The sequence below is a fragment of the Chiloscyllium plagiosum genome, unplaced genomic scaffold, assembly GCF_037043375.1.
Source record: "Chiloscyllium plagiosum isolate Xiang-an unplaced genomic scaffold, Cpla_swu_hap1 HiC_scaffold_7, whole genome shotgun sequence".
Classification (NCBI taxonomy): Eukaryota; Metazoa; Chordata; class Chondrichthyes; order Orectolobiformes; family Hemiscylliidae; genus Chiloscyllium; species Chiloscyllium plagiosum.
The window spans coordinates 21,925,744-22,214,101 of record NW_028270145.1 but is presented as its reverse complement, the minus strand read 5'-3'; the positions used below and the strand labels follow the sequence as shown (position 1 = coordinate 22,214,101).

Sequence of the window (288,358 nt, the reverse complement as noted above, 5' to 3'; positions counted from 1 at the left end):
CATCCCTCCCACTCACTCTGAGCTCACCTGTCTCCCCCGTCCCTCCCCCTCGCCCTGAGCTCACTTGTCTCCCAGCGTCCCTCCCACTCGCCCTGAGCTCACATGTCTCCCCCTTCCCTCCCAGTCGCCCTGAGCTCACCTGTCTCCCCCCGGCCCTCCCCTCGCCCTGAGCTCACCTGTCTCCCCCCGGTCCCTCCCCTCGCCCTGACCTCACCTGTCTCCCCCTGGCCGTCCCCTCGCCCTGAGCTCACCTGTCTCCCCCGGCCCTCCCCTCGCCCTGAGCTCACCAGTCTCCCCCTGCCCCTCCCCTCACCCTGAGCTCACCTGTCTCCCCATGGCCCTGCCCTCGCCCTGAGCTCACCTGTCTCCCCCGTCCCTCTCACTCACCCTGAGCTTACATGCCTCCCCCTGGCACTCCCCTCGCCCTGAGCTCACCTGTCTCTCCCTGGCCTTCCTCTCGCCCTGAGCTCATCTGTCTCCCCGTCCCTCCTACATGCCCTGACCTCACCTGTCTCCCCCCCGTCCCTCCCACTCACTCTGAGCTCACCTGTCTCCCCCATCCCTCCCACTCGCCCTGAGCTCACCTGTCTCTCCCTTCCCTCCCACTCACCCTGGGCTCACCTGTCTCCTCCTGTCCCTCCCTTCACCCTGAGCTCACCTGTCTCCCCCCGGCCCTCCCCTCGCCCTGAGCTCACCTGTCTCCCCCCGCGTCCCTCCCCTAGCCCTGACCTCACCTGTCTCCCCCTGGCCCTCCCCTCGCCCTGACCTCACCTGTCTCTCCCTAGCCCTCCTCTCGCCCTGAGCTCACCTGTCTCCCCCGGCCCTCACACTCACTCTGAGCTCACCTGTCTCCCCGTCCCTCCCACTTGCCCTGACCTCACCTGTCTCCCCCGTCCCTCCCACTCACTCTGAGCTCACCTGTCTCCCCGTCCCTCCCCCTCGCCATAAGCTCACCTGTCTCCCCCTGCCCCTCCCCTCGCCCTGAGCTCACCTGTCTCCCCATGGCCCTGCCCTCGCCCTGAGCTCACCTGTCTCCCCCATCCCTCCCACTCACCCTGAGCTCACATGCCTCCCCCTGGCCCTCCCCTCGCCCTGAGCTCACCTGTCTCCCCCGTCCCTCCCCTCGCCCTGAGCTCACCTGTCTCCCCCGTCCCTCCCATTCGCCCTGACCTCACCTGTCCTCCCCGTCCCTCCCACTCACTCTGAGCTCACCTGTCTCCCCCATCCCTCCCACTCGCCCTGAGCTCACCTGTCTCTCCCTTCCCTCCCACTCACCCTGGGCTCACCTGTCTCCTCCTGTCCCTCCCACTCGCCCTGAGCTCACCTGTCTCCCCCATCCTTCCCACTCGCCCTGACCTCACCTGTCTCCCCCCATCCCTCCCACTCACTCTGAGCTCACCTGTCTCCCCTGTCCCTCCCCCTCGCCCTGAGCTCACCTGTCTACCCCGTCCCTCCCACTCGCCCTGAGCTCACCTGTCTTCCCCTGTCCCTCCCTTCGCCCTGAGCTCACCTGTCTTCCCCTGTCCCTCCCTTCGCCCTGAGCTCACCTGTCTCCCCCCGGCCCTCCCCTCGCCCTGAGCTCACCTGTCTCCCCCCGCGTCCCTCCCCTAGCCCTGACCTCACCTGTCTCCCCTTGGCCGTCCCCTCGCCCTGAGCTCACCTGTCTCTCCCTGGCCTTCCTCTCGCCCTGAGCTCACCTGTCTCCCCCGGCCCTCACACTCACTCTGAGCTCACCTGTCTCCCCGTCCCTCCCACTCGCCCTGACCTCACCTGTCTCCCCCGTCCCTCCCACTCACTCTGAGCTCACCTGTCTCCCCGTCCCTCCCCCTCGCCCTGAGCTCACTTGTCTGCCCCCGTCCATCCCCCTCGCCCTGAGCTCACCTGTCTCCCCCGTCCCTCCCACTCGCCCTGAGCTCACCTGTCTCCCCCTTCCTTCCCACTCGCCCTGCGCTCACCTGTCTCCCCCTGTCCCTCCCTTCGCCCTGAGCTCACCTGTCTCCCCCGTCCCTCACACTCGCCCTGACCTCACCTGTCTCCCCCCATCCCTCCCACTCACTCTGAGCTCACCTGTCTCCCCCGTCCTTCCCCCTCGCCCTGAGCTCACTTGTCTCCCCCCTCCCTCCCCCTCGCCCTGAACTCACCTGTCTCCCCCTGGCCGTCCCCTCGCCCAGAGCTCACCTGTCTCCCCCTGTCCCTCCCACTTGCCCTGAGCTTACCTGTCTCCCCGTCCCTCCCACTCGCCCTGACCTCACCTGTCTCCTCCTGTCCCTCCCACTTGCCCTGAGCTTACCTGTCTCCCACATCCCTCCCACTCGCCCTGACCTCACCTGTCTCCCCCTGTCCCTCCCACTCACCCTGAGCTCATCTGTCTCCCCCGTCCCTCCCACTCACCCTGAGCTCACCTGTCTCCCCTTGTCCTTCCCCTCGCCCTGAGCTCACCTGTCTCCCCCTGTCCCTCCCCTCACCCTGAGCTCACCTGACTCCCCCATCCCTCCCACTCGCCCTGAGCTCATCTGTCTCCCCCGTCCCTCCCACTCGCCCTGACCTCACCTGTCTCCCCCCATCCCTCCCACTCACTCTGAGCTCACCTGTCTCACCCGTCCCTCCCCCTCGCCCTGAGCTCACTTGTCTCCCCCCGTCCCTCCCACTCGTCCTGAGCTCACCTGTCTCACCGTCCCTCCCCCTTGCCCTGAGATCACCTGTCTCCCCCGTCCTTCCCACTCGCCCTGAGCTCACCTGTCTCCCCCTGTCCCTCCCACTCGCCCTGACCTCACCTGTCTCCCCCCATCCCTCCCACTCACTCTGAGCTCACCTGTCTCCCCCGTCCCTCCCCCTCGCCCTGAGCTCCCTTGTCTTCCCCCGTCCCTCCCCCTCGCCCTGAGCTCACGTGTCTCCCCCGTCCCTCCCACTTGCCCTGAGCTCACCTGTCTTCCCCTGTCCCTCCCTTCGTCCTGAGCTCACCTGTCTCCCCCCGGCCCTCCCCTCGCCCTGAGCTCACCTGTCTCCCCCCCGTCCCTCCCCTAGCCCTGACCTCACCTGTCTCCCCCGTCCCTCCATTCGCCCTGAGCTCACCTGTCTCCCCCGTCCCTCCCACTCGCCCTGACCTCACCTGTCTCCCCCCATCCCTCCCACTCGCTCTGAGCTCACCTGTCTCCCCCGTCCCTCCCCCTCGCCCTGAGCTCACCTGTCTACCCCGTCCCTCCCTTCGCCCTGAGCTCACCTGTCTCCCCCGTCCCTCCCACTCACCCTGAGCTCACATGCCTCCCCCTGGCCCTCCCCTCGCCCTGAGCTCACCTGTCTCCCCGTCCCTCCTACTTGCCCTGACCTCACCTGTCTCCCCCGTCCCTCCCCTCGCCCTGAGCTCAACTGTCTCCCCCTGTCCCTCCCCTCACCCTGAGCTCACCTGTCTCCCCCGTCCCTCCCACTCCCTCTGAGCTCATCTGTCTCCCCGTCCCTCCCCCTCGCTCTAAGCTCACCTGTCTCCCCCTGCCCCTCCCCTCACCCTGAGCTCACCTGTCTCCCCATGGCCCTGCCCTCGCCCTGAGCTCACCTGTCTCCCCCGTCCCTCCCACTCCCTCTGAGCTCACCTGTCTCCCCGTCCCTCCCCCTCGCTCTAAGCTCACCTGTCTCCCCCTGCCCCTCCCCTCACCCTGAGCTCACATGCCTGCCCCTGGCTCTCCCCTCGCCCTGAGCTCACCTGTCTCCCCCGTCCCTCCCCTCGCCCTGAGCTCACCTGTCTCCCCGTCCCTCCTACTTGCCCTGACCTCACCTGTCTCCCCCGTCCCTCCCCTCGCCCTGAGCTCACCTGTCTCCCCCTGTCCCTCCCACTTGCCCTGACCTCACCTGTCTCCCCAGTCCCTCCCACTCACTCTGAGCTCACCTGTCTCCCCCGTCCCTCCCACTCGCCCTGACCTCACCTGTCTCCCCCCCGTTCCTTCCACTCACTCTGAGCTCACCTGTCTCCCCCATCCCTCCCACTCGCCCTGAGCTCACCTGTCTCCTCCTGTCCCTCCCTTCACCCTGAGCTCACCTGTCTCCCCCCGGCCCTCCCCTCGCCCTGAGCTCACCTGTCTCCCCCCGCGTCCCTCCCCTAGACCTGACCTCACCTGTCTCCCCCTGGCCGTCCCCTCGCCCTAAGCTCACCTGTCTCTCCCTAGCCCTCCTCTCGCCCTGAGCTCACCTGTCTCCCCCGGCCCTCACACTCACTCTGAGCTCGCCTGTCTCCCCGTCCCTCCCACTCGCCCTGACCTCACCTGTCTCCCCCGTCCCTCCCACTCCCTCTGAGCTCACCTGTCTCCCCGTCCCTCCCCCTCGCTCTAAGCTCACCTGTCTCCCCCTGCCCCTCCCCTCACCCTAAGCTCACCTGTCTCCCCATGGCCCTGCCCTCGCCCTGAGCTCACCTGTCTCCCCCGTCCCTCCCACTCACCCTGAGCTCACATGCCTGCCCCTGGCTCTCCCCTCGCCCTGAGCTCACCTGTCTCCCCCGTCCCTCCCCTCGCCCTGAGCTCACCTGTCTCCCCGTCCCTCCTACTTGCCCTGACCTCACCTGTCTCCCCCGTCCCTCCCCTCGCCCTGAGCTCACCTGTCTCCCCCTGTCCCTCCCACTTGCCCTGACCTCACCTGTCTCCCCAGTCCCTCCCACTCACTCTGAGCTCACCTGTCTTCCCCGTCCCTCCCACTCGCCCTGACCTCACCTGTCTCCCCCCCGTTCCTTCCACTCACTCTGAGCTCACCTGTCTCCCCCATCCCTCCCACTCGCCCTGAGCTCACCTGTCTCTCCCTTCCCTCCCACTCACCCTGGGCTCACCTGTCTCCTCCTGTCCCTCCCTTCACCCTGAGCTCACCTGTCTCCCCCTGGCCCTCCCCTCGCCCTGAGCTCACCTGTCTCCCCCCGCGTCCCTCCCCTTGCCCTGACCTCACCTGTCTCCCCCTGGCCGTCCCCTCGCCCTGACCTCACCTGTCTCTCCCTAGCCCTCCTCTCGCCCTGAGCTCACCTGTCTCCCCCGGCCCTCACACTCACTCTGAGCTCACCTGTCTCCCCGTCCCTCCCACTCGCCCTGACCTCACCTGTCTCCCCCGTCCCTCCCACTCACTCTGAGCTCACCTGTCTCCCCGTCCCTCCCCCTCGCCCTAAGCTCACCTGTCTCCCCCTGCCCCTCCCCTCGCCCTGAGCTCACCTGTCTCCCCATGGCCCTGCCCTCGCCCTGAGCTCACCAGTCTCCCCCGTCCCTCCCACTCACCCTGAGCTCACATGCCTCCCCCTGGCCCTCCCCTCGCCCTGACCTCACCTGTCTCCCCCGTCCCTCCCCTCGCCCTGAGCTCACCTGTCTCCCCCGTCCCTCCCACTCGCCCTGACCTCACCTGTCTCCCCCCGTCCCTCCCACTCACTCTGAGCTCACCTGTCTCCCCCATCCCTCCCACTCGCCCTGAGCTCACCTGTCTCTCCCTTCCCTCCCACTCACCCTGGGCTCACCTGTCTCCTCCTGTCCCTCCCACTCGCCCTGAGCTCACCTGTCTCCCCCATCCTTCCCACTCGCCCTGACCTCACCTGTCTCCTCCTGTCCCTCCCACTCACTCTGAGCTCACCTGTCTCCCCTGTCCCTCCCCCTCGCCCTGAGCTCACTTGTCTCCCCCCGTCCCTCCCCCTCGCCCTGAGCTCACCTGTCTACCCCGTCCCTCCCACTCGCCCTGAGCTCACCTGTCTTCCCCTGTCCCTCCCTTCGCCCTGAGCTCACCTGTCTTCCCCTGTCCCTCCCTTCGCCCTGAGCTCACCTGTCTCCCCTTGGCCGTCCCCTTGCCCTGAGCTCACCTGTCTCTCCCTGGTCTTCCTCTCGCCCTGAGCTCACCTGTCTCCCCCGGCCCTCACACTCACTCTGAGCTCACCTGTCTCCCCGTCCCTCCCACTCGCCCTGACCTGTCTCCCCGTCCCTCCCACTCACTCTGAGCTCACCTGTCTCCCCGTCCCTCCCCCTCGCCCTGAGCTCACCTGTCTCCCCCGGCCCTCACACTCACTCTGAGCTCACCTGTCTCCCCGTCCCTCCCACTCGCCCTGACCTCACCTGTCTCCCCGTCCCTCCCACTCACTCTGAGCTCACCTGTCTCCCCGTCCCTCCCCCTCGCCCTGAGCTCACTTGTCTGCCCCCGTCCATCCCCCTCGCCCTGAGCTCACCTGTCTCCCCCGTCCCTCCCACTCGCCCTGAGCTCACCTGTCTCCCCCTTCCTTCCCACTCGCCCTGCGCTCACCTGTCTCCCCCTGTCCCTCCCTTCGCCCTGAGCTCACCTGTCTCCCCCATCCCTCACACTCGCCCTGACCTCACCTGTCTCCCCCCATCCCTCCCACTCACTCTGAGCTCACCTGTCTCCCCCGTCCCTCCCCCTCGCCCTGAGCTCACTTGTATCCCCCCTCCCTCCCCCTCGACCTGAACTCACCTGTCTCCCCCTGGCCGTCCCCTCGCCCTGAGCTCACCTGTCTCCCCCTGTCCCTCCCACTTGCCCTGAGCTTACCTGTCTCCCCCGTCCCTCCCACTCGCCCTGACCTCACCTGTCTCCTCCTATCCCTCCCACTTGCCCTGAGCTTACCTGTCTCCCACATCCCTCCCACTCGCCCTGACCTCACCTGTCTCCCCCTGTCCCTCCCACTCACCCTGAGCTCATCTGTCTCCCCCTGGACCTCCCCACGCCCTGAGCTCTCCTGTCTCCCCCTGGCCCTCGCCTCACACTGAGCTCACCTGTCTCCCCCTGGCCCTCCCACTCACCCTGAGCTCACCTGTCTCCCCCGGCCATTCCACTTGCCCTGAGCTCACCTCTCCCCTTGTCCTTCCCCTCGCCCTGAGCTCACCTGTCTCCCCCTGTCCCTCCCCTCACCCTGAGCTCACCTGACGCCCCCGTCCCTCCCACTCGCCCTGAGCTCATCTGTCTCCCCCGTCCCTCCCACTCGCCCTGACCTCACCTGTCTCCCCCCATCCCTCCCACTCACTCTGAGCTCACCTGTCTCCCCCGTCCCTCCCCCTCGCCCTGACCTCACCTGTCTCCCCCCATCCCTCCCACTCACTCTGAGCTCACCTGTCTCCCCCGTCCCTCCCCCTCGCCCTGAGCTCACTTGTCTCCCCCCGTCCCTCCCACACGTCCTGAGCTCACCTGTCTCCCCGTCCCTCCCCCTTGCCCTGAGATCACCTGTCTCCCCCGTCCTTCCCACTCGCCCTGAGCTCACCTGTCTCCCCCGTCCCTCCCTTCGCCCTGAGCTCACCTGTCTCCCCCGTCGCTCCCACTCGCCCTGACCTCACCTGTCTCCCCCCATCCCTCCCACTCACTCTGAGCTCACCTGTCTCCCCCGTCCCTCCCCCTCGCCCTGAGCTCACGTGTCTCCCCCGTCCCTCCCACTCGCCCTGAGCTCACCTGTCTTCCCCTGTCCCTCCCTTCGCCCTGAGCTCACCTGTCTCCCCCCGGCCCTCCCCTCGCCCTGAGCTCACCTGTCTCCCCCCCGTCCCTCCCCTAGCCCTGACCTCACCTGTCTCCCCCGTCCCTCCCTTCGCCCTGAGCTCACCTGTCTCCCCCGTCCCTCCCACTCGCCCTGACCTCACCTGTCTCCCCCCATCCCTCCCACTCGCTCTGAGCTCACCTGTCTCCCCCGTCCCTCCCTTCGCCCTGAGCTCACCTGTCTCCCCCGTCCCTCCCACTCGCCCTGACCTCACCTGTCTCCCCCCATCCCTCCCACTCGCCCTGAGGTCACTTGACTCCCCCCGTCCCTCCCCCTCGCCCTGAGCTCACCTGTCTACCCCGTCCCTCCCACTCGCCCTGAGCTCACCTGTCTTCCCCTGTCCCTCCCTTCGCCCTGAGCTCACTTGTCTCCCCCCGGCCCTCCCCTCGCCCTGAGCTCACCTGTCTCCCCCCGCGTCCCTCCCCGAGCCCTGACCTCACCTGTCTCCCCTTGGCCGTCCCCTCACCCTGAGCTCACCTGTCTCTCCCTGGCCTTCCTCTCGCCCTGAGCTCACCTGTCTCCCCCGGCCCTCACATTCACTCTGAGCTCACCTGTCTCCCCGTCCCTCCCACTCGCCCTGAGCTCACCTGTCTCCCCATGGCCCTGCCCTCGCCCTGAGCTCACCTGTCTCCCCCGTCCCTCCCACTCACCCTGAGCTCACATGCCTCCCCCTGGTCCTCCCCTCGCCCTGAGCTCACCTGTCTCCCCCGTCCCTCCCCTCGCCCTGAGCTCACCTGTCTCCCCCTGTCCCTCCCACTTGCCCTGACCTCACCTGTCTCCCCAGTCCCTCCCACTCACTCTGAGCTCACCTGTCTCCCCCATCCCTCCCACTCGCCCTGAGCTCACCTGTCTCTCCCTTCCCTCCCACTCACCCTGGGCTCACCTGTCTCCTCCTGTCCCTCCCTTCGCCCTGAGCTCACCTGTCTCCCCCCGGCCCTCCCCTCGCCCTGAGCTCACCTGTCTCCCCCCGCGTCCCTCCCCTAGCCATGACGTCACCTGTCTCCCCCTGGCCGTCCCCTCGCCCTGAGCTCACCTGTCTCTCCCCGGCCCTCCTCTCGCCCTGAGCTCACCTGTCTCCCCCGGCCCTCACACTCACTCTGAGCTCACCTGTCTCCCCGTCCCTCCCACTCGCCCTGACCTCACCTGTCTCCCCCGTCCCTCCCACTCACTCTGAGCTCACCTGTCTCCCCCTGTCCCTCCCACTCACCCTGAGCTCATCTGTCTCCCCCTGGACCTCCCCACGCCCTGAGCTCTCCTGTCTCCCCCCGTCCCTCCCCCTCGCCCTGAGCTCACCTGTCTCCCCCTGCCACTCCCCTCGCCCTGAGCTCATCTGTCTCCCCCTGGACCTCCCCACGCCCTGAGCTCACCTGTCTCCCCGTCCCTCCCACTCGCCCTGACCTCACCTGTCTCCCCCGTCCCTCCCACTCACTCTGAGCTCACCTGTCTCCCCCTGTCCCTCCCACTCACCCTGAGCTCATCTGTCTCCCCCTGGACCTCCCCACGCCCTGAGCTCTCCTGTCTCCCCCCGTCCCTCCCCCTCGCCCTGAGCTCACCTGTCTCCCCCTGCCACTCCCCTCGCCCTGAGCTCACCTGTCTCCCCATGGCCCTGCCTCGCCCTGAGCTCACCTGTCTCCCCCGTCCCTCCCACTCACCCTGAGCTCACATGCCTCCCCCTGGACCTCCCCTCGCCCTGAGCTCACCTGTCTCCCCCGTCCCTCCCCTCGCCCTGAGCTCATCTGTCTCCCCGTCCCTCCTACATGCCCTGACCTCACCTGTCTCCCCCCCGTCCCTCCCACTCACTCTGAGCTCACCTGTCTCCCCCATCCCTCCCACTCGCCCTGAGCTCACCTGTCTCTCCCTTCCCTCCCACTCACCCTGGGCTCACCTGTCTCCTCCTGTCCCTCCCACTCGCCCTGAGCTCACCTGTCTCCCCCCGACCCACTCCTCACACTGAGCTCACCTGTCTCCCCCATCCTTCCCACTCGCCCTGACCTCACCTGTCTCCCCCTGTCCCTCCCACTTGCCCTGAGCTTACCTGTCACCCCCATCCCTCCCACTCGCCCTGACCTCACCTGTCTCCCCCTGTCCCTCCCACTCACCCTGAGCTCATCTGTCTCCCCCTGGACCTCCCCACGCCCTGAGCTCTCCTGTCTCCCCCTGGCCCTCGCCTCACACTGAGCTCAACTGTCTCCCCCTGGCCCTCCCACTCACCCTGAGCTCACCTGTCTCCCCCGGCCATCCCACTTGCCCTGAGCTCACCTGTCTCCCCTTGTCCTTCCACTCGCCCTGAGCTCACCTGTCTCCCCCGTCCCTCCCTTCGCCCTGAGCTCACCTGTCTCCCCCGTCGCTCCCACTCGCCCTGACCTCACCTGTCTCCCCCATCCCTCCCACTCACTCTGAGCTCACCTGTCTCCCCCGTCCCTCCCCCTCGCCCTGAGCTCACGTGTCTCCCCCGTCCCTCCCACTCGCCCTGAGCTCACCTGTCTTCCCCTGTCCCTCCCTTCGCCCTGAGCTCACCTGTCTCCCCCCGGCCCTCCCCTCGCCCTGAGCTCACCTGTCTCCCCCCCGTCCCTCCCCTAGCCCTGACCTCACCTGTCTCCCCCGTCCCTCCCTTCGCCCTGAGCTCACCTGTCTCCCCCGTCCCTCCCACTCGCCCTGAGCTCACCTGTCTCCCCCCATCCCTCCCACTCGCTCTGAGCTCACCTGTCTCCCCCGTCCCTCCCCCTCGCCCTGAGCTCACCTGTCTACCCCGTCCCTCCCTTCGCCCTGAGCTCACCTGTCTCCCCCGTCCCTCCCACTCGCCCTGACCTCACCTGTCTCCCCCCATCCCTCCCACTCGCCCTGAGGTCACTTGACTCCCCCCGTCCCTCCCCCTCGCCCTGAGCTCACCTGTCTACCCCGTCCCTCCCACTCGCCCTGAGCTCACCTGTCTTCCCCTGTCCCTCCCTTCGCCCTGAGCTCACTTGTCTCCCCCCGGCCCTCCCCTCGCCCTGAGCTCACCTGTCTCCCCCCGCGTCCCTCCCCGAGCCCTGACCTCACCTGTCTCCCCTTGGCCGTCCCCTCACCCTGAGCTCACCTGTCTCTCCCTGGCCTTCCTCTCGCCCTGAGCTCACCTGTCTCCCCCGGCCCTCACATTCACTCTGAGCTCACCTGTCTCCCCGTCCCTCCCACTCGCCCTGAGCTCACCTGTCTCCCCATGGCCCTGCCCTCGCCCTGAGCTCACCTGTCTCCCCCGTCCCTCCCACTCACCCTGAGCTCACATGCCTCCCCCTGGTCCTCCCCTCGCCCTGAGCTCACCTGTCTCCCCCGTCCCTCCCCTCGCCCTGAGCTCACCTGTCTCCCCCTGTCCCTCCCACTTGCCCTGACCTCACCTGTCTCCCCAGTCCCTCCCACTCACTCTGAGCTCACCTGTCTCCCCCATCCCTCCCACTCGCCCTGAGCTCACCTGTCTCTCCCTTCCCTCCCACTCACCCTGGGCTCACCTGTCTCCTCCTGTCCCTCCCTTCGCCCTGAGCTCACCTGTCTCCCCCCGGCCCTCCCCTCGCCCTGAGCTCACCTGTCTCCCCCCGCGTCCCTCCCCTAGCCATGACCTCACCTGTCTCCCCCTGGCCGTCCCCTCGCCCTGAGCTCACCTGTCTCTCCCCGGCCCTCCTCTCGCCCTGAGCTCACCTGTCTCCCCCGGCCCTCACACTCACTCTGAGCTCACCTGTCTCCCCGTCCCTCCCACTCGCCCTGACCTCACCTGTCTCCCCCGTCCCTCCCACTCACTCTGAGCTCACCTGTCCCCCCTGTCCCTCCCACTCACCCTGAGCTCATCTGTCTCCCCCTGTCCCTCCCACTCACCCTGAGCTCATCTGTCTCCCCCTGGACCTCCCCACGCCCTGAGCTCTCCTGTCTCCCCCCGTCCCTCCCCCTCGCCCTGAGCTCACCTGTCTCCCCCTGCCACTCCCCTCGCCCTGAGCTCACCTGTCTCCCCATGGCCCTGCCCTCGCCCTGAGCTCACCTGTCTCCCCCGTCCCTCCCACTCACCCTGAGCTCACATGCCTCCCCCTGGACCTCCCCTCGCCCTGAGCTCACCTGTCTCCCCCGTCCCTCCCCTCGCCCTGAGCTCATCTGTCTCCCCGTCCCTCCTACATGCCCTGACCTCACCTGTCTCCCCCCCGTCCCTCCCACTCACTCTGAGCTCACCTGTCTCCCCCATCCCTCCCACTCGCCCTGAGCTCACCTGTCTCTCCCTTCCCTCCCACTCACCCTGGGCTCACCTGTCTCCTCCTGTCCCTCCCACTCGCCCTGAGCTCACCTGTCTCCCCCCGACCCACTCCTCACACTGAGCTCACCTGTCTCCCCCATCCTTCCCACTCGCCCTGACCTCACCTGTCTCCCCCTGTCCCTCCCACTTGCCCTGAGCTTACCTGTCACCCCCATCCCTCCCACTCGCCCTGACCTCACCTGTCTCCCCCTGTCCCTCCCACTCACCCTGAGCTCATCTGTCTCCCCCTGGACCTCCCCACGCCCTGAGCTCTCCTGTCTCCCCCTGGCCCTCGCCTCACACTGAGCTCAACTGTCTCCCCCTGGCCCTCCCACTCACCCTGAGCTCACCTGTCTCCCCCGGCCATCCCACTTGCCCTGAGCTCACCTGTCTCCCATTGTCCTTCCCCTCGCCCTGAGCTCACCTGTCTCCCCCATCCCTCCCACTCGCCCTGAGCACACCTGTCTCCCCCCGTCCCTCCCACTCACTCTGAGCTCACCTGTCTCCCCCATCCCTCCCACTCACTCTGAGCTCACCTGTCTCCCCCGTCCCTCCCCCTCGTCCTGAGCTCACTTGTCTCCCCCCCGTCCGTCCCACTCGCCCTGAGCTCACCTGTCTCCCCGTCCCTCCCCCTTGCCCTGAGATCACCTGTCACCCCCGTCCTTCCCACTCGCCCTGAGCTCACCTGTCTCCCCCTGTCCCTCCCTTCGCCCTGAGCTCACCTGTCTCCCCCGTCCCTCCCACTCGCCCTGACCTCACCTGTCACCCCCCATCCCTCCCACTCTCTCTGAGCTCACCTGTCTCCCCCGTCCCTCCCCCTCGCCCTGAGCTCACTTGTCTCCCCCCGTCCCTCCCCCTCGCCCTGAGCTCACCTGTCTCCCCCGTCCCTCCCACTCGCCCTGAGCTCACCTGTCTTCCCCTGTCCCTCCCTTCGCCCTGAGCTCACCTGTCTCCCCCCGGCCCTCCCCGCGCCCTGAGCTCACCTGTCTCCCCCCCCGTCCCTCCCCTAGCCCTGACCTCACCTGTCTCCCCCTGGCCGTCCCCTCGCCCTGAGCTCACCTGTCTCTCCCTGGCCCTTCTCTCGCCCTGAGCTCACCTGTCTTCCCCGGTCCTCCCACTCGCCCTGACCTCACCTGTCTCCCCCGTCCCTCCCACTCACTCTGAGCTCACCTGTCTCCCCCGTCCCTCCCCCTCGCCCTGAGCTCACCTGTCACCCCCGTCCCTCCCACTCGCCCTGAGCTCACCTGTCTCCCCCGTCCTTCCCACTCGCCCTGCGCTCACCTGTCTCCCCCTGTACCTCCCTTCGCCCTGAGCTCACCTGTCTCCCCCGTCCCTCACACTCGCCCTGACCTCACCTGTCTCCCCCCATCCCTCCCACTCACTCTGAGCTCACCTGTCTCCACCGTCCCTCCCCCTCGCCCTGAGCTCACTTGTCTCCCCCCATCCCTCCCCCTCGCCCTGAGCTCACCTGTCTCCCCCGTCCCTCCCACTCGCCCTGAGCTCACCTGTCTCCCCCCGGCCCTCCCCTCGCCCTGAGCTCACCTGTCTCCCCCCCCGTCCCTCCCCCAGCCCTGACCTCACCTGTCTCCCCCTGGCCGTCCCCTCGCCCTGAGCTCACCTGTCTCTCCCCGTCCCTCCCACTCGCCCTGACCTCACCTGTCTCCCCCGTCCCTCCCACTCACTCTGAGCTCACCTGTCTCCCCCGTCCATCCCCCTCGCCCTGAGCTCACCTGTCTCCCCCGTCCTTCCCACTCGCTCTGAGCTCACCTGTCTCCCCCTGTCCCTCTCTTCGCCCTGAGCTCACCTGTCTCCCCCGTCCATCCCCCTCGCCCTGAGCTCACCTGTCTCCCCCGTCCTTCCCACTCGCTCTGAGCTCACCTGTCTCCCCCTCTCCCTCCCTTCGCCCTGAGCTCACTTGTCTCCCCCGTCCCTCCCACTCGCCCTGACCTCACCTGTCTCCCCCCATCCCTCCCACTCACTCTGAGCTCACTTGTCTCCCCCTGTCCCTCCCACTCGCCCTGAGCTCACCTGTCTCCCCCGTCCTTCCCACTCGCCCTGAGCTCACCTGTCTCCCCCTGTCCCTCCCTTCGCCCTGAGCTCACCTGTCTCCCCGTCCCTCCCACTCGCCCTGACCTCACCTGTCTCCCCCGTCCCTCCCACTCACTCTGAGCTCACCTGTCTCCCCCGTCCATCCCCCTCGCCCTGAGCTCACCTGTCTCCCCCGTCCTTCCCACTCGCTCTGAGCTCACCTGTCTCCCCCTGTCCCTCTCTTCGCCCTGAGCTCACCTGTCTCCCCCGTCCATCCCCCTCGCCCTGAGCTCACCTGTCTCCCCCGTCCTTCCCACTCGCTCTGAGCTCACCTGTCTCCCCCTCTCCCTCCCTTCGCCCTGAGCTCACTTGTCTCCCCCGTCCCTCCCACTCGCCCTGACCTCACCTGTCTCCCCCCATCCCTCCCACTCACTCTGAGCTCACTTGTCTCCCCCTGTCCCTCCCACTCGCCCTGAGCTCACCTGTCTCCCCCGTCCCTCCCACTCGCCCTGAGCTCACCTGTCTCCCCCTGTCCCTCCCTTCGCCCTGAGCTCACCTGTCTCCTCCCGGCCCTCCCCTCGCCCTGAGCTCACCTGTCTCCCCCCCCGTCCCTCCCCTAGCCCTGACCTCACCTGTCTCCCCCTGGCCGTCCCCTCGCCCTGAGCTCACCTGTCTCTCCCTGGCGCTCCTCTCGCCCTGAGCTCACCTGTTTCCCCCGGCCCTCCCACTCGCCCTGACATCACCTGTCTCCCCCTGTCCCTCCCTTCGCCCTGAGCTCACCTGTCTCCCGCGTCCCTCCCACTCGCCCTGACCTCACCTGTCTCCCCCCATCCCTCCCACTCACTCTGAGCTCACCTGTTTCCCCCGTCCCTCCCCCTCGCCCTGAGCTCACTTGTCTCCCCCCGTCCCTCCCCCTCGCCCTGAGCTCACCTGTCTCCCCCGTCCCTCCCACTCGCCCTGAGCTCACCTGTCTTCCCCTGTCCCTCCCTTCGCCCTGACCTCACCTGTCTCCCCCTTGCCGTCCCCTCGCCCTGAGCTCACCTGTCTCTCCCCGTCCCTCCCACTCGCCCTGACCTCACCTGTCTCCCCCTGTCCCTCCCTTCGCCCTGAGCTCACCTGTCTCCCCCGTCCCTCCCACTCGCCCTGACCTCACCTGTCTCCCCCCATCCCTCCCACTCACTCTGAGCTCACCTGTCTCCCCCGTCCCTCCCCCTCGCCCTGAGCTCACTTGTCTCCCAGCGTCCCTCCCACTCGCCCTGAGCTCACATGTCTCCCCCTTCCCTCCCAGTCGCCCTGAGCTCACCTGTCTCCCCCCGGCCCTCCCCTCGCCCTGAGCTCACCTGTCTCCCCCCGGTCCCTCCCCTCGCCCTGACCTCACCTGTCTCCCCCTGGCCGTCCCCTCGCCCTGAGCTCACCTGTCTCCCCCGGCCCTCCCCTCGCCCTGAGCTCACCTGTCTCCCCCTGCCCCTCCCCTCACCCTGAGCTCACCTGTCTCCCCATGGCCCTGCCCTCGCCCTGAGCTCACCTGTCTCCCCCGTCCCTCTCACTCACCCTGAGCTTACATGCCTCCCCCTGGCACTCCCCTCGCCCTGAGCTCACCTGTCTCTCCCTGGCCTTCCTCTCGCCCTGAGCTCACCAGTCTCCCCGTCCCTCCCACTCACCCTGACCTCACCTGTCTCCCCCGTCCCTCCCACTCACTCTGAGCTCACCTTTTTCCCCCCAAGCATCCCCCTCGCCCTGAGCTCACCTGTCTACGCCTGTCCCTCCCTTCGCCCTGAGCTCACCTGTCTCCCCCCGGCCCTCCCCTCGCCCTGAGCTCACCTGTCTCCCCCCCCGTCCCTCCCCTAGCCCTGACATCACCTGTCTCCCCCTGGCCGTCCCCTCGCCCTGAGCTCACCTGTCTCTCCGTGGCCCTCCTCTCGCCCTGAGCTCACCTGTCCCCCCGGCCCTCCCACTCACTCTGAGCTCACCTGTCTCCCCGTCCCTCCCACTCGCCCTGACCTCACCTGTCTCCCCCGTCCCTCCCACTCACTCTGACCTCACTTGTCTCCCCGGCCCTCCCCCTCGCCCTGAGCTCACCTGTCTCCCCCGTCCATCCCACTCGCCCTGAGCTCACCTGTCTCCCCCTGTCCCTCCCTTCGCCCTGAGCTCACCTGTCTCCCCGTCCCTCCCACTCGCCCTGACCTCACCTGTCTCCCCCCATCCCTCCCACTCACTCTGAGCTCACCTGTCTCCCCCGTCCCTCCCCCTCGCCCTGAGCTCACTTGTCTCCCCCCGTCCCTCCCCCTCGCCCTGAGCTCACCTGTCTCCCCCGTCCCTCCCACTCGCCCTGAGCTCACCTGTCTTCCCCTGTCCCTCCCTTCGCCCTGAGCTCACCTGACTGCCCCCGGCCCTCCCCTCGCCCTGAGCTCACCTGTCTACCCCTGGCCGTCCCCTCGCCCTGAGCTCACCTGTCTCTCCCTGGCCCTCCTCTCGCCCTGAGCTCACCTGTCTTCCCCGGCCCTCCCACTCGCCCTGACCTCACCTGTCTCCCCCAGTCCCTCCAACTCACTCTGAGCTCACCTGTCTCCCCCGTCCATCCCTCTCGCCCTGAGCTCACCTGTCTCCCCCGTCCTTCCCACTCGCCCTGAGCTCACCTGTCTCCCCCGTCCTTCCCACTCGTCCTGCGCTCACCTGTCTCCCCCTGTCCCTCCCTTCGCCCTGAGCTCACCTGTCGCCCCCGTCCCTCCCACTCGCCCTGACCTCACCTGTCTCCCCCCATGCCTCCCACTCACTCTGAGCTCACCTGTCTCCCCGTCCCTCCCCCTCGCCCTGAGCTCACTTGTCTCCCCCCGTCCCTCCCCCTCGCCCTGAGCGCACCTGTCTCCCCCGTCCCTCCCACTCGCCCTGAGCTCACCTGTCTTCCCCTGTCCCTCCCTTCGCCCTGAGCTCACCTGTCTCCCCGCGGCCCTCCCCTCGCCCTGAGCTCACCTGTCTCCCCGTCCCTCCCACTCGCCCTGACCTCACCTGTCTCCCCCGTCCCTCCCACTCACTCTGAGCTCACCTGTCTCCCCCGTCCATCCCCCTCGCCCTGAGCTCACCTGTCTCCCCCGGCCCTCCCCTCGCCCTGAGCTCACCTGTCTCCCCCTGCCCCTCCCCTCACCCTGAGCTCACCTGTCTCCCCATGGCCCTGCCCTCGCCCTGAGCTCACCTGTCTCCCCCGTCCCTCCCCTCGCCCTGAGCTCACCTGTCTCCCCCTGTCCCTCCCACTTGCCCTGACCTCACCTGTCTCCCCAGTCCCTCCCACTCACTCTGAGCTCACCTGTCTCCCGAGTCCCTCCCACTCGCCCTGACCTCACCTGTCTCCCACCCGTCCCTCCCACTCACTCTGAGCTCACCTGTCTCCCCGTCCCTCCCACTCGCCCTGAGCTCACCTGTCTCTCCCTTCCCTCCCACTCACCCTGGGCTCACCTGTCTCCTCCTGTCCCTCCCACTCGCCCTGAGCTCATCTGTCTCCCCCGGCCCTCCCCTCACACTGAGCTCACTTGTCTCCCCCCGTCCCTCCCCCTCGCCCTGAGCTCACCTGTCTACCCCGTCCCTCCCACTCGCCCTCAGCTCACCTGTCTTCCCCTGTCCCTCCCTTCGCCCTGAGCTCACCTGTCTCCCCCCGGCCCTCCCCTCACACTGAGCTCACCAGTCTCCCCCATCCTTCCCACTCGCCCTGACCTCACCTGTCTCCCCCTGTCCCACCCACTCGCCCTGAGCTTACGTGTCTCCCCCATCCCTCCCACTCGCCCTGACCTCACCTGTCTCCCCCTCTCCCTCCCACTCACCCTGAGCTCATCTGTCTCCCCCTGGACCTCCACACGCCCTGAGCTCTCCTGTCTCCCCCTGGCCCTCGCCTCACACTGAGCTCACCTGTCTCCCCCTGGCCCTCCCACTCACCCTGAGCTCACCTGTCTCCCCCGGCCATCCCATTTGCCCTGAGCTCACCTGTCTCCCCTTGTCCTTCCCCTCGCCCTGAGCTCACCTGTTTCCCCCTGTCCCTCCCCTCACCCTGAGCTCACCTGTCTCCCCCGTCCCTCCCACTCGCCCTGAGCTCACCTGTCTACCCCGTCACTCCCACTCGACCTGACCTCACCTGTCTCCCCCCATCCCTCCCACTCACTCTGAGCTCACCTGTCTCCTCCCGGCCCTCCCCTCGCCCTGAGCTCACCTGTCTCCCCCCCCGTCCCTCCCCTAGCCCTGACCTCACCTGTCTCCCCCGGCCGTCCCCTTGCCCTGAGCTCACCTGTCTCTCCCTGGCGCTCCTCTCGCCCTGAGCTCACCTGTTTCCCCCGGCCCTCCCACTCGCCCTGACCTCACCTGTCTCCCCCGTCCCTCCCACTCACTCTGAGCTCACCTGTCTCCCCCGTCCATCCCCCTCGCCCTGAGCTCACCTGTCTACCCCGTCCTTCCCACTCGCCCTGAGCTCACCTGTCTCCCCCTGTCCCTCCCTTCGCCCTGAGCTCACCTGTCTCCCGCGTCCCTCACACTCGCCCTGACCTCACCTGTCTCCGCCCATCCCTCCCACTCACTCTGAGCTCACCTGTTTCCCCCGTCCCTCCCCCTCGCTTGAGCTCACTTGTCTCCCCCCTGTCCCTCCCCCTCGCCCTGAGCTCACCAGTCTCCCCCCTCCCTCCCACTCGCCCTGAGCTCACCTGTCTTCCCCTGTCCCTCCCTTCGCCCTGAGCTCACCTGTCTCCCCCCGGCCCACCCCCTCGCCCTGAGCTCACCTGTCTCCCCCTTCCCTCCCACTCGCCCTGAGCTCACCTGTCTTCCCCTGTCCCTTCCCTCGCCCTGAGCTCACCTGTCTCCCCCATCCCTCCCACTCGCCCTGAGCTCACCTGTCTCTCCCTTCCCTCCCACTCAACCTGGGCTCACCTGTCTCCTCCTGTCCCTCCCACTCGCCCTGAGCTCACCTGTCTCCCCCCGGCCCTCCCCTCACACTGAGCTCACCTGTCTCCCCCATCCTTCCCACTCGCCCTGACCTCACCTGTCTCCCCCTGTCCCTCCCACTTGCCCTGAGCTAACCTGTCTCCCCCATCCCTCCCACTCGCCCTGACCTCACCAGTCACCCCCTGTCCCTCCATCTCACCCTGAGCTCATCTGTCTCCCCCTGGACCTCCCCACGCCCTGAGCTCTCCCGTATCCCCCTGGCCCTCGCCTCACACTGAGCTCACCTGTCTCCCCCTGGCCCTCCCACTCACCCTGAGCACACCTGTCTCCCCTTGTCCCTCACCTCGCCCTGAGCTCACCTGTCTCCCCTGTCCCTCCCCTCACCCTGAGCTCACCTGTCTCCCCTGTCCCTCCCCTCACCCTGAGCTCACCTGTCTCCCCTGTCCCTCCCCTCACCCTGAGCTCACCTGTCTCCCCTGTCCCTCCCACTCATCCTGAGCTCACCTGTCACCCCCTGGCCCTCCCACTCACCCTGAGCTCACCTGTCTCCCCCGGCCCTCCCACTTGCCCTGAGCTCACCTGTCTCCCCTTGTCCCTCCCCTCGCCCTGAGCTCACCTGTCTCCCCCTGTCCCTCCTCTCACCCTGAGCTCACCTGACTCCCCCGTCCCTCCCACTCGCCCTGAGCTCACCTGTCTCCCCCTGTCCGTCCCCTCACCCTGAGCTCACCTGTCACCCCCTGGCCCTCCCACTCACCCTGAGCTCACCTGTCTCCCCCGGCCCTCCCACTTGCCCTGAGCTCACCTGTCTCCCCCGTTCCTCCCACTGGCCCTGAGCTCACCTGTCTCCCCTGTCCCTCCCCTCACCCTGAGCTCACCTGTCTCCCTTTGTCCCTCCCCTCGCCCTGAGCTCACCTGTCTCCCCCGTTCCTCCCACTCACCCTGAGCTCACCTGTCTCCCCCGACCCTCCCACTTGCCCTGAGCTCACCTGTCTCCCCTTGTCCCCTCCCCTCGCCCTGACCTCACCTGTCTCCCCTGTCCCTCCGGTCACCCTGAGCTCACCTGTCTCCCTGTCCCTCCCACTCGCCCTGACCTCACCTGTCTCCCCTTGTCCCTCCCCTCGCCCTGACCTCACCTGTCTCCCCTGTTCCTCCCACTCGCCCTGAGCTCACCTGTCTCCCCTGTCCCTCCCCTCACCCTGAGCTCACCTGTCTCCCCTTGTCCCTCCCCTCGACCTGAGCTCACCTGTCTCCCCCGTTCCTCCCACTCACCCTGAGCTCACCTGTCTCCCCCGGCCGTCCCACTTGCCCTGAGCTCACCTGTCTCCCCTTGTCCCCTCCCCTCGCCCTGACCTCACCTGTCTCCCCTGTCCCTCCCCTCACCCTGAGCTCACCCGTCTCCCTGTTCCTCCCACTCGCCCTGAGCTCACCTGTCTCCCCCGTCCCTCCCCTCACCTGAGCTCACCTGTCTCCCCTGTCCCTCTCCTCACCCTGACCTCACCTTTATCCCCCTGTCCCTCCCCTCACCCTGAGCTCACCTGTCTCCCTGTCCCTCCCACTCGCCCTGAGCTCACCTGTCTCCCCCGTTCCTCCCACTCGCCCTGAGCTCACCTGTCTCCCCTGTCCCTCCCCTCATCCTGAGCTCACCTGTCTCCCCCTGTCCCTCCCACTCGTCCTGAGCTCACCTGTCACCCCCTGGCCCTCCCACTCACCCTGAGCTCACCTGTCTCCCCCGGCCCTCCCACTTGCCCTGAGCTCACCTGTCTCCCCTTGTCCCTCCCCTCGCCCTGAGCTCACCTGTCTCCCCCTGTCCCTCCTCTCACCCTGAGCTCACCTGACTCCCCCGTCCCTCCCACTCGCCCTGAGCTCACCTGTCTCCCCTTGTCCCTCCCCTCACCCTGAGCTCACCTGTCTCCCCCGTTCCTCCCACTCGCCCTGAGCTCACCTGTCTCCCCTGTCCCTCCCTTCACCCTGAGCTCACCTGTCTCCCCTTGTCCCTCCCCTCGACCTGAGCTCACCTGTCTCCCCCGTTCCTCCCACTCACCCTGAGCTCACCTGTCTCCCCCGGCCCTCCCACTCGCCCTGAGCTCACCTGTCTCCCCTCGTCCCCTCCCCTCGCCCTGACCTCACCTGTCTCCCCTGTACCTCCCCTCACCCTGAGCTCACCTGTCTCCCTGTCCCTCCCACTCGCCCTGAGCTCACCTGTCTCCCCCGTCCCTCCCCTCACCTGAGCTCACCTGTCTCCCCTGTCCCTCTCCTCACCCTGACCTCACCTTTATCCCCCTGTCCCTCCCCTCACCCTGAGCTCACCTGTCTCCCTGTCCCTCCCACTCGCCCTGACCTCACCTGTCTCCCCTTGTCCCTCCCCTCGCCCTGAGCTCACCTGTCTCCCCCGTTCCTCCCACTCGCCCTGAGCTAACCTGTCTCCCCCGTTCCTCCCACTCACCCTGAGCTCACCTGTCTCCCCCGGCCCTCCCACTTGCCCTGAGCTCACCTGTCTCCCCTTGTCCCTCCCCTCGCCCTGAGCTCACCTGTCTCCCCCGTTCCTCCCACTCGCCCTGAGCTCACCTGTCCCCCCTGTCCCTCCCCTCACCCTGAGCTCACCTGTCTCCCTTTGTCCCTCCCCTCGCCCTGAGCTCACCTGTCTCCCCCGTTCCTCCCACTCACCCTGAGCTCACCTGTCTCCCCCGACCCTCCCACTTGCCCTGAGCTCACCTGTCTCCCCTTGTCCCCTCCCCTCGCCCTGACCTCACCTGTCTCCCCTGTCTCTCCGGTCACCCTGAGCTCACCTGTCTCCCTGTCCCTCCCACTTGCCCTGAGCTCACCTGTCTCCCCTTGTCCCTCCCCTCGCCCTGAGCTCACCTGTCTCCCCCGTTCCTCCCACTCGCTCTGAGCTCACCTGTCTCCCCTGTCCCTCCCCTCACCCTGAGCTCACCTGTCTCCCCTTGTCCCTCCCCTCGACCTGAGCTCACCTGTCTCCCCCGTTCCTCCCACTCACCCTGAGCTCACCTGTCTCCCCCGGCCCTCCCACTTGCCCTGAGCTCACCTGTCTCCCCTTGTCCCCTCCCCTCGCCCTGACCTCACCTGTCTCCCCCGACCCTCCCACTTGCCCTGAGCTCACCTGTCTCCCCTTGTCCCCTCCCCTTGCCCTGACCTCACCTGTCTCCCCTGTCTCTCCGGTCACCCTGAGCTCACCTGTCTCCCTGTCCCTCCCACTTGCCCTGAGCTCACCTGTCTCCCCTTGTCCCTCCCCTCGCCCTGAGCTCACCTGTCTCCCCCGTTCCTCCCACTCGCTCTGAGCTCACCTGTCTCCCCTGTCCCTCCCCTCACCCTGAGCTCACCTGTCTCCCCTTGTCCCTCCCCTCGACCTGAGCTCACCTGTCTCCCCCGTTCCTCCCACTCACCCTGAGCTCACCTGTCTCCCCCGGCCCTCCCACTTGCCCTGAGCTCACCTGTCTCCCCTTGTCCCCTCCCCTCGCCCTGACCTCACCTGTCTCCCCTGTCCCTCCCCTCACCCTGAGCTCACCTGTCTCCCTTTGTCCCTCCCCTCGCCCTGAGCTCACCTGTCTCCCCCGTTCCTCCCACTCACCCTGAGCTCACCTGTCTCCCCCGACCCTCCCACTTGCCCTGAGCTCACCTGTCTCCCCTGTCCCTACCCTCACCCTGACCTCACCTTTATCCCCCTGTCCCTCCCCTCACCCTGAGCTCACCTGTCTCCCTGTCCCTCCCACTCGCCCTGACCTCACCTGTCTCCCCTTGTCCCTCCCCTCGCCCTGAGCTCACCTGTCTCCCCCGTTCCTCCCACTCGCCCTGAGCTAACCTGTCTCCCCCGTTCCTCCCACTCACCCTGAGCTCACCTGTCTCCCCTTGTCCCTCCCCTCGCCCTGAGCTCACCTGTCTCCCCCATTCCTCCCACTCACCCTGAGCTCACCTGTCTCCCCCGGCCCTCCCACTTGCCCTGAGCTCACCTGTCTCCCCTTGTCCCCTCCCCTCGCCCTGACCTCCCCTGTCTCCCCTGTCCCTCCCCTCACCCTGAGCTCACCTGTCTCCCTGTCCCTCCCACTCGCCCTGACCTCATCTGTCTCCCCCGTCCCTCCCCTCACCCTGAGCTTACCTGTCTCCCCTGTCCCTCCCCTCACCCTGAGCTCACCTGTCTCCCCCCGTCCCTCCCCTCGCCATGACCTCACCTGTCTCCCCCGTCCCTCCCCTCACCCTGAGCTCACCTGACTCCCCCGTCCCTCCCCTCATCCTGAGCTCACCTGTCTCCCCTGTCCCTCCCCTCACCCTGAGCTCACCTGACTCCCCCGTCCCTCCCACTCGCCCTGAGCTCACCTGTCTCCCCCGTCCCTCCCCTCACCCTGAGCTCACCTGACTCCCCCGTCCCTCCCCTCACCCTGAGCTCACCTGTCTCCCCTGTCCCTCCCCTCACCCTGAGCTCACCTGACTCCCCCGTCCCTCCCACTCGCCCTGAGCTCACCTGTCCCTCCCCTCGCCCTGAGCTCACCTGTCTCCCCTGTCCCTCCCCTCACCCTGAGCTCATCTGTATCCCCGTCCCTCCCCTCACCCTGAGCTCACCTGACTCCCCCGTCCCTCCCCTCACCCTGAGCTCACCTGTCTCCCCTGTCCCTCCCCTCACCCTGACCTCACCTGTCTCCCACCCGTCCCTCCCACTCACTCTGAGCTCACCTGTCTCCCCGTCCCTCCCACTCGCCCTGAGCTCACCTGTCTCTCCCTTCCCTCCCACTCACCCTGGGCTCACCTGTCTCCTCCTGTCCCTCCCACTAGCCCTGAGCTCATCTGTCTCCCCCGGCCCTCCCCTCACACTGAGCTCACTTGTCTCCCCCCGTCCCTCCCCCTCGCCCTGAGCTCACCTGTCTACCCCGTCCCTCCCACTCGCCCTGAGCTCACCTGTCTTCCCCTGTCCCTCCCTTCGCCCTGAGCTCACCTGTCTCCCCCCGGCCCTCCCCTCACACTGAGCTCACCAGTCTCCCCCATCCTTCCCACTCGCCCTGACCTCACCTGTCTCCCCCTCTCCCTCCCACTCACCCTGAGCTCATCTGTCTCCCCCTGGACCTCCACACGCCCTGAGCTCTCCTGTCTCCCCCTGGCCCTCGCCTCACACTGAGCTCACCTGTCTCCCCCTGGCCCTCCCACTCACCCTGAGCTCACCTGTCTCCCCCGGCCATCCCACTTGCCCTGAGCTCACCTGTCTCCCCTTGTCCTTCCCCTCGCCCTGAGCTCACCTGTTTCCCCCTGTCCCTCCCCTCACCCTGAGCTCACCTGTCTCCCCCGTCCCTCCCACTCGCCCTGAGCTCACCTGTCTACCCCGTCACTCCCACTCGCCCTGAGCTCACTTGTCTCCCCCCGTCCCTCCCACTCGCCCTGAGCTCACCTGTCTCCCCCGTCCCTCCCACTCGCCCTGAGCTCACCTGTCTCCCCCTGTCCCTCCCTTCGCCCTGAGCTCACCTGTCTCCTCCCGGCCCTCCCCTCGCACTGAGCTCACCTGTCTCCCCCCCCGTCCCTCCTCTAGCCCTGACCTCACCTGTCTCCCCCTGGCCGTCCCCTTGCCCTGAGCTCACCTGTCTCTCCCTGGCGCTCCTCTCGCCCTGAGCTCACCTGTTTCCCCCGGCCCTCCCACTCACTCTGAGCTCACCTGTCTCCCCCGTCCATCCCCCTCGCCCTGAGCTCACCTGTCTCCCCCGTCCTTCCCACTCGCCCTGAGCTCACCTGTCTCCCCCTGTCCCTCCCTTCGCCCTGAGCTCACCTGTCTCCCGCGTCCCTCACACTCGCCCTGACCTCACCTGTCTCCGCCCATCCCTCCCACTCACTCTGAGCTCACCTGTTTCCCCCATCCCTCCCCCTCGCCCTGAGCTCACTTGTCTCCCCCCGTCCCTCCCCCTCGCCCTGAGCTCACCTGTCTCCCCCTTCCCTCCCACTCGCCCTGAGCTCACCTGTCTTCCCCTGTCCCTCCCTTCGCCCTGAGCTCACCTGTCTCCCCCCGGCCCTCCCCCTCGCCCTGAGCTCACCTGTCTCCCCCTTCCCTCCCACTCGCCCTGAGCTCACCTGTCTTCCCCTGTCCCTCCCTTCGCCCTGAGCTCACCTGTCTCCCCCATCCCTCCCACTCGCCCTGAGCTCACCTGTCTCTCCCTTCCCTCCCACTCACCCTGGGCTCACCTGTCTCCTCCTGTCCCTCCCACTCGCCCTGAGCTCACCTGTCTCCCCCCGGCCCTCCCCTCACACTGAGCTCACCTGTCTCCCCCATCCTTCCCACTCGCCCTGACCTCACCTGTCTCCCCCTGTCCCTCCCACTTGCCCTGAGCTTACCTGTCTCCCCCATCCCTCCCACTCGCCCTGACCTCACCTGTCACCCCCTGTCCCTCCATCTCACCCTGAGCTCATCTGTCTCCCCCTGGACCTCCCCACGCCCTGAGCTCTCCCGTCTCCCCCTGGCCCTCGCCTCACACTGAGCTCACCTGTCTCCCCCTGGCGCTCCCACTCACCCTGAGCTCACCTGTCTCCCCTTGTCCCTCACCTCGCCCTGAGCTCACCTGTCTCCCCTGTCCCTCCCCTCACCCTGAGCTCACCTGTCTCCCCTGTCCCTCCCACTCACCCTGAGCTCACCTGTCTCCCCTTGTCCCTCACCTCGCCCTGAGCTCACCTGTCTCCCCTGTCCCTCCCCTCACCCTGAGCTCACCTGTCTCCCCTGTCCCTCCCCTCACCCGGAGCTCACCTGTCTCCCATGTCCCTCCCCTCACCCTGAGCTCACCTGTCTCCCCCTGTCCCTCCCACTCGTCCTGAGCTCACCTGTCTTCCCCTGTCCCTCCCTTCGCCCTGAGCTCACCTGTCTCCCCCATCCCTCCCACTCGCCCTGAGCTCACCTGTCTCCCCCTGGCCCTCCCACTCACCCTGAGCTCACCTGTCTCCCCTTGTCCCTCACCTCGCCCTGAGCTCACCTGTCTCCCCTGTCCCTCCCCTCACCCTGAGCTCACCTGTCTCCCCTGTCCCTCCCACTCACCCTGAGCTCACCTGTCTCCCCTTGTCCCTCACCTCACCCTGAGCTCACCTGTCTCCCCTGTCCCTCCCCTCACCCGGAGCTCACCTGTCTCCCAAGTCCCTCCCCTCACCCTGAGCTCACCTGTCTCCCCCTGTCCCTCCCACTCGTCCTGAGCTCACCTGTCTTCCCCTGTCCCTCCCTTCGCCCTGAGCTCACCTGTCTCCCCCATCCCTCCCACTCGCCCTGAGCTCACCTGTCTCCCCCTGGCCCTCCCACTCACCCTGAGCTCACCTGTCTCCCCTTGTCCCTCACCTCGCCCTGAGCTCACCTGTCTCCCCTGTCCCTCCCCTCACCCTGAGCTCACCTGTCTCCCCTGTCCCTCCCCTCACCCTGAGCTCACCTGTCTCCCCTGTCCCTCCCCTCACCCTGAGCTCACCTGTCTCCCCCTGTCCCTCCCACTCGTCCTGAGCTCACCTGTCACCCCCTGGCCCTCCCACTCACCCTGAGCTCACCTGTCACCCCCGGCCCTCCCACTTGCCCTGAGCTCACCTGTCTCCCCTTGTCCCTCCCCTCGCCCTGAGCTCACCTGTCTCCCCCTGTCCCTCCTCTCACCCTGAGCTCACCTGACTCCCCCGTCCCTCCCACTCGCCCTGAGCTCACCTGTCTCCCCCTGTCCGTCCCCTCACCCTGAGCTCACCTGTCTCCCCCTGTCCCTCCCACTCGCCCTGAGCTCACCTGTCACCCCCTGGCCCTCCCACTCACCCTGAGCTCACCTGTCTACCCCGGCCCTCCCACTCGCCCTGAGCTCACCTGTCTCCCCCGTTCCTCCCACTGGCCCTGAGCTCACCTGTCTCCCCTGTCCCTCCCCTCACCCTGAGCTCACCTGTCTCCCTTTGTCCCTCCCCTCGCCCTGAGCTCACCTGTCTCCCCCGTTCCTCCCACTCACCCTGAGCTCACCTGTCTCCCCCGAGCCTCCCACTTGCCCTGAGCTCACCTGTCTCCCCTTGTCCCCTCCCCTCGCCCTGACCTCACCTGTCTCCCCTGTCCCTCCGGTCACCCTGAGCTCACCTGTCTCCCTGTCCCTCCCACTTGCCCTGAGCTCACCTGTCTCCCCGTCCCTCCCACTCGCCCTGAGCTCACCTGTCTCTCCCTTCCCTCCCACTCACCCTGGGCTCACCTGTCTCCTCCTGTCCCTCCCACTCGCCCTGAGCTCATCTGTCTCCCCCGGCCCTCCCCTCACACTGAGCTCACTTGTATCCCCCCGTCCCTCCCCCTCGCCCTGAGCTCACCTGTCTCCCCCTTCCCTCCCACTCGCCCTGAGCTCATGTCTTCCCCTATCCCTCCCTTCGCCCTGAGCTCACCTGTCTCCCCCCGGCCCTCCCCCTCGCCCTGAGCTCACCTGTCTCCCCCTTCCCTCCCACTCGCCCTGAGCTCACCTGTCTTCCCCTGTCCCTCCCTTCGCCCTGAGCTCACCTGTCTCCCCCATCCCTCCCACTCGCCCTGAGCTCACCTGTCTCTCCCTTCCCTCCCACTCACCCTGGGCTCACCTGTCTCCTCCTGTCCCTCCCACTCGCCCTGACCTCATCTGTCTCCCCCGTCCCTCCCCTCACCCTGAGCTTACCTGTCTCCCCTGTCCCTCCCCTCACCCTGAGCTCACCTGTCTCCCCCCGTCCCTCCCCTCGCCATGACCTCACCTGTCTCCCCCGTCCCTCCCCTCACCCTGAGCTCACCTGACTCCCCCGTCCCTCCCCTCATCCTGAGCTCACCTGTCTCCCCTGTCCCTCCCCTCACCCTGAGCTCACCTGACTCCCCCGTCCCTCCCACTCGCCCTGAGCTCACCTGTCTCCCCCGTCCCTCCCCTCACCCTGAGCTCACCTGACTCCCCCGTCCCTCCCCTCACCCTGAGCTCACCTGTCTCCCCTGTCCCTCCCCTCACCCTGAGCTCACCTGACTCCCCCGTCCCTCCCACTCGCCCTGAGCTCACCTGTCCCTCCCCTCGCCCTGAGCTCACCTGTCTCCCCTGTCCCTCCCCTCACCCTGAGCTCATCTGTATCCCCGTCCCTCCCCTCACCCTGAGCTCACCTGACTCCCCCGTCCCTCCCCTCACCCTGAGCTCACCTGTCTCCCCTGTCCCTCCCCTCACCCTGACCTCACCTGTCTCCCACCCGTCCCTCCCACTCACTCTGAGCTCACCTGTCTCCCCGTCCCTCCCACTCGCCCTGAGCTCACCTGTCTCTCCCTTCCCTCCCACTCACCCTGGGCTCACCTGTCTCCTCCTGTCCCTCCCACTAGCCCTGAGCTCATCTGTCTCCCCCGGCCCTCCCCTCACACTGAGCTCACTTGTCTCCCCCCGTCCCTCCCCCTCGCCCTGAGCTCACCTGTCTACCCCGTCCCTCCCACTCGCCCTGAGCTCACCTGTCTTCCCCTGTCCCTCCCTTCGCCCTGAGCTCATCTGTCTCCCCCGGCCCTCCCCTCACACTGAGCTCACTTGTATCCCCCCGTCCCTCCCCCTCGCCCTGAGCTCACCTGTCTCCCCCTTCCCTCCCACTCGCCCTGAGCTCATGTCTTCCCCTATCCCTCCCTTCGCCCTGAGCTCACCTGTCTCCCCCCGGCCCTCCCCCTCGCCCTGAGCTCACCTGTCTCCCCCTTCCCTCCCACTCGCCCTGAGCTCACCTGTCTTCCCCTGTCCCTCCCTTCGCCCTGAGCTCACCTGTCTCCCCCATCCCTCCCACTCGCCCTGAGCTCACCTGTCTCTCCCTTCCCTCCCACTCACCCTGGGCTCACCTGTCTCCTCCTGTCCCTCCCACTCGCCCTGACCTCATCTGTCTCCCCCGTCCCTCCCCTCACCCTGAGCTTACCTGTCTCCCCTGTCCCTCCCCTCACCCTGAGCTCACCTGTCTCCCCCCGTCCCTCCCCTCGCCATGACCTCACCTGTCTCCCCCGTCCCTCCCCTCACCCTGAGCTCACCTGACTCCCCCGTCCCTCCCCTCATCCTGAGCTCACCTGTCTCCCCTGTCCCTCCCCTCACCCTGAGCTCACCTGACTCCCCCGTCCCTCCCACTCGCCCTGAGCTCACCTGTCTCCCCCGTCCCTCCCCTCACCCTGAGCTCACCTGACTCCCCCGTCCCTCCCCTCACCCTGAGCTCACCTGTCTCCCCTGTCCCTCCCCTCACCCTGAGCTCACCTGACTCCCCCGTCCCTCCCACTCGCCCTGAGCTCACCTGTCCCTCCCCTCGCCCTGAGCTCACCTGTCTCCCCTGTCCCTCCCCTCACCCTGAGCTCATCTGTATCCCCGTCCCTCCCCTCACCCTGAGCTCACCTGACTCCCCCGTCCCTCCCCTCACCCTGAGCTCACCTGTCTCCCCTGTCCCTCCCCTCACCCTGACCTCACCTGTCTCCCACCCGTCCCTCCCACTCACTCTGAGCTCACCTGTCTCCCCGTCCCTCCCACTCGCCCTGAGCTCACCTGTCTCTCCCTTCCCTCCCACTCACCCTGGGCTCACCTGTCTCCTCCTGTCCCTCCCACTAGCCCTGAGCTCATCTGTCTCCCCCGGCCCTCCCCTCACACTGAGCTCACTTGTCTCCCCCCGTCCCTCCCCCTCGCCCTGAGCTCACCTGTCTACCCCGTCCCTCCCACTCGCCCTGAGCTCACCTGTCTTCCCCTGTCCCTCCCTTCGCCCTGAGCTCACCTGTCTCCCCCCGGCCCTCCCCTCACACTGAGCTCACCAGTCTCCCCCATCCTTCCCACTCGCCCTGACCTCACCTGTCTCCCCCTCTCCCTCCCACTCACCCTGAGCTCATCTGTCTCCCCCTGGACCTCCACACGCCCTGAGCTCTCCTGTCTCCCCCTGGCCCTCGCCTCACACTGAGCTCACCTGTCTCCCCCTGGCCCTCCCACTCACCCTGAGCTCACCTGTCTCCCCCGGCCATCCCACTTGCCCTGAGCTCACCTGTCTCCCCTTGTCCTTCCCCTCGCCCTGAGCTCACCTGTTTCCCCCTGTCCCTCCCCTCACCCTGAGCTCACCTGTCTCCCCCGTCCCTCCCACTCGCCCTGAGCTCACCTGTCTACCCCGTCACTCCCACTCGCCCTGAGCTCACTTGTCTCCCCCCGTCCCTCCCACTCGCCCTGAGCTCACCTGTCTCCCCCGTCCCTCCCACTCGCCCTGAGCTCACCTGTCTCCCCCTGTCCCTCCCTTCGCCCTGAGCTCACCTGTCTCCTCCCGGCCCTCCCCTCGCACTGAGCTCACCTGTCTCCCCCCCCGTCCCTCCTCTAGCCCTGACCTCACCTGTCTCCCCCTGGCCGTCCCCTTGCCCTGAGCTCACCTGTCTCTCCCTGGCGCTCCTCTCGCCCTGAGCTCACCTGTTTCCCCCGGCCCTCCCACTCACTCTGAGCTCACCTGTCTCCCCCGTCCATCCCCCTCGCCCTGAGCTCACCTGTCTCCCCCGTCCTTCCCACTCGCCCTGAGCTCACCTGTCTCCCCCTGTCCCTCCCTTCGCCCTGAGCTCACCTGTCTCCCGCGTCCCTCACACTCGCCCTGACCTCACCTGTCTCCGCCCATCCCTCCCACTCACTCTGAGCTCACCTGTTTCCCCCATCCCTCCCCCTCACCCTGAGCTCACTTGTCTCCCCCCGTCCCTCCCCCTCGCCCTGAGCTCACCTGTCTCCCCCTTCCCTCCCACTCGCCCTGAGCTCACCTGTCTTCCCCTGTCCCTCCCTTCGCCCTGAGCTCACCTGTCTCCCCCCGGCCCTCCCCCTCGCCCTGAGCTCACCTGTCTCCCCCTTCCCTCCCACTCGCCCTGAGCTCACCTGTCTTCCCCTGTCCCTCCCTTCGCCCTGAGCTCACCTGTCTCCCCCATCCCTCCCACTCGCCCTGAGCTCACCTGTCTCTCCCTTCCCTCCCACTCACCCTGGGCTCACCTGTCTCCTCCTGTCCCTCCCACTCGCCCTGAGCTCACCTGTCTCCCCCCGGCCCTCCCCTCACACTGAGCTCACCTGTCTCCCCCATCCTTCCCACTCGCCCTGACCTCACCTGTCTCCCCCTGTCCCTCCCACTTGCCCTGAGCTTACCTGTCTCCCCCATCCCTCCCACTCGCCCTGACCTCACCTGTCACCCCCTGTCCCTCCATCTCACCCTGAGCTCATCTGTCTCCCCCTGGACCTCCCCACGCCCTGAGCTCTCCCGTCTCCCCCTGGCCCTCGCCTCACACTGAGCTCACCTGTCTCCCCCTGGCGCTCCCACTCACCCTGAGCTCACCTGTCTCCCCTTGTCCCTCACCTCGCCCTGAGCTCACCTGTCTCCCCTGTCCCTCCCCTCACCCTGAGCTCACCTGTCTCCCCTGTCCCTCCCACTCACCCTGAGCTCACCTGTCTCCCCTTGTCCCTCACCTCGCCCTGAGCTCACCTGTCTCCCCTGTCCCTCCCCTCACCCTGAGCTCACCTGTCTCCCCTGTCCCTCCCCTCACCCGGAGCTCACCTGTCTCCCATGTCCCTCCCCTCACCCTGAGCTCACCTGTCTCCCCCTGTCCCTCCCACTCGTCCTGAGCTCACCTGTCTTCCCCTGTCCCTCCCTTCGCCCTGAGCTCACCTGTCTCCCCCATCCCTCCCACTCGCCCTGAGCTCACCTGTCTCCCCCTGGCCCTCCCACTCACCCTGAGCTCACCTGTCTCCCCTTGTCCCTCACCTCGCCCTGAGCTCACCTGTCTCCCCTGTCCCTCCCCTCACCCTGAGCTCACCTGTCTCCCCTGTCCCTCCCACTCACCCTGAGCTCACCTGTCTCCCCTTGTCCCTCACCTCACCCTGAGCTCACCTGTCTCCCCTGTCCCTCCCCTCACCCGGAGCTCACCTGTCTCCCAAGTCCCTCCCCTCACCCTGAGCTCACCTGTCTCCCCCTGTCCCTCCCACTCGTCCTGAGCTCACCTGTCTTCCCCTGTCCCTCCCTTCGCCCTGAGCTCACCTGTCTCCCCCATCCCTCCCACTCGCCCTGAGCTCACCTGTCTCCCCCTGGCCCTCCCACTCACCCTGAGCTCACCTGTCTCCCCTTGTCCCTCACCTCGCCCTGAGCTCACCTGTCTCCCCTGTCCCTCCCCTCACCCTGAGCTCACCTGTCTCCCCTGTCCCTCCCCTCACCCTGAGCTCACCTGTCTCCCCTGTCCCTCCCCTCACCCTGAGCTCACCTGTCTCCCCCTGTCCCTCCCACTCGTCCTGAGCTCACCTGTCACCCCCTGGCCCTCCCACTCACCCTGAGCTCACCTGTCACCCCCGGCCCTCCCACTTGCCCTGAGCTCACCTGTCTCCCCTTGTCCCTCCCCTCGCCCTGAGCTCACCTGTCTCCCCCTGTCCCTCCTCTCACCCTGAGCTCACCTGACTCCCCCGTCCCTCCCACTCGCCCTGAGCTCACCTGTCTCCCCCTGTCCGTCCCCTCACCCTGAGCTCACCTGTCTCCCCCTGTCCCTCCCACTCGCCCTGAGCTCACCTGTCACCCCCTGGCCCTCCCACTCACCCTGAGCTCACCTGTCTACCCCGGCCCTCCCACTCGCCCTGAGCTCACCTGTCTCCCCCGTTCCTCCCACTGGCCCTGAGCTCACCTGTCTCCCCTGTCCCTCCCCTCACCCTGAGCTCACCTGTCTCCCTTTGTCCCTCCCCTCGCCCTGAGCTCACCTGTCTCCCCCGTTCCTCCCACTCACCCTGAGCTCACCTGTCTCCCCCGAGCCTCCCACTTGCCCTGAGCTCACCTGTCTCCCCTTGTCCCCTCCCCTCGCCCTGACCTCACCTGTCTCCCCTGTCCCTCCGGTCACCCTGAGCTCACCTGTCTCCCTGTCCCTCCCACTTGCCCTGAGCTCACCTGTCTCCCCGTCCCTCCCACTCGCCCTGAGCTCACCTGTCTCTCCCTTCCCTCCCACTCACCCTGGGCTCACCTGTCTCCTCCTGTCCCTCCCACTCGCCCTGAGCTCATCTGTCTCCCCCGGCCCTCCCCTCACACTGAGCTCACTTGTATCCCCCCGTCCCTCCCCCTCGCCCTGAGCTCACCTGTCTCCCCCTTCCCTCCCACTCGCCCTGAGCTCATGTCTTCCCCTATCCCTCCCTTCGCCCTGAGCTCACCTGTCTCCCCCCGGCCCTCCCCCTCGCCCTGAGCTCACCTGTCTCCCCCTTCCCTCCCACTCGCCCTGAGCTCACCTGTCTTCCCCTGTCCCTCCCTTCGCCCTGAGCTCACCTGTCTCCCCCATCCCTCCCACTCGCCCTGAGCTCACCTGTCTCTCCCTTCCCTCCCACTCACCCTGGGCTCACCTGTCTCCTCCTGTCCCTCCCACTCGCCCTGAGCTCACCTGTCTCCCCCCGGCCCTCCCTTCGCCCTGAGCACACCTGTCTCCTCCCGGCCCTCCCCTCGCACTGAGCTCACCTGTCTCCCCCCCCGTCCCTCCACTAGCCCTGACCTCACCTGTCTCCCCCTGGCCGTCCCCTTGCCCTGAGCTCACCTGTCTCTCCCTGGCGCTCCTCTCGCCCTGAGCTCACCTGTTTCCCCCGGCCCTCCCACTCACTCTGAGCTCACCTGTCTCCCCCGTCCATCCCCCTCGCCCTGAGCTCACCTGTCTCCCCCGTCCTTCCCACTCGCCCTGAGCTCACCTGTCTCCCCCTGTCCCTCCCTTCGCCCTGAGCTCACCTGTCTCCCGCGTCCCTCACACTCGCCCTGACCTCACCTGTCTCCGCCCATCCCTCCCACTCACTCTGAGCTCACCTGTTTCCCCCGTCCCTCCCCATCGCCCTGAGCTCACTTGTCTCCCCCCGTCCCTCCCCCTCGCCCTGAGCTCACCTGTCTCCCCCTTCCCTCCCACTCGCCCTGAGCTCACCTGTCTTCCCCTGTCCCTCCCTTCGCCCTGAGCTCACCTGTCTCCCCCCGGCCCTCCCCCTCGCCCTGAGCTCACCTGTCTCCCCCTTCCCTCCCACTCGCCCTGAGCTCACCTGTCTTCCCCTGTCCCTCCCTTCGCCCTGAGCTCACCTGTCTCCCCCATCCCTCCCACTCGCCCTGAGCTCACCTGTCTCTCCCTTCCCTCCCACTCACCCTGGGCTCACCTGTCTCCTCCTGTCCCTCCCACTCGCCCTGAGCTCACCTGTCTCCCCCCGGCCCTCCCCTCACACTGAGCTCACCTGTCTCCCCCATCCTTCCCACTCGCCCTGACCTCACCTGTCTCCCCCTGTCCCTCCCACTTGCCCTGAGCTTACCTGTCTCCCCCATCCCTCCCACTCGCCCTGACCTCACCTGTCACCCCCTGTCCCTCCATCTCACCCTGAGCTCATCTGTCTCCCCCTGGACCTCCCCACGCCCTGAGCTCTCCCGTCTCCCCCTGGCCCTCGCCTCACACTGAGCTCACCTGTCTCCCCTGTCCCTCCCACTCACCCTGAGCTCACCTGTCTCCCCTTGTCCCTCACCTCGCCCTGAGCTCACCTGTCTCCCCTGTCCCTCCCCTCACCCTGAGCTCACCTGTCTCCCCTGTCCCTCCCCTCACCCGGAGCTCACCTGTCTCCCATGTCCCTCCCCTCACCCTGAGCTCACCTGTCTCCCCCTGTCCCTCCCACTCGTCCTGAGCTCACCTGTCTTCCCCTGTCCCTCCCATCGCCTGAGCTCACCTGTCTCCCCCATCCCTCCCACTCGCCCTGAGCTCACCTGTCTCCCCCTGGCCCTCCCACTCACCCTGAGCTCACCTGTCTCCCCTTGTCCCTCACCTCGCCCTGAGCTCACCTGTCTCCCCTGTCCCTCCCCTCACCCTGAGCTCACCTGTCTCCCCTGTCCCTCCCACTCACCCTGAGCTCACCTGTCTCCCCTTGTCCCTCACCTCGCCCTGAGCTCACCTGTCTCCCCTGTCCCTCCCCTCACCCTGAGCTCACCTGTCTCCCCTGTCCCTCCCCTCACCCGGAGCTCACCTGTCTCCCATGTCCCTCCCCTCACCCTGAGCTCACCTGTCTCCCCCTGTCCCTCCCACTCGTCCTGAGCTCACCTGTCTTCCCCTGTCCCTCCCTTCGCCCTGAGCTCACCTGTCTCCCCCATCCCTCCCACTCGCCCTGAGCTCACCTGTCTCCCCCTGGCCCTCCCACTCACCCTGAGCTCACCTGTCTCCCCTTGTCCCTCACCTCGCCCTGAGCTCACCTGTCTCCCCTGTCCCTCCCCTCACCCTGAGCTCACCTGTCTCCCCTGTCCCTCCCCTCACCCTGAGCTCACCTGTCTCCCCTGTCCCTCCCCTCACCCTGAGCTCACCTGTCTCCCCCTGTCCCTCCCACTCGTCCTGAGCTCACCTGTCACCCCCTGGCCCTCCCACTCACCCTGAGCTCACCTGTCACCCCCGGCCCTCCCACTTGCCCTGAGCTCACCTGTCTCCCCTTGTCCCTCCCCTCGCCCTGAGCTCACCTGTCTCCCCCTGTCCCTCCTCTCACCCTGAGCTCACCTGACTCCCCCGTCCCTCCCACTCGCCCTGAGCTCACCTGTCTCCCCCTGTCCGTCCCCTCACCCTGAGCTCACCTGTCTCCCCCTGTCCCTCCCACTCGCCCTGAGCTCACCTGTCACCCCCTGGCCCTCCCACTCACCCTGAGCTCACCTGTCTACCCCGGCCCTCCCACTTGCCCTGAGCTCACCTGTCTCCCCCGTTCCTCCCACTGGCCCTGAGCTCACCTGTCTCCCCTGTCCCTCCCCTCACCCTGAGCTCACCTGTCTCCCTTTGTCCCTCCCCTCGCCCTGAGCTCACCTGTCTCCCCCGAGCCTCCCACTTGCCCTGAGCTCACCTGTCTCCCCTTGTCCCCTCCCCTCGCCCTGACCTCACCTGTCTCCCCTGTCCCTCCGGTCACCCTGAGCTCACCTGTCTCCCTGTCCCTCCCACTTGCCCTGAGCTCACCTGTCTCCCCGTCCCTCCCACTCGCCCTGAGCTCACCTGTCTCTCCCTTCCCTCCCACTCACCCTGGGCTCACCTGTCTCCTCCTGTCCCTCCCACTCGCCCTGAGCTCATCTGTCTCCCCCGGCCCTCCCCTCACACTGAGCTCACTTGTCTCCCCCCGTCCCTCCCCCTCGCCCTGAGCTCACCTGTCTCCCCCTTCCCTCCCACTCGCCCTGAGCTCATGTCTTCCCCTATCCCTCCCTTCGCCCTGAGCTCACCTGTCTCCCCCCGGCCCTCCCCCTCGCCCTGAGCTCACCTGTCTCCCCCTTCCCTCCCACTCGCCCTGAGCTCACCTGTCTTCCCATGTCCCTCCCTTCGCCCTGAGCTCACCTGTCTCCCCCATCCCTCCCACTCGCCCTGAGCTCACCTGTCTCTCCCTTCCCTCCCACTCACCCTGGGCTCACCTGTCTCCTCCTGTCCCTCCCACTCGCCCTGAGCTCACCTGTCTCCCCCCGGCCCTCCCCTCACACTGAGCTCACCTGTCTCCCCCATCCTTCCCACTCGCCCTGACCTCACCTGTCTCCCCCTGTCCCTCCCACTTGCCCTGAGCTTACCTGTCTCCCCCATCCCTCCCACTCGCCCTGACCTCACCTGTCACCCCCTGTCCCTCCATCTCACCCTGAGCTCATCTGTCTCCCCCTGGACCTCCCCACGCCCTGAGCTCTCCCGTCTCCCCCTGGCCCTCGCCTCACACTGAGCTCACCTGTCTCCCCCTGGCCCTCCCACTCACCCTGAGCTCACCTGTCTCCCCTTGTCCCTCACCTCGCCCTGAGCTCACCTGTCTCCCCTGTCCCTCCCCTCACCCTGAGCTCACCTGTCTCCCCTGTCCCTCCCCTCACCCTGAGCTCACCTGTCTCCCCTGTCCCTCCCCTCACCCTGAGCTCACCTGTCTCCCCCTGTCCCTCCCACTCGTCCTGAGCTCACCTGTCACCCCCTGGCCCTCCCACTCACCCTGAGCTCACCTGTCTCCCCCGGCCCTCCCACTTGCCCTGAGCTCACCTGTCTCCCCTTGTACCTCCCCTCGCCCTGAGCTCACCTGTCTCCCCCTGTCCCTCCCCTCACCCTGAGCTCACCTGTCTCCCTGTCCCTCCCACTCGCCCTGAGCTCACCTGTCTCCCCCTGTCCCTCCCCTCACCTTGTGCTCACCTGTCTCCCCCTGTCCCTCCCACTCGCCTTGAGCTCACCTGTCACCCCCTGGCCCTCCCACTCACCCTGAGCTCACCTGTCTCCCCCGTTCCTCCCACTTGCCCTGAGCTCACCTGTCTCCCCCGTTCCTCCCACTGGCCCTGAGCTCACCTGTCTCCCCTGTCCCTCCCCTCACCCTGAGCTCACCTGTCTCCCTTTGTCCCTCCCCTCGCCCTGAGCTCACCTGTCTCCCCCGTTCCTCCCACTCACCCTGAGCTCACCTGTCTCCTCCGACCCTCCCACTTGCCCTGAGCTCACCTGTCTCCCCTTGTCCCCTCCCCTCGCCCTGACCTCACCTGACTCCCCTGTCCCTCCGGTCACCCTGAGCTCACCTGTCTCCCTGTCCCTCCCACTTGCCCTGAGCTCACCTGTCTCCCCTTGTCCCTCCCCTCGCCCTGAGCTCACCTGTCTCCCCCGTTCCTCCCACTCGCCCTGAGCTCACCTGTCTCCCCTGTCCCTCCCCTCACCCTGAGCTCACCTGTCTCCCCTTGTCCCTCCCCTCGACCTGAGCTCACCTGTCTCCCCCGTTCCTCCCACTCACCCTGAGCTCACTGTCTCCCCCGGCCCTCCCACTTGCCCTGAGCTCACCTGTCTCCCCTTGTCCCCTCCCCTCGCCCTGACCTCACCTGTCTCCCCTGTACCTCCCCTCACCCTGAGCTCACCTGTCTCCCTGTCCCTCCCACTCGCCCTGAGCTCACCTGTCTCCCCCGTCCCTCCCCTCACCTGAGCTCACCTGTCTCCCCTGTCCCTCTCCTCACCCTGACCTCACCTTTATCCCCCTGTCCCTCCCCTCACCCTGAGCTCACCTGTCTCCCTGTCCCTCCCACTCGCCCTGAGCTCACCTGTCTCCCCCGTTCCTCCCACTCGCCCTGAGCTCAGCTGTCTCCCCTGTCCCTCCCCTCACCCTGAGCTCACCTGTCTCCCTTTGTCCCTCCCCTCGCCCTGAGCTCACCTGTCTCCCCCGTTCCTCCCACTCACCCTGAGCTCACCTGTCTCCTCCGACCCTCCCACTTGCCCTGAGCTCACCTGTCTCCCCTTGTCCCCTCCCCTCGCCCTGACCTCACCTGACTCCCCTGTCCCTCCGGTCACCCTGAGCTCACCTGTCTCCCTGTCCCTCCCACTTGCCCTGAGCTCACCTGTCTCCCCTTGTCCCTCCCCTCGCCCTGAGCTCACCTGTCTCCCCCGTTCCTCCCACTCGCCCTGAGCTCACCTGTCTCCCCTGTCCCTCCCCTCACCCTGAGCTCACCTGTCTCCCCTGTCCCTCCCCTCGACCTGAGCTCACCTGTCTCCCCCGTTCCTCCCACTCACCCTGAGCTCACCTGTCTCCCTGTCCCACCCCCTCGCCCTGAGCTCACTTGTCTCCCCCCGTCCCTCCCCCTCGCCCTGAGCTCACCTGTCTCCCCCTTCCCTCCCACTCGCCCTGAGCTCACCTGTCTTCCCCTGTCCCTCCCTTCGCCCTGAGCTCACCTGTCTCCCCCCGGCCCTCCCCCTCGCCCTGAGCTCACCTGTCTCCCCCTTCCCTCCCACTCGCCCTGAGCTCACCTGTCTTCCCCTGTCCCTCCCTTCGCCCTGAGCTCACCTGTCTCCCCCATCCCTCCCACTCGCCCTGAGCTCACCTGTCTCTCCCTTCCCTCCCACTCACCCTGGGCTCACCTGTCTCCTCCTGTCCCTCCCACTCGCCCTGAGCTCACCTGTCTCCCCCCGGCCCTCCCCTCACACTGAGCTCACCTGTCTCCCCCATCCTTCCCACTCGCCCTGACCTCACCTGTCTCCCCCTGTCCCTCCCACTTGCCCTGAGCTTACCTGTCTCCCCCATCCCTCCCACTCGCCCTGACCTCACCTGTCACCCCCTGTCCCTCCATCTCACCCTGAGCTCATCTGTCTCCCCCTGGACCTCCCCACGCCCTGAGCTCTCCCGTCTCCCCCTGGCCCTTGCCTCACACTGAGCTCACCTGTCTCCCCCTGGCGCTCCCACTCACCCTGAGCTCACCTGTCTCCCCTTGTCCCTCACCTCGCCCTGAGCTCACCTGTCTCCCCTGTCCCTCCCCTCACCCTGAGCTCACCTGTCTCCCCTGTCCCTCCCACTCACCCTGAGCTCACCTGTCTCCCCTTGTCCCTCACCTCGCCCTGAGCTCACCTGTCTCCCCTGTCCCTCCCCTCACCCTGAGCTCACCTGTCTCCCCTGTCCCTCCCCTCACCCGGAGCTCACCTGTCTCCCATGTCCCTCCCCTCACCCTGAGCTCACCTGTCTCCCCCTGTCCCTCCCACTCGTCCTGAGCTCACCTGTCTTCCCCTGTCCCTCCCTTCGCCCTGAGCTCACCTGTCTCCCCCATCCCTCCCACTCGCCCTGAGCTCACCTGTCTCCCCCTGGCCCTCCCACTCACCCTGAGCTCACCTGTCTCCCCTTGTCCCTCACCTCGCCCTGAGCTCACCTGTCTCCCCTGTCCCTCCCCTCACCCTGAGCTCACCTGTCTCCCCTGTCCCTCCCACTCACCCTGAGCTCACCTGTCTCCCCTTGTCCCTCACCTCGCCCTGAGCTCACCTGTCTCCCCTGTCCCTCCCCTCACCCTGAGCTCACCTGTCTCCCCTGTCCCTCCCCTCACCCGGAGCTCACCTGTCTCCCATGTCCCTCCCCTCACCCTGAGCTCACCTGTCTCCCCCTGTCCCTCCCACTCGTCCTGAGCTCACCTGTCTTCCCCTGTCCCTCCCTTCGCCCTGAGCTCACCTGTCTCCCCCATCCCTCCCACTCGCCCTGAGCTCACCTGTCTCCCCCTGGCCCTCCCACTCACCCTGAGCTCACCTGTCTCCCCTTGTCCCTCACCTCGCCCTGAGCTCACCTGTCTCCCCTGTCCCTCCCCTCACCCTGAGCTCACCTGTCTCCCCTGTCCCTCCCCTCACCCTGAGCTCACCTGTCTCCCCTGTCCCTCCCCTCACCCTGAGCTCACCTGTCTCCCCCTGTCCCTCCCACTCGTCCTGAGCTCACCTGTCACCCCCTGGCCCTCCCACTCACCCTGAGCTCACCTGTCACCCCCGGCCCTCCCACTTGCCCTGAGCTCACCTGTCTCCCCTTGTCCCTCCCCTCGCCCTGAGCTCACCTATCTCCCCCTGTCCCTCCTCTCACCCTGAGCTCACCTGACTCCCCCGTCCCTCCCACTCGCCCTGAGCTCACCTGTCTCCCCCTGTCCATCCCCTCACCCTGAGCTCACCTGTCTCCCCCTGTCCCTCCCACTCGCCCTGAGCTCACCTGTCACCCCCTGGCCCTCCCACTCACCCTGAGCTCACCTGTCTACCCCGGCCCTCCCACTTGCCCTGAGCTCACCTGTCTCCCCCGTTCCTCCCACTGGCCCTGAGCTCACCTGTCTCCCCTGTCCCTCCCCTCACCCTGAGCTCACCTGTCTCCCTTTGTCCCTCCCCTCGCCCTGAGCTCACCTGTCTCCCCCGTTCCTCCCACTCACCCTGAGCTCACCTGTCTCCCCCGAGCCTCCCACTTGCCCTGAGCTCACCTGTCTCCCCTTGTCCCCTCCCCTCGCCCTGACCTCACCTGTCTCCCCTGTCCCTCCGGTCACCCTGAGCTCACCTGTCTCCCTGTCCCTCCCACTTGCTCTGAGCTCACCTGTCTCCCCGTCCCTCCCACTCGCCCTGAGCTCACCTGTCTCTCCCTTCCCTCCCACTCACCCTGGGCTCACCTGTCTCCTCCTGTCCCTCCCACTCGCCCTGAGCTCATCTGTCTCCCCCGGCCCTCCCCTCACACTGAGCTCACTTGTCTCCCCCCGTCCCTCCCCCTCGCCCTGAGCTCACCTGTCTCCCCCTTCCCTCCCACTCGCCCTGAGCTCATGTCTTCCCCTATCCCTCCCTTCGCCCTGAGCTCACCTGTCTCCCCCCGGCCCTCCCCCTCGCCCTGAGCTCACCTGTCTCCCCCTTCCCTCCCACTCGCCCTGAGCTCACCTGTCTTCCCCTGTCCCTCCCTTCGCCCTGAGCTCACCTGTCTCCCCCATCCCTCCCACTCGCCCTGAGCTCACCTGTCTCTCCCTTCCCTCCCACTCACCCTGGGCTCACCTGTCTCCTCCTGTCCCTCCCACTCGCCCTGAGCTCACCTGTCTCCCCCCGGCCCTCCCCTCACACTGAGCTCACCTGTCTCCCCCATCCTTCCCACTCGCCCTGACCTCACCTGTCTCCCCCTGTCCCTCCCACTTGCCCTGAGCTTACCTGTCTCCCCCATCCCTCCCACTCGCCCTGACCTCACCTGTCACCCCCTGTCCCTCCATCTCACCCTGAGCTCATCTGTCTCCCCCTGGACCTCCCCACGCCCTGAGCTCTCCCGTCTCCCCCTGGCCCTCGCCTCACACTGAGCTCACCTGTCTCCCCCTGGCCTTCCCACTCACCCTGAGCTCACCTGTCTCCCCTTGTCCCTCACCTCGCCCTGAGCTCACCTGTCTCCCCTGTCCCTCCCCTCACCCTGAGCTCACCTGTCTCCCCTGTCCCTCCCCTCACCCTGAGCTCACCTGTCTCCCCTGTCCCTCCCCTCACCCTGAGCTCACCTGTCTCCCCCTGTCCCTCCCACTCGTCCTGAGCTCACCTGTCACCCCCTGGCCCTCCCACTCACCCTGAGCTCACCTGTCTCCCCCGGCCCTCCCACTTGCCCTGAGCTCACCTGTCTCCCCTTGTCCCTCCCCTCGCCCTGAGCTCACCTGTCTCCCCCTGTCCCTCCCCTCACCCTGAGCTCACCTGTCTCCCTGTCCCTCCCACTCGCCCTGAGCTCACCTGTCTCCCCCTGTCCCTCCCCTCACCTTGAGCTCACCTGTCTCCCCCTGTCCCTCCCACTCGCCCTGAGCTCACCTGTCACCCCCTGGCCCTCCCACTCACCCTGAGCTCACCTGTCTCCCCCGTTCCTCCCACTTGCCCTGAGCTCACCTGTCTCCCCCGTTCCTCCCACTGGCCCTGAGCTCACCTGTCTCCCCTGTCCCTCCCCTCACCCTGAGCTCACCTGTCTCCCTTTGTCCCTCCCCTCGCCCTGAGCTCACCTGTCTCCCCCGTTCCTCCCACTCACCCTGAGCTCACCTGTCTCCTCCGACCCTCCCACTTGCCCTGAGCTCACCTGTCTCCCCTTGTCCCCTCCCCTCGCCCTGACCTCACCTGACTCCCCTGTCCCTCCGGTCACCCTGAGCTCACCTGTCTCCCTGTCCCTCCCACTTGCCCTGAGCTCACCTGTCTCCCCTTGTCCCTCCCCTCGCCCTGAGCTCACCTGTCTCCCCCGTTCCTCCCACTCGCCCTGAGCTCACCTGTCTCCCCTGTCCCTCCCCTCACCCTGAGCTCACCTGTCTCCCCTTGTCCCTCCCCTCGACCTGAGCTCACCTGTCTCCCCCGTTCCTCCCACTCACCCTGAGCTCACTGTCTCCCCCGGCCCTCCCACTTGCCCTGAGCTCACCTGTCTCCCCTTGTCCCCTCCCCTCGCCCTGACCTCACCTGTCTCCCCTGTACCTCCCCTCACCCTGAGCTCACCTGTCTCCCTGTCCCTCCCACTCGCCCTGAGCTCACCTGTCTCCCCCGTCCCTCCCCTCACCTGAGCTCACCTGTCTCCCCTGTCCCTCTCCTCACCCTGACCTCACCTTTATCCCCCTGTCCCTCCCCTCACCCTGAGCTCACCTGTCTCCCTGTCCCTCCCACTCGCCCTGAGCTCACCTGTCTCCCCTGTCCCTCCCCTCACCCTGAGCTCACCTGTCTCCCTTTGTCCCTCCCCTCGCCCTGAGCTCACCTGTCTCCCCCGTTCCTCCCACTCACCCTGAGCTCACCTGTCTCCTCCGACCCTCCCACTTGCCCTGAGCTCACCTGTCTCCCCTTGTCCCCTCCCCTCGCCCTGACCTCACCTGACTCCCCTGTCCCTCCGGTCACCCTGAGCTCACCTGTCTCCCTGTCCCTCCCACTTGCCCTGAGCTCACCTGTATCCCCTTGTCCCTCCCCTCGCCCTGAGCTCACCTGTCTCCCCCGTTCCTCCCACTCGCCCTGAGCTCACCTGTCTCCCCTGTCCCTCCCCTCACCCTGAGCTCACCTGTCTCCCCTGTCCCTCCCCTCGACCTGAGCTCACCTGTCTCCCCCGTTCCTCCCACTCACCCTGAGCTCACCTGTCTCCCTGTCCCTCCCACTCGCCCTGACCTCACCTGTCTCCCCTTGTCCCTCCCCTCGCCCTGACCTCACCTGTCTCCCCTGTACCTCCCCTCACCCTGAGCTCACCTGTCTCCCTGTCCCTCCCACTCACCCTGAGCTCACCTGTCTCCCCCGTCCCTCCCCTCGCCCTGAGCTCACCTGTCTCCCCCATTCCTCCCACTCACCCTGAGCTCACCTGTCTCCCCCGGCCCTCCCACTTGCCCTGAGCTCACCTGTCTCCCCTTGTCCCCTCCCCTCGCCCTGACCTCACCTGTCTCCCCTGTCCCTCCCCTCACCCTGAGCTCACCTGTCTCCCTGTCCCTCCCACTCGCCCTGACCTCATCTGTCTCCCCCGTCCCTCCCCTCACCCTGAGCTCACCTGTCTCCCCTGTCCCTCCCCTCACCCTGAGCTCACCTGTCTCCCCCGTCCCTCCCCTCACCCTGAGCTCACCTGTCTCCCCTGTCCCTCCCCTCACCCTGAGCTCACCTGTATCCCCGTCCCTCCACTCACCCTGACCTCACCTGTCTCCCCCGTCCCTCCCCTCACACTGAGCTCACCTGACTCCCCCGTCCCTCCCACTCGCCCTGAGCTCACCTGTCTCCCCTGTCCCTCCCCTCACCCTGAGCTCACCTGTCTCCCCTGTCCCTCCCCTCACCCTGAGCTCACCTGTCTCCCCCGTCCCTCCCCTCACCCTGACCTCACCTGTCTCCCCCTGTCCCTCCCCTCACCCTGAGCTCACCTGTCTCCCCCGTCCCTCCCCTCACCCTGACCTCACCTGTCTCCCCCTGTCCCTCCCCTCACCCTGAGCTCACCTGTCTCCCCCCGTCCCTCCCCTCACCCTGAGCTCACCTGTCTCCCCCTGTCCCTCCCCTCGCCCTGAGCTCACCTGTCTCCCCTGTCCCTCCCCTCACCCTGAGCTCACCTGTCTCCCCCGTCCCTCCCACTCGCCCTGAGCTCACCTGTCTCTCCCTTCCCTCCCACTCACCCTGGGCTCACCTGTCTCCTCCTGTCCCTCCCACTCGCCCTGAGCTCATCTGTCTCCCCCGGCCCTCCCCTCACACTGAGCTCACTTGTCTCCCCCCGTCCCTCCCCCTCGCCCTGAGCTCACCTGTCTCCCCCTTCCCTCCCACTCGCCCTGAGCTCATGTCTTCCCCTATCCCTCCCTTCGCCCTGAGCTCACCTGTCTCCCCCCGGCCCTCCCCCTCGCCCTGAGCTCACCTGTCTCCCCCTTCCCTCCCACTCGCCCTGAGCTCACCTGTCTTCCCCTGTCCCTCCCTTCGCCCTGAGCTCACCTGTCTCCCCCATCCCTCCCACTCGCCCTGAGCTCACCTGTCTCTCCCTTCCCTCCCACTCACCCTGGGCTCACCTGTCTCCTCCTGTCCCTCCCACTCGCCCTGAGCTCACCTGTCTCCCCCCGGCCCTCCCCTCACACTGAGCTCACCTGTCTCCCCCATCCTTCCCACTCGCCCTGACCTCACCTGTCTCCCCCTGTCCCTCCCACTTGCCCTGAGCTTACCTGTCTCCCCCATCCCTCCCACTCGCCCTGACCTCACCTGTCACCCCCTGTCCCTCCATCTCACCCTGAGCTCATCTGTCTCCCCCTGGACCTCCCCACGCCCTGAGCTCTCCCGTCTCCCCCTGGCCCTCGCCTCACACTGAGCTCACCTGTCTCCCCCTGGCCCTCCCACTCACCCTGAGCTCACCTGTCTCCCCTTGTCCTTCACCTCGCCCTGAGCTCACCTGTCTCCCCTGTCCCTCCCCTCACCCTGAGCTCACCTGTCTCCCCTGTCCCTCCCCTCACCCTGAGCTCACCTGTCTCCCCTGTCCCTCCCCTCACCCTGAGCTCACCTGTCTCCCCCTGTCCCTCCCACTCGTCCTGAGCTCACCTGTCACCCCCTGGCCCTCCCACTCACCCTGAGCTCACCTGTCTCCCCCGGCCCTCCCACTTGCCCTGAGCTCACCTGTCTCCCCTTGTCCCTCCCCTCGCCCTGAGCTCACCTGTCTCCCCCTGTCCCTCCCCTCACCCTGAGCTCACCTGTCTCCCTGTCCCTCCCACTCGCCCTGAGCTCACCTGTCTCCCCCTGTCCCTCCCCTCACCTTGAGCTCACCTGTCTCCCCCTGTCCCTCCCACTCGCCCTGAGCTCACCTGTCACCCCCTGGCCCTCCCACTCACCCTGAGCTCACCTGTCTCCCCCATTCCTCCCACTTGCCCTGAGCTCACCTGTCTCCCCCGTTCCTACCACTGGCCCTGAGCTCACCTGTCTCCCCTGTCCCTCCCCTCACCCTGAGCTCACCTGTCTCCCTTTGTCCCTCCCCTCGCCCTGAGCTCACCTGTCTCCCCCGTTCCTCCCACTCACCCTCAGCTCACCTGTCTCCTCCGACCCTCCCACTTGCCCTGAGCTCACCTGTCTCCCCTTGTCCCCTCCCCTCGCCCTGACCTCACCTGACTCCCCTGTCCCTCCGGTCACCCTGAGCTCACCTGTCTCCCTGTCCCTCCCACTTGCCCTGAGCTCACCTGTCTCCCCTTGTCCCTCCCCTCGCCCTGAGCTCACCTGTCTCCCCCGTTCCTCCCACTCGCCCTGAGCTCACCTGTCTCCCCTGTCCCTCCCCTCACCCTGAGCTCACCTGTCTCCCCTTGTCCCTCCCCTCGACCTGAGCTCACCTGTCTCCCCCGTTCCTCCCACTCACCCTGAGCTCACTGTCTCCCCCGGCCCTCCCACTTGCCCTGAGCTCACCTGTCTCCCCTTGTCCCCTCCCCTCGCCCTGACCTCACCTGTCTCCCCTGTACCTCCCCTCACCCTGAGCTCACCTGTCTCCCTGTCCCTCCCACTCGCCCTGAGCTCACCTGTCTCCCCCGTCCCTCCCCTCACCTGAGCTCACCTGTCTCCCCTGTCCCTCTCCTCACCCTGACCTCACCTTTATCCCCCTGTCCCTCCCCTCACCCTGAGCTCACCTGTCTCCCTGTCCCTCCCACTCGCCCTGAGCTCACCTGTCTCCCCCGTTCCTCCCACTCGCCCTGAGCTCAGCTGTCTCCCCTGTCCCTCCCCTCACCCTGAGCTCACCTGTCTCCCTTTGTCCCTCCCCTCGCCCTGAGCTCACCTGTCTCCCCCGTTCCTCCCACTCACCCTGAGCTCACCTGTCTCCTCCGACCCTCCCACTTGCCCTGAGCTCACCTGTCTCCCCTTGTCCCCTCCCCTCGCCCTGACCTCACCTGTCTCCCTGTCCCTCCCACTTGCCCTGAGCTCACCTGTCTCCCCTTGTCCCTCCCCTCGCCCTGAGCTCACCTGTCTCCCCCGTTCCTCCCACTCGCCCTGAGCTCACCTGTCTCCCCTGTCCCTCCCCTCACCCTGAGCTCACCTGTCTCCCCTGTCCCTCCCCTCGACCTGAGCTCACCTGTCTCCCCCGTTCCTCCCACTCACCCTGAGCTCACCTGTCTCCCTGTCCCTCCTACTCGCCCTGACCTCACCTGTCTCCCCTTGTCCCTCCCCTCGCCCTGACCTCACCTGTCTCCCCTGTACCTCCCCTCACCCTGAGCTCACCTGTCTCCCTGTCCCTCCCACTCACCCTGAGCTCACCTGTCTCCCCCGTCCCTCCCCTCGCCCTGAGCTCACCTGTCTCCCCCATTCCTCCCACTCACCCTGAGCTCACCTGTCTCCCCCGGCCCTCCCACTTGCCCTGAGCTCACCTGTCTCCCCTTGTCCCCTCCCCTCGCCCTGACCTCACCTGTCTCCCCTGTCCCTCCCCTCACCCTGAGCTCACCTGTCTCCCTGTCCCTCCCACTCGCCCTGACCTCATCTGTCTCCCCCGTCCCTCCCCTCACCCTGAGCTCACCTGTCTCCCCTGTCCCTCCCCTCACCCTGAGCTCACCTGTCTCCCCCGTCCCTCCCCTCACCCTGAGCTCACCTGTCTCCCCTGTCCCTCCCCTCACCCTGAGCTCACCTGTATCCCCGTCCCTCCACTCGCCCTGACCTCACCTGTCTCCCCCGTCCCTCCCCTCACCCTGAGCTCACCTGACTCCCCCGTCCCTCCCACTCGCCCTGAGCTCACCTGTCTCCCCTGTCCCTCCCCTCACCCTGAGCTCACCTGTCTCCCCTGTCCCTCCCCTCACCCTGAGCTCACCTGTCTCCCCTGTCCCTCCCCTCACCCTGAGCTCACCTGTCTCCCCTGTCCCTCCCCTCACCCTGAGCTCACCTGTCTCCCCCGTCCCTCCCCTCACCCTGAGCTCACCTGTCTCCCCCTGTCCCTCCCCTCACCCTGAGTTCACCTGTCTCCCCCGTCCCTCTCGGTTTTGCCCAATCGCCTGTCTCCGCTGTCACGTGGCTGGCGGCACCTGTGTGTCGCTCTGAGAAAGGAGCAGCTGGTTGGAGGAGGCCGCGCGTGCGCAGTTCAGTCGGAGGTCCGGCCCCGAGTGGAGCGGTCGCGGTGGCGGTCAGGGTCAGGCTCTCGGAGCGAGGAGAAGCAGGGAGGGTCAGGGAGTGAGAAGCGGACAGAGGGTCGAGGGGGGGAGATCGCCAAGGCGAACCGGAACCCGCCGCGCTGGGCGCCCGTCAGGCCCATGGAGCGAGCCGCTGCACTTGCGGTGCCCGGTGTCGGGAGCTGAGTGAAGAGGCCGAGCCCGAACAGCCCCCGCTCCCGGAGGGATGGCGACCGCCGAGCGGCTGTACGAGCTGTGGATGCTGTACTGTACCAAGGTGAGGGGAAAGTCTGTCCCTGAGTGTGTGTGTGTACCTGGGGGCAGTCTGTATATACCCCGGGGGTGAGGGGGGGGCACTCTGTAAATACCCCCTTGGGAGTGGGGGGGGCACTCTGTAAATACCCCCCTGGGGGTGAAGGGGGACACTCTGTATATACCCCCCTGGGGGTGAAGGGGGACACTCTGTAAATACCCCCCGGGGGTGAAGGGGGACACTCTGTATATACCCCCCTGGGGGTGAAGGGGGACACTCTGTAAATACCCCCCGGGGGTGAAGGGGGACACTCTGTATATACCCCCCTGGGGGTGAAGGGGGACACTGTAAATACCCCCCTGGGGGTGAAGGGGGACACTCTGTAAATACCCCCCTGGGGGTGAAGGGGGACACTCTGTATATACCCCCTGGGGGTGAAGAGGGGCACTCTGTAAATACCCCCCTGGGGGTGAAGGGGGACACTGTATATACCCCCCGGCGGTGAAGGGGGACACTCTGTATATACCCACTGGGGGTGAAAGGGGGGCACTCTGTATATACCCCCCTGCGGGTGAAGGGGACACACTCTGTATATACCCCTCCGGGGGGTGACGGGGGGGGCACTCTGTATATACCCCCCTGGGGGTGAAGGGGGACGCACTCTGTATATACCCCCCTGGGGGTGAAGGGGGATGCACTCTGTATATACCCCCCTGGGGGTGAAGGGGTACACTCTGTATATACCCCCCTGGGGGTGAAGGGGGATCTCTGTATATAGCCCCCTGGGGGGTGAAGGGGGACACTCTTTATATACCCACGGGGGGGTGAAGGGGGCACTCTGTATATACCCCCCTGGGGGTGAAGGGGGCACTCTGTATATACCCCCTGGTGGTGAAGGGGGGGCACTCTGTATATACCCCCTGGGGGTGAAGGGTGATCTCTGTATATACCCCCCCTGGGGGTGAAGGGGGATCTCTGTATATACCCCCCTGGGGGGTGAAGGGGGACACTCTTTATATACCCATGGGGGGGTGAAGGGGGCACTGTATATACCCCCCTGGGGATGACGGGGGCACTCTGTATATACCCCCTGGTGGTGAAGGGGGGGCACTCTGTATATACCCCCTGGGGTGAAGGGGGGCACACTATATATACCTGCCTGGGGTGAATGGGGACACTCTGTATATAACCTCCTGGGGGTGAAGGGGGCACTTTGTATATACCCCCCTGAGGGTGAAGGGGGGCACTCTGTATATACACCCCGGGGATGAAGGGGGACACTCTGTATATACCCCCTGGGGGTGAAGGGGACACTCTGTATATATCCCCCTGGGGATGAAGGGGGGCACTCTGTATATAACCCCTGGGGGTGAAGGCGGACACTCTGTATATACCCCCGGGGGTGAAGGGGGACACTCTGTATATACCCTCTGGGGGGTGAAGGGGGACACTGTATGTACCCCCCTGGGGGGTGAAGGGGGACACTCTGTATATAACCCCCTGGGGGTGGAGAGGGACACTGTATATAACATCCTGGGGGTGGAGAAGGACACTCTGTATATACCCCCCGGGGGTTAATGGGGGCACTCATTATATACAACCAGGGGGGTGGAGGGGGCAGTCTGTATATACCCCCCTGGGGATGGGGGCACACTGTATATAACCCCTGGGGGTGAAGGGTGGCACACTGTATATACTGACCTCGGGGTGGAGGGGCATTCTGTATATGCCCCTAGGTGAGAAGGGAGGGCACTTGGGTATATACCCCCTGAGGAGTAGAGGGAACTTGGTATGTACCCCTTGGGAAGGAGGGTGGGCACTCTGTGTCTAGCCCCTAGGGGGGGGGAAGGGAAGACACTCTGTGTCAAGCCCCTGGGGATGATGGGGCATTCTATGTATACCCCTGGGGGAGGACAGGGCGTTTTGTATATACCTTGGGGAAGGGCTGTTGGGGCATTGCGTACCCAGCGGAGGGGGTTGCTGCATACCTTTGAGTGCAGTCACTACTCCCCTAGGGGTGGGGTCACTGTACAAAGATGGGGAGCAGTGGGGTACTGCAACCTCTTGGGTGTTGGGAGAATGCTGGACCCTTGTGGGGCTGCAGTTATTGTGCTGAGGCCATGGGGACTGTATAACCATAGGGTGAAGTGTCTGTATTGGAGCACATGGGATTATCACACCCGGGTCATGGTTTCTGTGTAGCTGTGGGATCAGGGTTTTGTGTACCCAGATGATAACCCAACCCAGAATGGGAAATGTTGCAGTGTTGGAACCAGACCTTGCTACTGAAAGTGGTCAAAGTATAAGAGCTTGCATCCTGTCAACTGAAGTTCCCTGTAACTAGGTTTTTTGTGCTTGTCTATATCGCTATCTGTGCTATATGCACTATTTTGACTATCCTATATGAAGTATTATTTGTATGCACAGTATGTGTATGCCAAGTGTTCAATGATTACATTAATTATAATTTTTTTGTGCTGAAAGGCATGCATTATGTGTATATTTTACGAATTCACAGAGGTGACCATTTAGTCCCCATTCTATAATTCAACACATTTTTCCTTCCTTATGCTCTCCACCCTCTTTAAAAATTTGAACACCTGTATCATATCTCTGCTTAACATTTTCAGCTTTAGTCACTGTATGCATAATGTAAATGAAGTTCCTCTTCCCAGGTACAAGTTTGATACGTACCCTCTGCAGTCTCTCTTCGGCCTTGTGTGAGGTGCAGTGCCCAGAATTGACCCGAATGTTCTGGTAGAGACTTCAGCGATATTTCCTAATAGAGTATCTCTTACTAGTTAACTGGCAGAGGAAGTTGGAGTCATTGACATAATTGATGTGTGCCTAGAACTTCATGCCTGTGCCAATACCGACACATGCACATGCATGGTGCTACTATTGTACAAAGAGCTATTGCCACCCTCGCTCCACACATAGCTCTGCTCAGTGTGCTGGGTGCCCAGTTCTCCTGTTTCACTTAACCCAAACATCCTGTTTCACCCAGCATCAGTTCACACCCTGCTTGTTACCTCCGTTGTTGTCCTGCTCCTGATCCCTCACTCATCATCATCGGTAGTCCTCGCAGTAGAGAATGACTCTTTTCCACACTCAGGGTGAGTCTGTAGGTCGATGTACAGACCAATGGGGCTGCCACAGGCTCTGTTACACTTGGAGCAGAAGGTGGTCGTGGGGAAGGGTGATTGGGTTTTTGGTGTGGCGGTGTGCTCCTTTTGCTGTTTCCGCTTGGCTTCCACTTGTTCCCAACGGCAAATCTCGAGGTGATCGACGCCTTCCTGGATGCCCTTCCTCCACTTTGGATGGTCTTGGGCCAGTGATTTCCAGGTGCTGGTGGGAATACCACACTTCGACAGTATCACTGAATCACTTCCTCAGTCCACCTGAGGCTCACCTGCTGTTTCGAAGCTGGGATTAGAACACCTGCTTAGGTGTCGGTCATGCGGACGACGTGCACAGCCCATCATACCTATCAAGGGTGGTCAGTGCCTTGATGCTGGGGATATTGATCGAGGGCGCTGTTGGTGCTTCTTTCTTCCCAGTGGGTTTGCAGGATATTGCACAGGCAGCATTGACGGGACTGCTCCAGTTCCTTGAGGTGTCTGCTGTAGGCAGTCCACGTCTCAGAGCCATACAGGAGGGTGGGGACCACCACAGCTATCGAAGCCACAATCTTGGTGTTAGATCTGAAATTCTTGTTCTAAAGCACCTTTTCCACAGGTAGTCAAAGGCTGCGCTAGCACACTGGAGGACTTTGACAATTGGGACATTATGGAGGGTCCTCTGCTTTTGGTTGCACCATGAAGTTTGTAACCATCCTTTTCCTGCTCCATGACAACATGGAAGTCATGGTAATGACAAGTGGCTCCACCACTGATCCATTCCCCATTCGGACCAGTGTCAAGCAGGGCTATGTCATCACTCCAGCACTGTTCTTGATCTACCTTGCTACAATGCTTCACCTCACCACTGACAAACTCCCCGCTGGAGAGGAGCTAAACTACATAACCGGTAAGAAGTTATTCAACCGCCACCATCTTCCAGCCAAAACCAAAGTTCCCCTAACCAGTGTCATCTAGCTGCAGTGCTCTGATGATGCTTGTATATGCAAACTCAGGATGAAATCCAGATCTTTGGAGACATATGAGAGCATCTGTCTTACCCTGAACATCTGCAAGACGGAGGTCCTCCACCAACCTCGCCAGGCATTATGGAATGAACCCCTGATCATCAAGGTCCACAGGGAAGCCTCAAAGAAAATTGACCACTTCCAATACCTCAGAGTGTCTTGTCAGCCAAAGCAGCTATTGTTGATTTCTCAGACCTTCATCCCACTCACCACCTTGTTCCCTTCACTCTCAGGTGGTGAACAATGATGCAATATGGCGATGAACTGGACAGAGGCAATTAGGGGTTAGAAGTGGGCAGTGAAGAAATTATGAGCCCAGGATTTGCATTATTTAAAACATTGGAAAAAAAATCACTAATTCTGTTGTTGCTATCCTTAGATGCAGGTACATTGTAGTGCCGTTGCTGGCAGCAATGTCTCAGGCCCTGTAACCGGATGGCTGTGAGTGCTCCCCTTGTAGTTATGATGGCAACAAGTGGAACCATTTCCTGAAGGTTTAGCAAAATTCATTCTCAACATGTCCTGCCAACATTGAATGCAGACATCCTGAGGCCTCTCTGATCCTGCACAGCCTTTAAAATTATGCCACTTCATTTATGTTGCTTAAAATGTCTTGCAGCAAGAAAGCTTTGATTATTCTGGCTCCTGCTATTTCTGCTTTCTGTATTCTGTGCCATTCTTGTGTGAAAGTAATGAAACAGATCTGTCAGTAAAGTTGCAGCAATTATAGCAAATACATTTTGATCTATCATTTTGTCTTTTTGTGAGTGCAGGAGTGTGATCTAAATAGCATAATGTTGCATAATTGCAAGGGAATTTATTTTCCTTCCACTCTGCACTAATAATTTTTTGCCTGTTACCTTGTTAAACTTCATGAAGTTTGCAGTCAAATAGCGGAGAGTAGTTTACTGTTAATTGTATTGAAACTACACATGTGTACCCCCAATGCTAATTTAACCATTAATAGTGAAGGACATTGTGCCTCGGCCCAAACCAGGGGTTGCGTCCTTAGCTAAACTTCCTTTTTTTTTCCGCTTGTGCTCATGGTGTAGTAACTGGCAGCACAGGCTGAATTGCCTCATTCTGGGTATGTAACCATTCTGTGCTTTTATGAACACTTGTTGGAATGGATGTGTGTATACATGGAGTAAGGTAAGATTGGGTTTAGCTGTTTTTCTTCCCATAATTGAACCATCTATCAAATGATTTAAAAAATAATTTAAATCTATTTTTCTAATCAACCTGTTCAGAGATTTTATTATGTACCTCTGGATCATGTGACACCCATGAACTCATGCCTCTCAGTCCAGGGGTAGGCATACTACCTCTGGGTCACAAGAGGGCCCAAAGTAGTGGCAAGTATGTTTTCTTATTAGACTGCAGCATAGTCTTGGGTGGATATATTTTGATTCCAGTTACTATTCCATTTCTGATTTTGTTGTAATTACTTGAGCCGCAACTTTGTTTGAAGGAGTTACATTGAGATTTTACTGTTATATTGACTTGCTAACATGCTTTATCTGTCAGCAAAGGTCAGACATCCATTTGGATTTGCTTTGCCCCTGAATTCATTGGGAATAGTGTTGATCGGAGAACATGCAGCCCCTTTTCAAGATGAAAGGAAGATACCAGAGCAAAGTTTCACTGACATCAGTGGTTTGAGAACAGAAGAACCAAAGATTTGGATTTGTAAACTGCTTTCAGTGGCCTCAGGATGCCCTGTTGTGATGTCCAAATCCCAGCTGTCAATCAGTGCACAGTAAGATCCTGCAAGCAACTACTAGATAATGGCCAGGTGCTTTACAGATGCTGATTTGCCCTGAACACCTGTGTGTCTTCAAGATAGAAATATTATTCTAAGAGCACAGAAGATTGATGGTAATATGGAAGATAGAATTAATTGAGTAGAGGTAAAGAACAAAATGTGTTCCCTGCCAAGTATGTCAGTGGACAGTGATGTGTTGTTAACTCCACAGCGGTGACAGTGAAATGAATTGCCAGCTTGTTGCATTTTTATATCATTTACCATTAAAGCCGACTTTGCAAATGTAGTTAATTGAAAGGGCTGTTTTTCAAATGAGTTAATGTTTTGTCTTTAAGCATATTTTTGAAGTTGTTTTGAGGTGTTGTTAATGTAGATACAATGGCTTTTAAAAATAAATTTGTTAAAGTTTGACGTTGCTGTCATTTATTATCCATCCTGAGCGGGTCTCAGGAGGGTAGTGGTGAGCTGACTCCTTGAACCCCTGTAGTCCGTGTGGAGAAGGTGTCCTAAGTACTGCTAGGTTGTGGAATTTGGTCCAGTGACCCTGAAGGAATGGCCATGTATGCCCAAATCAGAATGGTGAGGGACAGAAGTGGTAGTTTTCCAATGCTGCTTCTGCTCTGATGGACAGTGGAGGTTGTGGTTTTGGAGGTGTTACTCACGTGAACCTTTCAAAGGCTGAAACCCTGGTCTTACCCCAAAACTAAAAGTCATGAAGGTATATATAAAAGTATTTAAATGTGCTCATAGTTACTTTGCTTTGAGAAAAGCTGGATCGATAGCTTGTGACTTATTGTTTGAACATCATGCGATGATTAGAACTTAGAAAACAGGACTAATAGATTGGTTTTGTTATATTGAAATTTAAAAAAAAGTGGTTCGGTGTTTTCTGAAAATCATTTAGGAAGATTTTCAAATTTTTAAAGTTGCAATTCTGCTCTGAACTGTATTATAAATATCTTTACTTAAACCTAAAAGACCAGGTGCTTTTTATAGGGAACTTACTTTGCTGATTTGAATCTTTATGGTTCTCACATGCTGTTATTGGTGTCAGTTACTTTGTGAATTCAATAGTTCCTCTGCTATCCATATGGGTATAAATGGCTGGACGAAGGTCATTGTACTGATCTGAATACTTTTAAGAGGAAACAGAGGAACCGTGTTGTAAGATGGAGTCAAAAGATGTGTGTGATTGATGGAAAAAACAACTGCATGATTTAAGGAGCATGGCACAGTTGGAATAAAACTTGAAAAAAATGGAACTCATGTATTTCTTTAACATTGTAAAAGAGGGAATAGATTGTAAGAGTGAAAATGATAAGCTGCTTGTTTTTTGGAAACTGAGCTGCCTTAATGATGCTAGTCTTCACGGTGTAAACCATCGTTGCTAAATATAAACATTCTTTTAATAATTTAGTGGTTAATAGCAAAGTTATACTTTGTTTTCAGGAAGGGGTTGCTTGGAAATTTAACCTGAACCATGTCAGCAAACCTTAACAAGTAATAAGGGTATGGCAGTATCTGTAAAGTCTAGTTGTGACTGTTGTGGAATAAACATGATGATCTATTGAATTTGAATGCTTGTACGCTTTCTTGTGATTAAATCAAGCAGAAGGAAAATCTGAATATGCCAGAACAGTGTTGTCTTATAACAGTATATGTTAGAGCAAAATTTACATCTGTAAAGAGTACTTTTTGGCCTTGGCATTTGATTTTTATATGTTGCAACCAATTACTTCCTCCATCCTTATTATTATTTTCCCTTGTTGTCACAGACCATTTTCTGAATGCCAATGTAAAGCTTTTGGGCAACAGGGAAAGTGGCAGTATTTTGCGATTCCACCCACCAATGGCTGATAGAGGAATAGATGTAACTTTATATGCTATAAATAGACTATATACAGCATTATCAGGATATTGAGCAGTTTTGAATACATTCATATAGTTGGTTATATCCTCACTTGTCATACACATTATGTTGGCAAAAAGGGGCACGGCAAAAAGAGAATTATTATAGATGGAGGCCGTGTGGTCTATTGTTCCTGCGCTGGCTCTGTTATCTAGTGCCAATTTCTTGCCTTCTCCCCATGTATCTGCACACCATGACTACCCAAACAAAAAATCTGGTGTGCTTTTGAATGCCTCAGTTGAACCTGCCTCCATCATGTTTCTGGGCAGTGCTTTCCATGTCTAACAATTGTTTTTCTCACATCACCCTTCCTTCACATCACTTTAAATGGCACAAAATTGAATTAAATGTGTTGGGAATGTGCTAGATCCCATGATTAAAAGTAATGTAGTTAAAAGTATGGTTCAAATCAGTAAAACCTCTGGAGATTCCAGAGATGTCAGTTTGCTCAACATTTCGCTAGGTTGTGGTTTGACATCTGCTAATCTGCTGTCTTCTATTTTCTTGTGATCGCTGTTAAGGCCGGATTTCTCCAGTGTGCAATGACTTTGTGTAAACTGAATTGATCAACCCCTGGTGTTTGGCCTGGGGTGAGCAGGAAACTAATGTGGGTGTTATAATTGATATGAGCAATTCTGTATCAGGGAGGGAACATAATTGCTGCTTCTGATTGTGTTTGATGGTCTTGGCTGACAGTACGTGTACAAATTCTGATTAAGTTTCATTGTGGCTTCAAGAGCAGAAAAGGCTGAACAAGACATAAGACATGTCACTTGTGGGGTAGGGAAAGTGCCAGGAGAATCCTAGTTTTTGCGGCAGAGGGGGAAAACACTGATAAGGCGTAGAGACAGCATAACAATGTCGGTTTTAAGGTGGGGTGTTTTAAACTTATTGGAAATTGGTTTCACGATCAGTTCAGATAGTTTCTACAAGCACGTCCTGTTTCAACAGCACAAAAGAAAACCAAGGATGATGAAGGCATCATTACTAGAATATTCCTGGGGAGGTGGTGCACATACTTTAACAAGTTCATGGATTCTCGTTTGTAATGAAATATGGAATATTTTGATAAAAGCAAATTACTGCGGATGCTGGAATCTGAAACCAAAAGAGAAAATGCTGGAAAATCTCAGCAGGTCTGGCAGCATCTGTAAGGAGAGAAAAGAGCTGACATTTCGAGTCTAACTGACCCTTTGTCAAAGCTTTGATTTTCCAGCTGCTGATATTTTCCAGCATTTTCTCTTTTGGTTTCAGATGGAATATGTTGAGACTGCACCAATTATGAGAAAGGAATTTGGGGAAATGATTCACATTCTATGTGAGTACAGCTCCATAATATTTATGCAGTTTCAAGACTTGGAAAGGTAGTGTTATACAATATAAATGAATTGGAGATGCCGGTGTTGGACTGGGGTGTACAAAACTAAAAATCACACAACACCAGGTCGATAGCACATTCTGATGAACTACCTGATGAAGGAGCAGCGCTCCGAAAGTTAGTGTTTCCAAATAAACCTGTTGGACTATAACCTGGTGTTGTGTGATTTTAAATATGATGAAATCTATTTGGCTCATAATGCTGGTTATTTTAAAGAACCATTCAGTTTGTCCCACTCCCTCTCACTTACCCAATACTGTCCCACTCCCTGTCACTTACCCAATACTGTCCCACTCACTCTCACTTACCCTCTACTGTCCCACTCCCTCTCACTTACTCCTTTTCAGTTGTGCATCCAGTTTCTTTTTGAAGGCCCGTCACCACTCTTTTTTTCGATAGCACATTCCAGATTACCCTAACTTAGCTGCCGATTTTTCACTTGGTATATTCCGTTAAGTGTTTGGCAGCTTCATGAATATGGAATTCTAACAAATGGAATGATATTGTTTCTGTGAAGGAAAGAATTTTATAGTACAGTTTGGTTCTCAGAGTTAAAGGAGTTAAGATCCTTCTGTACTCTTGCGGGATTGAACCTCTCTTGTAAGAAGAGAGGATCTGGTTGTGGTGGTATTGTTTGCAGCTAAAGATGCTGATGAGCTGTTGGAAATCATGTAGAGTTTCTTGAATGGGTGGATACATTGGAGCTATAATAGATATGGCTGAAAAAGATGCACGCTAAAATCAGTTGAGTCACTTTTAAAGATTGGGGAGCAGCAGGATGATTGAAGAATAAGTGCTTACTTTTAAAACCAAAGAGCTTGCTACAGCTTAGGGCTTTAGTGAGACCACAATTGAGGTAAAATGTGCAGTTTTAACCTCCATGTCTAACTTGCATCGGAGGCAATATAGTGAAGGTACATGAGATTGGTTCCTGGGATGAGAAGGTTGTTTTTTGACAAGTTAATTAGACTGAGTAAATCTGTAGAGTTGAGAAGGATGAGTGGTGATATTTTGAAATGTAAAAGATTTTGAAGGGGCTTAACAGGGTACATAATAAGAAATTGTTTGTTTTCTATAGCTGAGGAACCTCGAACCTGGATGCACAGATAAAGGGCAAATTGCTCAGAAGATGAAGGGAAATTTATTGATTCAGCATTGCAGATTTTTGGAATTCTGTACCCCAGGGTTTTGTCGAGTCTCCATTGTTGCATGTATTCAAAGCTGAGGTAGATGTATTTTTGGTCTTTCAGGGAATCGAAGGACATCGGGAGTAGGCAGGCAAATGGAAAAGAGGCAGAAGATCAGCCATGATTCTATTGAACTCAAAGAGCCATATAATCTACTATTTATGTCCTTATGAAAGGACTATTTTAGCTTGTGTGAGAAATGATCCCTTGCTGAAACATTTGTATTCAGGAAAGAGAGAGTTGACCGTTCATGTAATAATGCGCTTGAAATGTTAACTGGTATGCCTAATTAATGTTAGTATGTCATTACTGCAATGTGTACATGTGCAAGATGATCTCACGCATCAATGTTTGTTTTTAAAATTCTTAATCTTCAGTGGATAAGTAGGAAAGATAATCCTATTGGAAGGCTGTTCATTAAAGAACAAGAGAACTAGGCCTCTTAGTCAAGATGACTGATTTTTTAAGTAACTGAGGTGCTTTTCTTTCACTTCACTATAATTTTGTGGATGCAATGTTAAGTAAGTGGTTGCTGTGGTGATAAATTGATTTAGATTTTCTATACCAGGGTACTAGGATAAGGCTGCTACTATTGCTACCTTCATCTAGTGCCTAGAATGCTAATAATTAAAGGTTCCTACCTGCCTACAGTCTCCTCTACATGATTATAATTTAGTGTTATTAGTTCACAGATGTGTCATGATGCAACTTGGGTATCTAGAGGAAGTTCTCTCCAGTGTTTATTTGTCTTCAGCAAATATCATCTGTCTAAGAAGGCCTGGTTTAGATTAGATTAGATTAGATTAGATTACTTTACAGTGTGGAAACAGGCCCTTCGGGCCAACAAGTCCACACTGCCCCGCCGAAGCGCAAACCACCCATACCCCTACATTTACCCCTTACCTAACACTACGGACGATTTAGCATGGCCAATTCACCTGACCTGCACATCTTTGGACTGTGGGAGGAAACCGGAGCACCCGGAGGAAACCCACGCAGACACGGGGAGAATGTGCAATCTCCACACAGTCAGTTGCCTGAGGCGGGAATTGAACCCAGGTCTCTGGCGCTGTGAGGCAGCAGTGCTAACCACTGAGCCACCGTGCCGCCCATGGTTGTTCTCTCATTGCTGGTTGGGACATCTTGCTGCATGCAAGTTAGCTGCCATGTCTCCTACACAATAACAAAAGCATTTAACTAACCATAATAAACCGAGAAATCACTGGAGAAACTCATCAGGTCTGGCAACATCTATGCAGAGTAAGCACAGTTAACAGTTCAGATCCATTGAGCCTTCTTCAGAATTAACCACAAAGTACTTATCAGGATTTTGAAGTAGTGTACATAAGCTGTTTGAAGTTTAAATGGTTGAACTAGTTGATAGTTGAACCAGTACACTCAACAGACTGACAACTTTTACTTCTATTTCCCAATGAGCTTTACTGATATTACAATGTCATACCAACAAATGTTTGATTTCAGAGCCTCATTTCCAAGCATGGTGAAGTAATGTTGAATACATTATATATTTGTGTCCCAATTAGAGATTTGAGGTATCTTTGTAGTGTATTCATTCCTGATGTTAAAACCTTTTATCAATTTTTTGCTGCCAGCATCAGTTATTTTGGAATTAGCACGCTAAAGGAACAGCTGAATTTATCAGCAGAAGTCCTGTACAATTTGATTCAGTTAACCAGCCTGAAGATCGGTCATTCAGATATATGCTGTAAAAATCTGCAGCAGGAGACATGTCAATAGAGAATTTATTTCTACTCTTGGTTAATGTCAGGTGATATAAAATTCAAAGTACAGAGCTGCTCTGCTCCGTTTCTTATAGTACTGAGGGAGTGCTAAGTTGTCCTGCAGACGAGATTTTAAAGATTGGGTCCAGTTTGTCATGCTGTCTGGCCAATAGTGATTCCCAATCCAATCTCACTAAAATGGATTCTTTGGGCATTATTTCATTGTTGTCTGTGCGAGTGTGCTGTGCACAAATTGATTGTTGCAGTATCTTACATTAGAACACTTCAAAAGTACTTGTGTGGCTCCAAAACACTTCCACCAAATCAAGTTCAGGAAAACTCAGGCTTAACTCAGTTCAGTTTTTGTGGTGACAATGTCAGTGTTTGTCATTTCTGTTGATTTGTACATTTTCTGTTTCCATGGCATTCTTTAGTAATTATCATTTTAAGGAACATCTGAACAGCAAGTTGCTTCAGTGTATGCACTGGCCTTTTTAGTTCTGACCTTTATTTACTGCTGTTTGTCTTTTCCACCTTGTTTTTTTTATATAGTCTTCTACACTTTCAATATTGGTAACAACTGGTATCTGTAAATGACAGTTATTTTCTACAATATGTAGGAAAAGTTGAAATATCTGACCTTTTCTCTCCCAGCTTTTGGTATGGGGGGGGGTGTGTGGTGGTTCTGTCTGAAATACTAGTTGTCACTGTTTATGTTGGCTTAACATGGACATGGCAAGCTACGTGTGTTACTCAGGCATGTTTTAATATGCTTTCTGCTCAATATGTCTCTCCCATGTAAATATCAAGGATTGATTCCAGATATGGAAGAATTGGAAAGTTTAACTTTCATTTGAACATTTACCTCCACTACTTCTGTTACTGCCTAATAGCACAACTGTTATACCACATAAGGAGACTTGTTTGTGTCATAGAGTCATACAGCACAGAAAAAGACCCTTTGATCCAATCCGTCCATGCTGACCATAATCCCAAAATAAACTCATCCCACCTGCCTGCACTTGGCCCATATCCCTCTAAAACCTTTCTTATGCATGCATTTATCCAAATGTCTTTTAAATGTTATAATTGTACCCACACCCACCACTTCCTGTGGACACTCATTCCACACATGAACCACAATGTTAGTTTTTTTCAAAGAGCTATGCACTTAGTCCCACTTCCCCAGTCTTCCTCAGAGTACTGAAGATGTCATTTTTTTGAACAATAACTTATATTTTCACACCAATTTTATTGCAATAAAATTAGGATGCTGTATAAATATAAGAAAAATTCCAAAGTGTAATAAAACAACTTGTAGCACTGAGCCCACATAAGGCAATGTCAGGTTACATTATCTCAAACTTGGTCAAAGAGAAAGGCTTTAAAGAGTGTCTTAAAGGCTGAGAGATTTAAGGAAAGAATTCCAGACTTGGGACCCATGCATTTAAAGTGTGGCCTCTAGTATTAGAATGATTAAGATCAGTTATGTACAAGGTCCCAGACTTAGAGGGTTGAGAAAAATTTCGGAATGTAGACAAAGATTAAGCCATGGAGGGCCTCTACAAATTGGTTGAGAATTTTCACATCAAGGCATTGCTTGACCTGGAGCTAATATAAGTCAGTAACCACAGGGATGATAGGGGAATGAGTTGTAGTATGACTTAGACAGCAGACTTTGGGAAACATCAGATCTATGGAGGGTAGAATGAGGGAGACCAGCTAGGAGTTCATTGAGATAGTCAAGTCTAGAGATAACAAATGCATGAATAAGGGTTACTGTAGCAGATAAGCTAAATCAAGATGAAGTCAGGAGATATTACAATGACTTAGTAATGGCATGAAAATGAAATCAGAAGCTTATCTCAGGGGTGAATATGATGCTAGGATTGCAAACAGACTTAATTGTTTTTATTCTTTGTTGGGATATGAGTGTCTTGTTGCCCACCCCTAATTCTGCTTGAACTGAGTGGACTGCTGGTCCGCTGTGGACCTAAAGTCACTTGTCGGCAGACCTGGTAAAGATGAAGAGTGTGGTGCTAGAAAAGCACAGCTGATCAGGCAGCGTCTGAGAAGCAGGAGAATCGACAATTCGGGCATAAGCTGTTCATCAGGATTCCTGATGAAGGGCTTATGCCCAAAACGTTGATTTTCCTGCTCCTCGGATGCTGCCTGACCGTGCTTTTCCATCTCCACACTCTTCGACTCTGATCTCCAGCATCTGCAGTCCTCACTTTCTCCTAGACTTGGTAAGGATGACAATTTCCTTTCTTGAAGAACAGTAGTGTATCAGTTGGGCTTTTTTACAACAATCACTGGTAGTTATCATGTTTTCTATTTTATATCCCGATTATGAGAGTGCAGTTTATCCTGGTAATCTTTGATTTTTGCTGGGGAAGGAGATTGTGTCAGTAGTTAGGGATTAGAGTTTGAAGCCTGAGCTGGAAACAAATAATGCCTTCAGCTGGAGGAAATTTCTGATCATCTGCTTGTTGGATAAGCAATCTTCTGATTTAGCAACAGTGGAGGAGTTAAAAGAAGTGTCATGGGTGAAGGTGTGTGTATTCACTGTACACATGCAAACTAATGCTGTGCCTTTTGGATGATGTTGCTGAGGGTCAGAGTCTGCTGATGAGAAGTAGGGAGTTAATAATTGATCTCTGGTGGACGTCCGAAATAATGTGAGCTGAAAAGGAAGCTAATGAAAACTACTTTCTAGTTACGATTAAGTTAAAAATCACACAACACCAGGTTATAGTCTAACAGGTTCATTTGAAAGCACCAGCTTTCAGAGCACTGCTTCTTCATCAGGTAGCTGTGGAGCAGGATTATAAGACACAGAATTTATCTGTGTCATGCAACTGAAATGATATATTGAACAAACCTACATTACTGTTCAGTCTTTCATCTTTTAGAATGGGTTGCAGGTTTCGGTTCATTAATATGTAAATCCCAGGACTTCCTTTAAGTCAAATTTTCCAGATAACTTAAGGCTTTATTAAGACAAAAAAGTGACATCTCCGCTCAGACAATGCATTAAAGTTGTGAGTTTAGAATCTGTCTGTTTCCCAGTCTTGAGTCAGACTGATTCTATTTCCAAAGTAGGAATTTATAAAATATTACATGGATTGACTGCCTGCAAATTGTGCACTCTTTGAGCAAAATGGAATGTATCTGCAAATATAATTATGCAAATGCAAATTCACCCAATAGACTTGTGTGTGTGTGTGTGTGTGTGCGCGCGCGCATGAGATTGTGAGTGTTTGCTGGTAAAGTGTGTGTGTGTGTGTGTGAGAGATGGAGTATGAAGGGTGTGTGTGTGGATGTGAAGGGTGTATGTGTGTGTATATTGAGATATATTGACAACATTTTCTTCCACTTGTATATTGATGACACTTTCTTCCTCTGGACCCATGGACCAATGGCGAGGAGTCATTGAAATAATTACACATTAATATCAACAAATTTCACCCACCATCAGACTTAACACGGACTACTCTTTTTAATATCTGTCTCATTCTTGGACATACGCATCTCCATCAAGGACAGGCATCTCAGTACCTCACTCTACCACAAGCCCATGGATAACCTCATGATGCTGCACTTCCCTAGTTTCCACCCTCAACTTATTAAACAGCCATCCCCTACAGATAAACCCTATGGACATACAGGATCTGTTCAGATGAAGAGGAATGTGATGGACACCTGAAGGTGCTTAAGGATGCCCTCTTAAGATCAGGGTACGATGCTCAACTCATCGATTGCCATTGCCACAGCGAGAAACTGTAATGACCTCCTCAGGAGACAGACACGGAATGCAACCGATAGGGTGCCCTTCGTTGTCCAGTATCTCCCTGGAGCGGTGAAACTGTGCCATATTCTTCGCAGCCTGCAACAAGTTATTGATGAGGATGAGCACCTCGCCAAGATCTTCCCTACGCCTCCATTTCTCACCTTTAAAAAAACCCGCCAAATCTTAAACAGACCATTGTTCGCAGCAAACAGCCCAGCCTTCAGGACAACATCGACCACAACACTGTACAACCCTGTCATGGCAATCGCTGCAAGACATGTCAGAGTATTGACATGGATACCACCACTACACATGGGGACACCACCCACCAAAAATGCAACAGGTACTTATGTGACTTGGCCAACGTTGTCTGTCTCATACGCTGCAGGCAAGGATGCCCCGAGGCATGGTACATTGGTGAGACCAAGCAGATAATACGACAACGGATGAATGGACACCACGCAACAATCTCCAGACAGAGGTGTTCCGTCTCAGTCAGGGAACACATCAGCGGTCAAGGACATTTTGCCTCGGATCTTTGGGTGACTGTCCTCCAAGGCAGACTTTGGAATATGCAACAATGCAGAGTGGTCGAGCAGAGGCTGATGGCCAAGTTCACTGGGACCAAGGGTTCATGTCACACTACAGGTGACCCCACTACACTATCCTCTCTCTCTCTCTTGCACACTCCCTTTCTGTCTCATGCTCTTTCTTGTTCTCTTGCTCCCTCTCCCTCTCTCGTTCAATATCTCATTTCAGTTGCATGACACTGTAATTTTTTGCTATAAATTGTGTCTTATGATCCTGCTCCACAGCTACCTGATGAAGGTAGTGCTTCCAAATAAACCTGTTGGTCTATAACCTGGTGTTGTGCGATTTAAAAAAAAATTTGTACACCCCAGTCCAGCACTGGCTCCTCCACATCATGGTTATGATAAGGCAAATAAAAATGGAACAGTCCCATCCAGGGCGTTGACAGTCAGAAAGTGTTGGAGGAGGATGGTGTGATTAACTGTGTCAGAGGCTGTAGTGAACAATAAAGGGAAAGGTTCACCTTTGTCACAGTGACACTGATGTAAATTGTGACTTTGATAAGAGCTGTTTGATAAGTTTGAAAATAATTTGCTAAGGGTTGTAATTAACCGGGAGAGACACCTGCTTGGAGAGATTTGGGAGATGACAACATGTTCAAGGAATTTGGAGATGAAAGTGAGGTTGGCAATGGAGTTTGTTTTGAGCAGTGGGTGATGGCAGACTTAATGGAGAGGGAAACAACACCTGAAAGAGATCCTCTTACAGTGCCACCTAATGTGAGCTGGGAGGAGAGATTGGGTGCGAATAGGTTCGTGGAGTCATACAGCATGCTGCAGGCCCTTCTGCCCAACTGGTCCATGCCGACTAGTTTTCCTGAGCTGAACTAGTCCCATTTGCCTACGTTTGGCCCATATCCATCTAAAACTTTCCTATCCATGTACCTGTCCAAATGGTTTTTAAATGTCGTAATTATACCCGTCTCTACCACTTCCTCTGGCAGCTTATTCTAGATATGCCCCAACCTCTGTGTGGGAAAATGTTGCTCCTCGGGTCCCTTTTAAATCTTTCCTCTCTCACCTTAAACCTATGCCCTCTAGTTTTAGACTACCCCACCCTAAGGAAAAAACCGTGGTTATTCACCCTATTTATACTGCCCCTATGATTTATAAACCTCTAAAAGGTCATCACTTAGCCTCCTATTCTCCAGGGACAAAAGTTCCAGCCTCTCCCTATAACTCAAACCTTCGAGTCTCAGTAACATCCTTGTAAATCATTTCTGCACCCTTTCCAGTATAATAACATCCTTCATCGAAAAGTATGGTGCTGGAAAAGCACAGCAAGTCAGGCAGCATCTGAGGAGTAGGAGAGTCGACATTTCTGACATAAGCCCTTCATTTAGCAGGGTGACCGGCACGCTGTGGAGGTGGGTCTCGTGGACGTGATGGTTTTGGAGAGGGAATGAGATCAAATAGAGAAAGGTATGCATTAGAGGATTAGATGGAGGAAGGTGAACATCATGGAGGATTTGGCTAGGTAGTCTGGTGACGGGAAAGACAACAGAGGTAGATTGTCCCAATCTTCATGTCACAGAGGTCTGTGAGCTTCTGAAGAGGGTAGAGAGGAGAGGGGTTTAGGAATGCTATTTGCATTAGAGAAAAGAAGCTGGGCTTAATATGGAGTTCAACACCCCTAAATTGTGAACCATTTCTTCCCTTTCTTTTAGCCTGTTATCATGTCTTCCCCTCCCCCCATCCCAGTTACTGTCCTTTTAAAGTCTGGCAGGAGACACAGCATTTTCTGCCATTCTCACATTCCGATCATTTAATCTGAAACATCAACATCTTTTCTCCAACAGTACCCTACACCACTAGCCCCTCACACTCTCACCAATTATAACATTAATGCTGCCCCCTCTGCACTTCAGTTCAACTCTGATGAAGAATCATCTAGACTTGAAACATTAATTGCTCTCTCTCTCTTTGGATGCTGTCTGATCCACTGTGGTCTCCAGCATTTGTTGTCTTTGATACAGATTCCTGAATTTGCAGTAATTTGTTCCTACTTGGTGTTAGTTTTTCAAGTTCCTTTTTGAAAGTGACTATTGAATCTGCTTTCATTATCCATTCAAGGAATGCATTGCTCTTATCACAACTTCAATTGTAGTTAGAACTTTTATCTCCCCTCCCCACCACCACCAAACCTTGTTTTTCTTTGCTATCTACTTGAAATCTTTACACTATTGTTACTACTCATAATTTTGAACAACTGTGTTGAATCTCCATGACCCTCTGCTCACTTCTTGAATTTCTTAACATAACCAAAATCTCATTAGTTAATACTCTCCACTTCTTCTGATGAAGGAATGGGGATGGTACATTATTTTAAAAGAATAGGATTTTCTTTACATTGTTCTTGGGACTGAGGATGGCTTGTTTCACTCTGGTCCAGCGGGTTCTGAAATGGCTGCGAAGTCAAACATATGACCTGCAAACTTTGCCACACGCAAGGCAGGTGGTGTTTGGAGAGTCGGCAGTTGGGATGTTTGCATGTTTGCACATTTCTCCCATTCCCTCTGAAGTTCAGTGCCTTCATGAATTAACTTTCTGCAGTTTGGTCAGTCACAAGGCAGGGACTCTCCAGGGTCAACAGGAAAGTTTGATTTCTTCTGGGATTCTTTTAGGACATTCTTAATGCACTTGCCCTGTCCTCCTGGGAGAATAATTGTTAAGAATAATTGATTATGGAATTTATTGTTAGTTATACAAATGACATGTTCTTTACAGTGAGGCCAGTTTTGAATGATTAGTGCCTCATTGCTGGCCATGTTGGCTAGGGAGAGAATGCTATTGTTGAACTATCTTTTTCTTGCCATTGGATTTGGAGGATTTTGTGAAAGCACAATTTGGTGGTACTTCTCCAGTGCTTTGAGGAGTCTGCAATAGGTTATCCAACTGTGAAACAGGGGATCACAGGGATCACTTATGCTGGTAAACCATGATCTCAGTCTTGTGTTGAAATTCTGGTCCTTGATATTTTTATAAAATATATTTTATTCATGGAGGTTGTATTAGTGAATTCTGAAATATTTCATATTGGACGCGATGGAAGTGCAATAAAATTCAGCCATTCTCAATAGAGCACATTTCACTCTGAGGTGCCTCAATGGACCTCCAGTACCATGATGTTTACTATACACGTTCTTTTCAGATTCTGCACAGTTACCAGTCCCTCTGTCTACAATGGCTGGAGGATCTTGGATAGTTAGCTTTCCCCATTACAGAAAGACCCTATACAGACAACAAGCAAAACTAATGTAATTTACAAAATACCGTGCAAGGACTGTAACAAACACTACATTGGTCAAACAGGCAGAAAACTAGCCACCAGGATACATGAATACCAACTAGCCACAAAAACACATGACCCTCTCTCACTGGTATCCTTACATATGGATGAGGAAGGACCCCACTTCGACTGGGACAACACATCCATCCTAGGACAAGCCAAACAAAGATACGCACAAGAATTCCTAAAAGCAAGGCATTCCAACCGGAACTCTATTAACAAACACATTGAGTTAGACCCCTTCTACCACCCCTCTGACAAAAAGAACAGGAAGTGACTTCGTTCTAGGAAATGACATCACCACAGGAAATGACATCACCAACCCAAAGAAATCCAAATATATAAATAGAAAGCAGGACTTATCAGCAGTGCTTCGCCTGAGGCCCACTGAAGATGTTACTTAGTAGGGTGACGAAACGCATGGAAATTAACCTTCCAGCTCAGTGAACAAACCTACATCCAGAACCTCAATCTGAGCTACAAAACTTGCTAAGACTGACACATTCCAAGTTAAGCAAATTTCAGGCAGACTAGAGTGTGTCTTTCATGAATTGATAATGCTCTAGCAGCAGTTAGTTTTTGTCTTAGCTCCTGTTCCATTGAGCACAGAGACCTCGACAAAATCCTTAGTCAACTGAAGGCTGAGCTGGTACATTGGAGTTGATGAAGAATTTTATCATCTATACCTGCCTGCCTTTGTCTTTTACAATAATGCTGAATGATAGGCAACTTTCACTTCTATACCTCTTTCTTTGGCCTCTCCCCTTGCCTCACCATTTCACTGCAGAATGGTTTCAAAGCCTGCAAAAAGATTGCAGCCCCTAGGAGGGGAGTAGGTATTGTTTGAAATTGACATTTAAATCTACTAAAATAACCTGTTAAATATTTGCAAGCTCCTCTCATGATTTTCCAAATTTATAAGATTTTTTGTCAATTATTTACAGGTCGACAACATGTAAACATAGTAAAATAACAGAGCTAATGAGGGTTAGAGACAAGCATGAGGCAAAATCACTGATGCCCTCGGTTTTGTGATTGAAGCAAAGCTTGAATCTAAGATTAGGTTTGTAATCTGCATTTAGTTGCAGTCCACTTTGGCCTCATGTAAAATTTCTGGGATGCAACCCATGCTGATTCTGTCTAATTCTGAGTTGCAGCGATGATAACTAATAGGCCAAAACTCTCTTGTGCTGCGCCGACTGGCCAACGACTTAACTGTAATCCTATTATGATAGGATTGTTACAGGCTGAATTTGGGAACTTAATTACAGTGAATGACCGAGTTGCTTACTCCATACAATTCATTAGATTGGTATAAATAGGCTTGCATGGACTTAGAATCAGGCCGTTTTCTTTTTAATTTCTGTCGTTGCTTGCTATTTAGTCTTGTTAACTGTTTTAAAGGTCTCTAGTCTTTAGCTGTAAGCTTTCTGGTTGTGGAAACAAAGGTCAATATTGTTGATAACTTGTGGGGTTCCACAAAATCCTGCATTTTTGGTTTTGGTGTTTTGTTACCATGGATTAGCTTGAATCTAGTCATGGTGGTGGTTGAGAGGAGTAACAGGTTGGAATCTACAGACGGCCAAGATCATACAGAGAAGGTTATGTTGAAGCTGAAAAGTTTTAAAGGGAATTTTGCTGATGAATTTGCAACTTTTGAGCCCTGGACACTAAATGGAGTTTTCCATAGTTGTTTAGTGCAAAAACTGTATATACTTCCCTGAACTCTGGATAGCATGCAACTTCAAAAACTCCTTTGTTTTAAAGTATAGAACAGAGAATCAAAGGTATCAGAAAGGGAAATGTCTTTGCTCAACTGCAGATTATGATGTGATTTGCATTATCTGAGAGGGTGGTGGAGGCAAGTTCAATCACGGCTCTCAAGGAAATTGGTAAGTAACTGGAAAGAGAGAACTTGCAAGGGTATGGGAAAAGGCAGGTAAGGGAGTATCTGAAGTGCTGTTGCAGGGAAGCTAGCATGGACTCAACAGGCTGAATGGCTTTGCTGTAATCCTTTGCTGTAATCATATTGTTTCTTTGTGTTCAGCACATCTCTATATTTATCCCATATAAATTAGCATTCTACATCATGAATGGTGATGAAATTTGGTACGATTGTATCATGTTTGAGATGCTTTCTGAATGGAATAGTATGCAATTATATATTATTGCTCAGGGTATTCCAAGCTGCTTCATAGCTGATCATTTAGTTTAGAAGTAAAGCCACTGTTTACTTAGCCAACAAGTCGCATGGTCCCACCTGGAGCAAATTAATTCCTTGGTTGAGTGCAGACAGGATAGAGACAGAGACTGCATTCATGTAGCACTTCTCACAACATTGGAACATGCAAGTAAAACCATCTGTTGTCTGCTGTACTGACTTGCACTGCATTTACAACGCTAGGTTACTAATACAGCAGTTCAACAGTGTTGACAGTGCCAGTGAGGTTTCTCTGTCCCTGTGGTACTTTTGTGTACCACCAAATAACATGGCTTCTGTTACTGTCTCAGCATTGTCTCCAGAGGAAACAGAATGTGGGTCTGCCATTGGACACAATTATACATTTTGAATGCCAAGTGAAATCTGATAAGTGAAATCCATTGCAAGTCGTACAAAAAGATTTGGAAAATTTAAATTGATATAACACTTTGCAACCCTTGGGCATCCCAAAGCTCTTTAAAGTCAACGAGGTACGTTCAAGGCAAATTCATGGAAGTAAACTTTTTGTCTCACTAGTGGTGGTCCATATTGTTTGTAATATCAGTTCTAACAGGAATGGAGTAAAATTCATTCAAATATTGTGCTGATGTTTGAGGCTGAATTTGTGATAATTCCCGAAGTATTCTGGATTGCTGATTGTCTCAGTTGATAGCTTGAAATAAGTTTGAGCCAAGTTGCTCTACTTTATTCAAGGCATTCTTGTGGTCATAAAGTTGTAATATTTGGGGTTTCAATTTATTTCTCAGCTGCTTGGGCTTCTATTTTTATTTGACATTGCCTGATCCCCTTATTTATGACCACATATAGTGATATTGTTATTCATGGTCAGAATGGAAATGCATGGGTCGGTTTCCCCATCATGCCAGGAGTAAGGCCTGCTATATGAGACTGGGATTGATTTTGCACACACAATTTGAATTAAATACCTATCCTGCATTATCTGCATTTTACTGGAAAACCAACCTTGCTTTTCCTGGGAGGAGTTGCTGTAGTCTTCTTCATGAGTTCTGTTTGCTGTAGTTCAGAAATTCCTCAGTAAACTCTAAGTTAATACTGTTTACAACTGTATGCATTCTTTAAATAGATCTTAGTTGATATTTTTTGAATAAACAGAATTATTTGTAGGATGTTGTTTCTTGTAAGGCCTATCTTGATACCAGCTCAGTGTAGTCAATAGGCACTTTGGTCAACTACAATCTACCCCTGCTGTCCAATATTCTGTATGTAATGTGATCTCTGCTGTTGTGGAATGTGAATTAGATCAGAAACAATTCTGACATAATTAACTTCACATGAATAAGTGACTGATAAGTGTTTAGTGAAACAAATCTACCCCTGAAAAGTGGACCCAGCTACTCTTTCCTCTTTGGGTTTTTGCTACTGCCTCAGCATTGTCTCTGTCTCTAGAGGAAACAGAATATGGGCCTGCTATTGGAGGTTCTTCAGGTTTGAACTATTTACTGAATTCCTTCTATGCAAAGAATCTCTGGCATCCACAGCCATTTCTAGCCTTTTCACGAGCTTAGTTATCTCTGGAGTGTCAGTGCATTTTAAGATTGCTTACCTAGTTTTGTATATTAATTATGGTTGGTTATAAAGAGAAACTGTTGAGTCTGTATAGCACAGTTATTAGACAAAATAAACAGTGTTTCGTGCTCAAGCTTTTAGTTTGCAGCAAGTTCTCAGAAGCCTTTTAAGTCAGATGATGTCACATTAACTGATCCAATCTACTAAATTTGAATTTCTATCGTGGATAAATATGAATTTCCTCCTGATAAATCTTTTGAGATTAGGCTCTTGGCTCGTTGATGGCTGGGAATTAACGAGTGTTACTTCAGATTTTAGTCCCAGAATTTTGACAAAACATTTGATGTAACTGGAACATGTTGGGAAACTAACATTTTGGCAGATACTGTCTCCTATTGTAGATTGATGGCATCTCAGATCAAAACCTATGTCATGTTTTATCATGTAGCAAGTTTGAGAACCAGCTTAATATAAAACAAAGAATTGCAAATGCTGGAGATCGGAAACAAAAACAAAGTGCTGGAGAAAATCAGCAGGTCTGACCGCATCTGTGGAGAGAAAAACAGTTCATGTTCTGAGTCCAGTGACCATTTCATTTGTTTGAGAAACAACTACGTGGAACCTAAATTGCATCAAGCACAACATTAGTGGATTTAAGAAATTTAGCAGCACTGTAAATCTGTTTGAGAACCTTAAGACAGGAGCCATAATTGTACAGAAGACATTTGCAAAAGTCAGGGATGAGCTGCTGAGTCTTTATGAAGCTGTGGTTAGACCACATTGGGAATATTATTACACCGTAAGACATAGAGGCAGAAATTAGTCCATTTGGCCCATTGAGTCTGCTCCACCATTCGATCATTAGGTTTTTCAACTCTACTTTCCCACTTTTTCCCCGTAACCTTTGATCCCTATGGCAATCGGGAAAAACCTATCTTACCCTGTTTTAAATACACTCAATGACCTGGCCTCCACAGCCCTCTGTGGCAATGAATTCCACAGATTCACCACTCTCTGGCTAAAGCCTTTTTTCAGGGGGATCGAAGATGGCGGCAATCTGAGAAGATCACACTGCAGAGCCTCGCATTGCAGCAGGAGCGGAACGGTCCTTTAACCCGCCCAACCCAGGTCATCGGGATTTCTTGGGGCGTTGGAAAGATTTGAGGAGTCCCAAGAAACATTTAAAAATTGACTTACCTGTATTTTCAGCTGTCCAGAAATGTCTAAAAAGGGAGAAGGAGCATGGGTCTGCAGCTCAGCCTGCAGCAGCCTCGGAGCCGGTTACTCTCCAGGACCTGGTGAACCAGTTCGGGAAGACCCGTGAGATGTTGGGGAAACAGATTGAAGAGAAGCTGCCTCCAGTCTCATGCTGCAGAAGCATGAGCAGCAGCTGGGAGACCTGGAGAAAAGGACGGATGAGGTGGAGCACAGGGTCGCAGTGGTGGAAGCTGATGCCAGTTCATTCAAGGATGAGATCCAAGCCCTGAAGACGCAGGTTCGTAATTTGCATGACCAAGTGGATCTTGAAAACAGGGGCAGAAAAAAAAACATTCGGATCATCGGTCTGCCTGAGGGTAAGGAAGGTGAGCGGCCTGCGGAATTTGTTGAAGATTGGCTTCCGAAATTCCTTGACTTGGAGACTGGCATGGGAGGATTGAAGATAGAGAGGGCTCACCGGGTCGCAGTGCGGAGGTCGGGTCTGGGTCAACACCCTCGTCCTTTCCTGGTGCGGTTCCATCATTACCGGGATAAGGAGAGAGTCATGGAGGCATCAGACTCCAGGGGAAGGATCCGCAGGCCCTAATTTACGAGGGGTCTAAGATCATGTTTTTTCAGGACTTTTCAGCGGCAGTGATCCAGAAACAAAAATCGTTTGATGGTGTCAAGATAAGACTGAAGGAGCTTGGGATTCAGTACTCCCTGAGATATCCGACAGTGCTTCGGATCACCTTAGATGGATCCATGCATCTCTTTGACACATCGGAGAAGGCAAGAGACTTTGTGGACAAACTAACCTAATTTAAACAATTGTGTGTATAAATATTGTTGCTTGGGTATGTGTTTATCATTCTGTAAAAGAAATGGAGGAAATCTGGTTGGAGCTTTGTTTTTCCTTTTTTTTTCCTCTATTGATAATAATTTGGTTCAAACTATGTCTGGTGGTGGTTAAGATGTACATTTTAAATTTTTAAGTTAGGACATATCAAAGGTTGGGTGGGGTATTTCTTTCCCCTTTTTTTATAAAACAATGTTTTTTTTATTCATATTGATATTCTGTGGGGTGTTTATTCTTTTTAGCTTGTGCTTGCGATGCGGCTCTAGCTGGGAGAAGTGAAGGTGGTTGAGATGGTTAGATGCCTACTTATGAGCAGTTCGGGATGGGTAGTTGCCCCCTCCGGGCAGGGGATGAATTCCCGTACTCAGTGCTGTTGGCGCTTTATATGTTGGTTTGTTTTCTGGTTTTTATTTTTTATTTTTAATAATTTTGTATGTTTGTTAAATGTAGTGGTTTTAGTTTATATAGTTTTTATATTTGGTGGACCATGCGACACTAAGGCACAGCAATTTGTGGTTCGGTTTCCTCCTCTCTGGAATTTAAATGTAATTGCAGAAGATTATGGCTAATAATTTGATTAAATGGAGTACCTGGAATATCAAGGGAAGTCACTCACCAATTAAGAGGAAGAAGGTACTCTTGAATCTTAGAAAGGAGAACGTGGATATTGCTTTGTTACAGGAGACACATTTGGATGACAAGGAGCATCTGAAATTGCAGCAGAATGGCTTTGACCGAGTTTATTTTTCATCATTTAATACCAGAAGTAGGGGAGTGGCTATATTGGTTAGGAAAAATCTCCCATTTAAATTGTTGGAATGTGTTAAAGACACATACGGGAGGTTTGTAATTCTTAAAACCTTGATAAATGGGGAAGAATATGGTACTTTGAATGTTTATTGTCCCCCAGCTCATCCTCTTAAATTCTTGGTAGATGTTTTTTCTTAACTGATAAGTTTCAAGTCCTGGCACATCATTATAGGGGGAGATTTTAACTGTCTCATGGACCCCACAGTAGACAGGTTGCCTAAAGGTCCCTCTGCACAAACTAAATAGTTATTGGGTTTGTGTGGGGAATTAGGATGGGTGGACGCCTGGAGGTGTCTCCACCCTACAGGTAGGGATTTCACGTTTTTCTCCAATCCGCACAGATGTCGCACGAGGATTGATTTTTTTTCTGACCCGTAACGCTGGATCTGGTGGCATCTTGTACGATTGGTAATATTGCCATCTCTGATCATGCTCCAATGTACCTCATGGTTATGATTAAGGATGTTACAGTGGATTCAAGGTACTGGCGAATGTACCCCTTTATTCTCATGGACAGTAAGTTTGTGGAGTATTTCTCTCGGGAATTTCGGGCATTTCTAGACACCAGCATAGGCTCGGTTGATAGTTCATCTGTTCTTTGGGAAACTGCCAAAGCTTATGCTAGGGGGTTAGTTATTTCATATTCCACCAGTGGGAAGCAGCAGAAGGGTGAGCAGCAACGTCTCCTTGAAGCCCGGTCGAAGGCAGCCGAGAAGGCCTATTTTGACAGACCCTCGTTGGTCAAACTACGGAGGATTACAGCACTGCGGTCTGCACTAAATTCCGTGCTCATGCAGATGGCAAAGAAGGAGCTGACTTTTGCAAAGCAAAGGTTATATGAGCATGGTGACAAGCCAGACAAATACTTAGCATACCTTGCCAGAAAGAGGAGTGCCCCACAAACCATTACAGCGAATAGGGAAGGGTCTGGGAACCTAACATGTGATTCTAAAAAGATTAATGTGGCATTCCAGAGATTCTACTCTAAATTATATCAGTCTGAGAATTGTGAGAAGGGGCAGGCCAAAATGGAATCCTTTTTTAGAGATCTGAAGCTCCCGGGTGTGACTCCCGAACAACAGTCCTTTCTCAATGCCCCACTATCAGAGCAAGAAGTGCAGGAAGCTGTGAGGCAGCTTCAGAGTGGAAAGGTGCCAGTCCTGATGGACTTCCCAGTGAACTCTATGAGGAATTTATAAGTATACTGTCAGGCCCGATGCTGAATATGTTTAATGATTCATACAATCATGATTATCTCCTACCCTCTCTGAGAGAAGCCAATATTTCACTTATCCTTAAAAAAGGGAAGGACCTGGAAGACTGTGCTTCATACAGGCCCATCTCACTCTTAAATGTGGACTTTAAGATCCTCTCTAAGGCTCTCACGTTAAGGCTGGAGACTGTGTTACCCTCTATTATTAAAGAGGATCAGACGGGCTTCATAAAGGTTCGCAGATCCTCCAATAATGTTAGGAGGCTGCTTAACGTAATTCAAGCAGCCAACAGCAGTCAGTCAATACAGGGATTGGTGATTTCTTTAGGTGCAGAGAAGGCATTTGACCGAGTTGAGTGGCCGTACCTTTTCTATACTCTAGACCGGTTTGGTCTGGGCAAAGTTTTCATAATTTGGGTAAAGGTTCTCTACAGTGTACCTCTCGCTGCGGTCATTACCAATGGGGTATGATCAAGCAATTTTAATATTTCTAGGGGCAGCCGGCAGGGCTGTCCCCTTTCACTGTTACTTTTTACATCGGTGATTGAACCATTCGCAGAGGCCATTCGTGGGGATTCCAATATATCAGCTCCAAAAGTGGGGTCAAAATTACATAAGATTTCGTTGTATGGAGAGGATGTTCTAATTTTCTTGACAAATCCAGCAGTTTCAGTACCTTGCCTGATACAATGCATTCATGCGTTTGGTGCTTTTTCAGGGTATAAGATTAATTTTGCTAAATCAGAGGCTATGCCTATGGGTGGTCTTACGAAAGGGTTGGTTCTTGAGAGTGACAATAGATTCCCATTTAGGTGGTCACAGGGGGGTTTTGTGTACTTGGGCATATTCATTACTCCAGTTCTGGATTGGCTGTTCAAAACCAATTTTACTCAATTATTTGGAAAAATTAAACAAGATCTTCAAAGATGGGAGGCACTTCCAGTCTCATGGTTGGGTCGGATAACGCTTATTAAGATGAATATTCTCCCTCGTTTGCTATACCCTATACAGATGCTCCCCCTGATTTTCAATAAACAAACACTCAGGAGACTGAACAGTTGGTTCAGCTCCTTTATCTGGCACCGTAAACAGCCCCTCATCAAATTAGCCAAACTGCAGTTGTCTCACAGATTGGGGGGAGTAGACCTTCCGGACATTAAAAATTACCAGTTAAGCTCACTTTTGACATACGTAAGTGATTGGGTTTGTGGGGACCCTCTTTCAATATGGCTAGATATTGAAGCTTCCCAGGCAAGGTGCCCCCTTACCAGTTTGATGTTTTTAGACAAGGTGAGGACAGCTAGGGAATATTGCTATAACCCAATAGTCATCAATACTGTTTAAAGCATGGAGGGCAGTTCGGCAGAGGGAAGGTAATATTGGCAAAATATCTTTGTTTACACCTTTAGTGGGTATGCCAGGTTTTCAACCGGGTATTTAAATGTTGGACAGCTAGGGGTGTATCTTGCATGGGTGATGATTTATTTGAGGGAGACGTAATGATGTCCTTCGATCAGTTAGTATGGAAGTACGAGTTACCTAATCGAGACCTCTTTCATTTTTTCAAGTTAGGGATTTTATTAAAAAAAAGACCACACTTTTGACTGATCCCTACAAATCTGACATAGAAAGAGGGGTACTAAGGGCTAAGAGTTCATTCTCTGTCAGTACTTTATATCACGACTTGGGGGGTGCCACCTCAGATGAGTCTGATCGACTCTGCAAGATGTGGGAAAGAGAGCTGGGTGTTGAAGTTTCTTCAGAGGCATGGGAGGATATTTGGGAGAATGCAAGGAAGATATCAATTTGCAATAGGACCCATGCTTTACAGTTGAAGATTCTCCACAGGGACAACTTAGACCCAGACCGCTTGTCAAAATTTAAACCAGGGGTATCTTCAGCATGCCCCAAGTGCAAGGTCTGCACGAGCACTCTTACCCATTGTCTTTGGCTTCAAACATATTGGAGCACTGTGGTGGATGCAATGGAGAGGATTTTGGGTGTGGGGATGGAGAAGGACCCTATTTCTCTCCTTTTGGGCCTACCCATTGTATTTCCTGCAGACGCGCATAAGAAAAAACTTTTCAATGTTCTTGCGTTCTGTGCAAGGAAGAATATCTTGCTAGGTTGGATATCCGAAAACCCCCCCAGGCCTGTCGCGTTGGCGGAAGATTGTTATGGAGCATATTCCCCTGGATTTTCTCACAAATATAATACACCACAAAACTGAGAATTTTTACAAGACATGGCAACCCTTTTTGAAATACCTGGACACAGATTTATCTGCCACTCTAACAAGGGCTTTTATATAGCCGTTTGTGTTTCATGAGTCCAATATCCAGGGAGGAGGAACTGTGAACGTATGAGTGTTTTGTTTGGCTGGGCTGAGTTATTACTCTTTATTTGTTTGTTGTTAGTTATTTATTTATTTAGTTAAATAACTAGGTTTTTAAAAATTTTCTATTTCTCTGTATATGTTTATACACTTGTACAGGAGGGTGGGTTGGTGAATTTTTTTATTGTTTGGGTTTAGTTTTGTACTATTTTTGTACTGTTTTGAATTGCATTGTTTTGTATTTGTTGTAATATTTAAAAATCTATTTTTTCTTAATATATTATTGACAAAGGCATTTTTCCTTATTTCCGTTTAAAGGGTCTTCATCTCTTTAGCAGTGCCCTCAGGTCGTCATCTCTCCCGCCAATGGAAACAACTTCCCAATGTCCACTTTGTTCAGGCAGTTCAGTATTCTGGAAGTTTCAGTCAGAAACCTTCCCCCCCCATCACCTTATCCTTCTAAATTCCATCAAGTATAGTCCCAAAATCCTCAAACATCCCTCATATATGTTAAGCCTTTCATTCTTGAGATCATTCTTGTGGACCTCCTCTGGACCCACTCCAGGGCCAGTACATTCTTCCTGAGGTAAGGGCCCAAACTTGCTCACAATTTGCTAAATGTGGTCTGACCAGAATCTTATAGAGCCTCAGGAGTACATCCCTTCTTTTGTATTCTACACCTCTTGAGATGAATGACAACATTGTATTTATCTTCATAATTACTGATACAACCTGCAGGTTTACCTTAAGAGGAACCTGTACTCGGACTCCCAAGTCCCTTTGCACTTCAGCTTTCTGAATTTTCTCCCCATTTAGAAAATAGTCCATGCTTCTATTCTGCCTAACAAAGTGCATGACCTCACATTTTCCAACATTGTATTTCATTTGCCACTACTTTGCCCACTCTCCTAACCCATCTAAATCTTCCTGCAGCCTCCCTGCTGCCTCAATACCACCTGTCCCTCCACCTATCTTTGCATCATCTGTAAAGTTAGCCAGAATGCCCTCAGTTCCTTCATCCAGATCATTAATGTATAAAGTGAAAAGTTGTGGGCCCAACATGGAGTCTTGTGAAACACCACTAGTCACTGGCTTCTATCCTGAGAAGGACCCTTTTATCCCCACTCTCTGCCTTCTGCCAGAAGCCAATCTTCTATCTGTATTGGCACCTTGCCTCTGACAGCATGGGCCCTTATCTTACTCTGCAGCCTCCTGTGTGGCACTTTATCAAAAGCCTTCTGAAAGTCCAAATAGATAATATCCATTGGTCTAACTTGTTCGTTACCTCAAAGAATTCTAACAGATTTGTCAAGCATAACCTCCTCTTGATGAAACCATGCTGACTTTACCCTATTTTACTATGCACTTCCAACTCCGAATGGACTTACCAACGGCTGAGGTCAGGCTAATCGGCCTATACTTTCCCATATATTGCCTTACTCCCTTCTTAAACAAGGGGGTTACATTAGTGATTTTCCAGTCCTATGAGACCCTCCCTGACTCCAGTGATACCTGAAAAATCACTACTGAAGCCTCCACTGTCTCTTTAGCCATCTCCTTTAGAACTATTCAGGTGTAGCCCATCTGGTCCAGGTGATTTATCTACTTTCAGACCTTTTAGTTTTTCTTGCATCTTCTCCTTGGTGATGGCCACTGTACTCATCTCTGCCCCAGACTCTCTTGAATTTTTGGAATATGTGAAGACTGACACAAAGTACTTATTCAGTTCTTCAGCCATAACTACTTTGTTTCCCATAACTTCTTCTCCAGCATCATTTTCCAGCAGCCTAATGTCCACTTTTGCTTCTCTTTTGCTCTTCATATATGTTAAAAAAAACTCTTCCAATCTTTCCTAATATTACTGGTTGGCTTACCCTCATATTTAATCTTTTCCCTCTTTATTTCTTTCTTCTATCTTCTCTGTTAGTCTTTGTCAGCTTCTCAATTCTCTGGCTTCCCACTGCCCTTTGCCACATTATATGCTTTCTCTTTTGCTTTTATGCTGTCCCTGAATTCCTTGGTCAGCCATGGTTGCCTAGTCCTCCCTTTAGTATGCTGCTTCTTCCATGAGATGAATGTTTGCTGTGAAATTCCTGCCATTGCTGTCCTACCGTCTTTCCTGCTTGGCTTCTTTCCCAGTCAATTCTACCCAGCTCATGCCTCTGTAGTTGCCTTTATTCAGCTGTAATACCATTGCATCTGATTCTGCCTTCTCCCTCCCCAGTTGCAGAATGAGCAGTTCTGAGCCTTGTATCAGGGCAAGTTTGTGCTGGCCTTGGAGTTGTGGGGTGGTGGGGGGGGGACAGGAAGTTGACAAGAATGATATGAAGGTGAAGGATGTCATGTGAGGAGCAGCTGAGAATTCTGGTTGTGTACTCAAAGGAGTTCAGGAGGATGAAAGGTGGGGTGGGGTAGGGAGTAATTGCAACTTATGGAATACTGAGAGGCATGGATCGAGTGGATGTGGAGAAAAAGTTTTCATTTGCAGAGAGATGAGGAATTTCATAAACCACGGGTTGGTGAATCTGTGGAGCTCATTTCCACAGAAGGCTGTGAAGGCCAAGTCATTGAGTATATTTAAGACAGAGAAAGCTAGGTTCTTGATTAGTAGGCGATCATGGATTTATGGGGAGAAGGCAGGAGAATGGGTTTGAGAAACATATCAGTCATGATTGAATGGTAGAGCAGACTTAGTGGGCTGAACGGCCTAATTCTGCTCCTAAATCTTATAGTCTTAGTGTCATTGGGGTTCAGGAAAGGGATCAAGGCATTGTTTTTCAAAACACAATGCTGTGTACTCAAGGTTTTGAAGTTCTTTATAGCAAGCAAGCCTGCACATTGACCATGAGGAATGGGAGATATTCATTTGTCCAGTGATCTAAGCATCATGACCAACCAAGTGCTTTGAAGTCAAAGGTTAATACTGATGTCTAGCCATTGTTGCAGAGAAGAAAGGGTTTCAGTTATTTCTGCACAGCAAGGTCCCTCAAACCGCAAAATAAACTGATGAGGCAATCTATCGCAGTGATGTTGGTTGAAGGGTAAACTCCGACCAGGACACCAGGGAAAAGCTCCCTTCATCTTCAAATTAATGTATTGGGATTTTTTACATGGACCTGACCAGGTGTATAAGACTTTGATTTAACATTTCTTCCGAAAGGTGACCACATCTGACCATGTTATACTACACTGAAGTGTCCATCTAGTTTTGTGTTCCATTCTCTGGAACAGAACTTGAACCCACAGCCTTGTTAATCTCAGGTGAGAGAGTGTTGTTTTCAGATACTGTACGCTAATATTTGGAGACCTGATTCTGGATGACACCAACCCCTGATACTATGTGAAATTTAACTTGGGAGACAAGCTGCTATTGGATGCTGCTGGCAAAGGAAAATTATAACACAGTGTTTGTCTCTAGATTTAAATGTGAGGAGGTGAACACATTAAAATAGTAACAATTTTGATTGAGTGAATAAGCTGCCTTGCATGACCTTTCTTCTTGGATATGAATTCTTTGGAATGAAAGTACACTTGTGGTTTTGTTTGAAGGCAAAGTTCTCTAAATGTTCAAGTCAAAAGTTCCCTGCCTTTTGCTTCATGACTAGATGTGAGAATTGTATTATTGTCAAACATAAATTGTTTTCTTCCTTTGACTCGTATGTTTACTCAATTTGAGCAAGCTTGAAATGTACTAGAATTTCATACAGTAGTTCCTCCAACGTTGCTTAAATTTCTTTGAATGAATAATCAATGAGCTTTTTAAAGTGATGCCTGAAGCAGTATGACCAAAAACTATTCCACACCAAGTTACATAAAACTAACAGGAGTTGGCTCTGTATCTTTTTTAAAAAGTCAAGTATCTGGCAACATTACTTTCCCCTCTTAGGTTTCATGGAACATGCTCCTGTGCCACATTGCTTGATTAATTTCTGTAACATCATTCAGCATCACCGTGCTTCAGCTCATCTGCTGGTGAAACCCTCACCTAAACCTTTGCTATCTCTGGACTTGATTAATCTAACACACTATCAGCCAGCTTTTTTTTTCTACCTTTCATAAACTCCAAGACTCTGCTGTCCTTGTTTTAAACCATTTACCCATCACCAATGTGCTGTTGATCAGCATCATCTCCAATTATTTCGTATCCTTGTTTTCAAACTCCTTTATAGCCTGGCATCTTGCTCTCTTTGTAATTTCTTCCAGCTTCACAAACCTCTGAAATATCTGGTAGCCCTTTAAGTCTGGTCCATTGACGTCGATACCTGCAACTAACAAGACTCAAAAGCTGTGAAATTCTTAAGCTAAACATCTCTCACTTTCTACGTGTTGAACTGAAATCTGATGCAAGTTTTGGAATTATTTATATTTTCATCTTTTAATAGGATGTGGGTAACTCTGGCAAGGTCAGCATTGTTGTCCTTGGACTGATAGTTAGGTCATTTCAGAGAGTGGTTATAGTAGAACTGGAGTCACAGATCAGATAAGGATGGCAGAGTTCCTTCCTTTAAAGGTCGTTAATGAACCAGATGGGTATTATGACAAGTAATGGTGGTCAGCATTCCTTAGAATGGTTAAATACTCAATATTTATTAATTGAATATAAATTCCACTAGTTTAGTAGTGGGACTTGAATACCTGTCCCAAGAGTATAAAGCTAGACCTCTGGATTACTAGTCCAGCGATGTTACCATTAACTCACTATCTTCCCCAACTAACACCTCTTCAGAATGGACAGTATTAAAATCAGTCTTCTACCACTTTGCTCTGTGATTTGTTTTTTTTTAAACAGTTGGGACCGTGTGGCTGAGCACCAAATTGTCCAGAGAAAAAATACAATCCTTTATCCAAAACTCCGAAATCCGAAATATTTTTCATGGAGTGTGGAGTGTCATTTTGGCATGCGAACAGGTGTCCCAATTCCACACCCACTCGAACCATCTCACTCAGATGTGACATGGCGGCGTGGCCCAGCAATGGCAAACGTCAGTTGTGTCTCAGTGTTCGTACTGTTCACACATGTGTCTGCTGTTAGGTAATTGAAAAAAAAATCACTGTGAAAATGTCATTTATTCCAAAATCTGAAAAATGTTAAGAAACAACTGGCCCCAAGGATTTCTGATAAAGGGTTGTGTAGCTGTACTTTATTTTCATATAATGACCTGCTTAATGTACCTTATTTTGATTGGATGTCACAATGGAATGGGAATATTTTCTCCATGTTTGTCAGTTTAATTTCAAACCAGAATAGGTGAATTTCCTTTTCTTACTGGCCAGAAAGATCTAATTTTGTATGAGCTATTGTAATTTGTAGTGGACTTGGGCCCACTGTCTCAAGTTTGAGGCTGAATGTGAATAGAAATTGGAAATTTAGTTCAGCGTAACTAATGTAAACAGGAAAACGTGATGCTATATGGAGTGCATCTGTAACAATCACATGGAAGCAGAGTTAACATCTTTTACTCTAGTGTTTATTTTGAAATCATGTGTCAAGTTTGGAACTTATCTAGTCACTGCATTGACCTGCTTCACATTGATGAAGATTACTTCACGGTTCCCTCTAATTCCAACCAATACTTTTGGATTTTGAATGGCCCACTTAGTGATTTAGGAGGAAACATCAGCCCTTATAATGCATCAGGTTATTTCAGATGACTTCTTTCTTCAGTGCCTCTTCAATGTCCTGGTGACACTTAGTAACCAGTTGTTTACTAAGAAATGTTTTTCAAACTAAGGTATCTTCAAAGTTGGATTGTTTAGGATTATTTTTAATTTGTTTGCTGATAAATGTTTATGCTCGTTTTTAGAATGACTTATTATGGTATTGTCAGCAAACTATACCCAATTTTGGGACATTAATGTCTCACAAACAGTAATGAGACAGACAACTTAGTCAATTTGTTATTGTGTATGTCGAAAAATGTTGGCCAGGACACTGGGAGACAATGTGTTGTGATAATGTTGCTGGGTTAGTAATCTTAAGATCCAGGGAAATTTTGTGGAGGACATGGGCTCACATTTCTCCACAGCAGCTGGTGGAATTTAAATTCAATTATTAAATAAATCTGGAATTGAAAGCCAGTCTCAATCATGGTGATCATAACAGCTAACATTGATTGTCAAAAATAAACCCAATGTGGTTCACTGACATCCTTTTAGGAAGGGAAATCTACCATCATTACCTGGTCTGACATACTTGTGACTCCAGATCAACGCAATATGATGGACTGTTAACAGCCCTCTGAAATGACTTGGCAAACCATTTGTTTTGAGGGCAACTGGAGATGGGTAACAAATGATATGCTTGTCAGTGACACTTACATCCCATAAAAATATGAAGAAATAAACTATTGGGAAGATTTGGATAGTATTCCATAATCTTTAACATGCACCTGGTAGATAGACAAGTTGGTGATGATTAAATTTGTACAATAAATGACACACAATATTCTTTCAGAACTGCACAGAAGAGTCGGTCTTAATTATGCGCTTAAATCTTGGATTAGAATGTAGTTGAAGGTAACAATGATCCATTCACAAAATCAATTACTTTATTACACAGTACTGTTCATAAATATGTTTTTTAATTTCCAGTACATTAGCAGTTTTAATTTGTTAACCTTAGCTTTTATCATTTTATTAGCCTATTCAGTCTTAGAGAGTGCTTCAACCCACTTCAGACCCTCCTCTTGTCTGATGAAAACGCTCCTGTAGAGGTCTGTTCCCTAACTCTCCTCAAATGGTGTATGTATTGCTGATGCTGAACCAGGATAGAAAGGAACTGTAGTCTCCAATGCCTGGTGTATGTGACTGATCAGTTCTTCATACTGTTCTTATTTCCTTTCTAAGTATTGCCTAACATTGGAGTTCCTTTTTGTTCATTCCTATGATATGTGTCACTGGCAAGACCATTGATTTTATGCATTCCTAACTGCCCTTGATAAGGTGGTGTTGAGTCACCACCTTGAACTGCTATAACCTGTGTTGTGTAGGTGCACCTACATCGCTATTTCAAAAGGAGTTCCAGGATTTTGATCCAATGACAGTGAAGGAATGACAGTATTGTTCCAGGTAAGGGTGTTGTGTGGCTTGGAGGGAGACTTGCAGGTGCTCATGTTCCCGTGATCTTCAGTCATCCTTTAAGTGGTAGAGTGTGTGGGTTGTTTAAAGAGTCTTGCCAAATTGCTGCATTGCATCTTGTAGTTGGTGCACACTGTGTTGTTGATGGAGGGTGTCAGTGTTGAAGGTGATGAATGCAGTTGCCCCAGATAGTGCTGAACATCTTGAGTGTTATTTGAGCCTCACTCGTAAAGGCAAATGGAGAATATTTCATCTTGTAGATGGTTTACTATCCATCTCGCCTTATTGATAGTGAAAGGGCTGTGCGGAATCAGGATAACATTGCATTAGCTTTCTTAATTACTTGTTTTACCTGATTACTAACTCCTTGTGACTCTTGCAGTAGAATGCTTAAACATTCCCCCACCTTGGAATTCTGTAGTCCTCCATTTAAATAATACCATTCATTTTATTTTCCCTGCCAAAATGAACAAGTTCACATTTTGCCACATTATAATCTTAATTGCCACATTTTTACTCACTCTCATAACATATCTATACCCATGTGCAAACTACCTTATATTCTCTTCACAACATATTTTTTATCTGTGAGAACATTTCGCCTGGTTAGAAGTGAGTTTTCTAAATCATAAAGTCCTCCAGTATTTCTAGTTCCTTGCAACACCTGTGGTGGTATGTAAGGTCTGTTATTTCCTTATTTTGATAATGCTGTAAGGTGAGGATTTAATGATTTTGTTATCACCCCATCTTCTAAACAGGATTAAGGAAAATTTGAGTATAAATCACGACAGGCCATTGTTACTGCCTCTGTGATCTCTTAAAATATATATTGCAGCAGGTCTTGGAAGACATTGCTCTCCAGCTGTGTGTCCTGAAGAATGGCACTGGAAGTGAGGTCTAAAAGAGGGGCAGCAAAAAATTCAAAAAGTTAGAATGGGATTGAGTTCAGTCAATGCTGTTTGTAATTGTCCATAATTTGTGTAGATTAGAGAGTACAATAGAGTAGCTTATATTTGTCATTTTACCATATACAACTGATACAGTAAAAACGAGACTGTGTTCATTCAGGACCGAGGGTGCTACATTGACAGCACAAACTACAGAACCGTACAAGGCATAAAGTGCGTAAGAAGTGCAAAACACACAACTTACGTTGTAACAGAGGAATGAACGATAGACATTTTTCTAGCAGCAATACGAAAGAATTTCATATCGAAAAGTAGCCTGATCGCTTGGGGGAAGAAATATTGCATAGTCCAGCCGTAAGAAACCGTATGTTCCGGTATCTTCTACCAGATGGCAGGAGGGATGAGAGTTTGAGTGAGGGGTGTGTGGGGTCTTCCACAATGCTCTTAGCCTTTCGGATGCAGGGTGTGGAGTAAGTGTCTGTACTGGAGGGAAGAGAGACCCCGATGTGCAGGGGTTGCATATGCATTAATGGTGAAACTACAAATTACAAGCTCCTGCAATGTTTAACAAAAAGTAAATGTGTTAGCATCTTTCATATGGTCTGCTAGTCAAAACTTCCTTGAAATGTTTGGACTTGCAGTCACTGTTTCCATGTTCTGAACAATGGCTTCCACACTGTAATATTATTTTGGTTGCCAATAGCAATTGCTGTCAATGATTTAGAAATGAAACACCATTTCCTCATTTTTGAATTTCAGCTTTCGTTAGGTAAGGGCTTTTAGTTTCTGTGAATTTTGAGTTGAATTATAAGACTTCCATGATCTAATACAATGTTGATACAAGCATGTATGAATGAATTGTTCAAATCCATCCATGGTCTTACACCATCCAATTTCTGCACCATGAGATCATTGCATTGTTCCAATTCTATCAATTTCTGTTTCCAGTTTCCTTCACCACATTCCTCGTGACTAGACCTTCAGATATCTAGTTCCTGCACTCTGGAATTTCTTCTCATCCCTCTGCTTTTCTACCTTACTCTTCAATGTGATGATCCTTTAAAACCTATCTCTTGAACTAGTCTTGACATCATGACATAGTCATAGAGTTATTGAGATGTATAGCACGGAAACAGACCCTTCCATCCAACTCGTCCACATCAACCAGAAATCCTAACCTAATCTAGTACTATTTCCCAACACTTAGCTCAATTCCCTCTAAACCCTTCCTATTCATATACCCATCCAGATGCCTTTTAAATGTTGTAATTGTACTAGCCTCCACCACATCCTCTGTAAGCTCATTCCATACATGCAGTACCCTCTGTATGAAAATGTTGTCCCTTAGGTCCCTTTTAAATCTTTTCCCTCTCGCCCTAAACCTATACTGTCTAGTTATGGACTCCCCCCACCCCAAGGAAAATACTTTATCTATTTATCCTATCCATGCTCCTCATGATTTTATAAACCTCAGCCTCTGACATTCCAGGGAAAATAGCCCAAGCCTATTCACCCTCTCCATGTAGCTTAAATTCTCCAACCCTGGCAACATCCTTGTAAATAATTTCTGAACCCTTTCAAATTTCACAACATCTGTCCGATAGGAGGGAGACCAGAATTGTGCACAATATTCCAAAACTGGTCTAACCAATATCCTGGACATATTGCAGTGTTCAGTTTTAATTTTTTTTCAGGAAACTCTCCAAAATGCTGTGGAACATTTTAATGTATTAAATATGCTGTATAAGTGGAAGGTGTTGATGCATAGCTCTGGAAGAAGCTCTATTTCAAAAAAAAAAGTTTGCACCACCTTTTCTTCTAAATATGTGAATGGTACAAGGTGATGCTGGTGATGACAGCCTCTTAGTCCCTTGCTCAGTGGCCAGTTGTTATTTGTCATGTGTGTGTCAGCTAGGTACTGGTCCTCTGAATGTTAATATCAGTGCTGAGTTCAAAAGCAAAATAATATGATGTTGGGAATCTGAAATAAACACAGAAAATGCTGGAAGTATTCAGTTCTTGAGGCAGCATTTGTTGGTAGAGACACAGTTATGATTTTCAGTCGATGATCTTTCATTAGAACTAGAAAAAGTTAAGGAATGTGACAGTTTTTAAGCAAGTGCAACTTGATTGAGTTTTTTGAAGAAGTAACAAAGGAGATTGATGAGGGCAGAGCAGTAGATGTGATCTATATGGACTTCAGTAAGGCGATCAACAAGGTTCCCCATGGGAGAGTGATTAGCAAGGTTAGATCTCATGAAATACAGGGAGAACTAGCCATTTGGATACAGAACTGGCTTAAAGGTAAAAGACACAGGATGGTGGTGGAGGGTTGTTTTTCAGACTGGAGGCCTGTGACCAGTGGAGTGCCACAAGGATCGGTGCTGGGCCCTCTATTTTTTGTCATTTCATAAATGATTTGGATGCGAGCATAAGAGGTACAATTAGTAAGTTTGTAAATGACACCAAAATTGGAGGTGTAGTGGATAGTGAAGAGTGTTACCTCAGATTACAACAGGATCTGGACCAGATGGGCCAATGAGCTGAGAACTGGCAGATGGAATTTAATTCAGATAAATGCGAGGTGCTGCATTTTGGGAAAGCAAATCTTAGCAGGACTTATACACTTAATGGTAAGGTCCTAGGGAGTGTGGCTGAACAAACAGACCTTGGAATGCAGGTTCATAGCTCCTTGAAAGTGGAGTCACAGGTAGATAGGATAGTGAAGAAGGCATTTGGTATGCTTTCCTTTATTGGTCAGAGTATTGAGTACAGGAGTCGGGAGGTCATGTTGCGGCTGTACAGGACATTGGTTAGGCCACAGTTGGAATATTGCAGGCAATTCTGGTCTTCCTATCGGAAAGGTGTTGTGAAACTTGAAAGGGTTCAGAAAGGATGTACAAGGATGTTGCCAGGGTTGGAGGATTTGAGCTACAGGGAGAGGCTGAACAGGCTGGGGCTGTTTTCCCTGGAGCATCGGAGGCTGAGGGGTGACTTTATAGAGGTTTACAAAATTATGAGGGGCACGGATAGGTTACATAGACAAAGTCTTTTTCCTGGGGTCGGGAAGTCCAGAACTAAAGGGCATAGGTTTAGGGTGAGAGGGGAAAGATATAACAGAGACCTAAGGTGCAACTTTTTCACGCAGAGGGTGGTACGTGTATGGAATGAGCAGCCAGAGGATGTGGTGGAGGCTGGTACAATTGCAACATTTAAGAGGCATTTGGATGGGTATATGAATAGGAAGGGTTTGGAGGGATCTGGGCTGGATGCTGGCAGGTGGGACTAGATTGGGTTGGGATATCTGGTCGGCATGTACGGGTTGGACCGAAGGGTCTGTTTTCATGCTGTACATCTCTATGACTCTTAAGTGCAAAGGCAGGGTAAAGAGGGGTGAATAAAGGAATGATTTGTGATAGGTGGAAAGCAGGGGCAGTTAAATGAGTAAAGTGGTGATGCAAAGAGGAGATAATCACAATCAAAGTACTCCAAAACCGTGAAATTCACCATGCAGATTCATCCAGAGTCACTTTGCCTGTGGCATCACTGTGAGGATTCTACTCTGGATCACGTGTAGCATTTTCAGTTTCAGATTCACTTTTCCATGTTAGGTTCTTTTCCAGAGGTTTCACACACAAGATGCAATTTGCACGCACCAACTTCTGCAAACAGTTAAAGTTTATTGAAGCCTGTACAAGCCAGGTGACTGCCCTGGTATTCTTCACAGCTGTGTGGAGTCGAGTCTGAAGAGAGACTCTGAACAAAGAAAACACATCCCCTTTATTCAGGTCAGTTGGCAATGCTTGCAGATACTCTGGCCACTCCCCAAAAGTCACATGCCACTCAAGGCAATGCCCAGCCTCTCAGTCACGTGTTATCCTAGTAAAGTGGGAGGATGAGATCGTCCTATGAGATAATGCAAATGCTAATGCCCTAATCGTGGAGAATCGTTATGCAGACGATTTCCCGACTCGGTGATTCCCCAAGACAATGTAGGTGTGATGTGTCGTAGCTTCAGGGTGGTCCTGCAAGTGATTGGCTGGGGATGGCAATGAAAGTATGGAAGAGGTTGAATGAGAGTTTTTATTTGATAATCGTGGGGGCGTAGTAGCAAACGACATTCTAATTGGAGTGGGAGTTATTCGCATTCCTGCCTGACTGTCGTCCCCACCCACTTCCTGAATTTTCACTCAGTGTAGTTTTAACCCTTTAATATTACATTAATGTCCGGAGAGATATTCCAATTTAATCTTTTAACATTACATCCACATCAAACCTCCTCTCTGTCCATTGAATCTGTCTGCATTTTTTTAATAATCTAATTGCATTTGGTGCATTGATAATATTCCATGATTTGATAATAAAACCACACAAAACATCAATTAGGTCAGCAAGCATATGCCCCATCTTTTGTGGAGGATTTTTCAATATCTACCAATATCAATCTGTTCAATGTGAGCATGTCTCTTGAATGGCTTTTTGAGACCCACATCCAAATTTTGAATGAAAGATGTTGTATTCACTGGTATAACTCTAGTGTGAATGTGATTTATTTGCAGTTTCCTTTCAATTGCATCAGTTGTATGGGATCTGAATATGTCCCACACTGGCTACGTTGGTCACCAGGATGGCTAGTCCACATATTATTGATCATGAAGTTTACTTCATCCTCATCCATCTAACTGAGTCATAGATGTGAATCTGCTGGGAACTTGATATGTAGTATAGTTTTGCATTGAAAAATTACCATTGGCTTTAATTTTGTTCCACCTGTCATGAAGGATATTGCCACCTTGAATCTTGTCTTCTTATGTTCCATCATTTCAATCAAACTGTTTATGAAACTTTCCATTCCACACTTTGATTGCCTCGCATATTGAAATTCATGGGCAATGCATCCATGCTGCTGATGTGACATCAAAACTACCCATGTTTTGCTGTTTGCTGATAATGAATTGCTGGCAACTGGTGATCTTTGCATTGAGGGTGTTTTAATAGTCTATGAGCAATTTCACTCTTCTGTAGTAACAATAGATTATTTGTTCTGTAAAGTGGCTGCACAAATTAGCAAGTGTTACGGATTTTAGCTTGTAAACAGCTTTATACTTCTTTGCTTTTGCTGGAGGATCCATTCTTTTTGTTGTTTGCCATGACACACACTGTCTGTTCTGTGTGGGTATGTCTTGGCATTTTGTAGCTGCAAAAGGGTTGAAGAGCGGTCTGGTGCATGTGTGATTTCTGATGCCACAAAAGAATGGGTCAACTCATACGCCTCAATCTACACAATCTTTGTTAGAATATCTGGAGTGATTTGTGTAGCAGAGTGATCAATCCGTGGTGAGTTAACTGACTCAGAGCCAGTTGGCTAGGAACTCAGCTGCACAGAATAAGGCTTTAAAAAAACAGCTGCTTGATTTTAAAACATATTACATAATGCATTACGATGATTAAGTATAACCACTTTATATCCACGTTTCATGTGATGTAGGGGACAGAAGTATAAGTCATTGAATGAAAAGGCAGACTTTGAAACTTGTTTGCTTACAGAGAGCATTTTACTTTGTTTGCAGTCTGTTGGTATCAAATATCAGGAATGTTAATAAGTTTGACTTATAGAACATAGAACAATACAGCGCAGTACAGGCCCTTTGGCCCTCGATGTTGCGCCGATCCAAGCCCACCTAACCTATACTAACCCACTATCCTCCATATACCTATCCAATGCCCGCTTAAATGCCCATAAAGAGGGAGAGTCCACCACTGCTGCTGGCAGGGCATTCCATGAACTTACGACTCGCTGAGTGAAGAACCTACCCCGAACATCAGTCCTATATCTACCCCCCCTTAATTTAAAGCTATGCCCCCTTGTAATACCCGACTCCATACGCGGGAAAAGGTTCACACTGTCAACCCTATCTAACCCCCTAATCATCTTGTACACCTCAATCAAGTCACCCCTAAACCTTCTTTTCTCTAATGAAAACAGCCCCAAGTGTCTCAGTCTATCCTCATACGATCTTCCTTCCATACCAGGCAACATCCTGGTAAACCTCCTCTGCACCCGTTCCAGTGCCTCCACATCCTTCCTATAGTATGGCGACCAAAACTGCACACAATATTCCAGATGCGGCCGCACCAGAGTTTTATACAACTGCATCATGACCTCAGGACTCTGGAACTCAATTCCTCTACCAATAAAAGCCAGTACGCCATATGCCTTCCTCACCGCACTATTTACCTGGGTGGCAACTTTCAGAGATCTGTGTACATGGACACCAAGATCCCTCTGCTCATCCACACTACCAAGTATCCGACCATTAGCCCAGTACCCCATCTTTTTGTTATTCTTCCCAAAGTGAATCACCTCACATTTAGCTACATTGAATTCCATTTGCCACCTTTCTGCCCAGCTCTGCAGCTTCTCTATATCCTGCTGTAACCTGCCACATCCTTCCTCACTGTCAACAACTCCTCCGACTTTCATATCATCCGCAAACTTGCTCACCCAACCTTCTAACCCCTCTTCCAGGTCATTTATAAAAATGACAAACAGCAATGGTCCCAAAACAGATCCTTGCGGAACACCGCTAGTGACGGCACTCCATGAAGAAACTTTACCATCAACTACTACCCTCTGTCTTCTTCCATCCAGCCAATTCCTAATCCAAACCTCCAACTCACCCTCAATGCCATATCTCCGTATTTTCTGCAGTAGCCTACCATGGGGAACCTTATCAAACGCCTTACTAAAATCCATATATACCACATCTACCGCTTTCCCCTCATCAACCTCCTTCGTCACCTTTTCAAAGAATTCAATAAGGTTTGTGAGGCACGACCTGCCCTTCACAAAACCATGCTGACTATCCTTGATCACATTATTCCTATCCAGATGTGCATAAATCCTCTCCCTTACAATTCTCTCTAAGACTTTGCCCACAACAGAAGTGAGACTCACCGGCCTATAGTTACTAGGGTTATCCCTACTCCCCTTTTTGAACAAGGGAACCACATTTGCTATCCTCCAATCTTCTGGCACTACTCCTGTAGACAAAGAGGACATAAAAATCAAGGCCAATGGCTCTGCAATCTCCTCCCTTGCTTCCCAGAGAATCCTAGGATAAATGCCATCAGGCCCAGGGGACTTATCTATTTTCACCTTTTCCAGGATTTCCAACACCTCTTCTCTACATACCTCAAAGCCATCCATTCTACTTATTTGTGACTCAGTATTCACATCGACGACAATGCCCTGTTCCTGAGGAAATACTGAAGAAAAGTATTCATTCAGTGTCTCCCCAATCTCTTCCGCCTCCACACGCAACTTCCCACTACTATCCTTGACTGGACCTATTCCTACCCTAGTCATTCTTTTATTCCTAACATACCTATAGAAAGCCTTAGGGTTTTCCCTAATCCTACCGACTAAGAACCTTTCATGTCCCCTCCTTGCTGCTCTTAACTCTCTCTTCAGGTCCTTCCTGGCTACCCTATAACTCTCAATCGCCCCAATTGAACCTTCACGTCTCATCTTGAGATAGGCCGCCCTCTTCCATTTAACAAGGGATTCCAATTCCTTATTAAACCACGGCTCCCTCGCACGACCCTTTCCTCCCTGCCTGACAGGTACATAATTATCAAGGACACTCAATAGTTGCTCCTTGAACAAGCTCCACATATCATTTACACTCTTGCCTTGGAGTCTACTTTTCCAGGCCACACATCCTAAGTCATGCCTCACCGCATCATAATTTCCCTGACCCCAGCTATAACTCTTGCCCTGTAGTACACACTTATCCCTCTCCATCACGAGAGTAAAAATCACCGAATTATGGTCACTATCCCCAAAGTGCTCACCTACCTCTAATTCTAACACCTGGCCTGGTTCGTTACCCAGAACCAAATCCAGTATGGCCTCACCTCTTGTTGGCCTGTCTACATATTGTGTCAGGAAACTCGCCTGCACACATTGAACAAACACTGACCCATCTAACGAACGTGAGCTATAGCTTTCCCAATCAATATCAGGAAAGTTAAAGTCCCCCATAACCACCACCCTATTACTGTCACTCATCTCCTGAATCACCTTCCCTATCCTTTCTTCTACGTTTCTAGGACTATTGGGAGGCCTGTAAAAGACTCCTAACAGGGTGACCTCACCTTTCCTATTCCGAACCTCAGCCCAAACTACCTCAGATGGCAAGTCCTCATCCATCGTCCTTTCCACCACTGTAATACTATCTTTGACAAGCAATGCCACACCTCCCCCTCTTTTACCCCCACCTCTGACCCTACTAAAACATTTAAATCCTGGAACCTGCAACAGCCAATCCTGTCCCTGTTCTAGCCATGTCTCCGTAATAGCCACAACATCGAAGTCCCAGGTACCAACCCACGCTGCAAGTTCACCTACCTTATTTCGTATACTTCTTGCATTGAAGTATACACACTTCAAGCCACTTTCCTGTTTACAGACACCCTCCTTGGAAATTGATGCCATGTTCCTAACCTCCCTACACTCCTGGCCCTGCACCCTGAAGCTACAATCTGGGTTCCCATGCCCCTGCAGAGTTAGTTTAAACCCCCCCCAAGAGCACTAGCAAACCTCCCCCCAAGGATACTGGTGCCCCTCAGGTTCAGGTGTAGACCATCCTGTTTATAGAGGTCCCACCGTCCCCAGAAAGAACCCCAGTTATCCAAAAACCGGAATCCCTCCCTCCTGCACCATCCCTGTAGCCACGCATTTAAGTGTTCTCTTTCCCAATTCCTCGAATCTCTATCACGTGGCACGGGTAACAAACCAGAGACAACAACTCTGTTCGTTCTGACTCTGAGCTTCCAACCTAGCTCCCTGAAAGCCTGTCTAACATCCTCGGCACTCCTCCTACCTATGTCGTTGGTGCCAATATGGACCACGACTTCGGGCTGCTCCCCCTCCCCCTCCAGGACCCGGAAAACACGATCAGAGACATCACGTACCCTTGCACCTGGGAGGCAACATACCAATCGTGAGTCTCTCTCGTTCCCACAAAACCGCCTATCTGTGCCCCTAACTATCGAGTCCCCAATTACTACTGCTCTGCTCTTCTTCACCCTTCCCTTCTGAGTAACGGGGACAGGCTCCGTGCCAGAGACCTGAGCCCCGTTACTTACCCCTGGTAAGTCATCCCCCCCACAAGTATCCAAAACGGTATACTTGTTCTTGAGGGGAATGGCCGCAGGGGGTCCCTGCACTGGCTGCTTCCTCCCAGTCCCCCTCACTGTCACCCATCTATCTGCCATCTTTGGAGTTACTACTTCCCTATAACTCTGATCTATGACCCCCTCTGCCTCCCGAATGATCCGAAGTTCATCCAACTCCAGCTCCAGTTCCCTAACACGGTCTTGGAGGAGCTGGAGATGGGTGCACTTCCTGCAAGTGTAATCGGCAGGGACGTCGATGGCATCCCTCACCTCATACATGTTGCAGGAGGAACATTGCACTGCCTTCACTGCCATCCCTCTAAAGCTAACTTTTATTTAAAAAAAAAACTGGGTCTAAAGAATACAACAAGCAAAATTCAGCACTTACCTACTTACCACAACAGGTGTTATTATTAGGTTAGAGGAGGAGGGCGGGTGGGAGGCACTACCCGTGTAGTGCCTCGGGTTCCTCTCCTTCGCGCTTTTAAAGGGGGAAAAAACCTACCCAGGTAAGCTTACACTAACTGCTTCCGGGTCTCGGCTGCCCCTCTGGTCGTCGTCACTTCCCCCTGGTGCTCCCGCTCTTTCTGTGAAGAGAGAGAAAAAAAAACCCCGCTGCCCGCTACCGGTAAGCACTTTTAAAACCAAACGGTCTTACCTTCGCTGCTGCTCCGTGCCAGAGACCTGAGCCCCGTTACTAACTCCTTTGTTTACTGGTCTTCCTGCCAGTGGAAACAACTTCTGTGCTAGCTCCTGTTTGAATGTGTCTTCACTTTATATTAAACCGTACATGCTTTGTCATTGATAAATGTTTCCGTCAAGGAAGAAGGATCTCTTTTGTTTGAAAAACAGATTGATAAGAGTCCAATGGAATTGCTTATTTTTTCTCTTCCACCTGGTCTTGAACTGTTCGGATGCTTGCTGTGAGAATGGAAATTTTGAACTTTACCTAGTATCTAACCAGGGCAATTGATAATGTTTTGGGATGAGGCATCCATCTACCTGTCTTCATACTGGCAAAGTAATGATTTGCAGAATCAGAGAACATGCAATCTTATAAATTGAGGAAGCCATTCAGCCCATTTTGTCTGTCAGTTCTTTGGAAAAGCTATGTAATCGATTTCACTGCTGAGTTTTATTTTTCCAATCTACAAATTTCTCCTTTTCAAAGATATATCAAATTCCTTTTGATAGTTATTATTGAACCTGCTTTTGCTAATCTTTCAGACAATGCATTCCAGGTTATTATATGTGTAAAATAAATTCTCCCCATTGCCCCTTCCTGCCTCTTACTGAATTTCTGCCGGTTGTGTTAAGTCTAACTCCTTTGTTTACTGGTCTTCCTGCCAGTGGAAACAACTTCTGTGCTAGCTCCTGTTTTAAATCCTTTGTCATAATGAACACCACTTAACCATCTACTCTTAACCTTTCCTGCTGTAAGAACAATCCCACTTCTCTCATTTCAGTTTAACTGAATTTCCTTATCACTGAAGGATAAGTAATCACTTTAATGACCAGTTGACTCAAAAAAATGCTTTCGGCATTAATGGGGAGTTGAATTAAGCTGGAGGTATTTTTAATTTGGGGTAGACTCAGTACGTTTTTTTTTCATGCATCGGGCATAAAAGGTTTTTAGGCAATCTGGTGCTTTCTATTTTCTGCTCAGTCCAGATCCAGTTTAAAAAACCCAGTATTTAAAAGTAACTGAAGTGGCTTGGAGTAGTACCAGTGTTGGAGAGCATGTTATGGAACATATTGAACTTATTCAGATCAGTATACAGAAACCACAATTGATGTCAAAGAATGGAATAGTGATGAAGTTTCAGCAACCATATGATATTATAATATTACTAGAATTTATTAATGTGGGACATACCTGCATTTGCTTTGAGAGCAATTATGGCGGAATTATGAGGGATAGGGGTTAGACAGACAAGGTATCGTTGCGGTGTTGACTGTCCTTGTGTCCTGAGCATTGTTATGGAGAATTCACCAAAATCCTTGCTCTGTTAGCAGAAACAACAAGTACAGACATTGCACCTTTTCTGAATAAGAAGCAACATGGGGGACTTTAATTCCATGATACATTCTCATGGGAGCATCTTGGCTATAGTTGACTTGCCAGTCAACCAGTACCCTTTTCTCATGCAGTATAAATTGTTGATTGCTTTGCTTTGAAATTTGATGTTCTTACATCTATCCTGATGATTGCAATACACCATGTCCTTTTTTCAGCACTATTGTTCTGTAATATCAAGTGACTACTTGTGTTTGTATTTGCTGCAGTCTATAAAACAGAAAAGCTGTTGCTTTATAACTATAACTAAAGGTTCATATGGTTGGTTGCTCTCACTTTGTGTCAGTACTGTATTATAAATTTGAAGATGCAGTATACATTCCTAAATACAAAACTGAAGTTTTCTCAACTTGTCAGCAATTGCATTTCAGCATAGAATAAAATATCTAATTTCAAAATGTGTTTGTACGTAGTGCTCTCAAAAAAGCACATTAGTTAACTTGTCCTTGAGTTTCTATCAGTTTACTTCCCCTGCCTGTACTACAGTTAGTAGTCCTGTGGGACTTGGCCAAACCAGATGTTCAACTATGTCGTGCAGATCAACTGTGGTAGCATGATAATCCAAAATGACACAAAAGCCTGTATTGTCTACTGTGCACTTCCAGGAGTAATGACTGGATAGCATTCAGGAGAGGGATTTTGGACATGCGAGATTTCTTGTTCCAGCTCCTTATTGCTTGTGTATAGACACTAGAGATTAATTGGGTGCTTGCTCTATTCGAGGAACTGCATTCTGCTGGGGGTGGTGAATTTTGGATGTATCCCTGAATGCCATCAGGTGGCTGCAAAAGATCTATGTTACAATTTAATGAAGGAAAGGGGAATTCCCCCCAAGGTCCCTGGCCAATATTTCTATCTGAGCCAACTAAAACATGCTATTTCATCATTATCACTACTGTTGTGGGATTTTGTTATGCCAATCCTACATTAAAACAGCAACAAAGCTCAAAAGTACTCTTTTGAGGTAAAGTGCTTTGGGGTCTTGTAGGACGATGGCATTTTCCACATAGATGTACTTTTACCCCTCCTTGGCTTGCATCCTGTGTTGCATTCTGTTAACCTACATTCCCAAAAGTTCTCAAAAACTGAGGAGTTCCTTCTGAAACACCATTCATGAACTCTTTCTTGTACCCCAGAGACATTTCCCTCTGAGCTTTTGTTTATGTCTTTTGTTCAGTTCCTGTAAAGCACTCTGGTTTGTGTTCAGCTTGTGAAAGGTGCAAATAAATACAAGCTTTTTTTTCAGTTGACCATGGTTACCATTGAGCACATCAGTTCAAGGATCTTTATTGCATAGAATGTCTTGTTCTCATCACAGTCCACATAAAGATTAATGTTTTGAAATAAGAGTAAACTCTAATTGGGGCTGGACATTTTTCTTTTGGAATATGAGTCCTAATTCCAGGGAAATAGGATATCTGTACATCTTGTTGAACGCTCCGAGAGGAACTGTCCTCCCCTTGCAGTCTATGTTCTGGATAGATACAAGTAAAATGTCAGTGTGCTGTGAATAGGCTTTCAAACAGGCATGGATTGGAGGGCTTTTCAATATTCTTAAAAATTATTCACACTGCTAATTTCCTACTTAAATAATTTCCAGTTTGAGGAAAATGAATTTTGGTCTTTACATCAAAGAGGTTGGAATTCTTTGAGGTGTATGGAAAATGGTCAGGCTAATACTGTACAGAAGACTACATTTGGCTCTGGCCACTGAGTATCCAATTTAAATAACAAGGAAAACATTTGGTCCTTAACGAAAATCTAGTTACAGACATCTGCAGTTCCTTCCTCCATTCTGTGCTGTATTTATCAGCTGTAAATTAGTAGGGTATGTGTGCCAAATGTAAAGGCTTTCAGCCTGGTGTGTTTAGCATCAGTAATTATTTTGATTCCTTGGAAATGAATAATACCATCTTTGCACAGTCAGGATGGTCCACAGGAAGGTCAAAACAATTTGCATTGAAGTGGTATTTCAGAAGCATATTTAACTGGCTGTTGTTTGTCTGGCTGTATTGCTCATCTTTGTTCTCAGATTTTAACCCCTTCACTGCTAACTTTAGAGTAATGGTAACGTTTTAGCTTAAATTACAGTAAAATGTCTCTGTTGTAATGTCAGCTATTTATTTCCCAGAAAAACGCAAACAAATGGACTTGACCTCCATCAATGATTCATATCTTCTGTTGTCACGCAAAAGGCTTGTCCTATAATAGTAGTGTTGTCCCGGCTACTAAGGATACTGGTCATGTCGTTTCGTGGCTAGTTGGTGTTCATGGATGTGGATCGTTAGCTGTCTTCCTGTTTGTCCTATGTAGTGTTTTGTGCAGTCCTTGCATGGGATTTTTAGTAGCCACACACGCAGATGACAAGCAACATGAATTCGACTGGGACAACACTACTGTTATAGGACAAGCCCCCAAACAGAGAACAGCCAGGGAATTCCTAGAGGCATGGCACTCATCCACAGATTCTATCAATAAGCACATTGACCTGGACCCAATATACCGACCACTGCAACGGACAGCTGGAACTGACAACCGGAAGCAGCAGATTCAAACCACTACAAGTGCCGGAGGAAAGATCACAGAAGCGCTTCACAGGAGGCTCCCAAGCACTGAGGATGTCACCTAGACAGAGGACGAAACGTTTGCAAGACAAATTCCCAGCTCGGCGAACAGAACCACAACCACACTGTCTGTCAAGGATACCTTTTTATATGAAACATCTTTGCAGCCAAAGACCAAAGACAACCTAGGGAGATCTACAAATTGAGGAAGATCGACACTGAAAATGACAGCGGCTGTCTGGTTTTGAAAACATAAAGTTGCTGTAAATTTAATAGTGGCTTTATTGGATCAGTAGATTGTTATAGAGTGGGAGGTAGATAACAAATCTTTAAGAGGAAGGTGGCTTAGAGTTGTAAATAGTTGTTGTTTAATGTTCACTTTTGGAGTTAAAGTATAAAATTGTTTTTTTCCTTTAAATAGTAAAATTTGATAGTTCTCTATCACTCATACTTTAACGGATGATGAGATGAGGTGAGCTTTTCTGTGTGTTTGGTTTAACTAGCAGAAGGGTTTACTGCCATATCGTAACTTCTTAGGGAATGGTTCACCGAGCATTGCAGCCGAGTCTACAGGGGCTGACTGGACCTCCCAGTCACCGCCCATTTCAATTCCACTAACCACTCCCTTTCCGACATGATCATCCTTGGCCTCCTCCATTGCCGCAACAAACCACACCACAAATTGGAAGAACAGCACCGCGTCTTCTGCCTGGGCAGCCACAGCCCAGAGGACTCAACATTGAGCTCTCCAATTTCAAATAACCTCCTTCCCAGCCCTTCCCCATCTTTTCCACTGCTCCCTGCCACCAACCAGATTCATCCTCCCATTGGCCAACTAGGTTGTCTTCACCTATCCCAACTTCATCACCCTGCCTCCACCCCCTTTATCTGCAGCTCCCCACACCCACCTCCAGTCCTGAAGAAGGGTTGCATCCAAACTGTGGACTTCGCCAACTCCTGAGCTGCCTAGCTTGCATCCTGCCTGTCTATTTTGTGTCGTAACATCAGCATCATTTAAGAGTGATAAATGAGTCATTAGAATGTTGCTTTATGTGGGAACGTGCAGTGTGCAAATTGGCTGTTGTGTTTTCTACATTATAGCAGTCACTATAGTGCAGAATATTTAACTGACTGTAGAACTCTTTAGGCTATTCTGTGGTCACGAGAGGCACGTTATAGAATAACAAGTTTGTAAAAATCATTTTGTCTTCTCATGTACTTATGTACCTTATCCGCAAGTGCATCTGTGCTGTTCATTTCCACCACTTATTGATTAAGTTCCACATTCTCGCCAGTCTGAGTAAAGAATTTTTCTCTGAACTCCTTGTTGGATTTAATAATAATTTGCTGCATACTAAGAGGTGTATTTAGAAAGTATGTCCAGCAAGTATCATCAAATCTTTACTGAGTTACGTAGAAAGCAGTCTAAATATTTACATAAATCAAGATTACGTGCAAAAAGGAATAACTATCAGATGTTGGTTACAATTCATTATATTTGTAGTACTGAGTTCAGGTTCATGTAGCAGTTTTCTTCAGTGCCTCTTCATGGTACCTTGATATTTACAGAACCACCACCTCTGGTTGTGAGATTTCAAATTTCTTTTAAATCCTTAGTGTGCAATTGCAATGGTGTTGCTCTGACTAATAAATGATGTAGGAGATGCCACAAGATTCGATAGGGTGTTAAGGTTAGGCAATTCAGACCTTGGTGGTATTTATCTTACATTTCCAGAGAAATGTAAGTAGTTTGTTATTTTTCAAATGGATTATGTGAAATATTATTGTCATTGAGTTTTCGAGCACAAAAGAAGCCATTCTGCATATTATGTCCATGCCAGTTATCAAGCACCTATCTACTTTAATCCCAATTTCCTTAGTCCATAACCTTGTATGCTATGGTGTTTCAAATGGTTGTTTGGGGCAGCACGGTGGTTCAGTGGTTAGTACTGTGGCCTCACAGTGCCAGGGACCCGGGCTCGATTCCACCTTCAGGCGATTGTGTGGAATTTGCACGTTTTCCCTGTGTCTGCATGGGTTTCTGTCGGGTGTTCTGGTTCCCCCCCACAGTCCAAAGATATGTAAGTTTGGTGGATTGAGAGAATGAGAGTGGGAGGTGAGAATAAGTGAGTGTGTGGGAGAGGATCTGTGTAAGTGTGCGTATGTGCGTGTGTGTGTGGGAGTATGTGTGAGAGGGAGAGAGAGGGATTTGTCATCCCCAACTACTGTTGCACGTACAATCTAAACTTCCTTTAGAACTTCCTGTCCTGGAACATTATCAACCAACTTTCTACACCTGTCCTACTCCAATCTGTCTGTCCCAAACACAGCCCTTTGAATTTAACCAATATAGTCATTTTCTTTCTGTTGACTGCGATATGTTAATGTAATGTCTTTCCTAATCATTAATGTCTTTACAGCATTAAAACAATTAATAGCAATATCCTCTCGTATCTCTTTTTGAGTCCATCTTGTATGATTCCATTCCTGTCTCTTTTTGGGCAGCACTTTCTGATTGGAAGCTATATTTTTAATTGAACCTAAAGTATCAGCTTCAGTGATATTTAGTTTTGCTTTTGTGTCCCTCTTTTTTTTCTACTCCACATGTTGCTATCTGGCAGCACATCCAGTAAGAGTGGGAATCCATTTTCTAATGTTTGCCAACCGGATTTATTTTTCAATTCGTACATTTTGTTCTTTGGCTGTGGTGTCAAGCTCTTCAACTTCAAGTCATAAATTAGCCACAATTTCATGGGGAAAAGGACCACCAGAAAAGCCAAGTCTCTGTTTTACACCCTGGATACCTGCTTAAGCTAACACAAAGAATTGTGGATGCTGGAGATCTGAAACAAAAACAAGAAATTGGTAGAGAAACTCTGGCAGATTTGTGAGATGAAACCAGCGTTAAAGTTCTAAGTCTGGTGACTCTTTATCACAACTGTTAGCAGCAAGGAAAATATATTTAACTGATTACCTACTTAAGCTAACCTGGTGCAGAACTTCAATGTCTTGTCAAGCCTGAGCTTGTGTCAAATGATGCACTGAGTCGATCACCAAGATTTTCTGCTTTCTCCAAACTTTGAAATTATTGCTAATCCCTGTTTCATTGTCTCTGAAATCTGCATTTGTTCACTTCTCGCTTGCAAACTTTTTCTTGAATTCCTTATCCATGTCCTTTCCTTTGTGTAAACTATAAACCATTCAAAATTTGTTTCATACAGCAGTACCCCAAACTCATTGACTCCTGTCCATCATCAACTTAAAAAGCCTTCTTGCTGTCATAGCCTTTCTCTTACCTACCTTCTCCAAGCTGTACATTCAATGGATGTGCCCTTCGTTTTCCCACTAATGATCTGTAGTCCTTTCTCATGCTCCCCTCACCTTCCCATGCACATACATACGTGTTTTGTATGTGTGTCATGCAATTCTCCTGTTAGTTAATTTCTGTTTTATAGTGATCTTAACAAAAGCTAACAAGCTTATTTGAGTTGAATACAAATCTGTGATATGGCTGACCCAACAGTTTGCATCGGATTGGGATCGGAGAGATCTGCCTGACTAACAATACACTTAATTTGATTCATTTCCCACTGATACCTCAACTGTTTCTGCAAGTAATTTTTCGAAGTTGGTTTTCTTTGCATTTGGCGACGGGAATGTGGAGAGATGCTGGGAGCTGAAAGAGTTTAGGAATATTGTGTAAAACAGAATCACATGCATCACTGTGGAAACTAGCTTAAATTTCCTTTTATTTCTGTTCACTTCCTGCTTTACCAAGTCAGTGGTTAAATTTCGAACAAATGAAAAATGGATCCTATTCATAAATGTGGGAAGTAACAAACAGTGAATGTATATAAAGATCTAGCCTAACTCGAAAATTGACTGCCATTAGTTTATAAATTAGGCAGTGCCTGATTACATTATTCAAATGACATCAAATTTGGTGATTATTAAAACAATTGCAGAGTGGATGTGACAGATCAAATGGCAATGCTTTGATGGAAAGAAGGGAAATTCTCCCTGTATCTTGACCATTATTTATTCCTCAATCACAAAACCAGGTTATCTGGTCATTATTTCATTGCTGTTTGTGAGAGCTCGCTGAGTGTAAATTAGTTGCCAGGTTTTCTGCATTGCAACAATGGCTAAAAATATGTCATTGGTTGTTACATGCTTTGAGATGAGATATTTGTGAATGCACTGTACAAATGTAGGCCCTTCTTTTAATCTGGAGAAATAAGACGGAAGGTATGATCTGACTTTTGTTTTTGCTGGTAACACTCATTCTAGCTTCTAGGTTTGTGACGCACTTGGTAATTATCGCATAATACACTGCTACTCCAGTGCAGTATGGAGGGAGTGCTGCCCTGTCAGACGTGCCAACTTTTGTTGAGACATTATACCGAGGTCTCATCTGCTTAGTTGGAAGAATGTAAAATCTCCTAGGCCTGTCTTTGAAATAGAGTAGGAGAGATCTGTGTGGTATTCTGGCCAACATTTATCCTTCCACCAATGTGAAAAATGTGATCGAATTGTTATTGCAACATTGTTTACACAACCTATCTCTGTGTAAATTGGCTGTCAGTTTTCCAACCATACAACAGTAACTACATTTTAAAAGTACTTTAATAAAAGCAAAGTACTGTGATGCTGGAGATCTGAAATACAAACATAAATCGCTGGAGAAACTCAGCAAGTCTTGCAGCAAATGTGCAGGGAATTAGTGATAACATTTTGTGACTGGTATGACTCTTCATATTGGACTTAAAACATTAACTCTGTGTTCTCTCACAGATGCTGCCATACCTGCTGAGTTTCTTCAGCACTTTGTTTTTATTAAAAGTATCTTCTTGGCTGTAAAACTCTTTTAGTACCTGAGGTTGTGAAAGGCACTACATAAATATAAATATCTCTTTCTTTGTGTCTCACTTTTGTATAGTTAAGGTACACAACACTGGTAATATCCCGGCTATGCAAATTAAGTTTTAACTCACTAAGTCCAATGTGATTTTCTTCAGAAGCATTATTCTGCCAAATAATGTCTGCCACGTCTCTATTTAGTATAATCTCTGGGCCTATTTTGAAATACAACATTGCTTCTTTGTAGATAATAATGTATACTTTCCTTAAACATAAGTAACAGAGATTGAATAAAAGGCTGTAGTTTAATATCCAGTTTGGAATGACTCATGGTTTGGTGTCAGCTGACCCCTTAATTAAATTTGTAGCCTTATTCATTCCCTCAAGGACATTTAAGATTGAAGACCTGTTGCTACAGAGACTTTGAACCAAAATCCTGACTCTGGAACTTTGCCACCCCCCAAAGGAGATGGCCTCTCTCCACTTGGCTTTGGCATCACAAACAGTACAATGCTAGACCCAGGCATCATGCAAATATTTTCAGTCTGTAAACATACTTTTGAAGTATTTAACATTTGGTTAACAGGAGTGGACCTGTGTGCACTTCTGTAAGCAGGCATGTGCAGAGCTATTTCCTAAGTTCAGGTATAAAATTACAGCCCAGAAGTGTAAACAAGGTACTGACTGTTTTACCAGTGCAGCTGTGGGACAGAGGTTGGATGGAGTCATATTAGAACACCAATTAATTCTAGTGGTGGTAGAATTGTTAAAACCAAATCTGGAAGACATCAGCCAGTGTGACTTCATTAGTTTAACATCAGGGACTGACATTTTGTGACTTCTCTTCAGATGTACACAAGCAGTATGAACTTGTTAATATTCTTACTTGGCTCAAGATTAGAGTGGTGCTGGAAAAGCACAGCAGGTCAGGCAGGATCCGAGGAGCATGAAAATCGCCGTTTCGGGCAAAAGTCCTTCATCAGGATTCCTGGTGAAGGGCTTTTGCCTGAAATGTTGATGTTCCTGCTCCTCGGATGCTGCCTGATCTGCTGTACTTTTCCGGCACTACTGTAATCTTGACTCTAATCTCCAGCAACTGCAGTACCCAATTTCGCACAATTGATTCTCACCAGGCTGTTCTTTTGCATTTACTTCCAGGTGAAGGGAAAACCTGAGTTGTTTACAGCCAATTTATTTTTAGGCCTGTTGTTTCAACAATTGTGAAGAATTTTTCTGAGAACAGCCTGCCCCACCTGCCTCATTCAATTTCTTCATTATTCCTACAGTTTATGCCATATGCAAACTAGCTGTTAGCACATTGGTCAAAGCTCATCATGAACTTAACATGAGTAATACAACAAAAACTAAGTTCACGAGTCTGAGTTGAGTTTTGTAAAGAATATTATATATTACCATTTGTTTCATTTTGAAATTCTCTATTTATAAAGCACTTACTGTCTTGACAAATGCATAGTTTCAGTAAGAATAAATGACTACTGTTGTCAGACTAAAAAACAGAAATTGCGAGAAAATCTCAGCAGGTCTGACAGCACATGTGGAGAGGAGTCAGAGTTAACGTTTCAGGTCCGGTGGCCCTTCCGCAGAACAGTTCTGAAGAACAGTCATTGCACCAGAACATTAAATCTGATTTCTTTCCACAGATGCTGCCAGACCTGAGATTTTCCAGCAATTTCTGTTTTTGTTTCTGATTTCCAGTATCCACAGTTCTTTTGGTTTTTTATTTATTGTTGTTCAACTCCTTGCCAGTTAAGAGCAGGGATAGGCCATACAACTGCTCAAGTGTATTTTGCCATTTATTTAGATCATGACTGATTATAACTCCATCTACCTGCCTTGATTCCATAATTCTTACCACAGGTGTCATTAGTGATGAGCTGGCTCAGGGCTGATAGGCTCTCTTTAAGCTTTATCTTTGTTTCTCTTAAACTATTCAAAATGGCGCCTGATCGTGGTGACAGTTGAAAGCTTTTCACTGTATTTTACTGTTTTTCTCACCATAAAATACACATGACAACACAATCATTCATTCATTCTTGACTACCTGAGAAGATTGTTTACTTATCTGTTTTAATATAAATGTGAATATTTATATCAGTCAATCGAAAAGATGTGAAAAGTTGGCACTGTGTTGAAGTTGCATTTGTGATTCTGTTGCATTTTTTTTCTCCTCCCCAGATAAACACAAACTCAAAGGCAATCAACAGAAGCAACAGATTCTAAATTTCAGTAGTTATCTTTTTGTGGCTTCTCTGTATGATATGTTTTTTTAAAGGTGATGATTGCTTGAATACAATGTATTGTTGGTTAGGCCACTGTTGGAATATTGCGTGCAATTCTGATCTCTTTCCTATCGGAAAGATGTTGTGAAACTTGAAAGGGTTCAGAAAAGATTTACAAGGATGTTGCCAGGGTTGAAGGATTTGAGCTATAAAGAGAAGCTGAATTAGCTGGGGCTATTTTCCCTCTAGTGTCGAAGGCTGAGGGGTGACCTCATAGAGGTTTATAAAATCATAGAGTCATAGTCATAGAGATGTACAGCATGGAAACAGATCCTTCGGTCCAAGCCGTCCATGCTGACCAGATAGCCCAACCCAATCTAGTCCCATCTGCCAGCACCCGGCCCATATCCCTCCAAACCCTGCCTATTCATTATACCCATCCAAATGTCTTTTAAATGTTACAATTGTACCAGCCTCCACCACTTCCTGTGGCAGCTCATTCCATACACGTACCACCCTCTGCGTGAAAAAGTTGCCCCTTGGGTCTCTTTTATATCTTTTCCCCTCTCACCCTAAACCTATGCCCTCCCTGACTCCAGGGAAAAGACTTTGTCTATTTATCCTATCCATGCCCCTCATAATTTTGTAAACCTCTATAAGGTCACCCCTCAGCCTCCAACACTCCAGGGAAAACAGCCCTAGCCTATTCAGCCTCTCACTATAGCTCAAATCCTCCAATCCTGGCAACATCCTTGTAATTCTTTTCTGAATCCTTTCAAGTTTCACAACATCTTTCCGAAAGGAAGGAGACCAGAATTGCACGCAATATTCCAACAGTGGCCTAATCAATGTCCTGTACAGTTGCAACATGACCTCTCAACTCCTGTACTCAATACTCTGACCAATAAAGGAAAGCATACCAAATACCTTCTTCATTATCCTGTCTACCTGTGACTCCACTTTCAAGGAGCTATGAACCTGCACTCCAAGGTCTCTTTGTTCAACAACACTCCCTAGGACCTTACCATTAAGCGTACAAGTTCTGCTAGGATTTGCTTTCCCAAAATGCAGCTCCTCACATTTATCTGTATTAAACTCCATCGGCCACTTCTCAGCCCATTGGCCCATCTGATCAAGATCCTGTTGTAGTCTGAGGTAACCCTCTTCGCTGTCCACTACACCTCCAATTTTGGTATTATCTGCAAACTTACTAACTATAGCTCTTATGCTCACTTCCAAATCATTTATATAAATGATGAAAAGTAGACCCAGCTCCGATCATTTTGGCACTCCACTGATCACAGGCCTCCAGTCTGAAAAACAACTGTCCACCACCCTGTGTTTTTTACCTTTGAGCCAGTTCTGTATCTAAATGGCTAGTTCTCCCTGTATTCCGTGAGATCTAACCTTGCTCTCCAGTTTCCCATGGGGACCCTTGTCAATGCCTTTCTAAAGTCCATATAGATCACATCTACTGCTCTGTGGGCAAAGTCTTTTCCCTGGCATGGGTGAGTACAGGACTAGAGGGCATAGGTTTAGGGTGAGAGGGGAAGGATATAAAAGAGACCTAAGGGACAACATTTTCACGCAGAGGGTGGTACGTGTGTGGAATGGGCTGCCAGGGGAAGTGATGGAGGCTGGTACAATTGCAACATTTAAAAGGCATCTGGATAAGTATATGAATAAGAAGGGTTTGAAGGGATATGGGCCGGGTGCTTTGCAAATGGGACTAGATTAGGTTGGGATATCTGGTCAGCATGCAAGAGTTGGACCGAAGGGTCTGTTTCCATGCTGATCTCTCTGACTCTACAGCATTATCCTGCAGTCCAGACTCTTTGAGACTGTGTTGTTCTGGATTATAAAATCAGATGTTGAGTTGGACCATTGGCTAATAATAAGATTTGGTTAAACTATTAAAATTTATGGAATGCACAGGTTTAAATAGGCCGTAAAGTGAAAGTCACTGTCAATATGAAAACTTTGAAATCAGTTTAAAGTTAGCGTTGATATAGTCCACTATCCAGGAAAATATTAGAGGGTTATTTTTTTATTTCAGTTATCATCTTAAAAGTAGCAAAGGGAACTCTGCTAACTTAGTCTGGGCCTTGGCTTTAGATTGTGTATAGTTTATAACAGTGAGCCCAGGAGTAAATATGTTGAATGGATTTTTCAGTAGCCTCTCTCAACTGGAGGAGAGAGGGGCTTTGCAGCCACATACTTTTACAGAGCTATGACTGATTTGATGCTGCAGTTTTGATGATTTGGAGGCACTTAACTGTACAATATCGCACATTTCTAACTAGGATTCTGCAGTCCTTGGAAGCAGGAGAACCTGCTTTTGACTTTCACTGCCAAAGACCATTGGTTTATAATTGAGCTGGTTCTATCTTTGGTTCAGTGCGGTTACGGCTTTAGTAACTGAGGAAGTTGATGCAGGAATAGAGGTTAATTTTGTGTACATAGACTTTGAAATGTATGACAAAAACAACATAATAGATGATAGCAAAATTAAATCCCAAGGCATTAAAGTGAGATTGGCAGTGTGGATACAGTGGCAAGGAGCAAAGCAAAGAATTGATCAGACACTAGTGGGAGGTTTATCCCTGGAATTGGTATTTAGACCACTGCTGTTGTTCAATATTGTAATGACTTGGACTTGCATGTAAGAAGTATAATTTTAAAGTTTTCAGGTGACATGAAATTTGGAAATAAGGTGGAAAATAATGATGAGGAAGATGGTGGCAGACTGAAGTGTTGGGCAGGCATATGAAAGTTATAATTTGATATGGAGAAATATGATGTACTACAGTTTGGTAGAAAGAATATGGAGAGACAAAAGAAACTAAAATGCTACAATTTTAGAGGGGGTGCTGCAACAGTGAGAGTTTGGGTTGTAGGTGCACAGTTACTTGAAGGTGACAAGACAGATTGAGAAGGCTATTAATGGAGGCATAGAGGACAAAAGTCATGCTATTCTTTATAAAATACTGCTTAGACTTCAGCCGGACTGTTCAATTCTGAACATCAGGAAATATGTTGAGGCCTTTGTGAGTGTAGAAGAGTTTTGACCAGTAATGGGGGTGAGGAGCTTTAGTTATGTGGGGAGACTAGAGAAACTGGCGTGGTTCTCCTTAGAGAAATGTTAAGAGATTTGGGAGAGGTATTCAAAATTGTGAAGCTGTTGTATAGAGTAAATAAGGAGAATCTGATTCTTGTGGCATAGGAGGACTTGGCTTTAAGTGACTGAAGAAGTGACAAAAGAACCAGAGGTGACAGAAGGAGGTGTTTTATACAATAAGTTATGATTGCACTGACTGAAAGGAACATGGAAACAGATTCAGTAGTAACTTTCAAATGGGAATTTGATAAATACTTATAGAAATAATTGACTAAATAATTGATAAATAGAAGGGAAGATGTACATAATTCAATTAAAAAGTGCGAAGTCAGATCAGATGGATAGTTGTAACAAAGATATAGCTTAAAGATGAGCCAAATAACTATGCTTTATTTTATATTCTACGTAGTGTCAAATAATTGCTTGTTTATTTTTAATTCATGGTATTTTGACCTTCTTGGCCAGACAAGCAATTATTGCTCAATCCTAGTTGACATTGAGAATCCAACTTCTAGGCAATTGAATGGTTTGCTACGATATTTCAGAGGGCGTTTAAGAGTTAACCACATTGCTGTGAACCTGGAACCCCATTTAGACTGAAGATTGCAGGTTTCCATCCCTAAAGGTCATTCAGGGATCACAGGAGTTTTGCATAGAATGGAATCGGAGATTTTCAGCATTTAACTCATCTTGTTTAGCTGCCGAGAAAGAATCATAGAATCCGTACAGTGTGGAAACAGGCCTTTTGGCCCAACATGTCCATACTGACCCTGCGAAGAGTATCCCACCCAAATCCATTATTCTACGCCTTTGTGTGGAGCCCCAGAAAATGGGGGAGATACTAAATGAATATTTTGCATCCGTATTTATTGTGGAAAAGGATATGGAAGATATAGACTGTAGGGAAATAGATGGTGACATCTTGCAAAATGTACAGATTACAGAGGAGGAAGTGCTGGATGTCTTGAAACGGTTAAAGGTGGATAAATCCCCGGGACCTGATCAGGTGTACCCGAGAACTCTGTGGGAAGCTAGAGAAGTGATTGCTGGGCCTCTTGCTGAGGTATTTGTATCATCGATAGTCACAGGTGAGGTGCCGGAAGACTGGAGGTTGGCAACCGTGGTGCCACTGTTTAAGAAGGGCGGTAAAGACAAGCCAGGAAACTATAGACCGGTGAGCCTGACCTCAGTGGTGGCAAGTTGTTGGAGGGAATCCTGAGGGACAGGATGTACATGTATTTGGAAAGGCAAGGACTAGTTAGGGACAGTCAGCATGGTTTTGTGTGTGGGAAATCATGTCTCACAAACTTGATTGAGTTTTTTGAAGAAGTAACAAAGAGGATTGATGAAGTCCACATGGATGTGATCTATGTGGACTTCAGTAAGGCGTTTGACAGGGTTCCCCATGGGAGACTGATTAGCAAGGTTAGATCTTATGGAATACAGGGAGAACTAGCCATTTGGATACAGAACTGGCTCAAAGGTAGAAGACAGAGGGTGGTGGTGGAGGGTTGTTTTTCAGACTGGAGGCCTGTGACCAGTGGAGTGCCACAAGGATCGGTGCTGGGCCCTCTTCTTTTTGTCATTTGCATAAATGATTTGGATGCAAGTGTAAGAGGTACAGTTAGTAAGTTTGCAGATGACACCAAAATTGGAGGTGTAGTGGACAGTGAAGAGGGTTACTCAGATTACAACAGGATCTGGACCAGATGGGCCAATGGGTTGAGAACTGGCAGATGGAGTTTAATTCAGATAAATGCGAGGTGCTGCAGTTTGGGAAAGCAAATCTTAGCAGGACTTATACATTTAATGGTAAGGTCCTAGGGAGTGTTGCTGAACAAAGAGACCTTGGAGTGCAGGTTCATAGCTCCTTGAAAGTGGAGTCGCAGGTAGATAGGATAGTGAAGAAGGCATTTGGTATGCTTTCCTTTATTGGTCAGAGTATTGAGTACAGGCGTTGGGAGTTGTCCAGGACATTGGTTAGGCCACTGTTGGAATATCGCTTGCAATTCTGGTCTCCTTCCTTTCGGAAAGATGTTGTGAAACTTGAAAAGGTTCAGAAAAGATGTACAAGGATGTTGCCAGAGTTGGAGGATTTGAGCTATAGGGAGAGGCTGAATAGGCTAGGGCTGTTTTCCGTGGAACATCGGAGGCTGAGGGGTGACCTTACAGAGGTTTACAAAATTATGAGGGGCATGGATAGGATAAATAGACAAAGTCTTTTCCTTGGGGTGGGGGAGTCCATAACTAGAGGGCATAGGTTTAGGGTGAGAGGGGAAAAGATATAAAAGAGACCTAAGGGGCAACGTTTTCACGCAGAGGGTGGTACGTGTATGGAATGAGCTGCCAGAGGATGTGGTGGAGGCTGGTATAATTGCAACATTTAAGAGACATTTGGATGAGTATATGAATAGGAAGGTTTGGAGGGGTCTGGGCCAGGTGCTGGCAGGTGGGACTAGATTGGGTTGGGATATCTGGTCGACATGGACGGGTTGGAGTGAAGGGTCTGTTTCCATGCTGTACATCTCTGTGACTCTACTCCTAACTAATGCACCTAACCTACACATCGCTGAGCACTATGGGCAATTTAGCATAGCCAGTTCACCTAACCTGCATATCTTTGGATTGTGCGCGGTAACTGAAGCTCCCGGAGGAAACCCACACAGACATGGGGTAATGTACAAACTCCACACAGACAGTTGCCCGAGGCTGGAATCGAACCTGAATCCCTGGCACTGAGCCACCGTGCCGCCCTAGTCTTATCCAGTGTAATCTCTTTGCCAAGTCTCGACCCTTTAAGTGCATATCATAGTCATAGAGATGTACAGCATAGAAACAGACCCCGTTGTCCAACTTGTCCATGCCGACCAGATATCCTAAATTAATCTAATCCCATTTGCCAGCATTTGGCCCATATCTCTCTAAACCTTTCTATTCATATACCCATCCAGATGCCTTTTAAATATTGTAATCATACCAACCTCCACCACTTCCTCTAGCAGCTCATTCCATACACACACCACCCACTGCATGAAAAGGTTGTCCCATAGGTTCCTTGTAAACCTTTCCCTTCTCACCTTAAACCTCTAGTTTTGGATTCCCTTACCCTGGGGAAAAGACTTTGGCTCTTCACCCTATCATTGGCCCTCATAATTTTATAAACTGCTGTAAGGTCCCCTCAGCCTCTGGCACTTGGGAAAATAGCCGCAGCCCATTCAGTCTCTCCCTATGGCTCAAACCCTACAGCCCTAGCAGCATCCTTGCCCTGATTTGCCTTTCCAAATGCAGCACCTCACATTTATTTAAATTAAACTCCATCAGCCACTCCTCAGCCCATTGGCCCATCTGATCAAGGTTCCATTTAACACTGAAGTAAACTTCATTGCTGTCTACCACACCTCCAATTTTGCCCAAGTATTTTATAAATGAGATGTGTTTTGCCATCTTTTCAGATGAAAGGTTCCAGATTACACCATCCTTTGAGCGAAAAGGTTTCTCTTCACTTCTATCAAATCCTTCTACCATTAATTTTTAAATCTAAGATTTCTGATTATTGACTTTTTTTTAAAGAAAACAGGCCTTTCCTAACCACCTGATCATTACTTTGTACATTCTATTAAATTTCCCCTCCATTCAATGGTGAATGAGACTGGCCTATCCAATCTTTCATAGCTATAATTGTCCTCTTAATTCTCCACTGCACTCTCTTTAATGCAGTCATATCCTTCCTGTATTGTGGTGACCAGAATCATGCAGAGTTATGTACTCTAGCAAGTCTAATTAGACGTTTTGTACAATTCCATCACAACCTCCCTTCTCTTGTATATATTTTAGCTAATGAAGGAAAGTGTTTGAAAATGTTATGACAGTCATAGTTAGATCATCACCAATACTGATACTAGCTATTTCAATTGCAGATTTATTTGATTAACTGAATTTAAATTCCCCAGCTGCTGTAATGAAATTTGTAATAACTTAGCATTATTAATTATTGTTTACTCGTTCAGTTAACATAATCGCAGTGCTACTTGGTATGAGTTTTTGGTTTGACAATTGATGTTGTTTATTCATAATTGACTTCTTACAGTACTGATAGTTTTCCAACAAAAGTTCTGCCACATGCTTATATTCTTAATGATTAATTCCAATTTTTTTGCATTGTAGAAATGATTTATGTCTTATCGAATAAGTTGATTAACAGGTGTCTGCAGCACGATGGCCTCACATTCATTGTCGTAACAGAGTTAGATTCAGTGGCTCTTGTCAATAGTGTCTTGATAAGTGTGAACTGGATCAAGCACTCCATTTTCTCATGGCGACAGCTAATGCTTTTGCATCGCTCCATGTCTTTTGGCTAACTGGCAATCTCTACTGACAGCTGGTGGCATCTGGGGTTGCTGTCTTCAGAATTCAGTAGGATCCCACTTCAATACCTGATGGGCAGACCAAAATGACTGATCCCATGTGACCTGGCTAAGCCAGCTGAACCATCTTTTTACCAATGATGGAGGAACTGGAAGATGTATTGAGTGTTTTGCCACATCATTGTTGGACATAGAGTCCCCTCCAGTGTTTGTCTGGAATCCTCCAAAGACATCTGGTTTTAAAGTTTCCTTTCTTGGCAGGTTTTCAAGTTCCAGATTTTGCAACTACTTAGGAGAGTGGAGAGCATATTTGCTCTTGTAGATCATAAACTTTGTTTTCGAGGAAACATTTACTGTTCAACATCTTTTTCAGATGGGTGAAAGCTAATTATACCATACCTGGCCTCATGTTGAGCTCAATAGCTCACTGGATATTCATGGAGTTACTCGGATCAGTTACACTCTTTATTTTGGGAATATTTAAAATTTAAGACAGGAAAATGATGCTATATTTTTAAGTAGTTACCTTATTTTTCACTTCATTTTGACTTCTATTACATTGTTCTTGGTGGTTTTCAGAAGATAGTGTTATCTGTTCAAGGCAAGTGACATGTAAAAGTTGGTACATCCAGCAGTTCTGAATTTCCCAATGGCTTTCTCAATTAACTTGATCTTTATGCTTGTGATTAGTTTCTCTGTTTGAGGCCAGTGGGGTAGTGGTTACCCCACACCTCTAAATGCAATCTCATTCTTTGTCAACAGCTACACAAATGCTATGCTGGCTGGCATAAATTAATAGTAAATAGGAGCAAGTTACTCTAATCCAGTACTGCTCAGGTCTCATGCATTAATCTGACACTGACCCCAAGAGATGAACAACTCCCTTGTGGAGTCTAGTTTTGTACTGTGAGAAAGTGAGGACTGCAGGTGCTGGAGATCAGAGTCGAAGATGTGGTGCTGGAAAAACACAGCTGGTCAGGCAGCATCTGAGGAGCAGGAGAATTGACTTTTGAGCATAAGCCCTTAATCAGGAATGAGGTTTGTGGCCCAAGGGGGCTGAGAGGTAAATGGGAGGGGGTTGGGGCTGGGTGGAAGGTAACTGGGAATGTGATAGGTGGATGAAGGTGAGGGTGAGGGCGAAGGTGATAGGTCAGAGAGGAGGGTGGAGAAGGTAGGTGGGAAAGAAGGTGGGCAGGTAGGACAGTTCAGGAGGGTGGTGCCAAGTTGGAGGGTTGGATTTGGGATAAGGTGGGGGGGGGGCAGTGGTGTGGAGGGGAAATTTGGAAACTGGTGAAATCCACATTGATCCTGTGTGGTTAGAGGGTCCCAAGGCGGAAGATTAGTTGTTCTTCCTCCAGATGTTGGGTGGTTAGGCTTTGGCGGTGGAGGTAACCCAGGACTTGCATGTCCTTGGTGGAGTGGGAGGGGGAGTTCAAGTGTTCGGCCATGGGGCGGTGAGGTTGTTTCGTGTGTGTGTCCAAGAGATGTTCTCTGAAATGTTCTGCAAGTTGGCGCCCTGTCTCCCCAGTGTAGAGCAACGGATACAATAGATGATGTGTGTGGAAGTACAGATAAATCTTTTTTGCATTGTCCATTAACAGTATGGTCCTGTGCCCATTATGTATCATAGAATCTATTGTCTAACCTGCTGAGTTTATTTTTCAATTTTTTTTCCTTAGTTTAGATTTCTAGCATCTGAACTTTTGTATTACCTGTGTAGAATGGTACAAGAGTCTGGTCTTTGCACAGAAGTCATACTATGACTGTGACCTACAAGATTACTGCTATCATGAAGACTTTTTAAACTTTTGCCGTTTGACACCATGTTATGTTAATCTCTTTGGAAAACTAGCAAATGAACAGCCTGTTGCCTCATGCTCATATATTCCCCATACTTAATCTGAATTTCTGAATTGGTCAGAATTTCATTTTTCTCATTTTCATACCTGTTCCCATCAGCTTGATTGAGGAAGTTTCTTCAGCTGTGAGATGAATTTGACTGGGGCTTCCTCAACAGAATTTATGTTTGATTCACCAAGCCATTTATGTTTTTGAAAAAAAATCCATTCATGATGTCTGTGGAAGTTAGGTTGTTTTCATTGTTAGTTTGAATTGTTGTCCAGGTGTGGTTAGTTTGGATTCAGGAAGTTGCATTGAATTGGGAGAACAATGCTCGGAGTTTCAGAGAAACATGCCTCCTGCATTGCAGATGGATAAGGGAATATTGATCTATGTAATATAGGGTATATCTTAAATGCAGTCAGGGTTTTTCATACACCAATAACCGTGTGATGAACTAGGCAGTAAAAGACTTTGAGATATACAGAAGTGTTACTGTAAATCTGCAATGTAGCTCAAACATCAGTTTCCACCTTTCCCTTGGCGACTAGCACTGAAGAAAACCTGAGCTCTTTTGCTTTGAATTGTCCACCGTCAAATCACCCAATTAACTTATTAAACAAATAACAATGAAAAATTAATGCTGAGCTTGGTGATAATGCATCAAGTCCTTGGATGTTAATCACAGCTTTGTTGATTTTTGCTGTCCATGTTTTCTTTCCTTATTTTCCTTATTTTCCATTGTTTCTTTGTTCTCTGGCTGCTACCCTGCTTCCCAGATAAAGCAACCCCATCCTTTGAAACTGGTAGTTTCCCAGCTGTCATTGAGTTTACTACTTCATGGAAGTCGCAGTGCAATCATGGCAACTTTATTGTTTCTGTCTACATTATGTTTTTAAACTGCTGCTGAGCACTTTCACTTTAAGCCAATAATGCTAATCCCTCAACGGTATTTCAAGAAAAACATAAACTTAGCATTTCTAAGCACAAACACCTGGAAATCACTGGCCCAAGACCGTTGAAAGTGGAGGAGGAGTATCTGGGAAGGTGTAGAGCTCCTTGAGACTTGCTGTCTGGAAAAAAGCGGAAGCTGTGCAAAATCAGGGAAAGGAGCATTCTGCAACATCAATGCCCATCCACCCCTTCCCGCAACCATGTTCTGCCCCAGGTGTAACAGAACCTACAGTAGCTACTTTGGAATGTGTAGCCACCTATGGACTCATCCTGAGAATGGATAAGAGTCATCCTCGGCTGTGAGGGACCATCAACAGTGATGAAACTTACCTTCTAAAGTGAAATGATTTTTTCCCCCTCATTGAGTTAGTTATTAAGTAAAGATAAAAGATTCTTACATGATGAAATTGGATGTGAGGCCTTATAAATGCTGTTGTCTTTTGGAGGCTTCAGTCTCTGAACAGTATTTATATGGGCGGCAGTGGGCGGCACGGTGGCACAGTGGTTAGCACTGCTGCCTCACAGCGCCAGAGACCCGGGTTCAATTCCCGACTCAGGCGACTGACTGTGTGGAGTTTGCACATTCTCCCCGTGTCTGCGTGGGTTTCCTCCGGGTGCTCCGGTTTCCTCCCACAGTCACAAAGATGTGCAGGGTCAGGTGAATTGGCCATGCTAAATTGCCCGTAGTGTTAGGTTAAAGGGGTAAATGTAGGGGTATGGGTGGGGTGCGCTTCGGCGGGTCGGTGTGGACTTGTTGGGCCGAAGGGCCTGTTTCCACACTGTAAGTAATCTAATCTAATCTAATCTATATACGTTTCTTACCCTTCGTGTTTCCTTAACCAGCTTGCTAAATCAGCTGACTTCCTATAAAGTTATCATTCTTTCCCAAAGGAATAGTTATATTTTCGGTCTTATGTCTTACTCAACCAATAAAGCAACTGGCATTTATAGAATATCTGTGACATGATAAAACACATATCATAGATCACTGTCACAGGTGAGTCCTGACTCCATTTCTTCAAGTAGGTCTTCAGTGAGTAAATGTCAGTAATAATGAACAGAACGCTCTTTATGTTTGTGCCTCTTAAATGACTGAAATTAGTTCTGGAGTCTTCCATCAAATCCTCAAGTACAACATAACATCAGGTGTTTTGCCAGTTCTAAGTTATCAATTAGGCCTAAACTATGTAACAGCAATATAATAAAGATAGAAATATAGTATTATTATCCCTGATCTGGGCCACAGTAATGTGTATGCTAAATAATGAGCTAAATTTACCTGACTTAATTATAACACATTAATATATCTCAGTCCTGTTCAAAAGTCTTAGCTAGTTCATTTTCATAACCAGATGCCAAGGTTTTGCATCATGTTAAATGACACACATATTCAAAAAAAGTAACAAAATTTCCATTTTTATTTTAAGATTAGATTCCCTACAGTGTGGAAACAGGCCCTTCGGCCCAACCAGTCCACACTGACCCTCTGAAGAGTAACCCACCCAGACCCATTTCTTTCTGACTAATGCACCTAATACTATGGGCAATTTAGCACCTGACCTGCACAACTTTGGACTATGGGAGGAAACCGGAGCACCCGGAGGAAACCCATGCAGACACGGGGAGAACGTACAAACTCCACACAGACAGTCACCCGAGGCTGGAAATGAACCTGGGACCCTGGTACTGTGAGGCAGCAGTGCTAGCCACTGTGCCGCCCCCATTATTTATTCAAAGTATGAAAATGTTTAAAACCTTGTGCTGGACTAGTTATTGCATCCAGTATTAATGATCTAGACAATGAGTCCAAATCCCACCATAATATTTGAGAGTTCAAGTTTTGAAAAAGGTATTATAAATAAGCTGGTTTCAGTGCAAGCAGAGTTGGATGTTTCTTTACAAGAAGACCTGAATGGACTTTAAAGTTTTTTAGGGAAGGAAATCCGTAATTCAAAATTGGCATGGGTCTGTATATGACTGCAGTCCCACATCCAAATTGTTGAACTAGGGATGGACAATAAATACTGATCACATCCTAAACGTGAATGTGAAGAGGAAATTGTATATTGTTTCTGATTTCGAGAGACATTTACCGGATCAAAACTAGGTGAGTTCTGTTTTATGTTTGTTAGTGATGTCAACTCATGCTGTTTGAGGAACTTCAAAGTGGGCATTAGACATTTCACCACAGAGTAGAAATTGCATCAATGAGCAAACTCTTTTTAAGTGTTCGCTTTGAAGATGGAGCAATGCAACAGTTCTGTTTAACCAGAATGATTATTCGAATGCAGGCAGAATTTAGCTAGTGCCTTTAATGACCTCAGGAAGTGAAGTACCTTTTGAAGTGTAGTCATAATTCTGATGTAGCGAAAGTAGCAGTTAGGATGTGAATGAATTATAGAGTGTGCAGAAATAATTGGCAAGAATGGTTTCATGGAAGAGGGACTTTAAGTTACATAGATACGTTGGAGAAAGTGAAATGGTTTGCCTTGGAGTGGAGAAAGTTGACATGAGATTTGATGGTGGTATTCACAATCGTGAGTGGTCTAGAATGAGTATGTACTAGGAGGGAAATTGTATTCGCTGGTGAAAGAATTGAGGAGGACACCAGGTTTGAGATAATTAGCAAAACATGTTGCAGTGACACGGAGGAAAGCTTTTTTGTGCAAGGAGTGGTTAGGATCTGGAATGCTGTGCCTGAGTGTGTGATGGAAGTAGGTTCCATTGCAGTATTCAAAGGGAAATTGGGTCAGTAAATGAAAGGGAAGACAGCGCAGGGCAATGGGGAAAAGGTAGGCCACTGAAGAAGGCACTGGTGAATTGCTTTTTCAGAAACCTAAGTTAGATAGAATTGGCTGAATGGTTACAGCATAATGGGAGGCCATTCTGTGAGTTTGTGCACATGCAGCAAAGTGCTGGTTTAGCAATGTTTTTGGAGTAATGATACCAGTAAGAATTTGCCTTCTTGCTTTTCAAAGTCTTTTATATCCACTGATAAGAGGTTTGTTTTAGTTATCATTGGAAATGTTTCACCTCCAATAGTGCTGCAACATTCTTTCATTGCTACAGTGGAGTGTCATGTTGGATTCTGTGCTCGAGTCTCTCGAATGGATCAAGATCCCCCACAACTAAGAGGCCAAAGTGTTACCAGCCACAGCTTGTCGCTTGATTTGCTTTGTAGCTGTAACACAATCACAGTAAAGCAGATAGCATTCACATTCTGACTTTATCCAGATTTTGAGAGACCATTACAAACAACACCAAGTGCATTATTACTATCCATTGGCTGCAGCAGAAAATCAGCATGAAAGCAGCAATCACTTGTTTTTGCTTGAGGATCACAACCAGCTTCCCTGATGTCAGTGTGAAAGTATGTGTAGAGGTGAATTATGTGATCTGTCTATGCAACAGTGCATAGAGACTGAATTAGGACATTCCTTCTATGTTGTAAAGAAGTTTACTTTTTACTGCCTTTGGTTAGTTTTGGAAAGTTACAACTCTTGGAGGAAAGTGGGAAAAATGCAGCCAATACAATTAAATACCTTTATTTTTTGTAGAGTTATTTCATCACTTTGTAATGTGGCTAGTTCAAAATAGGCCATAATATGCTGGACTTAAATAACAATTGTATGGAGTGTTAGTATTCATGCAATGCAGCATAGTTTCAATTTTCTTTCTCCACCGAGCTTATTTAACTTGTGATTTCCCAAAGTAGATCTTATACTGCATTTTTAATTTTTTATTCTATTTTGCCTTTTGTCAGGTTTCAGTCATCTAAAAACAGCAATTTGCAGAGTTTATAAGGCTACTATTTGAGTTGCAAAGCAGGGAAGTCACAAGACAGGAGTTGCAATACTACATTATAATCAATTGAATTACACTGAAAAAGCATTTGTTCATTGCATACTGCTTTTTTTAAAACTGTTCTTTTGCAGTATTTAGGTTACAGAAGATTTTGTGGAAGTAGTACAGTGTAATTTGAGTAAAATAGACTACCGAAACAGGTTGTGGCAGCATACATGAGTTTAATCACTCAGCATTGGTTTTAAACTTGCTCATTTCTGTTGTGCCTTGCAAGCACCACTGAGCGACTGACTTTTCTCCTCCTACAATCTTTTATTGCCTCTTAAAACTATTGCAATTATACTTTGCTGTGGGCTATATTTGAAGTAATGATTACTTTCCATTATTGCAAACACTTGTAACCATTTTACAGATGGAGCAGACTTTTAAAAAGCAACTATTAAGAATTTAACACAAAAGATATTAGTTCTGCAGCCCAACATCTTGTGAAACCGTCCATTTTTGTTTTGGATAAACTGGTTTATTTCATCTTGAATTCCCTTCACTCACAGCATACAGGCTTGCATAACTGAAGGTGAATAGGACATGGTGCTGAGGTTTTTACAACCCCTGCAGTGAAATTACATTTAATGAGATTTTGCTCTCAATAAACCCTCTGCCTTGATTGCTGCCTCTGCCAAGATCAACTGGGATAATTTAAAGCTAAACTTGCAAATGGTTTAGTGATTCTAGTTTGACAGGACAAGAAGGTACTGTTTATTTTTGGAATGCTTTCCTCTGGGAGCTTGGAGTTCCTGGAATGGTGTCCAATTCCTACGTTCCATTCCTGTAATGTCCCACGCTGTTCCAATTACACAGGCAGGCTATGCATTCAGAAACTGGCTTTCAGAATGCTATCCTTCCCACAACTGGTAAAAGACTAAAAATACAACAAAGGGTACCATTCTAAAGGGTGTGCAGGAGCAAAGAAATCTGAATATATATGTGGGTAAGTCACAAAATGTGGCAAGATAGGTAGATAGAGCTCTTTTAAAAAAAAAACTCAGCTTCAGTAATAAGAGTACAAGAGCAGGAAAGTTGTGATGAACTCTTCTGAGACTCTGGTTAGATATTAGCCAAAGTATTACATAAAGTTCTGGGTAATGCACTATAGGATAAATGTGAATACATTGGAGAGAATGCTTCCAGGGCTGAAACACTCTGGTTATAAAGGAAGATTGGAGAACTGGACATTGTTTTCTTTGAAGAGAAGGCTAAAAGAATATTTGATAGAAATTTTCAAAATCATGAGGTGTTTGGAAAGGACAGATAAGGAGGATCAGAGGGCATTCTTTTAAAGTATTTGTGAAAAACGCCAATGTGAAGTGAGAGAAATCTTTTTCACACAGAGTAGTAAGGGTATGGGAGTAAGGGTATGGGAGAGGGTTGGCTACTGGAGTTGGCTGTGTGCCTCGGTTTTGATGCAGCATGAGCCCAGCAGCATGAATTCAATTCTCACATTGGCAGAGGTCACCATGGAGGTCCACCTTCAGAACCTTATCCCTCACCTAAGGTGTGGTTAAGTTCACTACCAGTCATCTCTCTCAATAGTCCTGTATTCTGGCAAATTTACCTTTACCTAGTTAGGAAATGGGGTACACTGCCTGGAATTGTGGTTGGGAGCAGGTTCAATTGAGGTATTCCAAAGAGCATTATTTTTATTTTAATAATTAGTGTCAAGGATTATAGGGAGAAGGCAGGAGATTGGCATTAAGTTGAAATGCTTAAAGATCCAGCGCAGACTTGATTGGCTTCCTACCTGATTGGCTTCCTTAAACAGTGAAACAATTCTGCCAGCGGAAACAATTACACTAACATCGAAGGAGTTGGTGACAGTAACTTCAAATCAATGTACACAATTTCCCATCTCTCTCTCCTTGGGGCAAGCAAATTATTTTAACTCTTAAATTTTCATTTTTCCCATCGTAAGTCCAGTCAGATCAAGGACCCTCCTGTGAGTGTTAAATGTACAATGGCTGCTCAGGATATACATGAGAATTAACATAAGTTATGGTGAAAATAAAACAAATTCAGAAGAAGCACAAAGGGCCAATCAGTCAGTGAATTAGTAAAATTGCTTTCGCACTAACTAAATCAATGAATGGTTTTAACATTTCAAAGTAAAATACTCATTTAAGGTATGGTTCACATTTGTTGGTAAATCTCTGCAAGTTAAAAAAGTTCAAATCCACATGTTTGGAGATGTAATTACACACTTCTGGAGCATTTCTTGAAACTGGGCTTCCTGGCTCAGAGGGACACTAGCATTGTGTCACAAGAGCCAAAGCCTGTTCCATCCCTTTGCCCATATTAATAGCTAAAGCAAGTACTTAGTGCTGTCAATTCAAATTACATTGAGCAGGTACCAGTTTCAAACTAGTTCCCTTTGAATCTAATGGCATACGTCCTAGATTTGTGAAGGAAGACAATAGCAGAGATTCCAGCCATGGTTCCTCAACTTTGTAGATAGATGCAAATTACTGTTCGATATTGAGTTACAATTTGCATAACTATGTAACTGTTTAAAAGAGGCAAAGCTGCAAGAGGATGGTGGGCAAATACTGTTTGACCATGCATATGAGACTATCTCATCCATGGTCTACCCCCTATTATATAGTCAGGGTGGATCTGTTCACTGGTGATTTCAGCAAGTTCGACTCGATTCAGACCCTTTTCTTAAGGAAGATGCTCATTCCGGCCTACAAATGGCTTTGAAAATTACCTAGATACAGACTGATAGACAACACAACTGTAATGAACAAGAGAAAACCCAAGCATCTCCCTTGTTCAAAGGTAGCAGCACTAATTGTTCTCTGTTATCACAATGCTCATCTTTAAGCAGAATAAACTAGACATGCTGCATTTAGTGCTGTGGCCAGCTGCTGGTTATCTTCAGACAAAAAGCACACATTCTGATTCTTCAAAGTGCGGCCACACCGACCACATAGATGTGTGATGGAAGTGGTGACCACTTAGTAGATAATGAATGGAGAATGTTTCTTGTTTGATATTCATGCCAATGGAGTCAGTATCCACTCTGTCCTACACTTGACTATTCTAGATGCTATCCACAGAAAGAACCGCAATGATTCATTCAAAGTTATTTTGACATCACCTCCCCCTTCATGTGACTTCTACTGCCAAAGGAGCAAGAGCATTGACATATGGATATCTTCATCTCCAAATCTTACACCATCTTGGCTTTGGAGAAAGTGAGGACTGCAGGTGCTGGAGACCAGAATTGAGTGTGTGGTGCTGGAAAAAGCACAGCAGGTCAGGCAGCATCCGAGGAGCAGGAGAATTGAAATTTTGGGCGTAAGCCCTTCTTCGGGAATGATCATCTTGGTTTTTTCTCACTTTGTTGATTCATCAATGTTGCTGAGTTACTATTGTGATACTGTAAACTTCAAACTTTAATAACTGTTCAGGGATTGAAAGAATCAGCTATAACACTTTCTGGAATAAACTGTTTCCTGAGATGAAAGGGCAAAGGAAAAATTGGTATAAAGGAATTAAAAGCAACATGCCAATTAAATATCCCTGGAAGGAGGAGTCAAAACAACATAAACAAGTTGTTTCCTTGGAGGGGGAAGGTAACAACTGTTTGGCAGCCTGCTGCCTTGTGACCAATGGGCAGAGGAATGTCCTTAGCTAAAGGGCATAATTGTGGTAAAGTAGTGTTTCAAATATACAGTTATCAAGGAATGTAATAAGGAACAGGATAAAAAGGCAAGCAACATATTTGGTGACCCCAGAACCATACTCAGTATTTGGGTGAACTGATTTGAAGGATCATCAGTGATGCCACATCAGAAACTGTACAAGACAGAAACTCCTATGAATTCAACTTCAAGATTCTTCAGTTGCAGAACTCTGGAGAACAAAACAGCACAAGGATGAAAGCCTGGACATCCAGAGACAGACCTGTTGGTGAGAATTGGAACGAAATTCCACCATTAATTGAGTAATAGCTAAGTTGAGTCGAAAAGTATGGCACTGGAAAAGCACAGCAGGTTAGGCAGCATCAGGAATTCCTGTCGAAGGGCTTATGCCCGAAACGTTGACTCTCCTCCTCAGATGATGCCTGACCCGCTGTGCTTTTCCAGTGCCACACTTTTCAACTCTGAGCTCGAGCATTTGCAGTCCTCATTTTCTCCTAATAGCTATCTTGAGTTGTGAGGCCTTATTTACTGACTTGAGTCTTCCATGCAGTAAAGTTAAATAATTATTTCAATATTTGCTTGTCTGTGAGATTTTTAAATAAATAGCTGAAATAATGATAACCTGTGTAATTTACACACAACAGTAGAATTACATGCCAAATACTATCGTGAAAGCATTATTATCAACTGGACTACAATGATTCAAGGAGGAGGTCCACTATGACCACGCAGGAATATGTAAATAAATATAACCTTACCTACATTCAGAAAACATGTACTATTTAGCACCACCGATATTACTGTATATTGAAAAGTAAGAAAAAACCAGAATTACTCTAATGTTATTAACGGTGATTTCTCTGGGTCCATAACTAGATGAAACTTCAAAGCTGCATCAATAGCCAGTAACATTTGCCTCTCTCAAATGCCAGGCAATAACCATCTCCAATAAGAGACAATCTAGCCACTGTCCCTTGACATTCAATGGAGGTACTATCACTGAATCCCCAGTATTAACGTTCTGGGAGTTACCATTGACCGGAAACTCAGCTGACTTGTTACATAAACAGGTAGCTAAAAAAGCAGGTCAGAAGCTAGGAAAACTACAGTGAGTAACTCACCTCCTGACTCCCCAAAGCGTTTTCACCATCTGCAAGGCATAAGTCAGGAATGTGATGGAATACTCCCCACTTGCATGGATGAGTGCAGCTACAACAACATTGGAAGCTTGACACCATTCAGGACAAAGCTGTATGTTTGATTGGTACCATATCACCAAAGATCCTTAGGCAGAAACTTCCAAACCCATGACCACTTCCATCTAGAAGAAAAAGGGCAACAGATAGATGGGAACACCACCACCTGCTCATTCCCCTCCAAGCCAGTCACCATCTTGATTCGGAAATATATTAGCATTCCTTTAGTGTCACTCGGTCGAAATTCTCTAAAGGCATTGTGGGTCTACTTGGAGCATATGGACTGTAGTAGTTCGAGAAGACAGCTCACCATTGCTTCTCAAGGGCAACTAGGGATGGACAATAAATGATGACCAGCCCGCAATGCCCAGGTCCCATGAATGATTAAAAACAATTATAGTTTGGTTGACCGATGTCAAATAAAAGGGTAGAGCTAATGGTATTGCTTAGATTTAAATTGACACCTAAATTGACCTGTTTCCCATCATTAGATTTTTTAGTGGTTTGTGGTATGATTACAAGGGGTTATGCAGCGGTTAACTAGATTCCTGATGGAGCAACAAATAAGTGATTTAGTTCTATTTTTGCTTCGACCACTTGTCTACCAATTATAGGCTAATGTGGTTAGAGCCCATCTGTTGGAAGCTGTGCACTGGAGAGGGGAGTAATGAAGTTTGAGCATTGGACCCAAAGGTACATAAATGTCACGAGTAATTAATGTAACATTGATTTTATTAGCACATTTGTCAACAGTAAAAGCTAGTGAAATGATTGTACATTGATCTGAAAGCAAATTCAAGTAAACTTCATGTTCCAAATCAAATTGTATGTCTAAGAGCAAACATTGTAAAATGGTATTGTGCTTTTGACCTTTGGATTTATAGTTTAGATATAGATAATAAATATATCAAGTCTTCATTTTTCCTCCAGTATGGTTAGTGCTTTTGATGGCTTCTTGAAAAGTTTTGTTACAGCTTTCAGTTAGTTGCGTTGACAGTTATTTGTTGCTTGAAATATTGTAAGTTTTATCCAGGGACTGATGTCCCTGTGCTTTGTTCCAAAGTAAAATGAATGTGAGATTAAACAGAGACTCCAACAGCTTCTTTGATAGGTACAGAAGATCCTGTGGTACTACTTGTAGAGCAGGAGAGTCCCAGAGGAACATAGGAATTAGGAGCAGGAGTAGGCAATTCAGCCCTTTGAGCCCAATCTGTCATTTAACATGATCATGACTGATCTTATCCTGGTCTCAACTCTGTTTTCTTGCCTGATCCCCATAGCCCTTAATCAAAATCATATCTATTTCTTCCTATGCCTCCACTGCTCTCTTGGACAGTGAGTTTCACAGATTCACAACTCTCTAAGAGAAGTAGTTTCTCTTCATCTCAGTTTTGAATCTACCTCCTCTCACTATATGTCTACGACCTCTTGTTCAAGACTGTTCCACAAGGGGAAATCTGTTCAATGTCCACCTTATCGATCCCCTTTAGCATTTTAAATACTTCACTGATCCCCCATTCATTCTTCTGAACTCCACCGAGTCTAAGCCCAAGCTATTCAACTGTTCCTCGTACGACAGCACTTTCATTCCTGAAATCAATCTGGTGACCCTCCTATAAACTGCCTCCAGTGCCACCACATTTGTTGCTCAAGTAAGGAGACCAGCACCTTATGTAGTTCCGACATTTCTTAAGTTTTATAATCCAGTCCTCTTGCAATAAATGCCAAGATTCCATTCGCAAGTTCTCTCCAGTGCCTTAGCCAGGATTTATTATTCCAGCAATATCAGAATATATCTGGCCATTATTAAATTGCGGTTTGTGTAAGCTTGCTGTGTGCAGATTTGGCTTTTGTTTTTCTTGCATTACCATAGTTACTTTAAAGTGTACTACTTGTAAACTATGTTAGAATGCCCTAAGGTTATGAATGGCATGACAATGCAAATTTATCTGTGTTTTTACTTTTATGGGTGTTGATGGTATTGTTAATCTCCTTTGCTGTGAAAGTTCAAGTCTCCTCATATTCACTACTTAGTTTTGCAAGTCCATTTTCTTCTTTTTTGACATATTCTAAAATTACTTTCAATATTATCCCTTCCCATCTGATCTATTTCACTTTTAAAAAGTTGGAGTTTTGCACATATTACTCTGCCAATGAAAATGAGTGGAGGCAATACTTATAGCAAAGATAATGTTTTCATGTGTCTGTTTAGAAAAAAACTAATGAATGGATTTCAGTAAAATCTGGTGCACAAGGTTTAGCCCAAAGAAAAGCTGATTATTTTTTGGCAGTGATCGAGATCCTGAAATTTTTCAAAAGGTAGCTAAACATTAGTTAATAGGTGTGGTAGATCTATGTGCTCTGCCAAGTGCCTACTTCACTTGTTTATCAATTGAACAATGTGTTTGACATTCCCTGGTTGCTTTGTATTGGAACTTACTTGAGAATAATCTATATCCATTGCTTTCCAGGTCGGTTCATAATGTATCAGTGTCCTTAAAGGTATTCATTAAGAGTTTTGTGTTCCTGAAGTATCAGAGACATCAAAATTGCTGACTTTCTATGTTTATCTAATACATGGTTCCAGTAGGCAAACAGAAAGAAATACTCGCATTTATACAACACTTTTTATTGCCATTACCATAATGACATTTGGCCTAGAAGCAATACAGTAAGGAAACTGCAATTTATTTAAATGATTTGTGGAATCTGTGTAATTAGTTTTGACGATGTATGTCAAGTATTTTGTAAAGATAAAAGACAATGTGTGTAATTACAAAGAATCAATTGGTATTTTCTTGGATAGTAAAAAATACTGAATCTAGCAACTCTTGACCCAGAAGGAAGTTAAGAAAGAAGCCTTTTTGCTGACAACACAAAGAGATATTTGCAGAGGATCCACAGGGTAAGGGAGTTAAGTATGTAGATACAGATACATACGGAAAGCAAACCAAGACAGAAAGAGGAGCCAGAGAATTCTTGTGAGGTGAAGAAGCAAATCTCACTTTCAGGACATCATAAAGTTTCCTGTTTGGTAGAAAAGGAGATGCCACTGGGTGTTTTCACAGAAGAGCCAAATCGTAAACAGGAATGTTATTGGTTAGTTGAGCTGAAAAGGATCAAAGAATTGCTGGTATCAGAACTGTCGTGAATTGAGCGATAGAGGATTAATAGAAGTGTACTTGAACTTGACTGATGACATTTGTACACATGAAGCTTATAGTGATAGCTCTTGTCAGGTAGAACCTCTGACCTACCTGCATGGATAAAGAACGGCATATTGTGGGATTCTGTAGCTAACTAGTGTCCTATTTGTATAGGGAGTAATGGTTGGTGTTTGTGGTTGCTTAAAGTATATCTTTGGTCTATCAGCTATTTACCGTTTTACTTGAAGTATCATTTGGCTATTAAGTCAGTTTTATTTGTGTTTTTTCCAATTTTTGTGAAAGGAACAGCAATAAAAAGTGGAAACTGAAACAAATACAACACTAGAGAAACTCTGCATTTTTGCAGCATCTGGGGAGAGAGAAACAAAACTTGAATAGAATCTTTGGGGAGTTACTTTATTTGGAGGTTATTCAGTAAACTTGGTTATCTTTGTTTACATCTCCTCCATGGGATTTGTATTACACCATAGTATGCAATATACATGCACTTTACATGCGATAATGTACTGTTTAAAGTATAGTTACTTTTGTAGGAAGTGCAGCAGACAATTTGTGCACTGCAAGCTCCCAGAAACACCATCTCAGATCCTGAGGGAACTTGACAGGATGGATGTTGAAAGCACATTTCCTCTTGTGGGAGATTCTAGAACTAGAAGTCATAATTTAAAAGTGAAGGGGTGCCCATTTAAAAACAAGATGAGGAAAGACTTTTTTCTCTGAGGGTTGAGAGCCTTTGGAATCCCCTTCCTCAAAAGTCAGTTGATGCAGGATCTTTAAATATTTTTAAGGCTGAGTTAAATAGATCCTGATGACCAAGGTGATGCAAGGTTATTATGGTATGCAGGAATGTCGAGTCGAGGTTAAAATCAAATCAGCCGCGATCCAATTGAATGGCAGAGCAGACTCAATGAGCCAAGTGGCCTACCTTGTTCCTTGTTTGTATGTTTGTGATGGTGACCAGACATTCTGTTTTACTTGACTTTGATTGAGGGCCAAACATTGGTTAGGGCACCAGGGATAAGTCCCTTGCACTGCCTCAAAATAGTGCCTTAGAATATTTTATACACATCCAAAAATAAAGCTTGGTTCAACAACTTATCCAAAAGATTGCACTTCTGTCCTTGCTGCATTCCCTCAACCCTGTACTGGAATGTCAGTTTTGATTTTTGCACTCGATCCCTGGAATGGGGCTGGTATCTAAAACCTTGTGATTCAGAGGTGAGAATGTTATCAACTAGGTAAAAGAAAAGTTGCCACAGTCTTACCAGACCATATAGCTGCTCTCTAAGTAAAGAGAGACAACTAATGGTGGTTTAACCTGAGAGTCACTATGCCTCAGGTGCGGGGAGAGGTTGTGAAGGAGAATTCTTCAAGGTAACCTCAGCTTGAGAAGAAAACATTTACAGATTTGTGGGGAAAGCACAAGGGAGTGGGACTAATTGGAAAGCTCTTTCAAGGGCTTTCACATGCACAATGGATGGATTCCATAGTCTCCTTCTGTTCTCTAGGATTCTGCATAGATGGAATGATAGTTTGTGTGAGAAAGTTTAACGAGCAACATTTAAGTTACTGCCAGATAACGTTTTGCATAGGATATGAAATAAATCATGACACAATGAGGTGGTTCAGTATGAAATGATTATTTTGTTGAATTTTTATTTGTTCAGTTTATTAAGATTGAATTACAGTTTGCAATTTCCTGTCCATTCTAGATTTGTTCTCTTTGACAGTCAGCATTTCTGATTTGGGCCAGTAGGTGAAAAAGGATGGAAATCAAAATGAAGCTAAATGTTATTGGGCACCTGACTTAGGAGTTCTTTGAAAAAAGGAAAATTACGCAACAGCTGTCTGTCTTTTGATAATCGTTTTATTATTGTTATATAATTAATTGTTAATTAATATTATTAATAGTATTATAATTATATTGTAATAAACAATGAGTCTTGGCAGTTTTGTTCCTTTAATGCGACAAGTACAGCAAGAGTCTGGGTGCATTCCCATTCTTCCCACTTTTAACAGAGATGTGCAGTTATTACTTGCTGAGTAGCACCATAACACAGATGAGTGTGGTCATCAGTCTAAAGCTGGACTCCAAGCAGCTCATAACATTTCCTAGAGCTTGAATTTGTGTGAGCAGATCCTCAGTGAATAGAGAGGCTAAAATAATGCAAAGAAATTGTACGTGTCAATTCTGCGATGGGCTCAAGTGGCTTTGCAGGAAAACAAAACTTTGGAAGTGTATCTCTGGGTCCAGATCTGACATTTGAGGCACTTTATTAATTTGTGAATTTTAATTATGCTGTATTTGTTTGAACAAAAATAAAATTTAACTCATGCTTTGCTTGTATATATTTTCTGTTTACAGAAGGACCCAGACTACCTTAAGCTGTGGCTCGAAAATTTTGTTGCAACATATGAGAAGTTTCTTGATGTTGATTTTGAAAAACCTCCCACAAGGTATGTTATGCCTCAAAACTGTTTAAGTTTTGTTCTGTTCATTCATGGGATGGGGAGTTACCAAGACATCATTTATTGCCCATCCATAATTGCCCTAGAGAGGGGAATAGTAAAGTGCAGTCTTGTGCTATTCGTGTGTGGTGATTAATGGGCGGGAGTAGTTCTAGACATTTTATCCCATGGTAATGAAGGAACACATGTATGGTACATGACTTAGAGTGGAATTTACATATGATAGTATTTCCATCCATCTGCTTTTGACTTCTGTGTGATAGAGGTTTCTGATTTAAAAGATATAGTAAATGAAACATTGGTGGGTTACTTCAGTGAAATTTGTAGATGGTGAAGAAGCAGAAGAGTGAATTTTAAAGTTGCTGGATGGTGTGCCATTAAAGTGCTTTGCTTTGTTCTTGATGATGTTGATCTTCTCAAGTGTTACTGGAGCTGTACTCACCCAGGCACTTGGAGAGTATTCCAGCCCACTCCTGACTTGTGCCTTGTAGGTGGCTTTAGAAGGTGAGATATGCGTTCCAGTTTACCAACCTTTGACTAGCCATAGCATTTATGTGACTGGTCTAAAATCTGAGACTTGGAGGCCAGCAGTCTATCACTGTCACCACAGGCATTGTTCACAAGTGAGAATTTAAGGCAGCTTCTTCGCAGTTAGACAACTAAGGCCTTCCTTTAACCTTACAGTAACTAAAGCATCCAAGCACGTTGAGATGTACAAAAATATGCAGGCCATGTTGTCAAACTGTAGGTCCTTTTTCTGATTATTTTCCTTTGTTGTCTTTTGGGTTTAAATAGGGGTAAGTTAAATGATTACTGAAACAGGATAGCACTAAGTGGAGTATCAGGTGTCGATCATAAATTCTGTAGAATGATGTACTGATCAGTGAAAATCGTTGGACACTACAGTTTGATCTGGCTAGGGCTAGCTTTACACTTGTTTGGGAAAATTCCACTAAAGCTTTCTAATATTCAGGAGTAGCTAATATTTTATCACGATTAATTAATGGGCAGATTAAGATCATTAAGCTCTATTGACCCTTCCTGCTTGCCTATGATGACTAGAACATATTGGTTAAGCATTTCCTCCTTATCCAAGCAGCTTGATAATCTCATGAGAAAGAGAGAGGGAACCAGACCTTTAAGGGACAAATGTTCTGGAAGACTCCTATGTATCTTAACTCGCAGCCCACCCTTGGATTGGTCTACGAGACCAGTATACTTGGTGTTGTCTGTGAAAGCACACCATCTACTTGTATGATGGATTCCTTCACCCTCTTGGTGGTTACAGGTTAACACCCATAGCATCAGCTAGCAGTGCATTGTGTAAAATGAATTATCTTAATTTTGCCAAATTAATTGACTTGTAATTGTCTGCTTAATTGAAGGGATGACCACAGCAGACCGTGGAATTTAATAGATAACCAATAATGCTATCTTTCATATTCTAAAGCAGTCTGGATTGTTGTAAAACCTGTATGGAGAACTTCAAAATCTAAACAACAGTGATGTTTAAGCACTGAAATCCAACATTTAAAAATATCCTTATTAGTGTATACTGATATTATAATATTATGTTTAATCTTTTGACCCTTGTGTCCAAACAGGTGAATGTTTAATCTGCCAATTCATTTCAATAGGAGGGATCATGAATTCATTTCTTGCAAGAGGAAAGATCATTTCTGTTTTGTGAAATGAGTTCTTCATTTGACTGTCGTCACCCCAATCTCAGTTGGTCTGGCTCTGGTAATAGTTTGACAATAATAGTGGTAGTCATTTTAGCACTCTGGCCTGATTGGGAAAACTCTTAAATCATTGTGTAGAAATGTGACAGAGCAGAGCACAGTGACCAGTTGTTTGAAGGAGGGAGTGACTTATCATATTTTGATTATGGTTCTTATACATAATCACTGCTGGTATGTAGTTGTTGAGTCATGATCTATCACCCCACTGGTGTCAGTAGTAATTCATCAAATATTTTTTCATTAAATGTTCCCAGTAAAAGACTAATTAGCTCATTGTACGTCTTTGAAGGAACTATCATTTAGTGCATTTCTCCAGACCCCTACATATACATCAAAATTTGTTTTGAATGTTGCTGCTGAATCAAAGTAGTGTATTTCTGATCCAAGCAACTCTTTACATTTAATAAATCTAATTCATCCCCCACTCCTTTTGGTCACCTGTGATTGATTTCTTCTCTATTTTTGCTGTCCCTCAACATTTATTACCATGGATTGTTCTTGAAACGTCTGCACTTGAGTTATTTGTAATATGGTTCTTCAGAGAAGTCTTGGCAGGTGTTTGACAAAGTCTTGGATGGATGCTTATGAGAAATAGTTTTGCTTCCCTACTGATAGAGGGATGATGAGTTCAGTGCTATTAAGCACTGTCAGTATGACTGAGAAATTCCAGAATAAACTCAGTTTGTGAAAAAAGTATATGAAGACTAGGGCGTGATCAGGTGACCTATTTGGGATAGCTTATACAGAAGGTATTTTTAGGATATTGTTTAATAATATAGTTCCAAGCATTGTTGTAAATATTAATTTTGCTCACATACTTTGTCAGTCATTCTGTAATGTCAACTGCAAAGCTGTCCAGCCAGAAGCAGAAAAATGCAGTCTGTTCTTGCAGGTTCAAAGACAGCTGCTATTTTTCTATCTGACTGACAAAGTTACTCAACTACAAAAATACCCCAATCCCTGCCTTATGTTTGAATTCAGCATAATACAGTTGGTACTGAATTTTTGACAAAAAGATTTGAATAGATCTTTATAAATAAGAATCAGGCCAATTCCACCACACTTGTTGACAGAATCTGTGTGAACTTCACTGCCAGTGTTTAAAAACAAAATTCTTTGTTTCTGTGGGATTGCCAAATGGAAAAACAAAGTCTTAAGTAAATAGGTTTGATATGTAAGGAAGAAAGTACTGTTATGGTAAATATGTTCCTCACATTAGCAATTTCTTTAAATTATTGGTGGGGTGATGGGGGAGCAAAGGCAATGCATCAAATTTATAGACTAGACACAGACCATTCAGCCCAACTGGTCTTAATCCCAAGTTTTGATATTCTCTCACAAATGGCATCATCATCTCAATGACCATTTCAGTGTTTTTTTTCCCAACTCGAAACACTTAGTCATAGTCATAGAGATGTACAGCATGGAAACAGACCCTTCAGTCCAACCTGTCCATGCCGACCAGATATCCCAACCCAATCTAGTCACACCTGCCAGCACCCAGCCCATATCCCTCCAAACCCTTCCTATTCCACCTCCAAACGGACCCCACCACCAGGGATATATTTCCCTCCCCTCCCCTATCAGCATTCTGAAAAGACCACTCCCTCCGTGACTCCCTCGTCAGGTCCACACCCCCCACCAACCCAACCTCCACTCCCGGCACCTTCCCCTGCAACCGCAAGAAATGCAAAACTTGCGCCCACACCTCCCCCCCTTACCTCCCTCCAAGGTCCCAAGGGACACTTCCATATCCGCCACAAATTCACCTGCACCTCCACACACATCATCTATTGCATCCGCTGCACCCGATGTGGCCTCCTCTATATTGGGGAGACAGGCTGCCTACTTGCGGAACGTTTCAGAGAACACCTCTGGGACACCCGGACCAACCAACCCAACCACCCCGTAGCCCAACACTTTAATTCCCCCTCCCACTCCACCAAGGACATGCAGGTCCTTGGACTCCTCCATCGCCAGACCATGGCAACACGACGGTTGGAGGAAGAGCGCCTCATCTTCCGCCTGGGAACCCTCCAACCACAAGGGATGAACTCAGATTTCTCCAGTTTCCTCATTTCCCCTCCCCCCACCTTGTCTCAGTCCCAACCCTCGAACTCAGCACCGCCTTCCTAACCTGCAATCTTCTTCCTGACCTCTCCGCCCCCACCCCACTCCGGCCTATCACCCTCACCTTGATCTCCCTCCACCTATCGCAATTCCAACGCCCCTCCCCCAAGTCCCTCCTCCCTACCTTTTATCTTAGCCTGCTGGACACACTTTCCTCATTCCTGAAGAAGGGCTTATGCCCGAAACGTCGATTCTCCTGTTCCTTGGATGCTGCCTGACCTGCTGCGCTTTTCCAGCAACACATTTTCAGCTCTGATCTCCAGCATCTGCAGTCCTCACTTTCTCCCTTCCTATTCATATACCCATCCAAATATCTCTTAAATGTTGCAATTATACCAGCCTTCACCACATCCTCTGGCTGCTCATTCCATACACGTACCACCCTCTGCAAGAAAAAAGTTGCCCCTTAGGTCTCTTTTATATCTTTCCCCTCTCACCCTAAACCTATGCCCTCTAGTTCTGGACTCCCTGACCCCAGGGAAAAGACTTGTCTATTTATCCTATCCATGCCCCTTATAACTTTGTAAACCTCTATAAGGTCGCCCCTCAGCCTCCGATGCTGCAGGGGAAAACAGCCTCAGCCTGTTCAGCCTCTCCCTATAGCTCAAATCCTCCAACCCTGGCAACATCCTTGTAAATCTTTTCTGAACCCTTCCAAGTTTCACAACATCTTTCCGATAGGAAGGAGACCAGAATTGCACACAATATTCCAACAGTGGCCTAACCAATGTCCTGTACAGCCGCAACATGACCTCCCAACTCCTGTACTCAATATTCTGACCAATAAATGAAAGCATACCAAATACCTTCTTCACTATCCTATCTACCTGCGACTCCACTTTCAGGGAGCTATGAACCAGGACTCCAAGGTCTCTTTGTTCAGCAACACTCCCTAGGACCTTACCATTAAGTGTATAAGTCCACTTTTATTATGGGGAATCCCTCATGCTCTACATTTCTAGAAAAAGAGAGCTTCAACCTGTTCAGTCTTTCCTAATGATTGTAACTTTTCATTCTCCTTGAAAATCATTTTGCACTTTCTCCAGTCTCACTATACCCTTTTTTAATGATGTAAAGACCAGAACTGAAATTAGCCACTGACTGAATTAGAAAGGGAAACCTATAACCTGGTTCCTACTTCAGGGATTCTACTGCTTGTTTGCATTATGTGGAAATTAGTTGAGAGCAGGATCAGATTCAGTTGTGGTGACCTTATAATCGAAAGTCTTGTTGGCACTCATTGTCAAGATTAAGATGAAAGAGGATACTATGGAAGCATATTCATGCAAGATGCCAAATGTTTCAAGGCAGTAAGAGGACAGATAAAATGTATTGTCTGTAATTAATAAAACCACTGAGGGAAGGCATTGTATTTCAGAAAAAGAATTGCATTCTAAATTATTTTATACTCTTATTATGACTGAGCAAGAACACCAGTTTTAGTCTTAGTTACCAGTGAAACTGCATACTATTTATAGGATTACATAGTCTGCAGTGGTAATTTTGAAGAATTTGGGATATTTTCTGTCTTTCTGCCAGATTCAGGCTTGTTGTTGAAGCAGCTGGCTTGAGGCCTGTTTTAGGGCTTGAATGTGTTTGAATAGTTCAGATGATGCAACGACTGAAAGAGCAAAGCTTAAGTTCTTTCCACTGGAAAATCCAAATACTATGCATGTGTTGGCTGTTTTAAACAGTCGAAACAGCAGCCTTCTTTGTTTTAGAATTATGAGATCAAGTTTGTTACTTAATTTGCATGCATGTAATTTCTGTACTTTATTTAGCCACTATGAACACTGCATGAATTAATTCTTCAGTCAACACTAATCCATCCTGCCTTTCTTTCAGAAAATATACAAACTTTACAGTACACAGTATTTGTTTTGAGGCAACCTTTAATGTCGTGTCTCCAATTGTGCTGCGTTAAACCAAGTGATGGACTTGACTAACAGTAAACTACATTGCATCATAACTGTCCAAACCTTCTAAATAATCTAAGTTTTGCATTGGAGTTCCACATAATTCCTTGAAAGGTTAGCTGTTGGCAATATTTATAAACAACTTGGAGTTGGAAAATTGTGAAAACATTCGTAAGTATAAGCTGCTGGCAAATGGAGTTTAATTTAGATAAACGCGCTGCATTTTGGGAAAGCAAACCTTAGCAGGACTTATACACTTAATGGTAAGGCCCTCGGGAGAGTTGCTGAACAAAGAGACCTTCGAGTGCAGGTTCATAGCTCCTTGAAAGTAGAATTGCAGGTAGATAGGATAGTGAAGGTGGCATTTGGTATGCTTTCCTTTATTGATCAGAGTATTGAGTACAGGAGTTGGGAGGTCATGTTGCGGCTGTACAGGACATTGGTTAGGCCACTGTTGGAATATTGTGTGCAATTCTGGTCTCCTTCCTATCGGAAAGATGTTGTGAAACTTGGAAGGGTTCAGAAAAGATTTACAAGGATGTTGCCAGGGTTGGAAGATTTGAGCTATAGGGAGAGGCTGAACAGGCTGGGGCTGTTTTCCCTGCAGAGGCTGAGGGGTGACCTTATAGAGGTTTACAAAATCGTGAGGGGCATGGATAGGGTAAATAGACAAGTTCTTTTTCCTGGGGTGGGGGAATTCAGAACTAGAGGGCATAGGTTTAGGGTGAGAGGGGCCTATGAAAGAGACCTAAGGGACAACTTTTTCACGCAGAGGTTGGTGCATGTGTGGAATGGGCTGCCAGAGGATGTGGTGGAGGCTGGTACAATTGTAACATTTAAAAGGCATCTGGATGGGTATGTGAATAGGAACGGAATATGGGCCGGGTGCTGGCAGGTGGGACTAGATTGGGTTGGGATGTCTGGTTGGCATGGACAAGTTGGAGCGAAGGGTCTGTTTCCATGCTGTACATCTCTATGACTGTATAAGAGAACCACCAATAAATCCACTGGAAATTTGAAAGAAATGTTGATATCTGGAAGAGTGGGGAGAACGTGAAACTTGCTACCACAAGGCGTAGTTAAGATGAATGGCATACATATGTTTACGAGAAAGCAGTCATGTTAATACGGTTGGACAAAAGTAGATGGAACATAAGCTCCAGCATCAACCTGATAGATGAAATAGATTGTGTAGTTCTCTTTATGTGATTTTGCCCCATTTTGAACTACAGTGCTCTTATGAATGTCAGTGCAGGCCCAGATAAGAAATCTGATTTAAAACCTTTTTGTTTAAATGAATGCTGTCAAGTAAAATTGAGTTTTGCCCAATTTTTAGCATTGTCAATTATTTCTCATTTGATATCATTGAGGAACTACACATGCGATGTACTTTTGCTGCCACCATAAAGATGGTGGACTAATCTAAATAAAGCAGTTCTTATCCAAAATCTCAAAGCTGCCAGCGATTATCATTTCAATGATGCAAGTCTATTTTCTATTTTGTACTGATGTGCAGTTGTCTGAATGAACCTAACCCAACTCTGCTTCCTGCAAGTGTAGCACTGCAGGTCTTCTCATTTTGGGAATTAATTGATTGCCAACCTTTTAAGTTCTTGGGGCAATAAGACAATCTTTGTCACCATTAAGGTTTGTAAAATCAATGCTTAGGGAGATTTCTTGAGATGATTTTCAGGCAAATTAATATGTGTTGAAATTTTAACCTAGGTGTGATTGAAGTAACTTCATATGGTGGGTGTTACCACCAGGAAACACTAACACACTGTCTGATAAATATTGCTCCAAATTTTGCCAATTATTTTAAATCTGTCACCTCTGACTTCCAACCCACTTACCATAAGCATTGGTTTCCCCCTCCTTACTGATCAAAACTGCTCATTACTTTAAATACCTCATTTCAGTCTCCCCTTAACTTACTGCTCGCAGCTGAACAATCCCAGCTTCTCCAATCTCTGCTAACAAATTAAATCCCTCTTCCTTGATTATCGTCTTCAAGAACATGACATTTTTTTCTGAAATCAGGTGGCCAGAATTGGATGTGTACTCCAACTCCGAGCTAACGAGTGAATAATGTGCAATACAAGCAGATGTTTCTGGGAAAAAAAAAATTCTGTCTGACTGGATGGAGGAGTCATAGGCTTATAAAAGTGGGAAATAAAGCTATTAGCAGTTCTTATATATGGATGGATTGATTAAATAGCACCTTCTCATTACAAATGCAAGGCTTGAATCTTCATCTGGATGAGAACATCACAAGGAACCGACTTTTGACATTAGGCCTGCAAGCCTTTTATTTGGGACCTGATGTTTAAGGACTGCACTGTAAAGCCTGGATTTTTATTGCTGGTTTCCTGGCATTGGAATTGAATTCCATCCCCTACTTAAATCGAGCTATTCTGCAGGTGTGGTGCTGTATCAAAACACCCATCATATCTTTGTAATGAAGCCATCTTTCCCACTGTCGTCAGACTTACAAATGGACCTCTCATATATTAGAGTTGATCTTTCTCTGCACCTCCTCTGTAGCTGTAACACTATATTCTGCATTTGTTATATTATCCTGTTGTACTTATGTAAGGTATGATTGTCTGGATTGCATGCAAAACAGTAGTTTTCACAATAACACATCAAAACCATTTGCTAAAAGAAAGTTTTTTTTCCATCTGGTTCTTGTTATTTGGAAGCTGACTGAAAAATACTGAATAATTGGGGAAAAAAAAACACCATTGGAAAGAAAATTTAAACAAACTCAGTTTCTCAAGAAATACTGTGCTTTACAATAGAATCCTACAGCACAGGAGGAGGAAGTTTGTCCTATCATACCTAAACTAGCTTTTAAATAAAAACACTGCATTATTAGTCCTATTCTCCTGTCTTCTCCCCAGATTCTTGTAAAGTTTTCCCTCTTAAAATATTTACTCAAAACCCTTGACAGTTACTCGCGACTAGTTTTCCACCACCCATTTCAGTTAATAAGTTCCAGATCAGCATAACGAGAAAAACTAGATTAAACAAAAATTCCCCTAACTCTCTTCTAATTCTTTTTCCCATTACCTTAAATGTGTATATTGTAGGACTAGTTCTCCTGCTTTTAGAAATGGCTTCTTGCTACATATGCTATCAAAACCCCTCCTAGTTTTAAAATGATTGTTAGTAGTATTGACCTATTCACAGTCAGCTAATTTTGCAGGACGGCAAAGCAGTTGCTGTGTTTTTTGGCTGGTATCAGTGTGATGATCTCAAACTGCACTACACCACTGTGAAACAGTGTGTGATTTTTCCTTGGCAGTCGAGCAAACCTGTGATCAGAATAAAGTTAAATTTATCTTTTTAAAAAAATCACTGGAGCTTGGTTGCAGTAGCAGATTTCTTCTGTCACCTCCATGTTAGTTGAAATCAATAAAAGCATTATCTGTGAGAATATCTGTTTCATATTGTCAGTCGAGATGCTACCACAGACTTAATTATTTGACTTTTATTCCTTGTGGGCATTGCTGGCACAGCTGTCATTTGTTGCTCATCCGCAAATGCTCTTGAACTCCGAGGCTTTTTTACCATTTCAGAGGATAGTCGAGAACCAACCAGACCACTGTGCATCTGGAGTGACATGTAAAACAGCAAAATTTCCTTTACTAAACAACATGAGGGAACTAGGTGGGTTTTTACTTTCATGGCCTCCATTCCTGAGACTAGCTTTACAGATTTGGAGATGCCAGTGTTGGACTTGGGTGTACAAAGTTAAAAATCACACAACCAGCTGATGAAGGAGCAGTGCTTTGAAAGCTAGTGCTTCCAAATAAACCTGTTTGACTATAACAGAGATATTTTTAATCAATCTGTTGAGGGATGTTATTACACACATCTAGAGCAGGTGAGACTTGAACCCAAGCCTTCTGGATCAGAGACAGGAACACTACCACTGCACTACCAGAGTCCCTTGAGATTAACTTTATAGTTCAGAGCTGTTAATTGAATTCACCACCTGTGGTATTGTCTTCCCTTTGTCATGGGGCTTAGTAATTCAGAGGCCAGGCTAATGTCCTAGAGGCATTAGATTCAATTAATTTAAAAAATAAATTAGAAAGGTGGTCTGAATAAAACTAACTGTGAAATTACAGGATTGACATAAAAGCCCATCTGGTTCAGTGATGTCCTTTCTGAAAGGAAATCTGTCAGATTACCTGATCTTGCCTACATGTGACTCCAGACCCACAGCAAGAGCTTGGTTCTTGATAGCACTCCGATGTGACATTAAGGTTAGATTCCTGATTTTTCTGATCCCTGTCCTGTCCCACTGGCAAAATAGGAACAGAAATAGGCTTTTCAGCTCCTCAAGCCTGTTCTGCCATTCAGTGAGATCATGTGTTCTAACCCTATATCCCTGCTTTTAGCCCATATCCCTTAATATTTTGGTTAACAAAAATTTATTTATCTCCTATTTAAAATTAACAACTGATCATGTATCTACTGTCATTTGTGGAAGAGAGTTACAAATATCTGCCATCCTATGTGTGTAGAAGTGCTTCTTAACATGTCTCCTAAACAGTCTGGACCTAAGTCTGAGACTATGCTCCCAGTTCTAAAATCTCCAATCGGTTGAAGTAGTTTATCTTGATCTACCCTGTCTTTTCCTATTAATATCTTGAAGATTTCAATCATATCATTGCATTATGTTCTAAATTGTAGAGAAAACAGGCTTAATTTGTATAATCTCTCCTCAGACATAAACCCCTGAAGTTCAGGTATCATGTCTAAAATGTCTTACTCCCTCAATTTTTGCACCTTCCCTGGCAGCATTATGACATCAAACCAGTGGTTTCACCTGAGCCCCTGGAACCACCATTTAATGAGTTGGTAATCTCAAACATTTAGTTCAAAACCTTGGCTTGACCTCCGTAGTAGCTGAAATGTGTGCACAAGTATATAATCTCAACATTGATCATGTTTATTTCTGTTCCCTTAGACTGGATGACATTCCACCAGGGTTATCTTTGTTGCCTGATAACATCCTGCAGGTTCTCAGGCAACAACAGTTGCAATGCATGCAAAAACTGTCAGACGGGCTAGAAGATGAACAGCAAGCACTGGCGCTCACTCTGGTCAAATTCCTCATTATCATCTGCAGGTATAGTTGCTATTATAATTATATGTGATTGATAGCATATAGACTAGAAGGGGGCTACAGAAAGCTAAGAATGCGAGTGTTCCTGAATTGTTAATTCTGTTTCTGCATAGATGCAGCCAGATCTGCTGAGTGTTTCCAGCATTTTCTGTTTTTATTTAAGATTAGATTAAATTAGCTTCCCTACAGTGTGGAAGCAGGCCGTTCGACCTGACAAGTCCACACAGACCCTCCGAAGAGTAACCCACCCAGACCCATTTCGTTCTGACTAATGCACCTAACACTATGGGCAATTTAACATGACCAGTTCACCAGACCTGCACATCTTTGGATTTTGGGATGAAACCCATGCAGACACGTGGAGAATGTGCAAACTCCACACAGACAGTCACACAAGGTGGAATCGAACCAGAGTCCCTGGCGCTGAGAGGCAGCAGTGCTAACCACTGAACCACCGTGCCACCCTCTAAGATTTTCAACTGCTGCATTAATCTTTTTACCATATGCCTATTGAACAGTAATATGTCCTTAAAGAGACAATATCCCAAAGGACAATGAAATCCCTGTTTCACTCGATTATAGGTATCACTGATGCTGAAGAAGTTTTTCTCTCTCTCTCCTCCCTTGTAGGTACATAGTTGTCAGTGACAGATATATTGGTGCATTGGTATATAATCTCAGAGAGAACTTTCACAGAGTCTTGGTCTGTTTGGTATGTGTTTATTTGATGGGATAACAAGAGAGAGAAAAAGAAGATACAACAGCTGAGCACATTCTGTCCTCAACTAATGCCTATACATGAGTGTGAAAGGCTAACTGCCTAGCAAACAGGAACCTGGGCATTTTAATTTATCTTTAGTCCTCTCCATCCCAGTCTTGTAGCTGGCCAATAGTAAGCATCTGTCACTGCTCTGGCTGACTTAACTAACTTAATGTGCAACAAATCAAGAAATTTCCCATCAACTTGAATTTGTATAGCACCGTTAGCATGATAAAGTGCCTGAACGTGTTTTATGGGAGCAGTATCGGACAATATTTGACACTGATCCCAATAAAGAGCTATTCGGTCAGGTTGATGGCATGTAGGCTTTCAAGATCCTCATAAAGAGGGAGGAGAGATTAGATGTAGCGAGAATTTGGGGAGGGAATTCATACCTTAAGGCCCAAGCTGCTGAAAGCATTGCCTTTAGTTATGAGACTAAGGAACGGGACGCTGTAATGGAGGTAAGAATTGAAGGAGTGCTGAGGTCCCGGGGTTTTTAGGACTGGAAGAAGTTAACAATGATTTGAAGGTGCAAGACCAGAGGGTGATCAGAATGTTAAGTTTGAAGCTGGGCTGGGCATTTTCTAATTGCAAGGCTTTGGTTTTGTCCCATGTAAACTGATTTATCCATTTGATAACCCAATCTTTTAGTCTCTCGGGTTAGTTCCTATTATTTATGGATGATCTTTCATTATTTCTGTTTTGTTTGAGTTTTCTTAAAACAGTGTAAATTATAATTTGGATCATTCCATTTGATTCTAAGGAACCTGGCTAATGTTGAGGAGATCGGCACTTGCTCCTATATTAATCATGTTATTACTATGGCTACAGTCTACATTCAGCAGGTAAGTGATGATTAAAAACAAAACTTACCTTTTAACAATTATTCTTAGATGTATGTTGTTCCATTACTCTATGACAATGCAGTTGTTTATTTGTTGAGACAAAAGTGTGTAATTTATCAGCAAGAAAACTATTGAGATTAATTTTTGCAGGCTTAAACTAGTTTTTCTGCATGTCCTATTCTTAATTCTTTTCATTTTGTCTTTGGGAGTCGATAGGCCAGACTGCTCTTTCTATACTGAAATGAATATCTGCAAGCATTTGCAAAACAAAACTTCTACATTGAACCCCACAGTCCCTTCAACCCAACAAGCCCAGATTGACCCTCCGAAGAGTAACCCACCCAGTCCCATTCCCCTATTCTATATTTCTCATTAACTAATGCACTTAACTAACACATCCTTGAACACTACGGGCAATTTAACATGGCCAGTTCACCTAACCTGCACATCTTTGGATTGTGGGAGGAAACTGGAGCACCAGGAGGAAATCCACACAGACGTGGGGAGAATGTGCAAACTCCATACATACAGTCGCCTGAGTCTGGAATCAACTGAGTTCCCTGGCACTGTGAGGCAGTAGTGCTAACCACTGAGTCATCGTGCCACACCCTGTGATACCTGGGTTGCAGACAATTGTGGAACAATGAGTGAATTCTTTAATATAGTAGTTGATTTGCGAAATTGCCAAATTATTGATGAAAAAATGTTCTAAAAATGTTCTAAAAAAAATCTGCCTAAATTTGAAATTTCTAATGAAAAATTGTCATTCTTTGTTCAGTTAAAAATGCACATCCTCAAGTTAAAATAACTGGTGTCTAATTGCTAATATTTGATGAAGTTTCTTACAGTAATTTTTTTTTGTTGCAGTGCTCATAGGAGCTGTCAACAAACAACAACCTCCAGTCTAGTGAAATTGCACTTTCTTTAAACATGAAAGCAGAATATTGCAGATGCTGGAAGTGGTCAGGAACTGCTGGGAATACTCAGCTGGTCTGGCAGCATAGGTAGAGAAAGAAAAACAGAGTTAAAGTTTCAGACTAATGATGACCCTTCATCAGTCAAGTGTTACCATCGTCCTGAAACTCTGTTTTGTTCCACAGGTGCTGCATGACCTGTTGAGTTTTTCCAGCAATTTGTTTTTATTGCAAGCTTTTTAAATATTGGTAACCTGCTGTGTTTGATGTTTTCTTAATTTCCTTTTAATGCAAGTTAAAAAGCAAGACCAAAGAAAAAGAAATGGCAGATCTAACTCCAGCTGAAGAGTTTGCAAGACATGCGCTTACCTTTTGTGAGAGTTTGTATGACCCATATCGAAACTGGAGACACAGAGCAGCTGGGTAAGTGGTTCAAAACTCCAAAATAAACAGACAAAGCTAAGCTGAATTTCTTTCTAAACAGAGAGTTTGTGTTTTTTTAAGATTAATATATTGAAAAATGTTATTAGGTATAGTCTATATTCAATTACCGTTTGTGCATAATTAACAATGAGCATCAATAGTCTCATCATTATTTTGACAGTAAATTTTGTGTTTAATTCATTACAATAAAGAAGCCTCTCTAGTTATCTGTCAACATCAAAAAAAAGTTTCTGCTATGGTCAAAATGCTGCATATTTGTTTGTGGCTTTTTCCAAGAACAAAGCTCAGTTGTGTCAGACATTTGTGGCATTTTCTAACGTCATCATCTCGAACACATTAAGGAACTGTCTTGAAAGTACTTTGTTGGATTTATCTATACTGATTTAAAATTACACTGGTTATGAATATTTCTAGCAATTGTATTTATATGGCTCCTTTATTTTAGCAAAATGGCTGAAATAATTTAACCATGAGTCACATTAGCAAATACTAGGACAGGTTATTTAAAATGTGATGCTGGAAAAACACAGCAGGCCAGGCAGCATCCGAGAAGCAGGAGAATCAATGTTTCGGGCATAAGCCCTTCTTCAGGAATGAGGCTGCTGTGCCAAGTGGGCTGAGATAAAGGGTAGTGGGGAGGGAATTTGGGGAGGGGCGCTGGGAATACGATAGGTGGAAGGAGGTGAGGGTGAGGGTGATAGGCCGGAGAGGGGGTGGGGGCGGAGAGGTCGGGAAGAAGATTGTAGGTCAAGAGGGCGGTGCTGAATCCGGGGGTTGGGACTGAGATAAGGTGGGGGGAGGGTAAATGAGGAAGCTGGAGAAATCTACATTCATCCCGTGTGGTTGGAGGGTTCCTAGACGGAAGATGAAGCGCTCTTCCTCCAGGCATCGTGTGGTCAGGGTCTGGCAATGGAGGAGGCCAAGGACCTGCATGTCCTTGGCAGAGTGGGAGGGGGAGCAAAAGTGTTCAGCCATGGGGCAGTTGGGTTGGTTGGTGCGGGTGTCCCAGAGGTGTTCCCTGAAACGTTCCGCAAGTAGGCGGCCTGTATCCCAAATGTAGAGGAGACCACGTAGGGTGCAACGGATACAGTAAATGATGTGTCTGGAGGTGCAGGTGAATTTGCGATGGATATGGAAGGATCCATTGGGGTCTTGGAGGGAGGTGAGGATGGAGGTGTGGGCGTAGGTTTTGCACTTCTTGCGGTTGCAGGGGAAGGTACCGGGAGCGGAGGTGGGGTTGGTGGGGGTGTGTGGACCTGACGAAGGAGTCGCGGAGGGAGTGGTCTCTCCGGAACGCTGACAGGGGTGGGGAGGGAAATATATGTTGTGGTTCTGTTCGCTGAGCTGAGAATTTGTCTTGCAAACGTTTCGTCCCCTGTCTAGGTGACATCCTCAGTGCTTGGGAGCCTCCTGTGAAGCGCTTCTGTGGTGTTTCCTCCGGCATTTATAGTGGCCTGTCCCTGCCGCTTCCGGTTGTCAGTTCCAGCTGTCTGCTGTAGTGGCCGGTATATTGGGTCCAGGTCGATGTGTTTGTTGATAGAGTCTGTGGATGAGTGCCATGCCTCTAGGAATTCCCTGGCTGTTCTCTGTTTGGCTTGCCCTATAATGGTAGTGTTGTCCCAGTCGAATTCATGTTGCTTGTCATCTGCGTATGTGGTTACTAAGGATAGCTGGTCGTGTCGTTTCGTGGCTAGTTGGTGTTCATGGATACGGATCGTTAGCTGTCTTCCTGTTTGTCCTATGTAGTGTTTTGTGCAGTCCTTGCATGGGATTTTGTACACTACATTGGTTTTGCTCATGTTGGGTATCGGGACCTTCGTTCTGGTGAGTTGTTGTCTGAGAGTGGCTGTTGGTTTGTGTGCTGTTATGAGTCCTAGTGGTCGCAGTAGTCTGGCTGTCAGTTCAGAAATGCTCTTGATGTATGGTAGTGTGGCTAGTCCTTTGGGTTGCGGCATGTCCTCGTTCCGTTGTCTTTCCCTTAGGCATCTGTTGATGAAATTGCGAGGGTGTTCGTTTTTGGCGAATACCTTGTATAGGTGTTCCTCTTCCTCTTTTTGCAGTTCTATCGACAAAACCCTAGCCAGAGAAACAATAGCCAACCTGCTGGACAGACATAACAGACAACAGGACATTGAACCTATCAACAAAGACTGCATACTTAAACTACTGGACTTGTGCCTCACAACACACTTCACATTCAACAACCAGATATACGAACAAATCAACGGAACACCCATGGGCTCACCGATCTCTGGACTCAGAGCAGAAGCAGTAATGCAAAAGTTAGAACAAACAGTCTTACCGCAAATTCAACCCAAACTCTGGGTCAGATATGTTGACGACACCTTTGTAATCATTAAAATCACAGAAATAGAGAACACACACCAGATCATCAACGCCACACTCACAGGAGTCCGATTCACTAGAGACGAAGAAAAGGACAACCAACTCCCATTCCTAGACGTGATGGTACAGAGAACGGAGAATTCACCACAAAGGTTTACAGGAAAGCCACACACACAGACCAAGTCCTAAACTATGAAAGCAACCACCCCAACACACACAAACGAAGTTGCATCAAGACACTATTCAAAAGGGCCACAACACACTGCAGCGCACCAGAACTGCAAAAAGAGGAAGAGGAACACCTATACAATGTATTCGCCAAAAACGGATATACTCGCAATTTCATCAATTGATGCCTAAGGGAAAGACAACGGAACGAGGACATGCCGCAACCCAAAGGACTAGCCACACTACCATACATCAGGAGCATTTCCAAACTGACAGCCAGACTACTGCAACCACTACGACACATAACAGCACACAAACCAACAGCTACTCTCAGACAACAACTCACCAGAACGAAGGACCCGATACTCAACATGAGCAAAACCAACGTTGTATACAAAATCCCATGCAAGGACTGCACAAAACACTACATAGGACAAACAGGAAGACAGCTAACGATCCGCATCCATGAACACCAACTAGCCACGAAACGACACGACCAGCTATCCTTAGTAGCCACACACGCAGATGACAAGCAAAATGAATTTGACTGGGACAACACTACCATTATAGGGCAAGCCAAACAGAGAACAGCCAAGGAATTCCTAGAGGCATGGCACTCATCCACAGACTCTATCAACAAACACATCGACCTGGACCCAATATACCGGCCACTACAGCAGACAGCTGGAACTGACAACCGGAAGCGGCAGGGACATGCCACTATAAATGCCGGAGGAAACACCACAGAAGCGCTTCACGGGAGGCTCCCAAGCACTGAGGATGTCACCTAGACAGGGGACGAAACGTTTGCAAGACAAATTCCCAGCTCGGCGAACAGAACCACAACAAAGAGCACCCGCGCTACAAATCTTCTCCCAAACTTTGAAGGGAAATATATCCCTGGTGGTGGGGTCTATCTGGAGGTGGTGGAAATGACAGTGGATAATACAATGTATTCGGAGTTTGGTGGGGTGGAAGGTGAGGACCAGTGGGGTTTTGTCCTGGTGGCGATTGGAGGGGCGGGGTTCAAGGGCGGAGGTGCGGGAAGTGGAGGAGATGCGGTGGAGAGCATCGTCGACTATGTCAGAGGTGAAATTGCGGTCTTTGAAGAAGGAGGCCATTTGATTTGTTCGGTATTGGAATTGGTCCTCCTGGGAGCAGATGCGGCGGAGGCGAAGGAATTGGGAATATGGGATGGCGTTTTTACAGGGGGCAGGGTGGGAGGAGGTGTAATCTAGGTAGCTGTAGGAGTCGGTCTGCTACAAACTGGTACCCAATGTAGGTCAAGGTACAGATGGTAGGATTTCATGCAAGTTAAAATATGAGAAACAAAGTTATGGATGAGCATTGAAATTGAATTAAATGTGACAAAACAGTGGCTAGTTAATTTTTTTCACATGATTTAAAATAATTACATCCTTTTAACACTCTTTGGAGATTGTAATTGAGTCAAAGAACTGGAAGATTGCAAATGTCACATCCCTGTTCAAAACGATTAGACATTGATAATACAAGAAAAAGCATTAGAATCAATTTCTACCTCATATATATTCTTCCAACAGGAGCAAGTGCATTAATCACTTGGCATTAACTTGGATGTATGATGTATTTGCTTTTTTTGGTTTAGTTGTAAATTCTGCTTAGGTTAAGTGGTGAAATTTTCAGTTGAATCACAAAAGATTTAATTTCAGCTGGAGAAGGCAGGAATGTGGTTGAAAATATTAGGGTATTGTTCAATTAAAATGTATTTTTCGCTTCTGTATTAATAATTGTGTAGCAGCGTGCTCATTATCATTTTTATAAATGATTTTGTGAGTGGAACAAGTGATTAGTTACTAAGCTTATTATAAAATCTTAATGGAGGCAAATTAAAAATGTTCTATGGTGTTCAACTGTGTCAAATTATAATTGCCCTTAGGCTAGCATTTGTTCTCAATATTTTTAAAGACCTTGTATTATGTGCATAAATGCTAGTCAAATTGCAGTCTATAATTATAAACACATTAGTGGTCTAAGATCCAAATGTAGTCATCACTTGAGGTGTCATATGTGATTTGGTAAATTAGAAGGGGCAGCATGTATTTTAAGTAACAGTTATCAAATTTAGATCTTGCACCAAAACCTGTGCTTAGTCTGTCTGTGCTGGAAGTATTTATTGCAAATACAAGCCTATATGTTTTCTGTAGGAAAATTGTCTTTGGACTTGGAATTAAGTGTGTTAACTTGAAAGGCAAATGTTTTTAAGAGCTTCTGTGACTTCAATTTTCAAATTTCTATACTTGTTTTAATGGAGCGTGGATGGATGAATAATCTTGATTTGAACCTTTTATTTCATGAAAGCAAAACAACAGGACTGACAAATTAAGACTCAACCTTGGATACTAGGAAGGCAAAGTATCTGGTGACAATGCAACTGTCATTTTATTGAAACGGTACCAAAGTAAAAAGTTACAGAAACTTTTTTCCTACTGTTTGACACACAAAAAAAGAATTTTTGGTCTGAAAGTGTGTTGGCTCAGGTGCAGCAGGCCCTTCTGATCTACTTGTTTCATCTTTTGGCCAGATCTAATTCTTGACAAATTAAGTTGGTGAGATTTTTCTTTTAAACATGTGAACTGTAAGCTGATGTGAGAAAATAATTTCCCAATTCTTTATGATTGAGACAAGCAGCTGAATGGCTTTCAGTGAACACCACAATCTGTTTCTTTTTGACTTCTAAGTACTTTTTCTTCTGCTTCAGCTGCACTTTAAATTGACAACTTGATGTTGCTCAGCAGTGTGTTTGAATCTTAGACCAATGAAGTAAAAACTCAGTCAGGATTTATATAAATGATTTAGATGAGAATTTAGGAGACATGGTTAGTAAGTTTGTGGATAACACCACAATTGGTGGTATCACCAACAGTGAAGAAGGTTATCTAGGAATACAAAGGGAATTTGATCAGTTGGGCTGATGGGCTGAGGAGTGGCAGATAGAGTTTAATTTGGATAAATGTGAGGTATTAAAGTTTGGTAAAACAAAAAACAGGACTTATACAGTTAATGGTAGGGACCTGGGTAATGTTGTTGAACAGAGAAACTTAGAGGCTCGGATAGATTGTTCTTTGAAAATTATGACATAGGTTGATAGGATGGTTAAGAAAGCGTTTTGCAGACTTGCCATCATTATTTGGACTATTGAGTATAGCAGCTGGGACATCGTGCTGAGGTTGTACAGGATGTTGGTGAGACCAATTTTGGAGTACTGTTTACAGTTCTGGTTGCTCTGCTATAGGAAGGATATTATTGAATTGGAGAGGGTTCAGAAAAGATTTACCAGGATGTTACTACAACTGGATGTTTGAGTTAGAAGGAGAGGCTGGATAGTCTGGGACTTTTTTCAGTGGAGCATAGGAGGTTGAGGGATGACCTTGTAGAGGTTTATAAAATGACGAGGAGCATATTGAAGGTGAAGAGCAAATTTTTTTTTCCATAGGGTGAGCAACTTCAAAACTAGGGGGCATATTTTAAGGTGAGAGGACAAAGATATAAAAGGGTCGTGCGGGGCAACATTTTTCACGTAGAGGATGGTTTGTATGTGGAATGAACTGCCAGAGGAAGTGGTAGGTGCAGGTACAGTTCTTACATTTGGATAGGTACATGTATAGGAAAGGTTTAGAAGGATATGGGCCAAAGGCAGGCAAGTGGAACTAGTTCAGTTTGGGAAACTTGGTCAACATGGACGAGTTGGACTGAAGGGTTTGGGTCAATGCTATATAACTCTATAACTACAAGTAAAAACTGCCATTTGAAATGAGTTTGAGAACTGTTTGGCAAGTCACAAATCAGAACAAGTTGGTCTTCTTCCTTGTGTAGTATTATGGTGGCTGTATAAAACAAAATTGTTCATGCTGGAGTGGGAATGTGACAGCACACTAGTGATCACTATAGTGTTAGAATTAGAATTCTGGTCCATAATTACCCATGATATGACCTTTAAATTTCAACTTATCCATGTGTTGAGATGAGATGATTTTCCTATAGTGGGGTGAGTGGTTTGTGTGAAATAAAAACCTCCCATCCTGGCCCAGTGATGTCCTAAAGAATATCTTATCCTTTTTGGAAACCCCCTTTTGAAGGAAATGTGGAGAGATATCTGTGGAGAAAGTGCAGGAGAAGAATGTTTGCAAATTCGCATGTGAGATCAGTGATGTTCTGAGGTTGAGCATGCAAATAACCTTACTCCCCACAAATAAAATAGAGGAAGGACCATGGATATGTAATGCAAGTTTTGTTTTTTTAAGACAACCATGTTGCGGTCTACAATAACAAGGCTCTGGGAATGGAACCATATGTAAATGTTTCCAAGGGCCAGCACGGAAGTGATAATCTGAATGACTACCTTTTACACTTAATTGCTTCATAGTTATAGAGTCGTAGAGTTGTACAGCACAGAAACAAGCCCTTTGGTCCAAGCCGACTACATATCCTAAATTAATCCAGTCTCATTTGCCAGTATTTGGTCTGGTTTTATTGTGATTCGATAACTCATTGCCTGATGAATTAATTAACAACTTTTGAGAACAATTGGAAGAAGTGGGTACTATTGGTCATTAAAAAATGATGCTTATATAAAGTGTGCTCAGTGTTACTCTTGGAAGTTGAAGAGATAAATAAACTATAATAAAAATGAAGAATTGCAGTGCTGGAAATCTGAAACAAAAACAGAAAGTGATGGAGAAACTTGGAGACCTGGCAGCACCTGTAGAGAGAAACACAGAGTCAACATTTTGAATCCAGTCACCTTCCGTTACATTTTGTTACAGATAAATGGTTTTTTAAAAAAAAGTTCTGGTCCATGGATTAATGTCTCTTAGCCTTTTAGCATCTCAGTTATATTGCTCACCTTAGCTTTGTTGTGACATGTTATGATACGTTTCTGGAACCCTTAATGCTTTCTTGTAACATGCATTATCTTGATAGATTTGTCTAGTCTTCCTTTTCCTCCAATGTCATACTGATTCATTCTGTGCTGTGGTTCCCCAGGTGGCACCAACCTGGTGATATCTTCCCAAATGACAATGCTTTGAACAACTGAACAGATGAACTGGTTGAAAGAAACACAGTTCATCTCATTCCTGTCCATCGACACATTTCACCACTGATATCAATAGATAGTAACCAAGAATGGGAATTGTAACATGTTCAACCCTCCCTAATTTGGAGAAACTGAGAAAAATTGGAGAAAACATGTTACTCAAGCAGTGATGCATTATTTCAGCAACCATTTGAGTTTGTTGCTAATTGTAATATTCTTTCTTGTTCTTTTCTAGTGAAGTAGTCAGTGCTGTGGAGAAGAGCAGACAGAAGTACAAAGCAGCTAGCCTAACTGTGGAGTTTGTTCCTTTCTTTTACCGTAAGTTTGATGTGTTCCTTTTTAATTATATGGTGCATGTTAATTTTGTGTCTCTGAATTATTTTCCCCAATGTCTTCTGCTCCAATCCCCACCCACTCTCCCCTCCCCATCCCAAAATAGCTGTGTAAATCCCCTCTAAGGATAGGATTGTGCTGATTTTGCAAAACAATGGCATGTTGGAACAGTTAAAGGAGTCCTCCTTTGGTGTCCATGCATTATTCCCTGGCCTGAGGTGACTGTGCAACTTGTTTACTGAATTAAAAGACTGATTTCTGCATGTGCGAAAACTACAAGGATTGATCCAGTTGCTTTATGTTCCCCTTTCTTGGAGAGAGGTACAATGAGCAATTCAGTGTATGCAAGAATTAGAGCTATACAGAGCCCTGCTTACGCTGCACCTGTAGTACTGTGCAGTTTCCGACCACCATGTCTTGGAAAAAGTATATTGGATTTGGAGGAAGTATAATGTAAATTTAGTAGAATGGCACTTTTAAAAAAATTGTTTGGTGGATGTAGGAATCACTGACCGTTTTTATCACCCAGCTCTTAGTGCTGTGGAGAAGGTGGTGGTGAGCTGCCTTCTTGCGGTCCACATGAGGCAAGTATACCCACAGTGCTGTTAAGAAGGGAGTTCCAGGATTTTGACACTGCAATTGTAAAGGAATGATAATATCATTCCAAGTTGTGGCTTGGAGGTGAATTTGCAGGTGATGGTGTTCCTATGGATCTGCGACTCTTTGACATTTTGGAGGTCATGGGTTTGGGAGCCTATGTGAGTTGTTGTAGCAAAGCAAAATGTTTTGTTTGTGTGGAGAAATTTCACAAAGTAGCATTGTATACAGTATATGAAAATGAGAGACGAATAAGGAATGATTGGACCAAAGATTTAAAAACCTTTAAAGAGAACTGACGAGGTATTATTCGGGGAATATAGGACTAAGGGGCATAGTCATAAGTATCGAGCCAGGCCTTTCAGGAATAAAGTTAGGAAGCACTTGTGCAGAGGTTGGGAAACCTTCTGCAACAGCAAAATGACACTACTTGAATTAATTTTAAATTGGTGATTTTAGTTAACCAAACATGTTTAGTGATATGGAACAAAGTAGAGTAAATGGAGTTAGGTTGCAGATCAGCCACCATCTCATTAAGCTTTGAGTGGCTGAATAGTCTATTCCTATTTCTATATTGCTGGCCAACTTAAAGTTCCTTAAGTCTTTCAGATTATGGGGTGCTTGGGAGCAGATTTTGTTAATGCAGATGAGAAACGGGAAAAGGGTGAATTTGGACATTTGCAGCTGTTTTCCTTGAAGTGTCCATTTGATTCTGGCTAACCATGGCAAAGAGTTGTAGATGAAGAAGAGTGATTGCTGATGCAAAACCTCAATATTCAAAATATATATGCAAACATTCATTCTTACAAAGTAGGAACAGGAGTAGGTATTTGGCCTTTTGAATGGCAGAGCAGGCTCAATGAGGCCATGGCTGATCTGGTTACTCTGCATTCCTGCTTAACCTGATAATCCTGATATCATCTGTTTACTTATCAAAAATAGATCTGCTTCGGCCTTAGAAATATTCAAAGACCCTATTTCGCAACATTATAAGCAAGAACGTTCTAAAGACTCTGGCTTGTGTGACAACAAATTTGTTGTCTTCCTGGTTTTAAATGGATAATCTCTTATTTTTCAAGTGTCACTGGTTCTATGTCCTTCCACAAGAGGAAAACCTTTTCCACATCCACCTGTCAAGAACCCTCAGAATCCTGTCACTTAAGTTGCCACTAAATCTTCAAAATCCAGCAAGTACAAGCCAAGCCTGTTCAATATTTCCTTTTAAGACAACTCACCCATTCCAGGCATTAGTCTGGTAAACCTAAGCTGAAATGCTTTCACTATATTCATGTCCTTCCATAAATGAGGAGACCAAATATATACCCAGTACTCCTCATTAATGCAGGTCTCCTGTATAAATGAAGCATAATTCCCTACTTTTGTATTCAGTTTCCCTTGTAATAAATTATAACATTTGTTTGCTTTTCTTATTTACTTGCTATAACTGCAAAATAACTTTTTAATAATGCCTATACTGGGAACCATGATCTTCCACATCTTAGAGTTTTGCAATTTCTCACCATTTAAATAATATGCTTTTTAAAACTTTTCCTGCCAAATGCACAATTTCACAGTTTTCCACGATATACTCTAGTTCTTTGTCCAGTTATTTAACATATTTATATCCCTGACTTCCTTATGTGTTCACAACTTAACTTTATTCTGTTTGTGTCAACAAATTTAACAGCCATATGTTTGATCTCGTCATCCAACTCATTTATACAAATTGTAAAAAGTTGAGGCTCCATCTCTGATCCCTGAGGCACTGCATTCAACACATCTTGCCAACCAAAAAAATGTCCATTTATGCTTGTCCTCTGGCTGGCTAACAGGAAACAGTTTTCTATCCATGTCATATGCTACCCCCTACACCATTAGCTTTTATTTTCAGCAATATTCTTTGGTGTGGTACCTTATCAAATGCCTCCTGGCAGTTGAGGTACAGTATATCAACTGGATTCCCTTTATTCACAGGACTTGATACTTTTTCAGAAAACTGTTAGCAATCAGGTTAAACATAACTTCCCTTTCACGAAACTATGTTGACTCTGCCTGATTACATTTAATTTTTCTAAGTGCCCTGTTATCATGTCTTTAATAATAGCTTCTACCCATTTCCCTCTGATAGATGTTAAACCAGTATATCTGTATTTTCCTTCCTAAAAGAAGAAGTTATGTTTGTTATTGCCCAATCTAAGGACTTCCCCTTATCAAGGGAGCTTTGTAAAATTAAACACAATGCATCAAAGACTAACCATGTCTTTTAAGACCCTAAGGTGAAGTGTATGACCTGAGGACTTGTGAGCCCATAGCTCCAATAATTTGATCAGTATACCATTTCCCTGAGTTCCATTGAATGTGGTTTTGCTCACTGAGCTGGAAGGTGTGTTTTCAGATATTTCATCACCATACTAGATAATATCGTCGGTGAGCCTCCGAATGAAGCACTGGTGGTGTAGTCCGCTTTTGATTTATATGTTTGAGTTTCGTTGGGTCAATGATGTCATTTCCTGTGGTGACGTCATTTCCTGTGGTGATGTTATTTCCTGTTCTTTTTGTCAGGGATCCAAGTCAATGTGTTTGTTGATAGAGTTCCAGTTAGAATGCCATGCTTCTAGGAATTCTCATGCGTGGCTCTGTTTGGCTTGTCCTAGGATGGATGTGTTGTCCCAGTTGAAGTGGTGTCCTTCCTCATCCGTACGTAAGGATACTGGTGAGAGTGGGTCATGTCGTTTGTGGCTAGTTGATGTTCATGTATCCTGGTGGCTAGTTTTCTGCCTGTTTGTCCAATGTAATGTGTGTTACAGTTCTTGCAAGGTATTTTATTGGTGACATTAGTTTTGCTTGTTGTCTGTATAGGGTCTTTCAAGTTCATTAGCTGCTATTTTAGTGTGTTGGTGGGTTTACTCAGACCTCTTGGCTACCATGATGCCAAGGGGTTTGAGTAGTCTGACAGTCATTTCCTTAACATCCCACTAACCAAAGGAATAGCAGAGCAAAACGGCCGCAGAATGCTTCGTGAAATGATTAATGATGCCCACAACAGACTCTATAAATACAGCCAGGACATTTTGCACCAAAATTCTTTACTCACTAATGCAACAGATCATTATTGGATAGACACAGTACAACAACTCATTGATATTAGACAGAAAATGAGAAAAAAACTAGACCTGCAGAAAAAAATAGACAAACTTACACAAAATAACAACATAGTCAACACAGAAGCATGGATAAATATTTATCTGACCGACCCTTAACAGACACTGAGAAAACCGTCATAGTAAGAGGATTAAATTACAACTTCCAGGATGCGGTCAAGAAAGATTACTTAGCAGCTTTAGAAACAACACTAAAAGACAAACAATTCACAGAAGAAACCCAGCAAACCATCAGACAGGCAGTCGCACCAATATTAAGCAGGGAAAAAAGAAAGAAACACACTCAATATGCAAGAAAGGAAAGCACTAAAAAGACTTTAAAAATAAATTGTTATCCTACCTGCAGACAAAGGATGCTTGACAGTCATCTTAAAACAAAGAGACAACATTGAGAAAGCAAATGCACTACTTGCAGATACTAACACTTACCAATAAGTGGTAATAGATCCGATCCCACAACTAGAGAACCGAATCACAGCCCTACTCAAAATAGAGTCATAGAGATGTACAGCACGGAAACAGACCCTTCAGTCCAACCCGACCATGCCGACCAGATATCCCAACCCAATCTAGTCACACCTGCCAGCACCCAGCCCATATCCCTCCAAACCCTTCCTATTCATATACCCATCCAAATGCCTCTTAAATGTTGCAATTGTACCAGCCTCCACCACTTCCTCTGGCAGCTCATTCTATACACGTACCACTCTCTGTGTGAAATAGTTGCACCTTAGGTCTCTTTTATATCTTACCCCTCTCACCCTAAACCTATGACCTCTAGTTCTGGACTCCCCAATCCCAAGGAAAAGACTTTGCCTATTTATCCTATCCACGCCCCTCATAATTTTGTAAACTCTATAAGGTCACCCCTCAGCCTCCGATGCTCCAGGGAAAACAGCCCCAGCCTGTTCAGGCTCTCCCTATAGCTCAAATCCTCCAACCCTGGCAACATCCTTGTAAATATTTTCTGAACTCTTTCAAGTTTCACAACATCTTTCCGATAGGAAGGAGACCAGAATTGCACGCAATATTTCAACAGTGGCCTAACCACTGTCCTGCACAGCCACAACATGACCTCCCAACTCCTGTACTCAATACTCTGACCAATACTTCAGAAATCTGGAGAAATAGGTAAGACTGACGTCCAAAACATCAAACTAGTCAGATCCAACACCCCATGCTTCTACGGATTACCCAAAATTCACAAACCAGGAGCCCCCCTCAGACCCATAGTCTCACTACCTGGAACACCAACTTACAGATTGGCCAAGGAGCTACATCAAACACTGAAGCACTTAGTAGAAGACTCATGCCATTCCATCCACTCCACTCAAGAGTTCCTGATGACTATCAAAGACACCAGGATAAAAGAGGATGAAATAATGGTCTCCTTTGACGTAACAGTCCTGTTCACATCCATCAACATCAACCTGGCCAAAGAAACACTGACTACATTATTAGAACAACCAAAGACGCATAAACCAAACACCACCAACTTCATCAGCAAGGACAGTATCATCAAGCTAGTGGACCTATGCCTTACCACACACTTCACCTTCAACAACAAATCCTGCAGACAAACCAACGAAACAACCATGGGATCTCCAATATCAGGGTTCTCAGCAGAGCAGTAATGCAGAGACTCAAACAAACAGCTCTGCCAACTATCCAACCCAAACTTTCGGTCCGCTACTTGGATGACACCGTTGTCATCACTAAACGAAACAAATTGGAGGAAACCTTCAAGACCATCAATAATATCCTTACTGGCGTAAAGTTCACTAAAGAGGAGGAAAACAACAACAAACTGCTATTCCTAGATGCCGCATTGGGGTGAACAACCAATGGGGAACTTCAAACCAGCGTCTACAGGAAAACAACACATACGGTCTAAATATTGAAGTACAGAAGCAATCATCCCAACATCCATAAACAAAGCTGCATTAGAACATCATTTCAACTGGTCACCACACACTGCAGCACAGAGGAACTATGCAGTGCAGAGGAAAATCACCAATACAGTGTATTCAAAAAGAATGGGTAGCCAATGAATACAGTCCACCAATTTCTGAGCAACAGACCCAAACAAGCAGACAAAACACACCCAGAACACCTAGCCTCTCTCTCCTACATCAAAGACATCTCGGAAATTACTGCCAGACTACTCAGACCCTTTGGCATCATGGTTGCCCACAAACCCACCAACACATTAAAACAGCAGCTAACGAACTTGAAAGACCCTATACAGACAACAAGCAAAACTAATGTCTTCTACAAAATACCTTGCAATTACTGGACAAACATGAACATCAACTAGCCACAAAAAGACATGGCCCTCTCTCACTAGTATTCTTACATCTGGATGAGGAAGGACAACACATCCCTCCTAGGATAAGCCAAACTGAGACACTCATGAGAATTCCTAGAAGCATGGCATTCCAACCGGAACTCTATCAACAAACACTCAACTTGGATCCCATTTACCACACCCTGAGAAAAAGAACAGGAAATGACATCACCACAGGAAATGATGTCACCCCAAGAAATGACATCACTAACCCAAGGAAATTGGTGATAAATAGAAAGCGGGCTACACCACCAGTGTTTCGGTCGGAGGCTCACTGAAGATGTTACCTAGTATGGTGACGATACGTTTGAAAAATATGAACTTCCAGCTCAGTGAGCAAACCTACATCCAGAACCTCGACCTGAGCTACAAATCTTCTCAAAACTCAGTTCCATTTCCTGAGGTACAGTTGTTTCCAGGATGTTCTTTACATTCTCCATAGCGAAGATTGATTGGAAGTTGCTTAACCTTGGTACTAAAGGGATTTTGGACCCCAATGCCTTAATATTTAATATTCCAAGTGAGTTGGTGTTCATTGTGATAAAAGCTCATAATTACTGTGCGCACACACCCCTGCCTGATGATGTTGTGGCTTCAAGTATCACTCCAGAAACATGAGCACAAAAATCTGAGCTGGAGCTTCCTTTACTATACTTAAAAATGACTTCTGGTTGCACCAGCAGTAGGGTGATGCATTAAGTCCTGAATTCATTGTGCTATTTTGACCACAGCTGTTCAGTAGTATGATAATTAATGATGGGATGGTATGTTAGCCTTGAGGAAATGATAGAGATACTACATAATTTCCTCTAAAGCATGGAGAGATAACAGGACAGTCAAGGTTCCCATTTCTAATTGTTGCTGAAAAATGCATCTGGGTGAATGTGGCATGAAGAAAGTCCAGCATCAGACCCTGCTGTGATGTCCCTTTAATTAAGTAGCCCATTGATTAAGTAGCCCATTGATACTGTTTGGGTTTAACTACAAGAAACAACTACGTGGCTTGGATATCACACGTCTATGGGTGCAATATGGGCCTGTACCTTAATACAAGTGACTGTTGTCAGATGATGACTGCAGGGCCTAAAGCTGTGTTGTGAAAGCAAAAAATGTTTTTGAAATTAAATGGTCTACAATCTCAATTTGAAGATGGATATTTATGCTCACCTAGAAGTGGTGTGACTAAAACGTAAATTGATATTAGAATGAAATATTGCAGTGAGCAAGATAACTTATGAATATGGGAGAAATTAAGAAGTAATAAAACAACAAATAACCTAATAAGATGATGTAATTTATAAAAATAGAGCATCAAAAATAGTAATCACAGACAAGTAGACAGCTGAAAGACGGAGTCAACCCTGAATGGGAAAGGCTTAATGGCAAGATCTCGGGCAAATGTGTATATTTTATATAAATAGATTATAATCTAAGAAAAGTTTCCTTTTCTGCAATCTAGTCAATTGATTTTTTTTTTGTTTTCATTGAATGAAAATATTTGCTTATCTGCTGGTTACTCTAGTGGAATTGTGCATTATATTCCATTTGCTCCTACACCAGTTTGGAATTGGTTTATCAGAGATTGAAATGCTTTCTGTTTTTTTAAGCCTTTTGAGAGTTTGGCACGCACAGCTTGTATTTGACATATCAGATAGCTGACGAAGCTCAACACAAATGGGCCTTTTGTACTTGAAGCTTGAGAACCAGTTCAGATAATTACTATGACGATAAGTGCCCCAGCCTATCAAGCTTTTTGTCAAAGCTGTTTGTGTCAGAAGGCAACAAGAACTATGGCTATGTAAATGATCAAAATGATAATTCCCAACTGTTTCATGAGTACTTATAATACTTCCACGGAGTAAGATATACATATTCCTGTGAGGCAACAGAAGAGTTAGATGGACTACAAAACGAAAGGTGCTTCTGTACCTTAGTTAATACATAACCCTCCCTTTTTCTGTTCCATTTTCAATTTAATGTTGCATTTTCAGTTTTCTCTCTTTCAGGAGCTGTTAATTTCTTTGGGCTACAGTTCTTCAGGCATTAAAGGCCTTTTGTGCGAGTGTAGTCTGACTGATGGCAGGCTGTTCCAAAACAATGCATGGTGATCTCAAGGCTAAATTTTCTTCCAACATTGGCATAAGTATATTTCTTGTGTGGCTGGAAGAATGCACATGACTGAATGGTGATTTAAATGACTGGAATAGAATAGAGGACAAATTTTCCTTCTGTAGCCCAGACTGCCACAGTAGCTGAGATCAGCTCAAATAACATAATCTACGAATGTAAAATAAGATCTTCAAGTCATTTGGGTTGATTGCACATTATACTTCCAATATAATTTATTAGGTTTCATATTTAAGGTGCAGTTGTGAATATGGCCTCTTCCCACCTGGAGATGGGGAGAAAATTGTTTTTTGCTTGATAATCTTCAAGAAAATGACCTTTGCTGTCTCTAATTTGAATGGATATGACAAGTTCACATTTAGATGCTTGTTTTGGCATGTTTATTGTTTAAGTGAGGAAGTCTTGTGGCAGTAAGTAACTGTCCCTGCCTTTGAAACCGATGTTCTGGGTTTCAGTTGCACTCAAAAATTTGATGGTCAGGGAAGATGCATTCATGATGAAACCAAACAATAATGCAGCAATTTCTTCCAGTACAGACTACTAGCAGCTGGTAAGATCAGGAGTGAATTCTGGATCGCCATTTGATGGAAAAACAATTGGACCCTCTTGCCATCACTGCTTAGCTCCAGAACACAAGATGCAAAAAAGAGTGTAAATGTTGCTTCAGCAACTGGGACCCTTGAGGGAGTCAGTTAGCTCAGTTGGCTGGACAGCATGCGTGGATTAGGTTGGTGCCAGTAGCTCAGTGTTTGAACACCATTCTGCTGATGTGAAGTGGAGACCTGGCTTCTTAATCTCCCTGTGAAGCAGAACGGTGTGTTGGACATGCCTTCGGGCAGAAACTCAGTGATTTTCTAATGAAGTGCTTATTTGGTCATACTGTTTGCTCTGAATTAGATGGCCGTTCAGACAGGAATCTGCCTTGATAGTTCAGTATAGTACAGAGAAAGTGCACCATTCAGACATTGTTGGACTGAGTCTTGAATACAGTTATTTAGACATTTATTGACTATTTGATAAAAAAACTGGAAATTAACTTTTGGCAAACCATCTTTCCTTAACCAGCATCACCAGAATAGTTTCATTGGTCATTGATTTCATTGGTCTGACATTTACAGTCCCTGTTGGGAATTTGGTGCTCTGTGTTGGTTTCAAAGAAAGCTCCCTGCAAAGATCAAGTAAGCAGCTATGTGGTATGGACTTCACCTTCCTCAATATTAATTTCACACTGGTGCCATCAACGGATCTACGCTGTTCAGAAACAGTAATGCAAATTAGGTAGCCTATTGCATGATAGAATTCTGAGAAAGCAAATCAAAAAATTACACGCAGATCTTATCATTCACTTTATATAAATTTTGCAGAAAGTGAAAATAAAATTGGAATGTAGAGACTGATCTATCAGAAGCTTTGAGAATTTTTACATTTAAAATCTATCAATTTTTTATCATGGAATGATAAAAATATGAAATTGATTTTTCAGGGCCAGAGGAGTTGTTCAGTAAGAATTATCATTTAGCATGTCTGATCATTTCAATTGCACCTCATTTGCCAAGCATTTTTGCAGCAAAAATAATGGTGTTAAAAAGTGGGAGTTAGCACCAGTTCAATGATTTTAAATTAATTTCGATTTGTGAGGACCTGAGCAGGTGCCCTTGGTAGAAGAGCAGCAGCATTTGAATTTCTGTTTAACTCTACATGCTATTTCCACAGTTTTTATTCCAATGTAAAAACAGAGAAAAGAATCTTTCCAACTCCTGAATGATATGCACAATGGCAAGATAGTTAGGAGAGTTGAGTCACATAACCAGTGAGAAATTCTGACAGTGAGAGCACAATATTCCATTTTCCAAATATGTTGAACAGTGAGACAAGATTCTTGCTAGTGAGTGACTAGAGGCCCAATACATTTGAATGTAGGTTTGCTCGCTGAGCTGCAAGGTTCATCTCCAGATGTTTCGTTACCTTACTAGGTAACATCTTCAGTGGGCCTCAGGCGAAGCAATGCTGAAAATTCCTGCTTTCTGTTTATATGTTTGGGTTTCTTTGGGTTGGTGATGTCATTTCCTGTGGAACACTCTTAACAAACACATCGAGTTTGACCCCATATATCACCCCTGAGGAGGAACAGGAAGTGACTTCACCACAGGAAATGACTTCACCAAGAAACCCAAACATATAAATTTCCAGCATTGCTTTGCCTGAGGCCCACTGAAGATGTTACCTGGAAATGAACCTTGCAGCTCAGTGAGCAAACCTACATCCAAAACCACAACCTGAGCTACAAATCTTCTCAAAACTCGCTAAGCCCAATACATTGCATTTGGATGTATTAACATTCTCATTATCACGTCATCCCGCCTCAATATTATGCACTTTCTCATTCTCCAACTGCTGAAAACAAACATGAAAGTCAGTGTATTTACCTGGCGACTCCAGCTTGCTCTTCTGACCCTCCATCAATAACCAGTAACTCAGGCTATGCTCCATAGGCAGCAACTATGCACACCCCATTATTTGATCTTAAAGCTGGAGATTTGAGCATAAGTGAGTACTTCCACCTGGGGCAGGCAGGAGAATATGGCGACTGGGGCATCTAAGGAATGTGCTGCATAGGTAAGGAGGTGAATTTGGGAAGGTAACGTGTGAAAGCCCAATAGGGCTTGAGGCGAGAAAGCCGACTTGGGCTTGTGGAGAGAAACCTTCCGTGTCACATGCTAAAATTAACATTTAGGCCATTTCTTGTAAAGTTCAACCAAGAGTCTAAAAAGATAGCTATAAAAATGAAGAAATGTCCTGAAGCTTCGCTCAGCTCATGTGATGATACTGTATTTATAGGGTTGCAAAACTGGAAATGTGATTGTGGCTCCATGATGAGGCGGTTTGATCTGTATGAATATTACATTTGGATTAGGTAAATAGTTAAGATTGAGCAAATGTGTTTGGGTGGCTATGTTGTTCATCGGCATTCCAAGCATGAACAACCAGTGAGAGATGAATGAAATTAGCATGTCAGTGCTATCGGCAACTTGTTTTTTTTCTAATGAGCTTTTCTGCATGCTCCTAGGTTTTTGACATCTGTGCATTATCCCATAAATTGTTTTCCTTCATTTTTCAATGCAGTCCTCTTTAAAGCATTTTACTTAGGGGAGCAAACAATGCATTTAGAAATAAATGCCTAAGTATTTAACAGTGCTTGCTAGATTTTTATTATATACCTTGCTAGACTTGACAAACGTATTTGCTGCATTCTAACTTCACTGGGTCCAGGAGTTGAGACTGCATTAGAATCTCTACTGGAGCAAGATACACCCACAGTACCTGCTTAAAAGAATGCAGCAACATAAGTCTTTCTTTAATCCAATTTTCCTTCTCACCTGGGATTTCTACAGGCTGAAGTCAGCATGTTGAGTTGCAAGGACAATAACATTGAACACAGTTAATAACACCCTTTGGCTTATTCTTGCAAAATTACTTATACAGATTCAATTTAGATCTATTGTCTAAGATGTGCAGAAGAGATTAGCTGAGATATACTGTATTGGGAGATGTAAGGGGGTTGAAAATTTTGTTCCAGGCAATTAACTTTGGTGAATACTATCCTGCTCTTGGTGGACAATGTACAAATTGGGCTGTAAATAGAGCCTGTTTGGTAGGATTCCTGATGTAGGTAGTCATTACGTATAACTGGAAGAACCAAACTGTACTTGCAGCACAGTCTCGTGACAGCTGAGGCGTTATGAAATTAGAAAAATTCCATTAATTTTAAGGCCTTCCAATTGTCTTGTTGTGTTTGTGGAATAGTCCAAGACAGCATTTGGTTTTGAACAACAGAGTGAATCTTTCCTACATTTCAGGGTCTAAATGGTCTGTTAGCCAGCATTATAATGTTACTAACGCCACACTGACCGTAGTCGCCACGCCTTTTTGAGGGTAATTGAGCATCGGTAGTAAATGCTGTCCTTGTTAGTGATATCCATGTTCCATGATAGATTTTATGAGCAAGATATATGGACTGGGGGTAATTTGTTCCTGGGATCACCCTAGAAGCATATTATTATAATATTTTTGAGTGTCACTGCACCTCGACCAAGAGATAAGGTTGAGAAGGTGGGACCTTAATGGTGACCTCTGACAGTGTGTGAATTTAACCCATCCTGCTGGCATCACATTGCATTGCAAACCAGCAGTCCAGCCAACTAAGCTAACTGTCTGCTAGGTACCTGGTCTCACATTGTTGGAAGCAATGTGGATCAATTTGTATTGATGTCTGGGTATATAAAGCTGGGCCTTTGAGTCCGCTGTGCCATTCAATATGATCATGGTTGATCTGCTCTCCTCTTTGCTCCTCCATCTAGATCCAATGTAAATTGCACTGTGAAATATTTGTGCATTTTTAAAAATGTGTTGCAAGCTCCTGTTAACTAATGTTGCACAGGTGCTGTGTTGGGAATGATATAGAATACAATAGTTGGGACAAGGGGCAGGTGCGAAAGATATGTGAATATTTGGAATGTTTTTCTGAAAAGGAAGCTACAGTTAATATATATCTGGTCCAGAATCCATGTCGAGGCCATTTCTACAGCATCTGTGATGAATCTGAGTGTGACCTCACTTGTGGAAATTTAAAATTGTTTACTGTAACAGATTTGGAAAGAGCATTGTTCTGTTGTGTATATAGTATTGTTTATTCAAATTGTATTCAAAAAATTTGCATAAATGAAATATTACTTGGTTTGAGCTTTGCTTTTTTTCTGTTTGTTTAAAGTAATCTTTAGAAGTGGAAATAATTGAGACAGACTGATTTATATAAAAAAAAGTCACCCTTCGCAACCCTATAAACATACACATTATGATGTTAATCACACATAGTTGTTTCAAATGACTGACTGCACATTCAACCCTGTGAAAAAGAACTGTGTCCCTCAAGATGATGTAATCTGGAATGACTAATTGTTTAGATGGCATGTATTTATCAAGTCAGCTTGACTCATGGGTATGAAAAGCAAAATTCCAAAGTCACTGTAGCTGATCTGAGAACAGCTGCTCCTCTGAAACCCTTTGAACTCGCAATATAAGTGAGGAATGTGGTTGTTGTGTGTTGCAACTGAACTGGGGGATTGTAACATTCTTCAAGCTCCACTTTTAGATTAGCTCCTTGGTCTTGAAAACTATTGCATTTTTTCATACTCAAAACTCTTTTCTTTCAGCCTTAGTCTGGAGGCCTGAGCATATGAACTTTCAGAAATCCAGGACAAAATGAACAGTTAATTAACAAAATCAACAGTGTTAATTAAAGAAAGCCACACATTTGTCAAAAGCAAGTTGTTGTTCGAATATTTTTGATAAGACAACCAAGAGTAATTGGGTTGATGCTGTGAATCATAGAAATGTTACAACTTAAGAGGCCATTAGGGCCATCATGTCCATACTGGCTCTCCAGTTGAGCATCATGACTTAGTACCAGTTCCTGAAGAAAAATCATATCTTTTTATTTTTCTGTGTTTTTGATTGTGAACTGAAATAGGAAAAACACTGTTTTAAAAACGAAGGATTGTGGAAGGGATTGCTGCACATTTTAAAGGCAAGCTGCCAGCACTTAATGTAAGTGCTGTTTACACTGCTTTTTGTTCAATCGGGAATAGTTTAGTTGCAGACAAACTACATCAGAGAGAGTGTACAAAATGAGAATTTGCTGGCTTCAAGTAGCTAATTGACCTGTGGAGTGGTGACCAACAGTCTCCTGTCTATCAACAACTACATGATTGGCTCCAATGTAGTTGAAAGGCTTGTGTGTATGCATGAGATACCAGAAACCATTGGAGCTCTGAAATGAAAGAAAACTTAAAGGTTGAAGAAAACCAATTTACTCTTTCACTAGTTGCTTTCAACTAATTCATAGACCTTATAATTTCTGAACAAGTTTTTCTGTTTCTCCTAGGCGGAAGTGATTAACACTTAAACAGAGAGAGTGAGATTGATGAATAGCAAGTCCTGACAAGCCAAAAGAATCATCTCAGTGAACTCTGTGGGTAGAGGTGATTGAACTGCCTTCCCAATTTTCCCCTTCACTCATAACACCAGTGTTTTGGGGTGTATGAAAACAAACTGTTGATGTGTTTGGACAAGTTGAGACAGTTGTTAAAAAGGAATGAGAGTTCTTGGGATTTATGAAGAGGGCATAAAGAACAAAGGTATTCATGTTGTGGTGAATCTTTATGAAGCATTGGTTTGACATCAATTGTAGCAATATGGCCAATCCTCCTCTCTGTCGAGGAGCACCATGCTGAAGACCTTGCCAGCTACTGACAGCAGTGTTATGTCCCTCCATTTGGTGAGTCACCGAGTTTTCCTTGTTCTGACAGTTCGAAGATTACCCTCACCTTCATTTGTAGGGAATGCCTACCCATAGTCCAGATCTTGTGGAACAGGTCCATGAACTCTGTTTAAAAGAAGTTCTTATTATATTTCAATAGCTCTGTTCTTATTTCACCATCCCCAGGTATCTTTTTGATTTTAAGCTCTTGAAGGCTGTCTTATGATCTGACTGTTTCTCCCAGGTTGACATTCAATTACCAAGGTACAGGGCAGTCATCGAACACCAAAGGAAGCACGTTACAGTTACAAACAGATAAGGGAAATAGTCTAAATACATAAAATACATTTGGTTCCTGGATGAAAACATCTGTGGAAGAGAGAGCACTACAAACGTAAAATACATCTGAGGGGATTAAATGATTAAAGACTTTCCTCCTGCTTATGAATAACTCAAATTAAACCATTGTGGCTTAGGTTATCTGAAGATGTAAACAATTTCAACAGTGACATTGCCAGCAATGCTAGTAAAATGTTGTAGAAATTATCTGGAGTGATTACTAGTCAGAATCCATTCATTCTTACTCCATGCAACTTTGCATTCTGTCTTTGAAGTCTGAAATGGCTTTGGTAAGTCATATATTCTCTCAGCAGTGCATTCTGCCATTTCAGTGAACATAATGCTTTTTCTTCCCCTTCTCAGAGTGTTTTCAAGAGAGTGAACATCTGAAAGAGAGTCTGAAGTGCTGCCTTATTCATCTCTTTGGGGCTGTTGTTGCAGGAGGACAGGTGAGACAAGTGTGGAAACCAAACACACCAAAAAAGAACTAATGTTACAATAGAAAGCCATTAATTTCATTTGGATATAATGAAAGAAATAATGATGTGAATAAATGCAAAGTACTGCTGATAAATAGAGAAAATGTTGGAAGTACTTTGGTGATTAAGCAACATCTGTATAGAGTAAAACATTTTAAGGCTGATGACTTTTGGTGAGAACTTGAAGCTGCAGCTCCCTGAGTGACAAACATGTGGAGTTTGAAATAAGAAAGAAAAATCCTGTAGCAAATATAAGATGTGTAATGCAGTAGAGAGCCAGTCTGAATGTTGAAAGCAATCATTCAGATTGAATAATGTGGAGCAAATTAATAGGTGTTTGGAAATGTATGGACTACTAAATAAAAGTTAGCAAGGATTTGTTGAAGGCAGACTGAATTTGACGAACTTCTTTGAAGGAGAATGTTAATGAGAATAGTGAGGTTAATATTGTTTAGGGGGAACCATCAAAGGTGTTGAACAAATGTATGAAGTTTAGATAAACGAAATTGAAGTCCATGAGATTAGAATATCAGTGACATTGTGGACAGGAAAACATTAAGAGAAAGTATTGTGAAGTGGTGAGTGGTTGTTTTTCAGACTGGAGAGAACATGAATACATACAAAGTAGGAGCAGGAATAAGAAATTAGCCCTCCTCATAAAATATTAAACCCAGCCACATGAGAAATTAGGAGACCTGCAGGAGGCTGGAAGACCACAGCAAGCCAGGAAGCATCAGGAGGTGGAGAAGTCAATGTTTCGGGTGTAACCCTTCTTCAGGACTGGGGGTGGGTATAGGGGGAGCTGCAGATAAAGGGACTAGGGGGTGAAGTGGGGATAGGTGAAGACAGATAGAGGGTACCACTTGGTTGGTCAATGGGAGGAATAAATCTGGTTGGTGGAAGGAAGTTGGGGGATGGGGAGGGAGATTATTTGAAATCGGAGAACCCAGTGTTGAATCTTCCGGGATGTCGGGTGCCCAGGCGGAATATGAAGTGCTGTTCCTCTAATTTGCGGTTTGGTTCATTGTGGCAATGGAGGACGCCAAGGATGCTCATGTTGGAAAGGAAGTGAGAAAGGGAATTAAAATGGGTGGTGACTGGGAGGTCCGGTCGACCCCGCTGGCCTGGCTGAGATGCTCGGCAAACTGTTCCCGAAGTTTACATTTGGTCTCTCTGATTGAATTGGTCTCCTTGCAGGTGCTGAAATCCAATTTTTTTTGTCTCTAAACATGAGAAATTAGAGCAAAATGACTTAAAGTCCAGTCAAAGAATGGTGTTAAGGAGCATTTAAAGGAAGAAAACGAGAATGATATGAGAGGTTCAGGGTGCGAATTCTAGATGTTTGGGCCCAGGATCTGAAGGTATAGCCACCAATAGTGAAGGCATTAAGTGAAGGAAATGTTCAGTAGGCTAAAGTTCACAGTAGGACAAAGTGAGGACTGCAGATGCTGGAGATCAGAGCTGAAAATGTGTTGCTGGAAAAGCGCAACAGGTCAGGCAGCATCCAAGGAGCAGGAGAATCGACGTTTCAGGCATGAGCCCTTCTTCAGGAATCTGAAGAATGGCTCATGCCCGAAACGTCGATTCTCCTGTTCCTTGGATGCTGCCTGACCTGCTGCGCTTTTCCAGCAACACATTTTCAGCTAAAGTTCACAGTAGGTAGGCATCTCGGAGAATTGTGGAGCTGGTGATGGGAATGGGTGAGGTGATGGACTGATTTGGAAGGAAGGATGAAACTTTAAAATATTGGGTATCAGGTTTGTGATTTGGGAATACATCCAAAATTGAGTAAACGTTGGCTTCTCATCTCTACCTTCTTCAACTGGCTATAGGAAGTTTAACCCCAAGTGCCATAGGACACCCACTTGTAATCGCTTACTAAAGTCAGTATTTTTAAATCTTGTTTGACTCTGCAATTTTAGAGGATGTCTTTCAAAACAATTAAATGAGAAAACATTTTCAAGTTAAAATACATGCCAACTTTGTATCTTAGTTCGAAAGCTATGTCACCATTTTAACACGGAGCCGAAACATAAACGTCAAGATTTGAAGGTTACACCATCGCAGTTAGCAAGTTGACCAGCCCGTTCATTTAGATGCAATCCAGCTTCAGATGTCAGCAATCACGTCATTGGGAAGCTATTTAAAAATAAAGGGAATTTGTAGAATTATATTCAGTTTGGCTGTGGATGCAACATTGATTAAGTTATTTATGAAGAGTAACATGCCATTTAATTTCAGCGGAATGCACTTCAGGCAATCTCCCCAGCTACAATGGAAGTCTTAATGAGGGTATTGGCAGACTGTGATCTGTTGGATGACAAAGACCCTGAAGATGTAAGCCATAAATTGGTGCTGACCCTGAAGTGCCTGACAGAAGTGGTTCACGTGCTGCTAACCAGCAGCTCTGATCAGCGGCAGGTAGAGATCAGCACAATCCTGGAGAATTATTTCAAGCTGCTCAATTCTGATCACACCGCATTGCTGGCCAATCGCAGATCGCGGAACTGGGAGAGCAGTTTCATTGCACTACAGATACAAATGCTGAGTGAGTATACATAGCAAAGGTAAAAACAATGATTGCAGATGCTGTAAACCAGATTCTGGATTAGTGGTGCTGGAAGAGCACAGCAGTTCAGGCAGCATCCAAGGAGCAGCGAAATTGACGTTTCGGGCAAAAGCCCTTCATCAGGAATAAAGGCAGTGAGCCTGAAGCGTGGAGAGATAAGCTAGAGGAGGGTGGGGATGGGGAGAAAGTAGCATAGAGTACAATGGGTGAGTGGGGGAGGGGATGAAGGTGATAGGTCAGGGAGGAGAGGGTGGAGTGGATAGGTAGAAAAGGAGATAGGCAGGTAGGACAAGTCCGGACAAGTCATGGGGACAGTGCTGAGCTGGAAGTTTGGAACTAGGGTGAGGTAGGGGAAGGGGAAATGAGGAAACTGTTGAAGTTCACATTGATGCCCTGGGGTTGAAGTGTTCCGAGGTGGAAGATGAGGCGTTCTTCCTCCAGGCATCTGGTGGTGAGGGAGCGGCGGTGAAGGAGGCCCAGGACCTCCATGTCCTCGGCAGAGTGGGAGGGGGAGTTGAAATGTTGGGCCACAGGGCGGTGTGGTTGATTGGTGCGGGTGTCCCGGAGATGTTCCCTAAAGCGCTCTGCTAGGAGGCACCCAGTCTCCCCAATGTAGAGGAGACCGCATGGGGAGCAACGGATACAATAAATGATATTAGTGGATGTGCAAGTAAAACTTTGATGGATGTGGAAGGCTCCTTTAGGGCCTTGGGTAAAGGTGAGGGAGGAGGTGTGGGCACAGGTTTTACAGTTCCTGCGGTGGCAGGGGAAAGTGCCAGGATGGGAGGGTGGGTTGTAGGGGGGCATTGACCTGACCAGGTAGTCACGGAGGGAACGGTCTTTTGCTTATAGTGTGAGAGCTATTGCTGTATTACTGCATGGAAATTGGAATTTTGTATGATATGCTGTCACAACTGTTTATAAAACCCTTTTAACATGAAAGAAAGTCAGAGTTAGGTTTCAAGTATGTCTTAAAAGATGAAAGTGGGTAGAGATAGACATTTAGGGAGAGAATTCCAGACTTGGGGAAGCTGAAACTTCAGCTGGCTGGAGGGGTACAACCATCTAGGAGGGTTATAGGATTAGAGAAGGTTTTAGAGATGGGGATGGGAGCTCCATGGAGAGATTGAAAACGCGGATACAAATTTTAAAAATGAGACGTTGTTAGACTGGGGAATTCAGAGTAGGTGAGTGAGCATAGGACTGATGGTTAAGATTGCTTTGCAATTAAAACATGGGTAAATCAGCTTACAGTTACAGCTTGTCTTCTCAAATGAAAGAGTGACATTTGTATAGTGCTAATCATAACTGTGGGTAATTTAACAATTAAGGTCATAATGGGGTAAATTACCTCAAGCAAATAATGCTGAGAAATTGGAATGTTTTTAGATAAGACCTTTTTGTACAAAACTACAAATTTCTGAATTTTCTCCCCACAGACACTATTCCAGAAATGTTAAACTGCCCTGACAGACCCGTCCTTCAGGCAATCTTCTTGAATAGCAATTGCTTTGAACATCTCACTCGACTCATACAGAACAGCAAGGTAGACTTCAACTGGCACCAGAGTGATTATTTGTCTTGGTTCGACTAACGCTGCCATTACTACTTTCTCTGCTTTTTTTATAGGCTAATGTTGAAATGGATAGAACAGAAATGAGAACTTGCTCTCTGCCTGAAAAAGTTTGTCTCACAATCAGATCATTTCAATGATTTTAAGTCTTGAGGTTCGAAGACAAGTTTGAATTCAGCAGTTAGGATAAAGATATTGTAATATTAGATCATTGTGAGCTCCCATCCCCATCTCTAAATCAACTGAAAGTCAACATAGTCCTTCCCTGCTCAGCTGTTTTGCTGAGTGCAAATAAATATTCTGAATTAAATGCTAGTTATTGCATAGTCCACCCTTCATTTTCTTCTGTCTTTTTGTTATTGCAGTAGCCACAATGACCAGCTGTGAGTGCGGACAGTTAAACTGCATGAGGTTTCTGCAAACCTTGTACCAGTGCAGACTTACTAAAGTTAATATTTTCAATCAACATGTTCAGACATTTTGATTGGAGCCAGTGGGACCTGGAGCCATTGGGACTTGAACCCAAACCTTCTGGCCCAGATGTAGGCATACTACCACTGTGCCACCCTTTTCCTAACTCTTGGTTTCTGCTCTGCATTCCTTCTGCTTTGAAGTGTTTAAGATTGTAGAATAATCGTGCTTTATGATAGCACATTGGAACATCCCTTAAATATTTTTACACTTTATGAATGTTGCCTTGGTAAAATGGTGTCTGCATAGTTTATTAAGAATTTTGTATAAGACTGTGACTGGTATAATAGTTGCAAGTGACCAATAGCCATGCTGTTTTAAAACTGAAAAGACATGATTGTCATTTTGACATTATTATATTGCAGCAGCCTCTAGATGGCTTGATTGAAATAAAACCATCACTGTTAAAGCCTGGAAGTGAGCTAGTTACGCAGGAATTTACCTTGAGGCTGTGATCATTGACTTTTTCAATCTGTTTTGTTGGCGGACTGAAAAGATTGATTATGTGAGCTTTTTTGATTGACCTTGTTAAACAGGCTTATTTGTTGTAGTCAAATTCTTTGAGTGTCATAGAATTGAATGACAGGGCTGTTGTGGTGCAGTGGAGGCCTGTATTCAAGTCCCACCTGCACACAGTGGTGTGCCTTATAATCTCTGAGCGGATTGATTCGAAAATATGGAGTTAAATGGTAAATGCATTTGAAACGACTGGATAGTTGACCTATCTGGAACAGGCTGATTAGGTGCATCTTTTTCAAGACTGTGATATGTAGGAGAAATTAATCTCAGCAATTGTAACACAAAAATGGGACTGACATTAGTATTTTAAAACTTTGCTTATGTTTTGAATTGTACAATAGCCTCTTTATAACAGCCTATTTAGATGTTGGAGAGAGGAATCTGAAGCTTTCAATTATTAAGCTAAAATGCAGTCAGAAATTAACATTCAGGACTATATTTCTGGTATTTTGCTGAGGTATATTGACAATCCTGTGATCAGTGTTGTCCTTCTGTGTAAAGTAGCTCCTCCTTCACAATGTGTATCAGTATGAGAAACTTTGGATGAACAAATAGATTTGTCCATTTTGTGCATCACACTGACCAGCTTAGATTCTAACCCTGAATCTCCATGCTGAATGTGCTTTTTAAATGTACAGGAGTACTTTTACATAACTGCTGCAGCATGTTGTGCAAGTGATTTAAGAATAATGATGAGCCAGCACCATCAATCAAGGATATACATTCAAGCTTTAGGTACTGCTGGGTTATCCATATTATGTATAATTTCAGTGTCTTGTCCATATTAATGTTGTAAGCCTTTAAAAAGGTTTAGTAAAAAAAAAGTTTTTTACAATATGATTTATTGATGAATTAGTATTGTAAATTCACAGCGATGTAGTTTTTGAAGAGTTCTAATGGAACATTTGCAAAAGCTATACTGTTGTTGCTTCCTTTGATAATCCAAGAATGTAAATGAGAAAAGTTGAGCAGACCTTTCCTCTGCTTCTCTGTCTATCTCTCATTCACAGCCTTTTCTGCCCCTTCTTCCCAGTTTTTTTTCTCCCCTCATCCTCTCTTCTTTAGCTCTCTCCTTCTCTGTCCTGTACTTTCCTTCTGGTTGGTCACCTTTCTCTCCAACCTCTCTTAGTGTCCCTTTTCCTCCCCCTACCTGTCTAGTCTGTGTGCCCCCCCCCCACTTCCTGTAAGACTGAAATAGGAGAGTGCTGGATTAGTCAGTGGTAGGAATTGAGAGTTAGTGCTTTCCCTTTTGACGTAACCAGCAGAGTCATGAAAAGAAATAACAGTAATATGCTTTTCTGGGACAGTATAATAAAGGAACAATGTGCAGAGTTATAAGTTATTGCCTAAACTGAAAGATTGATGTGTGAGATTTTAAAAAGTGATTTTGTATATTTAAATGCAAAATGAAAACTACTCCACAAAGGAAGCTTCATTAACAATTTTGGCATGAATCCTAGTCTTTTTCTCAGTTCAGCCATAATGCAACTTTTACATCTTTCAATTATTGTGAATCTGAGATTAAAAATAAAGAATCTCACTTGTGATGACAAGTTACTATGGTTCCTTAACAAGTGCGTGAGACACCCATAAGCATAAGGTGCTTTATTCCTCTGCTTGTCACAGTTGGATCTCAAGTTATTTTACAGCTTCAAAGCTGTATTTTGTTGAATTACCATGAACTCCTGAAAGGCAATAATCTGTCAAGTTGCAGTGGTTCCCGCTTTTAAGTTACTGGGTGCTAAGGTCACAGAAGCTGCTGTTTTGTGAATTCAGTTACCAACTTTGGTGGTATAAACATCAGGCTATGTGTGGTGCAGTGTATTTCATTGGTATAATGCTATAACACAATACATTGGTTCTCATCAGCAGCTTTAATGCATAAAGAAGTTCACAACTGGTACTATGGTAATTATGCAAACATCTTCCATCACAGCAGTTGAGTTGCAGGAGAATTGAGTAGAATACATTGACCTTGTACCTGTTTTATTAGTGAATGTTGAACAGTAAAATGGTCTGGTGACCATTTTGATTCAATTACATGATTGCATATAAAGGTTTTGCAAGTTTTATTGTATTTTATAGTATCTTTAGAGAGTTACTGCAAAATCCTATAATTTGTGATTTTCAGTTGTGTGAGCCATTAATCTGGTCAACCAGAAAAAAGGGAGATTCAGACCTGGGTTGGAAAATAAATCAGTGGAAAACTATAAACTATTTCAAATGTAATTTTTTAATTTCCTGGACCAATATGGATGAATCCCTGATCTGTGTTGATCTTCTGACTGGTTGAGGTGAACTATAAAGTTTTGCTGTTTGTGACTAGCTAGCTTTAATTTCATCCCGTGTAAACATCTAACAGTTGAATGTAACCCTCTGATTTGATATTAGAATCACCCAGCAATGGAGAATGTCTTTGAGATTTTCATGTTTGCCTGTGGCCTGCATGTAATTAAGACTGTGTTCTTGAATGAGCTGGGACAGTTATATCAGGCTAAAGTATCCAGACAAAAGATCTTTTAAAAAGCAGTGACATAACTCTTCTTGGAATTTTTCTGTCTTTGTGGGCCTCTCCAGCTCCCATGTTACATGGGAAGGCAGAACGCTTCACTTGCAAAGTCAGACCAACCACCTCAATGCATTTTCTCTCTCATCACTTTTCTGTGGACGTATTTTTCTGCTTGCCTTTCTTTCCAGCCAAGACCTGTGTATGATAGTGGTGCTTTTCATCCACATGCTACAACATGACCATGACTTTTATATAAATTCTCAGCTCTGTTTGTCTCCTGCTGGTGTTGGCATGTTAATTATTAATCTTCAATACCTCGTGCAGCCTTCATTCTTCATATGTGAATGTCAGCAGCCTGTTCAACCAACTTCATTCTTCTTTATATGTGTTCTTTATACCTAGGTCATTGGATATTAATTGGGAGTGGTTTTCCAGCGAACTTGTTTTTAGTCACCAATGCTTCCCCACCTGCACATCCCAAAACACTGGTGCTTGTACAAAGATTCTGTTACCTCAGACTTAGTGGCGCATTACAAGTTGAAGTTACTTAGCCATATAGGACTTTCTGTTCAGGGGAGAACCTACAATGGAAGGAGAAGGCAAAATATGCTGTCTTTTAGGAGCTTACTCTGAAAAAAGCAGGTGAGCCTGACATGCCTGGAAATGGGGCCCATTCCAATGGAGAATGCTCATTGCTTACTGCATATTGTTGGGTGCTGCCTCAAGAATGTTGCTGCTGTGTAGTGTGTGAATTTCTGAATTCAGCCTACGTTTACAGCCACATCAATTAATTTGTTTTAATCAACAATGGCAGGATCGTGATTTAGTACCAGGGTCTGAAGTAAAGAAAACAATTATCTAACTTTTTTCATTGCTGAATGTCTTTGTTGAGTTGGCTAAGTTTAGTTCAGTAAACTAATAGCAACTTGCTTTATGCTGGCTTAACCAAAGTTTTTCTTTCAATAACCATGCCCCAACTGTATTAATTCTACTTGTTGCGCACCTTTCATGCTTGTGTTGTGTTCATTTAACAGCTATTTGTAAGTTGTAAAGCAGCAGACAAGAATGAGAAAGATCTTGCCAACAAATTACTGACAGAAATGAATGTGAACCAGGTATTAACTGAATTCTTCTTTCAGCTGTAAATCACCAGCATTGGGACAGCCATGTCAGTATGTGCCTCAAGACAGCCAGCCTATTGACCAGCAAATAATCATGGGCCAGTGATCACTGGAATGCAGCTATTAATCAAGCAAGTGAAACCGTTGGTGACCATTAATAGCACAAACTATGGAGTGTGTTGTATTCTCTCTCCTATTTCCAACCCATTGTGATTTTAATTAGATGGTGAAAAAACAGTTGACATTATGAAAGCAATGAATAATATCTTTTGAGAATCATCACCAGTTGTTCTGTCCAGTAAGAGCTAGCTAGTAAGTGTTGACACCTAACTAGGCAAAACCTGGTGGAGTCAGAATTCTACACATAGTTTTTTCTTAGCATTTGACTTCTCAATCAGTAAATACTGAATTAGGCTGTCCCACAGCATTTAACATTAAGACCTTTAAAGGTAGCAGAAATGAGAAATATACACCCCATCAGTTTGGTCTAAATTCAAAAGGATTCTATTTAACCTCATATCTTACCCAGTCCCCCAACAAAATATATTTTTAGAACTGTTTTCTCATATTACTGCATCTCTCACCGTTAGGATTACTTCCTAATGGAGACAGCAAATCAAAATCTAATTTGCTCCAGTTGACTGAGTTGCATTTGAAGTGTTTAAATCTGCAGAGATTTTCCTGCCACATAAACTTGCATTATTTTTGTGCAATGTGCGTTGTGTTTGCTGGGAATCGGATGGAGATTCTCCCAAATATGCTTTGAAAACAATATCAGAAATAAACTGTCATCTACACCAAGGTTCCTTTGGAAGTCCAGTCCGAAAGTGCTTAAATGCACTGACTTGGCAATCACTAATTTAGTTGAACAAGTTAGTTACAATGGCATTAAAAACTAAAAACTGAAAGCACTGGAAATTCGTAGGTCAGATAGAATCTGTAGAGCAAGAAACTAAATTACGGTTCCAGTTCATTAACCATTCATCAGAACTGGAAGGTGCTGGTGATGAAGAGCCATTTGGTACTGCAGCAAGGAATGCAAAATCAAAGGCAACAGGGGATGCAGTCGTTAAATGGCATAGGGGATTATGGGGCAAAAATGTGTGGCTGTGGGACTCATCTTTTCTTTAAGTCTCACTATGTTGTGAACACTTTTAAAGGAAGTGGTATGGCAAAGTCTGGAAATTTGGAACAGGTTACCATTATTGTAGGTGGTCACTGGAGTAGCAGACTGAAAGAGAATCAGTAAAAGATTGTCTGCTCCAAGTATAAGACTATGAAGGCATTTTGGGCATGGGCTTTGGTTCCCTGACAAACCATTCAATGTTGCTGAATTCTGCTTGAGCAATAAAAGGGTTGTTAATCAAAACTGCTCTGTGTTCAGCATGAATAAACCAAAAAAATGCTTTCAAAACCTACTTCAAATAATTCTTTTATACGTCCATAAAGGAATGAGAGCCATGAAGGTCATTTGTTTAAATCAAACTTGAATTAGATGCCCAACTTATTTGTAAATTATCTATTGTTACACACTTAGTTCCCAGGTTGTTATCACTATTACAAGAGGCTGCCATTATATCCTCAAAATTTCAAAAATGGTTAAGCACATAGGAGCAGGAGGAGGCCATTCAGTCTCTCAAGTCATCCCTGTAATCTGTAAGATCATGGCTGATCTGCCTCAGGCCTAAACTCCTCTTTCATGCCAGCTCTTCTGAGCCATCTACTTGTTGATATTTCAAAAATCTGTCTACCTCCTCTTTTAGTGCTTTCAGTGATCTAGCCTCTGGTGCACTCTCAAGTAGAGAATTCCTAATATTTACTACTTCTGATAGACGATATTTCTTCACATCTCGGGTTTGAATGTGTATCCTTTCATTCTGTAATTGCGTTCCCTAGTTCAAGAATGGAAACATCTTCTACCCTGTTTAAGCTACTTTAAAATATTTTATCTTTCAGTAAAATCACCCGATATTCTTCTGAACCCTCACAAATAAAGACCTAACCCGTTTAACTGGTTTTGATAAATCAACCCCTTCATCCCAGCAGTCAGCCTAGTGAAATTCTTTTGAACTACTTCCAGTGCCAATGTCTGTTTTTTGAAATATGGGGACCAAAACTGTACACAGTTATCCAGGTATGGCTCACCCACATCAACAATCGTAGCTTCTAATAAGACTGCCTATTCTTCGACTCCAATCCCTGAGGTCATAATTCCATTTTGCTTCTTAATTATCTGTTACACCTGTATGATAACTTTTTGTGTTTCTAGCACAAGAACACCCAAATCCCTGTATACTGCACTTTTTTGGAGTCTCTTTCCATTTAAATAATAGTCTGTATTTTGATTCTTCCAAACAAGGTGCATGTCCTCACATTTTCCTATATCAAACTCCATCTGGCAAGTTTTTGCCCATTTACAGAACCTTTGAGCCACCGTGCAGATTTTTTTTATGCCCTCCCACCTATTTTCGCAGCGTCATTATACTTTGTCCCATCCTCTAAGTCATCAATGTAGATGGTACTTAATTGTGCCTTAGGATTGATCTTGTGACACTCAACAAGTTACATCTTTCCAACCTGAAAAAGTGTGAATGATCCCAATTCTGTTTTCTATTGTTAACCAATCCTCAATTCTTTCTAATGTATTATCCTCAATATAATGAGTTCTGGGATTCTTGTGAAATAACAGTTAATGTACCACACTGAATGCCTTCTGGAAATCCAAACGCAATACATCAGCTGGTTCTCCTCAATCAACACTCTTGGTGATAGCCACAAAGAATACTACAAAGTTTGTCAAGCACCATTTCACTTTTACACAACTGTGTTGACTCTGTTTGATTGCATCAACATTTTCTAAATGTTCTGCCATTTCTTCCTTAATAGTGGATTCAAGCATTTTCCCAATTACAGATGTTAGGCTAACAGGTCTGTAGTTTCCTGTCTTGTGCCTCTCTTCCTCCTTGGATAATTAATCAAATAATTGTGACTGTCTCCTTAAACAGTATTCACATAACTCTTTCCCATCTCAAATATCTTGCAGTATTCAAAGCTTGGACAGTAGCTTATCAATTCTTAATCAAATTTCCTTGAGCAGCCAACACTTGCTGCAGATGGAGTTACTGTAGATCACATGAGCGCTCATCAGCTCCCACAAACTACTACTGCGACATATTTCCTCCCTAGCCATCTCTTCTATTTAACTAATTTGGATCTTCAATATTTTAAAAGTGAATTTCCTAACTCACTCTTCAACTTTAATAATTTCTCCTTACTTGAACTTGGCCAATCAAACAAGCGATCGAAGAAATACCCACCAATTGCCTACCCATTTTGCTGTGATGTAACTCTTTGTCAGGTAGAAACAAGCTGAAAAGGTTCGTTGCTTTTGCCTTTCATCTCCCACCCTCATCGCCCTTCTCTTGTAGGTCCTCCTCTCCTAGTCTGCTTCACTGTAATGTTGACTTGCTACAAACTCCTCCCAGTCTCCAGTTTAGATTTGATGTTTTGGCACTCCCTCTTGTAAACTTCCCCAAATATTTATTCTGTGTTAGCAAAGTGAACTTTGTCAGTGCTTTAATATTTTTTAAATGATGTAATAAAGGTAAATTTGAAACTTTTCCAAAAAGCTGACTTGACAAGATGCAATTACATTATACAAAGACATAGAATATAAACATCTTAAAATGGCCAAGTGAGTCTGTTTAACATTTTCCTGATTTCATAGAATGATGCAGCACAGAAGAAGGCAATGCAATCTATTAAAAGAGCAATACATTTAGCTCCCCACTGATTCTACAGCAATTTACAAAATTTTCCTTTTTGAAACATGTATCCTGTTTCCTTCTGAAAATTGTTATCAAAGCTGCTTTACAACTCTGTCATGCAGTATATTTCAGATTATCATAACTCTTCAAAAGGGGAAAAAAGGTCTCCTATTCCTGCTGCTTTTCTGATTCCCGGCCCTTCATTTTTTTCAGATAACTGAGATGCCTCAATGCTAGTATATTCTTGTAAAATCCCTCTGCATTGTTTCAAGGTTTTTAGATTAGATTAGATTAGATTAGATTACTTACAGTGTGGAAACAGGCTCTTTGGCCCAACAAGTCCACACCGCCCCGCCGAAGCGCAACCCACCCATACCCCTACCTTTACCCCTTACCTAACACTATGGGCAATTTAGCATGGCCAATTCACCTGGCCTGCACATATTTGGACTGTGGGAGGAAACCGGAGCACCCGGAGGAAACCCACACAGACACGGGGAGAATGTGCAAACTCCACACAGTGAGTCGCCTGAGGTGGGAATTGAACCCGGATCTCTGGCGCTGTGAGGCAGCAGTGCTAACCACTGTGCCACCGTGCCGCCCACAAAAGGGTGGGGCCCCAAATTGAACTCCAGATGTCTAACCAGTAACTTATAAAAGATTTAGCCTAATTTTCCAATGTTAAATGGTGGTGCTATTTAACTGGTGGACATCATGTATAATTATGTATTTTTGTTAGGCAGTGACAAATAAGGCTGTCTCTGTCTAGTGACATTCCACAGGAGTTTAATGCCCAGTTAGCCTTTTGTTTGGGTGGTATCAGTTGAGCAAAGAATGTTAGCCTGAAAGTGGGTTCCTGTTTTAACTCAAATACTGCTGTGGGCATTTAGCATTTGCCTTTGTTTTTTTTTTGCATAGCCCACTATTTTGTGATGTGAAATGAAACCCAAATGTAACAACTCCAGACAGGCTTCCCAGTGTGCAGTTGTGAAATTATTCTTTCAAACTCAAACGCATATTAAGGCAGTAAAGACTTTTGGTCGGAATGTGCCTCTTCAATGTGGGCCCCCAAGTGTTCAAATACTAGTAGAAAGCTGGAACTCGGCACAGGATTCGTGGTTTGTTTTGCAAAAGGATGACATCATGTCTCCTATTGCCTGAGAATATGTTCTGGACATCAAAAACAGACATGAGTCATTTTTTCCCCTCCTATTCTCTCTTTGTAGCAGTCAGTCTGTTGCATTCCCTTATCAAAAATGACCAATGCTATTTTCCCCTTAAAACGTATCTAAAAGGCTCTCCTTGTAATGGTTTGCACCCAGTCTGCCCAATTGTGGGCTGATGCAGTTTTATACATGTTTAATCTCTGTCATTGTTACTTTATTCCTTTTAATCCCATACAAATTAAAAAAAGAAAATGCATCTGCAAACCAAAAAAAAACTGTGGGTCAACAGTCACTGCATTGATATTGTTGTTCCACATATTTGCCATTTAATTTTTATAGTCTTTGTCTGTTAGTTATTTGACATACAGAGGTGGTAATGTGTACCATCTACAAGCTGTACTGCAGAAATCCACCAAGGCTCTGCCAACAGCACTTTGCAAATCTCTATAGTGCAGAAGAACAAAGGCAGCAAATGTAAGGGAAAACAACCACCTGGAAGCTCTCTTAAAGTCTCTCATTATCCTGACTTGGATTTATTTTGAGCTCTCAACATTGTTACTGGCTCCAAACCGTGGAACTCACTTCCTAACGGAACTAAAATTGTCCTTGCACCATGTGGATTGCAGTGTTCAAAAAGGCAGCTCAGGACTACCACCTCTATTAAGGATGGGCAACAAATGTTGGCCCAGCCAGAAACATAAACATCCTGTGAAAGAGTAAATTAAGTAACAGTTCTTGGACATTTAACTGACGTTTGAGTAGCAGAATTATTAGCTTATTCAGAATTGCAAATCTATTTTAACTTAGGAGTTCAATTTCAATTGATTTCATGTGCTGCATAAAGAGACCTTCTTGCATCTTTAGGAAATGCCTATGGTAATTCCTGCAAACTTACAACTCTAAACAAAAAGGGATATGCTGGGGTTGGAAGAATGAAAGTGTAAACCCATTTATAAATTCTGATTGAGATTTTGTTACTTGGAGGGCACTGTCTCTTTGTCAATTCAGGCTTTTAGTCATTTTTAGACTCAACTTTTCCAATGCTGTCTTGGCTGACCTCCTATCTTCTAACTCCATATACTAGAATTCATCCAAAAGCATGGATGCCCATATCCCAATTTGCAACAATTCCTGTTTACCCATCACTGCTCAAGCGCCCCCCCCCACCACAAAGTCAGTGTTTGAAGACTAACACCGACTCTGCCAGCAGTGTCCAATTTTAAAACTTTCATCCACATATTTAAATTCCTTTGTGCCTGTTCCTCAATATCTCTCTAATTTTCTCCTGTCCAATAAGCTGCTTCCCCAAACTATAACTTAGCCTACTTGTGCATCAATTTCTTTTTAGCAGTTCTACTTTCACCAGCTATGCTCTGCACTTTGTATGAAAGCAAATTACTGCGGATGCTGGAATCTGAAACCAAAAGAGAAAATGCTGGAAAATCTCAGCAGGTCTGACAGCATCTGCAAGGAGAGTAAAGAGCTGACGTTTTGAGTCTAACTGATCCTTTGACAAAGGGTCAGTTAGACTCGAAACATCAGCTCTTTACTCTCCTTGCAGATGCTGCTGGACCTGCTGAGATTTTCCAGCATTTTCTCTTTTGGTCTCTGCACTTTGGAGTTCCCTTCTTAAGCCCACTTGTTCCTTCTCCCTTTCAAAGTTAGTTCCCAGACAAACTTTGTTTCTCCCTTCTTTTTGATGTCTGATGCTTTTTGATCATGCCTCTAAAGCATCTTAGTGTTTTTGTACATTGAAGGCACTAGATAAAGATACACTATCTTTGTTTAAAAGTACACCATTGTCAAACAAAAGATCTAAGAACTTCAATCTTTTCCACTCTGTTTCACATCTAAAATGGATGTTTTGGTAGCACCTGTTCAGTATTTAATCATTTATAATGTAGGTTATAGGAAAGGCAAAGCCCCTGAGTTAGTTCTTGAAAATTAATGTGCAAGCTGGCATGTGGTGTTTGATACTGGCATGGCATTTCCAAGCACACTTTCCTTTTATCTCACAGGGTTTACCTTTGATTTCTCGCACTGTGGTGATGGGTGGATAATTGTGTGATCAGTGATGCTGAATGTTGTTTGGTGCACAGGCAGATTTGTATGTTGTCCTGCTGCTTATTGTTAGTGTTACCCGCACAGTACAGTGACCTGGTCTGGTGAGGAGGTGCAGCAACCACCTGAAAGTTACTGGGTGTTCTGCTGATCACTTACTTCTGAGGATTGCACAAACACTTAAGGTACCAAAAGTAAAGCCACATTACTGTATTTCTTGTGTTTACCAAATTCTACCATGTGCTAGTTTCAGATAATCTGGTGAATAGTTGATTTGTTCTGAACTAGAAGGTTTCAAAGATCAACAGTAGGCTATGCTGGACTAGCTGAGTTGAAATTACAGTGGCTCTGTACCCTAGGTCAGAGAAGAAATAATTGGGCTTCTCATTAAACCATGTCAGCCTAACAAAAGCCCAAAGTCATATGACAGCAGGTTCTAGTCCAGCAGGTTTATCTGAATTCACAAAATTTCGGAGTGCTACTCCTTCATTGGGTGAAGTGATGAAGACTTCTCCTGACAAAGGAGCAGCACTCCGAAATCTTGTGATTTCAAATAAACGCATTGGATTATAGCCTGGTGTTGTGTGACTTCTAACCTTGTCCACCACAGTCCAACACTGGCACCTCCACATCATAACAAGAGGCCTGTTAAGATGTTGAATCAACTCAGAAGTCAAGATCAGACAATCCTGGGTGGCCAGCAGCCGTGTATCTGAGGTTGATGGCACAGATATTTTTAGGGTATATAATCTGAGCCAATCAACCTCTCGTATATATTGTTGCTCATGATACCCTTTCAGTATCCTAGAATATGAAGACGATAACTAGGTGGTGACCGGAATCTTAAAATGAGGATTTCACAAAATGAGATTCCTTTTTATTTTAGTGATCTAGAAACAGGATAAAGCCATCCAACCCAAGAGCCTGTTCTGCCATTTGATTGAATTATGGCTGATCTGTGTTTAATTCCATTTACCTGCCCTCTAATTTGGATTTCCCTTCAGAAGGCCTAATCTTTTGTCACCAGTGCACTCTCTTACAAAGTATAGCTGTTTTCTTGGCAAATTTATGGATTGTAACTTATGTTGTGTAAGTGTTTCTGCTGTCCTCAGAAATGTTTTACTTAATTTTGGATAAACTTGTACATTACCAACTAAAAGTGCAGCTTTCAGAGTGAAATATTTTTTTCGGATTAACTTTGCCTCATTAAGTAGCCTCATTTAATTATGTGATGGCATGCCTGTGATGTTAACTCTAGCTGCTGCATGTGGAAGCAAAGCAATTGGAAACAAAAGAATCAACTGTATCCTGATGTAACTGTAAAGATGTGTATTTTTCCTCACTAGCCTTCGTTACAAAGCTGACCAACACCACCTTATGTGAATAATGGGAGCGGGTGTGGCATGCCGCATAATGTTCTTGCTACAGGAGATTGTTGGAGGCTTGTCTTGTATGGTTATGGGTATTGTCAAGACTTGTCATTCCTACTAGCTTTCTAAGCATTTGTCACTTCACCTCGTTAAATTTATTTTAGCACAGCATCTATAACCAATTCAAGTGTGGCAATAAATCTTGCCCCTCTAAAATGTGTTAAGTATAATACTGTTAAACTGGTGGCAGAAAAGAAAAATACCAAAGTTTTGCTCTCCAGTCTACCCAAGATTGTGTTGCAATGTCCTATTGGACTTCTTCTGAACATCACATAAGGATCTATTTCAGTGATTCAATAATTGAGAAATCTGGCACAATATGGGCTTTGTTGCTTTTCATATTATGCAAGTGGACTTTGCTTTAAGCAGGAGGATTTGAACTAACAATAGTAATGTCAATCCAGAACTATTACTGCCAGAGGTTTAATATATTTGTGTGCTAAATGAAAATGAGGTTACATTTTTAGCCCATGCCAAACAATTATGTGCTTTCACACTGAAAAGATGTATAGGCCAAGAATTAAGCACTAGATTGGTAACATTTGAAACTGACATAGCTACATTTTTTTTTTGAATTACAAAAACTCGAGGTAGGTTTCTTTTGTCACCAATTCCATTTAATGTTTAGTAACCCACTTTCGGATCATTTGATTCCCACTGCTATTAATAGTGTTTTAAAACTGAAATTTGCAGCTGCTGTTCCCTCGGAATGACCCCAATTGTCATAATATTACAGTTCTTAAATGTTAGTTAAATGCCAAGTCTTGATATGTTGGTTTTTCATCTTTATATTCCAATTTTGAGAACAGAGAGCTGGTGAATGAGTATTCCTGCCCTGGTCAGTATTCTTGCTAGTTGCATCTTAATAGTCTAATTGATGTTCCAGGTGTTTCAGGGTCGCCTGGATAGTCTAGCTGTAGCGACGATTCAAGCTTTGACTGCAGTGATGCACAAATCCCCAGCTGCTAAGGTAAGCTTAGTTCATAATCTTGTAAAAAATGAAAACAGAACTATATCTCCAATTTGAATGACTTGAGTTTAAAGTACTTTTTACCCTCTTCCCAAACAACGCATTCCATTTTTCTCAGAATAGTACCGCTCGTTGTTTACACATTGGGACTAGGAAGGGAAGTGACAATTGTGGAATGATGAAAGACCTTCTGCCCACCAGAATTATGCTGCCTCTTTGAATGTTATACAAAGTTTCTTTGGCTGTCGCAGCCTTCTCATGAAAAGTTAGCTGAGATATGGAAGTCAATGCTGCAAGCTTCCAGCCTGCTGCTTCATTGTAGGGAGTTTTGCACTGATTACTGACCCACTAATTTCCAGATTTTCTTCAAAGGGCTCCTTAAAGTGAGGAAACTATTTTTCAAAGATGCTTAATACCGTAAAATGTATTTTAATGACTTTGCATTGAATTTTCCCACATTCCTTTTAAAATTGTGAAACCAGGAGGTGTTCAAAGAGCGTATTGGCTACACGCAACTGTATGAAGTTCTGAAGACTCTTGGCCAGCCATCACGAGATCTATTGAAGGAGCTGATGAACATGGTGAGGCTCAGTATTTCAGTTTGAACACTCAGGGTTTTGCGCAATCTGAAGCTGACTTGACATGTTTCTTTCATTAGTGTCAAGAGTTGGAATCTGAGGATTCATATCAGCAGAAATCCTGTAACTTCCATGTTTTTACAGTTTATTGTAATATTCATCTTGGTTAATAAGTTGTTTAATTCTTTATAGTTTTGTGCTCTCTTTTGCTCATGACTGTAATTTTGGCAATGTTTACAAATGGATTTTAATGTAACACAATCAGTTTCTTTCTTGGTCTTTCCTCTATCGGTTTAATTGTTTTTCTCAGGTACTGTCTTCTAGATCTTGTTTTTTTTTTTAAAAACAACTTGTATCTTTGTTGAGGCCTATGTTCTCCATCAGTCCTTGCCTTTTGCACACGTCCCAACTTTTTCTCCTTGCTCTGTTGGCTGGCTAGGCTGAAAACTCTGGAATTCCCTCCTTAAAACCTCATCATTACTCTCACACTCACTTTCGCTGTCTATACACATGTAGGTACAGGTGAAAAACAGATCTTGGAGATTTACAGAGGATCATTCAGGAGGCTGAGGGGGTAATTGAGAGGAGTTACTGGGAGTTGATCACTCCTAAGGCTCAGGACAAGGATAGATGGGTCACAGTTAGGGGGAGGAAAGGGGACAGACAGACAGTGCAGAGATCCCCTGTGGACATTCCCCTCAGCAATAAGTATACCGTTTTGGATACTGCTGGGGGGGGGATGACCTCCTAGAGGAAAGCCATAGCAGTCAGTTCTCTGGCACTGAGCCTGACACTGTGGCAAAGAAGGGAAGGGGGCAGAATTGAAAAGTACTCGTGGTAAGGGACTCGATAGTTAGGGGAATCGACAGGAGATTTTGTGGTCAGGATCGGGATTCCCGGAATGTATGTTGCCTCCCTGGTGCCAGGGTCCGGGACGTCTCTGATCGGGTGTATAAGGTTCTAAAAGGGGAGGGCGAACAGCCAGAAATCGTGTTACATGTTGGCACTAATGATATAGCCAGGAAAAGGATCGAGGATATAAAAAGTGATTTCGGGGAGTTAGGATGGAAGCTGCAAAGCGGGACGAACAGTTCTGTAGTTTACTACCGGTGCCACGAGATAGCGAGGCGAGGAACAGGGAGCGGGCGCAGCTTAACACGTGGCTGCGCAGCTGGTGTAGGAGGGAGGGCTTCAGATATGTAGATAATTGGGATGCCTTCTGGGGAAGGTGGGACCTGTACATGAAGGACGGGTTGCTTCTGAACTGGAAGGGGACCAATGTCCTGGGTGGAAGGTTTGCTCGAGTAGTTCGAGAGGGTTTAAACTAGTATGGAAGGGGGGGTGGGAACCTGAGCTGTATACCGGAGGTGAGAGTTGATGCAGATGAGACAATAGCAAGAGGTAAACCAGCTAGTGGGAAGGATTTTCCTGGGAAGGAACCAAGGGATCAGTTAAAGTGTGTTTGCTTTAATGCAAGGAGTATCAGGAATAAAAGTGATGAACTTAGAGCATGGATCAGTACCTGGTGCTATGATGTTGTGGCCATAACAGAGACATGGGTTTCTCAGGGGCAGGAATGGTTGCTGGACGTTCCAGGGTTTAGAGCATTTAAAAAGAATAGGGAGGGGGGGGAAAAAGAGGAGGGGGTGTAGCACTACTAATCAGAGAGGGTATCACAGCTACAGAAGCTTTCATTGTCGAGGAAGATCTGCCTACCAAGCCAGTATGGGTGGAAATTAGGAACAGCAAGGGAGCAGTCACTTCGTTAGGCGTTTACTACATGCCCCCCAATAGCAGCAGGGAGATGGAAGAAAGCATAGGTCGGCAGATTTTGGAAAAGTGTGGACGTAGTAGGGTTGTTGTAATGGGTGACTTTAACTTTCCCAATATTGATTGGAACCTCCTTCGAGCAGAAGATTTGAATGGAGCTGTTTTTGTAAGGTGTGTTCAGGAGGGTTTCCTAACTCAGTACGTTGACAGGCCGAAGAGGGGAGAGGCCATTCTAGACTTGGTGCTTGGAAATGAGCCGGGGCAGGTATCAGATCTTGTGGTGGGAGAGCATTTTGGTGATAGTGACCACAACTGCCTCACATTCTACATAGCTATGGAGAAGGAGAGGATTAGGCAAAATGGGAGGATATTTAATTGGGGAAGAGGAAACTATGATGCGATTAGACATGAGTTAGGAAGCATGGATTGGGAGCAATTGTTCCATGGTAAAGGCACTATAGACATGTGGAGACTGTTTAAGGAACAGTTGTTGCAAGTGATGAATAAATATGTCCCTCTGAGACAGGCCAGTTCTGGTCGCTCTATTATAAGAAAGATGTGGATGCTTTGGAGAGGGTTCAGAGGAGGTTTACCAGGATGCTGCCTGGAATGGAGGGCTTATCTTATGAAGAGAGGTTGACTGAGCTCAGACTTTTTTCATTGGAGAAAAAGAGGAGGAGAGGGGACCTAATTGAGGTATACAAGATAATGAGAGGCATAGATAGTCTCTGGCTATCGACTCTATTTCCCAGGGCAGAAATGGCTAACACGAGGGGTCATAGTTTTAAGCTGGTTGGAGGAAAGTATAGAGGGGATGTCAGAGGCGGGTTCTTTACACAGAGAGTTGTGAGAGCATGGAATGCGTTGCCAGCAGCAATTGTGGAAGCAAGGTCATTGGGGACATTTAAGAGACTACTGGATATGCATATGGTCACAGAAATTTGAGGGTGCATACATGAGGATCAGTGGTCGGCACAACATCGTGGGCTGAAGGGCCTGTTCTGTGCTGTACTGTTCTATGTCGGAGGGATGAAATTGACAGGACGGAATTGAAAACAAAGATGAGAATTTTAAAATCAGGCATGACCTAACCATTGTTAGCCCCATTGGAAATGATTAACACATTACCTTGGGTCCACGGCAACAGATAAACTGTATCTTGATGCAGAGACGAATAAATGCACAGCTATCAGGTTTGGTCAATTTATGAAGCAGTCATGGAATTACATCAAATTGACTTTACAGAACAAGATACCAGTTTATGAGGCCTGTGTTTTCAGCACCTTGCTCTATTATGTAGACAACTTACAGCAATCAAGAAACAAAGTCAACAAATTTTATTTGTCCCGTTTCTGGGCATCTTGCAGAAGGACAAAATTAAAAATTCAGCAGCCTTTTCAAAGACACATCTTCCAGGTGTGTTGCCTGTCATAAAGCAGAGGTGACTTAGCCAACTTGGGCATATTTGCAGACTGTCACATACCCAAAGGTATTCTGTATGGGAGGGCCAGTGGACAAGCAGGATGTCCAAAGGTTCACTTCAAGGATACTTGTAAGCCTGACCTGAAGGACAGAAGCATTGATTTTTGCACCCTGGAGGCTGTCACTAACAACAGGGGAAAAGGATAGCATCATCTGGTACCGATGTGTTGGCACCATGATCATCATGACTTGGAAACAGGCACTAACACCAACATAATCTCTTCATGGGCACCACTTGTAGCAGAATCTACCCCTCACAGATTGGTGTCTTCATCCATTAGCTGAATTGCACCATGTGAAACTTCCTCACACCCAGCAAATGTGGTTTGCCACAAAATCATCATCTTATGTAGAAAGGTTGCTGCCTTTGCCTAAAACAGAGAGCTCAAAAGATTTTGTTTCATTCATTCATGGGCATTGACAGTTTTTGCCCGTCCCTAATTGCCACTGGAACTAACTGGCTATGACCATTTAAGAGTCAGCCACTGCTGCAGATCTGGAGTCACATGTAGGCCAGACCAGGTAAAAATGCAAAATTTGTTTCTCTAAAGGGTATTAGAGAACCAGATGGATTTTTACAAAAATCCATGGCATTTAAACCTTAGTCCCCACAGCATTAGCCCAGATCTCTGGGTTACTAGTCAAGTGATAATACCATAGCCACTACCTCCCTTTGTGATGGGTGAATGGGAATTGGTGCATGTTTGGACATGGACAGCAGAATTTTGAATGTGCACAAGTTTAGGGAGAATAGAAAACAGGAGGCCAGCCAGAGGTGCATTAAAATAATCAAGTTTAGGGGTACCAGAGGCATGGATATAAATGTCCTTTTAAAGGTGATACTTAGAACCTACCTTTTGACTCAGCTTCTGTTCACCTACTGTAATTTGCTTTTATATTTCTCAGTATTTAATTTTGTTTGATAATGCTCCTGTGAAGCGCTGGAGGATGTTTTACTCGATTAAATGTTGTTATTTAAACAGGTGCTGAAGGAAATAATCTAGCCCTCTGTCTTTTACATCCTGCCTACAGATACCTATATCTCTCCAATTTGCAAGTCCATCTTCATAAATTGAGGTTGCTGTTAATGTGAAAACACTTCTATCACTTTGCTCATGTTGTAATGTCATTGGAATCAACATGCCATCAATGGATGGGGAATGAACTTCCTGAGGAAGTGGTGATACAGGCACAGTTACAACATTTAAAAGACACTTAGAGAAGTAGGTGTATAGGAAAAGTTTGAAGGGATATAGGTGAGGAGCAGACAGGTGGGAATAGTTCGATTTAAGATTATGTTTGCCATGGACTGGTTGGACCGAAGGATCGGTTTCCATACTGTATGACTACTGTATGGACAATTAAATTTCTGTACCATCAAACAAAATGAATATGTCTTTCCAGTAACACACGACGCTATGATTTACACAAATGTAAATGCCATGATATTTGAGGATTACCAGTATTACTCATTTAATTGGTATTTGACTGTATTGGTTGAAATGAATCAATATCTTTGAATAGTGATGGAATTACTCATTTATGCTGTCAAAAGCCTAACCTGAATAGCATGGACCACTTTTCCCATCACAGTAATTTTCTTGAGAAGTAAGTGATTAGATTGCAGCTGGGTTTAATCTTTAAGGATACCATTTAATTCTGGATATCGCAGGTTGGTGATGCATTTACCAGTGTCCTTTAGCGCTTATCTGTGTGCAGTTTGCAGTTGTGCATGCTTACAGTTGTAAAAAAAAATTCAGTGATTCATGGTCTCACTTGCTGTGTTATTTCCTGCTTGCAGGCAATTGAAGGTGAACATACCTCTGTTGGGATGCTGGGGATCAGCAATGTCCAGCCACTTCTACTGCTCATCCAGTGGCTTCCTGAGCTGGATTCTTTCGAGCTGCAAATTTTTGTCTCTGATTGGCTGAAGAGGATCTGCTGCATTAACCGTCAAAGTCGCACGTTTTGTGTGAATGCCAACATTGTGAGGCGTATCCTTGTGACTTTGAACTGTCATGTGAGGCTACATCGTACATGTGCGGAGAATCTAATTGGACTCCTAGGGTCATTAGGCAGCCAGTCACTGAGCTCAGGAGAGCTCTTGCAGTTGATGAGGTTATTAAGGGTGGACAATTCTAAAGAGGCCCATCCCTATGTTGCCCCTGTGATACGTGCAATACTAGGCATAGCCCGAAAGCAGGGCTTGGATAATGCACTACAGTACTTTAATCTATCCCACAGCATGGCGGGGATCATGGTACCCACTATTCAACGTTGGCCTGGCTATGCCTTCAGCTTCTATGCCTGGTTGTGCGTTGACCAGGGGCAAGAGGCCAGTGGAATAATTGGGAAAGGAAGCAAGAGGAAACAGTTGTACAGGTAGGACAAAGACAATTCAGTTGTAAAAATTTAACATTTGTTTTCTGTCTTGCAGCAGAACTGTTTCAGACCTTCATTGTGCAGTTGTTAACCAATCCTCCCCTTCCTCGAAGATGGTGTTTGCCATTGTATAGGAACGGACCTTATGACTCATCATGCTTTTGTGGCTAAGGTTGCCAACCTCTTCTCCCCCCCCCCCCGCTTGATTTTTGTGGTGCCTCTAAGAATTAGAGCCATTGCAAAACAAGAGACAGCCATTCGGCTCATGCTGGCTGTCTATAGGGAAATCCAGTTAGACCCATCCTGCCAGTCTATCTGTGTGACCCTGTTTGTTCATTGCCTTCAAGTGTCCAGCATTTGTTACCCCTACATTCAGTGGTCATAGCTTCACAAGGACAGTTAGGAATGGGCAACAAATGCTGGCCTAGCTAATGACATGACATCTCGTAGAGAGAGAAATAAAAGTCTGTACATCTTGATTAAATTGCCTTTCAACCTCCCTTGCTCCAGGGAGGATGACCTGAGGTGAAGTTCAGTTTTTGAGCTCTGCTGCAACCAATCTAGGAGAAAAACCCAGAGGGGCCCTTTCTCTGTTTTCAGTGAACGTTTTACTTATTAGAGATAGTAAGTGGGATCAAGACTGATTTTAGTGAGGTAGTTGGAAGCTGGAGATAATGTATTGAAATCTGCAGGAATCTCTCCAGTCAGAGGTAGTAATCTCACCTGCAGGAACCAGAATATTGAGCTTGTGCCTGTCTGATCTGAACTGTGTTGATTCTTGTGATTAATTCTTTTTAACACTGTAACAAAACTCGATTTTAGATAGAGTCATAGAGTCGTACCGCACAGAAACAGATTCTTTGGTCCAATTAGTCCACGCTGACCAGATATCCTAACCTAATCTAGTCCCACCTGTCAGCACCCGGTCCATATCCCTCCAAACCCTTCCTATTCATCTTCCCATCCAGATGCCTTTTAAATGCTGCAATTGTACCAGCCTCCACCACATCCTCTGGCAGCTCATTCCATACACGTACCACCCTCTGCACTAAAAGGTTGCCCCTTAGGTCTCTTTTATATCTTTCCCCTCTCACCCTAAACCTATGCCCTGTCGTTCTGGACTCCCCCACGCCAGGGAAAAGACTTACACTATTTACCCTATCCAAGCCCCTCACGATTTTATAAACCTCCAAAATGTCTCCCCTCAGCCTCTGACTTTCCAGGGAAAACAGCCCCAGCCTATTCAAGCTACAGCTCAAATCCGCCAACCGTGGCAACATCCTTGTAAATCTTTTCAAGTTTCACAACTTCCTTCTGATCGGAAGAAGACCAGAATTGCATGCAATATTCCAAAAGTGGCCTAACTAATGTTCTGTACAGCCGCAACATGACCTCCCAAGTCCTGTACTCAATACTCTGACCAATAAAGGAAAGCATACCAAATGGCTTCTTCACTATCCTATGTACCTGCGACTCCACTTTCAAGGAGTTATGAACATGCACTCCAAGGTCTCTTTGTTCAACAACACTCCCTAGGACCTTAATGTTAAGAGTATACGTCCTGCTAAGATTTGCTTTCCTAAAATGCAGCATCTTGCATGTATCTAAATTAAACTCCATCTGCCACTACTTAGCCCATTGGTCTATTTGTTCAAGATCCCATTGTACTCTGAGGTAACCTAATTTTGGTGTCATCTGCAAACCTATTAATTATACCTCCTATGTTCACATCCAAATTATTTATATAAATGATGAAAAGTAGTGGACCCAGCACTGATCCTTGTGTTACTCCACTGGTCACAGGCCTCCAGTCTGAAGAACAACCCTCCACCAGCACCCTCTGTCTTCTACCTTTGAGCCAGTTCTGTATCCAAATGGCTAGTTCTCCCTGTATTCCATGAGATCTGACCTTGCTAACCAGTCTTCCAAGGGGAACCTTGTCAAGTGCCTTACTGAAGTATATTTAGATCATGTCCACTGCTTAGTCCTCATCAATCCTCCTTTGTTACTTCTTCAAAAAACTCAATCAAGTTTGTGAGACATGATTTCCCACGTACAAAGCCATGTTGACTATCCCTAATCAGTCCTTGCCTTTCCAAATACATTTAAATCCTATCCCTCAGGATTCCCTCCAACAACTTTCCCACCACCAACGTCAGGCTCACCAATCTATGGCTTGTCCTTACCATGTTTCTTAAATAGTGGTATCACGTTAGCCCATGTTAGCCTTACAGCACCTCACCTATGGCTATCGATGATACAAATATCTCATCAAGGGGCCTTCCCCAACTTCCCAGCGTTCTAAGCGACACCTGATCAGGTCCTGGGGTTGATCCACTTTTATGCGTTTGAAGACATCCAGCACTTCCTCCTCTGTAATATGGACATTTTGCAAGATGTCACCATCTATTTCCCTACATTCTACATCTTCCATGTCCTTTTCCACAGTAAATACTGATGCGAAATACTCATTTAGTAACTCCCCCATCTCCTGCAGCTCCACAAAGGCAACCTTGCTGATCTTTGAGGGGTCCTATTCTCTCCATAGTTACTCTATTGTCCTTAATGCATTTGTAAAACCTTTTGGATTCTCCTTAACTCTATTTTCCAAAGCTATCTCATGTCCCCTTTTTGCCCTCTTGATTTCCCTCTTAAGGATACTCCTACTGCTGTTATTTCTTCTTAGGATTCACTCGATTTCTGATACCTATACCTGACCAATGTTTCCTTCTTTTCCTTAATCAGAACCTCAATTTATCTCATGATCTAGCATTCCCTGCACCTACCAGCCTTTCCTTCCATCCTAACAGGAATATACAGTCTGTAGACTCTCGTTATCTCTTTTTTAAAGGCTTCCCATTTTCCAGCCATCCCTTTACCCATGAACATCAGTTCCCAATCAGCTTTTGAAAGTTCTTGCCTAATACCATCAAAATTGGTCTTCCTCCAATTTAGAACTTCAACGTTTAGATCCAATCTATCCTTTTCCATTGGTATTTTAAAACTAATAGAATTATGGTCACTGGCCCCCAAAGTGCTCCCCCACTGACACCTCAGTCATCTGCCCTGCCTTATTTTCCAAGATTAGGTCAAGTTTCGCACCTTTTCTAGTAGGTACATCCACACACTGAATCAGAAAACTTTCTTGTACACACCTAACACATTCCACTCCATCTGAACTCTTAACACTATGGCGGTCCCAGTCTATGTTTGGAAAATTAAAATCCCCTACCGTAACCACCCTATTATTCTTACAGATAACTGAAATCTCCTTACAAATTTGTTTCTTGATTTCCTGCTGACTATTAAGGGGTCTATAATACAATCCCAATAAGATGATCATCTCTTTCTTATTTCTCAGTTCCAATAACTTACCTGGATGTATTCCTAGGAATATCCTAAGTATAGACATAATGCTATCCCTTATCGAAAGCTCCACTCCCCCTCCTCTCTTGCCCCTCTTTCTATCCTAAATGTAGCATTTGTATCCTGGAACGTTAAACTGCCAGTCCTGTCCATCCCATCGCAATGTTTTTGTAATTGCTGTGATATCCCAGTCCCATGTTCTTAACCATGCGCTGAATTCATCTGCCTTCCCTGTTAGGCCTCTTGCATTGAAGTAAATGCAGTTTAATTTATCAGTCCTACCTTATTCTGTGCTTTGTTTCGTCCTGCCCTGACTGTTTGACTCGCTCCCTTTCCCAACTGTACCAGTCTTAGATTGATCTCTTTGTTCACTATCTCCCTGCACTGCCCAGCCCCCACAACCTTACTTGTTTAAATTCTCCCAAGCAGCTCTTGCAAATCTCCCTGCCAGTATATTAGTTCCCTTCCAATTCAGGTGCACTCTATCCTTCTTGTACAGGTCACTTCTATCCCAAAGAGATTCCAATGATCTAAACATGTGAACCCTTCTCTCATGCACCAGCTCCTCAGCCATGCATTCATCTGCCTTATCCTCCTATTGCTGCCCTCACTACCTCGTAGCATCAGGAGTAATCCAGATATTACTGTTCTCAAGGACCTCCATTTTAAATTCCTGCCTAACTTTCTATATTGTGCCTTCAGAATCTGATCTTTTTCCCCTCCTATGCCATTGGTTCCAATGGGTATAATGATGTCCTGCTGGTCCCTCTCCCCCTTGAGAACATTCAGAATTCTCTGACCAATAAAGGAAAGCATACCAAACGCCGCCTTCACTATCCTATCTACCTGCGACTCCACTTTCAAGGAGCTATGGACCTTCACTCCAAGGTCTCTTTATCCAGCAACACTCCCTAGGACCTTACCATTAAGTGTATACGTCCTGCTAAGATGCTTCCTTATCTAGCAAGGCCAAAACTTTACACAGAGCTCCAAGTTTAGTCTCACAAAGTCCCCATAAAATTAAAGTCAAACTTCATCAGTGCTATACACCAGTCCCTTTATAATAAAAGCTAACCCACAGTTTACTTTCCTAATTGCTTTCTGCATCTACTTATTAAATTTCTGAGATTATTGTCACAAGGATACAATAGTCCTTCTGTACACCAATATTTCTCACTCTCAAATTTACCTTGTCTGTTTTTCTTTCCAAAGTTGACAGCTTCACAAGCTTGCCCCACCTCACCCATTATATTTCATTTGCCATGTTCTTGCTCAGTCATTTGAACCATCATTTACCCTTTTCCATCTCTTTGTCCCCTCCTAATAGCTTTCTTTCTCATCTGTTTGTCTAACTAGAAAAATTAGTCAAGTGTTGAGTCATGCTATGGAGAGAATGGAGGTATTGTGCTAAGTGGTCAGCCAAACTATGTATGATCTCCCAATTGTAACTTTGGGCCTGTTGATTCTAAGTACAGGTCGTTCTGCTATAATGCAAATTCTGTTGATGGGAATTGCTACATGAATTGGAAACATTGTTTCTATAGCACGAACTTTTAAAGCATGTATTGGTTACAATGCGATTCCGGCCCCTTTAGTTTAAATAGTGCTTCTAATTTTGTGATTTTCTTACAACATGGGATTGCACATAAATGGAACTACCGTGTTATAGCAGAGCTGACTGTTAGTACTCTTCACTTCAGTGAAGAGGAATCTCCATTCACATTCATGGGAAAGGGAATGATTGTCGTTGGGGATTCACGAGAAAACTATCTCTTCTCCTGATGAAAAGTAATTCATTAGAAATCATTGTTACCTCAACGTTATGGCCTCGCTGGTCCTGAAAACTAAACTAGTAACCCACATTGCACCCATCATCAATTTGTTGATATGTTAGCCCAGCTCCACAGTGTTTCAGTATAAACCGTTTAGCCAGAAGTTGTTCTATCTTTTTAAGTTATTTTCATTTTTGAATGAAAACCGAAAGGATTTATTAAATGGTGTTTAATTTTAAATTAGCTGCTTGTTTGCAGGAGGCACAGGGTATTTGTTCACACTTACGAAGATCTTTGACTTGTCAATTAAAAATCACTACTTAAGCAGCTGAAAGGGCAAAATAAAGTGACTATCTTCAGGCTGGCGATGCTTTTTACTTCAGAGCAAAAATAGCTCATTCTCCAGAGTTTCAATGGTTTCATCCAAAACATTCCCACTCCCAAGCTGTTTAGTTACCTTGGAGCTGGTCATGTAGTTGTTGGTAGGCATAAGGTCATTCTCATTACTAACTGGTCACTCCTTCACAGACCAACTAGCTACTTGCGCCAGTCAAAGCAGCATTCGTACAGACTCGTTATTTCCAGCTCGCCTGCAAACTAATTTTCCATTGCTGCTTGAACAAGCAGCTGTGTAAACAATGCATACAATGAGTGTCAGGTTATTTGTTTTTTTAAAAAAATGCAGCAATTCTTTAATAATCCTTTGTTTTAAAACTGTTCTTTTCCCATTTCGGTCAATAATCAAAAATGCAGAAAAATAACAAAAGGTATGGTCTTTATAGTGAAGATTGTGGCTTTTATTTATATAAATAATGCAAAGCTAGAGAGCACAATGTAAAATGTATTTTTATGCACAATTAGAGAAACTATTGTGGTTGCTAAGATTTAATCCATTCCGTATCAGCAGTCTGGTATGAAGCTGGGAATTGGTGTGTTGTAGCATTGAAGAGGATTTACTAAACTCAATAAATAGTAGATTGCTGGCTTCTTTTTGAAAATACTCTGCTCCATATTCAAGAGCATTGGATGTCAGTAATTAATTGAAATAATTCTATAGACATTCACATGTACCAGCAAAGTACAGTGCACAAATTATTGCCTTGAACCTGATGACTGTTTGATGTTCTTGCAAATTTTTTTCTGCAGATGTAGTTTTGTTGGTTATACTAATTTGCAATACACTATGTCACTGGATGCAGCTTGGGAAAAGATTAATTTTGAAAAAATGTTGCTGTCAGAATTCACTGTCAATAAGGTTTCAGTGGAGCATAGTAATTATTATATAAATTTGGAGTACTTTTAGTTGTTTGTGTCATGTGAACATTGCCAGTACAGACCTATCCCTAATTGCCCTTGAGAAAGTGATGGGAAGCTGCCTTCTGGAATCATTGTTCTCCTTAGGGATTAGGGGCATCCACAGAGCTGCTCCAAAAGGCATTTGAAGCTTTCGATCCAGCAGGAATGAAGAAACAGTGACGTAGTGTCAAGCCGGGCTGTGTGGTCTGGAGTAGAACCTGCAACTACATGTGTTCCTGTGCATCTGCTGCCCTTGACCTTCCAGGTGGTCGAGTCACAGGTTTTGAAGGAGGTTTGGTGTGTTGCTGCAGTTAGCTTGTATGCTCTATAGTAAACACTATTTCCACTTCGTATTGGTGAAGGGAGTGAAGGTTTGAGGCAGTGAATGGGATGCCACTCAAGCGGGTTGTTTTGTCCAGGATGGTGTCAAGCTTTTTGAGTGTTCCTGGAGCTGCATTCATTTGGGAAGTGGGTAGTATTTCATCACATTCCTGACTGTTGTTGTTACAGATGGTGGGCAGATTTCAAGGAGTCAGGATGGTGAATTATTTGCTGCAGGATTCCTAGCCTCTGACTTACTTTTACAGCCACAATATTTATGCGGCTGGTCCAGTTCAGTTTCAAGTCAGTGATAACCACCCAGGATTTCAATTGTGGGCGACTCAGCAACAGTGATACTATTGAATATCAGGGGGCGGTGGTTAGATTCACCATTCTCTATATAGCACGCATTCCTGCGGTGTGAATTATTGATTGCCACTCATCACCCAAATCTTGACATTGCTCAGGTTTTGGTGCATATAGGCACAGACTGCTTCAGTATCTGAAGAGTTGCTATTGGTGCTGAAGATCATTCAATCATCAGCAAAATCATTCCCACTTCTGACTTTATGCTAAAAGGAAATTCATTAAGGGAGCAGCAGAAGATGGTTGTACTTGGTTTTTGGAAGATTATGTATTGATTTGATCAAAGTTTTCAAAATGTTAAGAGGAGTTGCTCTGCTGGATTGGGAGGGAATCCCCAGTTGAGGAGGCATAGCACTCAAGGGGACATAGGTGTCGCATTAATTTTTAGACAAGTGAAAGTAGGTAACATTTCTGTACAAAATGGATCGTAGAAATTTGGAACTTTTGCTCACTTGAAAACTGGTATTAATTTAAAAACAGATTGTTACATTTTTGTTATCTGAAGATATTAAGAGAACTGGAACAAAGAATAGAGTTAGTGCAAAGATTGGCCATGACCTCATGGGATGGTGGAATGAGCTTGAATAGCTATGTAACTACCTCCTTTTCCTATGTTCCTGATGGATGTGTGAAATTTTCCAACTGAAATATATCCAGCTGTTCACTTGGATTATTTGTGGTCATTCCAAACTTGGTTGTGCTGAAGTTTGAACTACAGTGAAGTGGTGGGAAAGTACAACTCTCCAAATGTGATTTCAAGCTTTTCTCTTTATAACACACAAAGTAACAAATACATTATTCCATCCTGGTTTTGGGGCTAGTTCCAATGTCAAGCTTAGCAGACCTTTAAAACTACTTGGGGATACAAATCAACTTATTGTTTCCACTTCAAGTTTCCTAACTGACTTCTTTGATCTAGTTGGACAAGGCGTTAAAGACCTCACTCCTTACTGTTCCCCAGTGCTTATATCCAATTGATCCCTGACATCCCAGGTGTGGGCTCCTGGCAGCTGCTTTGCCCTCCTCCTACCCCATTCCACAGGACTTAAATGAAGGAAACAGTTCCAACATGAACATGAGCATTGCTGTAGTGCCTTGTGCTAAATTCATGTTTGAAAAATGAAATTTCTCTGCAGTTGGCATCTAATCTGGATACCTGGGAGTTTTTGCATTCTGCACGTTTAACCCTTCTATTCTGCAGCACATTAATTTGAATTAAATTGTATTTCTTGAAAGATTTCTGACTGATAAGTAGAAATGATATGTAATACAAAATATGACAGCGTTTTTCTTTTGCAAATATTGAATGTGTGCACAGTGCAATTTTTCCAGTCTTAAGCTAGAGGCACTAAATGTCTTACCCTGTGTGTTTTTTAGTTTTTTCACAGCCAGTGGAACAGGATTCGAAGCTTTTCTGACTTCTTCAGGAGGGCTGGTTGTAGCAGTTTGCACAAAGAAGGAATACATGACTGTAATGCTGCCTGACCATTGCTTTTGTGACTCCCTATGGGTAAGTGTAAAGACTAAGAGACCAAACATCGGTGTTTATTTTGTTGTATTTGATCAACTACTATAACTACTATAACTGAAATCTTACAGCAGTTTCATGGTGAAAAGGCAAACCTACAAGATGCACATCCAGCCTTAGTTGATACACCTACCTGCATGGTGTAGTGTGTTGATTTTACCCTGTTCCCTTTCACAATTTCAGAGTCACTGACGTATCTTGCTTAAACCATGGAAGCAGCTGCCAATTTGGGAATAGTACGGTTCCACAAACAACAATGTCAGTTATCAGATAATTTTCCATTTGGTCATGCTGAGTAAAGAAGAAATGTTGGCCAAGTGAATGAACTGCCCTGCTCTTCTGTGCCATGGGCTCTTGTCTCTACACTTGTTAGTTTAGATTTCTCACCCAAAGGACTCCAGTATTGACCTGAATCGTGTGTTTGTGTCCTTAGTGGGACTTTGACCACCATTGAGTTACTTTCATGTGTTTATCCCAATCTTTATCAGAGGCAACTGGAGACAGCTGGATTGGCAGTTACTTTGGAATTATATATTTCAGTGTCACCAACCAAATGAACAAAGAAAGGCTGCATTGAAACTGTTCAAATGCAGTATAGCTGAAAACTGGAGTTTTAAAAAAAAATCATTGAGGAACCTTTCTACCTACTTTGTAACTCGCCTCGTCTCTGGATAGAAAGGCTAATGTTTAAAAATACATTTACATGCTTGTAGTTGAACTGATCTAACTTGGTTGACTACTTCCTCATTGGAACATTAAATGTGAAGGTACAGATTCTAATCCTCCATGGAGTTCCTGATTGAACTAATGTGAAGGGGAGGCTGTGATGTCTCCCACACGGCGTTCAAAATGTTGGATAGAGGGTGTTGTCAGATTGCAATCATCTGTCTCACTGAGATGGCCAAAGAAAATGTTGCTTTGAAAGTCTGGAAACAGGCTTGTTCGTTCAACATCCTTGAGACAAAGGCATTGAACTTAAAATATAAAAGCTCATGTGAGCCCCTAATAATTAGATAATTGCACTTTCTTTAAACTATTTGGTTGTCTGCTCAATTGTCAACAAAACCCCTCTTGAACACTACAACTGACCTCAGTACTTGAATTCTTTAGCTGATCTGTGAATGTTTCTGTTAACAGCATAATATAGCTGTGGTACATGTCCCAGCAAAACGTCCCTTTGGTCAGAGTCTGGTGTACATCTATGTCAATGGTCAGCAGAAACTCTCTGCACCCCTCAAATTCCCCACTATGAACGAGGTAAGGTTTTATATCTGAATACACAGCTGTGTTTTCTTTCTTGGGGTATTGGAAATATGTCATGGTAATATTTCAGGTGGCATGTAAAGATAGTTTTCTGTATGGCATAGACATATATCGTAGAACATAGAACATTACAGCGCAGTACAGGCCCTTCGGCCCTCGATGTTGCGCCGACCTGTCATACCAATCTGAAACCTATCTAACCTACACTGTTCCATGTACATCCATATGCTTGTCCAATGACGACTTAAATGTACTTAAAGTTGGCGAATCTACTACCGTTGCAGGCAAAGCACTCCATACCCTTACTACTCTCTGAGTAAAGAAACTACCTCTGACATCTGTCCTATATCTATCACCCCTCAATTTAAAACTATGCCCCCCCACCGTGCTCGCCGTCACCATTCTTGGAAAAAGGCTCTTCCTGTCCACCCTATCTAACCCTCTGATTATCTTATATGTGTCTCTATTAAGTCACCCCTCAACCTTCTTCTCTCTAACAAAAACAGCCTCAAGTCCCTCAGCCTTTCCTCGTAAGACCTTCCCTCCATCCCAGGCAACATCCTAGTAGATTTCCTCTGCACCCTTTCCAAAGCTTCCACATCCTTCTTATAATGCGGTGACCAGAACTGTACACAATACTCCAAGTACGGCCACACTAGAGTTTTCTACAGCTGTAGCATAACCTCATGGTTCTGGAACTCGATCTCTCTATTAATAAAAGCTAAAACACTGTATGCCGCCTTAACAACCCTGTCAACCGGGGTGGCAACTTTCAAGGATCTGTGTACCTGGACACCGAGATCTCTCTGCTCATCTACACTACCAAGAATATTACCATTAGCCCAGTACTTTGCATTCCGGTTACTCCGACCAAATTGAATCACCTCACACTTGTCCGCATTAAACTCCATTTGCCACCTCTCAGCCCAGCTCTGCAGCTTATCTATGTCTCTCTGTAACCTACAACATCCTTTGTCACTATTCACAACTTCACCGACCTTAGTGTCGTCTGCAAATTTACTAACCCACCCTTCTACGCCCTCATCCAGGTCGTTTATAAAAATGACGATCAGCAGTGGACCCAACACTGCCCCTTGCGGTACATCACTAGTAACTGGACTCCAGGATGAACATTTCCCATCAACCACTACCTTCTGTTTTCTTTCAGCAAGCCAATTACTGATCCAAACTGCTATATCTCCCACAATCCCTTTCCTCCGCATTTTGTACAATAGCCTACTGTGGGGAACCTTATCGAACGCCTTGCTGAAATCCATATACACCACATCAACCGGTTTACTCTCATCTACCTGTTTGGTCACCTTCTCAAAGAACTCAAAAAGGTTTGTGAGGCACGACCTACCCTTCACAAAACCGTGCTGACTATCCCTAATCAATTTATTCTTTTCTAGATGATTATAAATCCTATCTCTAATAACCTTTTCCAACACTTTACCAACAACTGAAGTAAGGCTCACTGGTCTATAATTACCAGGGTTGTCTCGACTCTCCTTCTTGAACAGGGGAACCACATTTGCTATCCTCCAGTCTTCTGGCACTATTCCTATAGACAATGATGATTTAAAGATCAATACCAAAGGCTCGGCAATCTCCTGCCTGGCTTCCCAGAGGATCCTTGGATAAATCCCATCCGGCCCAGGGGACTTATCTATTTTCACACTCTGCAGGATTTCTAATACCTCTTCCTTGTGAACCTCAATCACACCTAGTCTAGTAGCCTGTATCTCAGTAATCTCCTCGTCAACATTGTCATTTTCTAGAGTGAATACTGTTGAAAAATATTCATTTAGTGCTTCCCCTATCTCCTCTGACTCCAAACACAACTTCCCGCTACTATCCTTGATTGGCCCTAATCTTACTCTCATCATTCTTTTATTCCTTAAATGCCTATAGAAAACTTTAGGGTTTACCCTGATCCTATCCGCCAACAACTTCTCATGTCTCCTCCTGGCTCTTTTGAGCCCTCTCTTTAGGTCTTTCCTGGCTACCTTGTAACCCTCAAGCGCCCTAACTGAGCCTTCACATCTCCTCCTAACATAAGCCGCCTTCTTCCTCTTGACCAGAGATTCCACTTCCTTCATAAACCACGGCTCCCGCGCTCTACAGCTTTCTCCCTGCCTGACAGGTGCATACTTATCTAGGACGCACAGTAGCTTTACCTTGAATAAGCTCCATATTTATAATGTGCCTATCCCCTGCAGTTTCCTTCCCCATCCTATGCTTCCTAAATCTTGCCTAATCACATCATAATTGCCTTTCCCCCAGCTGTAACCCTTGCCCAGTGGTAAACACCTATCCCTTTCTATCACTAAAGTAAACATAACAGAATTGTGATCGCTATCACCAAAATGCTCACCTACTTCCAAGTCTAGTAGCCAGGGTCTTTACCCAGTACCAAATCTAATGTGGTTTTGCCCCTTGTTGGTCTGCCTACATATCCTGGGAGTGTAGGAATGTACCATGAGTTGGGGGGATGGTCTGTGCAGGTTGCAAAATAGTTTTGGGAAAGGATTGTGTGTGTTGCAGAGGGTATATAATGAAATATCCACTTCTAGCAATACAGTACATCAATGTCTGAAGTCTGTGGTAAGTAATGGAGGCAATTTCCAGATGTGAAAATACATGATTTATTTCATATGAATTATTACCACCGTGGTAATCCATTTACCATTTCCATTGGTCATGTCGAAGTTATTAGTCACCAAGCTTAGTAGTGATAAGAACTTCTGATAAAAAACTTCAAGCATTATGTTCATCAACCACCAAAGTTTGAATGTTTAATCTTAGTTTATTTTAGAAATTTTATCATACAAGGGCCTGCGTTGCTATCACACTTTTCATGACCTCAGAAGGTCCCATACTTCTTTACAACCAATAAAGTAATTTTGAAGTTTAGTTGCCATTATAATAAGACCATAAGATATATATTAGGTTATTTGGCCCATTGAGTCTGCTGATAGGTTTTTCAACCCCATTTTCCTGCTTTGTCCCCGTAACCTTTGATCTCCTTGGCAATCAAGAATTTATCTATCTCCGTTTTACATATACTCATTTATTGCCTTCTGTGGCAATAAATTCCACAGATTCACCACTCTCTGGCTAAAAAGGTTTCTCCTTATCTCCATTCTAAAGGGTATTCCCTTTACTCTAAGGCTATGCCCTCAGGTCCTCGTCTCTCCTTCCAATGGAGACATCTTCCCAGTGTCCACTCTGTCCAGGCTGTTCTGTATTCTGTCAGTTTCAGTCAGATCCTCTCTCATCCGTCTAAACTCCATTGAGTATAGTCCCAGAGTCCTCAAACGTTCCTCATGGATTAATCCTTTCATTCCTGGGATCATTCTTGTGAACCTCCTCTAGACCCACTCCAGGGCCAATCCATCCTTCCAGTGTCCAAAATTGCTCACAATACTCTAAAGGTGGTCTGACCAGAGTCTCTTAAAGTCTCAGAAATACATCCCTGCTTTTATGTTCTAGTCTTCCCGAGATGATGGACAGCATTGTATTTGCCTTTTAACTACCGACTCAACCTGCAAGTTTATCTTAAGAGAAACTTGGGCATGGATCCCCAAGTCTCTATGCCTTTGAGATTTCTAACTTTTCTCCCCATTAAGAACATAGTCCATGCCTCTATTCTTCCTACCAAAGTGCATGACCTCACACTTTCCCACATTTTATTTAACCTGCCACTTCTTTGCCTACTCTCCTAACCTGTCTTAATATTTCTGCAGCCTCCCTCCTCCTCAATACTGCCTGTACCTCCACCTATCTTTGTATCATCTGAAAACTTAGCCTGAGTGCCGGCAGTTCCTTCATCTAAATCACTAATTTATAAAGTAAAAAGTTGTTATCCTAACACTGACTCTTGTGACTCTTAGTCACAGCTTCCATCCTGAGAAGGACCCTTTTATCCCCATTCTTTGCCTCATGCTGGACAATCTTCTGTCCATGTTAGTAACTTGCCTTTAACACAATGGGCATTTACCTTAATGAAGGGAATGTAGCATCTAATCTTGTGGACAGCCGACTCCCATTAACAGCAATGTGGTAATCAGTTTTTGTGAAGTACGTTGAGGGATAATTATTGGACGTAGAGCTGCTGTTTGAATTAGTGGGATAGAATCTGTAAATGCCCAGTTGAATGGCCAAGTAGGGTCACGGTTTAATGTTTCATCTGAAAATACACTATTGGAAAGTCACCTTAGATAGGGTCTCCAAGTTCAAGACTGTCATTAGTTAACTGGCTGGTCAGTGTCTCAGGACCCTCTGCATTATACATTCTGTGTCTTGACGATATGTTTGAATAAATCTTCCAGACTGCACATTGACCTCTGGTTTACGATCTTACAAAGTGTTCTGTTGCAAGCACCAATTCAAGGCTGATTAAGACAGATTTTTGATTGACAAGGATGTTGAGGGTTATGGAGGACAGGCAAGAAAGTGCTGTTAAGATCGCAACCAGATCAGCTTTGATCTTACTGAAGGGCAAAGCAGGCTCAAGGGGCTGAGTCAAGATTAGAGCACAGCAGGTCAGGCACGTCAGAGGAGCAGGAAAATTGACGTTTCGGGCAAAAGCCTTCATCAGGAATCAGCTTTTTCCTAAAACATCGATTTTCCTGTTCCTCTGATGTCTGCCTGACCTGCTGTGCTTTTCCAGCACCACTCTAATCTTGACTCTAATCTCCAGCATCTGTAGTACCCACTTACGTCAAGGGGCTGAGAGGCCACCTCTTCCCATTTCTGATGATGCTTATCTTGATAATTTTTAAAAAGAACAAAATGCTGGAAATAGTCAGCTGAACCGACAGAATCTGTGGAGATGAGAACAGGGTTAACTTTTCAGTTGAGTGACTTGTCATCCAAACTAGAAGAAAGAAGTTCATTTTAACGACGAGAAAGGGGCCAGAACGGGAGGAAAAGCAAGAGGCAAGATCTGTGAACAGGTGAAGGGTAGGAGTGATTAGATGAAAGATTTCTGGTTGCGAGGATGAAGGGAGTGAGAGTGAGGCAGCTCTAGAATTGAAAGATGTATCTAAAGGAGGTGAGAATAGCAAGGTCATGAATATTCACCATCCAAAAGTGAAGGGAAAGAAATGAGAGAACAAAAAACAATGAAGGGAAGCAAAATAAAGTGGACCAGAGGTTACACTGTAAAATTTAACTATAGCTATGAAATCAAAAACTGAGGTGCTGTCCCTAGAGTTTGCCTTTGAAGTTCATTGGAATACTGTAGCAGGCTGAGGACAGGAAGGTCAGAGTAGAATGAAGGTGAAGACTTAAAATGACTAGTAACTAGCTCCATGCCATCTGGACGATCATCCGTTGAATGTGGAAACTGGTGGAGGCAAAAAAATGAGGCATGATTCTGGGAGGGAAGGGGTAAGAATAGAAATATGTGAAATAGAATGAATATAGTCAAAGGCCCTGTCAGTCACTGTGTGTGCAGGAATCATTGGCTGAAGAAAATCAGAAGGACTAGCATGTTAGTGTGCTTCAGTTGAACAGGTGCATTGGAGAGGGAGAATGGGACAATGGACTAGCAGGAAATGGGGTGCAAAGAAGTGTAGTCTAAAAAGCTGTGGACATCAGTGGGTTTATAGCCGATATTGGTTAGTAATGTATTCCCAGAAATGGGAAGGCAGAAATCAGGAGAGAGTTGGAGATGGACCACATGAAGATAACAGAAGCAAAGAAATTGGAAGCAACATCAGTGTAATTTTCTAGTCTAGGGCAAAATCTTTAGCATTCCTAACGTGTCGCGTTCACACTAAAATCCTGTTAAATGTTTCCTCCCTATCTCAGCCTTTTACCTCATGTTGCATTGGATCAGCTGGTCAGAGGACCACGACCCCTCCACCCTCTCAAATCCCGGATCCTCCTTTCTCATTGTCCATTCCCTCTGGGCGGGCGTCCCTGAGTGCAATTCTTTCCTCGTCAGCCTGGAGTGGAGTCGCAGGAAAACCTGAATCGGTGACGAAATTCATTTCGGCAGGAACTCAGGATAGTGAATGGGGTTCGCCCACTTCACTGGAGGGTCAACTGGGTTCTGTTCTTGTCTTCCATGATGCACTACAGTACTCCCAAGTGAAGGCTCTATATCTTTCAGGTGAGAATTAGATTTCAACTAATGATTGAACATAACCACCTAGAATTAACTTACATTGGCCCCAGCACTTGGTGTATCTGAGTTATATTAATAAAACTATTTTGCTATTTTAAAATTTCTCTTCATAGACTCTTGAATGCAGGAGGTTGTCAGTTGGAGTTTTGTGTTTGTGCCAGCTCTTTCAAACCAACCACGCTCCCCTGTTCTATGCCCTTAGTTGTGTGAAATTTTCTGTCTCAAGTATGTCCAATTCTCTCTTGAAAGTTATTTTTGAATCTGTGCCCACCATAGTGTGTTCTGTATGATACCTACTTACTGCATAAAAATGCTTTCTTCTCATCGTCAGATTTTTTTAATGCAACTTAAATTAAAATAATTTTTTACTGCTTCCAATCCTGATGCCAGAAAAAAAATTTCGTCTCATACAACTTATCAAAACCATATATAGTCAGGAGCACTCCTATTGTATTTCCCCTTAAATGTCTCTGCTCTGAGGGGGGGCAGTCTCAGCTATCTAGTCTCTCCATAGAACTGAAACTGTTCATCCTGGTACCATTCTAGTAAATCTCTGCACCTCCTGCTAGATCCTGATCTCTTCCTGAAGTGTGATGTCAAAGTTGGATTCAGTACTCTAGCTGAGAGCTGTACAGTGCTTTTTTTTTTCATTCTTTATGGTATGTGGTCAGCATTTAGTGGCCATTGCTAATTGTTTTTGAGAAGGCAATGCTATACCGTCCAGATATGGTTGATAATGTTGAATGTAGTTCATACCATGGCAAGGTTTTGCCTGAAATATTGGATAGGGACTTCTTTAAAAAAATTACCTATGTTTTTTTTTCCTGGTGACAGGTCCAAACTGCATTTCTCCATTGAAATCTCAGGAGTCTGAGATTACAGACCTCACAAGTAAGCTGCTTCTGCATTATACACCAAAAGTAAGTAGATCTAAACCCATAATCTTTAAGGATTATCGTGTTGTTTTTAAGATTTTCCTTTCTTTGTCTTTGCGTACTGCCACTTCCAGAAGTTGTTGATCCTGATATGGGTCATGATCCCATTGGTACTGGATGCTTATGGTAACGCATCCCTTAAGTTGCCAGACCCCTTTCCTGAGCAGCAGACACTTTTATGGCGAAGGCATGGAAAGTTGTAAAATGTCCAGTGGATGTCTGCAATTGCAGAATTCACGAGAGTGCTGGAGAATGGAAACTTGGTTCAATTTGCTATCCTTAATCCAGGGAGTTGACACCAATGTTCGGCTTCAGAGCTGTTTACACCCTCACTCTTGAGGTGGCTTCAAACCAGCAACTACTTTCGAAATAAATGCATAAATCTGGAAGTATTCAGGTCAGGCTGCATTAATGGAAAGAGAAACTCATAAAATTTATGTGTTAACTCTATTTTTCTCTCCATGGATGCTGCCTGACCTGTTGAGTATTTATAGCATTTTCCATTTTATTTCAGATTTACAGCATCTGCATTACTTCGATTTTTCTTAATGTATATGAAAAGTCACTGGGTTATAAGCACCACTGCCAGGGTAGACATTTATTCCTCAACCCAAAATACCTTTCAGACATGAGTTGCTGCCTTGAGCAGTGTGTGTGGTGTAGGTGCTTCCATTGTGCTTTTAGGAAGAACATTCCAGAATTTTGCTCCAAGATGAAGAAGGAATGGCGACTCAGTGTTTTGTTCTGAAGTTCCTAATGCTATGAGATTATTTTACAGCTCAGTATTTCAAAACTAAATGCTATAAATATTTTCTGCATTATTACAGGCCTGCAAAAGTCCCATCTGCCTCGATTTATCTCCAAATCTCCTTCACGGGAGATTGACTGGGCATAAAGTTGTCAACTGGGACATTAAGGTATTTTAGTCAGTTGAATTATTGACCACAGTTATTATTGAGAAAGTGACAGTTATCCAGATTTTGCATTAGAAAAACAGACATTTGATACAATTATTAAACTTAATTAAGTTTAAATCATTCTTTCTCTGGATCTGAAATGCTGCAAAACTGAAAATGTACTGGAAATGGAGTGGTGCATACGGTAGATGATTTTAAATTATGTTTTGAAATAACTCCTTAATGAACAATCCATTCCCTCTGCTTACTCCCCTCACTTTTTCCAACCCCTGTATAGTTACCATAACCTTTTCCTTCAACCACATGGAGGCAAAACCAATGTTGTAGAAATACCCCATTGGGGCTGACAATAATTGGTTGTTGTTGGACATCCCTGGGACTTTTGGAATACTGGGTGCAATTCTGGTCTCCCCTCCTATCAGAAGGATGTTGTGAAACTTCAAATGGTTCAGAAAAGAGTTGCAAAGGTGTTGCCAGGATTGGAGGGTTTGAGCTATAGGGAGAGGCTGACTATGCTGGGGCTGTTTTCCCTGGAGCGCCGAAGGCTGAGGGGTGCCCTTATTGAGGTTTATAAAATCACGAGGGGCATGGATAGGATAAATAGACAAGGTATATTCCCTGGGCTGGGGGAGTCTAGAACTAGAAGGCATAGGTTGAGGGTGGGAGGGGAAAAATTTAAAAGAGACCTGAGGGGCAACTTTTTCACACAGAGGGTGGTACGTGTATGGAATGAGCTGCCAGAGGAAGTGGTGGAGGCTGGTACAATTATAATATTTAAAAGGCATCTGGATGGGTATATGAATAGGAAGAGTTTAGAGAGATATGGGCCAAATGCTGGTAAATGGGACTCGATTAAGTTAGAATTTCTGGTCAGCATGGACGAGTTGGACCGAGGTGGTCTGTTTCTGTGCTATACATCTCTCTGATTCTATGACTCAACTTCCAAATGATTCCTGAAGGCAACCAACACTGAGTCCCTAACACCTAAACCGAATGGACAGACCCAATCAGGACAGTGGCCCAAACTGTTTGCGAATGGCTTAGGCTACAAACCACTGCTTGGAATGTTCTAAACATATTGACTATTTTATAATAGGTTCACCCTGTATTGGCAGTTTGAAACTCTACTGATTTTAACCAAAGTCAGATTTTCTAATAATTTGAGCCATATCCTTAAAACTGCAATTATGGATGCAGTTGTGAGCAATTAGGAGAAACAGTTGCTAAGTGGCGAATGTCTGTTGTCAAATAAATGCTTGTCTGCTAGATCATCAAGTAACCACCAATGTGAAAATACTATTGAGCATGAGTATGAACTGCTTCAAATTTTGCTCTGCCCCATTTTTCTTCCACGTTAATTCTCCTTCTCAACTGCCATCCAGTCCAAGTGAGAGTACTGCCCTGCTACGCAGCACATTGAATGGAAGTAGCTGGTGCAACTCAGTTAAGAAATTGGAGCTTGAGATTCAGTTAGTATTGTCCTGCTGAAGCAGGCAGGAAGTGTTGAAATTATGCTTGTCTCATTGTACAATTTAAATGTGTCTTTATGACTAGATAATAAAGTTTTGATATCTTGCAGGATATGATCAATTGCACTGGTGGTCTGAATGTTCTTTTCCCACTGCTGGAACAAATGAGCAATCTTGGGAGCCAGGGATTGGTGAGAAATGGAGACAATCATGGCATCTCTGACTTTGTGACACCTGAAGCCTCCTCCCCTGCTGAAGGTGACTGGGTGGTGATTCCTTCAACTAGAGCGTCTGGTAAGACTTCATAGTTCATGTTACTTTTGAAATCGATGATCCATCTAGCTAGGTTTATGCATTATCATGATCTATTGCCACATTGCAGACCTGTTCTTCTCATTGCTACTTGTAGTTATTAGTGTGAAATCCTTCCTTTCCCCAACCCTGGAAAACTTGTCCTTTTTCTATTTATTAAGATTATGCAGTGTCTTAAGACTCTGGTTATAGTATTGTTTTCTTTAGTTTAATTTTTTTAGTCGAGTTTTAGTCAAGGCAAGTTGACGAGGACAGGGTGATAGTCATAGTCTATATGGATTTCAGTAAGGCCTTTGATAAGGTTCCACACGGTAGGCTGCTCTGGAAGGTTAGTTTGCATGGAATCCCAGGGTGAGCTGGCAGATTAGATACACATTTGGCTTAATGGTAGGAAGCAGAGGGTAATAGTGTCAGACTGGAGGCCTGTGACTAGTAGAGTCCCTCAGGGTTCTGTGCTCGACCCATTACTGTTTGTTATCTAAATCAATGAATTGAATGAGATTGTACAAGACATGATTAGTAAGTTGGCGGATGACACTAAAATAGAAGGTATTGTGGACAGTGAGGAAAGTTATCAGAAATTGCAGCAGGACATTAATTAGCTGGGGAAGTGGGTTGAGAAATGGCAAATGAAGTTTAATATAGATAAGTGTGAGGTCCTGCATTTTGGAAAGTCAAATCAAGGTAAGAGTTTCATGGTAAATGGTAGGGTCTTAAGGATTGTAGTAGAACAGAGGTACCTTGGAGTTCAGGTGCATGGTTCTCTGAAAGTGGAGTCATATAGACAGGGTAGTGAAGAAGGCTTTTAACAGACTGACCTTCATCAGTCAGGGCATTGAGTATGTAAGTTAGGAAATAATGTCACAGTTATACAGGACGTTGATGAGGCCGCACTTGGAGTATTGTGTTCAGTTTTGTTCACCTTGCTATAGGAAGGATGTTATTAAACTGGAAAAAGTGCAGAAGAAGTTTACAAGGAAATTGCCAGGACTCAATGGTCTGAGTTATAGGGAGAGGTTAGACAAGCTAGGACTTCTTTCTTTAGAATGTGGGGGACTGAGGGGGCATCTTATAGAAGTGTATAAGATCATGAGAGGCATGGTTAGGGTGAATTTCTTTTTCCCATGGTTGGGGAGTTGGGGACTAGAGGGCATCAGTTTAAGATTAGAGGGGCAGAATAAAAGGGAACCTGAGGAGCAACTTTTTTACATAGAAAGTGGTGCGCTTATAGAAGGAGCTGCCAGCAGGAGTCATTAAGGTGGATACATTAACAACATTTAAAAGACATTTGGACCAATACCTGGATTGGAAAGGGTTAGAAGGATATGGGCCAAGTGTAGGGAAATGGGGTTAGTGTGGATGGGCATTCTGGTCAGCATGGACCACTGTATGACTCTGAGTTTTTTGCTTTGGAGAAGAGCATGTCCCACCCCTGTCCTGGGTTTCCCCTCCTTTGAGAGATGCATTGTTGTCTCCTCTTAACTTGTTACTCGTTTCATTCATTGGTGTCTACCAATACAGTATGGTCATGCATCTGCCTAGTGTTTTCAGTGCAGGCCCTCAGGAGGCTGCTGAGTTGTGAAACGGTGAGAAATTTATCAATGCAGAATGAATTCATCCAATGTGCAATTAACTTACAAGCTTAGTGCACCTTTGTGTAGAAGATTTTCAATCAAAAAGATGGATGCTTTGTAGTCCTTTTATTTGTTAAGCTTTTAAGCAATGATCAGAAATCATGTAGTTGATTAGTGAAAATGGTAAGTTTCACTAATGGTAAGTAAAAATTGTTAACACATCAAATGTTGTTCAGGTCTAACCATTGCATTGACATTTTAACATCTTTTATATAATTCTCATTCACACCCTTGAACCCAATCTATTTTCTATTAAAATGAGCAAGATCATCCACATATGTTCCCAGCTGAGTAAATTAAGTTGCTGTTATCCAGTATGTGGAGGAGGGGAGGCAGGTTTATCTTGTTAGTTCAGTGGGCTGTTCAGTTTCCAAACGTCACTTAAATCTGATTTTATCCAAAAGGTTTATTTATTTTCCCGATCGCAATCTAACTAGAGTGAAAAATAATTGTATCACGAAGATATGTTGATTGCATACAATGTCGGTATTCAGCTGTATTCCCAAAGATGATTCAATTTTTAAAGTCGCCTCACTTCTTTAACATCCGCCATCTACATGTACTTGCTGCATAGTCATCAGCACCTCCTACACAACTTCTATAAAGGCACAGCAAGAAAATAACAGCCTCAAGCTTGTCTTGTTCACAGCATTCTTTTGCTTTATATGAAGATATTAAACATGTGTTCTCATAAAGATTGATGCCGAATACCGTGAAAAATCTTCAGACTTTAAATATTTCTTCAAATATTACTTTTTATTTGCTACTAATTTATTCTGAGATTCCGTAGTTTTTGGAGAAATGCTTTTTTATGAGGATTTAAAAACAAACCTCCCTATTGGTTCTTCCTTTCAAAAATCAGGTCTTTTCCAGTTCACTTTAGCAACCTTCATGGGGTTGTTGGTTTGACTTTTTTTTTTCTTTGCTGGTCAATTTTTATTTAAAGTAAAGGCTGATGAGAGGTTTGTGGGGAATGAAGGCTTCTAATAAATAATTCAGTTCAGCCATGTGATGGCGCTAAAGTAACAGTGGATGCAGGACTAACTGTTGAAGGAGGCTGTGGCTTTTTTAAAAACTGATGGCAGTTCAGATTGGTCATACTGTATGAGTGTTAGTGGTTCCTGCCAACAGGGCTTTCCATTTAAAAATAACATGCCCTTGAGTTCTCACATTATGCATGAATCTGTGAATACAGTGGAATTTTTAAATAGAAATTGTTGCAATAAATCAGAAACTTAACTTTCTTCCTAGTCACTGGTCCAAATGTGCTTGTTCCTTCCTTTGATCTAGAGCAATCATGGCTGACTCTTTGATTTATTCTCTTGCCTGTAGTGACACATACTGCTGAAACATTCCCATACCAATACAACATTGCATTCCTAATTACAGCAGTGACTGAACCTCAACAGATACTTTTACTGGCTATAAAGCAGTTTAAAATACCTTTAGGTTTTTAAGAATCCCTACAGTGAGGAAGCAGACCATTCAGCCGATTGCACCTATACCGCCCCTCTGAAGAGCATTCCACCCAGATCTACCCCATCTCTCTAACACCGCATTTCCATTGGCTGATCCACCTATACATCCCTGGACACTATGGGCAATTTTACATGGCCAATCCACTTCACTTGCACAACTTTGAATTATGAGAGGAAAAACACATAGACATGTGGAAACTCTATACAGATAATCACCCAAGGCTGGAATTGAACCCGCCTTCCTGACACTGTGAGGCAACAGTGCTAACCACTGAGTCACCCTGCCTAGTTTTGACAGTTGCTACATAAATACAAGTCTTCCATTTATTTTAACGTTTCTTCTCCTTTTTCTATATTTTTTCAGAAAAGATTGTGAAGATTACAACATTGGTAGTGACCTTTATGGGGATTATTGCCAAAAAGACTTGCAAATAACTAACTCCCATATTTTACCTGACCCTGTCCTCAGTAAAGACTCTTAAAAAGCCAAGTAGAGCTTGCATTCTTAGAACACCTGATCATCTATCTCAGAATTGTCCGAAATATTTAACAGTTACTATCACATTTCAGGACTGATTGACTTTAATGCATACAGCAGTTTATGCCTGGCAAATTCAGAAATTTGTTTAAAAGGAAATTAAATAGTGCCTTGGAAAAAGGAGCTGAAAATGTGTTGCTGGAAAAGCGCAGCAGGTCAATCAGCATCCAGGGAGCAGGAGAATCGACGTTTCGGGCATAAGCCCTTCTTCAGGAATGAGGCCTCAGGATGATTGTGTTTTTCTGTTTAGTGCAGTCCCATTCACCTGCTGCATGCTATGCTGTTTAATGTCCTCCTTTTTCCAAGGCACTATTTAATTCCCTTTTAAACAAATTTCTGAATTCATCTTTTCTGGTAGGAATTTTCTCATTCTAATCACAAGCTACACACTAAAAATATATTCATCTTTTTGATAATATATTTGTTCGATTGTAACCTCCTTGTGTGGATGTCTTACTATTAATAGTGTCATTTATCTTGAAATTCATCCACCTTCTCAGATCAAATGCTGATTGTTTTAACAACTTTCTTCATAACTGTAATCCCACATTACTACTGACATCGTAATTAATATATACTGTGGTTGTTGCATTCCTATAGTGAATACTCCAAATTGAATACAGTACTGCCAATTGCAGACTAATTAAGTCTTGTACAAGTTCAATATTACTTCCTTGTCTTGATATTTTATACTTCTAGGTGGAAACCAAGAATCCTAATGGCTTTATCTGCATGTGCCATGTGTTATGACCAAGATAGGAGGAGTGCAATATCTTTCTCTAGACATACCATTTCCAGGACAACACACAGAATTTAGTTTGTTTTACCCATTCCTAATATGACCAATCCTATTAGACTTAAAATAAAAACACAGGTCAGCCATTCTTTAATAAGTTCAAAATTACTGTTCTATTGAAGTTGCAAAGCTGGTTTACGCATGTAGTTTGATATATAAATCTACCCTCTAAATTACCCAAAATGCACGGGCTGGGTAAAGTGGAAGAAAAGGATTTATTTGCACAAATTCACCTTTGTGGGGAAAGTACACTTTTGGCTAATAAGCCTTCAGATGTTCAAATGGCTGACATTCTGTCCTTTGTAGACAGGTGTCACCAAACGTAGGCAGGGTCTGGGGTTTTGCCAGTTGTATTTTGCTCAGGAAACACAGTACAGAGAGGTTTTCTAGTTGCTGTACAAGAGGACAATCAGGTTTCATACTGAATTCACCACAGATGTGCTAATGAAATAGAAGAACCGAGCTTCACAGCTAGTTCATTAGCAGGCACCTCCCAAAATTGAAAGCCTGAAACCACCTGGAAGCCTGTAAAGTATGAAACAGAGCGGTCCTAAAACCCAATTGTGAAAACAGTCATGTTTTCCCTGAAGTGAATTCGAGCAACCAAACTCAACAGTTACCTAGAACCATGTGAAAGCCAAGAAATTTGTTAAACAAGAAGTTCCAGTGTATCTTTCAAAAAACTTAAAAATAAAAAAATGCAGTTATCTCCACATGCCTTCTAGTTCAAGTGCATAAAAGTTATTAAATGTGAAACCATCATTACTCAAGCTCAGTTTAAAAAAAACTGAACATATTTAATTTGGGCCATTCAAACTCCAGGGACTTGCAAATATTTCAGGAATGAGAAATGGCAGAAGATTTTTCAGAAAGACATTGAAGGAATATAGGAAATTAATTTCCTCTATTAGTGAAATTGTTCATTTCTCATAAACTGTATGTGTTAACATATTGTGGCTGTGATTGTCTGTGTGTGATTTACAGAGGCCAGACTAGAGAAGAACCCTGTAGCTACTTTTCTCTTGACAATAAAGCACTTCATAAGAAGGCATCCAATCAATCAAGAGAACCTGCTTCACTCGCATGGAGTTGCCACTTTAGGTGCCTTGCTGCAGAAGGTAGGGAATCTCTATCCTGTACATCTTAAAGTAATTACTGAGAGAAAATTTGTGTAATGCTAATAGAAATCAATGTAACAGGTATTTAAACAGCTGTTAATGCATCTAAGAGGTATGTCATGAAATGAACAAATTTTAAAATTGAATTTATTAGGTAAAGTCTACAAGATAAAACAAATATTCTCCATTAGTAGTTGTGATTGTATTATAATTTTTGGACAACAAATAAAGAACTCTATGAAAGTAGTAGCCAGAGAAAGAGTGAATGAATGATAAGGGAAAGGAATTTGTAATGGGGACTAAAGATGGCAACTTTTGGTTACCCAGTAATTATGTAAATGACTTTTCTGCTTATCCATTTTAGGTAGGTAGACAGTTTAGAGATGTAAGAGAAGTCAAAAGAGGTGGGAAAGGGTTAGAATTGGGTATTTTACTTTACTCATACGTGGGATGTGAGCATTGCTGGCTGGGCCAGCTTTTATTGCTCATCACTAACGACCCAGGGGCTGTTAAGAGTCCACTAGTTTTCTGTGGGTCTGAAGTCACATAGGCCAAGCCAGGTAAGGATGGCTGATATGTTTCGAAAGTGAACCAGATATTTGTTTGTTTGTTTAAAACAATCAGCAGTGGTTAAATGGTCTTCATTAGCCAGATTTCTTTTCAAAATTTAAATTTCAACATCTACCATGATAAGATGTGAAGCCATGTCCCCAGAGTATTAGCCCTGGGTTTTGAGTGACTAGTGAAATTACCACTAGGCTGCCTCACGCTACACCATATGTGCAAAATTCAGTAAGAGAAAAATACCAGCTTGTGCTCAAGCCTGCTTGTTGTTGTAAGGAGCAAGCTTTCAAGCCAAGTTAGCCTTCGCAGTGTGTACTTTGTTATCTGGTATAACAGAGCTGAAAATGTGTTGCTGGAAAAGCGCAGCAGGTCAGGCAGCATCCAAGGAACAGGAGAATCGACGTTTCGGGCATAAGCCCTTCTTCAGGAATCTGGTATAACACACTGACTTGTAATGGTTTCTGTTTACACTTGGGTATCTGTTTGAAGGAGGTCAAACTGTAATGTATTTTAAACGTCTTGTGTGACAGATGCCAAATAGTTTAGCGGATGTGAACATGCTGGTGGCTGTGCAGTTACTGATTGAACAAGCAAACGTAGAGAAGAATACACAGCTCCTGCATCAGATGTATCAACATCTGCTGTTTGACTTTCGAATCTGGAGCCGTGGGGATTTCCCATTCCGAATTGGCAAGTGCATTTTCTCAGCCACTGTAACGGATGTAACTCAATTGAGATGCAATGTAGAGAAATAGATTAATACACACACACACACACGCACCTTTGTCCTGGAGATATGCTCTGATGTAGGAAATACAGCAGCTATTTCCTGCCTCCCAAGTTCTCACAATGACGTTATGTCCAGATAATCTTTTTTTCATGGTTTTAGTTGTGTGGTAAAGACTAATCGGGGAGAACTTGCTTACTTTTCTTAAAAACTCTCCAGTGGAATCTTCCATGGCCCACCAAGAAATTAGGTGGAGCCTAGTTTCATCCAGAAGGTGTTACCTTTTACAATGGAGCAAATCTCCATCCCCCAGTGACTCCTGGTGTGTACCAGAATGTTTGCTGGGAATTTGTGCTCAAGTCCCTGGAGTGGAACTTACACTAAAGCTATCACTGACAATTCTCCCACTCCTTGCTTGATGCAGGAAAGTGTTCTGTTACCTTGCAGATGGAAACTAACAATTTTCAACTGTTTAATCAAAATAAATATGCATGAATATATGGGTATAATTTTAATACTGGATTTACATTTGCACAGAATATACAATGAAATTTTGGATATCATTGGCTGCCAAACATTATTTTAATTAGGGTGGAGTTGGATTATAGACTGATTTCGTTTGCAATCCTTTAAGCATTGCCCAAATATCCAAAAGGAAATTATTCTAAGCTGTCCCTGCAGTATTAAATTATCTGTAGTTTGACTCATAGAATGGTATAGAAAATGGTAAGTGCACATTGGACATTTTTCTCATAAGACAAAGTTTAAAGTTGGGGTAGTTTTATTAGGAATAACTTTATTCTTAGCTTGTCACATAATACTTAATAAAATTGCATAAAAAGAGGCCAGTTGACCAATTATACTTTATTTTATGATTCTCTGAAAGAGCTATCCAACTATCCCTGTTTTCTTCGCTGAGCTCTGCACCTTTTTAAAAAATATTTATTCAGCTTGCTTTTAAAAGTTAGCATTGAATCTGCTTCCACTATCTTTTCTTGCAGTGCATTCTTAGACATTTATGGTTTAGATTAGATTAGATTCCCTACAGTGTGGAAACAGACCCTTCAGCCCAACAAGTTCACACCGACCCTCTGAAGAGTAACCCACCCAGACCAATTCCCCTACCCTATATTTACCCTTGACTTGGCAATTTAGTATGGCCAATTCATCTGACATGCACATCTTTTTGGATCGTGGGAGGAAACCCACGCAGACACGGGGAGAATGTGCAAACTCCACACAGACAGTCACCCGAGGTGTGAATCGAACTCCGGTCCCTGGCACTGTGAGGCTGCAGTGCTAACCACTGAGCCACCATGCTGCCCCAAACAGTGTAGAGTAATTCTCTCATCTCCCTCTGAACATTTTGCCATTAATATTTGATTCTCACTTTGGTCCCCCAGAGTGGCATCAGATTTAATTCCACCGTGTTGATGCCCCTCATTGTATGGACACAAAAATAATCACCACCATGTTTGTTTAAAACTGAGAAGTAACATTGTACCTACCTTAACAATTGATCCATATGTTACCCCCTTACTTTAAAATTTTTGCTCAGTTTATAAAAATTGGAAGTGTAAAAGCTTGTTTTTATATGTTGTGAAAGTAATATGAAGGTGCATCCCTTTTGCCAAACTTTGCAGCAGTCATCCTACTATGGCGTTGTAATGCTTGCTTTAACACCTAAATTCTGTAAAGCCTGTTTTTGTGCTGTATAAATAAATGATTATGAGAGGAGTTAAGCAAATATGGATTTTGGGGGGCTTTCTAAGTTGCTCATTTTGACCTTTGTGGCAAATCCTAAACCTAATCTTTTTGACTCTCTTGCAACTGTCTTTTATTGAGGTCTATCATAAAACGGTAACCAGTTTTCTATTTCAGGCCATATTCAGTACTTATCCACAATCATCAAAGACAATCGGAAGCTATTTAGGAAGAAATATGGGGTGCAATTTTTGCTTGATGTGATCCGGATGTGTTACAGGTAGAGTGTTCTGCTCTCTTCTCTGCTACCTTTTTTATTTGAAGAATGAATATGGTTTATAGACACTAAGCAACATCTCAATACCCTCAATCCAATGTGGAAATACCTGACTGCTTCCCATTCTTTGGCACTTCTCTGAACAGCTCAGATAAAGACAGTGACTTGTCCGCAGATGACGTGAAGACTATCCGTGCTTCTCTGTACGGGCTAATTAAGTACTTCATCAGCAAAGGGGTGATACAGGAAGAGGTCCAGAGCGTCATGGGATACATTGCTGCTATCAGTGATGAACAGCAGGTAAAAGAGGGATTTTGTTTTGTTCCACAAGACCTTTACCTCACAGTCATTTGGTGATACTGAGCTTAGGTATTGGTGATAAAAGACACATTTTGTCAAAGCTCTTTGTCTTGCAAAAATGTCCTGACAAGTACAAGATGAAAAACGTCAACCAAGCTCACCTTTTCCCTCATTGTGGCCATACCACTAATTGAAATAGCTGGCTGCATGGGAACGCCAGCATCTGTAAGTTCTTCTCCAAACCACTCACCGTCCTGACTTTGAACTTTACTTCAGTATTGCTGGGTCAAAAGCTTGAAAGTTCTTTCCTAATATTGTTGTGAGTGTACCAATGTCACATGGACTGCAGCAGTTTAAGAGGGCAGGTTGTTGTCACCACCTCAAGGGCATCTAGGGATGAGCAATAATGCTGGTCACCAACTGATGCCCACATCCTGCAAGTGAATTTTTTTTTAAAAAGCTAATAATCCTACACCCTTTGTCCCATACCCAAAGAGCTGCACCTTTCACTCATTTAAGAGTTTATTCAATTCCATTTTGAAAGTTAATATTGCATCTGCTCTTTCAGGCAGCTTATTCAAATGCTACACAATAACTATTTGTTTTGTATTCTTTCATGTGACATGGGCAAATCTGCCAAGACTATATTTATTACCCAATCCTAACTGCCCTTGGAAAACATGATGTTGACCTGCTTCCTTGAACTGCTGCAGTCCATGTGGTGTAAGTGTATCCATAGTGATGAAAGCTTGGGAATTCCAGGTTTTTGATCTATCAACAACAGCCATGAACCTGAGGGGACTCGGATGACATGGAGTGAATAGTTTAGTCATCCATATGCTCTAATCTGTTTGAATGTTTATCTTCTGCCGCAAAGCCAGGGAGCAGTATTGAATCTAGGTAATGGGTCTTACCTGCTGGCTGGAAAGCTGGTGAGAGATTTGTGTTTTGGGGAATGCCTACTGAATGAAGTGCCAGCCAGGCATTTATCTGGGTGCCCAAGCAACATCCAGGATTCCTGAGTGATCTAGGCCACTCGTGAGTGATGGCACATGTGGCAAGTGGAGTCGGTAGCAAGAGAAATGGGATGATTTCTAACATTCCCCCACTACTCCGACACACGTCCACAATGATTGGTTCCTCTACCAGGCATTGAGTGCCCTTGAACAAGTGATGCCATTTCTTGGAAACCTGCAAGTAATTCTGACAGAGTTTGCATTGTGCGAAGCTTTGGCCTTGAGGGAATGCTCCACTGTTGGTGGCACCCCATTTTGGATGGGGTTAGCCAAGGTGCTTTCTGTCCCAATGAGGACAAAAATGAAGTTATTCTGATAACGAGCAGGAAAACAATGATCCAATATGGATGAGCTGTTAGCATTTTTTTTGCTTGTGCAGTCTTGTTGTGTGGGAATTGACTGCTATCTTTCCTACATTACAAGTTATTTCATAAGTACTTTATTGGCTGTAAAGCCCTTTGGAACAAGCATCGTGAGGTTGTGAAATTTGTGACATAAATGCAGTCTTCTTTGACGGGAAGTAAAGTATTTTGTATAAAATGATAAAATATGGCATTTGTATACATGTTAATATTAAAGTCTAGATTCCCAGTGGAAATGTTATTCGCTGACCAGATTTGGTCATGAAAAGCAGTAGAAACCTAAAAATGTTGAAATCATTTGTATGTCTTCCTACAATAATATAAGCACTGAATGTTGTTGCAGGCAGAATTTGGATCTGATTGCTGATTTTTATTTTGGATGTGTGTATTTGTAGCTCTCTGGAATCCTGGAGATTCTGCTGAATCTCCTTCAGACTAGTTCAGCTCGGGACCAGCTCTACCTGCTGCTGTTTGAACCAGGGCATGCTGACATTCTGTATGCACTGCTGCTGACGAGCAAGTATTCTGACACATTGCGTGAGCTCGTTTTCAAGGTACTCTGCACCCTTAATAAGCTAATATATTTGACAATGCACCTCATGCAAAAGAAGTTTTGTTGACCTTAATTTTTGATAAACCATTGGAAAACACTTGCGTTTCAGTGACTGCATTTTTAAAGTGAAACATCTCACACAAGTTTTGCAAGAAGAATTATACTGACTGAGATTCGGTGACTAGGTTTGGTAATTGAGGTCTCAATGATCAACAACACTTCGTTCCCATTCAGTTGGGAAGATCTCAGTCTTGAACACTTGGCTGACTTGATAAAGCCAGTTAAAAATCGCACAACAAAAGATTATAGTCCAACAGGTTTATTTGGAAGCACTAGCTTTCAAAGTGTTGCTTCTTCATCAGGACAACCGCCTGATGAAGAAGTAGCACTTTGAAAGCTCGTGCTTCCAACTAAACCTGTTGGACTATAACAGGGTTTTGTCATTTTTGACTTAGTCCACCCCAGTCCAACATCGGCACCTCTAAATCATTGATAACCACTCTCAGTTGCTTCCAATCTTAGAGGTAAAAGAAGCAGGAGTAGGATATATGTTTCCGGTCTCAGGAGCTGTGTGACCTAGAAGAGTAGCTGAAAGCCAATTAGTTGAAGCCAAGCAAGTTACTTAAAATTAAACCTGATGGAATTGAAAGCAAATTATTTACTTGGTTAGGACTTTGCATAGCTAGCAGACAACAGAGCTGAGGTAATGGATATGTAACTGATTTGGAAAGAAGTGAAAAGTGGTATCCCACTGGAATTGCAACTAATCTGTATCTCAACTGATTGCAAATGTGGATAACAAAGTGAAGAAGAAAATCAGGCGAAAGTGAGGACTGCAGGTGCTGGAGATTAGAGTCGAGAGCGTGGTGCTGGAAAAGCATAGCAGGTTAGGCAGCATCCGAGTAGCAGGAGAATTGACATTTCAGGCAAAAGCCCTTCATCAGGAATTCCTGCACCACACGCTCGATGAGAAGGAAATCAGTAAAGTGTCGTAGTCAATATGAAAAGAATTTTAAATGCTAATGGTATAGAGCACTAAATTATAAAGGAGCGAAGGTTTTCCGTAGCTGTGCTGTGCCTGAATTAGCCCACGTCTGAAGTACTGAGTACAGATGTAGCTGTCACACCAAAGCTAAAGATGTAACGGCCTTGGGAGGAGGAATTCAGCACAGTGTTATCAGGGTTCACAGGTTAAATTCTAAGCCGAAAGCACATAGAGAAAGACTTGTACTCCTGAAATCTGGAAGGTAATTGGGTAATTGATATTTATTATTTTTAATAGGCAGAACAGTTTCAGAGAAACTTGTTTCACTGCTTTAATGGGCAGCAGGCTGAAGGGGAATCGAGAACAAGGGATATGATCTTAAAATCAGAGTCAGGGCATTCAGGAGCAAAGTTAGAAGACAATTCAAACAAACTCGGTTAACAATATTAGTTTTGAGATTAATAGAGTTTGCAAATCTATGGTAGAAGAGGATAATGAACCCAAGGTGGATAGACATAATTGCGATACAGATCAGCTGTGATTTCACTAACAGGAGCATTACAGCAAGAAATCTGTGATCTAAATACAAGATCTCCAATGCTTTATTTGCCTCAGGAGTCATAGCAATCTGATTTTTGAGGTAACTATCTGCCCTCTGTTGTCACATTCCATGGCACACTAAACAGCAAGACATCTGATTTTAGTGGTGAAAGCAGTTTTAACAAGAAAAGAAATTGTGTTTATTTCTTTAAATCATGTTATCCATTAGTGTACTGTAATTGATGTTAAGAACTTAGGAGTCTATCCTCCCGTCAAGACGGTTGAGCCATTCTGTTTGGTCATGGCCGATTTGTACATTAACCCCGTTTTATCTGCATTAGTTCTGTAACCGTGAGTACTCTTAACTTAAAAAAAGTCTGCCCATGACAGTTTCAAATTGATCCTGACCCTCAGCAGCTTTTTGTGGGAGAGATTTCCACCGTGTTTTGTGTGAAAAAGTGCCTCCTGGCGTCAGCTTGATCAACCGAGCACTAATTTTAAGATTATACCCTGTTGTTCAAGAACCAGAAAAACTAGGTTCCTTCTCTTTCCCCTATCGGAACCTCCCTGTCTTTGCCCCACAGCCGTTCTGTTTCTGTTAGTAGCCATTTACACCAGACAGTGCTGGAAGAATTACACGCTTAGCGCCTTGAGGATTGAATCAAATTATGTCCTTCCTTCTGCATTTAAACAGCCTGCTAACGCCTACTGTCTGGACACCCACACAAAGTCTGCCACACTCATGGTATGGTCATCATTGACTGCCCAGGCCTGTGGAAATATATCCAATTTCTGTCTTCATATTATAAAGTTTCAAACAAACAGTTTGCACTTTTCAGACCTAAATATAGTATTAACATGTCTAAATTCTGCTCCTTGATAGATATTTGAGAGGATGTTAAAGTGCGATAAGGTTTATGAACGGAACAAGCAGCGCATCAAGCTGAGGGATGTGGGTTATTCAGGACTCATCATGCTGCTGAATGATTCCCTGATTACTGTGTCCCTGGTCAAAAACCTCTTGCATCAAATCCTACAAGCAGGTAAATTGAGAGTTTGTTGCAACAGTGAAGACTTGAACTATATTAATGAGATAATTGACTGCCAATGTGTTTTGTCTCATTGATTGAGGGCCTATGCCTTGTTGGTAATTTTTTAAAAAATTATCCTGTTCATAGATGTTATTGCATACCACTGATTGTGTGCCTCCTAGCTCAGAGATAGGGACATTACCGTTGCATCACAAGACTCCCTTTGGGGCACAAGAAACTTAACGTTGTGACTTCCTGGAGGTACGTTTGGATTGAGGTGCTGGACTCAAACAATTCATCGTTGACTGATTCAAATATCCAATATAGAATTGCTGCTTGAGGCAACGTGACACAATAATGCAAACATGTTAGTTATCCATAAAGTGGGAAAAGTAGCTAAATTATGATTTTCTTTTTCTCAAAACATGTTTTGAAGGGCATTGTGTTCACTTGTAAAGAGATTATGGTGAAATACACTGCTCTCTAGTCCTGCCGGTGGTGTATGCAGGAGAGGTGCATAGATTATAGATTGCAACAGAAAGTAGATATGTTAACAGTTTTCCCACATGGTTGGCATCATTCTTCAACCAGTTGAGAGCACATATCCGCAACCTCCCTGTCACTGCTGTACTTGAGCTAACTACTGAGAACATATATAAGGAATGTCCTGTTCGTGGATATTGAATCTGTGTTCTTCTACAGTGTTCATGGTCGAGAGCATTTGTATGAACTTGATCAGACTTGCAGACCATTTTTTCTTCATTTTTGGTTGCTTGCCAGTCCTGACTAGGAAGATGGACATTATGAAGCAGCTGTTACAAGGGGAGTGAGATAAAGTCCAATCATCCATGTGGTATTTTTACATTTGTTACCTTGCTTCTGACAAGGCTGTCTACTTCTGAAATCGAATTGTGAATTCACTTATCTGTGAATTTCCTCATTTGGCAGAGGCGGATTCAAATAATAAAGAGGGAATTGGCATATTATCTGAAAAGGAAGACTGTTTAAGGCTATAGGGAGAAGAGAGGAGAATGGCTCCAGGTGATGGGATGAATGATCTCCTTCTGTACTGTGACAGTTCTTAATTCTGTGGTTATGCAGAATTAAATGCAATGAATAACTTTTTTTTTCAGACTCTGTGGTGAATTATAAAGATGTAATGGCTGTGGTTCACCTAGTGCATAAAGCAGGAGTCAACGTGAGGCTTGCTGTTTGCCGAAAGGTCAGTCTTCTCCTCCTTTTAATGATTCACACTTTCTTTGAGGTTCATGCAAGAAAATTCTGGAATCATAGAAAATCAAAGAAAGTGACAAGAATATGTTCATTTTTTTATCAGTCAACCTTTTAATGCTGAAACCAAATCTATGACTATTATATTCCTTGTTCCTGAATTATGTATACTCTAAGTTTGTGGCTTACATGATATCACCAACTGTGTGCTATGACAATTGAGTTGATGTTTTTTGGCTAGGTAATGAGAAGCCAGGTAAATGACTTGATCAGTGTATGTTTGTTGGAGGATCCAGAGTAAACCAGATGTAAAAAGCAAAATGAATTAGAATTGGGATCATGCAGACTCCTTAGTGGAGCTGAAGAAAGAAAATTGTATAGACTTGCATCTTTGTTCAATGACTATGAAGGAAAGAGAGAGAGAGATGAAAAATATATGCCTCCTAATCTTTTATATGCAAAGGCCTAAGAGAAAATGTGGGCAATCTTCCCATAAATATGGAAAGGGAGAACGTCATGTCCATGATCAAATCCTTTGTGAACCTTGGACTGAAATGCTATTTCTGTTGCTGCTTTTGGAGCATCATTTCCAGTGATGGTTGCTGTGACCTCAGGAAAAGAATGGCGAGAGAGGAAAGATAAACATTTTTGTTCAGTTGCTGCATGAAGCTTGGGCAGTGTGTGAACATTGTGGGTACCGTGTGTGAATTTATTTAAATGAAAGCAAGTGCAGTGTCTGATGAAAAAGATGAATGTTATACTGTCCAGTTCTCGCTTTAAAGAGGATCCTTTGATGGCTAACCAGATATTGCAGAGATTGTTGACTGTAAAATTACTAGTTAATCCTGCAGAACAAACTACAAAGTCCTGTTCTGAGCACATTGCACACTGGGGCAATGGGATACTTCTTAGCCCTACTTCAGCTGTACCTTATTTAAGGGTGGGGTGCCATTTAAAACAGAGATGAGGAATGATTTTTTTCCACTGAGTGTTGAGAATCTTTGGAATTCCCTTCCTCAAAGGAGAACCAATATGGAATCTTAAGTATTTTTAAGGCAGAGGCTGATAGATTCCCAGTGACCGAGGGGATGAAAGATTCTTGGGTATATGCCGAAATTTAGAGTTGAGGTCAAAATCAGATCAGCCGTGATCTTACTGATTGGAAGAGCAGGCTCAAAGGGCTGAGTGGCCATCTCTTTCTTCTTGTTTGCATATGAGTCATGTGACCACCTCTCAGCCAACAAGAGTAAATAGGTTCTCACCTTTATTGTAAGGCTGATAAAGTTAATGGATAGTAAGGAACAAACATTTTTAACCTGATCCTGAGACCAAGGCTATGCTGTTGATTATCGTGCAACCTTGGATGTTGGAGTTGTGCCCTGAGCAGATGGTGAGATTCGCCAGTCCATTGTCACTCTTGGATCTGACAGGTTAAGTATCAGCTACAACTGAGTGTTAAGATCACAAAAGATCTTGTACTGCTGTTTCTGTTTTGGTACAAATTGATTACTTTGCCATACAGACATTGATTAGTGAGCAATACGAAAAATAACAGCAATTTTAAAAGACCAGTAGAAAGCAAAAATATCAGGTATTTTGTTGGTGACATTTAAGCGTTCTTCCTTTCTCCTTGAATTGTTTTAGCTTTATCAGCACTTGCAGTCCCAACAGGATGCAGCCCAGCAGATAGCAAAGCAGACCAGTTGGCAAGAAACATTTGTGCGGTTATTTCTGAAGGAAAATGCTGAGAGCAAGGAGAGTGCTGGCGTGGACAGTTTGAACAACAACAGTTTGGATTTTGGTAAACAAGCTGATTCCCAGCTTGAGCTGAGACCCAGCATAGAACAGTTAAGAAGCACTAACGAAGAATCAAATATTCAGGACGACAAGCTGTCAGATGGTGATACAGTCGACAATGTGCCCTTCAACAAGTTCTATGATAACAGAAATTTTGATGGGTTGGTTGAAAGATTCACTGACTCAAGCCACTCCTCTGAGATGTTTTCAGGTGACAGAGCCTCAAATGAAAGTGTCCTCACAGAAAATTTGGTGGAAAATCAGGCTCAGTTGGAGGACTGGACTCCAAAGGGGAGAAGCCTAACACTGGACTTGTCGAGCATGGCCTCTTATGAAATGGGTGACATTGAAAGTCAGACACCAGGTAGCGTAGCCAGCACCCCATCTCCACTTGAGATGCCCAAACACTTTCCTGGTGCACAGTTTGATAAGGAACCTAGCAGCACAGATGATTCAAGTTATATGGATGATACATCAATCTATGAAGTCTCTGGAAGTGGAGAGGTAATTTGTTAAATGATTTTTGTGCCATTTTTGTTTTGTTTTAAAGCAGGTATAATTGATGCTTATATTGAGGGATTGGCGGGGGTGGGGGTGGGGGGAAGAATCAAACTTGCTAAATAACTCGTGGTAGTTGTATTACAGGTTGTTGGTCTCTGATTAAGAAACTCAACATTTGTTTCAATTGATCTTCAATTGAAGTGCTTCTCCCAGTGGGAAGATGAACCAGATAAGGAATGTCATCACTGCTGAACCACCAAATATTAATTCTAAGGGGCATCTGACCCAATGGCAGCAGCTCACAAGTGTGCCCTGTAATCCCATTTAATAATATCAAGAAAATTTGTGTAATTGGTGTTTTCATTCCCATTAGCTTCTGCTTGTAAAATTGTTAAGTCAAACATAGTAGAGCTCCTGTTCATATTGCTATATTCTCGCACTATAGCAGCAATCCATAATCAATATGGTAAAGACTTGTTGTGTGGCCTCAAACATTATATCACTTGAATCTAACTTTAGTGAACTGCATTTGCTTATGGAACTGGCTTTCTTTCCCTTTCAGAAGAGTGAGGAAGAGCTAAGTCGAATTCTGATGGACATCCTCCTCTGTATTATGTGGCGTGGCCTGGATGGGTCAGATGATGCTGCTTGGATCGAACGAGGCCAAGTCTTTTCAGCACTGACAAAGCTAGGGACAGCAAATGAACTGCTTTCTCCATCAGATGAAATCAAATTGAAGTACGGTTTGCATGCATTGAGGGTGGCTTGGGGTGTGGGTAACCTTCACATTGGAGGATCTCTGATTTGTCATAACTAAGAGACTGAAGCTATGTTAGACCTCATGGTGTAGTACACCAAAAATCAAGTCCCAAACTTCCTGGAGTCATCACAGATTTTAAAGAAAATATCAGAATTTACCAATTTACCTTATGCCTAGACCTTTGTTGACAGAAAGCACAAGCCAGGTTTCCATAGTTAACAAGAATCACTTCATTTCAGGTAAATATGCTCTAGCTATGTGTATTTATGAACCATCAACATACAGTATATATGCATTAATACATATGCAGGCAGGGTATTATAGGTAGATGGAAGGGTTAGGAAGGCAGTTCAATGTTTCCCATTCACGGACCTGCTGAGATGATTCTTGTGCTGATAGGAATTCTGCTTCTTGTTCTTTTTTCCTTGGATGCTTCCACTGGTTTGCAAGAGGTACTTGGTGACTGGTTCACAATTAGAAATTGTGCATGCTGCAGGTTCAAGCAGCAGTAGAAAAGATCTTTTAAAAAAAGTTTCTGACTTAGCAATTAAAAGTCACCGCTTACAGCAACTTAAGGGAAAATAAACTGGTTCTCTTCAGGCTTAGTCACTTTTAATGCAAAGAGCAGAGAAAGCTCCTGAGCTGGTGAAAATCTGAAGGCTTTCCTCAGCCTTCACCCAACTTGTTTAGCTACCTGCGAATCAATCAGTCCAGTTGGCTACTTGTTGGTGGCTGAATATCTGTTTGTACGCAGCTCTGGTTCTAGCTGGTCTGCAAACCATCTACTGTTTGAACTAGCAGCAGCTGTGTAAACAGCATTTACAATGAGTATCTGGTTACTTGTTTTCAAGAGTTGCAGTAATCCTTCAGAAATTCTTGATTTTTAAAAGTTATTTTCCCATTTCAGTCCACAATCAAAAATGCAAAACAATAAAACGGCATGGTCTTTACAGCTAGGGTAAAGTCAAGACTATCCCGTAACGAAACTGGTCTTTTTCAGACTTCTTGAGAAGATATTGGAATGGGCTGTGACTGACAACAAAGAGGCAACAGCAGCTGCCCTTCCGGTTCACACTGAGAATGCAGTGCGATTGCTTTATATTGTTCAGGACTTCCTCCAGGCTGAGGGGTTGGTGAATCCTGCGTTGTGGACTGATAAGGTACTTAATTATACCTGCTGTAGTGTTTACCCCTTTCCTAACACAACACTTGAGCCATCTGCCTTTCTTTTTGATTTCTGTATATTGAGGCAGAATTGCCCATCTAGTTAAAGATGTTGCAGCCCACTGCCAAGCACCTCTTCGTGTTGTTCTGCAATTGATTGTGAGCAACAGGAGTTGCCTGATTCATTTTCTTTCTCCCTTGATGAAATTGCACAGTTGACATTATGATCATGCTTGCAGCTCTGTGCCATGTCACTACGTACACCTGCACATGGTGAGACAGCATAGTTTTGTCACAGCTGTCAATAGAACTGAAAGATGTCAAAGGCTGACTACTGACTGTCACGCATAAACAGGATAGCAAGGTCCAGGCAGGAAGTTTGATCTTCCAGCATGCTATCTTAATATATCAAGGAGGAAAAACATGTGGGCTTAATATTTGGAGCTGGGGCATGTAAGCAAGATCTGATGGGACAGTCATTGTGGTAACTGTTTCAATTAAAGGTGAAGCTTGAACGAGAGATGGTAATTCAGGCTAGAAATTAAAGAGTGAAATGTTTACTGACATGACACATAGTTTCTATTATTAAGGCCTGGAATTTGTCAGAGTGTTTTCAAAGTGCACCTCCAGTTCATTAGATCTGTATCAGCGTGGAAGAACTTTGAGGTTTAAAAATAGTGTCCATCAGAAAAGCAGAATGCAGTCATAACCATGGGGTGCTGCATATATTTGTGATTTTAACACCAGGATGTCGATAGAGGTGGAGGCTGGAGATAATAAGACAAGAAATGCTGACTGATTGTCAGGCAAGAAAAATGTTTTTATCTAATCTCATTGACAGATACCATGTTAAATAGCGTGGAGAAGATCAGTAGGTAATGTTTCAGTGATTATCTTGTAAAATATAACAACATATTTGAGATTGTGTGTGAACAGAAGGAGGTTGATGATGAAGGAATAGAACCATCAGCAAAGCAACAGTTTTCTGAGTTGAGATGATGTACAGTTGGAGAGTTGTGGTACTTGGCAGAACCTTGATCGAAAAAGAGTCCCAATATTGGGCAGCACAGAATTGCAAAGAAACTTGATTTCCTACTAATAAAATGTTGTAAGGTGCTTTATGGTGACTATCTTGGAACAGCACAGCGTATTGCTATTCTAAGGACTAAATGGACCCCGATTATCCAGAAAGTTGAGTATAATATTCGTTTTGGTCTACTTTCAGCTGAACTAAATTTAATTAGCTTTTCTTCTTCATGAATATTGTGGACTCCCTGCTATAGGAAGAATGCTGTGAAACTTGAAAGAATTCGGAAAAGATTTACCAGGATGTTGCCCAGGGTTGGAGGATTTGAGCTATAGGGAGAGGCTGAATAGGCTGGGGTTGTTTTCCGTGGAGCTTTGGACACTGAGGGATGAATTTTATAGAGGTTTATAAAATCATGAGGGCATAGACAGGATAAATAGACACTGTCTTTTCCCTGGGATGAGTGAGTCCAGAACTAGAGGGCATCGGTTGAGGGTGAGAGGGAAAAGATATAAAAGGGACCTAAGGGGCAACCTTTTCACACAAAGGGTGGTGTGGGTATGTAAAGAGCAGTCAGTGGAAGTGGTGGAGGCTAGTACAAGCATCTGGATGGGTATATAAGTAGGAAGGGATTAGAAGGATATAGGCCAGGTGCTAGCAAATGGGACTAGATCAGTTTAGGATATCTGGTCGACATGGATGAGTTGGTCCAAAGGGTCTTTTTTCTTGCTGTACAACTCTGTGACTCTAAGAGTGATTTCCATTGTTGTTGTGCAGGTATTGGAGGAAATGGTCACCTTAATGGACAGCCTAATGGTCTGGTACTCATCTGGATCAGAATGGATGCAACTCTCACAACTCGGAGTGCGTCTTCTCCTTGGATTTATTGCACAGGATAACATTCAGGTAGGAAGCAGCAACGACTTATGTCCATCCAAGATATTTAGTTCAATTGGTAAGTGGTCAGTCAGTTGGTTGTGTTTTCACTTCGAATTCAGAAGTTTGAGAGTTTAAGGCCTGCTCCACAACCTTGAATGTGAAATCAAGATTGATGCTCCAATGCAGTACTGAAAGTGTGCTGCACTATTGGAGGAGCTAACTTTCAGAACAGACTTCATATCAAGGTCTCATCTACCATCTCAGAGATGTGTCAAACAATTTCCCATTTTACTGTTTCAAAGAGCAGCAAAGGATTTCTCTCCATTTCCCTGGATAATAATTGTCCCTTCATCAAGTCTCTTTAAAAAAAGTTGATTATTTGGGTCTTTTGCGTATTGAAATTTTTGGAATCTTGCTAACAAATGGGCTGCATCATTTCCTGCAATACAGGAAATGATGGGCTGCACGGTGGCTCAGTGGTTAGCACTGCTGCCTCACAGCACCAGGGAACCAGGTTCGATTCCAGCCTCAGGCGACTGTCTGTCTGGAGTTTGCACATTCTCTCTGTGTCTGCGTGGGTTCTCCGGTTTCCTCCCACTATCCAAAAATGTGCAGGTCAAGGTGGATTGGCCATGCTAAATTGTCCATAGTGTTTAGGGATGTGTAGGTTAAGTGCATTAGTCAGGGGTAAATATAGAATAAGGGAGATGGGGAATAGATCTGGTGAAGTGACTCTTCGGAGGGTAGGTGTGGACTTGTTGGCCCAACTGGCCTGTTTCCACTCTGTAGGGATTCTGTGAAAAGGAAACAACAATGACTACACTTCAAGACTACACTTCATAAAGACTCAATTGCATGTGAAGTGCTTGACATCATGAAAGGTGTACCACAAATGCAATTTCTTTTCCAAAATAGTGAATAGTTGTCATATTGTCACTATCTGTAGAAATCACAGCATTGAGAGCAAATACTTTAATCCATCTTTGAACTGTCTGAAAATATAAATTCATCATAACTTACCAATTGGTTTTTAAAAATTATTTTTCCTTGTTTAAATATGCTGCTTGTTATTAACATTATCATGCTTCTTTTGTTTCATGAGATGTGAGTGTCACTGATAATGCTAGCATTTGTGCACATCCCTAATTGCCCTTGTACGTAGGTCATTTCCGAGTCAGGCAAAGGACAGACCGGGTAAGGATGGCAGATTTCCGTCCCTAAAGGACATTCGTAAAGTAGATGGGTTTTTACGAAAATTGGTGAAAGTTGTCATAGGTATATTCCTGGGATAATTTTAAATTCCAGCTGTATTCATTGAACTTGAGGTCCATCAGCCGCTATGGTGAAATTTGAACCCATGTTTCTGAATCATTAACCTGGGCCTCTGGATTGCCAGTCCTATCACATTACCATTATGCCACAATCTTCTGTAAAGTGGGCCAAAACAGAAGTGCAGGTGAGATGTTATCTGTCGTGTTTATGTGAATAAAGCCACTGTTTTTTTTAAATATTAGGTGTGTGCCATGGCAGCAGCAAAGCTCAACACCATCCTGCAGACTAAAGAGATAGTCAACCGAGATGAAGCTTGTTTCCTCTTGGGCAAGTTGGAGGAAACCCTGACCAAGTCCATAAGAGAGAGAACTGAAACCTACTCTTTTTTAATCCCAATCATACGAACTTTGGTATCCAAAATTTATGAGCTGCTGTACATGCACCTACATTTGCCAGCTCTGCCTCAAAGCAATGGCAGCCCTTCTTTCTTTGAGGACTTTCAGGAATACTGCGGATCCAGTGAATGGCGTGTTTACATTGACAAATATGTACGTAGTACCATTACCAGCCTTGCATTCTCTGCACAAGTCTCTTGTTTTATTTTCTAGTTTAAATTGGTCATTTGGAACAAAATTGAGTGACCACATATGAAAATAGTGAACAGCTGCATAAGGCCCTCATAAGGTAATATCTGGATTACTGTTCAATAGTTTTGGTGTCCTTACTTAAGAAAAGATAAACTAACATGAGAAACTGTCGAGAGAAGATTCATTCAACTGATTATGGGCTGAAGCGTTGCCTTATGAGGGAAAGTTGGACACATTGGGCTTATGGTCAGTAGAGTGTAAAAGAATGTGAGGTAATCTTATTGAAGCATCCTGTGGAGACTTAACAGGATGGAGGCTGATAAGATAGTTGCTCTTATGGAGGAATCTACAAAAAGGGGGTGCAGTTTAAAGATTAGGGATCTCCCTTTGAAGAGGGGATTTTTTTTCCCTCAGAAGCTTGTTCTTCTGTGGAATTTCCTTCCCCAGAGAGCAATGAAGACTGCAGCATTGCATACATTCAAGGCTAAGCTGGATAGTTTTTATTTTGCTGGACAAAAAGTGTCTCGGGTTATGGGGAGCGGCTGTAAAGGGGAGTTAAGGCCACAATAATCAGTCGCAGTCTTACTGAATGGCAGAGCATGTTCAAGGGGCCAATGGCCTGTCCTAGCTACTAATTCTTGTGTTCTCTTGTGTCTTATTGTGAACCATTGTGACCCTGTCCTCATTTCCAGATCATCCCTTCGATGAAGCGTTATGAAGTGGAAACATTCAGCAAAGGCCACGAGCGTATGGCAATCTTCTGGAAGGAATGTTATGAAACTATGATGATGAATTTGCACAAGAGAGATCGCGAGAAAGGAGAAAGCAAACTCAAATTCCAGGTGGATGGGCAGAATATGCAAATTATTGATGTTTTTTAAAAAAAAAGAATCCTTTTCTTATTTTATGTTTTTCCACCTGCATTTACCCTCATTGAAAGGAAAGACAGAGGGAGCTGCAGAAAACCTGGAAGCTCTCAATCCTGAGACGCACTTTTTTTTGTTGTTCATGAGATTTTTGAAGTGCTGAGAGATCTATCAGAATGATTTTGTCATCCTGTGTACAAAGGGCAGTGTGCGAGCTGCCCAGTTCCTCCTTCCTGGTCTAAGGACAATGAGGAGAAAGTGAGGACGCAGATGCTGGAGATCAGAGTTGAGAGTGTGGTGCTGGAAAAGCACAGCAAGTCAGGCAACATCCAAGGAGCAGGAGAATCGACAGTTCGGGCATAAGCCTTTTATCAGGAATAAGGCTTGTGGGCCGGGGGCCTGACAGATAATGGGAGGGGGGATGGGGATGGGGGAGGGAAGGTAGCTGGGAATGTGACAGGTAGATGAAGATGAAGGTGCAAGTGATAAGTCAGAGAGGATGGTGGAGTGGATAGGTGGGAAGGAAGATGGATAGGTAGGGCCGGTCAAGAGGGCGGTGCTGATTTGAAGGCTTGGGACTGGGATAGGATTGGGGGAGGGGAAATGCGGAAACTGATGAAATCCAGCAGTTGGTAGCAGGGCACCAAGACGGAAGATGAGGCGTTCTTCCTCCAGTCGGGTGGTTAGGATTTGGCAATGGATGAGGCCCAGGACTTTGATGGAATGGGAGGGGTAATTCTTAAGTGACAACCACCTCCTGCTTCCACCAGCCAATAATGCTGAATGAGTCCTTGCTATCCTATACTAACTCAACCCAGTAACAAATTGAATTTAAAGTTCTTCCTTCTGTGACCTCAACCTTTTTGACCTCAACCACTCTCTACTTTTGTAACTTCCTGTCAGTATCTGAAAGCTGTGTTTCTCAAATTCTGGTCTCTTGTGCTTTGCCAGTTTCCTTTCTCCACTATTAGTGGCCATGCCTTCAGCTGTCTGGGCCTGAGCTCTAGAATTCCCTCTGTCAACATCCCCTTCCTTGTGTTTTCGTTCAAGGCACTTTTTGAAGCAAATATGGAATTGTTTCTGACAAGACAGCTTGTGACATACCTTTAAAGGCACGATATAAATACATTTTATTGTTGTTGCGTAAATTTGGATAAGCATACTTATTGGTAAGCAATGGTGACATTTGAGTCACCATTGACTTAACCTGTCCTTGTATGTGCTTCTAAAAGGTGTTGGTCTGGAACGAGAGACTTGCCATACAACAAGTTTACAACCAGTAGAAAGGAGACTTTGTTCACTCTGTTTAGTCAGGATTGAAACTTGGATTCCTAGAAGGTAATGAGTTTACTAACCGACACACATTTGAGTACTTGGTTTAATAATAAAATGTGTACCTGGTCATTGCCTGCCATGATACCACTTACATCAAGTGTGCATCTTCTGAAAGTACCAGAACCTTAATCCGTTTCCACTGTTAGCAGTGGGTTTGGTAATCAGAGGAAGCCAGAAGGATGTAAGAATGTTTTTACGTGGTGAGTTGCTAAAATGTGCAATCTGCTTTATACGGCAATGGGTACATGTTCAATAGCAACTTCCAAAGGGGAATTGGACACTGAACATACCACAACGGAAAGAAATTTCAGACCTTAAAGTGAAACAGCAGGGAATTGTACTAATTGGGTATTTCTTTGAAAGTGCTAGCATAGGCACAATGGGGTGAATAGCCTCCTTCTGTGCTGTATGTGCCCAAAATGGTAACTGAGATGTCCACATATTTACCTATAAAATTGTGCACCAAAACAAACGTGAATCAAAATGAAAATTGCTAGGAAAACTCAGCAGGTCTGGCAGCATGTGTGGAGAGAAAGCAGAGATAATGTTTCAAGTCCAGTGACCCTTCATGAGACGAACAGTTTTGCTCGAAACGTTGATTCTCCTGCTCCTCGGATGCTGTCTGACCTGCTATGCATTTCCAGCACCACTCTGATCTAGACTCTGATCTCCAGCATCTGCAGTCTTCACTTTCATCTGGTTCTATTTCTGCCTCCATGTTACAGTATTAAATTATATGCCTCTGCTGTTTCACCCCCACTCTCTGGTTCACCCCACATGTAAGTTGTTACTTAGTGAACAGTTTCCTATTGGATAATGACCAATGTTTGTTTGGTTTATCTGGTGTCAGGAGTTTTTTGTTGAACCGTTCACCCGCAAGGCCAGGCAAGAGAACCTGCGATATAATAGCATGTTGAAGCAACTCAACAGCCAACACACTGCAACGCTGAGACAGTGGAAGGCAGCCCAGCACTATTTAACCTGTGAGCGTGGACCATGGGCTGATAAGTAGGTGGCTTACAATAATTTCTATGACATGACAGAGTTCTCTTCTGGGGGTTCAATATCCTAGAAGGATTTTAAAGGAGTCTGGTTGTAGATTTGCACTTTTTGCTTTATTTATTCCTGGAATGTGAATAATACATGTCAGGCTCACATTAATTTCTCATCCCTCAATGCAATCCATACATTGGAAAGTACATCAAATCAGTGAACACAGCATGGAGCTGCAATTTTAAAAGCCAAACTTGACGTAGGGAAGGGGGTGGCATTTGTTTTTATTTGTGAACCATTTGCGGTTTTAACTGCTAGCTGGTCATTTTATGTATCTGGTGTTAGTCTATTTCTTTTAATTAAACAGTTCAAGTAATTTACTTTGCCCCACTTGTAGGCAAGTACTTGATTTGAAACAAAGCCAATATCATTTGAAATATTACATCACCACATCTTTCTGGATTGTGTAGGAGCTAAGATATAAACTGTGGCTTAGTGTGTGATCTCTGTGGCAGCATTCGCAACTCTTGAGTTGAGTTTTATGTCCCATTCTAACAATTTGAGTTTGTAATCCATCTGACACCAAGGGAGTACTGCCATATCTGAGGTGTCATCTTTCAGATAAGGTGTTAATCTGAACCCTGATCTTCTGTGTCAAGTGAATGTTAAAAATGGTCCTATACAAATTGAGCAAGATAATTATTTTCAGTATCTTGGATAGTGTTTATTCCTAACCAACAAATAAGAACAAATTATTTGGTCATTATTTGTTTGCTGTTTGAGGGACTTGGCAGATGTCAATTAGCTACATTCCTTTCTAAATTGCAGCAGTGCTGATCACTCAGGAAAGGTCCTGTAATATATAAATGCAAGTGCTGCTTTCTGATAAACTATCATTCAGCTTCCTTGAATTCCATTCCTATTAAATTGCTGAATAGCAACCTTCCTGACCCTCATGGTAACTGCCTATCTGCACCTTGACCTTCCATTGGGGACGTGGTGCACAGTGGTAATGTCACCAGATCAAGCAACTGAGAACCTCAGGCTAATGATTCAGCAATATGGCTTCAAATCCCACCTTGGCAGACAAATTCAATAAAAGGTTACAATAAAAAGCTAGTTTAGTGATAACCACTGACAACTGTTGTAAAAATAAAAGCCGTCCTTACCTTACCGTACCAGCTCTGGCCCACATGTGATCCTAGGCTCACTGCAATGAACTAGCCTCGAGGCAATTAGGTATAAGCAATAAATCCTAGTCGAGCCAGCAGCGCCCTCATCTCATCAGCAAATAAAGAACAGTCCATGCTCTCACTGCTTAGAAGTTTAATTTCTGCATTGCACTATTGGGCTGACATCGAGTCCTTTTCCCTTTTGTTAACTCGTTCAGAGTTCCATTTTCTCCCCTTGACTCAAGAAATTCAAAATTTATAACCTCGTGTTTAAATTATATCATGATATCTCCCACCAGTCTTCCTCCAGCTCGACAATCCTCCCGCTGCCATTCTTTGTCTTTCATTCTTCTGTCACTTACCTCTTGTGTATTCCTCCCATAAAAACAGCAAACCAGCTAAGAATTTTAGCCATGACCTCTGCTAATGTTACTACTGGAAAAGTCCGATCTTGGAATGAAATCTGGCTTGATGGATCACATTTCTTTCAATGTAACATATACACACAAGGCTACAGATTTGATTTTAACACTAAAACAGAAGTTTTACTCCACAAAAGAAATACAAATAACATTTTATAGAACCAAGCTATCTACATATAGACCAGTTTTAAAGACTTCAAAACACATAGCAAAACAGAAAAGCAATACACCACTATTTTAAATTCAAACTCTTAACAAATATCAATGTATGTAAATCTCTCACCTTTCATCATGGGTCTAAATTTCAGTTAAAGTTTTAGCTTTAGTAGTAATTTGCCTGTTTGTTACAAAGGGTGCAAAGTGAAACTCCTTGGTAAATATTCCCCTAATGGAAAGAAAAAGGAGTTGGGATCACTGAGCACTTTGATACAGAAAATTAATAAGACATTTTAAATTTTAAAAACACTTCAGTTTGTGGCAAGAAAGCATGCAAAAGCCTGAAGTTGGATACAGGTGTCCCTCCCCGTATCCACATGTGATGCGTTCCAAAACCTACTGCAGGTGCCCAAAACTGTGGATAGTAGAAAACCCTATTGTTTAGATGGGAAATTTATCTCCCCGGCAGCCCCCGGAATTGTTTCTGGAATGTTCTGTGTAATATTTTCGGGCCACGGTAAACCATGGAAACCGAATCCATGGATACATGGGTTCTACTACATTTATTTCTTTTATGAGGGATTCCAAAGTTTAAAGTTGTTACAGATACGCAGTATTTAAAAGAAAGGTTAAGGATTGCCTTCAGATGTGAAACTAAGGTTATCTTAATCCCAATGTTTATGAGACTGATTAGAGTCAAACAAATCTGAAGCAAACCTAAACAATGCTAGCAAATCTTCAGTTATTCAGTCATGGTTGTAGATAAGTATAATTAATTATTGAAATTGTGTATTTAGTGGTTATGCGGAAAATGTTTATTTGAAGACAGATGAACCATCCCAAATTATTATCCCATATTCGCTGAAAGGACCACCTATTATAATGAGGGTGCCCATTCAATTTCTAAGCAATGTTATTTTGAATTTATTCAGAAAAACTGATTCAGTAGCAATCGTGTGTCAGTTTTGTCGAGTCAATGTAGTAGGTTGGCAGCACGCGAATAGGACTTGAGGCCAATTGATCTTCTATCTGAATGTAGTTCTGCTTATCAGGGCTAGCATCTTATGGTTACATATTATTTTTAATAATACAGGTCATATAATAATTTTCTTTCAATGTGTGCATTCATGTTATTGTGAATTAAGTTAATCATGTTGTGTTTGCAATGTAGTTTTATCCCCGTTTAAAAAAAATACCCTGCTATAAATTTTACTGGAAAGTGCCATTTAATGTAATCCTACTGCGTTTTTCCTTATAATCTTAAACTTTGTTCTTTCTCAATTTTCTATTGTAAAGTCACCGTATAAATTCACATTGTTGTCCATATCTGAATTAATGGATCATTTACTCTTTTTTGCTCTTGGTAGAAAACCGGGACCAATGCACTGGAAGTTGTCCAGTGTGGAAAACTACTCCCGCATGAGGCTGAAGCTGGTCCAGGACTACAACTTTGACCCCCATTCTGATGCCAGTGCACTCCGTGACAACTTTGGTGAGCATCTGGACCATTTGGGGTTTGGTTTAATATTGATCTAAATGATGTGAGCCAGGCATACTACTGAATGTTTGGAAAGTAGCCTCACTTACTGGTTCGGATGTACTATTTGAGATAGGAAATAAATGCAGGAGTAGGCCATTCAGCCTTCTCGAGTACACTTGCCATTCTACTCAATCATGGCTGATTGTCTACCCACATTATTCCCATATCCTTTTGTGTCTTGACTGTTTAGAATTCTATTGATTTCTGCCCTGAACATGTTCAATGACTGCTCACAGTCTGCTGGGGTACACAATGCAAAAGGTTCATCAAGTGGTCTTCCTCTTACTCTGAGACTCTGTCCGCCGGTTCCGAGCCACCTCCCCAGCTAGGAGAAACATCCTTCTTGTGTTGACCCTGTTGAAACCTGGTTGGATTGATTAGATTAGATTAGATTAGATTCCCTACAGTATGGAAGCAGGCCCTTAGGCCCAACAAGTCCACACCAACCCTCCAAAGAGTAACCCACTCAGACCCATTCCCCATATTTACCCCTGACTATGGGCAATTTAGCATGACCAATTTACCTAACCTGCACATCTTTGGATCATGGGAGGAAACCTGAGCACCCGGAGGAAACCCACACAGACACAGGGAGAATGTGCAAACTCCACACAGGCAGTCACCCAAGGCAGGAATCGAACCTGGGTCCCTGGCGCTCTGAGGCAGCAGTGCTAGCTGATTTTGGATAAGATTCTAGTCCTCTAAAGAGCTTACATTCCCAGCAGACCCACATGTCTCTGTGCATGTTTTGTTTTGCATTGTAATGAAGCATGTGCACTCTTGGATCAAGTTAGACTAGCTTTGTTTTAATTGCCCCTGAATATTCAAAATATTAGTGATAAACTTGGCTAGAGTTTGAAATGGCCACATGGGGAGGTAGTTCTTGTTGGCTCCTTCTGGGTAACCAATATCTTGCTGGCTTTCTGTGAATAAGTAAGGCTAAACCTTTCTGTGTCTGTACAGGAGTCCAGCAGTCAGCACCGTCCAATGATTCCTTGCTGCTGGAAGCAGTAAAGCAAGCTAAGGTCAATGACCTGGAGGATGATCGATTAGCGGATGAAGATCTGACTGTGCTCAGTAACATGTAAGTTTGCTTTGTCTGAGAATTCCAGCCTAGGAAGCTCTTGTGAATTCCCCTAGTCCCAAAAATTGTTGTAAAAGCCTGTGTGTGATTGAAGCCGTAAATTTCTGAGGGTTGTGATGTAATAGGGATGAACAGAACCATTTGAGTAGGCTATGCACTCGTTACAGAACATGTTCAAAAAGATAACTAAAACTTTCAAGAATTATTAAGTAATTCTGCTGTTAGAACTTTCATCTGTTTTTAATGACTCTTTTGTAACTCTCTCAGCTATGATTTGTAATTAATGAAAATTACATTTAATAATAATCAACTTTCATGCTATGGTGTTTACTGTACATACATATTTTCTAGTCCTCCGCTGTGGTTTCTTTCTTAAACTTGTAACATATTCCTCCTTAACCCTAACTTACAGGGAGATTTAACTTTAGTTACAGTGAACTTCTCGATTGATTGTGGACTGTAGAACGTGATATAAATTTGCGTTTTCTCAAAATTGCAAGAATTTATTTTTAAAACTGCCTTGATTCCTCACGCCTCACTATGCCTGTGCAGATGTTTTGTGTTGTATTCAATCATCCCAAATCACTGTACAAAGTGAAATACCACCACCTGCTGACAGTAAAGTTTTACATTGTTTGACAACACACTTGAGAATATGTTAAAAGATATTTTCTCAATATTGTTGGATTTGAATCTTAATATAGTATTGGGGCTGGGACAATACTATATAAGATTCTTTGAGTCTGTACCAGGCACTTAATATTCCAGATAGAAATTATATTATTTCCTACATTACATTTTCAAAATCACATTTTCTGCCTTTTCACTCTGGAGTTTCCTTTTCTGATATTTCTCATCAGCTGCATAACACACTATGTGAATGAGGGGCTTATTTCCCTATAGCCATCAGTGTTATCTCAGCCAAGAGAAATATGCCAGCTTTTCTAGTTGAACAAATGGACTGGAATAATCATTAATCATACACTCAGGAAGTAATTTACCCAATTGTATCTGTGTTGACTTGTTTCCTTCGATCCACTCAGATGAATCCCTTAATTTTCAAATATTTATCAGTTTCCTTTTTTGAAAGCGAATCAGCTTCCACCATCCTTTCAGATAATGAATTCCAGACTATTAAAACTTGCTGTGTAAAAAGAATTCTCCTGATTCTTGTGTTTGTCATGATTTTGACAATTATTCTCTGTTTACTGATCCTCCGATCATTGGGAACAGTTTCTCCTCATTTAATCTAATAAATGCCCTCACAATTTCAAGCCCCTCTAACCTTTGCCTTCTCAGCCCAAAGAAGTGTTGCTCCACTTGAAAAAGTCCTTCGTACCAATGTCGTCCTGGCAAATCTAACTCATGAATCCCAACAAAAGTAAAACCTGCCTGAAACAGGGATTACTTCCGCCCAGTGTAACCTGAGCTTTGTGTTATAGTAAAACCAATTTCACTTGTACTAATGACTTGGTCACTGTGAGACTCAAATGTATACAGTTTCATAATTTGACTTTGATTTCCAATTCAATCCTGCCTTTTTCTGTTTTCTCCCTCAGCAACGAGAAAGAGGAGCAGAATCAGAAAGAAAAGCTGGTGATTGCTGAAGACTGTGACCTGATCACCATCATGGATGTTGTTTCTGGGCGACTGGAGGTCACTACCCAACACATTAACTTTTTTGATGGGAGTCTGGACAAAGAAGAAGGTAAGAAATGAACTTGGGAAAGCTCTGTCTTGGGAAATATCCTACTTGTTGAGGTCTTATTGTTAACCAGAAGTTTTATTCATCGAAGGTTGTAAACAGAGTCATAGAGCTGTACAAGTTGACTTTTGCAATTTACAATGGAATCAAATTCCACCTCCTTTTCAGACAGTACATTCCAGATCACAACAGCTCTCTGAGTTAAAGGTAAAAAAAAATCTGTTAATCTCCCCTATGGTTGTTTTGTTGAATAGCCCATTTCCATAGCTGTTAGAAATAGTTCATCCCTGCTTCTTTAATTTCAAACTTTATTGTGAAATGCTACCTGTGCCTTAATATACTTCAATTTGAAGACAGTGAGAAAAACTATTTAAAAGCAGCAAAAACAAAAGCTGTCTTCCTGACGCATGTGTGTGGAGAATTAAAGTTGATTTCTATTGGCAGAAGCTGTCCCAGAGGTACAATGTGTAGCTGGAAAGGTGTTAGAATAACCTCAGACTAAGAGTCAGGTGTGGTTGGTTGGATATTTGTTAAACAAAAACAAACTTGGGAAGAACAGCACAGAGGATGCCTTGTATTAAAAGTAGGAAAGGGATGTATTGAGCAACTGAAACATACTAGAGTCACCAACCTTCCAGGAATTGATCTCAGTTGTAAGTATAACTCTAGAAAGAAATTGTAGCGGCCTTAAAATTGTATTTTTCGGAAGAAAAAATAAAGATTGTTTGAGTAAACCATTCCACAAATAAGACATAAATAACCGAGGAGGCAGCCCATCACTACTTAATAAAATTAATAATAACATTTATGAACAGTATGCAAATGATTACAAATTCTGTGAAAGCAATTTCACAACCTATGGTCTGTGATCTTTAATAAACATTACAGAGAGCTATAGACTTTTCACTTATTCTATAAATTAAGAGGATCTACATTTTACAATCTGGCGTAATTAATTGCATGATAAAGTTACCTAATTGTGCATAACCATGTTATGAACTATGATTGTTTGTTACACTTGAACGGTCATGACAATTCAGCATCTGCTGCCACAATGATTTCTCGATAAATCAATTATTAGTTATAAAAAAAAGCTGTCAAAGGGAAATAAACTGATGGTCAAACATCACCCAGTTTGTTATTGAAGAGTGTAATTGCTTTCCACTTAGTGAGAAGGACATTGCATCACATTGCACATGGATGGCCTGGAGGTTCAGGGGAGGATTGTTGGGACAGGGTGATGCAGCTCATGCGGTGTCATGAGACTGCGAGGAATAAAATTGGCAACCTCGTTCAAGGACTGACGTCAAATGAAAAACTCCTTACTTTATTTACCATTTGCAAAAGGCAAGTGTGTCTTTTTGGAGTATGCAATTGTATTAAAGGTAATAAAAAGGATTTTTAAGACTCCTCAGGATGTGTGACTTGTATATGTGTCAATCATTAATGCACCTCTATTTTACTGAAGAATTGAGATTGAAGTGTGTGGTTATTTTGCTCTGCAGGAGTAGGCTACGATTTTAGGTGGCCTCTCTCTCAGCTACGTGAGATTCATCTGCGCCGCTACAACTTGAGAAGGTCGGCACTGGAGATCTTTCTGATTGACCAAACCAACTACTTTCTCAACTTCAAAAAAGAGGTGAGACCAAAATAAAACCTTCAGAAGAATAGCAATCATTGCCTCAAGTGAGTGGCTATCCTGCCACAAAATGTTTTAGGCATCCCTTTGCTCTTGTCACTCGTAAAGACTAGGTTATAATCCAACAGAGTTATTTGGAAGCACTAGCTTTCAGAGCGCTGCTCCTTCACCAGTTCAACACGGGCTCCCCCCACGTCATGCTTTTATCACTCTTGTCTGAGGTGATGTTATTTTTCTACTAATGACACTTTTAAAAGAGCAGGTTAGAATCAGGAGTTGCATCTTAGCTTCTCAGTTCTATTCCACTAGTAGATTATGTTTAACCTGTGACTTAACTTTGTACACTCACCTTTGATTCATGTTTGTTAATACCTTCATAGATAGCTGTGGAGCAGGACCATAAGACCCAGAATTTGTAGCAAAAGATTACAGTGTCATGCAACTGAAATGAAATATTGAACAAATCTAGATTGCTGTTAAGTCTTTCATCTTTTAGAATGCGCTGCAGGTTTTGGTTCATTAATATGTAAATCCCAGAACTTCTTTTAAGTCACAGTCTCAAGATAACTGAAGGTTTTATAAGAAAAAGGTGACTTGCATTCGGATACAGACATACTCTAATCTCTGATTTTCTGAGCTGAGATGTCACCTTTTTAACAAAACCTTCAGTTATCCCAAGAATGTGACTTTAAAAAAGTTCTCAGATTTACATATTAGTGAACCAAAACCTGTAACCCATTTGAAAAGATGAAAGACTTAACAGCAATCTTGGTTTGTTTAATATATCATTTCAATTCCATGACACTGTGTAATCTTTTGCTATAAATTCTTATGATCCTGCTCGACAGCTACTTGATGAAGGAGCAGCGCTCCGAAAGCTAGTACTTCCAAATAAACCTGTTGGACTATAACCTGATGTTGTTTGATTTTTAACTTTGTCCTCCCTAGTTCAACACTGGCTCCCCGATGTTGTGCTTATCTGTTGATATCTTTATGATATTATGCTTCCATCTACACCATTTACCCAAATTTGCTGATGACAAAAGTATGTGGCCCTCAGCCCCATTATTCTTTTTAATAAATACAATGAATAGGTGAGACCCCAATAAGGATCCTTGCTGGACATGACTAACTATGTCTTGTCAATTAACGTACCTGCTCATTGTCCCTACTCTGTCTCCTGCCACTTGGTCAATTTCCTAACCAGGTGAGTACTTGCCTTCACTTCCCTGGTTTTGGTTATAATTTACATTATGTTATGAGAGATTTTATCACTTATCTTCTGGATTTTCATACTTTAGTTATCATTTCAAAATTTCCCTGTCATGTTCATCAGGTATGACTTTTTTTTTTCCCTTTGTTCCTTATAGCTCATCACTAATTTCACCTGAAGTGATTTGTGACGCTATTTCAACCACATTGTCATGTAGGCCAGACTAGTTAAGGATGGTAGATTGTCTTCACTTTAGGGAACAAGAAAGGTTTTCATAACAATTGATAATAGATTAATGATCACTATTATTGACATGAACTTTCAGTTCCATATTTTATTAATGACACTTACATTACAGCTATGTCACCATCTCCCCATGTTCCCTTTACAAATCCATACTTGAGATCTTTGAAATGTTCAGTCTTTCTCACCTTAATTAGAGACTCGAGCAATGTCCCGACTGCATATGTTAGGCTAAATCATTATGTTTGAATGTTATAACTTCAATAGCCGTTAGCGATTTGGGTAGTTCTGTTCAATGTGACATGCTATCAGCCTCAGGGAAACTGGAGAAGAAAGGGTACTTCTTTATGAAACCGAGAAATAATTACTGACTAATCCAAATCAGAAAGTGGAATTGGTAGATTTCTCTTCACCGCCAATTGCTCTGTAGAGCATGGTTCAAACTAGTTTTGTGAGTGTGTTGCTGGAAAAGCACAGCGGATCAGGCAGCATCCGAGGAGCAGGAAAATCGACGTTTCAGGCTGGAGCCCTTCATCAGGAATGGGTTGTGTTTCCCACTGTCAATTGCCATTCTTGTCTTTCTTTCCACTTCACTTTTAGGTGAGGAACAAAGTCTACAGCCGTATATTGTCTCTGCGACCACCCAATCTATATGGCACGCGATCACCCCAGGAACTGCTGAAAGCTTCAGGACTTACACAGGTATTATTATCAGGGGGATTCAACACCAGTCAGAAATCCCCTTTAGCAGCAGCAGTGTTGTCACAACACGAAGGAAAATGCATAAGGCTCCATGATTTTCTCATTGCAACAAGAGGCTACACAATAGGGAAAGATGTTGCAGTTCAGTCCTTGAATTCAAATAAAATAAGTGGTAAAACAATGAAGTCTGACTCTGAAAACTTGGAGCAGATGATGCAAGTAGGAGAATGGAAAAAGGAAGTGGCCTTTTAATCATTCTGCCTTGCTCCTCCATTTGGACAGATAAGACTGAGCTGTATCTTGGTTTGATTTACCCTGTCTGGGCATATTCTTTGAGCACTTTGTGTCTTATGATAGAAATATCTCCACATTGTTCATGAGAGTCATTTTGGATGTAAAAGTCAATTCTTTTGGTCTTGTGTGTCATTCCTCCTCACGGACAAATACGTTTCTAACCTTGCCTGAATTAAGAGACCAATTTATTAAAGTTTGTTAGGAATACAGGAACAGGAGGAGTCATTCAGCCTTTCAATCTGCAATTGTGAGATTTTAACAGCAATGTCTGCTGACTCTATTTACCAGACATCATTCCATATTCTTGGAAAAAGAAAGCTAACAAAAATCTTACAAATTTCAGTTTTGAAATTTTCATTTAATCCTAAATTCTTTTGGAGGAAAGTGTTCTGTATGACACAGCAATAAGGAACAGGAGTGGGTCAGTTGACCTCTCAAATCTGATCTGATTGTAATGTCAGATTTACATTCTTGATTGATTTTGGTTTGGATCTCCAGTTAAAGGAGACAGTGGGAGCATTAGGCAAATGCATCATTAAGTTATTTAAGATGGATGTGTACTAAAGGTCACCACAACTTTTGGCATGTTTTAGGAAATCATGAAGATACTGACTTAGTCATAGAGACATAGAAATGCACATAACAGAAAAAGATCCTTCAGTCCAACTCGTCTGTGCTACCCAGATATCCCAACCTAATTTAGTCACATTTGCCAGCACTTAGCCCATGTCCCTCTAAGCCCTTCTTGTTCTTATACCCATCCAGCTCTCTTTTAAATGCTGTAATTGTACCAGCCTCCACCATTTCCTCTGGTAGCTCATTCCATACATGCACCATCCTCTGTGTGAAAAAGCTGTCCCTTTTATATCTTTCCCCTCTGACCCAAAACCTTTGCCGTCTAGTTCTGGACTCACCCAACCCAAGGAAAAGTCCTTGTCTATTTATCCTATCCATGCCCGTCATGATTTTATAAACCTCTATAAGGTAACCCCTTAGCCTCTGACGCTCCAGGGAAAACAGCTGCAGACTATTCAGCCTCTCCCTACAGCTCAAACCCTGGCAATATCCTTGTAAATCTTTTCTGAACCCTTTCAAGTTTCAGTGTCCTTCCAATAGGAAGGAGACCAGAATTGCACACAAAATTCCAATAGTGGCCTAACCAATGTCCTATTCAGCCGCAACATGACCTCCCAACCCCTATACTCAATGTTCTGACTAATAAAGGAAAGCATACCAAACGCCGCCTTCACTATCCTATCTACTGTGACTCTACTTTCAAGAAACAATGAGCCTGCACTCCAAGGTCTCTTTGTTCAGCAACACTCCCCAGAGCCTTACCATTAAGTGTATAAGTCCTGCTCTAATCTGCTTTTCCAAATTGCAGCATCTCGCATTTATCTAAATTAATCTCCATTTGCCAGTCCTCAGCCCGTTGTCCCATCTGATCAAGTTCCCGTTGTACTCCGAGGTAATCTGCTTTGCTGTCCACTATACTTCCAATTTTTTGAAAGTTCTTGCCCAATACCATCAAAATTGGCCTTCCTCTAATTTAGAACTTCAACTTTTAGATCCGGTCTGTCCTTTTCCATCATTATTTTAAAACAAATAGACTTATGGTCCCTGGTCCCAAAATGCTCCCTAGCACCACAGTTGCCTGCCTGCCCAGAATAGGTCAGGTTTTGCACCTTCTCTAGTAGGTACATTCACGTACTGAATCAGAAAATATTCTTGTGCACACTTAACAAATTCCTCTCCTCCCAAGTCCTTACCAATATGGCAGTCCCAGTCTATGTTTCGAAAGTTAAAATCCCCGACTATTATAATGCTATAATTCTTACTGATAACTGAGATCTCCTGACAAATTTGCGTCTCAATTTTCCACTGACTATTGGGGCATCTATAGTACAATCGTAATAAGGTGATCATCCCTTTCTTATTTCTCCGTTCCACCCAAATAACTTCCCTGGACGTATTCTCAGGAATATCCTCCGTAAATACAGGCGTAATGTTATCCCTAATCAAAAACACCAGTTCCCCCTCCTCTTTTGTCCCGTCTTTTGATCCTTCCTGTAGCAGGAACATTAAGCTGCCAGTCCTGTCCATCCCTGAGCCACGTCTCTGTAATTGCTATGATATGTTCTCATATTCCTAACCAGTTCATCTGCCTTACCTGTTAGGCCTCTTACATTGAAATAAATGTAGTTTAATTTATCAGTCTTACGTCGTTCTCTACTTTGTTCCCACCTACCCTATTTGTTTGACTTACTGCTTTTCCCAACTCTACCAGTGTCAGATTGATCTCTTTCCTCACCCCTCCTTGGGTCCCAACTAGTTTAAATCCCCCTGAGCAGCTCTAACAAATCTCCCTGTCAGTACATTAGTCACCGTCCAATTCATCATACTCTCCTCAAGAATGAGAGAGTCACAGTAACCTGTTGGCAGAGTGTAATGCTCATGGCTATTGGCACCGAGAGCGAGTCCTCCTTAATTTTCATCTTGTGTGTTTCTTCTGTGTCTGTATTTTTTAATTGATGTTTTATTATCCTGCACATTATTGTAAAGTAATGTGACCAGAAGGAGAAGGAAAACTCACTGGCATTTGTTGTTTTCCCATCAGAAATGGGTGAACCAAGAAATTTCAAACTTCGAGTACCTCATACAACTAAACTCTATTGCAGGAAGGACCTACAATGATCTTGCTCAGTATCCAGTGGTATGTGGAATAATTATTTTTTCAAATGCAACATGTATGTGTAACCAGCTGTTGACTGACTGCTGTATGTTTTATGAAGAGTAATGTGGGTTACCTGTGACTATTACCAACGTGTCTTTCTCAATGAACCTCGCAATGCTGCACAAACGGCCACTAGTTTGGTGCCTTCAAATTGACATTTAATCCCATATTGTCCCCTGTCATGGATCACACCTGACAAGTTGGAGGCTTGTCAATCTCTGCCCTTTTTACTAGGGTCATCTCATCAGTTGCCCTTAATTCATTTTCCCTCTCTTGCTCTCGCTGTCTCTAATTTCCATATATCGGTCCATGGTTATGTTTGGAAAGGTTTTACAGTGGTTTGCTGTTGTCCTCTGCAGGTTCGGCTTGACCAGGAATCTTTCTTGGTCTTACCGCCTCCTATAGAAGTATGATGGAATGACTTTCAGCTTGATAATCTATCTAATTAGCTGAGTTATAATTGCATCTTCCTTGAACATCAAGCTTTGGACTTGAACTCCAAACGTCTGGCTCAGAAGCAGGGACACTAGCTACTGCATCAAATGATTTCTCTCAGTTCCCTAGTCTACCAAAGTAAAGATGCATAGTGTTAGCATCTTTTTATCTCTGGGGGAAGTTTTGACTCTGGCTCGTATGCTGGCATTGCTGTGAAGGTTTTGCACCTAGTTTTCAAATCCAAATTGATTTAAATTCAGAACACCGAACCTAGTTTGTACAGTTCTGGATTGGTGCAATTCTTGTGCCATTGCATCTTGATGTTCCAAATGTTTCTATTAACCATCCCATTGGGCAGTGTGTTACCAATACAACACATTTCTTTTGTCAATAAATTGGTTATCTTTTGGAAATAGCTTTTACAAAAAGTGGAAGTACTGTTTTCAACATAATCATGTGTAGTTTCGCTAAATCTTAAAAAGCACCATGTAAATCAGATCAAAAGAAATTCTGTAACACATTTGGGCTTTCCAACTTCCTATATCTTGTGCATGTGTTTCTTATTGTATAACCTCTGACTATTAATGCCTCACTGTTCTGGAATTAGGTGTTACATTTTGAAATATATATTTTAAAAGAACAGCAAGATAGAGTCTGGTTGTATCTCAGACATTTGACAGCCACTTTTCTTGATTTCAGTTTCCTTGGATTCTTAGTGATTACACTTCAGAGGAGCTGGATTTGAACAACCCTGAAGTTTTCAGAGATCTCTCCAAACCCATTGGAGTTGCCAATGAAAAGAATGCCAAAGCTGTTCGGGAAAAGTGAGTGTTTCTGCTTTCAAACTAAATTAATTAATGTTTTTGTTCCCATACTTTTCTTTCTAATGGAACTTACCTGCTGCCAAGGAGGCATCTGCAGAACTGTATTTCAGTCCATTGCTATTACTGAACTCCCCTCAATTATTGGCGGGAGCTGCATAAATTGTTTGCTCACTTTAATCCATACTATATTCGGGTTGAAAGGAGGTCAAGGCCAGTCTTTTTAAAAAAGATGTACTGGCAATTGATTATACCTCAAAATGTACTGTCCTGTCTCTCCATTGTGCTTGGTTGTATTCAAAGATGATTCAAGGAGTGGCTCCCCTGATGTACAGACCAACACTTATCCCTTAACAGCATATTTAAAAGAAGATTAGCTAGTAATTATTACATCATTCCTATGGGAAGTTGCTGTGGGTAAATTGGCTGCTGAGTTTTCTACATTATAGCTGTGCATAGGCTTCAGAAAACATTTAATTGCTTATAATGTACTTTGAGGCATAAAAGGCTCTTTAAGTATTTGAGAGATTGGAAAAAAGACTAAACTGCAATGTAAAATAGATATCCACTAAAATTAACTTTTGATATATGATGCATTTGATTCACTGATCTTCATGTGTATTCACTAAGCATTTTTTGTGTCTAACTTTATTGGTACCAGTCTAGTTTAGTCTAGTCTGATGCTGATGTTTGCCAGATTACCATTTTTACACTCCTGCAATCACACGTATTATGACAAATCAATAAGAAGTGTTCAGAGACCAACTCCACCATATTGTCTGTCTTGGTGGACAGTATCATTCTTTGATCTCATTTTGTACGCGTGTACCATATCAGGCTGTTTTCTTTGAAGTTCCCACAAAACACTGATCTCTAACGTTCTCTCTTTCGGGTTGTCCTACAGGTTTGATAATTTTGAGGACCCGACAGGGACGATTGACAAATTCCACTATGGAACTCACTACTCCAATGCAGCTGGTGTCATGCACTACATGATAAGGGTTGAGCCCTTCACTACTTTGCACATCCAGCTACAAAGTGGCAGGTAAAGCTGTTCAAGATGCCTCTCGTATTTGATTACCAGCATTAGTACAATAACAGCGCAGTGGGTACACCTCCTACATAGTGCATTATTTAATATGTGGGGAAGAGGTTGTTCCAATTGTTTTACTTGAGGTGTTTGGAGAATCTTTCATGAAGATGGTTGTCATGACACTATCTCATATTGGCAACTGTATGCTTGGCGTTGTTTTGGATTTAATGCTTCTGTGGCTCCATTAGTTTTAATAAATGCTGAAGGGCTACCGCTGGGCACTGGTGACATTAGGACAACAGGGGAAGAAAACTGACAGCAATTCCCTGACAAGACAGTTTCTACTCGCTGGATTCAGCTGAAAGATATTGTAAATTCGCATTAAATTTTTCAACCTATCTTTGTTACTGGGAGAGTGGTTTAAATAGCTAATCAGCCAGCCTGACAAAGGGTTATACCTGAAATGTTAAACTAGATCTTCATGTAGTTGCTTTTCTGTTGGCTTCTGAATTTCCAATATTTTCAGTGCTCTTTAAATGTGGCTCTTTATGGATAATGGGAATGTCAGTGGTTCATTATTTGTCCTCTGACTGTGGTAACAGTTGTCAACTCTGGTTGGACGTAGAGGTTTACCACATGACCTCCAACTACCCAAGCTCCCCCTCACTTCCACCATTGGTGCCTTGTTCTGAGGGGATAATACCCCTTGGATTTCTACATGGATGATGGTTGACAATCCGTCAAGTAGCCTTCATAAATCTGTCTGCAATACCTGTTTAGTTATTATAAAGAAAACAATTTATTTTTAATTTACAATAGACAATAGGTACAGGAGTAGGCCATTCAGCCCTTCGAGCCTGCACCGCCATTCAATATAATCATGGCTGATCATTCCTAATCAGTATCCTGTTCCTGCCTTATCTCCATAACTCTTGATTCCACTATCTTTGAGAGCTCTATCCAACTCTTTCTTAAATGAATCCAGAGAGTGGGCCTCCACTGCCCTCCGGGGCAGAGCATTCCACACAGCCACCACTCTCTGGGTGAAGAGGTTTCTCCTGAGCTCTGTCCTCAATGGTCTACCCCGTATTTTTAAGCTGTGTCCTCTGGTTTGGCACTCACCCATCAGTGGAAATATGTTTCCTACTGCCAGAGTGTCCAATCCTTTCATAATCTTATACGTCTCAATCAGATCCCCTCTCAATCTTCGAAACTCAAGGGTATACAAGCCCAGTCGCCTCAGTCTTTCAGTGTAAGGTAGTCCCACCATTCCAGGAATTGACCTTGTGAATCTACGCTGCACTCCCTCAATATCCAGAATGTCTTTTCTCAAATTTGGAGACCAGAACTGCACACAGTACTCCAGATGTGGTCTCACCAGGGCCCTGTACAGCTGCAGAAGCACCTCTTTGCTTCTATACTCAATTCCTCTTGTTATGAAGGCCAGCATGCTATTAGCCTTCTTCACTACCTGCTGTACCTGCATGTTTGCCTTCATTGACTGGTGTACAAGAACACCCAGATCTCTCTGTACAGCCCCTTTACATAAATTAATTCCATTGAGGTTGTAGTCTGCCTTCCTGTTCTTTCCACCAAAGTGGATAACCATACATTTATCCACATTAAACTGCATCTGCCATGCATCTGCCCGCTCACTTAACTTGTCCAGGTCACCCTGTAATCTCCTAACATCCTCATCACATTTCACCCTGCCACCCAGCTTTGTATCATCAGCAAATTTGCTAATGTTATTGCTGATACCATCTTCTATATCATTAACATACATTGTAAAAAGCTGCGGTCCCAGCACGGATCCCTGCGGTACCCCACTGGTCACTGCCTGCCATTCCGAAATGGAGCCGTTTATCACTACCCTTTGTTTCCTATTAGCCAACCAATTTTCAATCCAATCTAGTACTTTGCCCCCAATACCATGCACCCTAATTTTACTCACTAACCTCCTGTGTGGGACTTTATCAAAAGCTTTCTGAAAGTCCAGGTACACTACATCTACTGGATTTCCCTCGTCCAACTTCAGAGTTACATCCTCAAAAAATTCAAGAAGATTAGTCAAGCATGATATCCCTTCATAAATCCATGCTGACTCTGTCCTATCCTGTTACTACTATCCAGATGAGCTGTAATTTCATCCTTTATAATAGACTCCAGCATCTTTCCCACCACTGAGGTCAGACTAACTGGTCTATAATTTCCTGCTTTCTCTCGCCCACCTTTCTTAAAAAGTGGTATAACATTAGCCACCCTCCAATCCTCAGGAACCGACCCCGAATCTATTGAACTCTGGAAAATAATCACCAACGCATCCACGATTTCCCGAGCCACCTCCTTCAGTACCCTGGGATGCAGACCATCAGACCCTGGAGACTTATCAACCTTCAGACCTAACAGTCTCTCCAACACCAAATCCTGGCAAATATAAATTCCCTTAAGTTCAGGTCCTTCAGCCACTGTTACCTCAGGGAGATTGCTTGTGTCTTCCCCAGTGAACACAGATCTGAAGTACCCATTTAATTCCTCTGCCATTTCTTTGTTCTTAGTAATATATTCCCCTGTTTCTGTTTTCAAGGGCCCAATTTTTGTCCTAACCATTTTTTTGCCTTGCACATACCTAAAAAAGCTTTTACTATCCTCCTTAATATTCTTGGCCAGTTTACCTTCGTACCTCAATTTTCCTCTGCGTATTTCCTTCTTAGTAATCCTCTGTTCTTTAAAAGCTTCCCAGTCCTCAGTTTTCCCACTTATCTTAGCTATGTTATACTTTTTCTCTTTTAATTTTATATATTTCTTTACTTCCCTCGTCAGCCACGGCCGCCCATGCCTCCTCCTGGGATCTTTCTTCCTTTAGGAATGAACTGATCCTGCAACTTCTGCATTATACACAGAAATATCTGCCATTGTTCCTCCACGGTCATCCCTGCTAAGGTATTGCACCATTGAACTTTGGCCAGCTCCTCCCTCATAGCTCCATAGTTCCCTTTATTCAACAGAAGTACTGTCACTTCCGACTGTATCCTCTCCCTCTCAAATTGCAGATTTGTCTCTAATTTTTCTCTCATCCTTCATAGTTGCATCCTCAGGAATAATTTTCAATTTTTGGGAGAAATGGTGATAATCTTGCAGAGTTGGCAATCCATTCTGCCAGATGGATAGCCAAATAGATTGACTTACATGGTTTTACATTGTAGGATTGGATGAAATCATTGCTGCAGGAGTATTTGAGAGAAACCAAAGGAAAGCATTTAAGGGGAAGGCGCAAAAACAAGAGGGAGAAACTGATAGAAAGATACACTGATAAGGTTAGAAGAGGAGGTATTGGAGGAGGGTGTGAATAATCAGCCTTTTGAATTAAATGCCCTGTTTCTGTGTTGCGCATCATATGTAATTTAATGAATTGTAAACTGTACAATGTCAACTTATGCCATTTTGTGTTCCTTTTCTCTTCAAGATTTGATTGTGCAGATCGTCAATTCCATTCCATTCCTGCCACGTGGCAGGCTCTCATGGAGAATCCCAATGATGTAAAAGAACTCATTCCTGAGTTCTTCTACTTTCCAGAATTTCTAGAAAATCAGAACCGTAAGTATTCCGGCTGGGCTGATACCAGAGGAGAGTCCTGCCTCAATCACTGCTTCTGATTGTTATTTAGAGATGTCGCGCAGCTGCATACAAACTTCTTATGTGATATTTGATTCCTTTAAAAGAGGGATAATTCCTGCTTAGCTCCTTAGCCCTGTAACATTTTTCCAGGAAACAAACAATCTTTGAATTTAGAGAATATTGCTAAATTTCTTGAGAATTGAGACTCTAATCTGTTGTTTCTCACTCTCTGCTTAAAGTTAACAATGCAGAGTATCTGGTGGACTCAGATATGCCCTCATTAGTATAAGCTTGTGTGAATCTGCCGCACTTTACTTCATGCAGTAACCCATCACTTTTCCCAGGTCTCTAATATTAGAAATTTATGCAATAATGGGCCTATTTGATGCATTGCTGGGGTGCACAAATCATATGAAATACTTTGTAAAGTAGCACACTTGTAAAGGTAAAATCATCGTTGTCCCAGAGGACCATGGGGCTGCTCTCTCATCAGAGAGAGAGAGAGACGATGGATGGTAGTTTAACCTGAGTGTGACCATGCCTCAGGCAAGGGGAGAGGTGGAGAAGGAGAATCCTTCATGGTAACCTTAGCTGGTGCAGGAATTGAATCTAAGCTGTTGGTATCACTCTGCATCACAAACCAGCCACCCAGCCAACTGAGCTAACCAATTCCCCGAGTGCATCTCCCAAAGGCACAATCTTATTTTGAAGTGTCTTGTGCACAGGCACTGATAGCTTGGACTAACTCATATATTTCTGAACTATTAAAGAGCTGGATCTGGGACGTTTACAAATTTCCAAGGAGCGGGTTAATGACGTGATACTTCCGAGATGGGCTACATCACCAGAGGACTTCATCTACAAGCACAGGAAAGCCCTGGTGAGGGCTGCACCACAGTCTATATGTTTTGCTGCATGCTAAATATATGCAATATTCAAATCTATAATTTTTAACTTCCCCATAACTCATTATCCAATTATGCTACTTTTTCAAAGGATATTTTTAGAATAGACAGCCATCTGAACTGGTCTGATTAATTTTATTCAGTTAGTTTTGAGACAACATCATATACTTTCCACTTAGTTGTGCAACAGTGGATACCCTTATTCACTGGTCTGCACCTGTTTTAAGTGCACTGAATGCAAGGGCAACGATGCATAAAATAAGAAAACACAAAATGTGCAGTACAGCAGACAGGACCTGTGGAAGGACTGATGGTCAGGATTTCTAGACGCTGAAAGATCATGTTTTCTCTCTTTTTATCTTTCTATTGATTCTTCAAGACCTGCTGTGTATTCCAAGCATTTTTAGCTGCAGTATATTTATATTTGAAACCCAAGCCATGATTTTATATCCACTTGCCTTATGTGCAATTAAATCTCTTTTAATCCCTTCTGAATGATGTGAGGTTACAATTTGTAATGTGCACCAATTGCAGTCTAAACGTAACTGCAGGTTAGAGTGGAGCTAGAAACGACTGGGCCAAAAGTTGTCCAGTAAAAGAAACATTCATGTTATGCATCTTGATTATTGTAATAGCACTTCCTATTATAGTAGACATCACATACAGCCAACAAATCATGTTCATGTGAATGCATCCATATAAGTGGTGAGAACTAAATTAGAAAATTCCATTGATTTTCCTCATGATGTCTCACTCTTTCAGTTCAAGATTTTAATAAAGGAATTTAACTGAGCTGCTGTTAAGAGTTTTTTTTAATGTTTCTCAGAGTTGTATTTTCCTCTTCCATCAGGAGTCTGACTTTGTATCTGCTCATCTTCACGAGTGGATTGATCTGATATTTGGATATAAACAAAGGGGACCAGATGCAATTGGAGCACTGAATGTTTTTTATTACTGCACGTATGAAGGTAACTAACAATGTCCAGTGAGTTGCTTATGTGTTGTGATTTCTTTTCGGTCAAATTCTTTCTTTTCATAAGAGTATGTCATGTGGGGGGAAAAAACGTGTGAGAAATGTAACAGGTGTAAATGTTATTGTGACATTTTACAGGAGCTGTTGACCTGGATGCAGTTGCAGATGAGAAAGAACGGAAGGCATTGGAAGGAATGATCAGTAATTTTGGGCAGACTCCCTGTCAGCTCCTCAAGGTATTGTTTTATCATTTCCATAACGTTGCACCAGCAACTTGCATTTATAAAGCAATTTTAACACTGGCTAATGATCTAAAACAGTTCAGGGAAGCATAATCTGTCAAATATTTACAAGTCAAAGAACTGGATCTTAATTGGGGTGGCCGTAAGCTTTGCCCTGGAGATGTACTTAAAGGAGGATCTTACAGGGGGAGGTGCAGAGGTACAGGCAGGTGATTTCCAAATTAAAAAGCTTATGTAGCTCAAGGTATGGCCACCAATTAAAAGCAGGGCCTCATAAGTGGCTTGTGTTGACTAGTTTTGTGTTGGCGGAGAATGATAGAACTAGAGTAGGTTGGAGTTGGAGAGAGGCTAGACCTTGAGGAAATTAGAACCCAGGTGTAAACATTTCAATATTGAGATCTTGCTTTATAGGTCAGAACACTTGATCCACGGTCCAAGTTTAGATTTGGGACAGCAAGGCCCAACTTTATATGGAGTGGCAGATGGAAACTGGATAGAAGCTCATTGGAGTAGTGGAGGGTGGAGGAAACAAAAACAAGGATAAGGGTTGTAGCATGTGGCTGAGGCAGGGCAAGGTGAAGTTAGGCCATGTTACAGGATTCTTCCTGATACAGAGCATATAGTATCGGAAGCTGAACTTTGTGTCAAATTAGGATGCTGTGCAGGGGTCAAAAAATTCTAGTTTTAGGTTCTTGACCATTTCTCAAGGAACACTTGTTGATTTTTAGGACTCCTTTTTAATTCTTGCAAACCACTTTATTAGGTGATGCGCTCTCAGTAATATTGTCAGCTGCATTTGTGTTGACGTATGGGACATTTGAATTCACACAGTAACAGGATTAGAAGAATGCCCTTGATGTTCATCACTGTTCCATGAAACTTCATGCTGCAACGCATCAGCAAAAATTAATTCCCTAGACATCGCAATATTTAAAGAGAGCAAGCATAAGTTAACAACATTTTTTAAAAATGTAATTGTACACACTTTTACACACACAACTCTAATGGTGCTTTCTGTGGACTGGTGAGGTCACAGTGAACTATTTTGCAAGTCTGTCTCTAACACAGTCACTGCATCACACATACCTCACAGTAGACGAGACTGTTTCAGATACAATAGTACAAAAATGCATAGACTTATTAAATGAAACTGTTCAGTATTAAATTATCTAATTGACACAGTTCAATGTAATAGTATCAACTACATTTTTCTCCTGACCTTCTAGAGATTCTATGTTAATTTGCAAGGAATTTATTTCATTAGTTATGTCAAGATTTTCTGGTTTCTAGGTAGCTGAATATTCTCTTAAAAGTTTAAAAATGCTCTTCCCCATTTTGGTTTTTATTCTAATGCGAAGTGGGTGGCGCTAGCTAAGTCATCATTTATTGCTTGACAAGGTGCTAGATTTGTCTTACTCTTTGTGCACATCAGCAATTTTCCACATTGTCAGGTGGATGCAAGCGTTGTACCAAAAAAGCTCAGTTAGGTCTATGGTTGGTTCTGGAGCTCAAGTCTTTAGTATCTTTGCCAGAATAATGTCAAAGACCATAGTTTTTGCAGTATCCAGACTTCAGCTGTTTCTTGATGTCATATGGAGTGAGCCACACTGGGTTGAAGACTGACATCTGTGTTGCTAAAGACCGAAGTAAAGAACAAAATGGTTCATCTTCTCAGCACTCCTTACAGATCCTGGCATCCCTAATCCGGCCTTCTCCAATTTTGTAGCTTTCCTCCCCTTTTGCCGCCTCACTCCTCTCTGTTGTCACTTTCCACACTTTGTTAATTTTCTTTCCCCTCCCCTCCCCTGCCCTCCCCTAGGGTCCCTCTTTTCCTTTGCTGTCTCACATTTGCCCAATCACCCAGCTCTGCTTCCCTGCCCCCTACAGCTTATGGCCTTGCTACTTCTGACCTTGGTACCCCATTTCCTCTGGCCTAGCAGCCTGATTCACGGCTGCCACTTCCCTGTGTGCTGCTCCCAACACGAGCTGGCTTTTTTTTCTGCTTTTGCGGCTGATAGACTCACAAAAGAGAGCTGCTCTCTGATTGGAGCAGCAGCAGCTCCTGACAAATTGTGTCCATTCTGTTCACTGGGGGCAACTTTTATCCAGTTGGTTTCCCGGTGATTGAATTTTTCCAGGTGCTATTAGGGACTTTCAGGGACACATCTGCCCACTGACTCCCATGTATTTTGCTCGTTGATCCAGAGTTTACAATTAGTCTGGTTCAGCGTGAAACCGTGGCCAGGGAAGGGAATGGAATTACTAAGCAGAGAATGGGAGTTTGTGGTCTGGGTCAAAGACAATGACATCAGTCTTGCCAGTAATTGGAGAAATGGTGATTTATCCAGTACCAGATGTCAAGCCAACAACCTGGCAACACTGGAGGGCTAAGAGATGTAGGTGTCCATGTGGTGCAGTTGGGTGTCACCAGTGTACATGTGAAATGTGAAGCATATCATTGAGGCAACACATAGATGAGAAATAGGAGGAGCTTCCTTTCTTGTAGGGGACACCAAAGCAAGAAAGTTTTGGCAGAAGGTTTGATTTGAGGCTGTAACCACAATTTCTGTTCCATCTCCAGTTCACTTGCATTTTTATTATTCTTTCACTGTCTTCCTTTCACAAAGTTTGAATGATCTCAGTGTGCTCACATACCGCAGTCTTATGGTCATTCAGATGCTATAATAATGTTGGAGTGTGAGCTTTAAGCGTGGGAAAGGTGGAATGCCTATATTCAACCAACTATTTCAGATTCTAGCTACAAATGGTCTTAATTTTTAATGCACTTTTTTAAAACTCGGGTTAAAAAGGCATTTCACATGCTTGTCTTCATTACTCAGTCCTTTGAGTATAGGAGTTGGGAAGTCATGTTGAGGTTACGCAGAACATTGGTGAGGTCTCTTCTGGAGTACTGTTTTCAGTTCTGGTCAACCTGCTATAGGAGGGATATTCAAAAAGAGATTTACCAGGATGATGCCGTGTAAAGAAGGTTTGAGTTATAAAGGTAGGCTGGGACAACTTTTACTGCAGTGTAGGAGGTTGAGAGGTGATCTTATAGAGGTTTATGAAATCATGAGAGGTATAGATAGGGTTAATAGTAGGTGTTTTTTCCCCTAGGGCGGGAAATGTCAAGACTAGGGGCATGTTTTTTAAGGTGAGAGGAGAGAGATTTTAAAAAGACATTGGGGGTTACCTTTCTACACAGAGGGTGGTTCACATATGGAATGAACTTCCTGCGGAAGTGGTTATTGCGAGTAGTGTTACAGTGTTTAGAAGGTACTTAGATAAGTACATGAATAGGAAAGGTTTGGAGGGATAGGGGCCAGGAGCAGGCAGCTGGGACTAGTTTAGTTTGAGATTATGTTTGGCATGGACTGGTTGGACTGAATGGTCAGTTTCTATGCTGTGTGCTTCTATAAATAATACTTCACAGATTTTTAATGAGAAGCATAGATATTTCACCAAACTTAGAAGTTAACCTGTAATGTCATTTGAAATTAGAGTAAGCAGAAGCAGCGAAAGCACTGTTACATTAGCCATTCTGTTATAAATAATGTTGGCAGCAATAAAAATATTGCTGCATCAGTTTTCAGATACTTATTGGCACTGTCTTCTATTTCTGAACAGAGGCACTTTGTTCTGGTTAAAAAGCTGAGGAAAATGATCAGAATGAATTGAGTTCCTTTACAGCACTGTGACACTGCTTTAGGAGCAAACATATTCAATTAGGTCTGCTAAGCATTATCTGACCTGTTGTCACCATCTGTTAGGAGCCACATCCATCCAGGTTGTCAGCTGATGAAGCTTTGAAGCGACAGGCTAAAATGGACAACTGCCCACTGAATATCTTCCAGCACCTAACTGAGCTCAAGTCCTTCTTTGTGGAGGTAAACATTGAAAGCTTTATCAATTGTCTCATGGTGTTATCTGTATAAGTAATTTTGATAGGTCTGTTTTTGCCTTTCAGCTTTGTTTGCTGATACATAAAAGGATTTGAACTAATTCCATGATAATACTCTCGAAAGGGATCATTTTTATGGACAGTATAAGATATTTTATAATTTGGATGAATCATTTGTTGAGTATTGAATTCTCAGAATTGGAGATAGATAAGACCTAGATGTCATACTGATCATTTTTAACCTATTAATGTCACGTGCTGCTGTAATTTGTAAGAAAATTTACTTCAGTAAATCCATTAACAAATCCACCAGAGGAGTTTGATTAAAAATTGTAAAATAATAAAGGACAGCAAAAATCAGTCTGGTTTTTAACATCGCTCAGTATTGCTTGTCCCTGTGCACTTTGTTTAAAAAAAAGTATCCTGAGAATAATCACTCCTCAACCAATTCTGTGAGGAAACAGTGAATTTAATGGATTTTGATTATCTTTTATTTCTCCAAAGGGAATCAGCGACATGGTTCCTATAGTGAAAGCAATGGTGCCCAAAACCCAGGCTCGCTCCTTCATGTCACAGGGAAGTCCTGACACCCTGGTAAGTCTTCTGTTGCAACCCTCATGAGCACAACCACACAACTAAGGGCAGGAGTTGAAGGGCGTTATAAACTAAATCTAAAAACCAAAGAGCCCAATGACTTGTCATCCTGTGGAGTAGGTGGAAATTACAAAACTAATTCATAGCCTCGAAGGACTGAGGTATGAGGGAAGACGGGAGAAGCTTCATCCCTTTGGGCACTCAGAGGTTACACAAAATGGTAATCAGTATGAAAATGCTACTGAATTGAACTGCAGTATTGAGATGAAGCAGAATTTTCTCCTCCCTGCTATGGTATTAATAATCATGAGAAAGGTGGGAAAATACTGAGAAAACATTTTAAACATTGGAATCTTGATGCTAAGAAAATGTTTTCCAGTTTTCCCCTTAAGCTTTAAATGGTGATTTCAGAATTTCACCATTGAGCAGTGACTTCTTTTATCGCCATTGGCAAGTCACCAGCTTCCCCACAGGATACTTGCTCTCCAACCAGCTCTCACACCAGTTCGACTGTTTACCACTTTACTTTGAAACTTAGGGACTTGTATGCTTCTGCCTGGTCGCTTCGAATGCAGGGACACAAGCATCTCATGCATATACATAGCATGCATCTCATGGCTCTTAGCTTACTTTCTTTGCCCTCATTTGCTTTGTATTTATTTGGAAGATGCCAACTTCTGTGCTAACAAGCAAAGTGAAATATACAGATGGAGCGCAGGCAGCTTGCCACAATGTGGAGCATTGATCAGTCAAGTGGATGAACACGTGGTATGCCACAGAGCTATGAGAGGCATCAGAACTGCAGCATTTTAAATGGCAAACATAATTCCAGCAAACAGCCATAGGTGAAAATTGAAGGGGAACAGTTGGTGGTGAAGACTACAGTCAGTCAGAAGGGTACTGCCACAGTCAGTCATCCTATAAGAATTAAAATCTTTACAGTGTGGAAACAAATCCTTCGGCCCAACACGTCTACACTGTCCCTCCGAAGGGTATCCCACGCAGACCCATTCCCCAACATTTACCCCTGATTCATGCACCTAACCTATACATCTCTGAACACTATGGGCAATTTAGCTTGTCCAATTCACCTTACCTGCACCTGGAGGAAACCCAAGCAGGCACGGGGAAAATGTGCAAACTCCACGCAGACGGTCCCTGAGGCTGGGATCAAACTTGGGTCCTTGGCGCTGTGAGGCAGCAGTGCTAACCACTGTGCCACCACATTCTAGTGCTTGAAGAAAATGGCCAGTCCTGCAGGTTAAGTGCAGCTACTTTGAGAAGTGCACATAAGTCAGTGGGTGTGCTTTGGTGATATCCAGTGTTTCATGCAATGAGACAAAGAAGGAATCAAATATGATAGAGGAGCAGTTGACAGTGAGAGAAGAACTGGTGAGATATTCCTAGTGAGTGAGTAGGAAGTGTAGAGGGCAGGAAGGATCAGTAGTAGCAGGGGGCATTGAGTGGACATGATGTTGCAAGTTGTGGTCCATGAGCCCAGGGGAGAGGCATTTGCAGTGATAGAGTGAGAGTGAGTGTTGACACAACGGGTATGAAGTAGCAGAGAAGAGATGGTGGCTGTTATCGTTACAGAGCACAGAAGACCATTGATCTTCCTCCTACACTGCTGGGCGGCCTGCTTCAGCAGGGTCATACTCTGAACCAGGTTGAAATCTGTGGCTAAGCTGGCTATGTCTGGTGTCTCCACATTGTTCACCAATACTTCCAAGTCTCTGACTGCAAAGGATAGCGAGTGAGTTGCTTGACTTTGGGCCATGTCATCGGTACCAGCAGTCAAACATCACAGTGTGAGGTCAGCCTCCGGCTGGCAGTGTCTCAAATAGTGTGCAGCTGAGCTTTAAACATAGCACAGCAGCATGTATACCAGAAACTCCCACTCCAAGACCAATAAATTCCCTGTGAAAGGTGCCTGAAACCCAGTTGAATAGTTAATGAGGTGAAGAACAGAAGACTGAATGAAAAAAGGTCACTCCAAGCCAGAGTGGATCTCACTCAACCAAACACCTTAATGGGAAATGGGGAAGATCCACCCAAAGTGTTCAAACTGGTACATTTAGAAATGATGCCTAAAAAATAAACTATTTACTGTGATCCAAGTAGGTTAGTGAAAATGTGATGGAATTCATGAAGAAACAACTGATGGCTACTGTGGAATTTTAGATTCTTTTTAGATGAACCTATAGTAAATAGGCAAAATAACCTCCCCTATCACATTTGTGGTAAATACAAAACAACCCTTAAAATTGCACCTCAGTTACCTCTATTTGGAAGTCTTGTAATGTTACAAGAAGCAGTAAATGTCTAAAGGAATCTATGCTCAAATAGCAATTTGCATTTCCAAACTTCATTAACATTTATAAGCTATCCTAAGGTATTTTAAAGGAGCATTAGCAAACAAAGTACGATGCTAAGGCACAGGCAGAGATATTAGGACAGATGAACAAAAGCTTTCTCAAAGTGGTATATTCTAAAAAGCATCTTAATGGAGGAGAGTGAGACTGAGGGAGAGAATTCCAGAGCTTGGAACCGAGATAGCTGAAAGAATAATCACCAGTCATGGAGTGATGAAAATCAGGAATGCACTTGTTCATGTCATTCATATCTTGGAATTTTGTTAGGTGGATTCAACACGAACCTTAACTCGGAGGGGAAAGTACCTTTCAATTGCCTTTGCTTTCCTCACTCCACCCTTCAGTGCCACTTGCTGTTACCAAGGAAGGAGCAATATGCATGGGCATTCTCAAAGAAGTCTTGCATGTCTTAACTTGAGACTTCCTGTCTCAGATCAATGTTACATCCTTTCAGCTGCTGGAGGAATCAATGATTCCAAAAGGAAATGGAGAATGTCGTGGGAGCAGTGGAGGGTGGGTATAAATAAATCAGTACTGAGTGCTGGCCTGAATTGGCATTGGGTGGGGTAGGAGAGGTAAAGAGTAGCACAGTGAATTTTAGTGTTGGACAATTGTCAGGAGTGACTGGGAAGTAGGAAAGGAGAAATATGTGCCTCATTGACTCTGGAATCAAAATATCTATGACATTGATAAAAAGCCAAGCAGATTGACTGTGGGAAGCTTTGCAAAGTGTCAGATACTGGGGAAAGCACAATGACTGATCTAAAATGTTCAGTACTTTTGTTGTCCACGAGTTTCACCTTGTCTAACAAGTGCTAGTGCCATTCTGGGAAATTAGCTCTAAGTTTAATGTTGATGAGAAGCATGCAGCCTTTTGTTTCTGTATACCAAAGGAGTTTATATTTTACAAATACAAGAAAATTTATGCTTTGAGAGAGCTAGTTTAAAACTGTGTTGCTACCTTCAGTTAGGTTGTGGGACAAGCAATGACTTATTTCTTTGTACAGGATTACATTGTTTTTTGACCTGTTCTACTGAAATGGATGCTGTCGATCTTTAGCAGCCGTCTTCGTCTGTGAGGTGTTGCTGTCCGTCTGCCTTGCAAAAGGGATCACTGCTGATTCCAGTCGCTGGTGCACAGTTCAAGGGTTTTCTGGCTGTGATTTCTGAGTGTTTATTTAGGCATTGGACAGAAAAAGATATGCTGTATACCCAAATCCAAATTAAAAACCTCAAAACTGTCAGCTCAACCAAAAGGTTAATGAAAACTGAGACGCAATTTCTACAACTCACACAAAATGTTCACCAGCAATAAATCAGTCTAAAAGCACATTGGATATATTGTAGAAAAGTACAAACAATGCAACATACATTAACCATGTGTAGAAAATGTTATACCATGGGCTGATGAAAGCATCATTGACACCCCTTCACTTCTGCCTACCTTTTGTGGAGTATTTAATCACATGCAATTAACATAGTTGGAGCTCTTATCTGCACCATTAAGGGGTGTCACGAGGTGTTCAATGTGTAACTTCGAATGGTTTTAGCCTATTGTATTCTTCAAACATCTGTGAAACCAGACTCTCTCCTAAGTGTCTGTGCTTTTGATCTGTAGGTGACTTTGAGTCAGAATTGCCTGATAGGAACTCATGGATGGCTGCCTTATGATAAAAACATTTCCAACTACTTCACATTCTCCCGGGATCCGACAGTAACTAATTCAAAGTAAGTAAATTTTAGCCAGCTCAGTGTTCATCACACCAAGTTGAGGTTGCATGCATCTTCAAACAATATATTTCAGAGCAGGAGACAGTAGGAATAATGGGCAGGTATTTAAATTAGCAGAACTCAACTGCTGGATGTCCACCATTGATCTGTGCTGTGCTCTTAACTGTGTATTAACCACTTAGATAATGGAATAGCAATTATTAATTTTAAATATGAGCTTGATAAAGTTTTGTTGATCAAAAGCATTAAGATATCTAGGGCAAATCAAGCATCTGGAGATAGGCCACCAAATAGCAAAATAGACTCGGAGTTAAACGTCCTTTCCTGTTCCATGTTCTTTGTGTGTAATCTCAAAGTAATTAGCTTGTCATCATATAATCCTTTGCAACACAATCATTAGAATGTATTAAAATTGTATGAATCTTAACAATTGTCCTTCCCATCAGTCCAACCTGCCAGTTAAGAGGTAGAATCATAGAATCATACATTGTGGAAAGAGGCCATTGAGCCCATCAAGGCTGCACCAACCCTCCAAAGAGAGTCCCAACTAAACTCCCTATCCTATTTCCACAACCCTAAATTTGCAACATCTTATCCACCCAGCCCTTGACAGTACAAACAATTTAGCATGGCCAGTTTATCTAACCTGCACATTATTGGGCTGTGGGAGGAAACTGGAGCATCCAATGGAAACACACATAGACCTGGGGAGAACATGCAAACCCCACACAGATAGTCACCAAAGGCTGGAATTAAACCTGGGTCTCTATTGCTATGAGGCAGCAGTGCTGCCACTGTGCCACTGGTGTTTGTTCTAGACTTATATTCTTCACATCCTCAACACTCTTCTTGATATCACCATTGACTTCAATGTACGTTCATATATGTTTTGATAGTGCAAGTATATTTTGTTTCATATCGAGACAGTAGATAGTGTGAATTAATGTGTGTAATGTTCAGAAAACAAACAAAGATTTGAGATCCTGAGCCATTTTCTCTTATGAGTAGAAGAGGTTAAAAGGGTAATTTGAAAGGTTTTTCGGGTTGGGGCAGGCATAGAAACAAAGAACTGAATTTAGTAGTGTAAGGATTGTTGCTCATGTAGTGAATGAATGCTGACAGGAATCAGATGGCCCATTTATTGTAATTACTGTGCAGTTCTGTGCAGACTCATCTTACTTGCTGTGATGGTTTCAACAATGAATTTCTTTGACTGTGATCACCTATGCTGCTATAATCTATCAGTAGTTCAGCCATTTGTTAAAAGGTCATTCCGTTTGTACATGCCTACAGAACCCAGCGTAGTGTCAATGGCCCCTTTACTCCTGGGCTGGAAGTGAACTCAAAACTGTTTGTGGTGTCACACGATGGGAAACTGCTTTTCAGTGCAGGGCATTGGGATAATAGCATTCGGGTGACCTCCATTGCAAAGGGCAAGCTTACTGGACAACACATCAGACACATGGGTAAGTGATATCAACACAACTGGTAACAAGGGTTAGACTTTTCAAACAATCCCTGTGATGAACCCACAGACCCACTGCTACTGTGATTACCTCTGACACAGACAGATTCCTGCAAGAATCCTATTCCATTCTCCAGGACTTGACATCACATTAATTCTGAAATGCTACCTTCCATAGCAGTGCTTCCATTTTCCTCAGCAAGGAATCGCCCCCAATCACTGTTGCTGCCAAGACCCTCAAATGTGTCCATTACATTTCCCCCGCTTCTGCTCTCACCCCTTCACTTCTTTCCCATTACCGTGATAGGGTTCCCTTTTCCCTCAATTTCCAACCAATCAGTTTCTTCATTCAACAAATCATCCACTGCCATTTAGGAGCTACAGTGGTGTATGTTAGACACATTCCCACGAAAAGCTAACTTGGTGGTGTGAGATTCCATAGAAGTAACATTCACCCCACATAAGTGTCAAGTGATAACCATTTCTAATTAGATAATACTTAACTGTTGCCCCTTGATATTCAGTGGCATTGCCACTGCTGAATCTCCCACTATTAACATCATGCCATTGACTAGAAACTGAACTGGAGCAATCATATAAATACTGTGACTGTTAGAGCAGGCAAGAGACTAGGAATTCTGTAGCAAATAACTCGCATCCTGTTTCACCAAAGCCTGTCCACCATCTATCTACAAGGCACAAGTCAGAAGTATGATGGAATACTCTTCATTTGCCTAAGTGGATGCAGCTCCAGCAATACTCAAGCAGCTTGATTCTATCCAGGTCAAAGCAGAACATCATGATTTCTTTTCCAAGTTGCACACTATCCTGACTTTGAACTATATCACCATTCTTTCACTGTTGTGGGTCAAGATCCTGAAACTCCCTAACAGCATTATGGATGTTCCTAAGTCATAAGCATTATAACGGTTCAACATGGCAACTCTCAATCACCTTCTTTAGGAAACTTAGAGATGGTCAATAAATGTTGGCCTGATCAGCAATGTCCTCTCACCTTGAATAAATAATAAAGGGAAGTGGCATAGACTGGTGTGATGTGAGAGAATCTGAGAAATTATCATGAAATGATAATGTAAGCGAGCTTAAAACTGTAAACCTTTTAATATAAAGTTAGGGCTTTATTGCTTGCAGTCTTCAAGAATGTTCAAAACCATCACAAGCCAACTGCACCAATGATATAATTTCCACACCTTCTAGCACAATGTCTCCATCAAACACATCTTCCCATTCCATTAAAATGTTAGTATTAATGTCCCTGTCAGTCAAAGCGATACTGGTGGGATAGGATTTATGGCAGGACTTATGGCAAATCTACTTTACTGCAAACAAAATATTTTTAAAAAGTATTTATACAAGCTATTGTAAACATAACCAATGAGAGGAAGTCTCCCACTAAAAGCCAGTTATATTGCTACTACATTAATAACTTATTATTTCTGCAGTAAATTGCAGCACAGTGGATAGTTATACCAATTATTTGGGTAAAGTCGGCCTAATACACTTGCAGCCATACAGTAGTGATTGATGGCTAACAATGCAATTGTATCCATTCTGCCTGAGACGTGTACTTTTACAACATAGATACCATATTATTTTACTGTATCATTCAGTTCACAATGAGCAATGTCAGAGGTAATCTTCCACTGAGCAATATACATAGCAAAGACATGCTGTGGTGGACAGGCTAGTATCATGTGAACAAAATAAAAGATCTTCCTGTCTTTGCAGGAAGTTTAGTGCCACTCATTCTTTCCAATTTGGGTGTCATTTATCACATTTTCTGCTCTCATTTTAGATATTGTGACCTGCCTCGCAACTGATTACTGCGGAATCCATTTGATATCAGGCTCACGTGACACAACATGTATGATCTGGCAAATTTTGCAGCAGGTCTGTATTTATAGCTTTGTTTCCATTGCATTTTGCAAACTACAGCATTTTAGAGCCTTGTGATACTTAGATTGTCTAAAAGTTAAACTACATGAATCTGCTTACATTTGACTCAAGTCAGTCCAGAACATTGAGATATATCACCTAGCTGCACACAAACCTTTCACACTAGGTTTGTTATAATAATGTCATAGTTCTCAATGTTCAGGCTGATGTAAAAATTCATAAAAATCTACAACAGTCCCATAGAACATCTATTTGAGGAACGTCCATGGTTCTAGGTTTTATCAGGTGGATGCCTAGTTTCAGTCACCAAACAGATTAGTAGTGGTGCATATTTGCAGAAAGTGAGATGCAACTATGAGACTGTGTTAATTATAAACCAGACCTGCTGTTCCTCAGCCAGCTTGGTAATATTTCACTAATAATGAAATTCAGCAATATATTTTACGCTGAACTGGTGAATTCAACCAAGGCAATAGCAAGACCACAGGTATTTGACTTTAATTCTCTTAGATTAGGAGTTTCTCCTGAGTTGAAAGGCAAAGAATTCAAATCCTATTCGGGAAACTTGAGGACAAATTGTAGACTGATTCCCTAATGATAATGTATACAATGAGGCCTAAATATAGATTATCTGCCCATTAGTACATTGTTGGTTGTGGGGCCTTATTGGTTGCCATACAATAGTCACTTTATAGGTCAAAAACACTTCATCACCTGAGTAGGGTAATTTGAAGCCATCTGAAGCACTGTATTAATTCAAGGCTTTCTTGTTGTATTTGGCTGCATGTTTATTCTTGTCTTTCTGAAAACTGATATTCTTCACTGATGTGTTTTCAACTTCTTTTTGATTCAGGGAGGAATAGCCACTGGTTTAGCGCAGAAGCCCATGCAGATACTGTATGGGCACACTGAGGAGATAACGAGTGTGGCTATCAGTACAGAGCTGGATATGGCTGTTTCGGGCTCCAAGGTAAGATTCAGGAGTCCAGCAGGTTGTAATTATTAACTGGTGACATGGCCATCAGTACAGGCCAGAGAATTGATTCCATGTACAGGTACTAACTTCTGGCTCCAAGTACTCATCGTGTTACACTTAACACTTAAAAAAAAAAGGAAAAAATTATTTTTTTATTATTCAAGCGATCAACTAATATAATAGATTTTATTGTTTTGCAGCTGCTTTAGGTTCTTCCAAAAGGGGCGGCACGGTGGCTCAGCAGGTTAGCACTGCTGCCTCACAGCACCAGGGACCCGGGTTCAATTCCAGCCTTGGGTGACTGTCTGTGTGGAGTTTGCACATTCTCCCCGTGTCTGCGTGGGTTTCCTCCGGATGCTCTGGTTTCCTCCCACAGTCCAAAGACGTGCAGGTTAGGTGAATTGGCCATTCTAAATTGCCCGTAGTATTAGCTGCATTAGTCAGAGGGAAATGGGTTTGAGTGGGTTACTCTTCAGAGGGTCAGTGTGGACTTGTTGGGGAGAAGCGCCTGTTTCCACACTGTAGGGAATCTAATCAAAGTAGGAATGTGTCAAAAAAGGATTGGCTGTGTCTTATTGCTTCTTGAGAAAGGAGTGCTGAGGGTGACCCAAATAGCAGGTTGTTAAAATTATTTAAAGCTTTGACAGAATGGCAAGAGAAATAATGTTTCCTTTTTTGGGGAAAAAAAGTATCTAGAGATCCTCAATCAATATCACCAAGGAATCCAATAAGGAATTCTGAAGATTCTGAATAGCACACCTTGGGAGGATAATTGATGGTTGTGTGTTACCTTTATTGTTATCTTGGTTTTCAAGTTGATGTTGACTAGTTGCTGAAGGCTAAATAACCAGATGACTGTCTGATTCCCTTTGTGCACCTCCTCCAGGATGGAACTGTGATCATTCATACCATTCGGCGTGGGCAGTATATGAGGACGCTTCAACCTCCCTGTGTGAGCTCACTCCCTCTCTCCATTCCCAATCTGTCCGTATCTTTGGAGGGGCACATCATTGTCAACACTGTGATAGAGGGAAAATCAAATTTTAAGGTACAACATCAGTGTGGATTTACCGCCTTAAGTGAACTGTGAACGGGTAACTGTAATGTATGAAAACATTATGATATAAAAACATGAATTTCTTGGTGCAATTATGGAATTATTAATCCATTTTTTATACCTCCTATGTCTGCCATTTGCATCCCAGCTGAAGTGAGAGAGACCACAACAGGGTGGAGGCCTCCTGCACCAACAAACCCAGAAAGAAGGGAAAAAAGAATGAAATTGTGTAACGTTATAGATTTGAATAAATTGTGTGCCAGATCAGAGGGGTAGCCAACCCTTTGCATAGCCTGAGCCTCTCAAATTTCCAATCAAGAACTGTGGTACAGAAAACAGTTTTTAAAGAAATCCCAGACTTGAACTACTGAATCATTTACTGTAATTAAATACAATTAAAGTTAATTTGGAGTACCTGTGAACAATTCTGATCCCCTTATTTAGAAAAAACTACATTATTTCATTATAGGTAGTTCAGAGAAAGTTTGCTGAAATGATTCCTGGTATGGAATGATTGTCTTATGACCAAATGTTAAATAGGTTGGGATTGTATTCACTGGAATTTAGAAGAACGAGCTGTGATATCATTGAAACATACAGGATTCTTAAGGGGCTTGACGGAATAAATGCTGAGAGATTCCAATTCCTATTTCCTATGGCCGTAACTCTCTTCCACTCTCTTCTACTACCCCCAGACCCTAAAATTATTTTGCAAACGAACTCTTTTGTTTGCATCTGACATTTCAGTAGAGACTAAGTCACCGGGGCTTTTCAGACACGACAGCTTGAGCTCTTGGTTGGAGTTTAGAAACCTCCCATCGGACATGCTTATAGAGTGCACTAAAGAACTGGCAAGAATAGCCTCGGCTACATGCAGATTCCGACTTTTCCTTCCCACCTACAAACTCCTGAAATTTTGGAGAGGAAGAGGTTGCTGAACTAGCTGGATTATGGGAATATTAAAATCTAGTTAACTGTGTGTTGGAGAGCATTAAGCTAAGTTTCTCTCGGGGCTACCATCCTCCTACCATTTTTTATTTGCAGGATAAGAATGCTCTGCACCTATACTCTGTAAACGGCAAACACTTGGCAAGTGAGATTATAAAAGAACAAGTGACTGACCTTCTTGTCAGTGGTGAACATATTATCCTTGGCAGCATGGAGGGATTTCTCTCTATTCGGGATTTGTACAGGTAAGGTGATTATTAGCAAACATCAGGAGCCAGAAAATAAAATTAATCCCAGACTTCACTTAGGCATATTGTTGATTGTTGTATTAACTCGTATTATTAACAGGCCCTAATTCTAACAGTAGCCCCCTTATGTGAGAGAGCAGCTTGTTTATGAATATTTGTTTTAATCTGCCACGTGTGAAGCATAGCTGCAATGGTTGACAGAAGTTTCAGGTATTAACACTAGATCTCTTTGTGAATCAGGCACTGAAATTATTTTCATCCATGTATAACTTCATTTTAATACTTATTACTCAGTTTGCAAGTAATTCAGGGTTTCTTGAGCGCATGCTGAATTAATTCGTTCCTTGTTCCTGGCTAGTTGGCTTTTAGACATTCCTTTGCAACTGTGTTAAATGAACCATTTTATTTCTCTTCAAATCCCCTCCAACCCCTGTTTCATTGAGAACAAACTTAAATATATTTGTTATTCTTAATGAGTTTGTTTATTTGTGAAGCATCCTCAGGCATGTTTTATTTTATATTAAGGCAAGTTGTACACGTGAAGATGGTGTTTTGTTAACTTAACTGAAATCCAGCTTTAAGGTTGATATAATATTATATTCCTACTTTGGCGTCTGTGATCTCCCACACTCAGTGCTTTGCTGACTGCTTGTCCGCCCCTCCCGACCGCAGCCTCTATTGAGTGACAATAGCAGTGATGTATTGTTGCACTTGATTTGGGTGGTGTGCTGGAAATCAAACTGTGCTATTCCCAGAGTATTCATAAAGTTAAAACATCTAATAAGTGTGCAAAATGCTCGATTTACCAGTTTTTCAGACCCGGGTTGAACAGAAAGTATGGATCAGGTTTATATTCTGAAAAGGATTACTATTTGTTACAAATAAATAAATTCTAGCAAAAGTTAAACAGTTATGAACCATCGTCATAGAACTCTGCAAGTTAAAACCCCACCATCACCAGCCAAAATACATGGGTTATGGGTGAATGAAAGACTAGAAAGGCACTAATTCTCATCGTGTTACTCAAATGACAACAATAAAGAAAAACAAGACAGATATTTTTCAACAAGGTTTTACAGGTTTTTGCAAAGATATTGTTAACTGATACATTCTCATAAATAGAATGTCAATTACAGTTTATAGAAATGTCACAAGTGATTTAATTAACATTGAAATGCATTTGATCGATCAAGTTCAGGAGTCACATGTGAGTCCTTAATAAGTCTCTCACAGCATGGAGCTGAAACTTACAAAATCCTCCTTTAAGCAACCCTCTTTAAAAAGAGCACACACTTCCTGGTCACAAATAGTTAATCCTGCAAACTGCAAAGTTTGTAAAATTATTTAATTGGCTAGAAAGTACTCAGCGCATCTAGAAGTCGTGAAATTAACGCCCGATTCTTCTATTTCTCTTTTTAATGACAGTAGCTGAAGTTGAAGAGCTAACATTTCTGAAACATTTCATTTCAGTCTGAAGCTTAGTGCAGTCCCACTGGCAATGAGATTGCCAATTCACTGTGTATCCATCACCAAGGAGAACAGCCACATCCTCGTAGGACTGGAGGACGGCAAACTGATCATTGTTGGCGTGGGCAAGCCAGCTGAGGTAAAGTCCACAGTTCTGAGCTACATCTACAAGACAGTGGAGAGCTCCCACCTGCCTTTTCTATCTCAGCTCAACCTAAAGTCACCCAGCCAACACTTGGAGCAGTGCAACAGGTTTCAGTTCTCAGCGTCAGACAAGGAGTCAGAAAAGTAAAACTAGGAATATTCGGGGTGACCAAAGGCAGGAGTGGTTCCATATTCTGGCTGCCCTTTTGAATGATGCTACATCCTTTCAGGAAGGAAAAGAAAGGAGTAATATTGAAGGAACAGGAGGATGTAGAGCACCGATGACAAGAACCAGAAAGAGAAAGGGAAGGTTTCATTCCTGTAAAGAGTTGGATTATCCAGAGTTTAGTGTCATCTATTTGCATGATTACCAAAATTAATAAATCCAATTAAGAGCAAATTTCTGTCCATGAAGGGCATGGCTCTTGTAGACATCAAATATAAGGAAACAAATGAATTAAGAATATCTTATCAAAAATTTTATTTTGAAAAAAAAAGTTACATTGATTTATGAGTTTTTGCTTAAAAATTCAAATTGCATCAGTTCTCTCTCACATCGGACTGCTATATTGATATCCATCCATTATTCATCATTCATATTCATTATTCCCAACATGAGATCATAAGATTCTCTGACGATTGTCATTTCAAATATAGCAACTATTTTTATTCTGTGCCTTCAGGACCTATGAAGAAATTTCCATGTCCTAACTCTGAAAGGAGGCAGTTAAATACTAATCCCTGAAAAACATATATATTTAAAAATGGAAGCAAAATTTTTGGATTTCAACATGTTCACTTTTTCCATCATCATCTAACTGAGTCCTTGGCTGGTTCATTCTCATCATTTCCTTTGCACAATGCCAATATATCTTTTTTTTTAAAAAGAGGTATGGAGGTTTGTCAGCTTGAACAAGGAATGATGGAGACACTTATTTTGAGGTCTCTGCTTACTAGATCCTTCATACTGGTGACCTTTTTCCCTCTATTTCTGCTTTTTTTTTCTCTTCCTTCCACAAATAGATGCGATCAGGGCAACTTTCCAGGAAGCTCTGGGGTTCCAGCAAGCGTCTGAATCAGATCTCGTCTGGAGAAACCGAATACAACCCCCAAAGTGAGCTCAAGTGATGGGGTCATAACACCGGAAGGAAAACAAAAGTCCTGTGGCTTCCTGTCTGCTATTACTGATCATTTCTGTTTTTCCTGTTCTCCATCTGATTGTCAGCCATAGGAGACTATGCAACAAATCAGCATGTCCATTTCTGATCATGTAGCACAGATTTCAATGTGCTGAACCTTCCTCTGTCTCCTGTTACAGATAGCAATGGAGCTCACTCACCGCTACCCTAAACAAAAAGAAGCATTATGCTTCTGTGCAAAGAAGGCAGTCCGGTTACTTTTTAATTAAAGGTATTTTTCCTTGAAGGATCATAGCACTGGCAGATGTCTTTAAAAAGATACCTCCTCTCTTCAGCATTTTAAAACACTTAAAAGGATCACTTAAGAATGAAGTTGGTTTGTATCGCAAGTGTTGAGGCAACAAAATCTCACTATCTTGGTAGCCAGGCTGAAATAGAGAGCTCATCTCATCGGGATAGAAACGCTGTGATGCTCCAGCTACTATGTACCTGTGAGGAAAAATCTTACAACTGGAGACAGTCTCCCAGTCTTGCTGCCTGGCATCCTTTTTCCCTTAAAGCTCAAGAGATCATGGTTAGTGTCGTCTTAATGCTCAGTGCATTGACTTTCAACCAAGACAGTGGAAATAATAGATACTTCCAATGTGATTGCCAAACTGGCATTGTTGGAATGATTTTGTCTTTGTAACATATCCCTACCCATCTTTCTTAGCCTCACAAAGCTTTCTTTAAATCATTAGATCAGTTTCATGATAATCGAGCATAATACTTCATGCTGATATGAATTGCTTACTTGTGTCAATCAGTACTATTGCACAAACGTAAATGCATTATTCTCTATTTCCCAGATGTACTGTTCTTCTGTGTGCACTTTATATTGTAAACATAATTTATGGAATCGGAATTATTTTTATTTAACATTTTCTTCCAAATTATTACTTTGCCTAAAGTGTAAACCACTTTGCAGCTGCTAGCAGAAGTGATCCATGCAGGATTTAATTATGTTTAACTCCTCACCAACCCCTGCAACCTAGTTTACCTCTTGATAAGGAGCAGGGGATAGAATAATGAATTGTGGGGTAGTTGGCTTGCTCCTTCTTCAGCAACTACATTGGTAGCAGGGGAGGGGAGTGAAAGAGAGAGAGAGAGGAGAGGTGTTGGGATTGGGAGTACAGAATTCCCATCTCAGGACGTGTTGGAGTTGGAAGTACAGATGTCGCATATCAGGACCGCATCATTCATAGGCATATGGCACCACATAGGCACAAAAATGGTTTATTGTGTAGAGAATAGCATACTGGCATTAGGCATTACGCGTGTCCACCATTGTATTGTGCCATTAGCTTTGAGGATTTTTTTTCCTTGTCACTATATGATGAGTACAAGAGATTGGACAGATAGAATTGTGTAAGGGCCCTGTACCATTTACAGCTGGAAGAAGCTGTGTGGGAGGGAGAGCAAAATTGAATAATGATTTTTTTTAAAAGTCTCATCAATCAAGGTATACCATAGACACTTCCTGATCTGTATGGGCCAACAAATCACAAAGTACATTGGTGGTGGGAACAGTCTGACCTTATTTTATTCTGAGCATTGGCAAATTTAGAAGGTGGACAAGCTGTTTTAAAATGGAATAGTCTTAGGAAGAACTTAAGTAAAATATACAGTCACAGAGTTATTAAAAAATAAAAGCATGGTGCATTAGGCAAATCTGATTTTTTTTTAAATAGCCTTTCAGAGGAATAAGGTTTGTCACTTTGCAGGGAACATAGTTATCACTGTTTCTGTTCTATTCTGAGTCAAATGCCGCTTCACCTCAGAGTGCTGACAAGTGAAGCTGAGTTCTCGATACAAAATTAATTACATACAAGTATACTTACAATGATTGTTTGTAGAGCTGATATTTTATTAAAGGAATGAATAGAAAGATGTTTCAGAACAGATGCATTGCTCGTAGTTTTGATTCATGAAACCCCAGAAGAAAACGTAACCAAGTTATAGCCACTTTCAATTTGCATTTGCCTTTAATTAACTATAGTGTATAAAAGTGAGAAATTTTGATTAGCAGCATTTTCGTGAAAAACATTGCAAACTCTCACTTCGTAGTGACTCAGGAGCTAACTCTGTTCGTTAGGCTGAGATGCCAAGTGGCATTAATAAACAAATATGAAAACATGTCTTTCATCTGACCAGCTATATTTTATCTTGTTTTAAGCAACCGGTTAAAGCATTTCCCTATTTTATTAATGTAAAAATGGGTTTTAAGGAGATTCCTAATCTGGATACCTGCCATGTACTGTTGGGTTGGGCTGTTGTAATTAGGCTCAGACATTGTGAGGAGTTGCGCTGTGTTCTGACGGGCAACTTATTGAAGCATTGTCATTAGATGCAAATATGGGGAAGAGAGATTGTTGCTGAGCAAGATAGATTTGTCTAGGGTTAGATGCACACCTCATTCACCACGCGCTACACTGAAAAGTCTGCTATTGCAGCTGAAATAATGACATCAATGTTAACCTCACGAGGTTAGAAGCTACAATGTGAAGTGGACTACATTAGTTGTCAGTTAGATCAAGTTTGCATACTTGATGTAGCTCATGAACTATCAAGCTTTGCAGGTGTTAGGATATCAATAGTCGTGCTAACTTTATTGTATTGCAACAGCAGAGATGTGCAAGACTCTCCATACCTCTGTATGTTGAATCTGATTCATTGTACCATATTTTATGAATCAGATTAATTTGGCAACTTGGATCTAATATTTAACTCTACTTGCATAAATATTTCTGCAAACTTAACCTGAGCCTTCATGTGGCACCAGTAATTTACTATTCAAAATAGGGTTCCCATAAATTATAACATGCAAGCATTATTTGATCATAGCATATCATTGTATTTTAAGGAGTTAATTAAGGTAACATAAATAAGTTGAGCAAAATATTCAAATTTTTATATATTTTCCAATAACTGCTTTGGCATTTCACTGCAGAAATGGTTTTCATGTACATTTCATTTTGGGGAATGTTTTATGCCAATGGAGTGTTTCAGTGCTTTAAAAATCTCTTGATTTTTAATCTGATTTGTGAAAGTGTACTGTGTATAATATTGTTATTATTCTGTGCTTTTTAAAGAAAAATCTCCATCTACCATGTTTCCAGCCACGTTTTGTGCAGTGCCCAGGAGGTGACCGATTCTACCTTGTATTTCAGATTGACTTGTAATTTAACTACACACTTCTGCGCTTGTATATTTGATTTTTTTTAATATATGTATAGTGTGTTTGTTGAAGGTGACCTTTTTTGCACTTTTCAGGTACTGCAGATTGTAAAATGTAAAGCTCTGATGTACACATTATCTGTACATAACAAATTTATCAGATTAGCTTTGTATACAGAACCAATAGGACTCAATGCAATAAAGGTGGGATTATAAGGGTTGGGGTGTTTGTGTTTTGTGCAGATGTTAACTGTAAGGACTGTTGCAGAATGTTTGCACCAAAATAATGAAGAATTTTAAAAATAAAGTGTCTTCATTTTAAAAATTAAATTTTCAGTGATGTGCCCACTGACTTTTCTTACAAGCAGAAGGGATTGGTGTGATGTGGAAGTTGAATGATAAACAGCCTCTCCACGCAATTTGAATAGCAACATAAATGGATTGATGTTGAAATACAATTTAAAAATAAAAATTAAGGCCCATTTAGTTTTCTTGTCTATTATCAGATCGAAGTCCAGCTGTACTATGCAGAATGGATTGAAGTCTTCCTTTGCTAATTGCATTAACAATCCTGAGTTTTCAGACAGTAAATCATCAAAGTGATGGAACTGTCTGTACATAATACTCTGGTCATATCGTTTTAGCTGATGTCTTAGATGAATGGTTCAAGCCCAGGCTACAGTGTTCATTAAATGCTTGCTTTGAATGTAGTTTAATAATTTTTATATTCCTTGTCCATGACGCTGGCAAGTTTGGTTCCATTTAGCCCTCTGGGATCTGGTCCTCCCGGCCAATGTCCTAATTCTCATTTCTGTTAGCTGTACCACTTGTGATCTTTGTAAAGTCTCCTTCCAATCAATGGAACACTTGCAGAACTGACTATTGTCAATGAGTTGCCTTAATTTGTGGTTTGGATAAACATGAAATCTTCACAAGTTACAAAATTGCATTGTTTTGAAAAAATCATATAAGCTTTTGAAGTCTCACATTTTGTATATGACAGTCTCTCTGCCTCCTTCATGTGTCTGAAGACTTTGAAAGTTACTGAGGTATTGGTAAACCATTTAATTCTGTTGCAGCAATTTTTGCAAAGAACACAGTCAAGTTTCTTCAATCAAACAAGACTGCATCTCCATTCAAACAACCCTATGTCTTGACTGTACAAAGATAATTCACACGTCCACAATGCAAGAATGTCAGCTTTTGATACTTTTATATCATTGCTTACTGTTAGTATGTGAAAAGTTGATTTTGCCTTTTCTGAACTTATAACACTGTGTTGGAACATTAAGGCACTATGCATGCTATTAGCATCCACCCATCATCTGCTTTGCTGTCTATTTTATGAATCCATTTTCAAGAATTAAAAATTTAAAAATGAGAAGTGATCTGTTTGTCACCTTTAAAATATAAAGCCAACAAGATGGGACAATTCTGGACTTAGTTTTAAGGAATAAAGTTGGGCAGATGCAAGGGTTATTAGTGGGGCAGCATTGTAGTGGTAATGACCAGCCCTTAGACTTAAAGTCATGGAAAGCATTAAAATGACTGCATTAAAAAGTTGTAACTTGACAGATGCCAATTTCACTAATCTGTATTGAGCAAATGTGAACCAAACCCATCCACTTTAATATAAATCAATGTCTGAATAGAGTCATTGAGTCCAAAACAATTATGTTCCCACAGTTTTGGAACCTCTTGGATACTGAGGAGCATAAAAGATGATATAAGGCAAAATAAGTGAAGCTGCTGTCTGATGTTGAGCACTCAATGTACTGCAGAACAGAAAAAGTGCAGGGGCAAAATTCAATAAGAAATTAAGGAAAGCAAAGAGAGGACATGAAGAAATGTTAGTAAATTCAATCCAGGAAAATCCAAAGATATTTAATAAATATTAAGGAAGAGGTTTAGGAACTAAAAGGACTCTATGTGTAGAAGCAGAAGACATAAGCTGATTCTTAATGAATACTTTGTGTCTGTTTATAAATGAACAGGAGTTGAGGACGAGTGTGAAAAAGGATCGACTTTGTTTCCTATTTTTAAGTGATGAGATGCTGTTAAATATTGGTATTGAAAGAGATTTTGTGTCCTGGCTTACAAATTGCAAAGTAAGTGTGTTAGTATGGCCAACAATTAAGAAGGTAAGTCATGTGTTGGCCTTTATTGTAAAGGAAGTCTTGCTGTGACGATACAAAGATTTGGTGAGAAAATGGCCACTCTGAACCAATATAAAATGGTGCAAAATGTTGGCTATTGTGTTCCGAAAGAGGAAAAACAGCCATGAAGGCGTATAAGTAAAGTATGAACAAGGGACAAGGTGACAAAGAAATTCAGATTTCCAAAAGACATCAAATCTTCACGTTAAAGAGCAGCCAGTGTCACACCATCAGTTTGCAATATACAAAAGACAGCAGCAAGCTAACATCCCAGACGTTCATGACAAGTTTAATCAAATCATCCTTGTTTCTTTTAAATTTCAGTGATACAGCCCAAGTTTGTGCAATTTCACCTTGTAATTTCACTCCCTTGGAGTTTCATCCAGGGCAACTTTATTGAAAATGAAGTGGACTGCTTTCTGTTTACTGCCAAGCAAACCCTGAGTGAGATCTGAAAACAGGTCTCCCAGGTCCAACTGCATCAAGACTATTTCCATTCTCTTGAGTATGGTGTCAAAGTATTTCATAAGTTTATCTTGAGCGTGGCCAAGAATTGGCAGTATTTGGAAGACTGCTATAAACTCTTCCCCCATTTTGAGATTTGAGCAATTTACTTACTGTGTTCTCTCTAATGGCACGGTGGCACAGTGGTTAGCACTGCTGCCTCTCAGCGCCAGAGACCCAGGTTCAATTCCCGCCTCAGGCGATTGACTGTGTGGAGTTTGCACATTCTCCCCATGTCTGCGTGGGTTTCCTCCGGGTGCTCCGGTTTCCTCCCACAGTCCAAAAATGCGCAGGTTAGGTGAATTGGCCATGCTAAATTGCCTGTAGTGTTAGGTGTAGGGGAATGAGTCCGGGTGGGTGCGCTTCAGCGGGTCAGTGTGGACTTGTTTCCACACTGTAAGTAATCTAATCTAATAACTGAGTGACCTCTTTGACTCAGACAAAACCTCAATTGTGAGCGGACATGAGTTGGGAGTCTCTCATGTCATAGTCCTTAGTACCCTGCCATAATTTTAACTTCTGTGAGGGTGGCACATGTTTAATTTGGAAATGCCCTTTTGTGACACAGTAGTAGTGTCCCTGCACGTGGACCAGAAGGCCTGGGTTCAAGGCTCACCTGTTTCAAAGATGTGTAATAACATCTCTGAGCAGCTTGATTAGCAAAAATAGGTATGAACCAGAAAGTGAATTTTCAGTTGTTACTATCCTTTGCAACCTAAGGAAAAAATATACCTCAGTGGTCACTTAATTGTTACACCAGACCATATTGCTGCTGGAAACTGAATTTGGTACTTTTGTCAGGTACACTGGCACAAGGTGTCTGATATAAAGTAACTGCCCAGCAACCGGGTTTGGATTGGTTTAAAACAGCAAGTTACCATTAATTTGAAAGAAAGCAAGTTCACGCACAGATCCACAGTAAGTGGTAATGCATTGTCCCTTTTCACTTGGAAAAGAATTAGCACTCAAACATTCTGCAAAAAGAAAGTGAAGTTCCAGCCAAGAACCAAGTCTCAACAGCCAGCTACCAAGTTGACATTCACTGCAGTCAACATCACCGTGCTATCATAACCCTAAACCCAAACAAACTGTCAGTAAAGTCATCTCATTCCAACCTTTAATCCACAGAATTCTGCGTATTTATTTGCCTGTATTTTCTACCAAGTGATGTTCTTAACAAGATTATTTGTCTCATCTCTCAGTTCTACCTTTGCATGATGTGTGTTTGGATTTAAAAGGAGTATAATTTTCAGTTTGCATTCAAAATTAATTTGTTTATGCCACATGTTTAACATTCTTGTTTATTAATGAAACTTTCTGTGATTGGGTCATGGTCAGGCATTAAATATCCTCAAGATGAAATTGGTCATATTTCACAGCTTGTGATGATGTGTAGACTAATGGGGCTTAATTTGTAATGCATTGTTTCTACAAGGGTCATGCTGAATGATGGAGCTTATTTCAGGCCAAGAACATTGATGTCCTCTTCCAGGGCCTGATATAGTCATAGAGATGTATAGCACGGAAACAAACCCTTCAGTCCAAAGCATCTGTGCCGACCAGTTATCCTAACCTAATCTAGTTCCATTTGCTAACACTTGGCCCATATTCCTGTAAACCCTTCCTATTCATATACCAATCCAGATGCATTTTAAATGCTGTAATTGTGCCAGCCTCCACCACTTCCTCTGGCAGCTCATTCCACCACCCTCTGCGTGAAAAAAGTGCTCCTTCAGTCCCTTTTATATCTTTCCCCTATCACCCTAAACTTATGCTCTCCAGTTCCGGACTCGCCCATCTCAGAAAAGACATTGTCTATCCTATCCATGCCCCCTCATGATTTTATAGACCTAAGTAAGGTGTCCCCTCAGTCTCCAGTGCTCTAGGGAAAACAGCCCCAACTTATTCAGCCTCTCCCAATAGCTCAAATTCTCCAACCCTGGCAACATCCTTGTAAATCTTTTCTGAATCTTTTCAAGTTTACAACATCCTTCCAATAGAACGGAGAACAGAATTGCACACAATATTCCAACAGTGGTTTAAGCAATGTACTGTACAGCCACAACATGACCTCCCAAATCCCAATGGTCTGACCAATAAAGGAAAGGTGACAGAGGTTAAGGCATTATTGACCTGCGCAATCCTCCCACCCCATGCCACACCTTATACCCTACCAAACCCTCTTCCTCAACACTGCACCCTCTGGAACTCCCTATGTTTTCAATATAATGTTGTTTCTGGTAACCTCCAGACAGCCCCAGTCTCTCAGGTGATGACCCTCTTGTAAGATATCCTTTAAGATGTGAACATAGGTTAGTAAGTTTGCAGATGACAAAATTTGTGGTGTAGTGGACAGCCAAGAAGGTTACCTCAGGGTGCACTGGGACCTTGACCAGATGGGCCAATGGGAAGAAAGTGAGGGCTGCAGATGCTGGAGATCAGAGCTGAAAATGTGTTGCTGGAAAAGCGCAGCAGGTCAGGCAGCATCCAAGGAACAGGAGAATCGACGTTTCGGGCATAAGCCCTTCCTGAAGAAGGGCTTATGCCCGAAACGTCGATTCTCTTGTTCCCTGGATGCTGCCTGACCTGCTATGCTTTTCCAGCAACACATTTTCAGTTTAGAGGAATATGGGCCAAGTGCTTGCAAATGGGATTAGATTAATTTAGGATATTTGAACAATATGAACGAGCTGGACTGAAGAGTCTGTTTCCTTGCTGTACTGTACTATGACACTGTGTCTATTCAGACCAGCCACTCATTGTCCATCATTCAAATGAACAGGATGCTCACCACCCTGCACCTGCATCGCTTCCCCAGTTACCTGCGCCTCACTCCAGCTCACCCCATGCTCCCTCATACGTTCTTTCCTCCTCATCCTACCCCTCCCACATACCTGGACCACCGTCTTCACCTGTATCTCACCTCTCACCCCATTCCCCCTCACCCACCTGGTTCCTATCTTCCTCCATCATCTCCCTTCACTAGCATCTTCACCTCTCTCTCCTCAACTCCCCCTTTGATCCCCTTCCCCACTCTACCCTGGAGCCTCTGCCTCCGTCACCCCACCAGTTTACTATTAATGAGTTAAAATGGTTCCTGTTAACTTTAAATTGGACAATGAGGTATGGTTTGTGAGCAGAGGATAATCATAGGCCTTTGCTGTTTCCATCCTGCCAAAAATGAATGCTTCTGCCTTAAATTGATTTATTAGAGTAGATATCAGAGTAAGCTGTGGAAACATTTTAATCTTATTAATTATTAGGGAGGAAGGAGTATAGACTTGTAATGTACTCAGGACCTCTTGATCTTTGGATAGCCAGATCTCTCATTTCCTTTCTATTGTGCTCAGTCTGATATTTGGAGATGTACAAGAAGCTCTGAATTATAGAATCCACTGCAAATGCAGTGAATTAAGTAACTACAAAAGGAAGAGAAGTTGTGTGAATAACTACTCCCTCACATCACCCCTGACATGATCAAGCTCTAATTTGAAGGTTCTGCCTTTATCCCCTGCTCTCTCTCTGGACATTACCCCAACCCCCACCCCCTCCAAGATCCAGAGGACATGCATTCACATCATACCTGGTTAATGGATTGTGTGATCATTTAGGTTTTTTTGCATGCTCTAATGGTTGCTGAGTTGGTCATCTGTGTTTGGCAATGATGCCATGTTTCCATTCGGAGTCTGGAAGCCATATATTCCTGATAGTGCCTTGCTTCACTGGTTGTTGCTGGCATTTGAAGGAAATTATGTCAAATGGCTAAAAGAAGTGGCATTCTCCTTTTCTCTGTGTCACAGTTTCAAAGAACACTTCAGTCTCTGCAGGGGATATCATAGATACACGGTCCCTTGTTTTCAGGTAGGATGTTTTCCATGTTACATCATTGATCAGGTACAGATCTTCCTGTAGACATTACTGGGCTGATAAGATGGAATCTTGTGTCCACTAATAGAACAAGTTGTCCTTCCAAGAGATCACTCAGGCATGATGGCGAAGCTAAAGGAACCATCTGCTTTTGCCCAATGTCATTTGATACCTGTTGACTCCCTTAAAGTCATAGAATCATACAGTATATTCCGTTCATCTAATCTGTACTGCCAGAAATGTACTGCTACCTACATTACTGGGAGTCCCCAATTTACAAAAGTCTGAATTATCAACACTTGTACTTACAAACACGATCCTTTACGGGGGGGGGTGTAAATTTAAAGATCCGACAAATGAACATTACCTGTACTGAATAAGGGCTGTTCTCCATTGTCCTGAATTGTGTTCCACTTGTAAATAGACTCAGAATAGAATGTTTCTGCGACCTGGAGACTGCTTATTATCCCACTCTCCTGCATTAGGCCCATAGCCTTGAATTTTTCACACTTCAAGCACTCATCCAAGTATTTTTAAAACATTTTTGAGGTTTCCTGCCTCATCTACCTTCCCAGGCATTGTATTCCAGACATCCAACCCACTTTGGGTGAAAAGGTTTTTCCTCGATCTCCTATAAACCTTGTGCTTTTCACTTTAAAATTACGCCACCTTGTTATTGATTCTTTGATTAAAGTGAACAGTTGCTTTCTCTTCACCCAGTCCGTGCCCCTCACAATCTTAAACACTTCTATCAGGTTCGCCTCATATTTATCAGGGTTAAAGTCCGTAATTTCATAAATTCCATAACAGGATTAAATTCCTTGTCATTTGCCTTAAACTTATTCAATGACCCTGACTCCCCCATTCTCCACAGAAATGAGTTCCAAAGTCGCGCAAACCTCCATCTTAAATAGAAGACTCTTGACTTTTAAACTAGTCTATCCAACAGGGAAAGAACCCTTTAACCCTGTCAAGTCCCCTCAAAATCTTACATCTTTCCTTAAGATGACCTCTAAACTCCAACAAAAAATATACTTGAAAGAAATCAGGAGGGTAAAAGGGGAAATGAGATAGCTTTGGCAAATAGAGTTAAGGAGAATCTAAAGGGTTTTTACAAATACATAACAGGCAAAAGAGTAACTAGGGAGAGAATAGGGCCCCACAAAGATCAGCAAGGTGGCCTTTGTGTAGAGCCACAGGAGGTGGGGGAGATACTAAATGAGTATTTTGCATCAGTATTTACTTTGGAAAAGGACATGGAAGATATAGACTGTAGGGAAATAGATGGTGACATCGTGAAAAATGTCCATATTACAGAAGATGTCTTGAAACACATAAAAGTGGATAAATCCCCAGGACCTGATCCGGTGTACCCTAGAACTATGGGAAGTGATTGCT

The 288,358-nt window shown here is 45.0% G+C and overlaps 1 protein-coding gene across 4 annotated transcripts; it reads left to right on the top strand.

The window, feature by feature from the left end:
* The first annotated feature begins 47,389 nt into the window (after nt 1-47,389).
* Nucleotides 47,390-281,837, top strand: nbeal1 (neurobeachin-like 1). 4 transcript variants are annotated; one of them, XM_087988826.1, is made up of 55 exons: nt 47,393-47,598; nt 130,954-131,045; nt 141,827-141,988; nt 143,512-143,593; nt 144,803-144,930; nt 152,778-152,860; nt 168,126-168,211; nt 170,483-170,789; nt 172,250-172,356; nt 176,917-176,997; nt 186,314-186,397; nt 186,880-186,978; nt 192,029-192,609; nt 201,108-201,240; nt 202,396-202,515; nt 208,342-208,645; nt 209,495-209,580; nt 210,423-210,512; nt 212,092-212,275; nt 217,724-217,857; nt 218,952-219,111; nt 221,030-221,132; nt 221,276-221,429; nt 223,203-223,361; nt 225,769-225,928; nt 227,050-227,138; nt 228,791-229,447; nt 230,007-230,182; nt 231,205-231,364; nt 233,173-233,301; nt 234,789-235,094; nt 235,826-235,975; nt 238,185-238,342; nt 241,445-241,569; nt 242,581-242,701; nt 244,261-244,409; nt 245,912-246,045; nt 248,102-248,203; nt 251,115-251,210; nt 252,366-252,490; nt 253,392-253,532; nt 256,987-257,117; nt 257,909-258,018; nt 258,894-259,011; nt 259,155-259,252; nt 263,029-263,145; nt 263,664-263,753; nt 267,744-267,853; nt 269,150-269,322; nt 271,138-271,232; nt 272,092-272,208; nt 273,101-273,262; nt 274,316-274,464; nt 275,938-276,073; nt 277,102-281,651. In XM_087988826.1, exons 1-55 carry the CDS (start codon nt 47,548-47,550, stop codon nt 277,204-277,206), a joined length of 8,259 nt encoding a protein of 2,752 aa, XP_087844952.1. In that variant the 5' UTR covers nt 47,393-47,547; the 3' UTR covers nt 277,207-281,651. The 4 variants fall into 4 exon arrangements, with proteins under 4 accessions (XP_087844953.1, XP_087844951.1, XP_087844952.1 ...); XM_087988827.1 differs by lacking the exon at nt 275,938-276,073 and having other exon boundaries at nt 47,390-47,598; nt 281,513-281,837; XM_087988825.1 differs by lacking the exon at nt 277,102-281,651 and having other exon boundaries at nt 47,390-47,598; nt 275,938-277,087.
* Nucleotides 281,838-288,358: the final 6,521 nt, after the last annotated feature.

Excerpts from the sequence above, each read along its gene's own strand:
- nbeal1 (XM_087988825.1), top strand. The coding sequence starts at position 47,548 with ATGGCGACCGCCGAGCGGCTGTACGAGCTGTGGATGCTGTACTGTACC. Across the intron at positions 202,516-208,341 it reads AATTCCCCACTATGAACGAG|CCTTTTACCTCATGTTGCAT; the intron begins GTAAGGTTTTAT and ends TCCCTATCTCAG. Across the intron at positions 258,019-258,893 it reads ACAAGCACAGGAAAGCCCTG|GAGTCTGACTTTGTATCTGC; the intron begins GTGAGGGCTGCA and ends CTCTTCCATCAG.